General features: G+C 39.8%; 3 protein-coding genes across 4 annotated transcripts; 1 reads left to right on the forward strand and 2 right to left on the reverse strand.

The window, feature by feature from the left end:
- Positions 1-26,096: 26,096 nt before the first annotated feature.
- Positions 26,097-27,923, reverse strand: LOC139172076 (tigger transposable element-derived protein 1-like). The gene has a single exon (XM_070760845.1). The coding sequence runs from the start codon at positions 27,921-27,923 to the stop codon at positions 26,097-26,099; it is 1,827 nt and encodes a 608-aa protein (XP_070616946.1).
- Positions 27,924-52,298: 24,375 nt separating this feature from the next.
- On the forward strand, positions 52,299-81,403 carry BFSP1 (beaded filament structural protein 1). The gene is given in 9 exon segments (XM_070738128.1): positions 52,299-52,734; positions 56,036-56,096; positions 65,929-66,024; positions 68,036-68,128; positions 71,005-71,112; positions 72,961-73,181; positions 78,974-79,032; positions 79,035-79,058; positions 80,378-81,403. Coding segments are annotated over 9 exon segments (1,980 nt in total). The 5' UTR covers positions 52,299-52,363; the 3' UTR covers positions 81,325-81,403.
- An 8,535-nt stretch (positions 81,404-89,938) lies between these two features.
- On the reverse strand, positions 89,939-227,037 carry PCSK2 (proprotein convertase subtilisin/kexin type 2). 2 transcript variants are annotated; one of them, XM_070732583.1, is made up of 13 exons: positions 226,581-227,012; positions 198,123-198,227; positions 166,970-167,083; positions 164,409-164,517; positions 158,788-158,825; positions 135,333-135,409; positions 128,586-128,674; positions 126,857-127,032; positions 105,239-105,454; positions 102,899-102,999; positions 99,678-99,905; positions 94,352-94,617; positions 89,939-90,061 (listed from the first exon to the last, which is right to left on the reverse strand). In XM_070732583.1, exons 1-13 carry the CDS (start codon positions 226,761-226,763, stop codon positions 90,021-90,023), a joined length of 1,743 nt encoding a protein of 580 aa, XP_070588684.1. In that variant the 5' UTR covers positions 226,764-227,012; the 3' UTR covers positions 89,939-90,020. The 2 variants fall into 2 exon arrangements, with proteins under 2 accessions (XP_070588684.1, XP_070588683.1); XM_070732582.1 differs by lacking the exon at positions 89,939-90,061 and having other exon boundaries at positions 92,931-94,617; positions 226,581-227,037.
- Positions 227,038-288,358: the final 61,321 nt, after the last annotated feature.

The following is a 288,358-nucleotide window of genomic DNA, read 5'->3' on the forward strand; positions in this document are numbered from 1 at the left end:
TTGGCGCTAAACTCAAAACAAATTTGGGTGGGTTGAACACCCTGCCCCACACCTGTTCGGGGGGCGGCCGGCTCCTCCTCTTCCATCAAATGTCTGCCGTCGGTCCTCTGCCCAGTACCGCTTTTCTGAGCTGGAAACTAGAGGTCGGGAACCTCCCGGTCCCAAGGCAGGGTGTTATCAAAAGCCACCGTCATCCTGACGACTCGTCGTACCTCTGCCAGGCATCTCCCTCAACCTCAAAATGCTCCATAGCGATGAGGTCAATGTATTTGAGCAATGCCGTGGCCCTGCCTGGTTCCTTCTGCATAACTATGGTGGTATAAGTTAAGAAGGCATAAAGCCAGGACCTGAAGCATCGCGGAACCTTAACTTTTTTGGCCCGATCAGTTCAGGCCTCCTCGTCCCTTTCCTTTTTGGGGACCCCCCTATTAAGCAGGGTATACAGATCAATGTATTCCCCTCGCCAGATTTCCCCCCTAATGGAGGGTTGCAAATGATATCCCAAGGGAGTAAAAGGGAGGCCACAGGGGATCACCCCCACTGTCGCCGCTAGGGGGTCAGTCGAGGTAGCTACGCAGGTGCGAGCTGTCCCCGCCGCTGTGAAAGCGGCAGCTAGGGTGGCCTTCCCCTGTACAGTTAGAGACCCACCTGCCGCTGCGGGAGCTGCCTGGATCCCTGCCCTACCTGATGTGCTCGCTAAAGTATAAATGGCAATGAAGATCCAGGCATTGGCTGAAGCCTCTGGGCGGAGAAGCCAGTACCCCCACTCCCCCCTACCATTGGCACCGTGTTCACCTGTGATGCCCCACCGGGACCAGAGCCGGGTGGGCGGTGGATCCCCAAAATTGTGGGCACACCACAGGGTTGTTGTACCCCAAAGAGGGGCCCAAACTGGTTGGCCCCACCAGGGGGGGGGGTTAGGGTGGCTAACCCCTGTAGCCCCAGTGTGGGTGTGTTGGTAATTGACTCACCCCTGCCATCCAATGGGGGCCCAAGGGCCGCAGCAGTTGAACCGGGATCCTGTGCTGCTAGGCCACTCTGGTCCGGAGCTGGGTCTTGGGATCCTTCGGGGCCCGAGGGGACTCCCAGCGAAGCTGAGGGTCCTGATCCGCTGCGTGTTCCAAAGGCGGCTTCTCAGCGCGCGTCCATTTGATCTAGACGATCCAACAAAGCAGAAAATGACTGGGCAGATATGCCTACCGTGGCCTGGTGTTCAGGAGGGGCCTGCGCCCGGGGGGTAGGAGATGCCTCTCTGGCCTCCCCAGCCCACACTGAAGGAGCCCGTGCCCTGATAGGGCGAGAACCCAGGGGTCCTTGGGTGGAGGCCCGCCTCTTGGGGGCCACCCTGGAGCAGGTCCCTAAAGAAAAACCCCCAAAATTTTGAATCAAAATGGAGCTAATGGGCCTGAAAAAGTAGGCCCAAATCACCCCCAGCCTCCTGGGTGGGGGGTCCTGGGGGCCCTAACAAAGGGCAAAAATGAGCTAAATTCAATGAAAAAGCTCACTAAATAAAAACCCCCACAGTGAAAACCCTAAAGGCTGTTTGCAGCCTGACTATTTAAAAATACCCCCAAGGTCCTATCCCCTTAAGGGGAATAGCCTTAGGTGGCCCACCACCTTTACTGCCCTTCCTGAAAAAACCACCACCCAAAGTGGGAGAAAAAGGGGGGGTAATGGAGGGGGGGTATAAAGGCCCTCACCCTCGGTGGTTGCCCCTACTAGCCCACCCTGTCCCAGCCCGAAGTTGGGAGGGGCAGGGGGGGTCTAATGCTCCCTCCCCCTTACAATGGGGAGTAAGCCAAGCCCACTCCCCACAGCGTCCAATTAAATAAATTAATTAAATAATTAATAAAAATAAGTTGATTAAACAAATTAGTTTAATCAATTAAAATAGAAAAGCCTGGGGGGGGCTTAATGCTCCCACCCCCTTACAATGGGGAGTAAGCCAAGCCTACTCCCCTCAGCCTAATTAAATACATTAATTAAATAGATAATTAAATTAATTAACAAATTAATTTAATCACTTAAATTTAAAAATCCAGGGGGGGGCTAATGCTCCCTCCCTCTTACAATGGGGAGTAATCCAATCCTACTCCCCACAGCGCCTAATTAAATAAATTAATTAAATAAATAATTAAATTAAATTGATTAAACAAATTAATTTAATCAATTAAAATTGAAAAGCCGAGGGGGGGGGGCTTAATGCTCCCTCCCCCTTACAATGGGGAGTAAGCCAAGCCTACTCCCCACAGCCTAATTAAATAAATTAATTAAATAGCTAATCAAATTAATTACAAATTAAGTTAATCACTTAAATTTAAAAAATCTGGTGGGGGGGGCTAATGCTCCCTCCCTCTTACAATGGGGAGTAAGCCAAGCCCACTCCCCACAGTGCCTAATTAAATAAATTAATTAAATAGATAATTAAATTAAATTAAATTGATTAAACAAACCAATTTAATCAATTAAAATTGAAAAGCAGGGGGGCTTAATGCTCCCTCCCCCTTACAATGGGGAGTAAGCCAAGCCTACTCCCCACAGCCTAATTAAATAAATAAATTAAATAGATAAGTAAATTAATTAACAATTAATTTAATCACTAAATTTAAAAGTCCAGGGGGGGGCCTAATGCTCCCTCCCTCTTACAACGGGGAGTAAGCCAAGCCTACTCCCCACAGCACCTAATTAATTAATTAAATAACTAATTAAATTAAATTGATTAAACAAATTAATTCAATCAATTAAAATACATTGGGGAGTAAGCCAAGCCTACTCCCCACAGCCGAATTAAATAAATAAATCAAATAGGTAATTGAATTAAATTAATAAAACAAATTATTAAATCAATTAAAAGTCCCAGGGGGGGCTTAACGCTCTCTCCCCCCCTACAATGGGGAGTAAGCCAATGCTACTCCCCACGGTGCCTAATAAAAACTAATTAATTAAACATTTAAAGTAAATTAATTCAGCAAATTAATTAAATTAATTAAAATGAAAAGTTACGGGGCGGGGTGTCGCGGGGGTGGTGGCTTAAGGCCCCCTCCCCACTACAAAGGAGAGCAAGCGAAGCCTACTCCCCAAAGTGCTTATTTAAATAAAATTAATTAACAATTGAATTAAGTAAAAAATGAATCCGAGGCCACCCGGCCTCTGATTCAGCGAAATCAAACCTGGGCGAGACCTATAGGCCCCGCCACGTGTCCCAGTCTTCGAAGTGAACAGAAAAACCTCTGTTCGCTTCAATCCGCCAAAAAGCAAGGAGGAGGTCCTCTTCGGATCGCCCTTAAATAGGGCGATCCAGGACCTCCCCCAGTGACCAGCAGGCGGCGCGCCGACCTGGCACGCTGCCATAAGCCGAACTTCCAGGTTTTCCGCAACCCGGAAGTACGGGGCTCTAAAGAGCCGCCCACAGCGTCGCCCTGCTCCGAGGCAATTTCGGCCGGCAGTTTTAATCTGACGGTCGTGCATTTCTTCTTCCTTGGTTCATAGGCATATAATGCCTGTATTTTCCAGTGAGTGAGAAACATGCAACTTCAGTGGTGGGATTCAAAAAATTTACTACCAGTTCTATGGGTGTGGCTTGATGGGCATGGGCACGGCTTGCTGGGCATGACTTGGTGGGCATCACAAGGGAAGGATACTGCAAAATCTCCATTCCCTCCTGATTGCAGGGGAAGGTTACTGCAAAAATCGCTATTTCCTCCCAGTCAGCTGGAACTCGAAAAGCAGAGAATAGATGGGGGCGGGGCCAGTAAGAGGTGGTATTTACTGGTTCTCTGAACTACTCAAAATTTCTGCTACTGGTCCTCCAGAACTGGTCACATCTTGTGGATTTGTACTGTGTTTTCTTGTTGTGAGCCACTCCAAGTCTTCGGAGAGGGGCGGTATACAAATCTAATTAATAATAATAATAATAATAATAATAATAATAATAATAACAACAACAACAACAACAACAATAATAATAATTACTGGGATCGGTAAGCGCTCGACTGGTGATGAAATACGAAATCCAGCATAGTGATCTCGTTTGCTGTGTTGTACTGACATAATAATAATGTCGGAGAGGGGCGGCATACAAATCTAAATAATAAAAATAAATAATAATAATAATAATAATAATAATAATAATAATAATAATAATAATAATATTAAAAAAATACCACCTTTGGCTACTTCTCTGTTATTATAATCTAACTTATGCACATCTTCCTGCCTCATAAGGATCTTGGAGCATTATGTATTTGTTCCACTTAGGTTTTTTAAGTATAGGAGTTACTTAACCTTATCACTTGACTTCACATGATATGTTAAGCTTTAATGTGGTGTACCTATTGGTGACTTAGAATGTTGCATGAACCCAGACTATTACGACTTACAGTATTCAATCAACTTCACCTAAGCAAAACATGGCTTAGTGATTGGTGTAATCAGTACCATGGATTTTAGTAAGATGTAGCCTTTATTTTTTGATAAGGCAGCAGAGTTTATTTGGTATTCAGTGCTACAGTGCCTCACTGTCAATCACCTGTGTCAGAGAATGAAATGATGAGAAGCAGTGCATTCTCTCCTATGATGTTTGAGAAAGGGCATTGAAAACAATGAATTGATAGCCATGATAGTAGGGTGTTACTACTATGTACATAACTAGTTGGGTTTGGCAATATATAGAATAAACCAACAATGTATGCTTACATGTATTAGAACACTATTGCTTTAAGAGCTAGTGTTACGGATTGCCATAAGAGGAAGCTAGAAGCGTGATTCACTCTCTCAGCTACTCTCTGCTATTTCTTTTTGTCTTTGTGCCTATGTTATAGTAAGAACTGTGTGTTCAAATGATGGTTTACGTATTTGTAAGCTGGACAAGTAAGCTTATAGTAAAGTATATGTATTGAGAGTTACTGATTGATTTAACTGTGTATGACTAGGACTGTTCTTGAATAAGATATTTGCTAAAGTAAATAATATTTTATACACTTAATGTATTTGTACTGTATTACTGAATTATTATTTCTGTAAGACCTCCACGTTTCCTCTGTGCGCGTGTACCTTTGACCACTCAGATATCACTCTGCACACTCTTTACCATATTGACACTGTAAATCTGGGTGGGGAAAAAAGTAACCTTGCTGCCATCTAGGGTCATGTACTCTATGTGTTTGCACCTCAAATACAATAAGTATACGGCAAGTTCTAGCATAGGGGTGTCAAACCTGCAGCATTATGTTGTCATGTGATTGGAATGCAGTGTCAGCTGACAACGAGTCAGTCGATATGACAGGGGCCTGTCCTAGTCCACCTGTGTGGGGTAAGTTTGATCTGGTGACATCTGATGAAGTGGACAAGGCCATTGGAGCTGTGAGTTCAACCATCTGTATGTTGGACCTGTGTCCCTCCTGGCTGGTCTTGGCCAGCAGGGAAGTGACATGGAGCTGGGTCCAGGAGATTGTCAATGCTTCCTTGGGGGGGGGGGGTGTTTCTTCCCGACTCCTTACAAGGAGGCACCTGTGTGCCGCCTCCTCAAGAAGCCTTCCCTGGACCCAGCTGTACTTAATAACTATCATCCGGTCTCCAACTTTCCCTTTATGGGGAATGTTGCCAAGAAGATGGTGTTGCTCCAGCTTCAGTGGTCCTTGGATGAAGCCAATTATCTAGGCCCTCAGCAGTCTGGATTCAGGCCCAGCTACAGCATGGAAACTGCTTTGGTCGCGCTGATGGATGATCTCTGGTGGGCCTGGGATGGAGGTTTATCCTCTATCCTGGTACTTCTTGACCTCTCAGCAGCTTTCAATACCATCAACCATGTATCCTTCTGCACCAACTGGAGGGGTTGGGAGTGGGAGGCACCATTTTATGGTGGTTCTCCTCCTACCTCTCTGATCGATCGGTCACAGTCGCTGTTAGTGGGGGGCCAGAAGTCGACCCCTAGGTTCCTCCCTTGTGGAGTTCCTCATGGGTTGGTCCTCTCTGCCCTGCTGTTTAATATCTACATGAAACCGCTGGGTGACACAGATTGAGTTGTCATCAGTACGCTGATGACACCCAGTTGTACATCTCCACCCCGCGTCCACTTGGTGAAGCAGTGGAAGTGATGTGCCTGTGCCTGGAGGCTGTTGGGGTCTAGATGGGTGCCAACAGGCTCAAACTTTACCTCGACAAGATGGAGTGGCTGTGGGTTTTGCCCCCCAAGGACAATCCCATCTGTCCATCAATTACCCTGCGGGGGTGGAATTACTGACTTCCTCAGAGAGGGTCTGCAACTTGGATGTCCTCCTTGACCCACAGCTGACTTTAGAACACCATCTTTTGGCTGTGGTGAAGAGGACATTTGCCCAGGTTCACCTGCTGCACCTGTCACAGCCCTATCTGGACAGGGAGTCATTGCTCACAGTCACTCATGCCCTTATCACCTCAAGGTTCAACTACTGCAATGCCGTATGTGGCATCAGACCAGATTACTTACGGGACCGCCTTCTGCCACATGAATCTCAGTGAATGGTTAGGTCCCACAGAGTTGGCCTTCTCCAAGTCCCTTTGACCAGACAATGTCATCTGGTGGGGCCTAGACGAAAAGCCTTCTCTGTGGCGGCCCTGGCCCTCTGGAATCAGCTCCCTCCAGAGATTTGCACTGCCCCCACCCTCCTCACCTTCCTCAAGAGTCTCAAGACTCACTTATGTCACCAGGCATGGGGCAATTAGATCAACCCCCCCCCCCCATTTACTAAATGTGATATGTGGTTGTGACTGAATTGGTGACTGATTTTAATATATTGGGATTTTAGCTTGTAGTTTTTAATTAATTAGATTTGTTGTATGCATTGTTTTATATTGTATATTGTGAGCCACCCCGAGTCTTTGGAGAAGGGCAGCATACAAATCTAATAAATAATAATAATTACAACTTTTTCTCCCTTTGCTAAACTGGGGATGGGCGTGACCAGGAGGTGATACATCCGAGCTGTGGGTCATGAATATGTTCTAGCGTATTCTCTGCTTTTCCTTTTCTGCTGCCTCTTCATCTAAATGATGGACTTTGCTAACTGAGGCTATTTATGAGGTGGGTCACTGTAAATCTGTTTTGCAAAGAAATGTCTTAGTGGCATAACAAAAATTCATTTTCTTGCAAATGGCAATTTCAGAGGAAGGATTTTCCTCTATTACTCTTCAGGGCAAATAAGAATGATTTTTTCTGTCCATTGTTCCTGCAAATTTGTTCTAATGCAGGTTGCCTCAATCATTCTTGAAGACTTCTATAGCTACAACTACCCTATTTTGGGTTAAAAAAAAGAATTTTGAATTGAGAGCTACTTCTAGCTTGAATTGTTTTCTGAATATTTGGAACAAACTTGAAACGATGTTTCAGGCTCAGCACAAATTTGAACTGTCATGTACCTCAGTGAATAAATGGTAATCAGCACAGATTTAATTTATCTTTCATTGTGGTTTTTCAGACCTCTTCTGTGTTGTGTCACTTTCTCAGACAAAGCATTTTCTCATCTTTTAAAATATCATTTGTCCAATATGTGCTTGTTGCTGTGCTTGTCAGACAGACCTGCATCTAACTAGCATGTGGTATACAATTTACCACCAGGTTTTGGCGGGAATTGTTATGTAGTATAGGTCTTCACAAGGTTTAAATACAGCATTTCACCCTGCTACCCATGGAGCTGTTGAAAGAGCAAATGCTATGATAGAATGTTATTTACGGTGCTACCTTGACCATCAACAAATAAATTGGGCTGAATTACTGCCTTATGCTGAAGTAGCATACAATAATGCCATTCATTCCAGTACTGGATTCACCCCCTTTCAGGTGGCTACTGTTATGTATACTCCTGTTCAGTTTGGGGATTTCGCAGATTCTGATTCAGATAGTGTTTATGAATTAGTGGCAGGTCCTGATTTACAGGCAGAAGAAGAAAGGGGAGACCAATCACAGGATGTTTCTATGAGTTCAGACTCCAGTGAAGGAGAGACAGATAATTGATGGTTAAATCCACATTTCAGACAATTGCAGAGACAAAGAGAACAAGTGTCAGGGAAGAAATAGTAAGGAGAGGAACAGGTTAATTAATTAAGTAATTAATTCATCACGTCCGGGTGTCAGCAGAGAAGAAGGATAGAGTTTTCAATTCTGCTATAATTCATTTTTTAAAATAAAAAAATATTTATTATTTTCAAAATAATAAGACATTGCAAGACAGACAAAAATAAAATAAACAAAACATAACACCTAACATAAAAAGGAGCTACAATTGCTCCGCTCAGTATAGAAGTCTTCTTACTACAGAAAGGAAAAGTTGATTATAATTTAGTTCTGTTCAGAAAAGTAAACATCTCTATAAAATTTCTTTATATAATCTATTCTATATCTAATATATTTAACTATTAAAACTATACTTCAACATCATTAAGCATTTTTTTATTCCACCAACAGTAAACCTTTTGCCAAGTTTTATAAAACTCTGTATCCACTTGATTATTCAACCGCCTTGTCATCATATCTAATTCTGCACGTTCCATAATCTTACCAATAACCTCATCGTCCTTGGGGATTTCCATATCTTTCCATTTTTTTGCAAAGACAATCCTTGCCGCTACTAGAATATGAATTATTAAGTAGTATATTTCTTTTTTATATTTATCTTTTGTAATACCTAATAAGAAAAATTCTGGAGTCTTTTTGATTTCTTGTTGTTTCATCTGTAACATCATGTCTAAAACACTGCATGCAGTTTGGCAGATTCACTTTTGGGGGGGAGGGGGGAGAAGTATCACTGGACTATGATTGAACCATGATCCAGAGAAGAAGCAAAACGTTCTAAAGTTCTTGGAGTTTTCCTGGAGTAACATATCTTACATGTACCTAAAAACAGAGATGACCTTACACCTAAATCTTGTTTCATCAGTATCAAGAATGTTACCTTCCATTCCATTAAATATTTGAAAACATATTTAAAAGTATCCAAAGACAACAAAATTAATAGAGTTATGATGTCTCTAGTGAAGTATATTAATATCTTGACTGAATCTATTTCTGCTTGAAAGGGATGGATTGCAGTAAGATAATTATTTAGAAATGAATTTAATTTAGTGTAAGAGTCCTGTATAAAGATATGTGTTGAGATTATTCCTTTGTTTTAGAATAACCAGAAGTTATATTTCCTTAAATGAGTCTAGAATCTTTGTTATCTGTGAATATATCATTTTATATTTGGTTGGCAGACTTAAAATTAATTTTTGAAAACTTCATTCTATTTGGATTTCAAGCCATCCACACACAAAACTTTATCATTTTAATTATTTTTGATGGCATTTGTTTCATCCTTAGTTCTTAGTGGATTAAGTGATTTTTATTTTCCTTATTTAATTGATTTAGAATTTACCAAGTAAGTCATGATACTATTATTGCCAGAATAATTGGATGTATAAATAAATATTTTAAAATTCCTTTTGTATATAGAGCTGTGGTGGCATAGTGGTTAGAATGCAGTATTGCAGGCTGACTGTCCAATGCTAGGAGTTCGATCCTGATGGGCTCAAGGTTGACTCAAACTTTCATCCTTCTAAGGTAGGTAAAATGAGGACCCAGATTGTTTGGGGGCAATATGATGACTGTGTAAACTGCTTAGAGAGGGCTGTAAAACACTGTGAAGTGGTATGTGAGTCTAAATGCTATTGCTATAGCTATTGCAATCTTTTTGTAAAGATTTATCAATTAAACTATTTTCTGTTTTCAGAAGCAATGCTTAACTCTTATCTGAATTTTATAATTTCCTCCTTTGCCTTAACTTCCAAGTGTGTTTTTGTAAAAAAATAAAGCAAAATATATAAAAAAGACTATTTAAAATAGCAAATACTGGAAAAGGAAAGGAATTGAAGCTTAGTTTGTTCAATCATAAAAACAATGGGAAAAGATAAAATCCTTTTCTAATATTATCACGGCATCCTGATAATAAATTTGTATCCAGATAAGAACCCTGTTATTCTAAGAGCAAATAGATAGTTCCAAGAGCATTACATGATGTATAAAATTCCAATAATGAAAAGATAAATTTACAGAAGGAAAAAAGTGGTTGACTAATCAAACCAAACTTCCAACCATAATCAAGTATATCGGTATCTCATTGTCATCATCACTGCAAAATGCAGTATGCCAATCTCTACTGCTTCTCCTTACAGAAAACCAATCCTTGTTTTCAGGATGAAGAGAAGAGTTTTAACTCAAATTAGAAGTTTTGCTTTGCCAACCAAAAGTTCTGTCTACAGTATACAAAGTCATTAAAAGGCAACTCTTCATAGCCCTGTTATAAAACATGGGTTTTTTTGGACAAATCATGGGAAGGTAGTAAATCAGGGGTTGGACTGGATCACCTGAACTAGTAGCGACCTGCTGGTGATGTCACAGATCCAACTCGGTCACTGCCAATCTGTAGGCCCATCAGTTTTTTGATATTTTTTTTTTGCAAATTTTTCCCTGTTTGGAGAGTTTTTCCTCTTCTGCCGCTTAAAAAAGAGCCTCCTGCCTGCCCCCAGGTTAATAGCTTCATTTCTTTGCCTGAAGCACAGCTGATCAGCTGTGTTTCGGGCTGATTTCTGCTACTGACCATTTGTGGAAGCCAAATTGCATGAGTGGAGCGAGCGTATGCACACAAAACATTGCAATGTGAACCAGTGGCAAAGGTAAGTGGAATCCACCCCTGTAGTAAATGTATAAACCCCTCCTCCCCAAATAATGCCTGCAGATGGATGTATATAGTGCTGAACTCTGTTAAAAAGACCGTCTCCCTAGCAATTTTATTGAACAACAACAACAACGATCTGATGTGAAATTGTTTCAGGAATATAAGAGTTATACAAGACTGGTTTCCTGTAAGAATTTGTATCTTGCAACTACTGATGGACAGCAGTGATCACCAAGAGGTTAATTGTAGAAGATCCCAGTCACCCTTGTGCTTTAGAGTTAATTATACTTCTGACTTAGCAAATGTTTATGCGCAAAAAATGGGAACATTTAATTATATAAACATGATTTTAAAAGCTGAACAGTTCATGTGGCTGAAGTCAACCCCATTTTATCCTCCATCTACTTCTCAGTGGCTGAACTAAGTTGAGTAGCTGATCTATCTGAGGCAAGATTGGGGAAGGGGAAGTAATACAATTGAAATGTGTTTGTTTATTATATAGTTCTTTAATTATATTATATTCTTCCATTTTTTGTTTTGTTTTTGACTAAAATAAATACTAACATAAGAAAATTAACAGTTCAGAAGTTTTCATAGAATTCTTAGGTTCAGTAAAGACAACCGTGGTATTAAATATTAATTACAAATATTTTGATATAAAATAAAATGTAGACGTGCTAGATGGGACAACGTATTAAATAAATACATAATCTTTATAAGTCTACAAAATAAGAATGGGTGTGATTGCTCAGAAGTTAAAGACACAGAATCTATCAGCTGAAAGCTGACAGCCTATTTTGGAGATCCAAGTACCATGCAATGGGGTGAACTCTGATTCCTGCCCTAGGTCCTGGTCGCCCTCCTAGCAATTTGAAAGCATGCAAATTCAAGTAGATTAATAGGTACCACTCTGGTGGGAAGATAACAGAGTTCCATGCACCTTCAGCATATAGCCATGCTGGCCACATGACCATAGAATATCTCTTCAGACAACACTGGCTTCCTTAGCCAAGAAACAGAGATGGGCATTGTGCCATAGACAGAGACAGGGAAACTTTTACCTTTTGATAAAATAAGAACAATTCCATCATATTTTATATGCCAAGTGCCTCGAATTTCATTACTTTGTAAGCTATAGAGGAATAAAAGCAATAAAATTATATATCTTTGTGGTCTAGAATCCTTAAATAAGCTGTTATCAAAATAAACAGGCAGCAGAACACCCAAGTGGAGATAAATTTTCCAAGGACACACTTGGCCATGGAATTTTTTACATGTCTATAAGTATTACCTCAACCATGGAAGGTCAACGATGACCTTGGGCCAATTACTCTTTCCCAGTTTAGCCTGTCTCACAGGGTTATTATTGTGAGACAAAATAGGAGAAGGGAGCCTATATGTGCCACTTGAGTTCCCAAATAAAATTTCTAATAAATAATTTAATAAACTTTTTGAAAATGAGATAACCTTAACCAAGGTCCCTTCCAGCTCTACTCTGATTAATATTAACACTAAGAAGCATAATTTTGGTGCTATTCTTAAGTTCTGAGAAAACTTGCATTACAACAAATAGGAATATTAATCTTCAAAATTATTATGAGTGCAGTGAATGCACTAAAAAAAGAATGATTTAACCAAAACAGAAACCAGTATTTAGGAAAACCAGCCTTCTTTACTCACCAGTCACTGATCACTGCTGCATTTTTAAAAAGTCATATTTTTAGGTTTCCTTCATAAAGTTGGGTGCAAAATAAATTCAAAACAAAATGAAATCGCTATAGGGATTCCTTACTTGTGGTGTGGCATGGCTTCTGAAAATCTAAGAGGGAAGAATGATCAAAAGCAGACATTTACTGGAACCTTATTTGAAAATAAGTCAAATAGATTGTTTCTAAATATTTACCAGTCTATCAACTCTACTTCTTTCCCAATGATTACTTTGAAATTCCATTTTTCACATTAAAATCCTTGAATGATTTCATTATGGAACCAATGTTATTATTTTCACAGAGTTTCTTTTGTATGTGTAATATAACATAACCAAGCAACATGATATTTATTTGTTTTGTCCAATACACAATAATACACAATGAGGGTTATAGAGGGATATAATCGGGTAGAATGTATTAAAGGGGGAATAGAGGAGAAATAAAGGATTGAAATATAACTATGAGAGAATAGCAGAAAAAGATATAGATATAGAAGAGACAATATATGAGATATAGGAGAGACAATAGGACAGGGGACAGTAGGCACTCTGGTGCACTTATGTACACCCCTTACTGACCTCTTAGGAACTTGGTGAGGTCAACCATGGATAGTCTAAGGATAAAGTGTTGGGGGTTAGGGGATGATACTACAGAGTCCAGTAGTGAATTCCACGCTTTGAGAACTCGATTACTAAAGTCGTATTTTTTACAGTCAAGTTTGGAGTGGTTAATATTAAGCTTGTATCTGTTGTGGGCTCTTGTGTTGTTGTGGTTGAAGTTGAAGTAGTCTTTGACAGGCCAGACGCTGCAGCATATGATCTTGTGGGCAATACTTAGATCATGTTTGAGGCATCTTAGTTCTAAGCTTTCTAGACCCAGGATTGTAAGTCTAGTTTCATAGGGTGTTCTGTTACGGGTAGAGGAGTGAAGAGCTCTTCTGGTGAAGTATCTCTGGACATTTTCGAGGGTATTAATGTCAGAAATGCGGTATGGGTTCCAAACAGATGAGCTATATTCTAGGATGGGTTTGACAAAAGCTTTATAAGCTCTGGTAAGTAGTGTGAGATTGCCAGAGCGGAAGCTACATAGGATATGGTTAATGAAATAACACTTTTCTTGACTAGGGCACAATTCATTGCCTCAAGGGGCTCTTTTGGCCTTAATCCTGTACCAGTGCTTTATTGAAGAATATGATTTGCATTTATCTCTGTAAAACATATGTTGGTTTCCTGATTCAGTAAAGGATGCAGCTTCATTAAGAATGACAGAATTGCATTCTTAGAGTGAGCAGTGATGGCTTCCTGATGGAAAAGGAATCATATATGGTTCTATAAATTATAAGCATGACAGATGCATCCTGATTTGTAGCAAATAAAAGCAAGACAAAACCAATAAAGAGCTATGAAAAAAACAAATATGAGAAAGAAATGAAGAGATATGAAATTTCCCCCCTCTCACAATGCGGACTGAACTTTCCCATCAAATCCTGAATTGCCAACCATATTACCACTATAATGTATTGTATAATTCTCCTCCATTGCTAAACCAATTGATTTGCTTGTGAAACTTCTTGATCATTCCTTGATTGCTGCCATGAATCCCCAACTTGCTGCAATCTGTCTAAACAGCCTAATTGATTGTAATTATGAGCCATTGAGGGGGGGGGGGAGTCAATGCTGTTTAATCCAGCAGGGGAGGGGGAATAATATACTGTTCTCCAATTTCATGCCATGCCAGATAAGCGCTCAAGTGCAAACTAACAGGCTCCTATTAGAAAATAAGACTGTGAGGCAGTGAAGAATTACATGTAACCATTATACCGTGCTTTGTTTAAAGTGACAGAAAATGTAATTTCCATGGGAGCACAACACTGCTTCAGGTCATTTGTAACTGAGAACTAACAGGATGGAAAAATCCATACACTCCACATTTCAACTCTCAATTTATTCTAAAAATCACCAGAGGAAAAGAAGGATTAAAAATGTTTTTTCCAAGGATACTTTTGATAAGATTTTTGCATTGATCACATTTCTCCTGTTTGATATTCATTTTTCGTGCATACTTATATGCTCTGCTGGGCTCTCTGGTAGGAGCCTCCCAAAAATTCAAGGGTACAAATTTCAGACACACACACGTTTGAAAATTCAAAACAATGTTCTTTATCCCAAAATTCAAAATAAACTAAGCACTCTTTTTGTATTGCAAAGAGCACTCGTCCCAAAACAACCGGGGTAGTCTGTACAATTAACCTTAAGCAGTCATTAAATACTTAGCTAGCAGCTGTGAAGAAACTTCACACCCCTTCTTCTTCCAACGAAGTGAGACACATACACACACGTTGCTCTGTTTTGTTTTCAAAGGCGTGAAAAATCAACAAGCAAAGTCCAGAAACTAGCAACACAGGATTCCTGATGAACTGCGATCAGATACTCTTCCACAACGGCCAAACCCACAATTACTGGAGCCCCACCCAAACACAGGTGGCCGCTCTTATCTCCTGTAATATGTCCTTACTTGGTCTCTTCTATGCATAATTCTGCGCTTGCGTGGATCCAAAATGTCTTCATCCGAATCAATGGAAGATAAGGGAGATTGACAAGCCCCCCTCTGCCGAGTCACTCCCACTTTCTTCTTCGTCTGAGGAAACTAAACTCTGAACTGACTCTGTCGGCAATAACACAGGCCTATGACATGTTGAAGTTTCCCCTGCATCCACCTCCACATTCCCTGGGGCAGGAGCTGGGCCAGAGCCAGCCACAACACTTATATAATCAATATATTTGGCAGAAACTACAGGCATTGCTTTCATCTTATCCATGCCTTTGATTTGAACATTTGGAGGTTTTGATGATGATGATGATTATTATTATTAACAAAAATCAGTAATACATAGCAAGCAAGATTTATATGCTGGATTTCATATCACAATATCACAAGTCAAACATTTTCCAAACATTTAGGACTGTGTGATGTATTCTTGCAACCGACAGATAGTGATTTTGTCAATGTTTATTGTTTTCAAATACCAACTGAGGTCTTTTGGCAAGCACCCAGTGTGCCAATTACTACTGGGACCACCTGTTTTCTATTTTTTTGCTAATTTTTTTGGGTTATTTTTCATCAATTCGAATGTGACCTAGTATGGCGACATCAATGATCCACATTTTTTTTCTTATCCACAATTGTGAGGTCTGGTGTATTTTGTTCCAAAACCTTTGTCAGTGTGAAAAGTCCCAAAGTACTTTGGCATGTTTGTTTTCAATTACTTTCTCAGGTTTATGATCTTACCAATTCTTTACCACTGGTAGATGGTAGTTGTGGCACAGGTTTCAATGAAGCATCTGGGCCACATAGTTGTGCCTCTGTTTGAAGTCTGTCTGTGCAATTTTCTTGCAGCTGCTGAGGATGTGATCAATTGGTTCACCAGCTTCCTTGCAAAGTCTGCATTTGGGGTCATCAGTTGATTTTTTTGATGATGATAATGATGATGATTATTATTATTATTATTATTATTGTTGTTATTATTATTATTATTATTATTATTATTATTATTATTATTATTATTATTTTCAGCCTATGTTCTATTCCAAGCTGTGAATGAAATATCATTTGTGTTCTGGGATTCCCTTTGGGAAACCATCTTGATCAATTTTGCCTTTAGTGCTGAGAGTGTTGGTTACTTTTCTGCTATATCAATAAACTCTGAAGATTCTTTGGTTTGTGAGTTCATCTGACAGCTATTCTTTCAGCCAGAGGAGGTGCTGAAAAATTAATTCATAACTTTTCTCCATGGCAGTTTAATCTTGAAAAAGTGTGGGTGATTGACATGATGATATTAAAATGATAAGTGTGGGCTATTGAAATAATCCCTTTATCTCATTAAAAACAATTTAAATGAATCAGCTGTGAGTTTGGAATTCCTAAAACACACGAATTATTGAGAAACAAGCAAATGTTGTGGTTTCTCCTCCTGGTCTGCAGGAGGAAGAGAAAGACATAAATGTGCTAAGACAAATCATGATTGTTTCATATTATAGGAAATGATTAATTCTCATTGCATCGAACATGGAATAACATACTGTACCTTAGCTTCCCTCTAGTCTTCTTCTGTTTAATATGGAACAATCTGGCCAAAGCGACTGCCAAGACAATGTGTAAAAAATACCCAGAGCCCCAATTGGACTTAGCTGGCCAGGCCACAACTTTCTTGTTAATGAATACATCAGATACTCTGTCAAAGCCTGATTTTATCATTGCTACATTAATAAATATATTTGAGGGAAAGTGGAACTAGGCCAGGCTAGGCTAGGCTAGGCTAGGCCAGGCCAGGCTAGGCTAGGCTAGGCCAGGCCAGGCCAGGCTAGGCTAGGCTAGGCTAGGCTAGGCTAGGCCAGGCCAGGCCAGGCCAGACCAGACCAGACCAGACCAGACCAGACCAGACCAGACCAGACCAGACCAGACCAGAATAGAATAGAATAGAATAGAATAGAACAGAACAGAATAGAATAGAATGGAATTCTTTATTGACCAAGTGTGATTGGATACACAAGGAATTGTCTTTTGTGCATATGCTCTCAATGTATATAAAAGAAAAGATACATTTGTCAGGAATCATGAAGTATAGCACTTAATGATTGTCATAGGGTACAGATAAGCAATCAAGTAACAATATTAATATAAATTGTAAGGATATGAGCAACAAGTTACAGTCATATAGTCATAAGCGGGATGAAATGGAGGATAGGAACAATGAGAAAAACTAATAGTAATAGTAATGCAGCTAGCAAATAGTTTGACAGTGGTGAGAGAATTATTTGTTTAGCAGAGTGATGGCATTCAGGAAAAATCTGTTTTTGTGTCTAGTTGTCTTGGCGTGCAGTGCTCTATAGCGTCATTTTGAGGGTAGAAGTTGAAACAATTTTAGACATCTGTGTTACTTTCAGAAGCTAATCCTGGCACAACATACACTGCTCAAAAAAAAATAAAGGGAACACTTAAACAACACAATATAACTCCAAGCAAATCAAACTTCTGTGAAATCAAACTGTCCACTTAGGAAGCAACACTGATTGACAATCAATTTTACATGCTGTTGTGCGCATTCAACTTTGTACAGAACATAGTATTCAATGAGAATATTTCATTCATTCAGATCTAGGATGTTTTATTTGAGTTTTCCCTTTATTTTTTTGAGCAGTATATATTGCCACATCTGTATACCAGTGAATGATGACTACTGGCTTATACTTGGAAATGAACTAGGCTCAATATGCATCTAGTCTGCTGTATGAATTCTTGGTGCTCTCTGAACTTGGTTGCTTTCTTATAAACATTTTATTACCAAACTAAGTGATATTGTCAGTGCTAGTGTTCCTAACCTAGTAAATATAGTAGTGCATATACTAATGTTTCATGACATCCCTCTCCTGTCTAATCACTCCTTTTTAATAACCTATATGTACAGCTAAACACACACACACACACACACACACATTTGTATGTACGTTAGTTTTTAAAATTTATATACGCACATAAGCACTACACACACACACACACACACACACACACTTTTTATTGTTAGCAACTTTCATTGTTTACAGTTTTCTTTGTCTATGATTGCCTCCTACACTCTTATGCTGATCTATGACACCAATAAATATTGATTGATTGGCTGGTAAGGAACAATATAGTAAATAGTGATATTAGGGTGATTATCTTTCAAGAAAAACACCTTAGTCTGTAAAATGAGTGTTTTTAGTTGAACTGTCCATTTCTCAGTGGTAGCTCAAGAAGCTGTATATTTACAAAAAGAAGAAAAAAGCTAGAACTGTAAAATCTTTTACTAAAACAAGTATGCAGCAATAGGGAGAGGCTAAAGATAATATTTAGCAATTTTGTGTATTCAAAGTATTTCATATCCACCACCTTAAGAAGGGGAGACAATATTTTGATGCCTATATTAGTGAAAGGCTGAGTTGCTTAAGGCATCATTAAGGTGAGAAATGAGAGCTCTGAAGAGATTTATTAGCTCATAGCCTTCCCATTACCTTATTACAAGGGTAGAAAATCTATACAGAAAACTAGCGACAAAAAGAAAAATGGTCATTTGTTTAAGAGATTATTGCCCTAGCAACTCATTTTCTCTTTACCTTTCTGCACAAAATCGCTGACATCATTAACAAATTCAAATTCAATATAGGTTATTCAAATTATTCTTCTGGTTCTTTTATTTGTACATCCTTTTTAATTACTAAAACATCAGCCAGTTTAATTTCTATATTCACTATTTCATTTTTTCCATATCCTTTGTATAGCCTATGATTTACAATTCAATATCAGAGTATATTTTCAGTCTTGTCTAGTAAAACATAGTATCATTCAGTCTGCCAATAATGACATAAAATTTTAAAACAGGCTTCTGAGCCCATTGTTCCAAGATATTTCTTGATGTACCTATTATTTTATGTCTTTGAGAGGTTCTTTCCCACAATCATTATTTCCCATGAAAAGGATTATTATATTTACTTTCCGAATTTTATTAAGTTTATCTAGACACTAGTCCACTTCCTAAAATGAACTCTTATCACCTTTTGCGATTTATTTCCACCCAAAATGGTTTTTTTTAATGTTGAAACATGTACAGATAGTCTTAGCCTCATGACAGTTCATTTAGTGACTGCTCAAAGTTATAGTAGCACTGAAAAAAGTGACTTATGATTGATGTTCACACTTACATCCATTGCAGCATCCCTATGGTCATGTGACCAAAACTCAGGTTCATTTATGAAGGTTGCAATGTCTCAGGTTCATATGACCACCTCCTGACAAACAAAATCAATGGGGAAACCAGATTCACTTAACAACTGTTTTACTAATTAGTCCAAAGTCCACATCTTCCAAAAGTGGTTAAAAAAGGAAGTATACAAATCCTGTATCCATAAACACATTGATTGCATTTTGAGCAATGCAGGCTTTCTTCCATCTCAAATCTAATAAATACAAATACAATAAATAATAAATACAATACAATAAATAATAAATACAAATCTAATAAATAAATAAATGACAATTGCCAGACAGAACCCCAAATATTAACATTTACTGTATTACCCATCAAATCCCTTTTTAATTAAGGTATTGTACAACACTTTTTAGAAAGACAGAGAATTTCAGGTAGATTACAGGCCTTAATTTACCCATGACACATTTAACAATCCTTGCTAATGATAAGGACAATGTGGGAAATTCTGATATATTTTGGTTAATGTGCCACAAATGCAATCAAAACCATCATTCTATCCTTCTTCTGTGCAAGCTAGGGTCTCTAATCAAGAAGACCCTAACCCAGAAGTTTTCAAACTTGGCAACTTTAAGACTTGATGTCCACAAGTCTTAAAGTTGCTATGTTTGGGGCTCCTAACCTTTTGGGCACCAGATTTCAGTTCTGTGAACAGAGATCTTTCTGTGGACCAGAGAAACCAACATGCTGCCTGCAAACCGCTTTGCAGATGGGCCTTTGCTTGTTTGCATGGCTTGTTTGCTGGCATGCCGCAGATCATTGCCAGTCCAATCTGCTTGAATATATACATTGTTCTGCCAACCAACATGGTATTGTCCACATCAAACCAACCTGGAGATACATGCAGCATATTAGACCTATACTTAGGACAAGATTTGCCACTCATATAGTTTAAATTCTTATTAGTTTTGCATACATTATTTTACCTATAAGAAATACTGAACATTCTGAATTCTAGATGGATTTTGTTGCATTGCACTGCCTTATTTTGTTTGGTTTTGTTTTTTGACATTGTCTTTTAGTCCTTCTTCGAAGCACATTCTCCTGAAATGCACTGAACCAGTGAAGAAAACCCTGGTAGCAGCTGCTTTATTGTTATTAGTTTCATCCCATGCAAGTTTTCTAGTGACAACCAAGCAGTGGAACAAGGGGTTAGACACAGGACAGGCACTTATCTATTCAAAGTAATCCATAGTTAGATACCTAATAGTCAGGTTCAGTATAAGGCATATTCCTATATTTCCATCCTTCCTATATTTTCAGAAGAAACAACAGAATTATACAATTTGGAATGCCACCATTTAGATGTGTGCTGAAATAAGTGCTTAGAAAGTCCAATGTAATTGCATCTCTCTTCATTTATTTATTTTTAAATTAATTCATTGATATATATATATATATTTTAAAGCCATCAGATTCATGTGGGAACACTTGCAAATGTATACCTGGTGATCAGATTTCTTAGTTATCCAAAGCTGAATTGAGGAAAACAAAAACATATATAATCTATCAAAGCATCTTTGAGTTAATTACCAAATTGTCAACTTGCCTAAGTGGAAATGGAAGAACAACAATTCTATGTGTTAAATTATGTGAGATAAGTTTTTATTTCCTCTCAGTGACAAGAAAAGACACGATTGGCTGATACAAAAAGGAATTTAGACCCCCCAAAATAAAAAATAAAACCCTCACTAAGGTTGTTCCCTTCAAATGCCAAGTACTTGGTTATAACTGCTACAATGGGAAAAACAATAAACATGCCCTGCTTATTGAGAAAGAACAAAGGAAAGGAAAACAGATGAACAAAAACAAAGGAAGAGCAGATGGGAAAATAATACTTGACATCTTTGACATATGTTAGGAACAAACTAGCAGTAAAATTTAATCCACTTTTTTTTTTTAAAGGAATTTTACCTGGAATGCTAATTGCAATACTGTTCTCCCTACATTTGAGGTTTATTTCAGGTAATCTGTAAAAAATATGTTAAAAAGTTTGACATATGGAAGCAGAGCAAACAGCAAAACAAGAATCATATATCAGTAAGTTTGGGCAATTTCCTCAACTACTCTAATTGTTCTCTCGTGAAATTAGCAACTTTGTTTTAAGCTGGGAAAGTACTGAGAGTACTGGAGGTCTTTTGGTAATTTTTCTCCACTCTGGAACTGATCTTATACTATAATAATTGATAGTTTTAAAAAATATAAGCGTTACATTATGGCAATGTTACTTGCTGTGGCACTTCTAGAATGCTTCCCTGTACATTTGATTTCAAGCATCTGTATGTCATCACAGGTCATTAAAAAAAAACAACCTGAGAGCTGAAAAATTAGTATTGCAACATCCAATATGTTTAACTCCACATTCAGAGGTACATGTATAAAATAGCATTAATATTATATATATATATATATATATATATATATATATATATATATATATATATATATATATATATATATATATATTAGCATGAATTCAGTTGTATAAATTCCAAATTCAGAGGTGCCTGAGTTTAACTTAACCAGACAGTGGAAATTTTATACTCTGTTAGTCTTTTAGGACTATTTCTAAATGCCTCCCCTGAGGCTGTGGCTGCTTGATGGGAGTGCAAAAGTGCATTCTCAAAATAATTTTTCACACGACCCTGAAACTAAGCAATTGTTAAGATGTATCTCTATTAGTTCAAAGGCAGACCATAAACATTTTTCACTTCTGACTTCTACCTCCCTACTGTAGATAGAGGTTATCTGTTTATCAATAGTTCAATAGATCGCAGGAGATATGGTCCTAAACAGCACAGAAGAGACAAACAAGTTTCACTGAGGTTACAAATAAGTAGTTATTGTGCATGTGCTATAAGGTTGTATGTTGCTGGTGAAAAGCCATCACTTGGGGATATATATTTATAGCATAGGTGCCTTTTAACACAATGAAAATGTCAGGTTGCCGAAACTCAGCGCTTTAGCTCACTGCTTCAGTATGACTGAAAAGGTGAAAATAAAAAAAGGGGGGGGGCAAAAAAACAAAAGAAAGAAGGAAAGCATTTATTTTTTAGCCTTGTTTCCAAGTTTTCCCTTTTAACATTATTGCGTTCTGCTATTAACTACTATCACATCACATTATTGGCTGCCAAATGTTACAAAGAATCAGCTGTCAAATGTTCACCTCAAACATCATTGTGCCAAGTACAATTCCTCACAGTGTTCCTTGGATGCCAGCGATATCTCTGTAGAATTCACAAAATCAACATTTAGAAAGGACGATTTTAAAATAACCTCAGACCAACATTTACTCTTAGCTTATCCAGCATATAGCAGCATGTCCCATAGCTCCTGTGGTGTTACTACCAAAAAGATATATTATTTTTGAAAAAACAGCATGTGGTGCTAATAGAACAGAAGAGAATAAAATAGAATAGAATGGAATGGAATAGAATTTTATTGGCCAAGTGTGATTGAACACACAAGTAATTTGTTTTGGCGCATATGCTCTCAGTGTACATAAAGAAGAGATAAATTTGTCAAGCATAAGATACAACACTTAATGATAGTCCGGGTACAAATAAGCAATCAAATCATACCAGGAAACAGTCAGTATAAATTGTAAGGATAACAAGCCACAAAGTTACAGTCATACAGTCATTAGTGGGAGGAGATGGGTGATTGGAATGTTGAGAAATTAATAATAGTGCAGACTTATTAAAGTTTGACAGTGTTTAGGGAATTATTTGTTTAGCAGAGTGATAGTGTTCAGGGGGGGGAAAACTGTCCTTGTGTCTAGTTGTTTTGATATACAGTGCTCTATAGCATCATTTTGAGTGTATGAGTTGAAGCAGCTATCCAGATTATTTTCACTCTTCTTGACTCGTGCAGTATGCAGGTTCTCAATGGAAGGCAGGTTGGTAGCAATGGTTTTTTCTGCAGTTCTAATTATCTTCTGAAGTCTATGTCTGTCTTGTTGGGTTGCAGAACCAAACCAGACAGTTTTAGAGATGCAGGTGATAGACTCAATAATGATCTGTAGAACTGTATCCAATTAAACATTTAAATATATTATTATTATTATTATTATTATTATTATTATTATTATTATTATTATTATTACTATTACTATTATTATTATTAAATGTATTTGCTGCCCATCTCACTATGAAGCTTCTCTGGATGGAAATATTATATTTTGAATCCCTCATCAAAAGAGATGCAATACAGGATATCCTTCCTTTAGGATCAAAGCATTCCCAGGCTAGCAGAAGCAGCTAAGGATATCATCACAAAGAGCTAAATCGTAACTGTAATTCTGAAAAGGAAAAAACCCCCAAGATGTGATGGTAATATTAATGTGTCTTAAAGCAGGATCTATTTTATAAGATTATATTACTGGCCAGTATATTTTGGATATTAATATCAAGAAGCCTATTCAAATTGTCTTAGCAAGCAGGTATGATGTAGTGGAGTTACAGCATGCATCGGTCTCAATCCTATCTCCATGTCAGCCCTGGCCAATATACAGTATGAAAGATGTTGAAACATTTATTGGCACAAAGCATCCTGTTCTCCTTCATAGAAGTCTCTGAGCTGATATAAAGCCAATTCAGAAGCAGAGAAGTGGCAAATTTGTTGACTCAACGGATTGAATCATATACAAAGGCATTCTTCCAAGAAGGAAGAACTGCCTTTCTTGCAACTGTGCAGTTTCAATACACTCAAAGCTCTTTATAAATAGACAAATTACAAAGTTGAAATATAATAGAAGAATTCATGAATATCCTTAAACCTTAATTGCCTTGCAAAGATCTGGTACTCCATAGCAATACTTTCTAATTAATTGTGAATAAAAGATATAATACAGAATAACGGGGTTGGAAGGGAGCTTGGCGGTCATCTAGTTCAGTTCCCTGCTCAAGTAGTACAGTAGATCCTCTATTATAATATCTTGCTTATGGTAATAAAATTAAAATAACCACAACAACTAAGCCAGGAGAATCATTCTAAAGAACTTGTATTAGGAAATGTGACTAGTTAAAAGAGCCAGTCACTGAAAAAGTTAAACATTGTGCAATTAAATAGATGCAAAATATTGAGATGCATGAATAAGAATTTCAATGCAAGAGAAATATACGATATACAGTATGTATAGTGTATAACAAAGGATGGATGGATGGATGGATGGATGGATGGATGGATGGATGGATGGATGGATGGATAGATAGATAGATAGATAGATAGATAGATAGATAGATAGATAGATAGGCACATTTTTCATATGTGGTTGCGATAAAAAGCTAACATTCTTTTCTAAAGACAAAGTATGATGTTAGATCAGAATTTGACTTCTCACTTTGAGTACCTCATATTTGATGTATATGATTTGTGGAATCATATTCAGCTAGCAGATCAATATAAAATCTAAACATGAACTGTGTCCACTAAAAGTTCTCCAAAAAGAGACTGTATTATAAAGCATGACTAATAGATTACACCGCATTTGACCAGGAGACCCTAACGGATCATTGTAAGGGACTCCTTTGAATTTCCCGTCCTAGATAAAAGGTGACAAGTAGTTTTAGAATAATTTATCAATAGCCTTTCTTCCTTGAAAAATTCTGCAGTGCTCACTTTAGCTGTAATGAGTTTTGCAACAATATGCCATCAGCATATCATCAGTCTTTGGAGAGGGGCGGCATACAAGTCTAATAAATTATTATTATTATTATTATTATTATTATTATTATTATCATCATCATCATCATCATCATCATCATCATCATCATCGGCATCCTTCAGTCTCGAAAGACTATAGTATCATGCTCTGGACTCACCAGAGTACAAAGCTTGGGTAGGTTAGTATGGAGGATAGACTGTTACCCAAGCAGCAGATCCCCCCCCCCCCATGTCTCTGAAATAATCCAATGGAATGGTGAAGGCCAATACGATTGGCTCCAGCTACGTCGCAGGAGTTATCAGAACGTGGCTGTATACAGTCACGAATTGCTTTCGGGACTCCGGCTCTCGATTTTGCCTCAAGGTTTACTCCTGAAACATTTTCCAATGAGGGATATAGCCACAAGGCTGTGGAGGTTTGCATCAGAGTTTCTCTTCTCCTAGTGGTTGACCAGGGCGGCTTTTATGTCTTGCCGCCTTCATGACCATTGATCTATTCTAATAGGTTTCATCCGCTCAGTGCTCGAGATAGACAAGTTCCTATCTCGCTGAAGGTCAATGACCCATCGGCTACTCTCAGCCTGGTTTGGACAGCCTGTCAAAGCTGTTGCCTGGGGTGTGGCCGCTAGAAATGCTACAGCTACTAGGAGCCACAAAGCTGAGTGACAGGTGAAGACCAAAGGTGAACAAGCTTCCCTAAATGAGCTGCTGTAAAAGGACATGACATGCCCCCACCAGAGGGGCTACCCCTCCCTGAGCACCCCATACACCCCATTATCATCATCAACATATACTAATATTGATATTGATATTGGTGCGTTCGGAAGTAATGGTGGAAAGAAATATGAGATTTGGCATTGTATATATTAATGGATGCAAATGTTTTACAGTAATCCCTCACCTATCGCAGGTGTTACGTTCCAGACCTTGCCGCAATAGGTGAAATCCGCGATGTGGAATTTATCGACTGACAGTTCTTATTTAAGTATTTATATTGTAATTGTTCATTGTTTTAAGTGTTTATAAAGTGTTTAAGTGTTTATAAACCCTTCCCACACTCCTACAAAATACATATCACAGTAGTACATATATAATATAACTTAAAAATAATAAAAATAATAAAAAAGAAATTTTTTATGGGTACTCACCATATTTGTAAATCGATGATGATGAATATAGTATTTACAATGTACAATTTACAATATTTACAATATTTACAATGATGATGTGATGAGCTTACTGGGCTTCTTGAGGTACCACTTCCTCAGGTGGTACCTCATCTTGGTTCTCAGATGTTTCGGCAGCACGGACTTCTACTTCTGCTAAAGGCGCTATCGCTGGCTTATCAGACTTCTGTTCACGAGTTAAGAACATCGTGATTGGAAGTTGCTGGCGTTCTTTCTTGAGCTGGGTCAACAAGTTCTTGTATGGAAGCATGCCCGTTTCGATGTAATTTCGTAACTGAATTGCACGGATCATATCCGTGTCAAACTCTTCGGCCATTTGCACAAGTTGTTGAGCCGTTCGTTGCATCATTGCAAGGCGTTCAAGCATCAAGCCAAAGTCCTCTTCGACAGCATAATCATTGTCTTCCTCCTCTTCTTCGCTCGAGGACTTGGTCAACTCCAGCAGGTCTTCGTCAGACAATGGCTGGGCATGCGTGTCCAAAAGATCATTCACATCTTGGGCAGTCATATCAGTAAAGCCCTCTCCCCCTAGGGCTTTTGCAAGGAGCACAGCCTTATTTATTGCCGAATGCTGAATTTCTTCTGCTGAGAATCCTCTGTAATCCTTCACTACTTCAGGCCACAATTTCTTCCAGCACGAGTTCATTGTTTCCTTTTTCATTTCAGTGAGGGCCTTCTGAATATTTTTGAGACATGATAATATCGTGTACTCACGCCAGTACGCTTTTAGCGAGAAATTGTCATCCACATCCATTGCTTCGACGAGTGCCTGTAACGAATTTCTCGTATACAGCGCATTAAATGCACGAATGATGCCTTGGTCCATTGGCTGGATCAACGAGGTAGTGTTAGGTGGCAAGAAGGTAATCTTGACTCCACTGTACCCAATGTCGGTAGCATGGCCGCCAGCGTTATCCATGAGCAAAAGCACCTTGAACTCCAGGCCCTTCTCTTTTAAATATTCCTTGACCTCCAGAAGAAAACACTGATGGAACCAGTCCCTCGTAAGGTTCTTTGTGATCCATGCCTTGCGGTTGTGCATCCAATACACAGGCAACACATTCTTGTTTTTATTCTTGAGGGCTCTGGGATTCAGCAACTTATAAATAAGTCCTGGCTTTAACATGAATCCAGCAGCATTGCCACACATTACCAATGTCACACAATCTTTTTGTGCTTTAAAGCCAGGGGCTTTGGCTTCCTCCTTCATAATAAAAGTCCGCGATGGCATCCTCTTCCAGAACAAGCCTGTCTCATCCATATTGAAGACTTGTTCAGGTACATAGCCCCCTTCTTCTATAATGTTGCTGAATGTGTGGCTCACGTAATAGTCTGCTGCGTCGTTATCAGCAGAGGCAGCCTCTCCATGTAATGAAACGCTCCTAATGCCAAAGCGCTTCTGGAATTTTTCAAACCACCCCTTGCTTGCAGTAAATTCAATCTTCTGGGTGGTAGAAGCCGTTGATGTTGAAGGTTGGGGTTCTTCATTGTCGTCATCTCCCGTCATGGTGTCATACAGAGACTTAGCCTTTGTCCTGATCATGTTAGAGTCCAAAACAATATTTTTTTTACGGCAGTCTTCCATCCAAATTGCTAAAGCAGACTCCATTTTAATGATGCCTTTATTTCTACTGCTAACTACCCTTTTTGCCGTTTTATTGAATGTAAAAGTTGCTGTAGACCTGATATTCTTTTCATCTTTCTTTATATAGCGTACACTTGATTCATTTATCCTGTAATGCCGGCCTACTGCTGCGTACGATTTGCCTTCCTTGAGCATGTCCAGCAGCTTCACTTTTTCTTGAATCGTCAGCGTTTTGCGCTGACGCTTCCCCTGGGTTTCGGCAGATGAAGAACTTGCCCGTTTGGGTGGCATGGTTGGGCTTGAATTAAAGTTTTTAGTTGTCTCCCTCTTCTTCCTTCCCTCTCCTTCCTTTCTACTTCCTCTTTCTCCTTCTAAACCAATGCTTCTGGTGAATTGAATGAGCTGCGCAGAGCACAGAGACCAATCAGACGCTGGGATACAAAGCTGGCCCTTCTCCTCCGGTTGGTCGCTTCTCTAGCAACCAACCAATCATGTGTAATTTACTATCTCATGTAGGCGAGTGGCGTCACTGGCAGGCTATGAAGCTTCTAATTTCTGAGTACAGTATAAAAACGTACGTACAGTATTGTAATTCGTAATACATTTTATTATTTATTGTTTAAATCTGCCGATCAACTTCCTCAGAAACCCGCGAACCAGCGAAGATCCGCGAATGATTTTTTAAATTAATATTTCTTGAAAACCCGCGATGAAGTGAAGCCGTAGTAGGTGAAGTGCGATACAGCGAGGGACTACTGTATATACTTTTTATTGTAAAAGACTTTGGATTAGAAGAATGGCTAAATAAATTTATGGCAGTATGCTTCAATATACAAAATAACTTTGTATTTAAGTGGTGAATCCAACAAGAGTTTACTTTTAATTGGAAACCATTCTTGGTTTATAATTTACACATCCACTTCTACTACTCACCTAATTTGGTTTCTAGAGTTCATGCTTCAACTTGTTTCTGAATTTACAGTTTGGGGAATTACATCATTTACCATTGAACAATGTTAATAGGTTTTTGGCTTAAAGTGCAAGAGAAGTATGTGGGTTTTGACTAGAAAAGTGGATATGAAATACATTGGTATAGTAGTGATATGTAAAATAATGCACTTGGGGAAAAGGAATCCTCAATCTCAGTATTGTATTGGCAGTTCTGTGTTAGCAAAAAATTCAGAAGAGAAGGATTTAGGGGTAGTGATTTCTGACAGTCTCAAAATGGATGAGCAGTGTGGTCGGGCAGTAGGAAAAGCAAGTAGGATGCTTGGCTGCATAGCTAGAGGTATAACAAGCAGGAAGAGGGAGATTGTGATCCCGCTATATAGAGCGCTGGTGAGACCACATTTGGAATACTGTGTTCAGTTCTGGAGACCTCACCTACAAAAAGATATTGACAAAATTGAACGGGTCCAAAGACGGGCTACAAGAATGGTGGAAGGTCTTAAGCATAAAATGTATCAGGAAAGACTTAATGAACTCAATCTGTATAGTCTGGAGGACAGAAGGAAAAGGGGGGTCATGATCGAAACATTTAAATATGTCAAAGGGTTAAATAAGGTTCAGGAGGGGAGTGATTTTAATAGGAAAGTGAACACAAGAACAAGTTAGGGGAAAGATCAAAAGCAACATGAGAAAATATTATTTTGCTGAAAGAGTAGTAGATCCTTGGAACAAACTTCCAACAGACATGGTTGGTAAATCCACAGTAACTGAATTTAAACATGCCTGGGATAAACATATATCCATCCTAAGATAAAATACAAAAATAGTATATGGGAAGACTAGATGGATCATGAGGTCCTTTTCAGTCTTCTATGTTTCTATGATATAGTGAAATGTGGTACACATAGTCCTTGTTTAGTGACTGACTCATTTCATAACCATTCACAGTTGTAACAGTGATGGAAAAAAGTAATTGCAATCAAACCTCAGGATTACAATGCATGCAAGTCTGTAAAGCACATGAAAGCTGAAATACTATCGTATATTGTTGCTAGTCCCAATTATAATTATTAAGCAAGGGCTACCTGTAGTCTGAAACTTGTTTACCTATTTATGTCTTCATATCTGTACCTAATTTCCTTCTTTGTGATACTTATTTCTTATACTCTTTCAAGATATATAATAAATAATGTAGAAAATAATAAATAGGCAGTTATACCCTTTAACAAAGGGATGCGCGTATCTATTCTTTATGTAAAGATGATGGTGCCTCTTAGTATGATATAACATATTAGATAATGACTAATAGCTATCAAGTGCAATGACAAAGTTATCACAATAAGTAATGCCTCCTCCTTTTGCAATGTTTGAATATTGTCATCTTGTGGATTAGACATTACGTCGTGCCTTCTGCTTAGATTCTTGTTCTTAAAGTTTTACAAATGGGTACTTCCTATTTTTGTTCCTAATATTTTCTCCTAATATGGATGGTTGCAATGCAAGTAGCAGCTCATTCATAGATAGTTTTTCCCAATCAAAAGTAGTATACCTGTGTCAAGTTTCAGATATAAAATCTATACTAGAGCTTTGCATTGAAGATCCCATATATTATTTAGGGGTGACAATGGGAGAGTAGAGGAGCATAATAATAATAATAATAATAATAATAATAATAATAATAATAATAATAATAATAATAATAACAACAACAACAACAACAACAACAAAACAAAACAACAACAACAACAACAACAATAATAATAATATTTTTTTAGATTTGTATGCCGCCCCTCTCTGAGGACTCAGAGCGTCTCACAACAATAAAACATCATACACAAATCCAATATTAAAACTGTCTTTAAAAACCCCCTATTAAAACAGTCATACAGCCCAAACACACCATCCATAAAGTCAAGGGCAGCTAAGGATATATCAATTCCTCCATGCCTGGTGACATAGATGAGTTTTCAAAAGATTGCGAAAGGCAAGGAGGGTGGGGGCAGTCCTAATCTCCAGGAGGAGCTGACAGCATTGTTTTGACGGGACCTGGAGAAGGCCAACTCTGTGGGACCTAATCGGTTGCTGGGATTTGTGCGGCAGCAGGTGGTCCCAGAGGTAATTTGGTCCGATGCCATGTAGGGCTTTATTGGTCATAATCAACACTTTGAATTGTGACCGGAAACTGATCGGCTGCGGAGTGATGACGAAACATGGGCCCATGATAGCTCTCGCAGCTGCATTTTGCATGATCTGAAGTTTCCAAATACTTTTCAAAGGTAGCCCCATGTAGAGAGCGTTACAGTAGTCGAACTTCGAGGTGATGAGGGCATGAGTGATTGTGAGCAATGACTCCCAGTCCAAATACGGTCGCAACTGGTGCACTAGGCGAACCTGGGATGGAGAAGTAGTTTCAGCTGCATATGTAGGCAATCATGTTGAAGAAGAGGAAAGAAAGAGACTCAAGAGTCAGGGAAAGATTATGATTTAAGAGATGAAGGAGATTAGTTTATTTTCTAGGAGGGAAGAATAAGTGCTTTGCATATATTGGGGCCAATGGCTTTTCTGGGTATGGCTGATTCACATTACACAAGATACAACTCTGTTGAAGTGTATACTCAATAACTATTTTCTTTAGAAGTCTGCTATAATGAGTTTATGGATCGATGCACTATTCATTTATGTGCTAATTGGTTAATAACTTATGAACAAATGCAGTTTTGATTCATACCAGTGGGATTATTTAATTACTTTTGTTACAGTTTTTCACCTTTCAAACTGCTGTCTCTTGGGGCCTTAATCATTATGGCTTTTGAAATGAATGATGAATACTGTAGGCACTTGGGTGATTCTGTATTCTCTTTTACAAGAGATGAGAAAGGTACATTCAGAGAATATATGATATTCCACTCTGGACTCAGAAGAAGGTGTGCTGAATGGCAAGGGATGAGGGGAAAAATCTGCTCCTAGACAGACCTTTCAGTTTCTAAACTTTACAGTTGCCAACATGGAAGCTTAAACAGGAAAAAAATGGTCTGATCTTTTTTCTTTGTAAATCTTCATCTAGATTAACATCCCTGAATACAACACTAATTGAAATTTTGCTTTTGCAATTTGTAAATTTTGCAATTTTGCACTAATTGCTTCCAGTTTCCACAAGGTTTGTATCCATCAATGGAAATACTATTTTTATACATTAGAGAAGCAAATGGAAGCTTGTTCCCATTTATATATCAGTAGGAAGCTCCCATTAGTCATCCATATGAAAGATATTATGCCTCAAAATGACGCTATAGAACATTGCACACCAAGACAACTAGACACAAGGACAGTTTTTTGCCGAACATCATCACTCTGCTAAACAAATAATTCCCTCATCACTGTCAAATTAGTCACTAAGGCTGCACTACCATTACTATTAGTCTTCTCATCGTTTCTATCACCCATCTCCTCTCACCTATGATTGTATGACTGTAACATGTTGTTTGTATCCTTACGATTTATATTAATATTGATTGTTTCCTGATTGTTTATTTGTACCCTATGACAATCATTAAGTGTTGTACCTCATGACTCTTGACAAATCGTCCATTTTGGATTTGGGTGGCTTATAAAAGTAATTGACTAACTAGATAACTAACTAACTAACTAACTAACTAACTAACTAACTAACTAACTAACTAACTTAACTAACTAACTAACTAACTAACTAACTAACTAACTAACTAACTAACTAACTAACTAACCAAATGAATAAATAAACAAACAAATAAATAAATAAAATGTATCTTTTCTTTTATGTACCCTGAGAGCATACGCACCAAAGACAAATTCCTGTGTATCTGATCATACGGCGAATAAAGAATTCTATTCTATTCTATTCTATTCTATCCTCTGAAAGATGATTTTGCTTCAACTTTTTGGTTTCTGTATATTCTGGAATTGATAAAGTTATCCTCAATAATTTCTGTTGCCTCAGAGCATAATCAGTAGTCCTAGTAACCACTGATGGACAAGGCCTTCAAGTAGAGCATGCAGCTGCTTTACTTCTTTGAAAAGTGTGAGACAGAGTCCTATCTATTGGAAAGCAGCTTCAAAGGCCTACTTCATATGAACTTTCATCAAAGCAAAACCTCCTTTGAGGGCTTGTTTGAGATTCATACATCACTTTGCCTTTTGAGAACACCTTTGAATTATACTCCTAAAAATGAAATATTGAGTCTTTCCCAAGAATCTGAGTTAAACAAATGTTGTTGGGTAATATTAAAGTTATTGTCACAGCATGTAAGCTGTGTCAAGAAAAACTGTGTTTTGCAATTTATTGGTGGATATTTGTCAATGCCAATAGTATTGGGTTGGGTTGCTTTCAAGGCACCTATTGCTATTTGCTTTATTTTGCAACAGTTGTTCTACTTCTGTTTGCAGGTCTTTGTATTTTGTTATTTTCTCCAGTTCTTTTTCTTCTATTTTGCTCTCTCCAAATACTGCCAAATGTTCTTTTTTTGTCTTTTTTGCAGAGAATTATTAAGTCTGAGATGGTTATGTGGCAGGTGCTTGTCTGTTTAAATTCCAAAATCCCAAGCATCTTCATTTTCTGTTACTTTGTCTACTTTATGATCCCACCAATTCTTGGTTATGGATAAATGCTATTTCTTGCAGAACGTCCAATTCTACTTTGTCATGCAATTGTTTGTAATCAGTCTATGCTGTTTTCTTGCAGCTGCTAACTAGATAGTCCACTTTTTAAAGCTTCTTTGCAGAGGTGGCATTATTATTATAAATTTATTGGCCACTCTATTACAGTGGATATAGGATCAACATGTTATATTACTATAGATATACAAATCAGCTTGTATCCTGTCCCTGCCAGTTTCACATTCCATACTGCGAAATTTCTTCCTTATTCTGTAAATTTAAAATGCAAATACATAAAAATCCTTGCTTATTTTCATGCACATTTTTCTACATTATGCAAATCTGGTATGAAGCATGGGCTATCTTACCTTAACATACTATTGTTATCAACAGGTTTGGATTAAGGCTGCATCTTAAAACCTGGAGAAGGCCTAGTGCTGAAGGTGTGTTTTGATCTACATATTACCCAAGGAACTATGGCCTACCTTAAAGCATAGCCAATTTTAGGGTTTGAGAATTGGAAAAATGAAGAAAACCCCAAAGAAAGAGAACTTTTGGTCCATCCAGACTGTTAGCTCGTCTCTCTGGTCATCAATTTAGAAAGAATCAGAGATTAGGAAATAATTTTTCCCATTAGGCAGAATGGAATCTCCTGCATAATGAAGAATGTTGGGCAATGTTAAAGAACAAAACTAGGATTGTCCCTGTCTCAAAACTAGCTTGCTCATTGGCAACCTTCAGTCTCGAAAGACTATGGTATCATGCACTGGAAAGAGTTTCTAGAACAGCATCTAGTGTGGCTAAAATAGCCGATCCAAGAGTGGCAATCCCTTCCACACTGAGGGTAGATGCAGATTTCGCTGGTTCTGGGACTGCCTCTTTGCTGAACAAATGTTTCCTCAAAATGGAGAAGGCCGTGGTACCTCTTTAGCCTCCAATCAAACGTCCAGGTTTCCCAGATATTAATGTCCATTCCCAAGGCCTTTAAATCCCTCTTACACATATCCTTATATCACAGTGGTGGTCTCCATCTGGGGCGCTTTCCCTGCACTAATTTATCATACGGGAGATCTTTCAGAATCTGCCCATCATCCATTCTTACAACATGCCCAAGCCAGCGAAGACTTTGCTGTTTCAATAGTGCATACATGCTAGAAATTCCAGCTTGTTCTAACGCTGTGCTACTTGGAACTTTGTCATGCCAGGTGATGCCAAGGATACTTCGGAGATAGCACACATGGAAGATATTCACCTTTCTCTCTTGCCATATGTAAAGGCTCCAAGATTTGCTGCAATACAAGAGTGGGCTCAGGACACAGGCTCTATAAACCTGGATCTTTGTATGTTCTGTCAGCTTCTTTTTGAGTCTAGAGAATGTGATGGCTGTTTTACCTATACATTTATTCAGCTCAGTATCTAGAGAGAATGTGTCGGCGATGGTTGAGCCAAGGTACACAAAGTCATGGATGACCACCAATTCTTCTGTGAAGATTGTAATATGGGAAGAAGAATCCACATCCTGACCCATGGCTTGTCTTTTTTTCAGTCTGATTGTTAATCCAAAATCTTGGCAGGCTTTGCTAAAACAGTCCATGAATCATTGAAGGTCTTCAGCAAAATGAGCAGTAACGACAGCATCATCAGTAAAGAGGAAATCCCACAAACATTTTAGCTGGACTTTAGACTTTGTTTTAGTTTGTAGACCTTAGCCTGATGCCCTCAGTTATATTAGTGAGTTCTATTAGTGTTGAAATAAAGTTCAGCTAATGGACTGATAAGTTTCTGTCTGTAAGGTCCCATCACTTGATTTTGCTAGTCCAGTGAGCAAATTTAGGAGTTGTCTTAAAGAAGACAACTCCTAAATGTACTCACTAGTGTGACTAGCAGTCTCTCCTTATTTAAATCCCTTTAAAACAAACTGCAACTGTCAATAACATGCATTGAAATCTCAGGAAACATTTCAGGGGCCTTTGGAAAACTGCTGTCAGCTTTTTCTAAGGAATGTACAGTCTGTACCATTTGAATAGAGCTGTGCATAATAACAAGTGTAGGATTTTTTTTTTGTAGGAAGAAAAAGGGAATGATAACTGCACCTGGCAAATTAATTTATCTCCTCTTCAAATGCAGATTGGATGCAAAGATTCATTTTGTACAGGCTGTGTTTGTTTTGTTTTGGAGCAGAATGCTTTCCTCCATGTACTTTTATGGACAGCTGTAGTTGAAATTATAAAGCAGGCATCTTCTTCTGTGAAATGCATTCCTATTGCCTTCTTTCAATATATGATGGAACAGAAATTCCATTTGAGCCAGCTGTTGCCACAATTTTTATTCCTGAACATATCCTGGACTTCAATGTTCAGCTGCTAGGGAAGCCCTTGTTGGCATTTTAACCATATTCCTATTTCTCTGGAATGACTCCATTGTAATATACATAATGTAAAGGGAAAAGAAGTCCATTTCAAATTTTAAAAGCTGAGCCTAAACAAAGCAAAGTTTGCATTGGAATTATAGTTGTGGGAAATTCAAAAGAGAAAAGGAAGGAAGGAAGGAAGGAAGGAAGGAAGAAGAGAAGACAGAAAGGGAAAGGAAAGGGAGGAGAAAAGAAAGGAAGGGGAAAGGGGAAAATGGAGAAAGAAAGGGATAAGAAAAAGGAAAAGGAAAGAAAAAAAGGAAATTAGAAGGAATTCAGTTGCAGGAGTGCTTGTAAAAACAGGTGAACAGATTTTTGAGTTTCCCAAGAGACGAAGCATGCCCTGCTGTAGCACAGATGGTAACACTGAAAATAATTTGCTAATGTTTATTTTTCTCCAATCAACAAGCTACAGAAGAAAAATATTTATTGGGAAAACTATACTTGAAAAAGACTTTATGTGCATAGAGATGTGGGCGAAACCTACATTGGGAAACTTTATTCTTCATGAACCAGTGCGTGTGTGCGTGCGTGCGTGTGTGTGTACAAATGAAAGTATACAATATCATCAAGAGAATAAAAGAATTGAAATGGAAATGGGCTAGTAGCACAGCAAGAGGAACTGATGGCAGATGGACTAAGACAGTCATAGAAAGGATCCCACTTGATAAAAAGCATCCACAAAAGAAATATAAAGAAAGATGGATCTATGAAATGTGCAAGTATTGTGGGCTCAATTTGCAAAAGAAAAATTAGGATCATATTAGTTGGAAACATGTGGAAGAAGCCTTCATCCTGCAGGGATAGATCATGGTTTTCAAATTCAGCAAAAACATGTGACACATACATAATATAGTTTGTCGGATATGAATAAATTAACTGCCTTGGAAATGGCCCTGGGTTGGGCCAAGAGGGTTGTCTGTGCAATGTAGAAAACTGTAAATAGTCCATTCATTTCTTGACATATCAAATTGATTTATTGATAATAAAAACCTTTTTGTTTTGCGGATTTAACACATTGTTCTAGTATACCAGGTACCAGAAAATCTTGAAATGATGCTGATCCACACAATAGTGTTAACAAATGTTGTAATTCTAAATATTCCCTTTGGATTATATTTAGTAAATCATATTTATTTCTGAACACTGGATATATCATCTCATCCTCTAATGATTGATTCAAAGTTTTTAATACAAATTTTCCATATCATAATCTTTTCCCCAATTTTTTAACGGAGTTTCCATATAAAATTATTTGAGAGTGGAAAAATATGATCAAATCTTGTTTTTATTACACAGCTATATAAACTAGAATTTCTGTCCGAATATAAATTACCCTGCAATAATATTCATTTTGAAGTGTTTACCTTTCCTTAAAAGGGGAAGGTTTAATGATTACCCCCTATTGATACCTGAAGAAACATCTCTATTTTATTTATATTACATGTTAATTATTAAGTTATATCTATTTGTATATACCTACCTAGATATGCAAAGAATTTGGTTTAAATATAGAATCAATATTCCTTAAATGGATGTGTAAGAAAATAGATTAAGCTGTTGCATGTCCCCTATGCCTAAAGTGAAGATTAATTGTAAATTTTCTTCTATAAAAGAGAATATTTGTTGCTTAGGATTGAAATAAAGCATTTTTGGTGCTCCCTGAGCTTGGTTATTTTCTTGAAATTGTTTCATTACCCAAACTAGGTACATCATCAATGATAATCATTATGATGTTACCTAGTTTGGGTAATGAAACAACTGCAAGAACACAACCAAGAGAGTGCTAAAGGGATCAGATCTGGTGGCCTAGAGGTTAATTCTCTGCCTTACAAGGCAGAGGCCCCAGGATCAAATCCCAGTAAGGGTATGGCTAGCTGATGAGGCCAGAACAAGGCCGAAATAGCGCTATCCTAGTCTCCCTTAATTTTAAAAAACATTCAGCAAAAACATGTGATACATACAGAACATAGTTTGTTGGCTATGAATAAATTAACTGCCTTGAAATGGCCCTGGGTTGGGCCTAGAGGCAAAAAGGAGCTGTGACATTCCTTCAATATACCAGGGTGATCCAACAGAAAAAATGTATGTATGTATGTATGTATGTATGTATGTATGTATGTATGTATGTATATATATGTTTGTTTGTTATCTGTTGAAACACCTGGTATACCCAAATATGGGAGGAAGCATTTTGTTTTCCTTTTGCCTCTCGGCTCCACCTGGGGCCATATACAAGGCAGATAAATTGACAAACTATAATATATATGTGTGTAACATATTTGTGCTGTTAATTGAAAAGGAAGGGAGATTAGTATAGATTTATTTCAAGCTTGTTATGCTCTCATCAGCTAAACATATCCTTGCTGGGATTTAAACTAGACTTCTGCCTGCAAGGCAGGATATTTGTTTGTTTGTTTGTTTGTTTGTTTGTTTGTTTGTTTGTTTGTTAGTTCATTCATTTGTTCGATTTCTAGGCCACCCTTCTCCTGAGACTCAGGGTAGCTTACAACATATTAATACGTAACAATGGAAGAAATCGAAATTAAATAAAACAATACTATAAAATATCACTATAAAAAACTCCTTAAATTAAAACATCTCACAGACAGCCCACCTCATACAACTCTGTCATATCTCCAACAGTCAGACAATAATAGGGGCTCGCGCAAAGCAACCAAATTCAGCAGTCCCATGCCTGCCGGCATAGATGTGTTTTTAAGTTCTTCTGGAAGGCCAGGAGAATGGGAATAGTTGATCTCCAGGAGGAGTTGATACCAGAGGGCAGGGGCAACCACAGACAAGGCCCTTCCCCTAGGACCTACCAGCTGGCATTGTCTGGCTGATGGGACCTGGAAAAGGCTGACCCTGTGGGCCCTAACCAATAGATGGGATACATGAGACAAGAGACAGTCCCATAGGTAATCAGGTCCTAAGCCATGTAGGGGTTTGACATTTTGAATTGCATTCAGAGACTAGTTGGCCACCAATGCAGCGCGTAGAATGATGGCAAAACATGGGTATATCTGGGAAGGCCAATGACAGCTCGCGCAGTTGCGTTTTGAATCAATTGCAATCTCCGAATGTTCGAATATTAACTTCTAGGCTACAGGCTCACCTCCGAAAAACCTTTATCAGAGAAAGGCCATGTTAAATCACGACTCCGGAGGTTGGTTAACAGTATGCATTTATTGTAGCAAATAAGACAGGAAACAATCACCAGCAGATATCTTCCGAATGAGGGCAACGGCTAGCCCGTTGCCCTATTTATACTCTTAAAAACGGCGGGCTTTTCCCAACAGACAGTTATTTAACTTTCGCGGCTATTTTACAAATAGCCGCGTCTTAACCAATCACTGAATTTCTTACAATATTTTTAAAAGAACACAACACCCCTCCCTTTTTAGAAAAAACTATGGCTACGTGTTAATCCACGTCACGTAGTCCTGCAAGCGGATTGGTGGTTTCACCGCTCTCTGTGACCTGCGCAGTTCATTTTCTTGGGAGCTGCCTGCCTGGACGGCCGGCGCTGGTATTGCTCCGCTAAGGCTAGTTTCTGACGGGCCTGGTTGCGATGTTGCAATTGGATCTCTGCCGGCCTTCAGGGGCAACAGGCAGCCATCGCTGGAGTCCTGAACTGGTTCCGGTAAGTCCTCTGTTGATTTTTCTATAGTGGGTAAAATGTCTGTGTTAGCTTTAATCCGCTTGCATAGTTGGTCAATATGACGGTGCCAACTACGCCCATCTGCTAACACAATTAAATACGTTTTAAAACCCGTTTTTTCTAATACTGTTCCTTCTTTCCACTTATCATTTGAATCATAGTCTTTAGCGTAAATTAAGTCCCCGTTATTAAATTGTCTATCGGTTTGTATTTTAAGTTCTTTTTGTTCGTTTTGGTAATTTGGATGAATTCGGTCTAGTTTAGAACGAAGGTTCCTGCCCATTAACAGTTCTGCTGGGTTCTTGTGCGTTGAAGCCGATGGTGTTATATGTTGAATGGCTAAAAATTCATCAATTTGTGGTTGCCAATCTCCTAATGGTGCTTTGCTTAATGCTTCCTTTGTGGATCTAACCATTCGTTCTGCTTGTCCATTAGCTTGAGGAAAATGAGGGGGAGTGAGTACATGTCTTATGCCTTGGTCTGCAAAAAATAACTCCATTTGTCGAGCTGTCAGTTGAGGCCCATTGTCAGAAACCACAATATCCGGGATGCCATGTGTGGCAAACATTTTCCTTAATGCTTTTATGGTTGCACTGGTAGTAGTAGATGCCATGAGTTCAATTTCCAACCATTTAGAATATGCATCTACGACTAATAGAAAAGATTGGCCCCTGATTGGTCCTGCAAAGTCAATGTGTATCCTGGACCAGGGCCCTCTTGGTGTTGGCCACTCTGATGGTGTGGCTTTTGGTGGATTGGGTCTTGATTTTTGGCAGGGTACACAACCACCCACCCACAACTCTATGTCCTTGTCCAATCCAGGCCACCAGAGATGACTCCTGGCTATTGTTTTCATTTTGACTATTCCTGGGTGTCCTATATGCAATAGTTGCAAGGCTCGATTCTGTAATGCTTTTGGAATTACAACTCTGTCCCCCCATAAAATACAATCCTTTAATACATTGAGTTCAAGTTGTCTATTTCTATATGGCTGAAATTGTTCTGTTTGTTGTTCAGTTGGCCAACCTTTCAATACCCATTGTTTAATGTTATTTAAAATTGGATCTTTTTGTGTTTGTTCTGCTATCTCTGATGCTGTCAATAGGGCTTGCTTATTTGTCTCGATTAATAAAATACTAGAGGCTGGAGCAGGATCAATGACTAAGTCTTTTAGTGGGCACCTACTTAGTGCATCGGCGTTCCCTATGTCCTTCCCCCCCCCTGTGGATTAAGGTATAATTATAACCGGCTAAAAAAATAGCCCATCTAGTCATGCGAGGGGAAAGAAAGGCGGGAGTTTGTTTGTTTCCCGCTAAAATGCCGAGGAGAGGCTTGTGGTCTGTAACCAAAGTAAAAGAGCGACCACAGAGGTAATAATGGAACCGTTTGACTCCTGCCACAGCTGCTAACGCCTCCTTATCAAGTTGGGAATAATTTCTCTCTGCTGAAGAGAGGGTTTTAGAATAATAGGCAATCGGGGCTTCAGTGCCATCTGGGAAATTATCACTAAGAACGGCTCCTATGCCGAAGGGTGACGCATCGCATGTTAAAGTTAAGGGCATAGCGATATTATATTGAACCAAGACACTGTTTGATGAAAGTAAATTTTTTACTGCAAGAAAAGTGGCATGTTCTGTCGGTCCCCACGTCCAGGCAGAGTCCTTCTTTAGAAGATTATGGAGCGGTTCTGCCACCGTCGCTTTCTGTTTAAGAAAGACGGAATAAAAGTTAAGGAGTCCAAGGAAAGCCTGCAGGTCCGTCTTATTGGAGGGGGTTGGGGCATTTTTTATGGCCTCAACTTTATCATTAGTGGGGTGAATTCCAAATCTGTCTATGTTAAAACCTAAAAATTGAACATTGGGGACTGCCCAGGAGCATTTGTCTGCCTTCAAATGGAGCCCTGTCTCTTTAAATTTCGTTAAAACACTTCTAATTCTGTCCCAGAGTTCTGGTTTTGATTTGGCCGAAATTAATACGTCATCGAAATATGGGACGACCCCAGGAATGTTATTTAGAATTCGTTCCATGAGGCCTTGAAAAATGCCAGGGGCAGTAGAAACTCCGAACTGGAGTCTAGAGCATTTAAAGGCGCCCCTGTGAGTAACAATTGTTTGGGCTTCTGCCGTGTTCTGATCGACGGGGAGTTGCTGGTATGCCTGAGCAAGGTCCAACTTCGCAAAGATTGTTCCGTTACCTAAAGTGTGTAGGAGTTGTTGCACAACTGGTATTGGATAAACATTGTGTTGTAATGCTTTATTAATTGTGGCTTTATAGTCTGCGCAAATTCTAATCGAGCCGTCTGGTTTAATAGGGGTAACTATAGGTGTTTCCCATTTGGCGTGATCCGTTGGGATCAAAATGCCCTGGGCTATTAATTTATCCAATTGTTCGTCTACCTTAGGCAAAAGTGGAATGGGAATTTGGCGGGGCTTTAATCGAATAGGAGAAACGTTTGGATCCAGATAAAAAGAAATAGGGCTGCCGGTGTATCTACCTAATTCGCTAGAAAAAACTTCAGGAAATTCTTTCAATAAGTCATTTGGGTCAAAAGAATCACATACATTATTGACGCCTGAAATTTCGATGCCCAAAGGTTTTAACCATTTAAGTCCCAATAATGTGTGTCTAGGGCCGTCGACCACAATAAGAGGTAAGAAACCTCGAAATTTTTTAAACAGAACTGGTACATTTAGGCTTCCTAACACTGGAATTTTCCGACCTTGAAAATCACTCAAGCCCACATCCCAAGGTTCTAAATCAGTTTTTTCCACATGGGGTAAATACAATTTAAGTTTTTGCCAAGGCATTATGGAATGTCTCGAGCCCGTGTCCAACTCCATCTCACAGGGAAAACCGTTTAGGGAAAGAGAGACAATTAGTTTGTTTTCCGCGGCGGGAGAATTGAAGTTTACGGAAGAGGGGCAATTACCTCTTTGGCTGAAAGAGTGGGAGTCGTCGGCTGGACGGGAAACGTTGCGAGAAAATGGCGGTCGTCTATTTCTTGGTGCAGCAAAATTTCTTGAGTTTTGTGGGTTAGCTGGAATGGGGGTGACGGCTCGGCAGACCTCTGCAATGTGGCCACGACGCTGGCAACGGCGACAGTAGGCATCTTTGAAGTGGCAGCGGTAGCGTGGATGATTTCCATTGCAGCCGGCGCACTTGTCCTGGCGGGGTGCCTCTTTGGTGTCGCGGTCAGATGGCCTGCGGATTTGAAGACAGGTGTCGTCCGCTGTGCTGGATTCCAGATGTTTGTCTTCGATTGGGCAGTTGTGCCAGTCGGAGTCATCTGGGATGTGATGAATGGTCGGCGTTGTGCGTTTTATTTCAGCTACAGAAGTTTTGGAGATCTCGGAAGCTTTTGCAGCTTTAAGAATGTCTTGGAGCGAGGCATCTTCGTCCACTAAATATTTCTTCTGTAGCGTGATGTTGGTTAACCCGAAGATGAGGCGGTCAACCAGTTGTTCCTCAGGATCCTTATACCTGCATTTCGGAAGAAGGGTGCAGAGACGGGTGATGAAATCCTTGGTTGATTCCCCGTTCGCTTGCCGCATCTGGGCAAATTGGTGACGGTGTACACGAACGGGAGTCGTAGGTTGATAATGTGCAGTGAGTTTTGTTTGGAGGGTTGACCATGCGACAGTTTCCAACGTGTCTGGGTCAACGAGAGTGGAAGCCAAGCTGTAGATTTCTGGACCACAGTAGCTCAAAAATATGGCTTTCTTCCTTTCGTCTTCTGCGTCGTGCAGGTTGCTCGCTTTGAGGAAAAGTCTGAATTTGGACATATGTGAAGTCCACGATTCCGACTCGGAATTGAAGAGAGGCGGCGGTGGGGCCATGGACGAGTTCATGGCTGCATTTGCGGGAGTTCGACCTCCTCGTCGCCACTGTTAAATCACGACTCCGGAGGTTGGTTAACAGTATGCATTTATTGTAGCAAATAAGACAGGAAACAATCACCAGCAGATATCTTCCGAATGAGGGCAACGGCTAGCCCGTTGCCCTATTTATACTCTTAAAAACGGCGGGCTTTTCCCAACAGACAGTTATTTAACTTTCGCGGCTATTTTCCAAATAGCCGCGTCTTAACCAATCACTGAATTTCTTACAATATTTTTGAAAGAACACAACAGGCCATATGTTTGTTTTCTGTCAAATCACCTGGTATACTGAAATATGGGAGGAAGCATCTTGCTTTCCTTTTACCTCGAAATAGATCTATACTAGTCTCCCTTCCTTTTCAATTATCAGCAAAAATATATTACACACACACACTCACACTTATTTAGCTTAATAAAAGATTGCATCTTTTTTAAAATGCTCACAAAGGACAAAACGTGGTATATCTGTATGTTTGCCTTTGGCCAGAACATTCAATGAAAACTAGCCTTGAGTACCAAAGGAGCCAAGGAAGAGTTTTCTAATAAATAAGAATACAAAGCCTGTCAAATTTCTTGAAAATGAAAGGTTGAAGATAGAAAGGTAAACAACCTGTCACAAAGCTAATCATTGCAATTCAACAATATATGGAATCTCACAATATGAAAAGGAAAAGGTGCTACAGACTCAGGACAGAGGAGATGTTCAGCTGAGGAGCATGGAGCATTTAATGAAAAGCCAGGTAGAATAGTTAAACTCTATTATTCTAGAATGTACTTTCCAAGTCAAATAAATTAAATTACTTAATTTAATGTGAAGATGGAGGACTGTGTGCAAACTACTGTATGAGAGGCCTAAAGCAATCAGCAACCATGAAATCACAGTCACAGATAAAGGATAATTAAGGTTAGAAATTTCCATAGAATCTGGGACTTTACTTGGAAAATGGTGAGCAAAGTTTTGTTCACGGTTGAATGAAGAAATACTAGGAATAAAAATAAAGTGAAATAATCACAATTCTAAGAAAACAGAGCTAGGGAAAAGGGTTGTTTGCTATCTGTTCAAATAAGGGTGAATTAATCTTACAGTGACATGGACTTTGGCTTATTTTTTGTAAGATTATGTTGGGTTGATCAGAGCGTTTTCGTTAAGAATGCCTTAAAGGAAAACAAGGAATTTAATTCTTGAAAAGGTATTAAAGGTACATCATTGATTGTATTTGGAAAAAAGCAAGGTTTGTCAGATAAAAACAAGAAATTCTATAATCTACCTTATGAGCTTCTATTTTCTCTAAGGGAAAAAGGTAACACTACCAAGGAATTCATTTTCACTTATTTAATGTTTATTTAATTGTACACACCAGACTGAAAAATAATACTGCTCCACTCCCTTCTTCCCTTTCAATAATTCCTTTTAGCTCTAATTACTTCTGGTTGCCAGAAGCAAAAAAGAAAAAAGAAAAAAGAAAAAAAAAGAAAAAAGAAAAGAAAAAAAGGAAGGAAGGAAGGAAGGAAGGAAGGAAGGAAGGAAGGAAGGAAGAAGAATAAAGCATGGATTGCTAATTAATTATGAAACTTGGGCACTTTTCAAAACATTTCCGGATGATCACTGAAGAGTACTCATGTGCTTCAAGAAGTAAATGTTGGAGATGAGGTCATCCAGGAATTAAAAATATTGATATTTGTTGATAAGTATGTATTTGTTTCTTGAAAGCGCAGTAAATGAACCTGCTGTTTTCCTACCTCAAAACTATGATTAAAAATATTATTCTTTTTGAAAAAAATATCATTGCTCCCTTCCTTAAAAAAAAAGAACAAATGTAAACTGACTCATACAGCAGAAAGCAGTCCTGCAAATAATCTGGCTCATGTATGAACTGCAGCTGTGTATTACTGGCATCTCTGGGAGTGTAAGGGTATTTTTGCAGCCTATATGGTACTTTGCCTAAGACTTCATTATCATGACAGTCTTGGTGTGTAGTAGTACCTCTACCTAAGAATGCTTCTACTTACGAACTTTTTTAGATAAGAACCGAGTGTTCAAGACTTTTTTGCCTCTTCTCAAGAACCGTTTTCCACTTACAAACCCGAGCCTCCGAAACTGTAACTGCAAAAGGCAGGGAGAAGCCTCTGTGGGGCCTCTCTAGGAAATTCCTGGGAGGAAACTGTTCTGCCTGACTGGCTCAGGCAATGCGTAACAGTCCAAGGAAAAGAATTCAAACACACACATGCTCTTCTAATCAGTAAACTTGTATTAAACAAACAAAAAAGGGTTACTCAAAACAGTCCTTAGTGTCAGGAAATAATGATAGTGCAAGACTTACTTCAGCCGCATTCAAAACACAGGAAAAAACAAAGACAACCTGGAATGAGCAGAGACGTTTCAAGAGTCCTTTGAATCTTTGAAGCAAACAGCAAGTCCCAGAGGTTTCACCTCCCACGTGTCTGAAAAAGCTGTGTTGAAAATCCAAAGGCACGGAACAGAAACTTCAGAGCAGCAACCACAAAATAACACAGATAAACAGCCACAGTTTGCCTTGTGCCTTTGTTCCCTTTTATACCTTTAGCCCTCATTAAGGGAACCACACCCAGCCCTCAGTATAAGAACCACACTCAACCCAGGTGCTACTCTGATGACTTGTAATACTCCTTCAATCGATCTCTCCTTTGCATAGCTCTTTGGCTACGCAGGTCTATGTATTGATTTGCAGAAGTATCCAAGGACAAAAGACTGTCTGAGGGACTGCATGCCAAATTCCCTGGGCTGTCTGCTGAGTCCTGCGAACCAGTGGCCTTATCCTCCTGGCTGTCTGCTACGTCTTCCTGGCTGTCTGCCACATCTTCCTGGCTGTCAGCCAGGCTTTCGCACTCACTTTGTGCCACTTCTCTCCCATCTGTAGGAGCAACGGCTGTCCCAGGCCCAAACACAGCAGAAACAGGGCCGGAAAAGGCAGGGTGAAGCCTCCGTGGGGCCTCTCTAGGAATCTCCTGGGAGGAAACAGGGCTTCCACCCTCCCTGTGGTTTCCCCAACCTAACACATTATTTGTTTTTACATTGATTCCTATGGGAAAAATTGCTTCTTCTTACAAACTTTTCTATTTAAGAACCTGGTCACAGAACGAATTAAGTTCATAAGTAGAGGTACTACTGTATTAGGCTTGGAATCAGGAACTGAGACTGGAAAGATCTGTCCAAGACAGTTTTTCCTAACTACTCTGCAGTCCCACGCATAATTGTTCCATCAACCACAGGCTGTGTCCAACTCCTAATTTAATCTATTTTTTCTTCTACTGTACGTCTTTCCTACTACCTTTCCTGTATTATTTGCTATGACCAAAAACTTTGTAAACAGATTACTATGAAAGAATAAAAAATGCAAAATGTAATATAAACAAATTATAATATAATAATGAATTCTTAAAATGAAACGTAGCTATCTGAAAGTGATGTATAACAGAGAAGTAGAGTACAGTACTATTGTTGCTAGATTCAGAACTAGATTTTTTAAAAAATCTGGAGTTAAAACTTTTGCTCTGTTTAGAAATGATCTGACAAGCCAAGATGATATATTACTAAACTTAAGAGGGTGAAATTGTGATCATCAGCAAGTTTAACCAATAAACTGCTATATTTTTATGTTTTTCCTCATAAAGCAAAACTGCACACAAAGGGAAAAAACTATTAAAATAATAAAAGAATATAAAAATAGTAAATTTTTCCACCCAGGAAAAGGCAGTCTATAGAGTAAGCATAATGCAGAAAGAACTAGCATGAGTAACTATAAATTAACAACCAGTACAGCTTCTTTTGATAATCTTAAGTAATGCCCAGAACTATAGGAGGGAAATCAAGCTATTATTCTGGTCTAAAGTTTGTTTATTCATTCTGTTTTTAACCACTGCAATCAGGAGTTGTTTAAGACCTTAGAGATAGAAAAACAATATTCTGAGTTAGCTTGAGAACAGATGTATGCATAGAATGAAAAAAGATAATAATATTATTTTGCTTTGAACTCCAAGCCTTGAATAAAGGTAGTTCTGATTAATTGTTCTTTATGGGCTGCAGTTTGGCAGAACTGAAATCCAAAACTTTTTTTTATTGTTTTGGATTTGGGGCAAAAGAAAATCTGGAAGAATGAATACAACAAGGCTAGTGGGTCTCAGTCTGTCTGCCAGAGTTTACTTTCTTTACTTTCATTTCTTTCCCTACCTCTCCTTAGTTGCCCCCGCGTCCTTAGTTTCGTTTATGGGCTATTTAATAGAGACCATCCATTCAATCTTCCCAATTCTTGCTTGTATTGCTGCCCTTTAACTGCCTCCACCTTCAAGTCCACTGTCATAACATGTCAAGAACCTCACTTGAATTGGAAATTTTACAGTGCAATGGTGGTTGATTTAATCTACTTGTCAAGGAAGGGCTTTTAAAGAACTAAATATAGGAAGCTTATCCACATCATTCTATCATTCAGAGAAATGTCTGATTTTCAAGAAGTTCTTACTATTTCATCATAGAACATAGAACAAGAAAAATGAATGAATGGATATGTCAGCAATACAATCTGAGAAGACTGCAGCTAAATTTACTTCTGAGCAAATATATTAATTCATGATTAGTATTTGTATTTTACTTCACATGAATGTTGGTGAACAATGTCTTTCATCAAATAGGATAGGATAGAATAGAATAGAATAGAATTGAATTTTATTGGCCAAGTGTGATTGGACACACAAGGAATTTGTCTTTGGTGCATATGCTCTCAGTGTACATAAAAGAAAAGATAAATTCATGAAGAATCATAAGGTAAAACACATCTATGTACAAATAAGCAATCAAATCATATTAGGAACCAATCAATAAAAATTGTAAGGATACAAGCCACAAAGTTACAGTCATACAGTCCTTTGTGGGAGGAGATGGGTGATGGGAACAATGAGATTAATAGTAGTGCAGACTTAGGAAATAGTTTGACAGTGTTGACGGAATTATTTATTTAGCAGAGTGATAGCATTCAAGAAAAAACTGTTCTTGTGTCTAGTTGTTCTGGTGTGCAAATGGATCTATTTTTTAAATTAGACAATGCAATATCACCAGTTTTACTATTTGGCTTAAAATTGTGCTAGCTAATTTCCCCCTACTAGTTAGTTGGACTAAAAATGATTAGAAATTGAAGCTTTCTATATAATTGTATGAATGGCATCTATTGCTTAAAGAAGTTTTGCAGAATGAAACAAAATGATTTGATAACAAGAGCCAATCAGCTGCAACTCTAGGTTTGCATAGCAGAGAAACAGCGTAAAAAAATACTGCAGGTGTAAACCAATTTAAAGGAGGCAGATCTGGCTATTGTGGAAACAAATATTAGATTACATGGACTTTTTGCCTGATTCAACAAAGCAGCTGCCCTCCTTCAATTTTGGGGCACTAAAGAATCAAGAACAGGCATCTAATTTTACCATTGTTGTGTGAAAATGCTGGAGTGTGTATCCCAAGATATAGCTAATGTATTTAAAAAGATACACTTAAAATTGAAAATGTATTGCATAGGCTCTGCTACAAAGGTTTATTTATTTATTATTTATTTATTTATTATTTAGATTTGTATGCCGCCCCTCTCTGCAGACTCGGTTGCCATCCTAACTTTAGTAAATTAATTACATTTGAGGTAGGGTGTAATGCTACAGTGATACAGCCCTCTGGTGGTGTGCATTTGGTAAGGGTTTTTTTTTTTTTTTGCAGTTTTATCTGAATTTGAGCACCACTCAATTTTTAGGATTGCAAAGAGTCTTTTTAATGGATATGGGGGAGCAGATGTCCCCAGAGGAGGACTTTCATTAAGTATCTAAAATGTTTAAAACGATCAATATTTTTCATTCAAATCTCAATATATGACTATATTTTTAATATATGACCAATATTTAGTATGTCAGCTTCCTCCAATTATTTGACTATTGGATTCAATAGAAAATAAGAGGGAATGGGAATAAGATGGAATTGGCATGGGATATAATGGGAAGAATGTACAGTGATCCCCCGTTTATTGCGTCCCCAACCATTGCGAACAGGGTACTTCGCTATTTTTCAACCCGGAAGTCAAAATACCATCTACGCATGCGTGCCCGTGGGCACGCATGCGTAGATGGCAACCGGGAGATCAGCTGCTGGGCGGCTTCCCTGAGTCTTCCCCCTCTTGCTGGCGTCAGCGAGGAGTTTCCCCACCGCCCACGCAAACTCCTCGCTGCCGCCCGCCCTTCGCCCGCCCACGCCGTTCATTCTCGCCGCTTTCGAGCCGAATCCAGGAGCGAATTCGCTCCTGGATTCAGCTCAAAATCGGCGAGAATGAAAGGCGTAGAAAAGGCGTTCCTTGCCATTCGTTCTCGCCGCTTTCGAGCCGCATCCAGGAGCGAATTCGCTCCTGGATTCAGCTCAAAATCGGCGAGAATGAAAGGCGTAGAAAAGGCGTTCCTTGCCATTCGTTCTCGCCGCTTTCGAGCCGAATCCAGGAGCGAATTCGCTCCTGGATTCAGCTCAAAATCGGCGAGAATGAAAGGCGTAGAAAAGGCGTTCCTTGCCATTCGTTCTCGCCGCTTTCGAGCCGAATCCAGGAGCGAATTCGCCCCTGGATTCAGCTCAAAATCGGCGAGAATGAACGGCGTAGAAAAGGCGTTCCTTGCCATTCGTTCTCGCCGCTTTCGAGCCGAATCCAGGAGCGAATTCGCCCCTGGATTCAGCTCAAAATCGGCGAGAATGAACGGCGTAGAAAAGGCGTTCCTTGCCATTCGTTCTCGCCGCTTTCGAGCCGAATCCAGGAGCGAATTCGCCCCTGGATTCAGCTCAAAATCGGCGAGAATGAACGGCGTAGAAAAGGCGTTCCTTGCCATTCGTTCTCGCCGCTTTCGAGCCGAATCCAGGAGCGAATTCGCCCCTGGATTCAGCTCAAAATCGGCGAGAATGAAAGGCGTAGAAAAGGCGTTCCTTGCCATTCATTCTCGCCGCTTTCGAGCCGCATCCAGGAGCGAATTCGCCCCTGGATTCAGCTCAAAATCGGCGAGAATGAAAGGCGTAGAAAAGGCGTTCCTTGCCATTCGTTCTCGCCGCTTTCGAGCCGAATCCAGGAGCGAATTCGCCCCTGGATTCAGCTCAAAATCGGCGAGAATGAACGGCGTAGAAAAGGCGTTCCTTGCCATTCGTTCTCGCCGCTTTCGAGCTGAATCCAGGAGCGAATTCGCTCCCGGATTCAGCTCGAAAGCGGCGAGAGCCAGCGCCCCCCGGACCTCCAACCCGGGTTTGGGGGGCTGCTAGGAAGCCCTCCATGCCGGCGGCAAACAGCCGTGCCGCCCCCAATCTTCGGCTCCTCGCTAGCGCTGTGGGAATAAAAACACAATCTGCACATGCGCAGAAGGTGTTTTTACTTCCGCATCGCTACTTCGCGAAAACCCGCTCGTTGCGGGGGCTCCTGGAACGGAACCCTCGCAACGAGCGGGGGATCACTGTATAGGTTAGGATTAGACTGTAGATAGAGGATGTACAATAAGTGTATAACCTTCTGTATAAGTAGAGGATGTACGATAAGTGTATGTGTATGTGTGTATATAAACATTCTGTCTCTGGCCTTTCATAGTAAAAGAAGTTAGAAATACTTCCTTGGGATCATAAAGGAGCCTTCTTTTCTATAATTCTTAAAGGATGACTGTCTGTAGAGATTCTCATTCATCCGGGTCCTGGATGCTTTCTCGGGAGGCAACTGGACTTTCTGGTTTTTCTTTGAAGATGTTTCACTTCTCATCCAAGAAGCTTCCTCAGCTTTGATCTCTGAAGAATATTACAAATTCTACAGTTGGTTTTATAATCTAGAATGGTACATCTGCACTGTACTGTACATGGGACAAGTTGTCATGAGATGGAAGGTTAGATAGGGCTCTCTCTTGAGACTTGATCTGGGACCTGTGTCATTCCAGATGGTAAAGCTGATTGCAGGATTAACAAGGTCATTTTACAGCAATTATGGAGAAGAAGGCTCCCCTGTGTTTATTGGGAAGCATTTGGGACATCCTTTATTCTGAAAGCTAAATAAATAAATAAATAATAAGTGAGTTGGAACTGGATTCTCTTAGCTTCTAAAATGGAATTAACAACTCTACAGTGCTCTTATATTATGAAGACACAGATTGTTGGGGGCAATATGCTGACTCTCTAAACTGCTTAGATGGGGCTGTAAAGCACCTTGAAGCACTATATAAGTGTAACTGCAATTGTTATTATCTTTCTCAAAGCTCTGGAATTCCATGGCCTCAGCTTTTATCAATTGCACTACTGAATTTCAGTAACAGTGGATCTGGTTACCTTTAAGGGTTGACCAAGAGGGTCTCTTTTATCATGGACCACCAGGGAGAACCTGGCTTGTATACCTCTCAGCCACAGAGCTTATGGGATGATTTTGAGCCACTCATTCTCAGCCTTACTTCTGATGATAAAATGAGAACAGAACACTTTATACATTACTAAGAGTTTACTGCAGTCCAGGCTATTTGAAAAATAGAAGCTTCTTTCTCTGGAATAGCATAACAACCTCTGATCATGAGAGGGAGAACAAACCATAAAAATTACTATCATGATAATCTAGATGCTAAAGATGCTTTTAAATAAAAGTGTGCTTCTTTTTAAGTTTTAAATATTGTTTTGTCACCAGGTTTCTGCTTCTAAAGCCAGGCCAAGCCAACATTACTCTAGGAATTAGTTAACTGTGTTAGTCAAAACATCCTGTGATAGACAAAATAGAACAAAAACTTAGTGGAATGTTTGGGACTCATCCTGTAAAGCCACATGCCTTTTGTGTTCTGTTCTTCTCTTGCTTTTTAATCTATTCAGCAAAATCTATACAGCTCTCTCCCTTTGCTTCCCCCAGCATCACATGCAGTTGAAAAATCTGGTGGGGAAGAAAGCAAAAGTGCTGACAGAATTTAAAACCACCACTATCAAGAATGAGAAGGCAGCCCTGTCTAATTTTTGTTTTTGTTTTCCTCTAGCAGGGAGCTTAGGAGTAGTAGCGTCTTAGACTAAGCTGTTACTTTAGGGTTCATCAGAAGACTGAGTCTACCCAAGGTTCAAATACATTTGAAGTGGAAAGACCCAGTTTGGCATTTCAGACTGGAAAGACAAGGACAAGGGAGATTCCTGGGCTCCCCCACGGCTCCCTACTCTGCCATGTATAGGAGCAGCTACTTGCATGCAGTCCACAAAGAGAAGTATGAACAATCTGATACTTATGAAGAACTTCCAGAGTCACCGGAATTTGGTAGTCTTGCACAAGCCCAAGGCTTGGAAAGCCTACAGGACCTTAGTGAACGGTTTGCAAACTACATCAACAGGGCTCGGGTGCTTGAGCAGCGTAATGCCATCTTCCGCAAGCAGCTTGAGACATTCCAACGCATGGATGAGCTGGTTGGATTAGAAGAGGCTTTTGCTGCTCAGGTTGATCTCAATCAACAGCGGGTCCGTGACCTGGCCACCAACCGGTCTAAGCTGGAACGTGAGAAGAAAGAAGCTCAGCGCATGCTGGATGAATACTGTAACAAGTAAGTTGGTTGGAAATGAATGACATGTCTTCCTTATGGCTGAGTTTCATGTTCCTTCAAAACCGTGTCATCTACCTTTGGCTTTTTCTAAATGGAGGTGTAAACAATCTTCTTTGTGGCTTTGGGAAAGCAATCTCACAAAAACAAAACAAAGACCCTAGGACTTTGACTTGTGAAAATGAAAAGAAATAACAGCCATAATGAAATTTTGAGATGGTCAAAAATTCTCTTCCAGTAGCAGCAATGCTACTGCTCACAGAGAATATTAGCAATCAAAAGTCCAGGGCACATCTTATTCAAAAATTTCCTTCATAAAGGCACAGTGAGGAGAATGTTACAATTATGTATGAAATACAGTGTTATCTAGATGCTGTGTAAAATTCCATAAGTACATTATAATAGTGATGCACAAAGGGGGGGAAATATCTGGAAGGACTTGGTTATAGAGATAGTCTAATGAGTTTGTGTCAGAAATGGAGTCGTAAAGTTGATACTTTGAGAATAAATTTCGTATTTGCATAGAAAATACTTAATTGGGAAATGTTTCTCAGTTTGGAAAGAAATGCTGAAAGGAAATATGAAATGCAATAAATTAACCAATCAATAGCTTTTACAGATTGTGATAACCTCCAGTGCTTTAAGGAGTGTTTTGAACGTATGCAGCAATACTGGCTGAATATTTGTGATTATTATTCTTTTACTATTTATGCAAATTATAAATGACTTTTCTATCCTGAGGGCATTCATTTCATTTCTTGCTACCTGAGCCTGCCCAATCTCTCCTTTTGTTTCTTAGCTTCTTTCATTTATTTATCTTAATCTGGCTCCTTGTATTTTTGAAAAGAAAAGCTTGTTTCCCTCCCCTTCCTCTTTTCTTTTTGTAGTAACAGAGGTAAATGAAACAACAACAAATATTTCCCCAAAGTATGGAATACTTATTTTACAATTGAAAATATTTATTGTTTTCAGATATAATTCCTTTCTATGCTTTTGTTTGGGAAAATGAAGGAAACAGGTAGTCCTCAATTTACAACTGTGATTGAGCCTAGCATTAGGGTTGTAAGTTGTTGCAATCATTAAGCAGATCCCCACAAGACCATGGCCGATTTTAATACCTTTTTCTAGTGGCCATTAATAAAGGTGTGCCAGTTGCAAAGTGCCTAAAATATGATCATGTGACTGTCGGGGGCCCCCCCCCCCCATGTGTGTAAATTGTAAATTTGAATGGTTGCTAAGTGACCGGTTGAAAGTTCAGGACTACTTGTTATTTGCTTGTTTGTACAATTTAGACACTACTTGACTTCCAGTGCCTTCGAGAAGATTTACAATTTAAAAAAAATACAAAAAGAAATTATGTGTGGTTCTGAAACAAACCCATTCAACGGGGCTCATCTATCACCTGATTCCCATAATCTGGGGGAATGGCCAACTTTTTAAGAGCTTCCTGATTTTACCATCAGGGAGGGAGCATATTTTAGATCCCTCTGGAAAAGCATTTTTCTAGAAGGCAGGAACTTCTTCAGGGAAGGCTGACAATGCTCCTTAATTGTTGGCATCCAAAGTGTGCCCATTTAAATTTGTGTCGGATGTTTTGGATTGTTTTTCATTCTATTTTCTTCCATAGTTTATATGGGACATCATACACATATAAATATAAACACAGAACACAACCCTAGCTGGTCTTTTTTACTCTGGAGGAATCCTTGAAATAATGATCAGATTACTGGGAAGCCCTGTAGAAAACCCCAAAACCTCACAACTGAATTTACTTCTAACCTTCGTGACCCAGGTTTTACAAGGTTTATTGCAACAGCAAAATGGCAGGCTTTTTGTCGCTGCCAGTTCACTGAGAACACATTGCGCTGTGTGCTTCGCTGCACACGCATTTGCAGTTCAGAGGGAATAGAACTTCCGTATTGCAAAAAAGGCAAGGAGCAGGGAAGACAGCTGTGGAGCAGCAATTCAATTTGCCTCCCCAATCAGCTGATCTTTGGAAGCAGAGATAAAGGTCAGTATAACTCAAGGCTGGGCAGGTGGGCCCACTTTCACGGACAGTGAGAACTGGTTCTCTCTCGGCTTGGAGTCATCGCTACTGGTTCTAAAGAACTGGTCCGAACCTTCAACAACCCACCACTGGTTACAGTACATAAGAATTCCTACCACTGCAGGGACTAGCATTGTGTAACACATGGATTTCAGGTTTTCCCCCCAATCGTGATCTGTCATGGAAACCCTCCTGATCTCTTATGAAATCCCTGTTAAGAAAGTCTCTTCTAAGCTCTTATGTGAAGATACTTGGGGTCCTTTTGGGCTCATAGCCTACCTTTCTCCTTTCCTATAAAATGTGCAACAAGAGAAAGAATATTTTGGAAAGATTTGTCTCTGGTTTTAATTAACCACAATTGGTGGATTCAATTAAATTGACAACCATAGCTAACATTAAGTATGGTTCATTTAAAGTAGCTAACTTAATAAGCCATGGTTTAAAGTTGGTGTTTTAAAATAAATAATAATTTGCCATTTTGGACAAATCCCCAGAGTTAAAGGCAACAGCTTCTGTATTTCTCCTCTCAGCAATGCAGGAGGATGAGAGAAAATGGAGGAAAGCCCATGGCCACTAGGGTGTTAGATTTGTACTTATATCAGCATCTTAGAGTCTCAGCAGGAAACTTTCACCAAGAAAGATGAACCTGGAAATTTTACCTCATTGTTCAGGTTTTGAAGAATTGAGAAATTCTTTTTATGCAGGGGAAATAACCCCTGAGAGGTAAACATTTATAATTCAGTCTTCTGGAAGCTGCAAATATGGCATTGTGGGTAAATGTATTTTATTCGCAGTGCCTAGCTTAATATTATGAACCAATGTATCCATTAGCTTCATATAAAAATGCAAGTAGCAGCAATTGGCAACTTTTTAAAAAAGAAGATCTATAAACAGACATAGCCAAGATAGAGGAATAAAATACATATTAATAAACAAGGAATTATGTATTAGTGCTAAAAATAATAAAAAATATATCTCAGAGATAATAGTATTCCAGTCTATTATCAATTAATTATAAATAATTTACTTAAAAATCAATACCATCAGTACAGTATCATTCACCAAGTAACCTTTTGTGCTATAGTAAATTCAATTCATATCACTACAAATCTGTTCTAATTTAGGTATAATGTAAAATTGAAATAGATACTGTATACAGGGACAAATTCAAAGTTGGTATGAAGGTATGTCTTAAGTTACAGTGGAAGAATGGTCTCCAATCCAAATTAAATGAGACTTTATTTTCTAATTGTTTAGATATAAAAATGAATGTGAATATCAGAAGAGGCAGAAGAGTATTCTTGAAGACCTTAATAAGGTAAGTTCATTATATTAAATATAATATTTCCATCCTTTTCCCCAGTGGGGTTTCCATACATGCTACTTTTTATATGATGTCATGAGTGCTGATAGCCATTAGTATCACAGGGACAGACATGTTTAATACGGTCACTTTTCATTTCGTTTATTAGATTTGTATGCCACCCCTCTCCCTAAACTCAGGGTGGCTTTTGCAATACTGTTTGTACTTGTACTGCTAGTTTTGTGTGAGAAGAATTAAATTTTCATGTTTTTAAAATAGGGTGTTTTAAAAACTACATCTGCATTTTCCCTGAAGCTTAAAACACAATTTTTATAGAATCTCAGAGTACTAGAATAAATTAGAATAAATATGTGTGCTTATTTAATCACTCGTCACAAGACTCCCCCTTAAGTAGCCAAAAGGTGTAGCCAAGTGTTCTAGAGAGTTTTTCATTTTTTATTTTATTTTACTTTATTTATTTATTTATTTATTTATTTATTTATTTATTTATTTATTTATTTATTTATTTATTTATTTATTTATTTATTTATTTATTTATTTATTTATTGTTCGTTCATTCATTCATTCCAATACACAATAAAGGTTATAGTGGAAATACTGAAGAAGGATAGAGCAGAAAATATAGGAATAAAATATATCAATGAGAGAATAGATGAAAATATATAAGGATAGAAGAGATGATGTATGAGATTACGGGATAGACAATAGGATAGAGGACGGGAGGCACACTAGTGCGCTTATGCATGCCCCTTACTAGCCTCTTAGAAATCTGGAGAGGTCAACTGTGGATAATCTAAGGGTAAAATGTTGAGGGTTAGGGGATGACACCACGGAGTCAGGTAATGAGTTCCATGCTTTGACAACTCGATTACTAAAGTCATATTTTTTAGTCAAGCTTGGAATGATTAATATTAAGTTTGAATCTGTTGCATGCTCTTGTGTTGTTGTGGGTGAAGCTGAAGTAGTCATTGACAGGTAGGGCATTGCATCATATGATCTTGTGGGCAATACTTAGGTCATGTTTAAGGCATCATAGTTACAAGTTTTCTAGACCCAGGGGTATAAGTCTAGTTTTGTAGGATATTCTGTTTCGAGTGGAAAAGTGAAGGGCTCTTCTGGTGAAGTATCTTTGGACATTTTCAAGGGTGTTAATGTCTGAGATGTGATATGGGTTCCAAACAGATGAGCTGTATTCGAGGATAGGTCTGGCGAAGGTTTTGTAAACTCTGGTAAGTAGTGTGAGATTGCCAGAGCAGAAGCTATGTAGGATTAGGTTAACAACTCTTGAAGCCTTCTTGGCGATGTTGTTGCAGTGGGCTTTGGCACTTAGGTCTTTTGTTATTAGTACTCCAAGGTCTTTTACCGAGGTGGGGTTATCTGTGATAATTTGTTTATTCACGCATAAACCTCTTCTGTTCAGCCATTCCTGTCTGCTGACACTCCTGAGGACTCTAGCGTCAATAAGAGGCTCTTTGTCATCCCCTGAGTCACTCATGGGCTCTTCTGGAGGTGCTACAGGCTCTGGTTGGCTTTCAGCCTCTGACTCCACATCCTCTCCGACCTCCTCGCTATCAGACCAGCGTGCCAAATACACTGACCTAGGATACCAAAACACACACAACTCTCACTCCTCAGAATCCATGATCAGCTGAGCGGGATGCGGACTGGCCAAAACAACAACCAGGGTGTCATGGATATATAGATGAAATAGGCACATTTGTATATTTCCAGTTCTTACCCTACCCCCAATTAAGGCTCCATTTCTATAATTATTTAGGAGTAAGCCCCATTTTTTCATGCCTCTGCCTACTAAGTAACTGTTCTGCCTGACTGGGCTCAGGCGATTAGTAACAGTCCAAGGAAAAGAAATCAAACACACACGTGCTTTTCTAATCAGCAAACTTGTATTAAACAAACAAAAAAGGGTTAACAAAAATGGTCCTTAGTGTCAGGAATAAACGATAGTGCAAGTCGTAAATCAGCCCCAATACAAAACACAGGAAAAAGCAAACAAAGACAACCTGCATGGACTAGAAATGTTTCAGGAGTCCTTTGAATCTTGGAGACTTGAGAGCAAACAGCAAGTCCCAGAGGTTGTGCCTGAAAAGGCTGGGTTGAAATCCAAAGGTACGGAACAGAAACTTCAGAGCAGGAACCACAAAGTAACACAGATAAACAGCTACAGTTTGCCTTGTGCCTCTGTTCCCTTTTATAACTTTAGCCCTCATTAAGGGAACCACACCCAGCCCTCAGTATAAGAACCACACCCAGCCCAGTTGCTACTCTGATCACTGATAATAGTCCTTTAATTGAGCCCTCCTTTTCATGGCTCTTCGACTATGCATGTCTATGAATTGGTCTGCATCGGAATTCAAGGAAGATAGACTGTCTGAGTGACTGCATGCCAAATCCCCTGGGCTGTCTGCTGGGTCCTGCGTGCTGTCTGCCAACTCCTCTGAACCAGTGGCCTCATCCTCATGGCTGTCTGCCACATCTTCCTGGCTGTCAGCCAGGCTTTTGCACTCACTTTGTGCCGCATCTCTCCCATCTGTGGGAGCAACGGCTGGCCCAAGCCCAAACACAACAGTAACCAATTATGAAATCGTGGTATTATTATCTCAAAAGTAAGTAGTCAGGATTTGCCAATCTTTTTTATGGCAAAATCTCCCTCTCTGATCACATTCTGTTTCTTAATTCCATCTCACTCTTGCTGCTTGGAATCCTTTTTCACTAGATAAAGGTTAGTGAATCCCATTACTTCCTTCTCTCTTTTTAAAAATTCTGTGTTATTTTTCTGCTTCTACTTTGTTGTCCTAATGTTGCTTCATCACTTCCACTGCAATTCTCATTTTACAACAAAAACTGATCTGCAAAAGTGTAAATTTGCTGCCAGTTTGGTTTTCCTTTGATCCTGGGAAATTGCAGATACACAAAAAAGAAATTTTAAGGAGAGGTGAAGGATCTGGAAAAAAATTGAAAACTTATTAGCATAAAAGTTCAAAACAATTCAAATGAAGGGCTGAATGAACTGGGAAGATTCCTGGGGCAGGGTTGACTGATGGAAGAAGCTAAGGAAAAAAGTGCAGCAGAGGTTGATAGGTGTGCAGTGGGAAGATCAGTTTTCAGCCTGAACATAAGATTGGCAGTTGATTGATGGGAAGATGAGTTGAAGGCCTGAGGCATCTTTCTATGCCTATACAAATAGTGGGTATACTTCATGGATATTTAGCTAGGGAGTGTAAAATTATTTCATCAAAAATGGTATAAATTTGGGGGTCCTAATATCGTGATATATCAGGATATTTTGCTATTTTGAATGTAGCAGACGGCAGTGAAATGTATAGAAATGTATTGATATTTTTGCAGCAATCCCTTTTGCCCCATTTCTCTCCAACTGGGCTTTCAAGCATCCAGTCATTTCACTAGCAACCTCAGAGTTAGAGGCGGAAAAGGGAGGTTGCAATGTGTAGATTCTAATTGAGAATGAAAGAAATGTAATGAATTGTTCATTAGACAAGAGGCCTGGGGGTGGGGGGGATTTAGGGCTTCTTTGATTGCAAATGTAATTCAATCAAGGAAACAAATCCTTTCAAGCTGACATGTGTTGACCTGTCATAGATTGTAAATATCAACAGCTAATGCAATTCCCACAAACGGCAGCTTGCAAACAAGCTACTAGTTGAAATTGTTTTTTGCAGAACATTTTGGGTGAATAAATAACGACACTGTCCAAATATTTTGGTGCCTAGACTAACTCCCGTTTTGGTCTGGTTCTGTGAACCAGTAGTGGTGGTGGTGGGAGACTCCTCACACCTGCCTGGGTGCTTCTGCGCATATGCAGAAGTGTCGCACATGAGCGCACATGCAAAACAATAGCAATGGGTTTAAGATCCACTACTGACCTAGACCATCCGAAAAAATAATCAGTTCTTAGGTTATGTTATGTTGTTTATGTTATTGTACAGCTTTTTGTATGTCAGTTTTTTATATATGTATATTGTGTATGTTGTATGTTGTTTTGTTTTAAATTAACAATTAAAATCATTAAAAAATATATCAGAGGCAAATGTTATCCCATCCCTAAAAATACTGAAACTAAGGGAAATTTGCAATACAGAAATAATTTTGAATGTAAGTTAGATTTTATCAGCAAGGCAAGAAATAAGTGGTTTATTGAGGAGTCAATTAATTCATTAAACTTGCTAATCATCAAATGCAATCAGTTACACAGAGATCTGGAATCATTGCCCTAACATAGCATATCATATGCTTTCATGCATTGTTTCACAGAAAGAATGTTGGAGGGAAAGAGACGGAGCGTAATACTGATACTCTTAAAGGCCATCTGATCTTGCAAGTCTATGTAGGTTTGCAAAGAGTACAAAGAGTGCAGTCTTCCTTCCTACCCTCCCTCCCTCTCCCTCCTTCCCTCCCTCCCCCTTCCTTCCCTCCCTCCTTCCCCTCCCTCCTTCCTTCCTTCCTTCCTTCCTGATATCTATGCATGTATACCAGCAGTTGGTTGCCCCTGCTTTGGACCGGTTCTTAGAACTGGTAATATTAGCGGTGGGAGGCTCTGTCCACCCACCTGGGACCCTTTTGTGCATGTGTCAAAATATTTGCAACCCACCATTGATGTATACACATACATAGGCACACATTCCACCCATCATATTGTGCAATAATTTAATATTTTGAAAGCCAGCATCTGCAGGAAGGGTGGACACATTGCAGAAAGAGCTCAGAAGAGCCCTCTGCCAATCTATACTGCCCAGAGTAGAGCAATGTTTTGATCACAGAGGGCTGTTCTTCATGTTTGGAGTAGGGAAGGGAAGAAGATGACTGCTGTTTGGAATGAAAATAATTGTAGGTGGGTCTAGAATTTTAAGATTTTAGAGGGATTTGCAGAATGCTTTATCCTTAAAAAACATCTTATGAAGTCTGTTTAACTCTCTCTCTCCCCCCGCCCCCCGATTAGAGAAAACCATTCTCATTCCTGCTTCTGGAAACTCCACAAATCTATGGGATGTCGATTATATAGGCATAATTGATTTCATTTCCACTGGCTTCAGTCTCTACATCTGAGTAAATTGGGATGAAATCCAATATGTGGCTTTGTTGTCCAGTTTTATATACAATACCAGCACTGTATATTTGAGATTATCCTACCTAAGGATAAATTGTAAAAAAAAAATCATTTTTAGAATATAAAATAATTGAGCCAAGGAGGTATCTATGGGGAGCTACATGGACCAGTTAGGATTTAAATCTTATCCAGATTTCATGCAACATATGTGCTAATAACTGATCCCTGTCTTATGTATTATGTTTTCAATTTCATTTTACAAGCCCAACCTAACAATTGAAATAGGCATACTCTACTTTTATAAATATTAGGTGAGTGGGCAAATGGCATCAATGATGCTTGCTGTTTCCTGAGAGCAAATTTATTATAATGAGATTTACACTGAAACAAATATTAGTATTATTGTTGAGTGGTTTTTTGCTGTCTCTACAGGATATTTTATAATTATTTTTTTACCCCCAGTGTTTTGTGCTTGACAGTTTCTGTATAGCTAATGCTCAAAATTCTGTTCTTTCACTCAACAATTGACAGTATCTTCTGCACTCAAATGCAATATTTTCCCATCCATCATTTTCATTTGGGGATGGGAAGGCAAGCAAAGAGTCAAGTTTACAACATATTGTTTATGAAGAGCTGTGAATGGTTTTAGTTCACAATTTTCTTTCAAGCCATATTGATAAACATTGTATTAACACAAACAATATACAGTAAGTGGAAAGAGTTTAGAAATTGGAACCCAACCATGGGAGTGAATATTAATCAGCAGGTGCACAATGCCGACAGATTCCTGCCTGACTTTTACAGGTAGTCCTCGATTTACAACTATTCATTTAGTGTCCACCATTACAATGGCCTTAAAGAAAGTGACTTATCACCCATCCTTTCATTTTATTGAAATTTGGATGTATAGTAAACTGGAATGTACTTACAACGGTTGCAGCTTCCAGGGTCACACATGATCATTATTTGCAATCTTCCCAGTCAGCTTCCAACGAGAAAATTCAATACGTATATTCAAGATGGATTTGCTTCGCAACCAGTTGATTCATTTAACAACTGAGTAATTCACTTACCAATCATGGCAAAAAAAAATTGTAAACTTGGGTGTGATTCACTTATCAACCCCCTTGTTTAGCAACAGACATTCTGATTCCAGGTTGTGATCATGTCAAGAACCACCATTATAGTCTACTGCAGTGATGGCAAACCTTTTTTGGTTTGGATGCCGAAAGGGGTGGGGCATGTATGCATGCCCACACCCATAATTCCATGCCCCCCTGTGCATGCATGTGTGATCGGGGGGGGGGATCCCAGCATGTGATGGTATGCCCATTTTCTGCTCTCCCCAGGCTTCAGAGCATTTCTAGGAGCCTGGAGAGGGCAAAAATGGCCTTCCCCCAAGGCCCTTTGGAGGCAGAAAATGGCCATTTGCCAAGTTCTGGTTGAACCAGAAGGCCCATTTTTCTGCTCTCCCCAAGCTTCAGAGCCTTTTTAGGAGCATGAGAAGGGCAAAAATGTCTTTCCCCACTCCCCTGGAGGCTCTTTAGAGGCAGAAAATGGCCCGTTTCCCAAATCTCAGTGGGCCCAGAAGCCCCAAAAATCAGCTGGCTGGTGCATGCATTGGCGCCGGACCTGACCTCGTGTGCCCTCCACACGACCTCGTGTGCCCTCGTGTGGAACAAGTGGCATAGATTCACCATCATGGGCCCAGGGAAACGAATTCTAATAAATTATGTTAAGGATCTCTCTCTCTCCCTTACTCTCTCAGTCCCTCCCTCCCCCTTCTCTCTCTTTCTCTCTCTTTCACACACACGTACACACACACACACACACAAGATCTACTACGCAGAACCAGGATGATTAGGGAACTGGAGGCTAAAACATATGATGAACAGTTGCAGGAACTGGTCATGGCTAGTTTAGTGAAGAGAAGGATCGGAGGAGATATGATAGTAGTGTTCCAATACTTGAGGGGCTGCCACAGAGAGGAAGGGGGTCAAGCTATTTATTTATCTATCTATTTATTTATTTATTCATTCATTCATTCATTCATTCATTCATTCATTCATTCATTCATTCATTCATTCATTTATTTATTTATTTATTTATTAGATTTGTATGCCGCCCCTCTCCGTAGACTCAGGGCGGCTCACAACAATAACAAGAACAATGTAAGAACAAATCTAATAATTTAAAAAACAATAAAAACCCCATTATTAAAAGCAAATTTTCCAAGGTACCTGAAGTCCATATAAGAAATAATGGATGGAAACTGATCTAGGAGAGATTCAACCTAGAAATAAGGAGAAATTTACAGTGACAGTGAGAACAATCAATCAATGGAACACCTTGCCTTCGGAAGTTGTGGGAGCTTCATCACTGGAGACTTTCAGGAAGAGATTGGACTGCAATTTGCCAGAAATAGTGTAGGGTCTCCTGCTTTGGCAGGGGATTGGAGTAGATGACCTTCCAATGTCCCTTCCAACTCTGTTAATCTAAATAAACAATGAAAGACTCTGAGACAATTGTAACCATGCTCAACAGATCATATATAACACTAAAACGATTCTTCTCATCCATAGACGAGGTCACTGGGGTTAGTACTTCAAATGCTTTTTGAATTGGTGTCCCCTAATATATCTTTGTACACAGTGCATCATCAATCCTGTCTGATGAATACTAAAGAAATATATCTAATTTTTTTTTTTAAGCTAAAGTTTAATTTGATTCTATTTTCCCAAATATGTACACATCAGCAGAATCTAGCTGTCTTTCTCGGCCCATCGGTGGATTCATGGTCTCATTGTAATGCTTCTGATTCAGCTTTCCATAGGAAAATAGAGAAGCAGTGAGCAAATGGATGACTGTTGGCTTAGAATATTCCACTTGTCATTTGCATTCATAAATCTTTATCTGCTCACAAAGCAGATAACTAGCGAAATTCTATGCTTATTTTTACAATCATTATTACCGGCACAACAGCAATGCTACTTTTGCAATCCATGGATATAATGGAAACAGCAAGCCTCTACACATTTTTGAATAGCACAACAGAGCTTGGAATTAGTTTGCTGGGCCTACCACAAAAGCAAAACTCATTGAATAACTTTTCATCACATTGCCTAATCCAAAATGGAACTGTACTACAGCTGATAGGAGTGATGTTACTGGAAATTGAACAAGCTACCCTAAATAAAGGAAATGGATCCTGAAATGTTTGTACTAATTGGCACTTGCGCAGCCTACTAGCTATTGCAGGTGTGTTCAAAGTTGAGAAAGTCCTCTGATTGTTCTTTTCAAAAAGGGTGGGTCCTCCCCCCCCATTTTGTCCTAATGCCACATAGCAAACCAGTATCTTAGCCCCTGACAAACAAAGCATGGATAATAAATAATTTTTACATAATGATTTTCTTTTAAAAACCAAAACAAAACTCCTTGAAATGCATCTAATGCACCTAAATGGAAACCTAATGAAATAGATAGGGAATATAAATGGGAAAAAAAGGTTAATCAGAAAAAGGATACTAAGTATTTGGAGGGGGGAAACCATCATTTAATCCCAGTGTGGATATTTAGACTGGGAAGTTGAAAAATATCTCACAAAAAAGCATTGGTGAACTACTTCTACTTTGTTGCCAATAAAACTGTATAAATGTATCTTTCAAACCTCTAAGAATCACATTTGATTCAAAGAACTTTTCTCTTGGTTATATTTGGCATGAGTGATAGACTCCCACTGGTACGGTCAGGTACGCAGAACCAGTAGAAAAATTTTGATTAGCTATGCAGAACCGGAAGAAAATTTTTATTTATTTTTTATTTTTTCCCCTTCTGGGCTCTGGGTATGTTTTTGCTATTGCAGTAAATGAGGTTGAATGTGTATAATTTTAGAAGAGCTGTGTGTGCATGTGTGTGTGTATATACACATAGAGCTTATATAGTAGATAATGTATATATTTTGTGTGCCTGTGTGTAATATGTATCTACACATATGGCATATATACATAGAATTTAATAGTATATTTTGGATGTTCAGTAATAGTAAATAGAAATTGTATCTCTTTAAGGTAAGGAAATGCCAGGCACCCTAACCCTAACCCAGACCTTTGACGTGAGTGACGTCAAGTTGGCCATCTTTAAGCCAGTCACAATACCTTTAAGCCACCCTATCACATGATCATCAAGTCACTCCCACCTAGTCACATGGCCAGCAAGCCACACCCACAAAATAAGCCACACCCGCTTTGTGGTAGTAAATTTTTTTTTGCAATCCTTCACTGTTTGGCATGCAGTTCTACCTAAGTGCAGCAGACTCCCTATTCCATCAAATTGCCTATCGATTATGAGTTGCCCATCAATTATTTAGATGTCAGTTTTTATATATGCATGATGCAAATAAACATTATTGAAAGGTCATCCCTCCTAGCTTTATATTAATTCATTGGTGGGTTGCTCATGGTTCGTCCTGGTTCTGTGAAAGGGTAGTGGCAGTGGCAGGATGCTCCGCCCTTCTGCTCATCACTCTTCTGCGCATGAGAGTGAGTGCGCACGTGAACCAGTAGCAACAGGTTTTATAATCCACTGCTGTATCAACCAATTTCAGAACTGCTATATAAGTTATTGCAAAAGATCACTTTATAGTTTTTAAAGTCCAGTGTTTCCACTGAATACTGGCGACTCAAATATTTGTTTAAAAACAGAAGTAAAAGGACAAAAGGAAATGATATTTTATTTTTATTTTAGGAAGCCGATGAAGCTTTGTTGTGTAATTTAGAACTCCAGATTGAATCACAGTTCTTGCAAGATGATTTAAATGCCACCAAAGACAGATATAAGAAGGTAAGTCTTATAGCTGCTTGTTTCTCATCTCTATTTCCCAAGCAACTTTTAACGAATGAAGCTGCTCCTTCCTTTTTAACACATCTCCTTTCATGTGTGTAAATCAGTGGTTCCCTACCTTTTTTTGCCCATGCCCCCCCCCCCCCACTGTGGGGCATGGGCCCCAGGTTGGAAGCCACTGGTGTAAGTCCATTCTGGACAAAAAGAAGACATGGATGGTAAAAGGGTTCCTCTGCTTAGGGGTAGATTTAATAGATCTGTTATGAATTCTTTTCTGGTTTCTTTCTATATTTTTTAAAAATACTGATATTTGTCATCCAGCATTTGGTGGAAAATGAAAGTTACATAGAGCAGAATAAATCTTAATCCTCTAATTTGCTCAGACATCTTTTGTACGCAAAACATGAACTTGTCTTCTTAATACTTTAAAAAGAACTTTTGGCAGGAATTAAGGTTTGGATAAATTATTTTATGATGGCAAACCATAAATATTAGATCATTTTAGATAACCAACAATATATTAGATATCTCCAGTAGATGGAAATCTATTTTTTAACTCTGCTCCTGCTTCTGCTAACGATTAACTTTTTCTTTATATTTGAAATTCCTACCAGCAATATTTTTATGGGGCATCTTTTACAAAGAAAGTGAAGCAGATGTTCAGAGCTCCTCACAATTTTAAAAGTTAAAATTAACAGCGAGAAGGGTCCAGATTTAACCCAAATTCAAATCTTGCTGGGTTTTTTGGACCCAATTTCTATAACGGTAGGGTTATTTGTGATCATCTTCATATTCTCCTGAAATGAAACATACATTCAATCCTATCAAGTGGTTTAGCAGATTGTACAATTAAACCCTTCCTTCCTCGAGCTTTTTGGCTGAGATGAAGATTTATTATATGAATACAGGGACACTGAAATGGTATAACTTGGGGACTCTTTTGTTCAGTGCCATCAAAATTTTTAACAATTGCTGAATCAATTGTCATTAAGAGAGGACTACCTGTTGTTAAAACCATTGTATCAGAGATGGGTTCCTCCCAGTTTGGATAGTTCTCCCAAACAAATAGTGACCTGCTGGTAATGTCACAATGACATCATAGAACCAGTTCGGTTGGTGCTGATCTGTAGGTGCCACCATCTTTAAAAAAAAATTAATTAAAAAAATTTTTTTTTCTTCTGAGCATGTGCAAAAGCTGAGTTTCCAGCATTGTGCACGTGGTCGCCATCTTGATTCTGCTTTAAACAAATAATAATTTTTTGGCATTGCGCACGCGAGGTGTGCCCATGTGGTGCCAGAGGAAGTGAAGTGAGGTAAACTAGAACCCACCCCTGCACTGTATGTACTAATAATATAATTCAATAGTAGATATATGCCACATATATAACCAAATGGCATCATCTATGAAGAAAGGTTGAGAAAGGTAATGACAGTCTCATGCTAGGGAATAATCTGCTAAAGCTAGTCAGCATAAATGACAGTACAGTGGTACCTCGTGATACGAACCCCTCGCCATATGAACAATCCGAGATACAAACTTGGGGTTCGGAAATTTTTTGCCTCTTCTTCCGAACTTTTTCCATCTTACGAACCCACTGCCCGAATGCTGAACCCAGAAGTTTGGCAAAAGTTCGGGTTCGGGTGGCCGCCAAGAAGCCCTGCCGCCCAGCTGTCGCTTTTTGAAACAGCCGGGGGGCTTCTCGGCGTCCTCCCGAACGCCCAACCCGGAAGTTCGGCAATAGTTCGGGATCAGCGTTTGGGTTCAGGAGGATGCTGAGAAGTCCCGCCGCCTGGCTGTTAGCTTTTCAAAAGAGCCGCGGAGCTGTCGGGTCAGTCGGGAGGCTGGAAAGGAGGTGGGGAATCCCAATAGGGAATTCCATGAGTGGAGCTTTGACGTCACAAAGACGTCCTTCCTGGCCGGCCACATTTCAAATTGAAATTCAGCAGTGCAGCTCCTTCCATCAAGCTTCTTGCTATAGTAAATTTGAATAATTATTTTATTTGGCCACAGAACATCATGGAAGTACAGACCTACATTGGAAATTTAGAACAGATCATGCAAGCAACACCTCAGGTGTCCAACATCATGACTGGTGCCAGTGAGGTAAGAATTTTCTTTTACAAATCATTTTTCTATCAAAAGTTTTCTTCAGGTATACATCTGAACATTTGAGGGTTTTAAACTGAATAGAGGAAGGGACATGCAATTGCCATGTATTCAGGCAGAAGGTCTGGCAGGAGCATTATGATGCTCATCTACACATGGGTACACCTTAAATTATCTACTGTTGACCTCTCCCCTTTTCTAAGAGGCCTGTAAGGGGGTGTGCATAAGTGCACTATGGTGCCTACTGTTCATATCCTATTGTCCTTTTATCCTTTTAATCATTTCTTTATACTTTGTTATGTTAATACAAACTATAATTCTTTACTTGTTTGACAAAATATAATAAATAAAAAAAATTAAAAAGTTGGAACCCTGCTTTATTATGATCTTGATATTAAGAAGAGAAGTCTATTTGTGTTCTAACAAAGACTCCTCCTCATGCCCTGGATAGACATATGGCATTCAGGGAGGCTTAGGCTCTTAGCCATAAGCCCAGCCATGCTCCCTGCCTTCAAGTCCCTCTGATTCATACAATGCCTGAAGAAAACTTGTGTTCATTGAAAGACCCTAGTTTTAAAATAAGATGGGAAGATAAGATTGGGCTGTAAGATAGCAAAGTTTGGAGGATTATACTGTGGATCAATACAGAGCTACAAAGTGCTTCTTACCTTTTCCTTTTGCTACAATTCCTTTGAAGTTACTTCACAAAGGAGTTTATTTAGTTTTATTTATTTGGTTCAATTTGTATGCCGCCCAACTCCATAAGGACTCTGGGTGGCTAAGGAATGATTGAAGCCTGGGAAATCGGCTCCTTGTCAGTCAGGACTGCTAATTTACTACTAGCTTACTATGTACCTGTTGTGGTTAGCTCTGCCCCAGCCTCTGCCCCAAGCAATGTGGAGGTGGATGTGGGGGAAACATCCACATGCCGCAGGCCTGTTTTGCTTCCAGTAGAATCTGTCTCCTCTGACCAAGGAAGCGTGAGTGACAGGGAAGAGGGGAGTTTGGCAGACAGCCCAGGAGGAGATCAATCAACTGTATCATCCCTGGATTCTGAACAAGAATTAATGACACATCCATGCATGCATAGAGTGATGCATAGGACACAACAACTGAAGGATTATTACAAGAGAAAATGAGGCCACCTGTGGTTGGGTGGGGCTGCTGTAATTAGTGCTACAGATAAAAGTGCAACCTAATGTTTTAGCCTCATGGCAGATTATCTGATTCATTGTTTTGTCAAGATCGTGGTTTTGTGCTGTTCAAGATTGTGTGTGGACTCTCTGGACTTTAGAATTTGACTCAATTTCCCAGTTATTGGATGAGCAATTGGATTGCATTTAACATGTGCCTTGTGTGTACCAGAAAACCCCTTTGACATTTAAAAAGGGAACTGTTTCTGTTTTTCTGTTTATAAAAACTTTTGGGTTTTCCTTTTATCGTGTGGTGTGGACTAATTAGTCTTTAATTACGGGCGGTTGAAACATGCCGGCAGAACAGTACCCAGGAGCCCAAGGTTGCAGCAACACAAGGAAATCAATGACTTAATAGTTGGCCATCAACACCCCAATTAAGAACTAAAAGCCACACACAACCAGGCACCACATAAATGCTACACACAGAACAGGCCAGTGCACACATTCGGGAGGGAGGGAGGGAAGGAGGGAGAGAGAGAGAGAGAGAGAGAGAGAGAGAGAGAGAGAGAGAGAGAGAGAGAGAGAGAGAGAGAGAGAGACTTTCCTGAAAACGGCTCCAACACAAGTCCAAAAGCTCAGAAGAACGAACCTTTGGTCCTAGTGACTAACTCAGTTGGGATTCTGGAATGTCCACTCTATCTGTTTTCAAAGATTGATGCAAGGATGCCATATTACTTTTCTTCACCTTGTTTCAGTGTCCTCTTTGGCACTTCCAATAACGGCAGTTCCTGGAAGAGCTGGAGAAGACATTGAAGAAGGAACCTAGAGAAACTGGTTTTTGTAACTGCTGCATCTTGATGAGGCAAATATTGTTGCCATCATAGCACAAAGTACCTCACCAAGGCAAAGTATCTCATCTAGGCCTATTGCATTGATACAAGCCCTTCAGACAATTTATTAATTGATATTTGTTGAACTATTTTTTTGCTCAGGTGCTAAAAGGAATGCATGTGTGTGTGACAGCGATTGTGTGTGTGCCTTTCCCCCACGCATGCATGCACAACCCCTTTGTGCTGCCCCCCCTGCACATGTATGAAGGCCTCACATATTTCTGGTAGGCCCACAGGGCCATATTTGCCTCCATCCTGCTCTGGATGGTGAAAAACAGGCCCAAAGGGGTTGGATCCATTTTTGCCATTCATAGGCTCCAAAGGCTTTCCTGAAGCATGGAGATGGTGAAAAGAGCCCCCCCCACTCCAAAAGGCTGAAAATCAGCTGCCCAGTGTGCACATGCATAGGACAATGCCTCACATGCCCTCAGAATTGGGTCCGTGTGCCACCTGTGGCATCCATGCCATAGGTTCAACATCATGGGCCTAGAAGAACATGTAGTTGCATATAAATGATAGATTACAGAAATATATATGCACAGGTATAAACATAAATACACAGATTTATTTAAACCAAGGAAAGCGAGGATAATGGATGCTCAACACATCTGGAAGCTATAAATATTTCTTGTTTGTACACAAGTTCTTTCAGTAGGCTTTACTCTTCACCACTTCACCATAACATCCAATTTTGTAGGGTGCCTGAACAATTAAGATGTATATCACATTTCTACATCAAGTGAAGAGGAAAATTGGATTTCTTTTAATCAGTTTCATTCAACCTATAGTCAAATTTTTGATAGCAGTCCAATTCCACTCATATTTCCTCCTTCTGTTTTGTTTGCAGGAAAAGCTGATAACCGAAGGAAGGATACCAATACTTCAAAATCAGCTAGATGAATACAAGAGCATTTTTTCCCAGCTCCAAGCCCAGAAACACAAGCTTCAGACAGAGGTATTATTTCAAGTTACTTTTTCTAGAATAAATGTTTCACAAGCATTATGATTTTCATGTTTTATTAGCATACATGCCGGTTTCATTTTTAGAACTCTGTGGATATCTTAAAATCATTACTTGCTCTTCTCCTCTATTAGCTAAAAACACAAAAGAGATCATAAGCTATGAGGGTTTATTGCAGTGGTGGGTTGCTACCGGTATGGTATAGTTCTACAAACTGGTAGCAGCGGCAGCTGGAGGCTCTGCCCATCCACCCTGGATACTTCTGCATATGCGAACATGAACCAGTAGTGATGGGATTTAGAACCCATCACAGGTTCATTGAGGTTGAATATTTAATCTGTGCAATTCACTTGTACCTAGGTCCTTAAGTCTTTGGAATGGAAATGGTTCCCAAGATCTGTGTAGATACATTTTGGGGTAAAATTAATTAAGATCTTTCAAAATATATTCTTGTGTTTTCAGAATTATCTGAATCATAAATCTTTCCAATGCTGGTTTTGTTTTTTACTGTAAAAGTTGGTCAAAATTATAACAATCGTATTTGAGTTGATTTGATTTCTTACATTTGTATCGCAAGAGCATTGATGAAGTGATAATACAATTTTCCTATCAGGCAAATGTCTGTTTTTCAGGCGACTGAGCACCATCTAGTGGTCAATATGTATCCCACTGGAAACTTTCTGACAAATAGTTTCAATTGCCTGCAGCAGAATGTAAAAACATGACTAATACTTGATAAACACACACACAATTAATTTTGGGGGCATAGAGAAAGAGGAAGGATAGTTTATTCAAATTCAATCTTCTGGTTCTTTAGGAGAAGTCTTAGAGGAACTCAAAATTTAATTTGATTTGATTTAATTTTTAATTTTTTAAATGAAAGATACATTAAGGAATGGCCTTCAGTTTCTCTTGAGAACACAATGTAGGAGAGCAGTGCTTGTCTTGGCACTTCAAGACAAGCCTGTTTAAAATTCCAGGTTCATGTTACTACACATCTATAAAACTACAGTAGTTGCATCATTTCTTTTCCCTGCAAGGATATGCAGGAACGATGTCAGTGGAGTGGGAGGAGGTTGACTTTATAAAGTTAACAACAATTCACTGGGGCCTGAGAGGGAGTACCGAAAAAATGGGTGTGCTAAATCTATGATATAAAAATAACAACTTAATCTTAACCTTGACCTTGATCCTGATCCTACTACACTAGTCCTTTAACTGAAAAGTGGAGAAAAAAATACCAAGCTACCATTTTGGGATGGCCTGCTGCTAAATTTTCCAATGAAACCTTTATGAGCACAGAAACAGTATAGAATAGAATAGAATATAATTCTTAATTGGTCAAGTGTGATTGGACACACAAGGAATTTGTCTTGATGCATATACTCTCAGTATACATAAAAAAAATATACATAAATTTTATAAAATACATAAAATCCAGGATTATATTGAACCCATCACTTTTCTACATATTAAAAACATTAGTACTATCATACTACACTAATTCTATTTACTGGGTATGAGATTAGAATTTTAACTGATGCATATGTGCAGGTTTTTATTAACATTATTTATATTAGGACAGATGAACCCTCTTAAGAAATTACACCCTGGGCGTTGTGCAATGTAAATATGATTTCTCAACTTACTGTTGCTCATTGTTATAATGTGCTAATATCTATTTTTTTTATGCCACGTGATACTTGAAACACAAAGTATCAATAATTTGTTTCAGGTCATTGAAATAGGGTAGTATTCTGCATCTTTGCTGCTAGTGATTTTGTTGTTTCCGCATAGCAGACCAGCTTTAGGAAATCTCTCACATCTTCCTTTTTTAAAAAGACAGCAATGCTGGATCAGGTGATTAAGGACACACAGCAGAGCTACAATGATGAGATCCATCTATATAATGACCAGATTGACAGTCTGAGAAAGGGCATAGAAGATGCTGAAAGGACCTTGGAGAAATACACCAACCAGTGTCGCCAGCTGTCCATTTATAAGCAGTCCCTGGAGAGTGAATTGGAGCATTACAAACGTGTAATTGAAAATGAAGATAGCAGGTATGGATATTCTTGAAACAAAAAGCAAAAAATGGCTTAGAGTTTCATCAGGTTGTACCTAAGAAATCTTTTCAATACTGAACAAAAGGTCTTGACCATATTGTTCCATATTTTACATGATAGCACTATTCATAAGAGCTTTCCAGGTTCCTCTACTTTGGCTGGCATGGCAGGTGTTTAAACTTCTCAGGCCAAAACATTATTATCCAGTACTGTGCAACATCCTAAAGAAAATATTAATTGGTATGGAATATGCTACTCACTATAGAAGCATATGACACGCTCTCTGAGTCACCCATTAATAACATTTCTACATCAATGTGCTAAGCTTTTATTTCTAGACATGTACTTGATTTTCTATTGTTGCTGAGATACTACCAAATCCATTGTTGATTTTGAACTCTTTCTTGTAAGAGTATAAAACCAGGTTTTCCTCCCCTCACATTTTGTTTTTAATTGGTTAAGGAGACCTGAGAGTCAAGGCAATTGATTTATGGTTACTTTCTATTTCAATTCTTACATGTCAATGGGAACTCTTTGTGCAGCTGTCAATAATCATATATCCTTTTTAAAAAAATAAACAAATCCACAGTATTTGCAGAGATGTGCATATATAAAACTAGTCATTCACAAAATGTTAAAAGATCCAGACAAGATCTGCATTAATAACACTTCTCTTGGTAATTATTTCACCGTAATTGTGGTTTGTAGCAGTTTTCCCTCTTTTAAATCAAAGTGATTGAGGAGAGAGAATGCTCCTGACTTAACTGCAGCGACAATATTATGCCCATAAATCATAATTGCCTCTTTGCAAACATATTGTCCTGTATTTATTCATGTGTGACCACAGAAAAACAATTGCAAGCACATGTATATCCAAACAAGAATTGCTTTAAAAATAGAATGTGCCCACAAAGCCCATATTGTCTGTTAAAGCAATATGTTGATCATATTGCTTTAACATGCATGATCTGATCATGCTATTAAAATGAAAATGAATGAATTTAAGCAGAGTACCTTTCATACCTGTTTACATATGTGTAGATAGATGTGCTTAGAAGGCTCTACATGATGGCTGTCACTCCTTTAAGGGAGGAGTGCCACTCTATATTGGTTGAGGCAGGCAGGATTCCCTTGAGTACTATTTGTTGGGGATCAAGGGAAAGGGAGGGTTTTGCCTTGTCTTTCTGCTCAACATCCCCATGTACAATTGGTGGGCAACTGTGTTAGATAGAATGCTGGACTCGATGGGCTTTGGCCTGATTCAGCATGGCTCTTCTTATGTTCTTATGGAGGACAGATCAGGAAATAGATTCCAGAAGAAATACTGGAACTCTTGAAATACTGTAGATTGTAATAACATAATCTTGAAAGACTAATTGTGTTTTTCTGCCCTCTCTATTGTACCCAAGGGATTTAAGGCAAAGCCAGTTTAACATTACTGTTTCCCCCTCAAAATAAGACCCTGCCTTATATTTTTTTGAACCCTGAAACAAGTGCTTGGCCTTATTGTCATGCACTCGAAAGCCTGATTGGGCTTATTATCAGGGGTTGTCTCATTTTTTTTGGGGGGGGGGGAAATAGGGTGAAATTCTCCTCCTTTCTTGGATTTAAATCATATTTTGCTTCTCCAAGTTCTTCTCCATAATGGGTGCCTTATTGTATGAGGATTTTCAAACCTATGGAGTTCTCTAGAGCAGTGTTTCCCAACCTTGGCAATTTGAAGATATTTGGACTTCAACTCCCAGAATTCCCCAGCCAGCATTCGCTGGCTGGGGAATTCTGGGAGTTGAAGTCCAGATATCTTCAAGTTGCTAAGGTTGGGAAACAGTGCTCTAAAGCAGAGGTCCCCAACCGCCGGTCCGCGGACCGGGACCGGGCCGCTGGGGTTTTCCAGCCGGTCCGCGGCGCCACTGCCCTCCCGGCAGAGGACATTATGCAGGACAGGGTGGGGCGTCGGGCAGGGCGGGGAGAATCAGGAGGCTCCTTTGGCAGCTGGGGGCTGCCTGGCTTTGTGATTTTGGCTGGGGGGGAGTTAGGAAGGTCCTACTTCTCCCCCCCCAGCCAAAAACTCAAAGCCTATCTGCTGGATACGGGCGATGAGCGGGACGAGCGGCGCCGAAGCCGGTGGCTGTGGCAGCTGCTGCAAGAGGCTTCCGCGCCGCTCTGTCCCACTCATCGCCCGTATCCAGCAGATAGGCTTTGAATTTTTGGCTGGGGGGGGAGAAGTAGGACCTTCCTAACTCCCCCCCCCAGCCAAAATCACAAAGCCAGGCAGCCCCCAGCCGCGAGGTGCCCCCTCCCCTCCCATGGAGCCCTGCCCTGTTTGGTGCCCGCTGGCTGGGCAACGGCCTCCCTCCCTCCCTGCCTCGTGTTTGCAGAGCTCCGCCGGGCAAAGTTCGGACACCTTCCGGGCGCACGCACACATCCACACCTCCACCCCCCCTCCGGGAGGAATTCGCCCCCTGCCCAGAATTGGCCAGCCCAGCAACGCTGCCCTGCTCCCTTCGGAGGTGCGGAGAGGGCAGGGAGAGGAATTTAACCCCGAAAGTGGCCGGGGTTGCGCAGAAATTCCCCCAACCTTCGCTGGTTTCGGGCCAGGGAAGAGGGGGCCGTGTTTACCTGGCTGATTCGGGGATGAGAGACCACCAGGAGCTCCGCAAGGCTGCGTGGCTTGGATTGGGAAGTCCGAAAAAGACCCCCGGGATGGGTAAGTGGAGGGAGAAAGAGAGAGGGAGAGAGGGGGAGAAAGAGAGAGAAAGAGATAGCAAGAGAGGGAGAGAGAGAAAGAGATAGGGAGAGAGGGGGGAGAGAAAGAGATAGCAAGAGAGGGAGAGAGAGAAAGAGAGAGGGAGAGAGGGGGGAGAGAAAGAGATAGCAAGAGAGGGAGAGAGGGAGAGAGAGAAAGAGAGAGGGAGAGAGGGGGGAGAGAGAGAGAAAGAGGGAGAAAGAGATAGCAAGAGAGGGAGAGAGGGAGAGAGAGAAAGAGAGAGGGAGAGAGGGGGGAGAGAAAGAGATAGCAAGAGAGGGGGAGAGAGAAAGAGAGAGGGAGAGGGGGGGAGAGAGAGAGAAAGAGAGGGAGAGGGAGAAAGAGAGATGGAGAGAGGGGGAGAGAGAGAAAGAGAGGGAGAGGGAGAAAGAGAGAGGGAGAGAGGGGGAGAAAGAGAGAGAGGGAGAGAGAGAAAGAGAGAGGGAGAGGGGGGAGAAATAGCAAGAGAGGGAGAGAGGGGGGAGAGAAAGAGAGAGGGAGAGAGAGAGAGGAGATAAAGGAAGAGGAGAGATAGAAAGGAAGAGAGAGAAAGAAAGAGGGATAGAAAGAGAGTGAGAGATGCTCAGTGAGCCTTTCTTTGAAGTTGCCTTTCTTTCTTTCTTTCTTTCTTTCTTTCTCTCTTTCTTTTGCTCTCTTGCTCTCTTGCTCTTTCATTCTTTTTTCTCTCTCTTGCTTTCTTTCTTTCTCTTGCTTTCTCTCCTTCCTTCCCTCTTTCCATTTCTTTCATTCCCCCTCTCTATTTTTATTTCTCTTTCATTCTCTTTCTTTCTTTCTTTCTTTCTTTCTTTTCTTTCTTGCTCTTTTTCTTTCTCTCTTTTACCTTCCCTTCCTCTATTTCTTCTTTTCTTTCTCCTTCATACCTCCCTCCCTCCCTCCCTTCCTTCAGTCTTTCCTCTCTTACTCTCCCCTTTCATAAGTTTCCTTGCTTCCTTCCTCTGTTCCTGTCCCTTCCCCCTTCTTTCTTCTTTCTTTCTTTCTTTCTTTCCTTCCTTTCCTCCCTCCATTTCTTGCTTTCCTTTTCCTTCCTCCCTTCTTTCCTCCCTCATTCCCTTCTTTCACTCCTTCCTCTCTTACTCTCCCCTTTCACCCCTCCCCAAAGAAGGTAAATTTCATACATAATTGGTATGTCGCAAAATAAAGTAGTTTTAAAATGGCGGGGAGGGGGCCCCCCAGACACTTAGGCTGTATGGGCCCCCAAAATTCCTGATGGTGGCCCTGGCTCCACCCTTCCATAACCCCACCCCCATATGACCAAAGCCCCCCCCCCCCCCGGGCCATGGAAAACTGGTCTAGCTTAAAGCCGGTCCCTGGTGCAAAAAAGGTTGGGGACCTCTGCTCTAAAGCATGTCCATCTCTGTACATGGTCAAGACTTTTATAGTGGAGTAAACATGGAAAGTACAAGCATGGAAATTGAGATATATATATATTCATACATGCCATCTTTTAAACCCACACATCTTTAAAATGAAGGATGGTCCAATTATGTGCCTGAAGAGAAGTAAAAGAAAGAGTAACTTTCAGGAATGGTGAACAGAAGCAGTTCTGACCTTTCTCTTAGATAACTGAAAATTTCAGGGATTGAGATGGTTTTGGGTATGTACGAGATCTGGAGTTCTTTGCTTTATTTTTTACCACTGGCAGTTTCCCATTCACAGAGTTTTCTAGGGTTATCACTGCTATTTTCAACAGGGATCCTCTCTGCATAGGTTCTTGCTCCTCAGTTATTTTTCAGTGGGATTCCTATGTGCTTTGTTATTCTGCCAGAGAATGACATTATATTCTAGAATGTTTGATGACAATGGATTTCCAGGGAGATGATATAGAGGAGTTAGTGAGGATTGCACTCCATATAGCTCACCTCAACGCAACAGGTTTGGAATGGAATAAAAATAACTTATTTGTAAAATATTCGATTTCTATCCTGCCCTTCTCCTGAGACTCAGGGCGGCTTACAACAAGGTATTATAAACATGGTAGGAATCTATATAAAATTACACAGTAAAAATCCCCATAGTTAAAAAGCAACCAAACAGATTCAAACATCATGCATCAAACATTCAAGGGTATTGAAATTTCAATGGCCTCAAGCCAGGGATGGGTCTTTAAAACTTTACGGAAGGCAGGGAGAATGGGGGGAAGTATGGATCTGTGGGGGGAGCTCATTCCATAGGGCTGGGGCTGCCACAGAGAAGGCTCTTCCCCTAGGCTCTGCCAGATGAACATTGTCTGGCTGACGGGACCCGGAGAAGACCAACTCTGTGGGACCGGCCGGCCGCTGGGATGTATGAGACAGAAGACTGTCCCATAAGTAATCTGGTCCCATGCCATGTAGGGCTTTATAGGTCATAACCAACAGTTTGAATTGTGTTCGGAGACTAATTGGTATCCAGTGCTATTCGCAGAGTACTGTACAGACATGGGTATATCTCGGGAGGCCCATGATTGCTCACGCAGCTGCGTCCTGTACTACCTGCAGTCTCTGAACACTCTTCAAAGGTATCCCCATGTAGAGAGCATTGCAATGCTCTCGAGGTAATAAGGACATGAGTGACTGTGAGTAGAGACTCCTTGTCCAGGTAGGGCTGCAACTGATGTACCAGGTAAACCTGGGCAAACGTCCCCCTCACCACAGCTGAAAGGAGATGATGTTCTAAGATCAGCAGTGGGTTGAGGAGAACACCCAAGTTGCGGACCCTCTCTAAGGGGGTCAAAAGTTTCCCCCCGAGTGATGGTCCGACAGATGGGATTGTCCTTGGGAGGCAATACCCACAGCCACTCCATCTTCTCGGGGTTGAATCTGAGCCTGTTAACACCCAGCCAAATCCTAACATCCTCCAGACACCAGCACATTATTTTCATTGCTTCACTAAGTGGACATGGAATAGAGATGTATAGCTAAAATATCACAAATGCATATAATTACATGGATGTAATCCAACTAGGTTATTTCAAATGTTTGTTTAGGTTTTGTTTTGGTGGAATTTATTGACCCAGTCTTATATCTTTTCCCTATTCTGATAGATTGAATTCTGCTATTGTTGGAACTCCAGTAACCCTATTTCCACAGACCTACAGACCCTCAGGACACCACCCTTGAAAGGCACAGGTAATCAAGTATCTACATTTACTGAAGGAAGATGGACAACAAGCGAATCATCTATTGATTTCTTAGAAATAAGAGAGGTCTCCAACCTTACAGTTCCTAGAGCATAGTCACAATACTTATTTTTAAAATGAGTTAACATTTCTATTCATTGGGATCCTGAAGATTTGTGATGAATTAATGTTTTGTATATATACAGCTCAGGAATAAATCTTGTCTCCTGATAAATCCTAAAATAATTATGCCCGAATTTTGGTTGTATTAAAGTAAACTTTCTTTCTTACCTAAAATAGTTTTATCACATGTACCTTAACTTCTAATGTCTATAAGTTGTGTATGTTCTTGTTAACAATGGGGAAGAGGTTTGCTCTTTTTTCCAGGATTATTATTTAAACTTTTAAGACTAGTCTATTATCTATAACCTGGGGATTTCCTGGGGATCTTTTATTCTAGTGCTGACTTGATCTGATTCCATTTGAGCTTTTTGAGATCAACTATTGGCTGGGTGTCTTCATTACTTGACCCTCTCTTATTTAATTTCTTGTTAATTGCATGAACTTTATTGTCTAGCAGGATCCAGGTAAATACTGTACCAGTATTTTCTTACACAATCATGCTAGTAATGTTGAATTACAGTATCACAGAAGTCCATTTTGCTATGCATCTTTGTAGGTTATAGTCAGATTTGAAAAGTGTAGACTGTATAGACTGTATCTAACAAAATTTAAAATGTAATCCATGTGTGTGGGTGTAAGACACACACACACACACAGAAAGAGAGAGACAGAGACAGAGAGACACAGAGAGACACAGAGACAAAGAGAAACAGAGACAGGAACAGAGAGAGAAAGAACCAGAAAGAGAAAAAAAGGGAGGGAGAAGTTTCTTTTCTTTCTCTATACAGTAGCTCCATCTAAATATTCATCTTATATTAACCACCCATTCAGGTATTATTTTGAGAATGTGTGCATGTATGTGATATTAGCAATAATTATGCAAGCAATTAGATAAGAAGTAATCATACTAATTGCATTAAAGTAAAATTATAGTAAACAAATCCAATCAATTTAAATTTGCCATTAAAAGTGAATCACATTTAGGTTTTGTCTTTGCTTAACCAACATGCTGGAGTATATCAGTCAAAGGGCAAGTATAGACACTGCCTAAACAAAGGGTGCACTCTGAACTAACATTTTCTTCAACAAATGTTCAAGCTACCCTCATTAATCATATTTGAGGTAATGTCTGCTTATGATACATTTCCTCTTTCGTGGGCTGCATCTCATGTTATATTTATGGTTGTTTTATCTCCATTCATGTAGACATTACACTGGCCATGCAAGACATTGCTGCTGCCAAGTTTCGACAAAGAAGTCTGCCAAAGAAAATGTTTAAGAGGAAGGAGATTACACCAAAGGATCTTACCAATGGATCTTCCTTAGAGAAAATCTTTGACCGGCCACAAGAAGGATTTGATCAAATTCCAATGGATTTCAAGCATGATGGACTACTCACAGAAAGTGAACATGGATCCAATAGTACCAAGGAAGAAACTGAGCTCATAAAAGCAGAAGAAGATGTGCCTGATGGAGCACAAATAAGCAAAGCTTTTGATAAATTGTGCAATATAGTGAAAGAGAAAGTCAGATGCTACCAAAGACAGGAACCTAGAACTGGGTTCCATGCTAAAGGGTATGTAGTTATTGCAGAAAAAGGCAGCTATGATGACACCCGCTTCCACTCTTTACCTATTCCTTATAAGGGTAGAGTCATTGTTTCGGATGTTGAAGGAAATATATCACGTGGCATGAAACCAATCCCAGAATTACCCAGATCTGATTATTGCAAAAGTGAACTTGAAGCCCTTGGAATGCAAGAGCGATCAAGGATGCAGAAAGACATTAAATATAAATACAAGCTGATAGGCAAAGAGAAGGATGATGATGGAGCCAGGGTCTGGAGAGATTTTGGAAAAAAACAAGAATTTCCAAAAGTGCAATTTACTGGGGCACCTGAACCATTTTCCACATCATGTCCAAGTGAACGAAATGAAGAAGGAATTTATGTAAAGAAGCAATGCAAGAAGCAGGATGGCTTGCATAAGGAATTAGCTTCCCCAAACACTATGAGTTATGAGAAGGTAGAAATGGTAGAATCCATTGAAAAATTCTCTGATGACAAAATGCAAAGCTATGAAGAAACTGCTATGATTATGGAGACCATGACTGAGAAATCCAGCAAAAAGAAATTGGAAGACAAAAGTCATTAATATGCACCTTCAAACAGCCAATTAATCCAGCTTACAATTATTACAGAAGCGATTGTCAGATTTTTTTTTTAATTTAAAAGCAAAGCTAAAGAAGATTAATGGAACCCTACCAATGTGAATGGTTTGATGTTGGTAGCCTAAAACATGTATTTTGCTTGATTCTTCACTACTCTCCCCTTATATTGTCTGATTGAGTGATAAAAATAGTGAATGTGGAGTTGAATTTCTCTGCTAATAGCAAAATTGTAGTAGTTTCACCTTGGGGAATCTTAAATAAAATTCAAATGTCACTCCTCATGCTCAGTTTTGCCAACTCTGGAGGCTGTTGTTGAGCAGAAGCCCCCATTTTTCAAGATTATTCCTATGTTGGCTTCAGTTAGAAGAATGGACATGGGGGAAAATAGCCACACCATCAAAAGAAAGAAGGACCTGAACATCCAGTTTAATGTATCCCAGCTCTAAATATTAATTTAGACCTAAGAACTTGTTTGGAATTGAACTGTCTCAATCCTCCAGGGAAGAACCAAAATACTCTCTATTCCCTGTTAAATCAACGATCAAAGGAAAATAATAGGGGGGAAGTACTATTAAGTTCACAAGTTTTTCTTAATCAAATTGACTTGCAAGAGATTGGCGCCATTGGGCTTGGTGCCACCACATGTCCAGAAGTGTATCAAATATAATACTAATGGATTTGATGTCTTCATTGAAGTGATTCTTGGACTATACTAATACTTGAGTTCCTGATGATACAAATATCTGAATGTTAGCTGATACCATTTGGTTGATTTTTGCTTAATAAATATTTTGTCTTCCATAGATGTATTTGCTCAGAGGATCTTGTTGCCATTTAACCACAAAATGCAGAATATTAGAAAGTCACTTGGAGCTGTAGGCACAATGCAGTAGAACCCTTGGCTTTTCCTTTTAAGTCTAAGCAATGGACCAGACTAGATACAGAATTATGAATGTTAATTAAGTGTCCAAGGCTCTCTTTTTCTGAACATTTGCATAGAAATTAAAACACGTAGTTTAGGTTTCTGGTACAGAAGCCCAATTGAGTTAGCTACTTATTTGATATGAATATTTGTATATTCCTGTCCAGAAATGTTTTTTTCTGCAGTTTATTTATCCCTTTTTAAATAGATAGTTATGAGAATTAAACAGCAAAAGGGCTTTCAACTCTTCATACCATTTATAAAGGTTGAAATAAAAACCAAATATAAATATGAATTAGCAGGCACAGCACCAATTGCCTTTTAGTAGTGATGACACACAATGGAGGAACTTCTGTATTAAGCTCAATCAGAATAGAGCTGAAAGGGACCTTCAAGGTCTTCTAGTCCAACCACCTGCTCAAGCAGGAGACCCTATACCATTACAGAGAAGGTCTAGTCCAGTGGTGGCACGTGGAGCCATATCTGCTGGCATGCGAACCATTGCCCTAGTTCAGCTCCAGCACGCATGTGCGCATTGGCCAGATGATTTTCAGCTCACACAGAGGCTCTGGGAGGCTATTTTTGGCTTCCAGAGGGCCTCTGGGGGGATAGGGGAGGGCGTTTTTGCCCTCTCCAGGTTCCAGGGAAGCATCTGGAGCCTGGGAAGAGTGAAAAACAGACCTACCAGACCCACTAGAAGTTGGGAAATGGGCTATTTCTGGCCTCCATTGGGCCTCCTGGGAGCAGGGGAGGCAATATTCGCCCTCTCCAGGCCTTGAATTGGGGGTGTGGGCTCTCGCGCAGGCACAGTAGTGTGTGCCCACAAGCTTTCGGCACCCGAGGGAAAAAAGGTTCACCATCATGGGTCTAGTCTCTGTTTAAAAACTTCCAGTGATGAAATATCCACTTCTAATGGCAAGCTGTTCCACTGGTTAATTGTTCTCAGTGTTAGGACATTTCTCCTTAATTCTGAGTTGCTTTTCTCCTTGATTAGCTTCCATCCATTGTTTCTTGTCTTGCCTTCTAGTGCTTTGGAGAATAATAATGCCCCCCTCCATTGGCGGCCCCTCAAATACTGGGAATACTTCTATGAGACTAGACTAGACTAGACTGGACTGGACTGGACTGGACTGGACTGGACTAGACTAGACTAGACTAGACTAGACTAGACTAGACTAGAATAGAATAGACTAGAATAGACTAGAATAGACTAGAATAGAATAGAAATCATGTCACCCGTAGTCCTTCTTTTCTCTAGACTAGCCAAACCCAAATCCTGCAACCGTTCCTCATGTTTTTGTCTCCAGGCCTTTAATAATTCTAGTTGCTCTTCTTTACACTTTTTCCAAAGTCTCAGCTGGTGGATGCAAAACCTATATTACTAGTTGGAACTCATAGATAACTTTTTAAATAATAGAGTGGCAGAAGAACCCATCACTGGACTTAAGGAGCCCTTCTGCATCGTATTTTCTCCAAGCAGTTGTGAACAGGATAAGTACTGTATATCTGGATCTCTTGGACATTTACCAAGCCTTTATGTTCATTGCCATCAACAGCAGTTACAATCATTTGACTGTAAGCTTAGTGATAGTTGATGATTTGTTTGTTGCATGATAAAAAGGCCGAGTAATCTTATGCAGTGAGTTAGCTAAATAGGAATTTGAGTTGTATATTTCCATTTTGGGTAAACTACGGAACACATAAAGTTAAAAGAGCATTGCTTTAACATGAGGATTTTTATACGGTGGCTCAAATTTCACCGGAAAAATAGACCCCAGGTTTGTGGGTAGTATAGTCTGTTGTCAATCAGTCTGATTTTTGAGCAGATCCATTTTATTGAGAATTTCTTACCAAAGGTTTTAGAACTGCTGCAATAGCCAAGCTGCAGGTCACAGTGCTGAAGCATATCTAAAAATGCATAGCAATGAAGGTAAGTATTACATTGCTGTAATCCCCCCCCCCCACTTTTACTCATAGTTATCTTAATCCAATCTTGGAGATATAGATCTGGTACTGTAAGTGGGCATTTCCTGTCCACATAGCTTTCTCATTTACTTTCAAATAAATTCATTTGGCTCCATTTATAGAACTGATGATTCCTTGTCATTGAAAAGGGTGTTGCATTCATGAAAGAAACAATAGGTATGCATCTGATTACGTACACAACTCTTAAAGATGAGAGAATGGAACCAAAACTTACAGTAGACTCTAAGGCAAAACTCTCTAAACAGTGGATTTCACCAGTGGTGAGATTCAAAACTTTTTACTGCCAGTTCTGTGGTTGTGGTTTGGGGTGTGGCTTGGCGGACTTGGCAGGGGAAGGATACTGCAATATTTCCATTCCCACTCCATTCCAGGGGAAGGTTACTGCAAAATCCCCAGTTCCTCCCAACCAGCTGGAACTCAGGAGGCAGAGAATAGATGGGGATGGGGTCAGTCAGAGGTGATATTTACCGGTTCTCCAAACTATTCAAAATTTCTTCTACGGTTCTCCAGAACTGGTCAGAACCCGACCTTTCAGTTTTGCCCATGGTAAGTTTTCATCTTTCTCAATTGCTAAGAAATCCCTGAAGAATAAATTTTTTTTAAAAAAGGTTTTAGATGATAAGTGTATCTATCACTTAACACCCCCCCCCAACCAAGCTATGGCCCCTAGATTGCAATGTATTGTATTTTGTGATGCTCTGAAAGAACATAAATATCTTCCCAGAGCTTCTTTTTTTAAAAAAATAAAATAAAAAATCCAGTACTGTATTATTAATCCTGGTGCTTGAATACTTGAAACAATGTGCCTCATTATCAGTCTTCTCTTACCTTACGATGTACCAGCTGTGGATGAGAAATGGGCCTTTTCCATAGTTCTATCTAGTTTGTGAAATGTTCTTCCTGTAGAAGTTCTCCTGATGTCCAATTTACTATGTTTTAATGGAAAGCAATCCAGCTCTTCCACATAATTAGCTTTGTAGGTTTTACACAGTTCTAAAGTATTTTTTTTAGGTTGCCGCAGAAAACAGTTTGTAACGGTCCATGTATAAATACATTAATTAATTAAAAAACAGCCTATTACTATAGCAAACTGATTCACATGTATATTTCAGTGGATGGTTTGGTGACATTTTGGAACTTCAGCTTCTCATTTCACTTGTTCTTAGATTATATTTAGTCTAAATATAAAAAAGGCAGAAGGAGAATAGACTGCCTTTCTGAGAAAGTATAAGTTTTCTTTACCTAACCTCTGAAACAATCATACCAACATGTTCTGCCATATTTTAGTCTTATCTAAATGTAAAGACTACACTGTCACATAAGTTACTGATAAGCAATTGTGCTTGGATCTACTGCTTTACAACATCTCTTTATTTTTACTCATATTATAAAACAGAGCTTCATAGTTCATTGTCTATATACAATTTATCCCATGACTCCCAATTAAAAAAAACAATTATAATAAATAAACATCATTTTGCATCAGCAGTATCAAAAAAAGGACTCATAACTGCATTCTGATGCATACAATAAATAAAAATCCTACAAATTGAATGTATCTACATAATAATACTATTAATATCAAAATGTGCCATTGCTCTTTAGCATTGCTCTTCCATTGGGATTATGAAAATATATACACCCATTTAGTTATTTTGCTACAATATAAGACTTTTAATGTTCAAATGGAAAACTTACATCACGGCAATGGCATCTCTACATATAAATTCAGTGAGCCCCTCAATTATCAATTAGAAGATTTTCTTAGACGTTATTGTCATTTTTGCTTTCACAGTAAATAAATTTGCATGGGCTATGCACATGTTAGAAATGCATACACACATACGTATGTATGTATGCATATATGCAATAAATTCTTATTCTTATTTACAATAGGATGTGTCTATATAAATATATAACATACGATAATGCCAGTATGCTGCTACTACACACTCCATATACTGTAGTATAGCAAAAGTTTAAATCTTTAAATTTCAAAGGTTGAAAGGTTACATATGTAGGTAAAGATGAACTGAACCAGCAAAGAAAGATAACTGCAGTGCCTACAGTATTGAGTTCCCTGCTACTGCTGAATTTGATGAAAATGCATTATGCCAATAGGGATATTCTTCTCTATGGCACAATTATTTCATGCAGGACTAGAATAGAGTTGATGGTCATCCAGTAGAAGCAAATTTTACTCTCAGATATGCATGTTCATATTGTATGCTCCTTAAGTTTTAAAAAATCACAAAAACAAAACAACAAGATTCAGTCTGTTCTCAATTAGCTTTAGGGAGTATTTATGCCAATGCAACTTGTTTATTCAACGGCTTCCTCGTTTTTCCACTATAAAAGTGTTCCATGCAAAAATAGCCACAAATACTGATGCATATGATTCTAACGTGCTTCTCTCCTCAAAGGGAATGGAAGTCTCTGAATTTAAAGTGTGCTCAATTGTGGCTGAGAATTTTTGTGCTGCTGTCAGAAGAATTTGGTTATTACAAATCCTTCTCTTTCAAGTATTAAAACATTCACATTCATGCAAAAATCTGAGAATAGAACAAGCCCCAGTGTATTCTTTAACTCTGTTTTACATTCATGGGTTTTAAAAGGTGTACCAATTTCCATTCATAACAGTAAACAAATAAACAAAAAATCCAGAATTCATTTAATAATGCCAATATTTGCAGATCAGTACACAGTTTGAGAATATTCTATCTTCCTTCAAGTCTCACCACTCACAAGATTCCTAGGGTCCTAGAGCCTGTATCTTTTTGCACAGTATCCCAAAAAAGAATAAGGACCCATTATGCAGGTGGAGTTTTAGGTTATGAACAATTTGTGGTCGTATTATAAATTCACATGATTCCCATATGTCAGAATACACATGTAAGTTCTATGTTCTATGTGATCAACAGAGTTCACATTTGTCTGGTGTGCATCATAATTGTTCACATGTTGTAATGTTATGCACCTGGAATGCACAATGTCCCTTTTTATTCAAGCATATAAATAGTCATGTCTTTTTGATATCTAGCACTGGAGCATCATAAATTAAAACATACTGGGAGATTTGAAGGTGGCAATATAGTAACTATAACAGTTACACTCAAATAACCAGTTTACTCGTTGCAAATTAACCAAGGAAAGTAGATTTTTAAACTGATTTGGTGAAAAATGCATACACTTAGTTTTCACTTTGCAAAGGAAATATATCTTTGACTGTGCCCAGTACTGCAAGGCACAAGTGCAAATAAATCACGAAATAATTGAACAGCTTCTCATTTTATTACCATCACAAGACTGGAACTATTGAGAGTAAACACTGTCCATTCTTTTAAAAAAAGAAAGAAAATAGGAAGAATATAAATAAAAATTGAATTAAAAATAAGAGATAAGAACCATGACGACCTGGTGCTTGCATTCAGCGCCAAGCAATCATTAACCTTTGAGGCATGCAAACCAGTAGCACAAAACCTAGCAACCCTATATGTGTGATTAATAGTTCTACTGGTTAACAGATAAACTGCATAAAAGGTGCCAATGGATCCTGGGAGCTCAGATAGTAAAGGGACAATCAGAATCAACCCATAGCCATTGTGTAATAAAAGCAATATAGAAAGAAGTCAGTAAAGTCCTTGCCTGATCCAAACCATAAAGACATAGCCAGTCTTTTTAATTAGTATTCTCTGAAATTTTGCAAATAAGAATGGTATTAATTTTTGGGACTCCAAAAATTTTGAGAATAAAGACCAATAATGGAGAATATTTGTAGATCAAGATTGAAATGACGAGTCCTTGGTGCTCCTGAGATCGGTTGCTTCCTGCAGATAGCTTTTACCCAAATTAGTAGTGCTCCTAGCACTGATGATGCAGTTTAGGTAATGAAATATCTGCAAGAAAACAACCAAGCTCAGAGAGCACAAGAGACTCCTTGGAGAGTAAAGTTTAGAAGCAAGAGCCCAATATGAAACCAGGTTCTTAAAATGCTTTAAATTAGTGTTTTTCAACCTTAGCAGCTTTAAGATATGTGGACTTTGACTCCCAGAATTCTCCACCCACACATGCAGACTTAAGAATTCTGGGAGCTGAAATCCACGTTTTTTAAAAGTTGCCAAGTTTGAGAAACATTGCTTTAAATGACTGATTAGCAGGGGTGGGCTTCTGCCCAGAGGGTGGGTGGGTGCAGTGAGGTAGCAAAAATGGGGCTCCACCCCAGAACACCCAATTTGCACTGAAAGATTTTGAAAGAAAAATCAGGGCGTCCTTCATAAGCCACAGTGTAGTAGTAAAATTTTTGGTAGCCCTTCACTGCTGATTAGCCTGGGGGTCCCAACCTCTCCAACAATCTACAGCCAAAATCCAATTTAATGTTCCTTTATTGCTAAATTCCAGAAGTTCTAACAACTTACCCATTACAGGAACAAATCAGGCAGAGCAGAAAAAAAATCAAGCAAATGTGTCTAAATTTCCTAGCAAAAAGAGTAAAATAACAAAATGTGTCTTTTTCTGCTTCCAAGCCAAGAGTCATGTTTTGGAGCAACAAAAAACAAAGCAAAACAAATTATTTTGGATAACCTGTGGCTTCCCAAAGGGAAAGTCAAGATACTCATGGGTCTGCACTCAATATACCAAGGTACATTAAGCTTTGGCATTATGAGCTGTTAACACCGAAGGGATATAGATACAGAGCCCTTGGCTCTGCAACAATATCTCAAGATGGCAAGGAAAGCATTTTGAGCATTATTCCCTACATATGACAGCTGCACATGCCATGATCTTAAGGCATGAAAATCACTTCCAGATATTCCAGTAGAAGATTCCATTTGCTTTAAAAAAAAATCATCTTCCCATTAATTTGCCTCCTGTGTATAGTCAGCCATCTGGCAAGCACTTTAACCTTAGTTTTATCTTTTTTTTGTAAGAAGCAAATAATTAACATCTTACCAAGAAGACTCCTGAACTCTATTACTAGAATAAATTGATGTAAAGGGCTGTGTGTTGTGCTATAATAGTTGTATATATAAAACATAAATCCCTGTACTCCAGATTACTTGTTGAAATTCAGCAGATTTTCTAGATCTGATTAGGGAGACATTTTGGAAAGCTCACAGGCACCATTTTGAGTCAGTTCAACATTTTCCACTTCAGAGGGAGGCAACCTGGTACCTGCATGAACCTGTAAGGTAAAAGGTATAAGGCAAACAAATTAAAATAAATTGTCTTATAAATAAATAAAACTCCACAAGGCAAGGCGAAGGGAGCAATTAAATGGTGATGATTTATTTAATTTAATTTAATTAAGTATGATTTAATATTGGAAATAATCAGATAGCTCATTCATTCACAGGCAGAAAATACAACCCTTGAAGTATAACCCCAAGAGTTATTTAAGAGTAAACACTACTATCTTTTTTCAAATTAAGCAGGAAATAAAGAAAAATTACATTGGCAGTGAATGCTGTCAATGTAGTGCAACGTTAAGTTAAAAAGGAAGATAGGGACTGAAAGGAAGTGAAAACAGCAAAAGCATTTTCAGAACTGAAATTTGAAATTCTTCTTACTTTAGATTTAAGAGGCTAAATCAAATAATTTCTGCAGGATCAGGGTTTTTTTTTGTCTCTATCGCTTTTATTTCTGTATCTCATCTCTGTACAAAAGAAGTATTGGATATTAATTGCTGTAAACCCAATTTATTCTAATTTGTTTGTCTTATACTTTTTACCTTTCTATTCAGGGCTTTATATAACATTGCTTTTATTTAAGAAACTATAGTTTTTCCTTCAGAAGACTCCCATTGGCCTTCTCACCTGAAAGGCAGAAAAAAAAAGGTGATGGAATTATACAGTTGATATTGTTAGTCAAAGAATGATTTAGTGCAAAACAAATGAAATAATGGTGCCATTTGATCTTATTTCTGACAAAATTACACACTTTCAGGTTGTACGGAGTTGTTGAGAAATGTTTAAATATTTCCTTAAGAGAGAAAACGGGTTAATCCTCAAAGAGCTCAATTTTGTTTAGCCAAATTCTTCAATTTTCAAACTAAATTTTAAATAATATCCTGCATAATTATCCTAATTTAAAAAGTTGCATCGGAGACATGTAATAAGAAATAGCTAAATTCTTTTTTAGGATTCCATAAAGGTCCTAAATGTTGCTGAAGGATGGAAACTCAGAGATATTGATCAACAAATAAGCTAATATGGAATTCAGAAGACACTATTTTATGGATTGACATTATTTCAAAAAATATGAGGTACTTAACCTGGGGTTCCTGGGTTATTCTTGCAGAATTGAGAGACAAAAGAGCCAGGAAAATCTGTGCCCAGTTTTAGCGATAAACTAGTGGTTCTTTTCTTTGAAGAATGAACATCTGGGTGTTTCACACTCTAGTTCCTTTTTTGAGATTATTATTCAACATGTTTAACAGAAAATTGCCAATGAAATGTTTTTGAACTTGATATGGTAAAAAATGTGGCTTCTACGCCTATTGTATGTATTGGAGAGTTTTTGTAGAGCTTGTTATAAGCCTTGCTGGTTTTGGTCTACAGACTCTGGATTTTTTTTGGTTCACCTGAAATGCTAAGCAATGAGTAGAAAAAAACCCTTAGCTTCTGAACTATTTCCCAAGAGAAATGAGATTGGTTCACTGCTTGCTTTATTTTTGTACCACTAATCATTTTAGTTCTATATTATTACTTTTTATAATCTGTTTTTAAATTGTATGGCTTTTATTCCCCCCCCCCCTTTTCTGTAATGATTGGATTCATGATAGTTTTTAATTGGAAGTATTGGTGTCTTATTATTCACCGATTCCTGTAACTAGGAGATCAAGTGATACATCTACATATATGTTTCCAGGCTATTTCAGTTCTGAGGCTTCATTAAGCATGCCTTTGATTTATAAATTTCCAAAATCCAACTTCTGAATAGCCAGGTTTGTAATATAAATGCTTGAGATTTTATCTTTGCAAATACCACATATTAAAAACTGGAGAAACAGAAAGAAGTGTGAGAGAGAGTTCAACATTATTGCAGCCCATAAATTTGTATGAAACACTGCACAAATTATGTGTGCCTTAATGCATTTTGCATTGAGAATTAGACACTAATTATTCCACATTTCATTAGAGTCATTATTTGCAGGCAGAGTGTTAGTAGAAGTAAAAAATTGGGATGCGCCTAAGAATTCAAAGCCCAGTATGAAAGCATCAAGGAAAGGGTAAAACAACATTACTTGCTGGGTTTTGAAGCCATTAATGTGAGCACCAAATTGTACTTGCTTTTGCTCTCATTTCACACAGTCCAAATTCTCACATAAGAAATCTTTTCCCCTCCAATCTCTTGCAATATTTGTGCTGAATGTAGATTCACAGAAGTGTCCAGTGACATTATTACCTCCTTGGCATCAAATTCTCTGTACACTAAATTTTGGACATCATTCTGATTTCTGCACTCTGGAATTTCTATGGAACAGGAGAGCTTCAGCAACCTTCCCCCATATCTCCAAATTATGCAAAATAATTTTTTTTTAAATTAAAACAGTCCTTCTCATCATTTCTCCTCACTGTGAGAATATTAGTGAGGAGTGAAGAGAAAGATGAATGTTGATTGAGTTTTGAGTATTTTCTCCTCAGGATTTTGGGTCAATAATTTTGCCAGGCAGGTTACTACTATGCATATCCATTTGATGTGCTTGATGTAAAATGTGTCTCATTGTTGTGGAATCCACCAGGGCAACTTTTATTATCATAAATAGAAGTTTGGTGTTTGAGGTCAAAGTTCTTTTAGATGGGAGGACAGAGATGAGAAGAGATTAAGAAGTGGCCATGAGGTATTGGTAAAGAAGCTAATTACTCTCTCCAATCAACATAATCATTCATTGCCTTTGAAAAGAGAAAGGTTGGATCCTCAAAGACACATGAAACACCTTTTAATGTTATCCAACTATAGTTGTGCTGAAATAACAATAATAAGGAGAGAATATATTTTGCTTCATTGGTAGCAATAGGTCACTAAAAGATGCTCCACATCATTAGTGGGAATCTCACTATAGTCACTATCACTATTACTGCACTGTTTTCCTAAACCATGATTTGGCAAACTGGGATCAAGGATTAGCTTGCCTGATCCATCTTTTAATATAACAGGGTTCCCTCGATTTTTGCGGGTTCAAACTTCGCGAAAAGTCTATACCACGGTTTTTCAAAAATATTAATTAAAAAAATACTTTGCGGGTTTTTTCCCTATACCACGGTTTTTCCAACCCAATGACATCATATGTCACCGCCAAACTTTCGTCTGCCTTTAATAAATATTTTTTTTAATAAACTTTTAAAAATAAACATGGTGAGTAATAATCTGAATGGTTGGTAAGGGAATGGAAAATTGCAATTTAGGGGTTTAAAGTGTTAAGGGAAGGTTTGTGATACTGTTCATAGCCAAAAATAATGTATTTACTTCCGCATCTCTACTTCGCGGAAATTCGACTTTCGCGGGCGGTCTCGGAATGCATCCCCCGTGAAAAGCGAGGGAACACTGTATATCTGTTCACATGAAGGTATTACAAAAGTAATCTAAGCAGGACTATGAGCTGGGCACAATTATCACTTCTAGCTTAGAACTCAAGATCTCAAAAGAATAGCCACACTATAGCTCATGTGGGGATTATGAATATAGCAGAAACTCTACATAGTATTTTATTTAGATGTATCTTCCAAAGAATACGTATCTCCCCGCTCTTTAGGAAATTATTTAACAAGCAACAAATTTAGTTGTCAAGGTATGCTACATAAACTGGGAATTATTCGTACAGACTGGTCTCTCAAAAGAACTATTAAAAAAAGAAAAAGGAGATGCTTCCACTAATACCCATAAACTTGCCCATAAAAATCATCTATTTATTTCAGGACAATTTCCTTCTTATATAACCAAAATTAACTTCCATTGAATTCAATGGGCTTAGCTCAAGGATATAATAGGCTTGCAGTTTGTGAATTCTAGAACTATTGACAAGCTATGTTTCTTATTTTATTAGCTTTGGGAATGTGTTTGAATTGATCTTAGGACCAAACTGTATTTCAGACTTTAAAAAAAAAAAAAAACCCCAAAACTGTGCTTAAAGTTTTGATGAGTTTTGGAGACCAGAGGGGGGTTTTTTAAGGAAAAAAAATACATAAACCATTGCCTTATGGCAGAAAACATATTTAATAAATAAATAAATAAAACAGTTGCACCAGTTTCCTGCCCCCAAAAATCTCTTTCTTACTGCTAAATGCTGGTGAAGATATTGGTTAGTGAATATAGACTTTTCAAAGGCCAATAGCAGCCAGCAATGAGGAAAGTTTTCAGCAGGAGAATGATGCAAGATTTTGCAGCTATCTTTGTTTAATTTCAAAGCAATTCATGGAAACATAAATAAAATATAATTTAGAGCCCCAAATTCTGATATTTATTTCCCCTTTTTAAAATAACTGGCAATATTTCAACAAGTCTACATCAATGATCTCTTCCAAAATTTAAAATAAAATTGTAAATTATGTCTCCACTATAAAAATATATAAAGAAATGTTGCCAGTTGATTGTTTCAAGTTGCATGAGGTCAAATGTAGCAAAACAAAATAAAACACCCTTCCCTGAAATAATTGATTTTCAAATGAAAATAGTTAGACACACACTTTTGCAAAGTAATTGGTTTGTAATCATGTATTTGTGGCTCAGAATTCAGAAATTTCCACTGTAGTTAAATTAGACAATGTATCATTGTAGAATGAAAAGGTCGGATAGTGATTGAGAGACAATGAATGTTATATGCCTAATGGGGACATACAGGAAAGGACAAAGGGGAAATCTAGCCATTTGGCATGCAAAGCAGTGCTAATTCTTGTTTAATATACTTTTGAGACTTCTCTCTACTGCTTCATCTAATTCTTCTTCCAACTCTTCCTTCTTGGACATGGCCAGTTTAGACTGGTAATCTTTCACTATTTGGTCTATGTAGGGTGCACTTTGAGTTCCATGTAGCATTAATGTCCATTCTTTCAGGACTCCCTTTTGGGGCAAGATCCCAACAAACCCAACTTCGAGAACCCAAGTACCTCTGGGGTCTTCTCCCCAAGAATGTGTAGTCATGAAAGGCCACTTGTCAAAGCCCACTTTGGAATCATCATCCCTTGGCCGCCGACTCAGCAAGATGGATTTTGTTCCCATTGGTGAGGTCATGTTGATATTCAAATCACCTCTTCTCGTAGCGTTCACTGTGATAACTGCTTGAACATGTTCGAGATAACGAACAAAGTTCTCTTTCCCCTCGCAGGCATCTGTTGAAAGTGTCAGAACCAGCTTGCCACCGGGTGGTATTTTCCTAGGATTTGCAAAGAAAAGCAATGCTGAATATCATGGTTTCCTTAGTACCCATCAAAGTTCAGTTTGAGACTTGGAATGAAAATATGAAAAATCTGAATCAAGATAATTAATAGGTGATTTATTTTTACATACAAATTTATGTAGTTTATCCAAACTCACACATAGGTGACTCCTTGATGGCTTACAACCTTAACCCCCCCCCCCTCATATAATAAAACTCAGAGCAAAAAACCACCCCCATCCTTGCTGGCATTAAGGGGTGGTGCAGCAGGTGCACTGCAGCCAATGAAGCTGACTTGTAGATCTGAAGGTCAGTGGTTCAAATCTCATCACCGACTCAAGGTTGACTCAGCCTTCCATCCTTCCGAGCATAGTTCCCTCTAACCTGAGCAGTGAGCAATCGCTCACTTAAAAATCATCATCAACTCAGAGTTTTCCAAACCTGCCCAGAAGCTGAGAGGGAAAGAGTGAGAGGGAAGGAGAGAGAGAGGAAGAGAGGAAGAGAGAGAAACAGAAAGAAAAAAGAGAGGAAGGAAAAGAAAAAGAAAAAGAATGGGAGCAAGGAAGAGAGAAAGAAAATCAAAATCTAGTTTGAAACTAGCTCAACTATTTAAGTGGCATTTTGATATTGATGAGCTCACTGTTATAGACACACAGTACAGTATTTTATTTTGAAATTCTCTGAGGCAAAACAGGGTGGGTTTTTTATTTGTTTGTTTGTTTGTTTATTTATTATTTCTGTGCCGCCCAGTCCCGAAGGGACTGCTGCTCAGACACTATACTTTTCTGCCCACCTCAAAAAAAAATTAGAGGGAACACTGCTTCCGAGGTGGGTAAAATGAGGACCCGGATTGTGGGGGCAATAGCCTAGCTCTGTTAAAAAAAGTGCTATTGCTAACATGTTGTAAGCCGCCCTGAGTCTAAGGAGAAGGGTGGCATAAAAATCAAATAAATCAAATAAATCAAATAAATAAAGAACACAATTAAATCAGCCACTTGACTGGCTCTGGCTCCATTTGTGCTCTTCAGGCCCACCGAAAAAAATATGTTTTGGGGGGAGCTTTATGAGATCATGAAATTGTGTGCTTCCCTTTCAGGTTGTAACTTCTTTATAGGGTTCTATTTATTATTTAAGTTTATAATCAGCATTTCTACAAAGAGAACCTTGGGTAGATTCAAACTGCCTGCTTGTCTCATTACCAATATAGTTATATCACTGAATGCAAGAGTGGATGTTGTAATCCTATTCTTACTCCCAGCCCAATACAAATGCATCGTGTGCCTATATTTTTCAGCTGTGATTCAGATATGCTATTTTCTACCTGAACCATCTTAATTCCTTCCGAGAGAATAAATCTTTGTTCTTTTTTGAATTTTTTTTATTAAGTATAAAAAATTCCATTTCTTAAATAGGCAGTGTGTTGTCTGCGTACAAATACTATTGAGAAATAATAATCATAATATTTACAATAATATTCATCAAATTAATATTGATCTCATAATAACCAACACAAACAGAAGTTAGAAATATGGAAATATATGAAAAGGGTTAATTTTATAAGGAAGGTTTAGTAAAACGGACATGCAATCTTTGTTCTGTTTTACAACAGTACTATACCACATTCCGTCCTCCTCAGCATCTACATTTTCCTATCTAATTTTGGCTGCCAGGCTGCTATGTTCTCTGTTGGTTGGCAGTCACTATCTTTAATAAAGTATTGGCTGAACCAATATTGGCCATTAAGTAAATTAACAGATCTCAATCATAGAAACTCACATTCCAGCCATCTCTCAATAGGCACTTGCTTTTGTTCAAATTTGATGAAGCATAATCTCCTTACTTTCAACCACCTGCTTACAATAATACAGATTCCTTCCCCTCCCTTCCCCTCCTCTCTTCTCTCCTCCTTTCCTTTCCTTTCCTTTCCTATTTGCTTTCAGTGTCCTAGTCACTAGAAAGGAATAGATACACTGACAGAAATTATGCTCTTTTGTTGCAGCTTTTGTTTTTACCAACACCACCAAAAAAAAGAAAAAACAAGCGTGAAAGAAGATCTATTGGAAAGGACAGTAAGACACTCAGGTTCTGCTACATTCCAACCTATAGAAAAATCTATTTTCTGTTGTTAGAAGTGAGGAATGGAGCATCGAGCTCTTTTCCAGAAGGCATTTCCTGACCATTTTTGATTCAGCCTATCACATTGGCTTCATATCAGAAGGAAAATGCCATGTAATTGCCAAGCTGGGTTTACTTACTCCAATTTTCTCCCTCTAAATAAGAGTGGATAATCTGAATCATATTGAATAACCCTGTTCTTTATTCCTACACATGGAAAGTTAGTGAAGGATATCTAATCCATTGAAGTGAGGCAACAGTTTTGTAAGTTTAAATTGGATTAAGGACTCATCAATACAGATGCTTACTGTGGGTAAAAAAATATGTTCCACTCACTGATTCGGAAGACATGATCATACCAGAAAAAAACTTCTTCTTATAGGCAGCCCACAGCCTGAGCCAAAGTGAAACTGAGCCAAAGTGTTTTGGCATGAAATTAATGATATTTTTTCCCTGGGCAAATGAAAAACCTCTCATCTAGACAATCCATGGCACATGGAGGAGACTTAAATGACACAATTGAGGGCTATGATAGGCTTACTTATAGCTAGACAGGTGTGCTGTAAACCTGCCCCATTCTTTTCAATGCAACACAAATCCTGTAGTGCTGACTTGGCTGCAAATCAGACAAGAAATTGACTACTGCAGATGGTTCCTCTTTTCTTTCTTTTTTAAAAAAGAGATCAGCTGACTGATGGATCTAGAACATGGAAACCTGAAATTGACTAGTTCCCTTTCAGCTTAACACATGCAATTGAAGGACTTAATTCTTGTGCTTCTAACAACCTGGCACCTGCTGTGTTAAACTCTTCCCATCTTCTCTTAATGGAATCTTGTTTTAAAAGGCTCAATCTATAACTTGTCACAGGTATGCCTTCAACATATGCTGTATATTTTCCCTTCCATACCTTTCATGAGTCAGTTTGGTGCAGTGGGTAAGGCATGAGGCTAGAAATTGGGAGACCAGAAGTTCTAGACCCATCTCAGCCACAAAGCCAGCTTGAGCCAATCACCCTCTCTCAGTCCTCAGTGGTAAGCCCCTTCTGAAAAACCTTGCCATCTGACATCTGAAGTAGTGCAAGGACTAGTTCAGAAGTCAGAAAATTACTTGAAAGATCAGCCCCACAGAGAAACCTTTTGAAGAACATACCTTAACAACTATGCTGTGCATGCTGTGATGTGATACAAACATCTATACTAGTAATGGCAAACCTTTTTTTCATTGAGTGCCAAAAGTTTGTGTGTGTGCACACTGTTGCATGTGCGCGAGTGCCCACACCCATAATGGAATGCCCTTCCCACATGCCCCGTTCCCTGCACATTGTTGTGGTTAGCTCTGGCCCAGCTCCTGCCCCAAGGACTGTGGATGTGGGGGAGACATCCACATGCTGCAGGCCTGTTTTGCCCCCAGTTGAATCTGCTGATGAAGGCTCCTCTGACCAAGAAGACATGAGTGACAGGGAGGAGGAGAGTGTGGCAGACAGCTTAGAAGGAGATCAATTATCTAGCTCCTCCTTGGATTCAGAACAAGAGTTAATGATACAGCCACGCATGCGGAGAGCGATGCATAGGCAACAACAACTGAGAGATTATTATCAAAGAAAATGAGGCCACCTGTGGTTGGGTGGGGCTGTGGTTATTAGTGAGGCTGCTATAAATAGCAGCCTGTGGGTTTAGCCATTGTGGAGGATTATCTGATCATTGTGTTTCCTGACTGCTTTACTGACTTTGACCTTTTGTGTGCTGATTTTTCCCCGCTTTGAAACTAAATCACTTTGTGAAAGAAGAAGGACTGTGAATTGCCTCACAGCTGCAAGCTAAGTATCACAGAACTGATAAGGGACTTGTACAAATTACCAGTTTGTTTGGAGACGAGTGCTCTTTGCTATACCAAAAGAGGGCTTGGTTTAAGTGAATTTTCATTATAAAGAACATTGTTTTGGATTTTCAAACGTGTGTGTGTGTGAAATTTGTACCTGTGAATTTTTGGGAGGAGTCTACCAGAGAGCCCGACAGAAAACACATGTGCGTGCGACCCTCTTGTTTTGACATCACATCCCAAAACAGTTGTAGGAGGGGGGAAAGTCTTCTTTCCCCAAATGGAGCTGGGAGGGAGGAAAACCTTGCTTGTCCAAACAGCGCTGGAGTGGAATCTCCAGAGATCTGGGAAAGTAAGGAGAAAGCCTAAACTTGTCTAACCCAAAAATCAGCTGGCCAATGGAAGGCAGGTGGCAGGCAGGCACACATGCACAGTGGAGCTGAGCTGGTCAATGTCTCATATGCCTGCAGAGAGGACTCCATGTGCCACCTGTGCCAGAGGTTCGCCATCACGGATCTATACAGTAACGTTTCAAACGACAGCTTTTCAACTACAATCCTCAATTCTCAACTGTATAAATCTTAAGGCTGCATCTTAATAGCTAATAGGTTGATAATCTATCAGATTAATAATTATTTTGGAAAAAAATATGTCAATCTGAGAGGTTTCTCCATAGTTGATGAGTTCTCTACCTTATATAGAACATCTTTCTTGACCTCTGGTTTAAAGAATTCATCCAGCAACTGTCTTTCAACTACACAAATTCAGTCAGCCACTTCACTACAACTAAGAAAGCTGTAATTTTGGGGTGAGGGATAGTTGGTCCTTTGAGGGGGGGAAGGGAGGGGGGGTTGAAATACCACTCAGAACACTTTCAATAATATAACCACTCTTAGTTTTCTTTCCAGCAGTTGATGTTTAGATTTCATTCAAGGAAACCCACCAAACACTACCCTCAAAGAATGAGGATAGCAGCACGGCATAATCCCTTTTGTGATGTGTATGATGGCTAAGGACAGTGCAATTTATACCAATGTGATGTTTTCTCAGCTACAGGATGAGATGAAAGCACAGAAAAAGAGCTATGCTAAGTTCTAAGGTACTTATGTGTGTTGTTACTTACTGAGGCTCTTGGACTGATCCACCCACACAGTGAAATCTCTCTGGAACAGTCTTCCAGTCTTTAGCCATTGTAACCATTGCCCCAGCATCTAGGACCCCATAGCCAAACAAGTGGTTGAATTCAAGGCCAACTCCATTTCTTCTCCACTTGTGAACTTCATCGTGAAGCTGGTTCCTTTTGGATGTGAGCACAGTCAAATGTTGCAAGTCCCTCCAGGTCAGATCCACACTGCCAGAAAGCAAAATAGGTATATGTGACATCTTTAGAAAATCTATTTTGGCAAAGACCACTGTACATCTCAGATGGTTGTTCTGTGTAAATAAGCAAGACTTTTAAAAATAGCAATTATTCATTCTTAAGACTCAATGAATCGTCAAAAGGAGAGGGAAAACTCTTCCATTCATGAAATTTCTTGCACTTTGTTTTAAGATGTGCAGAATGTGAAAATGAGGGGTTTTTTTTTTGAAAAAAAGTCTGCAATATCTCTTTTCTACCACTATTACTACTATCATTACGCACATCACCCCAGTGTTTTCCTTTGATTTGATTTTTGCTTAACACTTAAACTGGTGAATAATCACCTTTCAATAACTGGTGCTAACAAAGATTCATTATGGACTTTCTCAGAGCTGTGTTTTTTTAAAGGAAGACCAACGTTATGACCAACCCTATCTCTGTAAAACTAAATGATTTGAAAATTGCATTCAAATATATTTGAATGTTTAGAGCAGGGCAGTCAAACATGATGATGCTGTGATGATGTGAGTTTGATAATTCTTGCTTAGAGGGTTATTTCAGCCACCTAACTCCCCCTTACTATCCTGAAAGCTCTAATAATGTCTTATGGCAAATTCTGATTTAACAATCAAGGATAAGTACTATGCAATAAAATCAATATTTTAAAAAAATACATGGATCTGTGGATAAATAGTAGTACAGTATACCATTTTCCCACCAAAATAACACCTTGTCATATATTTTTTTGAACCCTGAAATAAGCACTTGGCTTTATTGCCATGTGCTCAAAGGCCCAATTGACCTTATTATCAGGGAATGTCTTATTTTTTGGGGGGAAAGCGTATCTAAGCAGGTGCTTCTGCCTGGGGTTGGGGTGTGTATCTGGGGGAAATGAGTGTGATGTCATTATTTAAGTCCTGCCCCTTTTGTATGTGTATGTTACAGTAGTGCATGACAGGTCTTGGTTTGTGGCATAATCTTGCAGATTTTGACATATACCCCAGCAGATGACAATGAAGGGGAAATAGAAGTTTGATATAGATATAGATACAGACATATAGTGCAGGTGGTGGGTTGCTCCCAGTCTGACCCAGTTCAGCAAACCAGTAGCAGTGGCTGCGAGAGTTTCCGCCTACCCACCCGGGATGCTTCTGCACATGTGAACCAATAGCGATGGGATTTAGAAGACAATACTGATATAGTGTAGATATACACGTGATATAAGATGATAGAAGATAGATTAGATCAGTGATGACGAACCTATGGGAGATGTACCACAGGTGGCACACAGAGCAATATTGGACAACATGTGAGGCGCTGCCCTATGTCAGCTTCAGCATGCATGCACACATGAGCCAGCTGATTTTCAGCCTTGGGGAAAGCCATTTTGCCTTCTGGAGGCTTCAGGAAGGCTTTGCACCATGAAGTGCGAAAAACCATTCAATGGGCAAACCGGAAGTTTAGAAAAACGGACTTCTGATTTGCTCATTGGGTTGTATTTTCCACTCTAGGGCTTCAGGAAGCTTCCCCAAAGCCTCTGGAGTCCAAATAACAGCACTATGGGCAAACCAGAAGTCGGGTGGGCAACAGGCAGGACAGGGTGGAACGCAGTTCCACCGGTGGAAATGAAGATGCATGTGCAGCTCCAGCTGATCGGTGGCTGTCACTTCCTGGATTACTGGTCTCAGCTCAGCTCTCCCTTTTCCCCCTGCTGCTGCTACTGCATCTGCGCTCCTTGTTTTTTCCTCTTTTTTCCTTCCTGGCCTAGGACGAGCTTCCCTCTCTCCTGCCCATCTCCCCTCCAGCCTCACGTGGCCACTTCCCGCCTGAGGTTCAAGCAGAAGGTGTGGGTGGAAGCGGCGCTGGCAACATTTATGTTTCTGGCAGCACCTGTTCGCTTAGCTACCCAGCCTGAGGTGGGGGGGGGGCAGGAAGGAGAGCTGGGAAAACACAAAGCAAATTGTCACGAGCGACACTGGTAAGGTTGTAAGTTGAGGATTTAACAGTTCACTTGAACAATGATGATAATTCAAGCCACTCCCACCTGGTCACATGGCCAGCAAGCCACTCCTACCAAGTCACATGATCATTAAGCCACACCCACAAAATAAACCACAGTGTGGCAGTAAAATTTTGGCTGCCCATTACTGCTTTTCTGTTTTTCTGAACTTTGTCCGTTTGGGCATTTTTTCACCATCCCAGGCTTCAGGGAGGCCTGTGTGCATGTGTGGGGCCGGGGGGGGGGATTGTGTGCATTAACAAGGAGAAGTGTAGAGGGGTGCACATGCATGAGGGGGAGGGAATGGGTGTGGGCATGTGCACGTGTGCTAGCACATGCACGCACACCCTTTTGGCACCTGCTTAGATATGCTTCCCCCCTCCAAACAAAGTTTTGCCATCACTGGATTAGATAGATCCTACATATCCAATAAGTGTGCTTAGAAGACTATAGAAATCAATACAGTATATTAAGAAATTATGCACAACTAAAAGCAATCAGGATGATAATAACTAAGCCATGCCAGGATTGAACAGGAGGAGACAGATCTTTAAGAGACCATGAGTTAAAAATGCATTAGAGAAATCAATAACTCTTCAAGAATAAGTGCCATCTTCCATGTACCTACTCTAATGTTAACCTAACTGAATTCCAAAGAATTAAGCCCTCTTGACAAGTTTCAAAAATATGTGCAGCCGATAAAGAGGCCATGATGGAGTCAATTGCATCAAAAGTGGTTTCAAGTTCTTTTGTCAATATAGGAAGATCAAGTAATACAGAAGCAACCTGCATGGTTTTAAATCCTTTTGAATTTTTTTAAAAAAATATCCTTTTCCTCCTTGCACAATTTCTAAAAAAACCCCAAAATCTGGTTTTCATGGGCAGCCTGCTTTAGATAGCAATTGATGTTCAGTTCATGGATGCTTAAAATTGGATTCCAAGCCATCGAGCGATTTGCATTTAGAACAAAATTGTTTTCACCTACTTTGCTTCCAGGGCCAGTGCAAACACTCCTGCAGCCTCTGGGGCAGCTGCAGATGTTCCTGAGTGGCGTAATGTACAGTTGCCATATAGATCTGTTGTAGCCTGCAACAAAGTACAAGCAGCTTAATTAGATAAATGATACTTGAGTCTTCAAGGCGTACAAAGAGATAACAAGAAATATTAAACAGAATAATCACTTCTTCCTAAGAAGTGTTCATTTTTTGTGTGTCCTTACTGGTAGTTTCTTGCTTGTGTAATGTAAGCATTGCTTACTGTTTTCTGTACCTAATTGTCTCCATGCCATTCTCCAAGGTTTCCTGCTCCGGGGTTTCTCACCTTTGGCAACTTTTAAGTGTGTGCACTTCAACTGCCAGAATTCCCCAGCCAGAATGGAAATTCTGGGAAGTCCCCACACCATAAAGCTGCCAAGGGTGAGAAGCATTACTCTAGAGCAAGAATGTCCAATTTGGCAACTTTACGACTTGTAAACTTCAACTCCCAGAATTTCATGTTGGTTGGAAAATTCAGGGAGTTGAAGTCCATAAGTTTTAAAGTTGCCAAGTTTGGATATTCCCGCTCTAGAACATATTCTAGGAGACAGAAAACCCCTACTGTAGGACATATTTAGGATAAATCTAGATAAAGGAGGATTGGCCATATATGATGTTTCCCAACTTACTTTTAATGGCAACTTCCTGTGAATGAGTTCCATTCATGGAGTTTATGGATAAAATTCACCACAGTATAACACCAAGAATGTGGTACATTTGTTTGTTGAGATTATGTAGTCACTACAGAGTGATATATTATGTATCTTTTGGTGTTAGATTTTTAGAGTAAACCAATCTTGTGATAATCATGAAATCAGCAATGTGGTTTCCATTATCAGCCAACCCAACCTTGACATTGTCTATTACAGAAAGAATTGAATCTGACTTTTATGGACTTTTTTTCCCATAGTTTTTTTTCCCAACAACAGGTAACTGGTTGTGTGGAACTTCAGATTTGATAGCAAGAAGTTTGACCACACAGATGTAAAGCCTGTATGCAGATCCTTAAACTAAATGTGAAGCTGGAGAATTCAGTGAGGAGAACATCTGTTTGCAATTCCTTAAAGTGCTTTTTCCTGAGTTGATGGGCAACTATCACTGTGCATTACAGCCAGATGGTTTCCATGTTTATAGTTAAAGGCTTTTTAATGTTATAGCAACTGTTTAATTAACATTTTACTGCATACATTTTTAATTTCCACATCTAGTTTTGCTTAATTTTAAAACTGAACTATTCTACCAAATGTACTTGCATATAGACTGACATTAATTGTTATCTGATACCAACTTCATGCATTTTCTCAAACAGGTTGAAACACAAAAAACATATACAGTATATTATATATATATATATATATATATATATATATATATATATATATATATATATGTGTGTGTGTGTGTGTGTGTGTGTGTGTGTGTGTGTGTGTGTGTGTGTGTGTGTCACATTTTTTTTGCTGAATTTGAAAATTGAGGGATTGATATATATCCTAGTCTCCCTTAATTTTCAAATTCAGCAAAAACATGCGACACATACAGAATATAGTTTTTCGGCTATGAATAAATGAACTGCCTCGGAAATGGCCTTGGGTTGGGCCAAGAGGCAAAAAAGGAGCTATGATGTTCCTTCAGTATACTAGGGTGATTCGACACAAAAAACATGTAACCCTTCCCTGGTACAGAGCTGAAGGGATTGGATACTGTAGCCTAGAGGTTAATTGTCTGCCTTACAAGGCAAAGGTTGAAAGTTCAAGTCCCAGTGAAGGTATGGCTAGCTGATGTGGCCAAAATAAGGCTGAAATAGATCTATCCTAGTCTCCCTTAATTTTCAAATTCAGCAAAACCATGCTGAATTTGAAAATTAAGGGAGACTAGGATAGATATATTTTGGCCCAATTATATATATATATATATATAATTGAAAACTTTTATTTAAAACAATATTAAAGTTATAATTCCTCAGATTATAACTAAAAGGTCACCACTGTTGAGTAGAGAGATGAAGATTGGCTTGCTTGATTTTCATAAAGAATTGTATGACCTTTCCATGTTTGTCTTCTCACCAAATAATGAGAATCTCCAAAAGTAAATGTCCTTTCAGCCAATCCTTAGTTTTTTCATTAAACAGCAGTAAAATAGGCTTTTTTCTCATCTAGTGTTATATATTGTTCCCTCAGGTTTCCAAAAATTATTGGGTGGATATTAGGGGAGCCATTATTCAATGTAGCAGCTGAATGAAGATTGATTAATAAAATATACAAAGGACAAAAAAAAGTAATTGTTCAACCTACCACACCAGCTTCAGGATTTCGCTTTCTCCCATTGCTAAAAGTAGAAGCTAAAGTTGAGGAACAACTTTCATCATATAAAGCTGTCCGTCCATCATTAATAGCTGAATTGATGGAGATAGTCCACATGCTTGATGCATATCCATCACAGTTACAGTCATCATAACTTCCTCCATCTCCAGAGGCCCAGACATAGATACTTCCCTTGCCACCACGGCCCTGCAGAACAGGTAAATCCAGGCAATCAATTTTAGCCATTCTATGTAAAAGATTTTTTAAATAATGATAGAGATATTAAGGTGAGGAAAAAGTAGTTTCATGTGGAATCCATGCAGAAGCCACAGGAGTGTTTTCCCACCATACCATCCCATTCCCTGGAATGGACATCAGATCTGAACTTTGGCTCTTGATTTTTCAAGACTACAAAAATGTGGGTGTAGAAGTTCTATCAAAAGTATTAATTATAAAGAGGAGGATACAGGGGCAAAATGCTGTGGTTTGGACTGGTTCGGGAGAACCATTAGCGGACATGTGACCTGGTTCACCGAATCATAGCAACGGCTGGCCGGCCATGCCCCTAAACTGGTTCCCCTTTTGCCATTTGCACTGCCCCACCTAGTCTCTGTTTTGCAGCTTGCCTGCCTGAAATGCTGCTCCCCTGATCTGCCTGCCTGGTAAGCCTACAAAGTGGTAGCTTACTAAGCTGCCCCTACCCTCCCACCATCCCAGCCTGCCTTTCCTACTCCATTCCCCATGGCCTGCAGCCCCAATATGTTTGCCTGCCTTCCACACAGTCTTCCTGGTGTCCCTGTGGACAGCTTGTGGAAGGTAGGCAAGCGGAAGGCTGGGTGGAAGGCAGACAATCATATTGGGGCCAATTGATCATGGGGAAGGGAGCTAACAGTCTTCCCGATGGTCTCACATAGTCACCCGCTTGCTTTATGAGGTCGGTGTCCAACCTGGCCCGGCAAGGGAATAGGTGGGTGACCCTTGGTGGAGACACACCTGTTGCTGCTCTGGAGCTGAGAGGGGCGGTGGCCAGGCTAGCCAGTCACAACACTCTTTGCCCTCTTTTCAGACCAAAAGGGTGCTGGACACTTTGGGGAGAGGGATCACTGCAGACTGTGCTCTCTCTTGGCGCAACCTGCTGAGTGGATTCTTCCCCACCCCTTTCTGTCTCTACCAAAGGCTGCCCACTTTAGAAGTCCCCCCACCTTGGAAGTCACGCTCTCCCCCCTTTTGCACCCGAGCTTTCAAATCTTATTTGTGGCTTCCAAACCTTGGATAGCTCCCTCCATGTACCCCATGGGCAACTAAAGTTCTGGATGGATTAGAAAGGGGTGGGTAAGAATATGCTCAGCAAGTTGCACCAGGAGAGACCACACTTGGCAGTGATCTCTCTCCTCAAAGTGCCTGGTACCTTTTCAGCCTGAAAAGTGGACAAAGAGAATGGTGACTGGCTAGCAACACCAACATTGGGCACTCAGTGCTGAGGACAGCTGTCATCTCCCTGCCCCATCGCCACTATCAGCTGGTTGCAACTGGAAGGTCCCTACCAGTCACTGATTGCCTGTGCTGCCCAGGGAAGCTGCTGCTTTCCTCCTCTTCTCCTTCTTCTCCTCCAGCTGACAAGTATTTTCCTTCCTTCCTTTAGCTTACCCAGGGACTGAAAATCAGCCACAAAAGGAGGGGGGGAAATGAGCACGAATGTCCCCAAACAAGTCAGAGATTTAAAGAGACCACGACTGCTGGGGTTCTTTTTTTTTTTGGAGGTTTAGAAAGCCAGTTTAATGAGTTTTGCAACATTTTATAAGTTGACCATGCCACCCAGTCACATGCCCACCAAGCCATGATCACCAAGCCACACCCGCCGAACTGGTATGGAAATTTTTAGATTTTACCACTAGGAGCATAACATATAAAGGACCCCAAATATCACTCCAGCTCTCCATTAAACTTCCAGTTCAGGGCAGAACAATTTAAATAATAATAAAGTCTTCCTTCCACCTTCAGCCCTAGAACTGAAGAACTGAACTGGAAAGACTTGTATGGGTAAAGCACATTAACAAATGGGTAAAAATGCTCTGCTTATACAGATAAAACACACAATTACTCAAAGTGATACATTACTGAGTTGTTTACATTTCTGTTTTAAAGATTTTCTCAGCCAATTTCACAATCTGTTGTACTCCCATTTATCATTATATTTACTCAGCTGCTGAAATTTTTTCCAGCAGTGAACTAAGGCAGCCCAGGAAAATCAATGCAGGGAATAATAGGAACAGAACTTGCCCCTTTATAACAATGGAAAGAAGTCCACGTAACTTCCCAGGGCACTTGATTCTCTAACAACCGCCGACTATTAAAATCTTAAGCTCTGACACATATTTGATACCAGTAGGAACTTTCTTCCCAATCCAGGTAGCAGATCTGTAACATCCAATTTAGATCAGGACCACAGAAAGAAGGACAAACAATTACCACTCTAGAGCTATTGAGATTCAATTTACTTCTTAGACATATAGAGAGATGGACAGACAGATTGTATTTTTCTATTTGAGCAATCAGCTAACCTTCAGTGTCATTGTCCTTTTCTTGAACACTAATAATCCAATTACAGAAGCTAGTCTACAACTTACATAGGTTTGTGGCACAGCTATATCTCTGTACTATCACTGAATTGGGGAAAAAAAAGGTTTGTGGCCTTTCACAATGAGTCTCACTGACTACAAACAATTACCACTATTTAAAGTTTCAACAATCTGGCTATAAGTAATCCTGGGATTTACAATCACAATGGAGCTCCAAATTCCCAGTTGCTAAACAAGGCAGTTCAGTGAGTTTTATCCCCATTTTATGTCCTTTTTGCCACAGTTGTTAAGTGAATCGGTGTAGTTGTTAAGTGAATCATGAGCTGGTTAAGCAAATCTGGCTTGCTCCATTGACTTTGCTTGTCGGGAGCAACCACAACAGGAGCTGGCTGGGAAGGTTACAAATGGTGATCACATGAACCTCAGATGATGCAGCTGTCATATGCACATGCCAATTGACATGTGCCTGATTTTGAACTCGTGACCCTGGGAATACTGCAATGGTCAGAAGTGTGAAAAATGGTCATAATTTTTTGTAATACTGTTGTAACTTTGAACGGTCACCAAACAAATGATTGTAAGTTGAGGACTACCTGTATGAATACTTCTTGAAAAGAATGGAAACTAATCAAGGAAAGAAGTAACCTAGAACTAAGAAGAAATTTCCTGACAGTTAGAACAATTATTCTGTGGAACAACTTGCCTCCAGAAGTTGTAAATGTTCCAACACTAAATGTTTTTAAGAAGAGATTGGACATTAATTTGCCTGAAATGTTATAGAGCAGTAGTTCTCAACCTGGGGGTTGGGACCCCTTTGGGAGTCAAATTACCGTTTCACAAGGGTTGCCTAAGACCATGGGAAAAGACAAATTTCCCATGATGTTAGGAACCAAAAGCTTCTATTCTGGCACCTTGGAATATATTTTTACAATCTGACCAATCAGGGGTTTACAATGGGGGTGTCCCTTTGACCTTCCTGCCAATCAACTTAAAGCTTTGTTGGGAGAATTGGTGCTAGACTTATGGTTGGGGGTCACCACAACATGAAGAACTGTATTAAGGGGTTGCGGCAGTAGAAAGGTTAAGAACCACTGGTATAGAGTCTCCAGCTTGACCTGGATGTTGGATTAGAACACCTTCAAGGTCCCTTACAATTCTGTTATTCTATTCTGTTCTGTTCTATTCTGTTTCATTCCGTTCCATTGCAACTCTACTCTACTCTACTTTTATTAAATATTATGGCTCATTTTAATTCTGCTCCTCTGATTAAAATGTGGGACTGGTGGAATATATTATTTAGCTTTCAATGAAGAAAATTAATCAGTGATAGACATAAACAGTAGCCAGTGGTGAGTGACAGTCTTTCAATATTTTGCTTCATTGCAGAATCTTCAAGTTGAGACCACATACAGTGGGGAAATTGTATTTTCCTTATTCACAGCTAAAACAGGAATGGAAGAATAGGTTTTAAAAAACATTAGAACAGGAGAAGGAGGAGGGTTGGTGAAGGAGGAGGGTTGCCCAATATTTCTTCCTGTCACTTCCACCTTTCTGTCATCTTTAACAGGCATTGCCAAACAGGCTTTGCCAAAGAAGAAATAAATCATAAGTTCTTATATATATTTGACATTGTTATCTGGTTTGTTCCCCTCTCCTCCATTCTCTGCCAAACTGTACTGTCAACCTAGCTCAATGTTTGTAGCATTTTAATATTATGGTCAAGCCAACAGATCAAAAACATCAACTGCAGGAAATAGTTCTGATCTCCTTATATGTTAAAAGGAATTTGATAGGCACACCTAGTTGGTAAAGGAATCTCAGGTTAAAGAAAAGTGATAGGTAGTTTTGCAATCTTCTGTATACTGTAGAACAATTCTAGTAGCAACAAGGAATATAAAAATATTAAGCGGCCCCAAGAAAGGAGTATTCCAAATAACATTGGGCAAATATGCCTTCAACTCTTCCCTTTTGCATTGGTAATTTCTTGAAGTCAGGAGGAAGACCATTACTTTTCTCCCTTTCAAATTCTTTCTGTTTCCTTTTTCACCTCTTTTCACCTCCCATTTCCTCAGAATGCATTACATGGATTAGGCAATACTTTTTACCTAAAGTGGAAATTGTGGTAAAAGGAGGGGAAACCCCCCCCCTCACACACATTTTTCTCCATCTCTCTCTCCATCAGTAGCTGAACTCATTTAAACAACTTTAGACATATCCAGGATTTATTTTCCACTCTCAGCACGTCTTTTTTTCTGACCCAAAAGAGAAAACCTCTTTGAGTTATCAGATAGCAGACCCCAGCAGAGAATCAACTCAAGACTATCCTATGCGACTGTGTGACTGTCAAGCAGATAGAAACCTGTCAGAATAATTTTCTGAGCTGAGTACACAAATGACCAGGTTGAAATTATCACTATGCAAAGATTTAATTGTCTGAAGAGGTCTGTTGGCTTGTCTCAGTTAGCTATGCTATGAAACCTTCGACAATACCAAGCAGAGAATTTTAATAGAGCGTGGATGTGTGATAAAGCCAAGACACAGACTTAGTTAAATAAGTATTATTTACATATAAACAGAATATAAACAATCCAAAATATGCACGTAGCAAATACAGAACAATACAGAATATAGATAATAAGCACAAAGCTAAAATATAATAGATAAAGCACAAAGCTAAAATACAATAAGATAGATAAAAGCACAAAGCTAATACAAGCACGGAGCTTAGAAAAACAACTCCCCCGTCTCTGGCAAATATAAAGTAACAAGGAAAGGACCAAGCAAGATCATGAGCTTTTATAGCTTCAATGACGACATAGCCTTGAACATTTACTCTGCAATTAAATGTTAACTCTTTGAGTGCACATTAACCCTTTAAGCACAAGTTTGGTATAGTTTACAATATGCAGTTTATAATGGCAATCCCTAACACACATGTACCCTGTACTAACAAGGTCTATAATGCTGGGAAATGTGAACGGAAAGGGAACAAGAGGACAACCAGCAGCAAATTGGATGGACTCTGTTATAGCAGCAATGCATGTAGCACTGGAAGATCTGAAAGAACAGGGTGGGGAATGATTAGCAACCACATAGATAAGATGTTCTCCATGATGAACTGTCTCTATCCTTGTTGTTCAGGTCTTCCAACTGTGCACTCATTACTACTGTAACTGAGTCTCTCCACCATGCTACCTATACCCTTCTTCTCTTTCCTTTTGCTTTTCCCCAGCATTAGAACTACAGTAATACCTCGTCTTACGAACCTAATTGGTTCCGGAAGGAGGTTCGTAAGGTGAAAAGTTCGTAACATGAAACAATGTTTCTCATTGGAAACAATGTAAAAGCGATTAATGCGTGCAGGGGGGGAAAAAACCCCAAGATGGCGCTCCACTGGGCACTGCCGCCCGGCTGTCACCTTTTAAAACAGCCAGGGGGATTCTTGGTGTTCTCCTGAACCCAAACCCAAACTTTTCGGGTTCGGGAGGCTGCCGAGAAGCGCCGCCGCCCACCTGTCACTTTCTTAAACAGCCAGGCACTTCTCGGCGGCCTCTGGAACCCGGATCCGAACCTGAACTTCCAGGTTCAGGTTCGGGAGAATGCCGAGAAGCCCCCCTGCTGTTTAAGAAAGTGACAGGCGGGCGGCGGCACTTCTCGGCGGCCTCCCGAACCCGAAAAGTTCGGGTTTGGGTTTGGGTTCAGGAGAACACCGAGAAGCCCCCTGGCTGTTTTAAAAGGTGACAGCCGGGTGGCGGTGCCCAGCGGAGCGCCATTTTGCAATCTGCGGTGGGTTCGTAAGGCAAAAAAAGTCTGTAAGAAGAGGCAAAAATTTTCTGAACCCTGGGTTCGTATCTCGAAGTGTTCGTATCACGAGGGGTTCGTATCACGAGGTACCACTGTATTTCCAGAGAAATAGATCTTTACACAGTGGGACTGAAATAGGAGAATGTAAGCCTGGTCATTTGTGCCTCTAATGATCATTCTGAATTGATTTGTCCATTGATCCATTTCTTTGTTTTCTTTGTTGTCCCTGGTATTCTGAGAAGTCTTCTCCCACAGCAAACCATCAATACTTTTCCTAACTTGCTTCTCTAAAGTCCAATTTGTGCTCCCATAGATTGTTACAGTTAATACCATGGTTTTCACAATATCTCTGTAGATATAGACACATCCTGGTACCTGAATATTTTTTCCATGGATTTCACAATTATTCTACCAGGTTTTGTTGTCAGTATTTGATCAATATAATTATTAGCCAGAAATGCATGAAAGTGAAATCTGAGTGGAAAATTGCATTTATTGGCATGGACTGAATGTAAGAAAACGTTGTAGGATCAATATGTGTTGATCATACACACATATCTGATTTGTATTTGATAAACAACACAGTACAAAGCTAGATAGTAAAACAATCACAAATCCTATTAAACAAAACTGATATTTAAAAAGATTGTAATTAAATAAATGAAAAAAGAAGCACTTTAAGTGGCCTCCTTAGTACTTATATGTACTACAGGTACTACATATGATCTGAAAACATCTGGATGGTCACCAGATGGCAGGAAAGAGATATAGAAAAACAACTGGTTCTTGTACCATAAACAACAAAGAGCACAGTCCTCTTAAATAAAGAGTACCACTGACATCATATTTCTTAACCATAATATCGTCTGCCCCAACCTTCGATTAATTTTTTTGCTACAAGAATTAGAAATAAAAATCAAGTTACTTTGAACACTTGCAACAAAAGAAAAGAAATAAAGTAATGATTCTCATTTTAAAAATGTCCATGCTTTTCCTTTCACCAGAGAATCCAATTACAGTGCCATGATTAAATTATAAATTCTTAATGCTTCTCTTTAGGTAATCATTTCTACCTTTGCAGAGTGTCCCTAAGGCAGAGCTAAGTTATTGAAGCAATATAATGTTCCCTCAGCACTATCCGCATTTGAGTGGAGAAGGAACAGATCACAACTGAAATAAATGAACCGAGCCTCTGAAGGCCTTCCTTTAAATTGGACTGGCCAAGGGCAGGGGGCAGATAGCTATCAGCTTAGTTAACTATTTTTAGAAGAACAAATAGAAACTTGAAACAAGCAGCAATAAAGCCAGACATATAAATGAAGGCACAAGAGAAGCCAATACAGTATGCCAATTTTTAGTGCCTTGTTAAACTGCTCATAAACAGCAAGACGTATAAACAATGGAACTCATTATAAGTCTCCAATGTTCCTTTCCCACACATGATATGTCAGTTTGGAGGTAGTATGGGAAAACAGTTGCTACCTTCCTGCTATTCTGTCTTCATTCCCAGTATCTACCTCATAGTATTCATATTTCATGAATAGAATAGAATAACAGAGTTGGAAGGGACTTTGGAAGTCCTCTAGTCCAACCATCTACTTAGTTAGGAAACCCTAAACCACTTCAGACAAAATTATTATCCAATCTCTTTTCTTAAAAACTTCCAGTGTTGGAGCATTTATAGCTTCTGGAGGCAAGTTGTTCCATTAATTGTTCTAATTGTCAAGAAATTTCTCCTTAGTTCTATATTACTTCTCTCCTTGATTAGTTTCCAAGACAGTTTTCAAGACAGTGGTGAAATGTATTTTTTTTTTGCCACCAGTTCTGTGGCACGGCTTGGGGTCATGTGACTAGGTACAGCCCCTTCAACACATGCACACATCCAAACTAGGCTATCTTCTTCGACATCATTTCTTCCTTTGTTTCAACCATCACAGTAACCACTGAGGAGATGTTGAGATTTTGGAAGGCTAATATAAAAATTTGCAATTGTTGACATCCATTCTATAAACATGATACATATTATCCCATGTGTATTGTTTTGAAAGAATATTGGTTATCAAATCCAATGTTATTACCAAATATATTTCAAGTCCCATTGAAATATATTTGGTAATAACACTGGAAGGTTTAAAAACTTAGAAGTGAGAGACAGGGATTACTGGGTTAGATGTATCCTGATTTAATATCAAACAAATCCCTTTAAGCAAAGAAGTTGAATTAAATATTCTACAATTAATTAATCAATCAGTACAGTCATTGTATGCTGCATCCTAACCACATCGGTTAAAAAACTTTGGAAATAAATTTACAGTGAGCAAAATTATAAATGGAACAAAAAATGCAAGGATTAAGAAAACTGAATATTAGCAGCTAGCTCAAATGTATTAAAAACAGGGGTGCAATTCAGAACAAGGAATTAGCAATAAAGATAGCTTTTAGACTCATATGCTACTTCACCGTGCTTTACAGCCGTCTCTAAGTGGTTTACCGAGTCAGCATATTGCACCCAACAACCTGGGTTCTCATTTCACTGACCTCGGAAGGATGGAAGGTTGAATCAATCTTGATCTAGTCAGGCTTGAACAGCCAAGCTCAGGGGGATCCAATAATCTCTTTCCTTAACTTGCCTTGAACGGAAACTGTAAAGATCATACCATTCCTAGCAAGATAGGACTCAGCAATAAGAGCATTAGGCAGCAAGGGATTAAAATGTTCTTTTATTTTCTAAGGAAGAGGCTTCCCCCCAAAGCAACAAAGTTTTGTGTTGGCTAAGATTTGCTATGGAGTTCATTAGGGTTCAGTCAAATTCTTAGAAATAGATGTAATACTGGAAGATTGCCATTTTTTGAAATTAAAAAGTAATAAAGTAATAAAATAATAAAGTAATAAAGTAGTAAAGTAATAAAGGCAGTATCTGTGGGCAACTTGGTGCAGCCCACTTTAAAAGAGGCTGGACAGAAAACAGAGAATTTTTTTCCTGATATCCAGGGACTTCACTTTAAAAAGAACTTAAAAGTGGCTACATTTTTCAACTGCTACACCTTCCTCATTATTTCTTTCTTTTAAAAGAAAATTATTGCATTGCTTTTTAGCAACTTGTGGGCTCCAAAATCAAATAAGGAGAGCCAGGGCTAAGGGCCAGCAATTGCCCACACTTGTTTCACAGAAAAATAATTATTTCATATCTGGATTGTTATCTTTTCTTGAAAACTCTGAACCAAACAGCTGTGACTCCATTTGCAATGCATAAAACTCATGGAAAAGGCTCTATATAGGGGAATTACCAAGCCGCTGATCCAAATTATTGTGTGACACTGAATTTACTGCAAGCAGCTGCTTTATGAATCACCTTAGCTGAATATGATGAAAAACACTATGTTTCATATCATTCCCAATTATGTAGATTCCACTTTAATTGCAACAAAAATGAGGATCTCAGACTGGAGCAAGAGAATGTTGTTATATCGCTTCTCCGATACTGAAAATAATCGCTTCCTGGAAGCTAGCACATTAAAATTCTTGACATGTCTTTCTTGCTTGGCTAATATTTCAGTTTTCCTCATTTATTCATGTGTAATCTCCTTGGAATATGATAATCAAAATCAAACCCTGGCAAGCAAAATGAGAGTCTCCATGTTTATTCATGTCAGAGTTTTATTAAAAATCCATGACATGGCTGTTGAATAAGTACCACATTTTTCAGAATACAAGATGCATCTCCCACTCCCAAAAGAGGCAGGAAATGTCAGTGTATTTTATACATTGAATACATCCATTTTTGGCCTCCGCCCCCACACCCCATTTTTTCAAAAATTGGCCCCATTTTCCACAAAAATTGGGTGCTCAGAGGGTTTGGGAGGCCTGCAGAGTGCTCCTGGGGGCTGGGGGAAAATACCCCAAGTTTTGCAAAAAAGGGGGGGTATATTTGCCTTCTCTCAGCCCCCAGGAGCATTCTGCAGATTCCCCAGACCTTCTGCACACCCCATTTTTGCAAATAAACAGGTCAAAACAGATCCGTTTTTGTGAAAAACAGAGTGCGCAGAGGGTTTGGGAGGCTTACAGAATACTTCTGGGGTGGACAAAACCTTTTTTCCCTTACTTCTTTAAAATCTTAGTGCGTCTTATAGTCTGAAAAATATGGTACTTTCCTATTTTGAAAGTATTATTGGAGCTCCATCATGACTAGTTTCCAAATAAAGACCATTTTTACATTGTGCACCCATTTTCAGGGTTGCAGGTAGTTCTCGACTTACAACTGGTTGTTTAACAATTGTTCAAAACTCCAAAAGGGTGTTTTATGAGCCATAAAACACTTCTGGCCATCATAAAACATTTTGCTGCAGTCCCCCTGGTCATGTGATCATTATTTGGGTGTTTGACAATTTATTTGCACTTACAACCAAGATGTTAAGGGCCCTTCAATCATTTGCAAACTTCTCTGTTAGCTTTCCCAGAAAGTCAATGAGGAAGCTGCCAAGGAAGCTGCTGCCACCTGCCCAAAGATTTCCCCTCCCTTCCATGCAGGGGAAATCATATAATAGCAGGGTTAGAAGGGGCCTTGGAAGCCATCTAGTTCAACCCGCTGCACCAGCAGGAAACCTGATATTATCTGGATTATTTTGGTACCTCTAAACAGAGAGGAAAATTGCCAGAAAGGAGAAGGAATTTACTAGGACAAGGCCACCATGCAGAGGAAGGCAGAGATAGTCCTTGACTTATGACCACAACTGAGCCCAAAATTTTGGTTGCAAGAGATTGTTAAGTGAGTTTCACCACATTTTACTCAATCCAGTAAATACCACCTCTGATTGGCCCTATCCCCATCTATTCATTGCCTTAGCTGATTCCAGTTGATCGGGAGGTAATGGGGATTTTGCAGTAATCTTCTCCTGGAGTGGGATGGGAATGGAGATTTTACTGCTACGTGCACCAAGCCAAGCCATGCTAACCAAGCCATGCCCACAGAACCAGTAGTAATTTTTTTAAAAAAATCCCACCCTTGTTGAGCTGTATTTAGCAGAGTTATTAGTTTTTCAGATAAAGGATTATTTTCAAATAAAGATAATTCATATAAGAATATCTTGGAGCTAGATTGATTGATCTACAAAGGCAGAGGATATCTCAAGAAATAGAAAGCACTCCTTCCTACTGTAGTTAATTGAAGGAAGGTGTTGATTGTATCCACATGTTTGGTTTAATATTGTTGTTATGCACATTTTTGTAGATGTCAGTTCTGCTTGGTTATTTGCAGCTCAACTAACCATATGTGGGTTGGTAATCCTATAGTATAAACTATGGAATGTACATCAAGTTGAATTTCACAGGTCTGTTTTGGAACTAAGTATGTAGATAACTGGAACTTTAGTTACTTGATAATCCCCAAATAGAGAACCCCAGTTATTGGCTGTGATTATTTTATGTAAACTGCTTTCAAACCAATCTGATACTTGAGCTGTTAAAAACCAATGACTCACAATGGAGCTTCACTGGAAACTTGCCATAAATCATGAAAAGATCTTAGAAGATTAAACATCACTGGCAAATTTGTATACAATTTAAATTATCAAGAGCTATCCGAATGTTGAAACCTAGTAAAGATAGCAAAATAGGGCAATATTAAAGGCATTCAGGGAAGGCAATGTGCAAACAAGGAAGCAATCTTGGGTTCTATTATTCGATATTAAACTCTATAGGGTTAGGGCAATTTAAAATAAATCAAATTATTCATCCAACTAGACCGCCTAAAATAATTCAGGTTGATATTATTCCAGATTTCTAGCAACTATTTTTATTTTATTTTTTGAACCATTATCAAAGCAAACTAGAGGAAGGGGATCTGATAATAATCAATATGAAATTGCATTGTTACAAGACAGAATATATTTTGAAGGTCATGCTTCCAATCTATAACATTTTCCTTTCTTGCCATTTTCATACTGCCTAAGCTTTCAGCTAGAACATCTTAGCAGGGGGTACTAATTATCAGGGTTTTTTTTGGCAGCAACCATTGACTGTTTTCCAAAGAAAAGAAAAAGCTTGGATGTTTCCCTGCATAATTCAAAGTCTGAAAATAGAATGGGAGCAAGGGAGCAAGAAGAACCCGAGAAAGTACACAGCTATCTTGCTTCTGGTGTTGTTTAAATATAGGCAATGTTTTGCCTTGTCTTTTAGAGGCATGTTCCTAAAAGTCCTAATCCCCAAATACTTTGCCAAGGGCATCTGGGAGGAGGGGCAGTGACAAGTGTGAGATTATTTCAACATGCACATATTGTTATTTTGGCATTATTATAATCTTTTATGGAGAGTGAATATGTGTACCACTGTGGCTACCATCCAGTGATGGGCTCCTACAGGAACAGTCAGGTACGCAGAACCAGTAGAAAAATTTTGGTCAGGTACAGAGAACCGGTAGAAAAAGTTTGAATTTTTTTTCTTTTTTCCCCCTTCTGGGCTGTGGGGATATTTTTCCTATCACAGTAATGAGGTTGAATGTGTATAATTTTAGAAGAGCTGTGCGTGCATGTGTGTGTGTGTACATACACATACAGTTTATATAGTAGATAATGTATGTTTTTGTGTGCCTGTGTGCAATATGTATGTACACATATGGCATATGTAAATAGAATTAAATAGTATATTTTGGATGTTCAGCAGTAGTGAATAGATAGGGAAATTGTATCTCTTTGAGTTGAGGAGAGGCCTTCACTGCTACCATCCCTGTCCTACTGTCCTATTGTTCTCTTTTATCATTACTTTTTACTTATGTTTATACAAACTCCTGCTATTTTATACATGTTTGACAAATAATAGATAGAAAGACCGACTGATGGATAGGTAGGTAGCTAGGTAGAGAGAGAGAGGGGGAGAGAGAGACAGAGAGACAGAGAGAGAGAGAGGGAGGGAGGGGAGAGAGAGAGAGAGAGAGAGAGAGAGAGAGAGAATGGATCTGAAAGAATCCACAATGCGAGTCACATAATCTCGCACTGATGTACAGTGGGAGAAATTCAGAGGCCTCGTATTAGTTTCAGCTCAAGGCAAAGGATCAGGGTTGATGATGAAGAGGCATACAATTATTTTGCTCTTGAATCAGGATGATATCTGTCTAGGACTAAAACTCTTGTGTCGTGATCTTTATCTGAGTGAAATGGTGCATTTTAGGGCAACAATATTTGAACCAAGATACCTCAAATGGGCTAACTTACAGAAAGTGTTCAACACCCGAGACCCATGATTTCTGAGGAAATAAAATTTAGGAGTCAAGGCTGCTGCTGCGTTGCTTTCATACATCCCATGTACAGTAACTGCTGCTGGGGTTGCATGGTCTTCATGTTCAGTGTTCCATGGCAATTTCCCTGGAATTCTCACAATGTCTCACTCCTTCCCCCACCCAGCAGCAGCTGTTTACTTGCCTGTTGGGAAGGGATGTATGTATCCCTGCACACCATTCTCAGCCGATGCCACTCCCTATCCACTACCCCTACCTGTGCCATCCCTGGGCATCTTCTCCAGCCTCCATTGTCTCCATCTGCTTTTCAACCCATGCAGCACCTCTTGGTCACCCCCATACACTGTTCCTGACACACACTGCCTCCCCCATGCACTTCCCCTAAATTGTGTGGTACTTCTTGCATGCTCCCATGCAGACTTCAGTACTGCAGTACCCCTGTATGCCTTCTTTGGCTGTGCAGCATCTCATGCACACTCCCAACCTATGACACTCCCACATGACAATTCCAACCCATGCAACAGCTCTGGGCATCTTCCCCAGTTCCCTTCCTGACCCATGTAGCTCCACCACATGCATTCCTAACCTACATGACACATCATGTGTACTTCCAAGCATGCTCAAGCACCTTTCCAACTCATATGACTAATTGTGCGCCGCCCCGCCCCAAACTAGTGTAGCACTTTTCAACTACTCTTGTAACCCCATGCATTTTTCTTGACTCTCAATGCCTCCTGAGCACCCTTGGCCCACACAGCAACACTCAATCACACACACCCAGTAAAGGGCTACCAAAATTTTTACTACCACACTGTGGGCGCGGCTTATGCAGGGCGCTCTGCATTTTGTTTCAACATATAAGGGGCGTACATAAGTGCACTAGTGTGCCTTTCGTCCCCTGTCCAATTGTCTTTCCTATCTTATATATTTTCTTCCTTTCATATATCTTCTCTATTTTTATATATTTTCTTTATATATATTACTACATGTCTATTATCTTCTATATGTATTGTGTATTGGACAAAATAAATAAATAAATAAAATATTTCAGTGGTGGAGCTCCATTTTTGCGTTCCCCCCATCCAGGCAGTAGCCCACGCCTGTACACATCCCTTCCTGACCTATGCTGCCCATCCATGAGCCCCATACAACCTATGCAGCATCTATTCAACACACTCTTCCCAGCCCACATGTCATCTCTCATACATCCCATGTGACAATCCAGACTGACATCCTCCCCTACCACCACATTCCAGACTGACCTTGCTCCCCCCTCCCCAACATTTGCTATCTACCTGCTGGCTTGGACTTGCAACTTCCTGCTGGCTCCCCTATTGATTTCTGTGCAAACTCAAATATGGAGGGAGGGACAGAGGAAGGAAGGGAGGGAGGGATGGAGCGGTAGGGAGAGGGAGAAGGGGAAGGGAAATGAGGAAGGAAATTTCTCTTGCTTCCTTGCCACCTTCCCACTCAGTGGGGATGTCCGCAGAGAGTTGGCAGTTGCTCCCATTTCCACTGCCTTTAAAAAAAAACATGTGATCATTCTTTCTTCTGTTTAGATAAGGAAATAGTTTCAAATGATTATCCAATGGGCTTCAAATTGTATAGTAGTTGCCAAAAGCAGTGCTAGATGTTTTGCTATTGCAATTAACCTTCTCCAACATATGTATGAATTGCCTTTAGGAAATAACCTCTGTTACACAATTCAAGATGATATTATTGTGCTTTTGAATCCATTTAGATCTTAGCAAAAGAGCCAAAAAACCCAGAGTGACACTATCTATAGACCCCAACAGAATCTTGGGAACTCTTAATGGTGTTGTCCCCATCCCCCGACTTCATCTCCTGCCTAAACTATTGGTGAGATGGAATTGGAAAGACTGTATCATGAGTATTAACAGTTCATCTCACTATCTGTCCTTATCTTGTGGTGCTAATAGCTTTAGAACTGAACTTAACCTGATAGAGAGTGAGGCTTCTCCAACACACACATCTACAATGCAGTACACAAACTATCTTCTTAGGCTTTCTATTTCAGCTAGATATAACTGAAGCCACTGTTATTTTAAGACATATATAGTTCCAGAACAGATCACCCTAAGCCATTGTTGGGTTTTACCATTGTTTGCTAAACAAGTGGTTTGGGCTCCTACATCACACCAAGCCAAAACCAAAAAAACTATAAATCCTGTTGTTATCAGTGGTGGAACATGGGAAGGATCAAGAAACTGGATCATGAACCCTACTCTGTTTCCCATATAATCATCCAGTTTCACTATAAATCAGGTGGCTTTTATCTAGCAGAGTTATCCTTATGAGCACTGGTGCTAGGTAACCTATACAAAACAGACTGTGTTGAATTGTACTATTTGTGTTTTTCAGAGAAATGTCTTCCAGAGAAGCTGAGGAGCAGAACTAGACATCGATTGGCAGGTGCTGTGGAGAAGCTTCCCACACATTGCAAGAGAAACAACTAGTTATGGAGAGGGAGAGAGAAGCCTGGAGAAAGGGAAAGTCTTTATAGATTCAAGAAAGCAACCTAGAATGGATGGGCTCTGCTCAATCTGGGGAAACAGCAGATTAACGAAAGATTCTTAATGGGGAAGAGGTTTTACCTCTGAAGCAAAAAAAAATTGTGGGGGGTTATCATGTCTAATGGCTTGTAATTCAGTGTACAGAGAAATTTTCAGTCCGCAGGCAATAAAAACAAGACTATTTCAGAAACGGAAATACATTCTAGTGGCATTTCCATTGTTGCTGCATTCTTAGGCATATGCTGTAGTGTTTTAGGACTCTCAATTTGTTTTTCATTTTAAAAACAAGAGTTAGGTGAGAAAGGGCCATTTGAAAACAAGCGTTCTTGGTGTGGTCTACTTTCCCCCCTGATTAACCTCTCCCTGAAAACTCATTTAAAAAGCAAACTGTGCTCTGAGAAGAAAATAAGTATCTTCTCTGCAATGCATGAAACTGCAAACAAGGCAAGGAAAAGCATTTTCCTAGATGACATGTGGTTAGTATATTTTCTCATGACAAGCAAAGGAACATCACTAGAATATTTTGGCAGGAGTATTCTGACATCAGAGCTGGCTAATTAAAAGTACCCAACGCTAATTTACAAAACACAACCAGGAAAGAAGATATGGAATTAATATTGAATGACTTGCAAGTGGCAAACACATGCATGGACATTTGCTGGAAGAAATCCTTAAATTCTTAATTTTTCCGAACGTTGACGGAAATATGGTCAATTTCTCTGGCAACTGAATTCCACATGAGCTTAGATTGGGATGGTAACAGTTATAAGGTTTTACTGAGAAAGAAGTTAGCTTTGCAGCCTATTAGAATGAAATCCAGACCAAGTACAGCCTTAGGCTAATTTTCTCTTAAGGAAGATAGACATTTTTCATTATGAATTCAACCAAATTCTAAATCAAACACCATAGAGTTGCCATTTAAATAACATTAGCACTGGTTTCCTTTCAATTGAACATATTATGCTAAGTGCAGCACATTTTCCTGTACCAGTCTGTTCTCTTCAATTACTACTCCTGTGTTAATTTTCTGTTCATTAATGCAATAATTGACATTACATGGCTATTGGTGTAGTTAAAGTATAGTGTTCCTTTTCCTTTCCAATTTGTTTTATAACCTAAATTTAAAAAAATAAAATCATCTGGTCCTTTAATATAAATTGCAGGTGTAGCTGATAGATAAATTCTATGAGATTCCTGAAATATAAGTTTCTTTCATTCTATTAAAAATAAAATATTCTATATTAAATGCTGGACTGATTCATCTAAGCCAGAGGTGTCAAACTCAAGGCCTGTGGCCCAGATCCAGCCTGTGGGGTGCTTAGATCTGGTCTGTGGGGCCAGCCTGGAAATAATGAAGGACTGACCAATGATGCCTCTGGCAGAAAAAAACAAAACTCAGGAGGGGCAGGCACAGCCCCCCAAGCTCCATTTTTAGCTGTGACAGCCTCCTGCAATCCTCTGCCAGCACTCCTACCACTATGGGTTCCCCTGACACAAGTAATGTTGATCTGGCCATGCCCACTCGCCATGCCTCCCCTGCCTCATTCCCCCCCTCAGGCTAAGCACACCCAGATGTGGCCCTCAATGAAATTGAGTTTGACACTCCTGATTTAAGCTCCATTGTTTTTAACCAAGTTTTAAAAATCACCTGAAATCTCTTTTAACAATCCCTTTTAACAGGAGATGTTCCTGAGGATTGGAGAATGGCCAGTGTTGTGCCTATCCACAAGAAGGGCAGTAGAGAAGAAGCTGGCAACTGTAGGCCAGTCAGCTTGACATCAGTTATAGTTAAAATGATGGAGACTCTACTCAAAAAGAGGATAAATCAGCATATAAAAACCAATAACTTATTGGACCCAAACCAGCATGGCTTTATTGAAGGCAAATCATGTCAGACTAATCTCATTGATTTCTTTGACTATGTCACAAAGGTCTTGGGTGAAGGTAGTGCCATGGATATTGCCTATTTGGACTTCAGTAAAACCTTTGATACAGTTCCACATAAAGAGCTGATAGATAAGTTAGTGAAGATTGGACTTAATCCTTGTATTGCAAATAGTGGATTTGCAGCTGGCTGAAGCATAGACATCAGAGGGTTGTTGTTAATGGCGAGTACTCTGAGCAGAGACTGGTTACAGGCAGTGTGCCACAAGGGTCTGTTCTGGGTCCTATTCTTTTTAATATGTTTGTGAGTGGCATAGGGGAAGGTTTGGTAGGGAAGGTTTGCCTATTTGCCGATGACTCTAAAGTGTGCAATAGATACTCCTGGAGGTGTCTGTAATATGGCAAATGATTTAGCTTTACTGGATAAATGGTCAAAGCAATGGAAACTGCAGTTTAATGTTACCAAATGTAAAATAATGCACTTGGGGAAAAGGAATCCTCAATCTGAGTATTGTATTGGTAGTTCTGTGTTAGCAAAAACTTCAGAAGAGAAGGATTTAGGGGTAGTGATTTCTGACAGTCTCAAAATGGGCGAACAGTGTGGTCAGATGGTAGGGAAAGCAAGTAGAATGCTTGGCTGCATAGCTAGAGGTATAACAAGCAGGAAGAGGGAGATTGTGATCCCGCTGTATAGAGCGCTGGTGAGACCACATTTTGAATACTGTGTTCAGTTCTGCAGACCTCACCTATAAAAAGATATTGACAAAATTGAATGGGTCCAAAGATGGGCTACAAAAATGGTGAAAGGTCTTAAGCATAAAGCATATCAGGAAAGACTTAATGAACTCAATCTGTATAGTCTGGAGGACAGAAGGGAAAGGGGGGGACATGATCGAAACATTTAAATATGTTAAAGGGTTAAATAAGGTTCAGGAGGGAAGTGTTTTTAATAGAAAAGTGAACACAAGGACAAGAGGGCACAATCTGAGGTTAGTTTGGGGAAGCAACATGAGAAAATATTATTTTACTGAAAGAGTAGTAGATGCTTCATACAAACTTCCAGCAGACATGGTAGGTAAATCCACAGTAACTGAATTTAAACATGCCTGGGATAAACATATAGTGATACCTCATCTTACAAACTTAATTGGTCCAGGACAAGGGTTGTAAGGTGAAAAGTTTGTAAGACGAAACAATGTTTCCCATAGGAATCAATGGAAAAGCGATTAATGCGTGCAAGCCCAAAACTCACCCCTTTTGCCAGCTGAAGCACCCAGTTTTGCACTAGTGGGATTCCACTGAGGCTCCCCTCCATAGGAAACCCCATCTCCAGAATTCCGTGTTTTTGTAATGCTGCAGGGGAATCCCAGCAGTGCAAAAATGGGTGCTTCGCTGGCAACGGAACTCCAGAGGTGGGGCTTCCAGCAAGGGGAGCCTCAGCGAAATTGCAGCATCGCAAAAACACGGAAGTCCTCGATACCCCACCTCCAGACTTCCGTGTTTTTGTGATGTTGCGATTTAGCTGAGGCTCCCCTCGCTGGGAAACCCCACATCTGGACTTCCATTGCTAGCGAAGCACCCGTTTTTGTGCTGCTGGGATTCCCTTGCAGCATCGCAAAAACACAGAAGTCCAGAGGTGGTGTTTCCCATGGAGGGGAGCCTCAGGGGAATCCCAGCAGTGCAAAAACGGGCACTTCACTAGCAACAGAAGTCCAGAGGTGGGGCATCCCAGTGGCGGTGACTTGGGTTTGTAAGGTGAAAATAGTTTGGAAGAAGAGGCAAAAAAATGTATCTCGAAAAGTTTGTATGACGAGGGGTTTGTAAGACGAGGTATATCCATCCTAAGATAAAATACAGGAAATAGTATAAGGGCAGACTAGATGGACCATGGGGTCTTTTTCTGCCGTCAATCTTCTATGTTTTTATCTCCTAGCAGCTACAGTAAAATCTGGGCAAAAGAAAGAGAGTAAGAATAAGCCAAACTCCTGTTACAACCAGTCTTGTTAAATCACACAAAGGAGAATCAGATATTTTCATGAAGCTCTCAATCTTGGACCAGACAACAATAATTTCTCCTACAGTGACTCCTCAGTAGCTGCTTTTAAAAGAAAATGATTGAAGAAGTAGTGCTTTTTATGGTCCATCTGAGTTTGATTTAATGGAATTTTAGAGACATAGTGGACTGAAGCAGGCTACGAGCAAGTGAAGACACAAAAGCAAAGTCTTCCCTTGTGGCTCGTGCTTCCCTCAAGTTGTTCAGAGTAGCGGAGCCAGTCGGAAGCTAATCCTGGTATTAATCAATAAATATATCCTGAACTAACAAAGTTTTTGGATGGCAAGAACCACCTAGCAAACAATACAGCTCTTTGTGAGCCAATGTGTAGGTGAGGCTGATAGAAATTCAAGTGTTCCCATCTACCCATGAAATGAATGTAGCTTCACGTCAATTAAGGGATAGTCGCTAAGCACACTGGATTGATTGGATGAGAGGATGGGAAAATCCACACAGAAAATAGCACTGTGTTGGGTCAACAAGTATATCAGGCCAATGGACTCATTTCTGAAACAGAATTTTACAGAGAGATGCCTTTTGTATCCAAAACATTTCTTTCTTTGTTATTTAGTTGAGGCTCTATAAGAATTTCATTTTGAATACATAGAAATCCATATACAAATGTAAGCAAAGGTGGGGAGAGGCACCAAAACTGAAGTCAAATTGGGTTTTTAAATTCCTTAAACAGGAAGGAATTCCTGAGGCTGATCCTGCATGAAGTTGTTTGAACATCATCATTATAGGTTTATAAGAGAGAGAGAGAGAGAGAGAGAGAGAGAGAGAGAGAGAGAGAGAGAGAGAGAGAGAGAGAGAGAGAGAGAAGCTAAAATCAATCAATCAATCAATCCGGTAGGAACAAATTGTCTAGCTTACCCATGTCTTGTATAATGAAGTGTTCTCCTTTTTCTCAGCAGTACTTACAGTGTATCTGCACAACTAAATGAATGCCCAAAATCCAAAGCTTCTCTCATGTAATTAGAAAACTTGCATCAATAAGGAACAGCCCTGTGCTTTTCCCTTGAATTAAATAGTTGGCCAATGGAGGCCAGTCTCAAGCGTGTGAATATAGTCTTGCAATGATGTGACATAAACTTTGCCACTTTTGTAATTGCATTGTGGTGTTGGAGCTAGCATCATGATGTCACAATCAGGCACATTTCATCATTTTGTTGAAATCTCAGCTTGTTGCAGGACTCTCTCCCCTCATTAAAGATATTTGTGGGGAAACAAACTATTAAGCCTATTAAGAACCTCCTGCTGTCTGATGCGTAAAGTATCCAGATAGCAAAATCTCCAGTTTGTACTCATTGTATCAGCCACCATTTAACTCTTGTATGCCCTATTGTCATTGAAATGGAACAACAGACTTTCATACTGATAATTTATTATACTTTCATCTGTCCTTCAAAAGAAAGTTCTTCTGACAAGATAACATTTATAGGCAATTCATTATCTTGTATAATATAAGTAACCTTCATTGATAGTACAGCAACTGAATGGGCTGGAAAATATAAAACAAAGCACTACCTTATTCACACCGTCTGCCATGGCTTGTAACGTCAGTTCTCTTGGCCCATCCACAGTTTTGCCATTATCGGTGGGACCCCAACTGGCACTATAAATATCAATTACTTGAGGCATGTGGCTGATAGAAGAAGCCTCTATAATGTCAGTCATGAATGGCTGATCCAACATTCGGATACCTGCAGATTTCAATATATATTGATGAGAAAAAGAAAGAATGAGTAATTTAAAAAAACAACACTGAAATCAAACATGAAATTTATAATATTTCCCAACAGGGGATTTCAACACTCAGAATTTAAAGCCTACCATATGTTATAGCATCTTTCATTTTTTCAGAAAATCTGGTATAAAAATTCAAACCATGATTTGATTTTTTTCCCCTGCCACAAAATATAATTAACATCCAGGATCAAGCAAATGCAAATGTAGTGATTCTTTCATGAAAGGTGTGAACAATTTTGGAATGCAAAATTAATTTTTGCAAGTTATATATTATAGACTATTTAATTCATCCACAACAAAACCTAAACAGATTTTAATTTCATGTATCTAAATAGAAAATGCATATGGCAGTAGATAGAAAGTTAAAAAGTTAAAACAAAAGGTTTTTATTAAAATTGTTAGATCAAGTACATTACATGAAATACCAAGTAAACTCTTTCATCTTAATATCAGTATGAATAACAGCCAAAGTTTCTGATATGATTATTTTGTTCTTTTCAACTGATATTTTGTTGTAAATAATAAGCTACAGTGAAAAATTCTAGTTTATAACATTATAATCTAAAACGAACTATAATATTAAAATGCCTCAACTAGATTTAAAAAAATCTTTAATGTAAGTTCCTTCCTTTAATTTGCTTCCTTTCTGAAAATAAAAGTTTTCAAATTCATTGTAAAATAAAATCTGAAATAACTCTTTCCACTTTCTCCCAAGACATTATCCAAACCTGTAGGATTAAAATGTGAAGAATAATTTGCAACCTTCCTGGATTTGAGTTACTGATTTTTCATCAAATCTCAGTGACCACTTGATGGTGCTAGACCTCAACTATAATCTAATTCATTATTACATTGTGGGTCTCTTATCTATTCCCCCAAAGAGCTTGACAAATCTAATATTGCTCATTCTACCATTCTGCGGGAACAAACTTAACCTTCCCTTCCTTCCTTCCCTTCCTTCCTTCCTGCCTCCCCCCTCCCTCCCATCTTCCTTCCTTTTCTAACATATACTGTTCCTATTGCATATGAACTGTGAATAATTTATAATCCTTGTATATGAACTTATGAAAGTAGACATACCAATACAATTCTAAAATGATAAAATATTAACAAAAATAATACCAACAAAGAATCAAAGCCAGCAATAATAATCAATAGCATTCCTGTAACAGGAGGACTCTACATCAATTTGTTTCCATCTTAAAGGCCTGTGGTCAGCCTCTTTATCAGATGAGCTTCCTGCCAAGAACTATATGTTATTATTATTTTATGATTTAAAACATATAGTTCAGCAATGTTCATCAACAAGATATCAATAAAAACGTAGATAGGAAATCAAGAAAGAGGTCCAATTCTATATATCCAAAAATTAATAAACATCATTTCCCCCCAAGAATAGCATGCTGGAATATTTATACTGCAAATAATCTATTTCTAAGACATCCTGTTTTCTTTTTAATAAAACAGTAATATGGCTAGGGAAGAAAATCTCTAGTTTAAGCCTTACCTGCTACCTTTGAATTATAAGCCACTCCAACTCCACAGATATTATTGTTTGCTGCAGCAGACACTTCTCCTGCACATCTGGTTCCATGACTACGGAAAAAGATAGAAATTGTAACAAAAGCTCAAGGAAGAATCAAGAAACATGCCCCAAAGCTGCTTTTTCCAAAAGGCAACTTGAAAAATATTTAGCTTCTCATCCAAGAAGCTTCTTCAGTTCAAAACTTTGAAATATTTTTCAAAGAAAAAAACCCAAGGAAGTCATGTTGCCTTTTGGAAAAAGCTCTTCTGGGACAGCCATGACCTAGTTTGAGAATCTCTAAAGACATCAAGAAGCATGCCCCTTTATGTATAGGCACAGAACATTAAGTATTCCTTGTGCAAGACAACAGTCTAGAAGATTGCTTTCCAGTTTCTGACAGACAATAAATAGAGCAACTCCTTCCAAATGCTTTGAAGAACTATGAATTTCGAACTCTGTGCATCATTCCTTCTCCTTCCGTCCAAACCACCAAGTATGAATTAAAGTAATTTAGAAGGTTCCTGGTTGAATTCTAACCAGAGGCCAAAGTAGAAGAAGCAATAATGAGAAAGCAATGAGGACAGAGATAGAAGGCATCATAGAGAATTGTACTGTACCACTTTGTACAGTAAAAACGATAGCTATACTTATTGGACAAACAATTATTCTCTGGAAGTGAAACTGAAGAAGCCATAGTTAACAACCCTGGGCTAAAATTATAGTGTTTGTTGCTGTATGTACGTGTATCACAATTCAGTAACAAGTGGGCATTTGTCAGGGGCTGACCATTCTCCCATTTGTATCTCCTTTCAGACACGTGCAGAGGGGAGAGAAAAAGTCATGTATAAATTGAGATATTTTGACTGACATATTGTCAGTTGTTTTACTGCTCTGCTCCCCCCCCCCCCAAGTATCTTTTCATTCTTTCCATTAAAGATGTGGAGAGGCCTAAACATTTCCTAGCTAAATAAGGAGAAAGAAAAAGAAAAGAAACCAGGCTTTACTATCCAATAAAGGGATGATGGTGGTAGAGAGAAAGTCCATGAAGAGAAAAGATCAGGCACAGAGCTAGAAAGACGTGAGGGAACTATCTTGCTTAGGTCCATCTCAGACCTGGAATGTCTTTGTGTTTCATCCCCTTACGTCCTGGAGTCAGTGGTGTGCCAATATTTTGACCATAAGTACAATATAAGCTGAATGGTGATATCCACAACTAGGTTTGCCACCAGGCTGCAGTATATATATTCTGATTGAAAATTGATGTGTGCCATTATCACTACTGAAGGACAGCCTAATAATCCTTCAAGGAAAAATGCAGGCACATTTCTGACTTTGCAGTCTGTGTTTTAATGTCCCCCCCCCCCCCCCAATTGGACTTGACTGAAGAAAGACAAATGTTTATTTTCACTGAGCTCAATCAAAACATTCTTAAAAAGGGCTCCTGCTGATTTACAAATGTGGCATCGGTATTCAGCCTGTTCCTGAAAGCGATGGTGTTCTGATAAGAGGTGTGCATTTTCTCTGGTATCCTCTGTTTACTTAGTTTTATTTTCATTTCCATTAGATCTATTTTCTTTTCCAACATTCAAAGTTTGCTTTGGGGGCAAAATTTACCTCAGTAATGGGGGATTTGTTGAAAATAGCATTAAAGGAACAGCCAGAGATGTTGTGCTGCTAGGCATCTATTGTTCAGTTACTTACAAGTATGAGGCACTTTCATATTGTCTTACATAAACATTTGTTTGATGTATTTGATAAGAAAGCCAGTTTAATGTGCTGATTAATTCATTAATTTCATCAGGCTAGAAACTGGGAAACTGAGTTCTGGTCCTGCATTAAGGCACAAAGCCACTTGGGTGACCTTGGGCCAGTCACAAATTCTTAGCCCTAGTAAGCATGCAAGGGAAACCATTTCCCAAAAATTCCCTGCCCAGGAAACTGATGGGATTTGTCCAGGCAATCTCCAGAAGCCAACATTGACTCAAAGGCATCAAAACAACAACATACTGGATAAAACCACATAATCAGGAGACCATGAGCTTTAATCCTGCCTCCGGTCTGAAACAAACTGGATGACTGGGCCAGTCATTGTATCTTAACTCTAGGAAGAAGACAAGGGCAAAACGCTGCTCAAAAAATATTGATAAGAAATATGCATCAACTTATAAGTATAGTACCAGAAGTAAAGACTGATTTGAAGGCATAAAAATACCCTTACATATTGTTTTAAATTGAAATAGCAGATCTGTTTTCCAGATTCATATCTTAGAAAGCATTAGATAGCATTGAAAAGATTTATTATCTCTGTAGTTCAACTACTGACTCATGTTTATTATTAAGAGCTATCAGTCAGTGAAGGGCTGCAAAATTTTTTACTATCACACTGTGGGCGTGGCTTAGGAGCCCATCACTGTATCCAGTCAACATTGGTCTTCTATTTTACCAATATTGCAAATAATTAAGCAGAAGAAAAGTGGTGCATATAGTAGCCGTCAAAGTTGGTTTATACAGGATTACTTGTTTTATTTGACCATAAGGGCATCTGCAGGGACAGTAAAAAAAATAAGGAGGCCATCAAAGCCTCCACCACTTTTTAATCAAATATCACATGCATGTTAAAAAGCAATGGGGCTTTATAGCATGACAACAGTCATTTTCACTTTTTTATTTCTCTCATAGCTGTCTCTGGAACATTTGTAATGGCCATATCAATTAATTTTAGTATGTGACACATTAGCTATAAAAATAGGGAAATCTCAGATCTCTTAAAGGAATAGGAAAGAATATAAAACGGGAAAAAGATATTGGGATTACCAGGTGAGTATCTTGATTTCACCAAAGGAATTATTTATTTATTTATTTGTTTATTTGTTTACTTGTTTACTTGCTTACTTGCTTACTTGCTTACTTGCTTACTTGCTTACTTGCTTACTTGCTTACTTGCTTACTTGCTTACTTGCTTACTTGCTTACTTGCTTACTTGCTTACTTGCTTACTTGCTGACTTGCTGACTTGCTGACTTGCTGACTTGCTGACTTGCTGACTTGCTGACTTGCTGACTTGCTGACTTGCTTACTTTTTTGTCAAATTTGTATATATTTGTAATATTTGTAATATACATATATATATATAACATTATTTATATACATAAGATGAGTAGTGTGTGATAAGAGGGAATTATTAGACAGGATGGTAGGCATGCTGGTGCGCTTATGCACGCCCGTTACTGACCTCTTAGGAATCAGGTGAGGTCAACAGTGGACAATTGAAGGGTAAAGTTTTTTTGGGGGGGTCAAGTAGTGAGTTCTAGGCATTAACCACTCTGTTGCTAAAGTCGTCTTTTCTACAATCATGTTTGGAGTGATTCACTTTGAGTTTGTATCTGTTGTGTGCTCGTGTATTGTTGTGGTTAAAGCTGAAATAGTCATTGATGGGAAGGATGTTGTAGCAGATAATCTTATGATAATTCTCAGAAAAAAGGTAGAGACAAGCAAAAAAGAGCAGCATAGCCCCACCTTTCCCCAAAATGCATATCTCCATCTCCCTAAGTTTTTGGTGGTGTCAATAGGAGTGAGTCTTTCTAGTATTTGAACAGAAGATAATTGGAACGCAAAGGAAAAAATCAGACATTGTCTAAGAAAAAATAATGAAACTAAAATACGAGCGACCAGCTATTTTTATACAAAAGTTGTACTGACTATTAAGGCTGCTTTTATTAGCAGGCCCAGGACATGTATAGAAATAATGTATAGTTCATTGAAATTGATTCAATAACAATGACACAAGCAGTAACTATTTTAACTGTATTTAAATATATATATTTTCCCCAAAATACACACATCACACACACACACACGTGTGTCTGTGTGTGTGATGTATGATGTGGGGTGTGTGTATGTGTGTGTTGGGGGAAACTACAAATGGGAGAACTCATTCACCATTTTTCAAAGCTACTGACTGTAGGCATGAGTCTATGTATAGTTAATATATATATGTATATATATATATCATTTTTCCCTTCTAAAAGCTACTTAAATGGAACCCATGGGAAATTAACCATAAACATTGTATAGGAGCCAAAATAAAAAAGACATTCCAGACCAATGAGCAAATTATTCATTTCATTTATAATTCTGAGCTCCCTATAGTGGAATTGATTATGGTGTTAGAGAAATATTACTCTTCTCCCATACTTTCCCCCCTGAATTAACAGAGTCATATTAAACATTCTACTTAAAGAGAAGCCCCATTGATGTCTGACAAAGTTCATTTTCATGACTCCCTGAATGGGTATTTATCTTTGGATATTTTCCAGTGCACAAAAAAGTTTCTTGTTTCACACAAATTAATTCATGACAGAAGCTCTTGAACCAATGAAAGATAAAAATCAGAAAACATAAAATTCTACAATTGCAATTGAAGATGTTGCACAAATCATTTGTATTCTGAAGTTTAGTCATTTCTGGATTGTGAATACTGTATTTATATGACCATAGGGTAGCAGCAAAAGGTTAGGGCTTTTTTGCACTGAATCTCTTTTCTATCATTTGATGCAAGGATGGATTCTAACTTACCTCACTGCCAGTTTGCTTCTTGTCATGCCACATGGCCATGCCACATGGCTGTATCTCACGGGTGCGCATGCACAGTGGCAAAAAGTTTTTTTTTAAAATTCCCCCAAATGCTGGAAACAAGATGGTGATACATGTGCAGTGCCAGAAACTTGGCTTCTATGCATGTGCAGAAGAAAAAACACCCAGAAAAAAATCCAGTAAAAAAATTAAAATAAAAAAAAGATGCCATTTTCTATGGACTGGCACCAACTGAACCGGTTCCATAATATCATCATGACATCACCAGCAGTTTGCTACTGGTTTGGGTCCACTGGTCTGAACCGGGAGTAACCCACCTCTAATCTGGTGGTTAGGAAGTCCTGTAACACTACCCAATATTTAATTTTTTTCAGACCAGTTGTTCTACCCAATTAAAAAAAAATTGAGTTCCCTTTGCCTTAGGACACAAGTTAATAACCTCATGGAATCACATGTCATATAAAAAAATTACATTCTAACCTAGACAACAAAAACACATACATATTGATTGATCCAAAACCACATTTGGTTAAAAATATCAGATCTGGGCTGCAGAATCCAGACTAGCAACAGTAATCTGTTGCTCTCCAGATATTTTAGACTTTAAATTCCCACAATCAGCATGCTCAATGCTATGAGATTGTTGATCTGTAATCTGAATCAGTTGTCCATATTTGCTTCATGTTTTTGATTATTTTCATGGAAAAGAAAGCATGCATTCATGTAAATATTACCTTTTCTCCCATAAAAGTAACAAGATCAGAACTTCAATAGATAACAAATATTTGATTATTTTCCTTGTTAGGAGATTGATTAAAAATAGCTATGCAATTGCTAATTAATTTGGCATTTAGCCACTACCTTCGAGCAATTCTTCACTAAATGCTGCATGAAAATGTAAGAAAGATATTTCCACTCTTTCTGCAGTATGTGACAGGAGTGGATAAATGAATCAAAGAGGTTCCTGCCAACTTCTCTTGAAGGCAAAGATACTGTTGGCTTGTGAGCTTCTGATTTATCCAGGGGAAAAATATCCATGCTAGAAGATGTGATTTTAAAATGCATGTTTATATTTCTTTGGAAAAAGTTTTTTTTTAATGAAAAAAGGATAATTCGAGCTTGGCCCAATTAAGTTAAGTGGATTTTATAAAAACAGTGATAAGTAAAATTAATGTGTCTTGCCAGAGTGCTCAGAGATCTAGGATTGAGATTCCAATGAATGCGATGTCATGGACTCCCTTTCAGTGTTCTTACTTTATAAGCAATTTATAGATCAAATGCATCTTACCTTGGCAGTTTGGTAAAATTCATAAGTAAACAGACTGAGCTCAATACAGAAATTATAATTGATTGCAGGCATAGATCTGACCTGGGTATTCCATGTGAGAATGTTGGCTCATTTGTGCCTTTTCTTTTTTCTTTTTGCCAAAAGAGAGATCCTTGGCTACAAACTTTCCTAGGAAGCCCAAAGCTTTATGCAGTGAAGAGACAAATGCTGCTTTCTTTCTTATCATACCAATACTGTAGTGCAATACCTGGTTTCAGTTGTTACCATGAATATCAAATCACATGAGCACCTATTTTTCCTAATAACTCATTTTTTTTAAGACAGGAAAGAAACATATGAATTGTTAATCTTTAGCACCTACATGAATTATGAGATGGGAACTGGATTTATCCATTGTTGTCTCAAATAATGAGTTGTCTGAACTAACCCTTACATTTCCCCCTCCTCCGCCATCCAATCAGAACTGATAAAGCTTCTTGGATGATAAGTGAAATAACTTCTTCCTCAAAGAAGAAACAGTCCATGACCTGGTTGTCTCCATAGACATCTCCGTAGACATCAAGCTATGAGTTGTTGATTAAGCCATATTATCTGGATTTACCCCATATCTTAAGCGTATCTGGATTCCCCCCGTATCTTAAGGCACAGAGTTCACAATGACTGAATTCAGATCACAAGCTAAGCTAAAGGCCAAATGATAATGGGTCTATGAATCTTGACTTGAACATTGACTTCATAAAATATGAATAGATTGTGAAACAGAAGTCTTGAACCATTCCTCCAGGGAAGTAAAAGTCTGAGTAGGGTGAAAAATTCCTGACAAACAAGAGATTTGAATCAAGTTCTTACCTGTTAAACCAATCATCTGTATAGCGGGGATATGGATATGGATCATTACTGCTAAAGTCATAGCTGGCTTGAGCATTCTGGGAAACAAATAGTAAAAATGGTTAATACCACATATATGACTGATTGCAGTCAAGAAAAGCATGAGTAGTTAAGAAACTTATTTTCAGCTTGAGTATCATTTGTATTTCATCTGGTATATACCTGAGAGGGTTTTATTTTTAATTCGCCTGACCATTCATTCAGAATGAATGTTTAAATTATTATGAGGGGGGGGAGGGAAAGGGAGGGAGGGAGAGGGAGCGAGGGATAGAGGGAGAGAGAAGGTGATATATTAGAAAGGAAAGGTCAGCTGCTACCATAATTTTTAGTTAGAAGAAGTCCTTTGGGCCCTACATTAAATTCTACAGACATTTTAGAAGAAACCAAACCTCTTCCGTTCGTTTCTCCAGGGAGAGGATCAAAGAAAGAATTATTTAAGAGCCTCCTACCTGAAGCTCTACATTATTTATTTACTTATTTATTTACTTATTTATTTACTTATTTATTTATTTATTTATTTAAGTTTATTGTTTTGTCAAGTACATATTGGCGGTATACAAGGATATAACAATGTTTATATACATGATACTAATAAAATAGAAATATTAGGACAGAGGAAGGAAAGCATAGTGGTGCCCTTATGCACGCCTCTTAGGAATCGGGAGAGGTCAACATGGCACAAAGAGTTTCCTACTTTTTGATAGCAATTCATGATTGAATCCCGCTGAACCTGTCTACTTTTGTCAGGGTATTAATGGAGGGTTCAGCCTTTTCCTTTCTGTCTCTCTTTGCCCAAGAGGGTCAAATCTTTCCCCTCTATTCTGAATACCCTCTATTACAGGGGACCTACAAAGAATGAGCATATCTACTTTTCCAACATAAACAATGGAGAAAACAAATGACCAAATATGTATAATTAAATTTATACATTTGATTTCACTAGAGGCAGAAGTGTTTGTGAATAAGGAATTAAAAAGAAACCCATGTATTATTCATAGTAAGAATTTCAGCAGACTAGAGGAAATGAAATCCATCTTTGATTTGCTGGAATTTTCCTCTTAACAAAAGGTTTGTGCCAAATTTAAGCTCTTAGTTCATAAATTACTCTCAGACATTTCTGTTCTCACTTAAAGTGTGTGATACCCATATAGCAAACGCTTTGTGATTCTCCCATTCTAGGCAAGGTTATTTGCCCTATTTCTTGTATGTTTTGGATCACTGGCTAGAACTTTTTTCATTAAGACATTTGAATGATTTTATTTATTTATTTATTTGATTTTTATGCCGCCCTTCTCCTTAGATTCAGGGTGGCTTACAACATGTTAGCAAGGGCACTTTTTAACACAGCCAGCATATTGCCCCCACAATCCGGGTCATTTACCCACCTCGGAAGGATGGAAGGCTGAGTCAACCTTGAACCGGTGATGAGATTTGAACCACTGACCTACAGATCCACAGTCAGCTTCAGTGGCCTGTGGTACAGCACTCTACCTGCTGCGCCACCCTGGCTCATTATGGTCTGCATGTAATTAGGTATAATTGATCTGGAGTCTTTCATGATCCTAAGCCCCTCAGCCATAATAGTGAAGGTGGCTTCTGGCTGTGTAGTGCAATTTGACCTATCGATAAAAGTCACCTCAGAAAGAGGTAAAAGGTTTGCTTCTTGAACCCCATAGTTGACAATCATAATTAGGCACAATAGAAACCAGGGTAGAATTGATGTCACCTGATGAGCCAGGCTTCTGTACCAGTGGCCGGTCTTTCAGTGCCAACGATGCTAATTTTAATACGGAAATGTGACAATGTGGTACATGTGGACATGTCCCTTTGTGAATGACAGTCTCCTTGCTTCATCTTGGTGCCTGTCAGCTTGGTTTCCCACAAATATTTTACAAAAATAGCCCTGGTGATTAAAACCATAGTCTGCTATCATGTTGATTCTAGGAAAATCCTTGACATTGGGATATGATGACTAAATGGGTTGGAAGATGGAAACCAAGTACAGTATTATAATAGTTCAAATTTTATGAGCAGGGTAGCAATCAGGAGTTGATCATGGAAGTTTTTTGTCTGTTACCACAATATTTGAATAGGGTATTCAATACTAAATAAAATCACTAAAAACAAGAAACACAACAATAAACAAAAAATGAAGAATTAAAAATGGTGAAGATGACACCCCCGAAAACAGTTAGAAATTGGAAACACCCCACCCCCACACACAATTCAATCTCAATCTTGAACTCTTTGGGGGTGGTCACCCAAAGATCTGGAGCATAGTGTAGTCCATATTAACATAATCCTCACTTCTATCTGTCTTTCTCTTAAGTATCAGGAGATACTTTCCATATGCCATTCCACAGCAAAGATGAATTGAATGAAGGCCAGAAAATGGAAGTTGAACCTATATCTGGCAGATTTTGCAGCCAAGTGATTGTTAAATAGATTGAAGTGATGAAGTATCTTTTCCTTCACAGAAGTAAGTGTATATCTTGGGAGTTCTGTTTAATTTCAACCTGCCCCTATGAATTGCATATCAAGGTGAAACTATGTCCAGTTTCAACTACAGTCCTGTTGACTTCACAATTGAATGATTGCACATAAGATTCCATGGAAACTGCAAAGTTATCTGGGAAAATGATTCCATATAAAGAGTCCTTTATCAGAATTGTTCTCGCTCCAGTATCTATCCTTCAAATTTCAGGAAAAAAGTCACAAACAGGAGAGCCTTTTTCATGTATATGACTTTAGAACGTACACTAGAGAGAAGCTATTAGATTGCTGCGATGCTTCAAAGATGTGTTTTACTTTGATAAAATAATCAATCTATCTGTGCAGATTAACAGGTTTATTTCAGTGCAGGAAAACAAATCAGCATTGTACAACAATGAATATTTATTTTGATGAAGCGATTTGGGCTGTGGAGGTTAGTTTACTTTTTAAACTCTTAAAGATCTTATTTTTTTAGTTGGAGTAAGAGGCGTCCTTTGTTGGATAATTTACAGTACTGTGCTTTCCTCAGCCCTGACTGATACCTTTGTCTTAACAATGGTGGTGGGGAATCTCTTGAGTGATATTGAATCTGAACTTTGGAGGCTATTCAGCTGAAGGTGAGTAGAGCTAATTTTCTATAAAGCATCTATCAATCCTGTCATTTTCATCACATTCTGCCAAAAAATGAAGCTGTAGCGAGCCTTGAGACCAGATCCTGCCCCCTCTCATTGAATTTTTAAACCCAATTTGGCTCAAAATAAATTGCCTTGCCTTGATTTTTCCCAAGGCAAACTCAGGTAAAAGCATGCTTCTTTTACCCTCAAGGCTAATTGACATTGACCTAGACCAGCTGTCTCAGCCAGCAAAGCTGTCTGAGGAATTCTGGGAGTTGAAGTTCACAAGTCTTAAAGTTTCCAAGGTTGGAGACCCTTGACCTAGATGGCTTTCTTTTATGTCAGAGTTAAGCAGTTTGCAACCACAGCTCCTGTATGGGACCCTTCTGGCTAGAATTGCTGAAAACAGACAGCAATTTCAAGCCATTGTGAACTAGGGAAGCAGATAAAAACAATGTACATCCCTCAAAAAGGATCTTGCTTTTAAAGGTCAAAACAGACCTCTGAATTTATTGTCTTGCATGCCGGGAAATGGTCCTAACTCCACTCTGCAAACATTTAAATGAAAATATTTTTCATTAAAAAAGTGTCAAACACTGATAGTCCAAACCCTAACCCTTGACTCTAAAAGAAGCTGGAAGCAGTATACAAAAAGCATGGATGATATACAATATGGGCATCACTTAGATTAAATTTATTTTTTTAACCACTTGTAGTTTCTGGACTATGTCCAAAAGCCATTCTAAAGGCAACACAATACATTTGTCCAAACAAGACTACCAGAAAACTCTTAATATCTTCAGACACATTCTTGGCTGGCAGATGGGTTAGGTATTCAGTGCCTATCAAAGGAAAACTAGGGGATCTTATTTATTGGGTGTACAATTGTTTAATTGGTAAAACTTGTATTCAACATGTAATTCATTACACCTTCAAGTATTAAGTCGCTCGGATCCGAGTGGACCTCGACTCCAATTGGATAGCAGTGTTGACTGGCAACGAATCAGTCGAGGTGACTGGGGCTCATCCTTATCTATCTGTCTGGGAGGAGTTTGACTTGGTGACACCTGATGAAGTGTACAAGGCCATTGGAGCTGTGAGTTCCACCACCTGTTTACTGGATCCGTGTCCCTCTTGATTGGTTTCGGCCAGCCGAGAGGTGACACAGAGCTGGGTCCAGGAGATTGTCAATGCTTCTTTGGGGAGGGGGTCCTTCCTGGCTTCTTATAAGGAGGCACTTGTGTGCCCCCTCCTCAAGAAGCCTTTCCTGGACCCAGCCATGCTTAATAACTACTGTGCAGTCTCCATCATCCCCTTTATGGGGAAGGTTGTTGAGAAGGTGGTGGCACTCCAACTCCAGCGGCCCTTGGAAGAAGCTGATTATCTAGGCCCTCAACAGTCAGGATTCAGGCCTGGCTACAGCACGGAAACTGCTTTGGTCGCGCTGATGGATGATCTCTGGTGGGCCTGGGACAGGGGCTTGTCCTCTGTCCTGGTGCTTCTTGACTTCTCAGTGGCTTTTGATACCATCGACCATGGTATCCTTCTGCGCCGGCTGGAGGGGTTGGGAGTGGGCGGTACTGTCCTCCAGTGGTTCTCCTCCTACCTCTCTGGTTGGTCGCACTCCATGTTAGGGGGGGCCAGAGGTCGACCTCTAGGTTTCTCCCTTGTGGGGTGCCTCAGGGGTCGGTCCTCTCCCCCCTGCTATTTAATATCTATATGAAACCGCTGGGTGAGATCATCCAAGGGCATGTGGTGAGGCATCATCAGTATGCTGATGATACCCAGTTATACATCTCCACCCCATGTCCAGTCAGTGAAGCAGTGGAGGTGATGTGCTGGTGCCTGGACGCTGTTGGGGTCTGGATGGGTGTCAACAAGCTCAAACTCAACCCTGACAAGATGGAGTGGCTGTGGGTTTTGCCTCCCAAGGACAATTCCATCTGTCCATACATTACCCTGGGGAGGGGAACTATTGACTCCCTCAAAGAGGGTTTGCAACTTGGTGTCCTCCTCAATCCACAGCTAACATTGGAACATCAACTTTCGGCTGTGGCGAGGAGGGTGTTTGCCCAGGTTCGCCTGATGCACCAGTTGCGGCCCTATTTGGACAGGGAGTCATTGCTCACAGTCTCTCATGCCCTCATCACCTCTAGTTTCGACTACTGCAATGCTCTCTACATGGGGCTACCTTTGAAAAGTGTTTGGAAACTTCAGATCGTGCAGAATGCAGCCGCGAGAGCTATCGTGGGGCTTCTGAGATTCGCCCACGTTTCTCCAACACTCTGTGGCTTGTACTGGCTGCTGATCAGTTTCCGGTCACAATTCAAAGTGTTGTTAATGACCTTTAAAGCCGTACATGGCATCGGACCAGAATACCTCCAGAACCACCTTCTACTGCATGAATCCCAGCGGCCGATAAGGTCCCACAGAGTTGGCCTTCTCTGGGTCCTGTCAACTAAACAATGTCATTTGACGGGCTCCAGGGGAAGAGCCTTCTCTGTGGCGGCCCCGGCCCTCTGGAATCAACTCCCCCCAGAGATTAGAACTGTCCCCACCCTCCTTGTCTTTCGCAAATTACTTAAGACCCACCTGTATCGCCAGGCATGGGGGAACTGAGACATCCTCCCCCAGGCTTTTATATTTTATGTATGGTATGCATGTGTTGCATGGTTTTTAAATGATGGGTTTTTTAGATGTTTTTAATATTAGATTTGTTTCCATTGTAACATTGTTATTATTGTTGTTGTGAGCCACCCCGAGTCTTCAGAGAGGGGCGGCATACAAATCTAATACATTTTCATTATCATTATCATTATTATAGTGAAATTCAAAAATGCGGAGTGGTGAATGCCTTTTAAAAACATCCATTTTGTGAAATGTAATCAGAGGGTTCCTCCCGGTTTGAACTAGTTCTATAGAACTGGTAATAACTTGGCGGCTTGGGTCAATATAACCAGCAGTGACCCAGGCTTGCCACACCCCTGAGCCAGTTCTCCCAGTGGTGCCAGAGGCGCTGTCATATTGTTTTTAGCTTCTGCACATGCATTTTTAAAATATTGCACATGAGCGCAGTGCACACACAGCACACAATGTATGCATGCCCCCAGGTGTGCCCCTGAGCAAACCAGTAGCAAAGAAAACCAGAACTCACCCCTGAATGTAATCATATTGAATTACAAAAATAAATTATATTTGTTACTTCAAACATCCTTGAATATATATTACTTCCACATTTGTATATGCTTTAAACAACTTATTTCATGGTACAAATACTGTATATTGGACTATGCTTATTTGTTTACTCTGATTATAGTGGATGCATTTTATAAATCATAAGAAATTCTATGTTTTATGGAGAAGAAATTCCAAATGAATTCAGTAGCATTTATTACTGAATAGATAAGCATGGGATTGTTCTAATTTCTAGGTTGCTTTAGGAAGATATCTGATTATCAAAGAAAGACCTGGTTATATTGATTGCATACATTTGTACAGAAGGAGATGGATTTTGCCTGGCATGTATAAAGCAATTTGTGATAGTTATTTTGACATTAAACAGTTTAGCACAGAAACAATTGAAACTGTAAGCAGCAAGTAATTGAATAAAGGTACTGAATGAGCATTAGTATGGACTCTCCCACGGGATAAATAATTCAACTCAATAGATTTTACTTCTGAGTAATATGCTCTGTCAAAACAACATATATCTGAAATGTAAGCAATATTTATTTCTTTACTTGATATCCTGCCTTTCTGCTAGAGTGACTACCTACAGTGAACAACAAAATATAAGAAACAAAAGGAAAATATGCAAAGTTAAAAATCATATACTAAATATAATACTAAATCATTTCAAAATCAAAATGAAAAATGATGCCCATATCCATAGCTCATAACATAGTCCTTAAGGACCATATATATGTTCTATAGACAATGATAGATAGATAGATAGATAGATAGATAGATAGATAGATAGATAGATAGATAGATAGATTAGATATAGTATCTTAACTCCTGGCTATTGCCTAGAGAAGTCCATGTACTTTTCTTGGCAACATTTTCAGAAGTGATTTACCATTGTCTTCTTCCTACAGCAGAGAAAGAAGAACTAGTTCTCTGTGCATTGGTGGGGAAATTAAAACCTCTAAACTGTATTCTGATTCAACAAGAAATAATCAAATTTCTTTGATATGATTAAAAAAAAGGTGCATAGGAGTACTTGGAGGCAGGAATGTAGCATCCACCCACAACTTTTCAAAAGGATCACATGCAATCCCAGAAAAGAAAGCATTTGGGATGCTGCATGTTCTGTTTGGAACTAAATCTGAAGCATTTCATAGATGTTCTTTTTTTTTGGTCCTATTTCTACTTCTTCCTCCAAAGCGATGTCATATTTTGCTGCACCTAACCTCACCATCTCTACGGATGAGGAGGAAAATGTTGAAGATTGGTACACAGGTTGGTATGTAAGGTTTTGCTGGAGTTCAATGACACTTCTCAGTTGACATGCGTAAAGTTTTGCAACTAGCATCCTTCACCACCACAGTCTGCCTCCCTTCAATCTCTCCCCCACAACAGTTGATCAGCACAAAGCCCACAGCTGTTCTTCTCATGTTCATTTTTTATAATAAATGTTTTTTCTTCATTGTGGAAGAGCTTTATTATTCCCTCCAGAATGTCTTTTATGTCGGAGAGGTTTTGCCTGACAAAATTAGTGGCTTTGTGTGCGTACTATGAACTAAAAAGTGAACCATGGAATACATTATGCTGATATTTTAATGATCAAAAGAAAACCTCCTCTTAGAAAAAAAGAATTTATAATTCACGGAATTTGAAGCATAGAGAAGAAAGAATGCCTTTGTTAAATGTACCCTGCTGTCCCTGGACAAATATGGGTGAGCGTGTATTTCAGTGCAAGCCAGTGAACTGGTACATTAGCTTATTTTAAAGAGATGGTAATCTAAAACTGAGTAATTTTAATTACCCAATGATAAGTGTTTTTTATCAGAACAATCTGGTCTATCCAAATATAGGATGGAGCATACAGCTTCCACTTTTACCTTTCAGACCCAATCCAGAAACCTTCGCAGGCAGTCGCTTTCATGACAAACTATTTTTGTGTTTAATTTTATATTTACAACAAAGAAATAAAGGGAGACTAGTATAGATCTATTTCAAGCTATTTAGATCTCATAAGCTAGCCATACCTTCTGGTCAGGTTGAATCCCAGAAGGGAATGGCTAGCTGATGAGAACTAAATAGCTTGAAATAGATCTATACAAGTCTCCCTTTATTTCTTTGTTGGTAAATATAAAATTTAATACCAAATAATAACTGCCAAATCAAACAAATCTTAAGGTACTGTATAAAAGATATATCATAGGAAGATACAACAAATGCATGAATGCCAATGTGCTAGTTAGGAAAATATATAAATGAGATAATTCCAACCGCTTATCATCAATCATGTGGGATGATGTATCACCCTGGCTTGTGTGGTCTTTGAAAAGCCAAAGTTTTAAAGCATTTCTAAAGGAGAATAGAGTTGAGGCCAAATAGAACCCAGAGGAAATGGTATTCCAGAGGTTGGCATAGATGATGGGCCATCTTTCAGAACCGAGGTGGCACAGTGGTTAAAGTGCAGTACTGCAGGCTACTTCAGCTGACTTCTAGCTGCAGTTCAGCAGTTCAAATCTCACTGGGCTCAAGGCTGACTGAAACTTCCATTCTTTTGAGGTTGGTAAAATGTGGACCTAGATTATTGGGGGTAATATGCTGACTCTGTAAACTGCTTAGAGAGTGCTGTAAAAGCACTATGAAGTGGTATATAAGTCTAAATGCTATTGCTATTGTTATTTTGGAAAAACAAGCAAAACAAATACAAGTCAACTATTACAACCACAATTGAGGCCAGAGCTTCATTGCTAAGCAAAGTGGTTGTTGAAGGAGTTGTGCCTGGTTTTGCAACTTTTTTTTTTTTTTGCCATAGCTGTTAAGCGAAACACTGCAGTTATGAAGCAAATCATGTTATTGTTAAGCAAATCTGGCTTCTCTTGTTGACTTTACATGTGAGAAGTCAACTGGGAAGGTAACAAATGGTGGTCATTCGACCCCAGGATGCTGGAACCATTATAAATGCATGAACATTGTCAATGACAGAATTTGGATCCTGTGCCCATAGGGATACCAGATAATTGTAAGCAATAGTCACAAGTCACTTCTTTCCGTCTAATGGTAATTTGGAATAGTTGTGAAATAAATGGCTGTAAGTTGAGGACCACCTATGCTTCAAACAAGTGCATGAAGCCAAAAACGGTGTAATTTTTTAAGATAGTAATCCTCTAGCAGCATCCTATACTTAGCTTCCTCGCAAATGCTAGTTTTACAGATACTGTTTTTTAAAAATTGAACATTTAGATATAAGAACTCCTGTCTGAAATAAGAAGCCAATATAGATGCACCTTTTTTTTTTTGGACACATATTATCTTTCTCAGGTTTGCCCCTCTTCCTCTGAAGTTGCTCTGCCTTGCTGCCACAAGAACTTTGGTAAACATTCACAAAAATATCCACTTCTGAAAAGCCAGGCAAGTTTTATCAATGTAAAACTATTTCAGTAGGCATGCAGTTTTCAGAATAGACAGCATTTCCCCTCTGCTCAACCTTCAATCGACACCTTGAACACTCGAAAAGCTGTGTCTATGCAAAGACACAGCTATCATAGATGGTTATCTTATTTTGTAAACTATATGACATAAAACAGTTCATCTGAAAAAACGGAGGAATTTTTTTCTTAGGAAAAGACATTTAAAATAAACACTGTCAACAATTCAGATCGTTGTCTGCAACTGTTGACACTGGTGCCATTAATGCATTCTTAGAGAACTTGCTAAATCCCATTTCCTTGTGTTGGATAAAATATACATTTGATGTTATTAGTTGCCATCAAGTCAGTATTGACTCAGAGATTTTTGAGATAGTTTTCCTGAATAGTGGCTTGTCCTCAAGCTGGTGACTAATCATTTTTGAAATGGCACTCATGGGGGTTAGTTGTATCACTTTTCTTTAGTATTGGTACAAGCACTGATCTTCTCCAATTGGAACCTTGTTTAAATCAAGTTAATGGCCTTTTCGGCTTCCACTTGCTTTCACTTTTTGAATAATAGGAATAGTAAGTAGGTGGGTGGGGGATATCAGGATTTTAGAGATACTTATGTGGGACATGACCAAAAAAAGGTTGGGAACCACTGGCCTAGAGGCACCCAAATTCTGTCAACAGCTTTGCAAATAGAAGATAAGCAAGTTTGTCTCTTCCTTAAACCTGGGACAGATATTTAGTCCACCCACTTAAAAAATACTTGCAATGGTTTTTTTCTAGCTACTCCGCTTACTACATTTGTGTCAGAAGCACCTACCATGGCACTTCCAAGTTGAAAGGATTAGCCAGTAACATCACCTTTATCCAGAGTATGCCTGAATGGGTTCCTTTCATGTCCCTGTCATTTCCCCACCAAATTGGTACTTATTATCCTTCCATTTTGCATGTTTTCGAGCTCTTAGGTGAGACAAATTGATGGGAGCTTATTCCATCATTCAGCTCATGCTCACAGGTTTTGAATTGCTGAGCCACTTCTACCTCAAATAAGCGCATTAAAATTAACACTGCCACACAGTGTACGGTAGTGGGATGGAAAAATGTCAAGGTGACCCTTTCAAGCTTCTGTTCTAAAGCAAGTTCTGGAAATGCAAAAAAGACAAGTATTTTTCTAGTCTTTGAGGACTGAGCTTTGCACAAGATGCCCAATTATGCATCCTTAAACAATACAGAATAGCAACAGTTGAATATCTGTTTAGTGCTTTTAGTCTTAAAAAGGCATATAAAATAGCGCCGGTCGACTTACCGGCCGGCAGCATTTGCCGGAGGGACCGGGCAGACACCGGACTCCCTCATGGCGGCCGCCATCTTGTTTTTGGCCGAAATCTCGCAAGATGAGATTTCGGACGAAAATCAGGCCTACGAGGCCTGACGTTGCTGCCGGTCAGGGGCGGGGCTTGCAGGCCCTATTTAAGGGCCTGCAGGCCCTGGGCCAAGCCTTTTCGCTGGGACCGGCAGCTGGAGCAGACACTCATTAGAGTTTTGCTCCTGGCAGCCATTTTGTGGTGGCCTCGTGTTGCGGCCGCCATTTTGGATCCAGCGAAGAGGCCTTTCTTCAAGGCCCAGTGGTGCCCTTGGACTCCGGAGAAGCTTCTGAGCGGTGGCGCTGGTGTCCTCGTCCCCCTCGGGCCCAAGGGGGAGTGGTGATTCGCTCCCGGCTGGGAGGGGGGTCTGGTTGGGCCTTGCCCAGGGTTCAGGGGGTTCTTGGCCTTGGGGTCCACAGGGGTTTCTGTGGTAAGGGGCCCTGTTGCTGCTCCAGGGTGGGTTCTATTGTTTTAATCCCCCAGGGTATTTTTCCTGGCAAGGTTTGGGCCTGCTGCAGGGTTTTTTTGGGGAAAAAAGGGTTTTTTTTTTCTTCACTTCTATTATTTTACAAAAAGGCATGGCCCCAAAGAAGAGGCAAGCCAGGGCCCCTGTGGCCCAGCCTGCGGTTACGCGCCCCAGGAGGGCCCTTAGGGCTTCTGCCCGGGCTCGGGCAAGTATGGAGGGGGCCCCTGGGGTGGTGCCCGCGGAGGGGGCGGTGGGTCTTTTACCTACAGCCCCTCACTCTGATGTTTCTCCTGCCCTTTCTTGGGCTAGGGTGTTGGAGAGGCTCGATGAGCTTGAGCAGTGGCGGAGCGGCTCGGGCCCTTGGGGGGCCCTCGAGCAGGTACCAGCGGCATTGGGAGGAGCTCCATCGGCAGCCCAGGCCGGGCAGACGGCCCATACTGGGCAGAGGGCCCATACCGGGCAGGCGGCCCAGTCCGGGCACTTGACGGCTTTTCCGGGCCCCGCGGTGGTGGGGCCCCCTTGGATGTCTTCAACCCCGTACGGGGCAGGTGAGGTTGCACCACACAATACACCTTCTTCATTTGTCCCCTTGACTGGTGCGGGTTTTCTCCCGACGGGGCTGGGGAACGGGGTTAGCTTTGGGGGCCCCCAGGCGGGCACATGCGGGCAGGTCTGGTCGCCGCCGGTGCCTGGCACGGCGCGGCCGCTCAGGCCGGTGGTGGCTGGGGTGCCCGGGGTGCCCGGGGTGGGGGGTTGGACCCCTACAGCTCCTGCTGTTATGCCCCCGCTTCCATTGATGGCCTATCCCCAGGGGATGGGGGTGCTAGGTCCGGGGGCCACCACGGTGTGGGACCCTTTCACCAGTATTAAGGCGGGGGCCATTCCGTGTGGTCTGCCGGCCACCCCGTTAGGGTACCACCTCCACCCGTCCATGAAGGAAGCCATTTGGAGGGGGGAGTACGTGGAACTTTTTTCATTGCTCAATCGGGAGGTCCCTAAACAAGAGAAAGACGTGGTTCCTGGGGAAAAGCCCAAGAAAACAAAAGTCACCAAGTGTTTCAGCTCCTGGCTGTACGCTTTTCTGACATATGCGTCAGTGGTGATTCAGAGGCAGCCAGCCATGGCCTCGGCGATGCTTAAGTATATTGATTTGATCGCCAGGGCTAATTTTGAATACAAAGGCACCATATGGCGCCATTATGATAAAGGGTTTAGGATGAGGATGGCTGTGGAGCCCAACCTGCCATGGGATATGGTGGTACCGGACCTGTGGTTCAGGGCCACGCATATGTCTGGCAAGGAGGGGTGTGAGCGGACCGACAGCGGTCATTTCATGGAGGAGGAGCCTGCGGTGGCCACGCCGGCCAAGGTGACTCCTGGGGTAGCTGGTAAGGGGGCCTCACCCGCCTGTCATGAATTTGCTGCGAAAGGGGCGTGTTTTCGTCCCTTTTGCAAATATAAGCATGCCTGCGGGAATTATGGGGGGGCCATGCATCTTCTGTCTGCCCCCGCCACAAGAAGGGGGCGGAAAAGAAGGGTGGGGGTCCAGGAAAGCCTCCCGCATCAGCTGGGGGTAAAGGGGCCCAGCCCAATTAATGTCACTGTGCTTGAGGGTTGGTTGGTTGACTACCACCCTCGCTCGAGAGCGGCTGCTCTCTTGCTAGGTTTTTCCAAGGGATTTAGGATCCCTTATGTGGGGGTCAGGAAGCCTTTCATGTCCGATAACCTTAGATTGGTTGTCGGACATGAGGACATTGTTAGGGCCAAGATTGGGAAGGAGGTGGCCGAGGGCAGGGTCCTAGGGCCTTTCCCGGAGCCGCTCTTTCCGAATCTTAGGGTGTCCCCTTTGGGGGTGGTCCCCAAGAAGGCGAGTGGTGAATTTAGGTTGATTCACCACTTGTCTTTTCCTAAGGGGGAGTCAGTGAATGATTTCATTCCTGACGAACTGTGTTCGGTGCGGTACGCATCCTTTGATGCGGCCGTGACCATGGTTAGGAAGTGTGGGGTTGGAGCCCTTATGGGCAAGTGCGACATTAAGTCGGCATTCCGGCTCCTCCCCATACACCCGGACGACTTCGAGCTCCTGGGCTTCCATTTCGAAGGTGGTTTTTATGTGGACAGGGCATTGCCAATGGGCTGCTCTGTCTCCTGTTCTCTTTTTCAGAGTTTTAGCACCTTCCTGGAGTGGGTGCTCAGGAGGCGTAGTGGCCTGGGCACGGTCGTTCACTACCTTGATGATTTCCTGATGGCAGGGCCTGCGCACTCGGAGCAATGTGTTGTGCTGATGCGGGACTTCGAAGCCCTTTGTGCTCAGCTAGGGGTGCCTTTAGCCTCTGAGAAGACCGAAGGCCCTGCTACCAGGATTACCTTCCTCGGTATTGAATTGGACTCAGAGGAGCAATCTTCTAGATTGCCCCTGGACAAGTTGGTTAAAATCAGGTGTAAGCTGGAGGCGGTACTGGGCTGCAGGAAGGTTACTCTTCGGCAGCTCCAGGAACTGGCTGGGATCCTTAATTTTGCCTGTCGGGTAGTGGTGCCGGGCAGGGCTTTTTCTAGACGGTTGTATGATGCGATGAAGGGGCTGCGTTTGCCCCATCATCGTACCCGCTTATGCGCAGGAGTCAGGGCTGACCTCTGCGTGTGGCGGGAGTTTTTGGAACACTTTAATGGGCTGTCTTTTTGGAGGCACAAGCTTCTTTTGGAAGCTGAGTTGCAGCTTTGCTCTGATGCTGCAGGGACTTGTGGTTTTGGGGTAGTGCTAGGTGACCAGTGGTGCTGGTCGGTGTGGCCTCCGGAATGGAGTGCCTCTTCTCTGGTTAAGGACCTGGCTTTCTTAGAGCTCTTCCCCTTGATAGTGGCCTTAGAGCTTTGGGGGGAGCAGTTTAGGAACAAGACTGTGCACTTTTGGTGCGACAACCTAGCGGTTGTCCATGTTGTTAATGCCCTGTCCTCTAAGAGTGACAGGGTCATGCGGCTTGTCCACCATTTTGTGCACAAGTCCTTGTCCCTAAACGCCTTGTTTCTGGCTAGACATGTCCCCGGGCTGGATAACGGGGTGGCTGACGCCTTGTCCCGTGGTCAGTTGTCCAGGTTTTGGACCCTGGCCCCGTGGGCACGGGAGTCGCCAGAGGTATTCCCAGTCCACCTTTGGAGCCTGGGTGGGCTCCTGAGCATTGGAGAGATGAGGCCTCCAGGGTGATCGCCCTTTCGGTAGCACCGGGCACCCTGCGGGCCTACCAGCGTGCAGGTAAGGAGTTTGGGGATTTCAGGCAGGGTAAGGGTTACCCCCATAGTTGGCCTGCCCCAGTTGAACACCTGGCGGAATTTTGTGTCCTGCTGAGGCAGCGTGGCCTTTCAGTTAGGACTATTAGGTCCAGGTTAGCCGGCCTCGCCTTTCTGTCCAAGGCGGGGGGGTTTAGTGATTTTTCTGGTGACTTCCGCATTCGGAAGATGCTGGAAGGCTGGGTGAGGGAGCGACAGGGGTCCCTTCTGACACTCGTCAGGCCCTGACGGTTCAGCAGCTGTCCTTGATTAATCAGGCCTTGGACAGTCTGTGTGCCTCTCTGTACGAGGCCCGTCTTTTTAGGGCAGCCACTTGTGTCATGTTTTCGGGGCCCTTAGGGTCAGCGAGGCAATGGCCTCCTCACAGGCTGACTTGTCACTCCGTGCCTTCCAGTTCACTGATCTGGCCTTTAGACAGGGGGGTGTTTCACTTTTGGTGAGACATTCCAAGACAGATCAGTTGCACAGAGGGGTTAAGATAGAGCTTAGTGCAGCCACCGACCAGTCTGTATGCCCGGTGGCTGCTTTGCAGCAGTTTTGTGGCTTAAGGGGGTCAGGGCAAGGGTACCTTTTTAAGCATCAGGACGGTACCCCCCTGACCCATTATCAATTCTGGGCTTTAGTGTCTAAAGCAATGGCTCAGGTGGGCATGGATCCCGCCGGATATGGAACGTATTCGTTCCGTATTGGCGCCGCCACTAGCGCGGCGCTTTCTGGTTTCCCGGCCCATTGGATTCGGGAGATCGGCCGCTGGCGGTCGGCGGCATATTTGGGTTATGTTAGGCCCGCCGAGGATCCTAGGCAGGGCTTAGGCTAGGTAACCTCTCTGTGTGTGTCCTCTTCCAGGTCCCCATGCCAATCAGAAACTGACGGCGCTGCTGTGTGGCCACAGCATGGTATTTTGGGCCGGCCGCTCAGCAGCCAGAAGCGCCATCGGGACCCAGTTGTCATTGGGACGGTGGGTCAATGTTGTTTGGATGGGCCGAAGAGGTATGCGGTGGGAGGGGCTCCTACCGACGTTGCTGGGAGGGCAGCATCTCAGGGCTGTACCTGGCGCTGCTGAGCGGGCGGCTACCCAGGGTCGCGCTCAGATGGGACTGGGTGGGCGGCAGCCCATAGCCGCACCCAGATGGCTGGTCTTGCACCTCGGTGGCAATGACCTATGCCTGCTTGGTGGTCTACTGTTGATCATCCAGGCGCGCGAAGACCTGCGGTGGCTTCGCACGGTGTGGCCAACCACGCAAGTGGTGTGGTCGGAGATCCTCCCAAGGATCGTATGGAGGGACGCCATTTCCCTTAGGGCCATTCACCGGGTCAGGCGTAGAGTGAATAAGGCCCTGGGCAAAACAGTTAGGGAATTAGGTGGGGTTGTAGTGGCCCATCCCCTCATCACTGTAGATCGGCCGTGGCTTTACCGGGCCGATGGCGTTCACCTGTCAGAACAGGGGAACACCATTTTCTTACAGGACCTGCAGCGGTCTCTGCATGAGCTGGCGCAGCTAGAGGGGGGAGTCGGGGGGCCAAGATAGAGATCTGACCCCCGCTCCGTGGCAGGTTAGGGGCAGAAATCTGGGTGGTGGTTAGCAACTGCGCGTTCTCCCTTGGGCATCTTTGGGGATGATTGACAGGTTCTCTCCAAGCTCATGGTGGGGTGCTACCTGAGCAGTTGGGGGGAACCTGTCTTTGGGTCCCGCACATTGAAGTCCCCGGGTAGGGGTGCGCCGGCGGGACCCCCCTCATGCGAGTGCATGGCAGGGTCTCAGGTGAGGGAGAGGTCCCTCACCTGGACTAGCATCGAGCTACGCCCATAGTTGCCCAGGAATGTTTATTGCTACGTCATTTCCGCCCCGGAAGTATTTGTTTGACCCTGCAGGTCCACTGTTTGGGTCATAGTTAAGCATGTTGATTTAATTCTAATTTATGCTAATTTATGCTAATTTAATTAAATAAATTATGCAAATTATTATTAATAAAAATGACCCAAGTTTAAATCCAGCTCTTGTGTCCGTGTCGTTACTCCGTCTCTTCGGCAAAGTTCTTACCCTGATTAGTTGGGGTTTTTTTTAGTGTTTTTCTTATGAAAGTGGCCAAGAAAAGTAAACAGGGGTGGGCTGCTGCCCAGACCGGGGGGATGGGACGGGATGCAGTGGGGTAGTGAAAATGGAGCTCCATCCCAGAGCACCCAATTTGCACTGAAAGATGTTGAAAGAAAATGCAGGGCGTCCTGCGTAAGCCACGTCCACAGTTTGGTAGTAAAATTTTTGGTAGCCCTTCACTGAAGGTAAGTCATTTGACATCAGTCAAAATATATTAATTAAAACCTATATCAATAATAATAATTATAATAATAATTTATTAGATTTGTATGCCGCCCCTCTCCGAGGACTCGGAGCGGCTCACAAAAACAATACATCATGTACAAATCTAATGTTAAAAACAATTTAAAACCCTTATTTTAAAAAGAGAACAATCCCACAACCTAACAGACCATACATAAACCAACAGACCATACATAAACCATAAATCAAGCAGGAGCATTCTCTCATTTTCAAGACAAAATGGACCCACTAAAATGAAGTAACAAATAAATGGTCTGATTTAAATATTAATAAGCCAGATGCCACTGTAAAAGGCCAGTATCTAGGTCTTTACAGATTTCAAGCGTTTATGTAGGCCATGTTGTTTCACTTTTCCAAAATAGTAATTGTTCCACCAAACCAAAAGATATGAAATAAATCAAACTGAGATATTAATTCTTTGTGCCAAAGGCAACTTGGATATAACTGTAAGTCATTGCAAAATTTCGTAGGATTGCATAGGAATGCCTAGGATTGCATTCTGGTTTCACAATTCCAACCCCCCCCCCCCACACACACACACATCTGAAGGAAAGTAAATTGGATAGAACAGACTAGTTTTGGGGTAATTGTACCAATGGGAATATGCTATCTGCTGCAGATATCAATTGCATTGGTTTATCTCAGCATCCTTAGCTTTTTGTTATCAGGAGCTGCTTCCAATAAATGAGCAAGTGAAACTGAGAGACAATAACTGAAAGTCAATTATACAACGTGAATACAACAGCACTTATATTGTGTAGTATAGCAGGGAAGCTTTTTCTCATTGTTCCTCCAGCTGTTACTTTAGATAACACTTTAATTTCAAGCTGTCAGATGGATGATTTTCCTGACTTAAACTTCTTCAGGATTCTACCCCCCCCCCCCAGGCATTGACAAATTGTCCTAGTGAAAGATAGAGGTGCTAGGAAACAAATATTAGTTTTCTAATAGAGAAGTTTCAGTGGCTAGTTGGATTAGAAATCTTATCTGTGATTTATCTCCCATCCTGCTGGACAATTTGAATGCAATTAGGTTTGGATGCTAACTCAGGTTCAGCCCGGTGCTGTTTCAAGAAAAAACGCCAAGAAGATGGAGAAGGAAAGGGAATCCTCATAATTCAGATGATGTGATGTATATGACTTTCATCTCTCCTTAACCATAGCTTGTTCTAGGTTTTAAGAGACCATGCACACAACGCCCATTGTGGCACTTGTTCTTTTTTCTCTTCTTAGGCAATTACACATTTTACAGGCATAGCAGGTAGAAACAAATGGTATTCCAAAGCTCAACAGGTTGATGGACTTCTCTGAAGCTTTTCACGATGCCACAGAATTGAGATATAGAGATAAATGCTAATGGTTATGTTAGTCAACAATTGAGTCAGAGGGTTTTTTTTAAAGTTGGCTTAGCTGTGCAATCTTTTCAGTTTAAAGAGGCTATGGTAGCTATACCAAAGTATGGACATCCATCTTGCACTCATCCACTTAATTTTTTTTCATCCACTTACATTTTTGGATGTTCACCAAATCACCTGTCTCTTATTCTTAACCGAACATTTCTCATGAAACTTTCTGGATTTCCTTCAAGTAATAATCATAAGCTTCTTCTTAACTGAACTTGGGCAGTTGATCTGTCCCAATTGTTGAAGGATATATTGCATATCACTTTCCCAACAATCTGAAGTTGGTTCTTGCTGGGCAGAAAAATGTCAAAGAGATGGAAGAGAAAGATATTGTGATGCGTCTCTCCAGTGATTGTCGTGACAGAAGCAGTTCCAGTTAGGAAAAAAATTGGTAGACACCATTTGGATTTTCACATTACATGAACTCATTAGGTTGTATTTTAATGTGATACATTTGAACACCATGGGTAAATTGTTTGACCCAATTGTCTCTTTTCCCAGTCTCAAATAATTTATTACCCTCACCCAAACAAAACAGAACCTACCCATACTCCACAAATATTTCAGCAGTGGCAAGCCCAAACTGGATCCTTGACTCTCAAGGATTTATAAATTGCTCCATTAGACCCAACCACCATCACCTAAGATATGCCCAAATTAAGGAACCCAAGAAGAGTTGCATGAAGAACAGCTTAGTGCTGGAAAGAAACAGGGAGAGAGAATGAAATTCAAGGTGACTTTACATTGATTCTCTTTAGTATAATAGAGGACAGAGAAAAACCTTTTGGCTTTCAAAGTTCTTTTAACTTAGCCTACAACAATCAAGTAGAGTTTCATTAATTCTTTTAATGCCTGTTTCCTGACCCGGTAGAATTATGGCCCTTCTGTAAGGCCTTCAGGAATAACCTTACCAAGTTGGACTATCTTCCATAATTCTATATTTTTATTTCACTTACTCTTTTAATGTTTATTATGAGTTTGTATACTATAAGCTGACTAGAGTCTATCTGCTGTCAGGTTGATCAGCTCAGTTTCATAAATAAATACATATAATAAATGAATGAAATTCACTATGGCTTATGGCTTAATTCAATGAGGGAATGCAGTCACCAACTTGCAAAGCCATGCCATTGGTCCATGTAGCTCACCTTCTGTATTTGTCCCAGTCATAAAAAGTATTTTGACAATAACCTAAACCTTCTCCATTCAGTCTACTGTTTCTTATTTATTCTTACTGATGGAATATAAGTGAAATATCTGCCAATAAGACACTGAAGGCCAGGCAACTCACAAGGTTTATTATAATTGTAGTAACGGTAATATGCAACTGGAACTAGTAACAATAGCAACAATATGGCAGTGCCTGCAGCTATTTATACCCCCTGCTGCCAGGCAGGTCCGGCCAATCTCAACTATGTATTTTCCCGCCCAAGGATAAGGGTGGGAATATTCCTCAACTGTCCTCTGGACACAACAATAAGTAATCTCTCTTTCTGATAATGTTCTTCAGATCTCTCTACTGACTCTCTTTCATTAGTATCAGATGTTTCCAGCCAACAGTAGCCAAAGTGGAAACTCCATTCTCCCCATCCAAGGACTATAACTAAAAGTCATCTTAACTATGCTGCCCTCGCTGGTCACCTCTTTTTAAAATAGCCCATTATATATTCTGTCACATTGTGTTATATACATTGTGTTGCCAAAGAAAATTCAAAAGGGCAGTTGTAAATGTCACCTATTCTGCGCAATATTTCATCAGCTCTGCTTCTAATTTGCTTCTTTTGGCAGCATGTGCCTTTTCTTCCCACCCAACAGAAGGTTTCTTGTGGGGAGATTTCAAAGATGTGTTAAATCATGATGAGCATGACTCCATCTATCGTCAGCATGAGTCATTATAGCACCAAGCTATCCTACTGTGTAAATGCCACCAACATCTAAAGGTGCAGCTGCCACATATTTGAGAGACAGTTGGATCAATCATTTTTGATAACAACAATTAATTTGTACATGGAAAGATGATGAAAACAAAGTGTGTGTCTCTCTCTCTGTGTATTGAATCCGAATTCCTTAGCCACCATAGCTATGGTGATATAGTGGTTAGAATGCAATATTGCAAGCTAACTCTACCCACTGCCAGGAGTTTGATCCTGACTGGCTCAAGGTTGACTCAGCCTGCCATTGTTCTCACGTCAGTAAAATGAGGATGCAGATTGTTGGAGATACATGCCAACTCTGTAAACTGCTTAGAGAGGGCTGTAAAGCACTGTGAAGCGGTGAATAAGTCCAAATGCTATTGCTATTGCCCTCCTCCCCAAAATAGGGAGTTGGAATGGGCTCTTTATATTTGTGACTTCAACTCAACCCACCTGTTACTAAAAGAGTAGGCTAAATGCTAATAGGAGTCTTAAATCACAACAACTCTTTTTCTAGGGAGTTTTCTTCTTTCTGTTGAAGCAACATTATTGATTTTCGCTTTTAAAAAAAACACCTTAAAATAACGTTGTAAATTTTCCTTGCACCTACTGCCTTGAGCTCAATGAATAACATTTTGTCACCTCAGAAGTGAAAGGATGCTCCAATAGATCAGACAATTAAGTTATTAAGTAATCAGACATTGCAAGTTATATATGTAATTATAAAATAACACAAGACCCAGTGTTGTTCTTTCATTATATCCACCACCTGCATAAAGATCTATCCCTAAATTAAAAGACTTGCCATTTTCAAGGAATGGGATCAATCTGAAGCAACGATCCTTCATTCCATAAAGCTCTGCTTTTGCCTCCCTCTCTCAGTCTTTAATACATTTTGAAAGATTCCTCTATGTTCTGTTTATTTTCTGAATTTACTAGAATGAACAAAAATTCAACCTTACTCTAAGTTGATTCCCCTCTCTAAACATTCTGATTCAGCGGCTGGTTGCCCTTACCTGCAAACTGGCGCATTGCACGCACATCCTCTTTATTCATCTTTGCCCACGTGCAAAAAAATCACCGAAATCTCATACATGAGCGTTCCCTCCTGAGAGTTTGCTTCTATGCATGTGCAGAAAGCAAAAAAGTGGAAATATCAAGAAAAAAAGATGGCGCTGCCCGATGAACTGGCACCAGAGAGGTTGCATGCAAATTGCGCAATCTGGTGTCCACTACGGGAGCAGAGTTGCCTAACACACTGGTAGGAACCCACAACTGTTCTGATTATTATGCTATTTACCTGAAGCCTACCAGGGCAAAAAGAATTAATTAATCATTAGACTTTTTAAAAGGCTGAGTTTGGAACATGGTATAATGTAGATTTTATGCACACTATAAAATTTTACTGGACTGAGTTCTGATTCTTTCGTACTCTGATAGAAAAAATGATATCCTTGGTACTCTATGACACTGTTTAAGGATAATAAAAATAACTGTGCCTCTTCTGTACATTACATGCCACATCTGTCTAACTGTCTGCCTCTTCATCCCTCCATCTGTCTTTCTTGTCATTTCTTGCTTACTCAAGCTAATCACTTTATTTTAGGCTCCATTAAAAAAAGGCTATTTAAGCAACTGAAGAATAGAGTAATAAGCTAATAAACAGTTGCCTGGCCTGCTGTTGTTTCTTTAAGAGACTTTTTATTCAAATCAATTGGTGAATTAATTCCTAGTCTTAACCTTCTGTGTATTTTTGATGAAGACTTATTTTCATTAACTGAGTTTAGCAATACTGTGTTTCCTTGAAAATTAAACCCTGTCATGTTTTTTGAACCCTGAAATAAGTGCTTGGCCTTATTTTGGGGGAAGTCTTATTTTGGGGTGCATGGAGCAAGATGGGACTCCTCTTGCCATCTAACCCTAACCAGAGAAAATGGCGGGGACTGGCTACTCATGCATTTAAATATGGTTGCGGAGGGCTTATTTTCAGGAGATACCTTATTTTCAGGGAAACCCAGTTGAACTGTCTTCTCCTGAGATAAGCTCTTGGCCTACCTAACCCAAAATTATTTCTATTACTGATAGGAATTCACCAAGGTATCAGACATGATTTGTCCCAGCCTTGCCATTTGAGATCTTTTAAATGGAAACAATGAAACCCGAACCTTTTCTATATAGTTCAGTGAATGGAAATTACCTTAACATTGGGATCTACCTTATTTGGAAATCAATAAACCATTCCAGGATTAATTAGTTCTCTCACTGGGTGCTAATTTTACAAACATTTATGCAACGTTTATACAATGATTCCCTGTACTAACTTCTTTCTAGATTTTAAAAATGTGATTTTGCATCCAAATATTTTTATGACCAATTTTGCATAGACTAAAATTGCATATTGATAAGGCATTTTTAAATTCTCATCACATTCTAGAGTCTTCTAAATGTGAGAGAACTTAATTTTGCATTTGTATTATTATTATTATTTGCATTGTAGAGCTGTAAGCGAAAAAAAGGTGATTTTATAAGATTGAAAGAATACTATGTATTTAATATTTTTAAACGTCAGATCCATGTAAAATTTATTTCTTCCAGTTCAGGTAATAACTTTTTGTAAATTATCTTGACTGCTGCCACTGTGTGACAGCTATTTTATATAAAGATTTTTAAATTATGGCATTTAAATATTAGTAATAAAATGTATTTGGCATTTGAAATCCATGTCATTTTCTATACAGAACCTATATCTGCCACAATTCTCAAATTGTCAGATTAAAGCTTGCTACATTTATTATGGAGAGTACATATTTAATATATCCATTTTGTCACCTAAATCACCAATAGTTATGCTATTAATATTCTTAAGCATCTAACTGCCAACATTTAATATAAAAATGACTAGCCAGAAAAATATAAAATCGTAACCTGAAGGAAATGGTATACTTACATAATTGGCAGCCAAATCTGGATGAAGATAATCAATTCCTGTAAAAAATCAATAGCAGCAATAACCCATAAATACTTGTTGATTATTGCAATGATATGGCAAACCTATCTTGTCAATAAAACATCTCATTATTTGTCTTATTTTAGTCTAAAAGTTATACTGTGTATCTAGGGAAAATATCCATGTCTATAAGAATATGGAATGCCCTCTGTGGATATGATAGGATCAAACCTACATGCCTGGATTAGTTTAAGGAAATAATTATCCATTTAAGCTTCCATTTACTTAAAGTAATTAAAACCCTTCTGTTTGTCAAAGGTAAAACTAACTAGATACTCTTCTGTTTATTTAGCCATCCTGCCTTGACAGGATTTTGTTTGTATGCTATGTGCTACATATTAACATTCACATTGTAATTAGGTTAAGTGAAGAATTAATACTTTATATTTGTATACACAAGAAGCTGGTTATAAATAATAAACTGGCAAGTCCAAAGGGAGAGCTTCAAACCACAAGGTTGCTCACTCAGAGAGGTTTCCTGGCCTGGACAAGCTTTGAAATCATGTCTCTGTGTCTGTGATTTCTACACTGTATATTGAAGGAAAAAAATAGTAGAATTCATGATGTTTTAAATAGCTGTGAAATCCATTTGTTTTGTAGGTAAGCATATCCCAAGTAAAAAATGGGCCTTAGGCTCGTTTCAGAAATATGGCGCAAATTTGAAACACAAAAATTAGGCTGTCAGATTTACTGATAAGAAAGTTTAGTCTTACAGAGACTTCCGGTGGCTGTGAACTGTGTTGGGAGGCTGGAGATGGAGCTCCGTCCCCAGACCTCTGTTTTTGCCCTGGTGGTCATGATTTAGCGATACGATCGGACCCGGAGAGTCTGATCAAGAACAGGGGGGCTCCGTGTACCAGAGGGCATATGATATGCCATTATGCCACAAGATTATCATACAAATGGTACAATTATGCAATAACGACTTCTAACTAAAGAACTTAAATAATTTTATTTGCATGCTAATCTCATGATGATGTTCGTTTTCTCCTCCTCCCTTGGATGTCCATGATTTAATGCCAAATTTATGATACAGATGACAATCATGACGTTCATAGTACCCTTTTTGCCATTTTTCATGACATCAGTTCTATAAAACACCAATACTTGTTACTCCCTTTTCCTTAGGAACTTCTTTTTTTATATATCCTGACTTGTCCTGCAGTTATCAGGGCATTAGTTTCCTGTTTCTGAATTGGATAATATATTCATCACAAATTTTTCCATTTTCAAAAATACCATGAAGAGTATAGAGGAGAAGAACTTTAGTCAAATTACTCCAAACTAGTCAGTATTCAGCTTTATTGGAAACTGTTCAACATAGATCATCAGATATTTCCTAATGCCAATCATTAGGGGTCAAATTATCTCTCAGAAATGTTTATAGCAAGGGAAATAAAACTGTATAATAGCCATTTTAAAAGAAAGCTGCATTTCCTAACTGTTTTGGAAAATCCAGTGCCCATTCTAGTAGATCTTTTAGACTGTGATTCCCATAAATCCCTTGACATTGGTTATAGTCAAAATTGGTATTCAGCTGGCTTGGACCAATTCGGACTAACCGATAGTAGCAACCTGAGGGCTCGCTCTCCCACCCTGGTGCTATACGTTCTATTTAGAAACACACACATGCATGCAAATGTGCACACATGAACAAAGCACATGCGTGGAAGGCTGTGTGCATGCACCGAATGTGTGCCTAAGTGCATAATCACATTTTCAGTGCTGGGTGAATCAGTAGGAAAATTATGTGAATCCCACTTCTGGTTATAGTGCCTGGTATTTATAACCATTGTAAACCAAAGTACTTGGACTATATGAGTTATCTATTCCTTCTGTAAGAATGATGGTGAATTGGATCATTTCCAATTTATGCTTTAGAGAAAAGCCATTACATTGTTTTGTTTTGGTAAAGAATTTAACATTTAGATGCATCAGCCTTCGACTGTAAAATATAAACTGCCTTCCATTAAAAACAAATGTATTCCACTAAATGCATTTGCCTTGTATGATTAGCAATTATGCAGTCCATTTCAAGCCACCAATAGATAAGAGCAAACATTCTCCTCCTCCCCTCCTCCCCTCCCCCTCCTCCTCTTCCTCCCCTCCCCCTCCTCCTCTTCCTATTTTTAAACTAAGTCCCTGTTCTGGAAAAGAAAGTAAAAGATTTACCATCTATATAGATGTATTGAGGGGACCAGATTGGATAAATCTGCAAATGCACTTGATTTTTGATGGTCACACTTCACCAGCGATTTAGGCTTAGGGGAAGACAGGATTATTTCCATTTATTCAGAATATGGGGTGTTTCTATGTGTGCAGTTTCAGCTCCCCATCTACACTTCAGCCTCATTTTAATACAGTACACTTACCAGGTATGTATGAAACTGAGATGATGGAAAGAACCAGCAAAAGGTAGTAGATCTATTGAAAGAAATCTTGGATCTGATTTCACCAAAGATTGCTTGTAAATCAGAAAATAACCAATATAAAGGGACATCTTCAAGGTGTGATAAAAAATGTCAAGATGACAACTACAACAGCTTTGGGCTTTGATTGCCCTGCTATTTCCTGTAGATTTTCCTCTGCTAGAATGTGTATAGAATCAAAGTTAGATCAAATTATCTGAGGCAGAAAATCCCATGAGAGATTCTTCTTGGGAATATTGCAGAATTTTGCAAAGTATTCTGGATCTGAAAATCTCTGCTTTGCATTTGGAATTCTCTATGTTTAGTGCAACTTTAATGTTTTGAGGATGGAAAAGTCTGTTTTGATCATGGGAATATTTGAGCTTGAAAAAGAAGTGATCTTAAAACACTTCCAGTTTTAGAACATTCAATAATAGAGAGCTTTGGACTGAAAAAAGTTTTGAATTAAAAGTACAGTAGTCCCTCGCTATACCGCGCTTCACCTACTGCGGCTTCACTTCATCGTGGGTTTTCAAGAAATATTAATGAGAAAAATCATTCGCGGATTTTCGCTGGTTCGCGGGTTTCTGAGGAAGTCGATCGGCAGATTTAAACAGCCCGCCGAACTCGATCAGCAGGTTTTTTTTAAAAAAAAAATCTAAAATTGTAAATACTGTATTTAAATACTGTATCTAAAATAAATACTGTGAGGGAAGGGTTTATAAACACTTAAAACAATGAAAACTTACCAAACAATTACAATATAAATACTTAAATAAGTACTATCAGTCGATAAATTCCCCATCGCGGATTTCACCTATCGCGGCTGGGTCTGGAACATAACACCAGCGATAGGTGAGGGACTACTGTAATCTGCACATATTGAGATGATTATTATATAGCATTATTAATGTTGCCTAATAACACTATGGTAGCAATCAGTTATGTGTTACCTTTTCTTTACATCCCAAATCATCTGCAATCAGAAGCATCCTATTAATTAAACCATCTCTGGAAATATGTATCTGTTAATTTGCACATTGTTTTGTAGCTGAGAAGCAGAATTTTGAATGCCTAGAATTGCAGTATGACCAGAGAATGCAAACAAAATCCGCTATCAATTTATTATTTGTTTCAATGATGCTAATTAATATCTTCAGAGTCTGAATCAGAATAGAGCTGGAAGCGACCCTGGAGGTCTTCTAGTCCAGCCCCCTGCTCAAATAGAGAACCCTACGTTAACATCTTAGATAAGTGACTGTCCAATCTCTTTTTAAAAACTTCCAGTGATAAAACATCCTCAATTTCTGAAAGGAAGCATTGGTTAATTGTTCTCACAACATTGATTCTTTCAAATTAGTTAGGCAAAGTGGCATATTTTCCCGCTAAAACCACGTTAGCAGCAGTATAGAAAATTTAATCAAATATTAATATGGTCTTCTATAGCAGGCTCGAAATGTGAAAGGACATAAAAGATATTTTGGAGTGGCTGGAATAAAAATTGTGTCTCCATGAACAAATGTAATCTTTGTTCCCTGTAGCTAGCAAACCTTTGCAGACTTTAAGTAAGTTCCATTTCTCTAATTACTTATTATCCCTCTTGCACTAGTTTTCATTGGAGAAGTTCTTTACAGAAATTCATGAAATGAAACAAAAAAAAAATCAATAATTCCAAAAGAAGGTTTCAGTTTTCATCAAAGTTATTTTGGAAATTCATTTTATATATATATATATAAGATTGGTTACTTTCATCCAATATCTGTGTACTTCTCTTTAATCAGCAAGAGGCTGGGAGAAAACAATTTGAAGACAAGGATTTAGGAACTTGGACTGTTGATTTTGTACCTTACAGTAGGTTTTCCTGTCATATGATTATGTAGTTCTAGTAGACAGTCTATAGAACAGATGGTCAGAATTTAGGTTATTGCTCCCCTCTGCTTGCAGAGATTTATAGAGGATTGAGGTTAGATGTTCTGGATTGGCATATAGTATGAAGACTGATTAGCCATCTTGTCTTTCATCTTTGTTGAAATTCTAAACCATCAAAATGGTTTTTGCCCGATTGCTTAGCTCTTCTGAGTTTCCAATTTTTTTAAAAAAATATTTCATTCTAATGTCACCCTTGTTTATTCCATTCTACTTCCAAGTCTCTTGGTATTTATAGCTGTCTAAAAATTTCTCGGATTTGTGCTTTGATGTCAGTTATGAGAAATTGTGACCTAATGTGAAAGTGCAAAATTAATTGGAACTAATCTGCATTAAAGTCCAGTTAGGTGTGGGTTTGGATATTTTGACTGACGACAATCTAATTCCTCAACAACCTTAAATCAAAGGAAGATCCAAAATAGATGGAATTAAGATTGTAGAAAAGCTGTTCCTAAGATGGTGCACATCAGTAGCAATCTACAATTAGATGATAGAAATTTGCAGTGTTCCATGCTATGCTTGCCTTGTTCTTCCTAATCCAAAAACATAAATTGGGAGATCTTGGACACAGAAACTCTTAGTTGCATTCAGTTACTGAAAAATGTAAAAAGTTTCTTTTTGAATCCAAATAAAGGAGCCAGGGAATTGTGAATCAAGTGCAAATGGATAATATTTTCGGTAGACAAGCAGCCACATTTATCCAGTGGAGCATCAGTAGAGCAAGAATTGGCCCCTGGGGAATTTTCTGATTATTTTTAGCAACTTTTCTGATTATTTTAGCACTGTGAGGGAAAGGTTACAATGCAGATTAAAAATCCAGCTCAGGTAAATGGAGGAAGGCATTAAAATGTCTTTCTGTCTTTTCTTTCTTTCTTTTTAGAAGTACATTGGTGGAAACACACAAAGAACACACATTCACATGACAATTAATTCAACGTTTATTTCTGCTAGCCCTTTTCCAAATTAGTAAACTAATGTGCTTTAACTAAATGCTGGATTTAAGAAATTCTCATTACAGTATACACAGACTGTATGCAAAGGAAACTTTGTCTGGATGATGATTTGTTATTAAAAATTATGACTGAATATCTTCTACGTTTTTTAATTAACATTCCAAAATGTTGAAGGAAGTGAATAGTGGAGCAAGTTTTAATGTTAAATTGCATTCCTTGTTACAATGAAGGGTGAAATTTACAAGAGAGTCATGATATTTTAGTTTTCACTTACCATCATCCATAATTCCTATCGTTACTCCTTTTCCTGTGTAGCCCAGCTCCCAGGCTTCAGCCACATTTAAATCAAGGCCAGGAGTCCCATCTGCTTGTCCAGTGTTGATCTAATGCAACACATTTCAAACAAAAATCGTAAGAGATTAATTTGCTTGGCACAAAGCAAAATGTTTACATCCACTGAGATTTCTTCTGATTCATCTGCCATCAAGTGGCCTTCATTTCCTTGAAAATGCAGCCCAAAAAGAGGCACAAATCCAAAAATACTAACATAGAATGTGGATCTCATTTAAGTCACAATGAAAGAGGCTTAATAGATTTCATTGTTTGATGGATGCCACTGCTGTAGTGGGGGGCTATTTAAAGTGCAGTTTGAATGGCACAACTCAACAATTGATTGTATGAAGTATGGGGAAATGGCAAGGTCTCAGCTCTGAGCATGTGGAGTGCTTCTTGCTCTGGAACATCTGGTGGATGAGGACAATGAAACTATAATTTTAAAAAAGCACTCTTTAAAGCTAGCTTGGAACCAAGATACTTTTCTTTTTGAGAAGGAAAACACAATATTCATTCTTGTTTTGTCATAAAGTAGAATTATGCTGCTGAGCATTTTATGTCTCATCAGACAGAAAAACACATTTGCTATTCAGATAGCCATGTCTTAAAACGTGGCAATTCAGCTGATCCCTCACTCAGAACAAATTAAATTTCAAATTAAATAAGTATTTGTTATAACTCCACAGGATACTTTCCAACCAACTCATTCATTAAATATCAAATTAAAATATAAAAAAGAAGCTGCATAGCAGTTTGCATTAAAATAATCATGAAAGCCAGACCTGATATGCAAAGCTCTCTAGAGTAGTAAAATCAAGGGCAAAATAAAAATAGAGAAGAATGGTTTTAAATGCCATGACCGAGGATCAAAATCCCACCAGCCACAGATACTTTAAGATACATGAAGACCTGATCTTGTTCTTCTGAATTGGCTTTCTATATTAATCCATTGTGACACACAGGTATGTTGCTGCTGCATTGCGACTGGGAAGGTTACTATTTAGCCTCTTTGAATTAGCAGGAAAGGTTGAGGAACATTCCTTAATATTTTCCTTAGTGCTTACCTCCTCGTACATCTACTAAGAAGAAACTGTTATAAAAACCAGACTCCAGATGGACACTATAAGAAAAAGTTAACTATAGCCTTCGAAAGGCAAAGCTTTCAAAAGACTTTCCAAGCCTAGATGTAAATCCATGTCTTTATTCTTGTTTACTATCTAGAATTCCTTCTGGTAGATGGGCAGCCATATGTATTTGATAAATAAACACAAACAAATGGAATCAATTCAATTTGTAATTACATAGTTGCTAGCCTCTAATCTAGCAGATATGTGGAACTGGCCAAGGTCCTGAATTACTATATCTAGTCTTGTCCAATTGCTGATATGGGTCTCACTTCATAGCTTGAGCCCTTATTTACAGTGGGCATAAAAATTCTCCATGGAACAGGACACACTAATTTATTATAAGGACAAAAATTGTGCTTTCAATGAAATTTGTAATTTAAAGATAATTGATATATTAATTATCCTAGCAGTGTAGCTCTTGTTCTCATATGGATATCTAGTAATATTTAGATATAGAAATCATTTGTGTGCAAGTGAGAAACTTAATTCCCTTTAAAAAGCTTGTTTTAAAAGTGGCATGTTCACTCATTGGAGTTAGGACTGGTGTAAGAGAGTTACAGTTAATGTAACTGAAATTGAGTCAGTTAAAAATGTTGCAGGCAGAAGGCTATGGAAAAATAATCTGAGTGCGCAAAAGCAAAGACCTACCTGCATCTGTCACCTGTCCTCAAATCATACTATTTTTTGTCTCTGACCAAGGGGGTTTTTGAGCAGGGAAATCTACTTACAGGCTAGTACACCTCTACATTAGCCAGTATTTAGATTGAATTGATAAATTTTATATGGAGATCAACCTATCTTTTATCCAGTACAGTACAAATTAGCCAACAGGCAGACTGGCTTCCATGGTTTTCACCTGGCTAGATCACTTGAAATTTTATGCAGCTCTGTATCAGCCAAGTGAATATTGGACCAGTGAGGAAATGGCCCAAAGATGGTAGTTCCCCTAAGCAGACTATTACTGTGTTATGAATAGAGTTCATCCTGTCAGTTCAAAGATATGTCTCCTTTATTGCATATAATTTCTTCACCCTGATCCTCTCCCTTTATCTCTTTTTTTCCAGGAGCCCATCCCCAATATTAATCTAGTAGCTCCATATTGGACAGGGAAGGAAGGGGAGAGGAAGGTAACTTAGTCCCAACTGCAGGGTGTAATTGAAATTTGATGAAATAATCCATCTAATTTATCCACACCAACTTTCTTGATTTAAAATTTTCCAAGGCAATACAGGGAGCTTTAAAAGAGCTTACAATTTGCCAAAAATAACTAAATTTCATTTCAGAATCATTCGATTGTTTTATCTCACATTCTGTCTGAGGGGCTCATATTAGGCAATACGTTCTCCTGCTGTGAAGAAGGAAAGGGTCTGCTTACCAAGTACCACTGTTTTGTAAATAAAGGATCGTCCATGTTGATGACAATTTCATTGATGTTTCTGTATCCTCTCTTCTTCCTCCCAAAACCTTCCTGCTGCACAACTTTCTTTACCTGCAAAAGTCAATATTATACTCCATTGGAGCTTGTAAAAGAACATAAGCATTTTTGTTTACCTTGTTTCACAATTAGAAGCGCAGAAGCAAGCATTCTAAAGAAGATGTAATTTTATTATTGGTACATAGTATGGCTCTATTCTGATGAACTCAAGAGGATACAAAGTAAAGGTCAAAATCAGCCTTTCTTATGGTACAACTTTCACAGCCATATATTGCAACTGGGAAAACCATATGCTAGTTGCTTCCTTTCCATTCCCTGAATTATTTTACTATCTTACTAAAATTCAGCAGAATTCATGGTAGCTTGAATTATATACATTAAACTTAATAATTGTTCAATAACTTGGTGGGGTATTTATTTATCTAATTTGTATAGCTACCCATCTCATAAAAACTGACTTTGGGAGGCATACCACAATCTGGATAGGATATAGATTATTTTGGAGATTAAATATTTCTATTGGCTCCACCAACTTTTCCCATCTCAGTTTTATGTCACAGACAATCCTATTTTACATCACAAGAAAGCCAGCGGCTACAACATGAGTTTTGGGCAAAGTTGTTTATGCTTCCCAGAAAAAGAATATCAAATTATCTTTGTATGCAAATATTCTCATCCTTATCTTTGAAAATAACTGAAAGAAATAACATTCAGATATGATTTGCAGTTTTTCCTTACCAATTGTACCTATTTTCCTTTTATAGGTGTTTTTCCTTAAATATATAAATGCACAACAGTAAACGGGAAAGTGCCACTCTGTTCAGAATGCAACTTGTAATTGTAAAAATAAATACAGAATAATTGGTGAGTCATTTTTGGTTCATCTATGCCTGACAAAACTGCCAGAAGAATGAACTTTTAATGAAGAGTTTTTATCATATTAATATTATATCATATATTTTGTCCAAAATGAGACAATTTTATCAACCAATGAATGGGGCGTAGCTTGGCTATTGATTTTTGTTACTGGTATTTGTTAGACTGGTTTAATTAACTCACATATAAATTCATATATCCAAGAATTCTGGGAAAAAACCCTATGGGATAATATCCAATGGAATCTATAAATTATTTATATTTAGTAGGTTCACAGGCTTCTTCCAATAAAGTCGCTCAAAAGATTCTTGGCATTATAAAAGAACCTTGCTAGTGTATATATCAGGGAAAATTGATTGAGGAAGATGGATCATGTAATCAAGGAGCTATAGCTATATATCTCCGGGACCACCTTCTGCCGCACGAATCCCAGCGACTGGTTAGGTCCCACAGAGTTGGCCTTCTCCAGGTCCCGTCGACTAAACAATGTCATTTGGCAGGACCCAGGAGAAGAGCCTTCTCTGTGGTGGCCCCGACCCTCTGGAACCAGCTCCCCCCAGATATCAGAGTTGCCCCCACCCTCCTTGCCTTTTGCAAGTTCCTTAAAACCCACCTCTGTCGTCAGGCATGGGGGAATTGAAATTTTTTTCTCCCTTCCCCCTAGGCTTATAGAATTTATACATGGTATGTTTGTTGGTATGATTGGTCTCTTAAATTGGGGTTTTTAGATTACTTTTTAATATTAGATTTGTTACATTGTTTTTTATTGTTGTTAGCCGCCCCGAGTCTTCGGAGAGGGTCGGCATACAAATCTAAATAAACTAAACTAAACTAAACTATATTGGTAACACATGTTTAGGCTTTGTTTGGATTCTAACTACAGCATCATTTTGGGACTCATACTGAGGAATTATGAAAGTTATGAAGTAAGTTCAGAGAATCTGATTATATCTTCTCCTAGATCTTGTGTAATATTTCTTTTAAAAAATTGAAGTTATACGTGTTATCAAAATTTATAGGGGAGAAGAAGATTAGTTCAAAATCAAAGAAACACATTTTACTGCTAAGTACATAGTTATTTTAAGCCATTTCCCCTGAGTGTTGACCAACACATTCCCAGTAACATATTTTCATAGTCACCAAAATGTAAAAAGGGTTGCTTAAGAAATCTTTAGGAAAAAGAACAACAGAACAATAATGAACATCTTAATTATAAGACCCAAATGCATTAGAAGTCCTTGTCCATACTTGTTTCTATAGGCACTTGTGTCCTACTTTTTCACCTGCCATTTATGCTCAAGCTAGAGGTGGATTGCCAGCAGATCTTCCCTGAGTTCAGTTCAAATGTAATCAAAGAATGGTGGAAATTTTGAACAGGAAGAACAGTGGCAGTAGCTGAAACTTTCAAGTACAAATAGGAACAATTCAACTGCTAGAACCTACTCGTTCAGGAGCCAAATTGAATGGCATAGATAATGTGAAGGTGGAATATACAGAGAAAATGAAATACAAAGCTTGTTTTTGTTCTCATATAGGGATATCTAATTATGAAATCTACAGAGCTGCAGCTAGTGAGAGCAGATAGCATACACAAATGCTTTTTAAAGCTTATAATTGAACAATAGAATACTACCATTACTGAGATAGAAGGATTCAGAAAAGGATTAAAGAGTTATCACTGAACATTTCATGATGAGAATGAGAAAGATACAGAGGTAATGAAAATGTAACCGCTGGAAACGAGCCAATTGTGAATGGTTTTAAAACCGAGCTGTGGCATGTTACAAAGGGTGAACGGTATGTGATGAGGCTGACACTCATCACTTGGTGTCCTAAAATATTCACCTATTTTGTAAGCCTTCACCTATTTTGCAAGCCAATCCTAAAATGCAACATGGTAAGTATTAGGGCAGATGAAGAGGCAGAATGATGCAGCATGCAGAACAATTTGGTTAGGAAACCTTGAGCTGATTTGAATTAGGGTATGTTTTTCAATGCAAGGATCTTTACAATATAGCATGAGCAAATAAATATCTAGTATGGTTTATGAGGGTCAGTATGGTGTAATGGTTAAAGATGCTGGGCTAGAAATTAGGATATTTCAGGTTTTAGTCTCACCTTAGACTAAAACAATAACAGCAATCCAGGGGTAGGCTACTGCCCGGATGGGGAGGAATGCAGTGAAGCAGTGAAAATGGAGCTCCACCCCAGAGCACACAATTCGCACTGAAAGATGTTGAAAGAAAATGCAGTGTGCTGGTAAAGATTTTGGTAGCCCTTCACAGCAGCAATCTGACTAGGTAATTTTGGGATAGTTCCTCTCTCACAACCTAGGAAGAAGCAAATAGAACTTCCAAAAATTGCATTGCAGCGAGTCTTGGACCCCTTATGCATGACAAGAGAGAAAGTTGAACACCTTCCATGTGCACTGTCTCCGAACTATTCTTGTCATCACCTAGAATGACAAAGTTCCAAACAGTGCAGTCTTGGAATGTGCTGGAATTTCTAACATGTATACACTATTGAAATAGCGACGTCTTCACTGGCTTAGGCATGTTGTGAGAATGGATGATGGGCAGATTCCGAAAGACCTCCTGTATGGTAAACTAGTGCAGGGAAAGTACCCCAGAGGGAGACCATAGTATATATAAGGATATCTATAAGAAGGATTTAAAGGCCTTGGGAATGAATATTAATAGCTGGGAAACCTTGATCTCAGATGATTCAGCTTGGAAGCTAAAGACACAGCATGGCATTCTCTGTTTAGAGAAGACACATATTCGGCAGGCTGAGGCATAAAGGCAGTCCCAGAACCAGCGAAATCTGGGGGATGGGCAGTGGACAGAATGGATCTGCCCTCAGTGTGGAAGAGATTGCCACTCTCAGATTGGCCTTTTTATCCACACTAGATGCTGTTCTAGGAACTCTTTCCAGAGCATGATACCATAGTCTTTCGAGACTGAATGTTGCCAATGTAACGTAATATATCAAAATTATCTAGTATAATTTTATTCACTTCTTCATATTTCCTATTTTTAAAAATATGTTTTATCTCATCTCCCTCATTTATTTAATAATATTTTTAATATTCAGAGGAAAACATCCCCTAATTTATTTATTTTTTTAAAAAAAATTCTCATCATCTCCAATGTAATCAGTTTTCTACCTGCTTTGTCAAAAGTCTAAAGTTTTAAAAACATACAGTTGTTAATGAATTAAAACAAAACAAAGTCTGTGATCCTTTCCAACTTGGGCTGTATTATTAGTAACTTCTCACAGTGTACATTTGAGTATATCAGATTACAGGGAATCTAGAAAAATCTATACCAGAAAATCTAGAAAAACATGTCTTAATTTATGAAGACATCAAAAGGTTCACATCACTTTTTTTTTCTTTAGAACTCTTGCTTCATTCTTACAATACATGAATTATTGTGAAAAGTCATTTGGGGATATGTCAATCAAAAATATTCTTCATGGGAATTCCATGTCAGAGTGAAACTTACAGCTGATTCTATACTTGCCCAATCTAATACAAAGTTAAACATAAATGATAAACCAACAACTAAGCGTATAGACATCTATGCAATCTGATACATTAAACAATAGTTTTATTTTTCATAAATGAAAATGTGAACAAAAAGAGAATTTTTTTTTCAAGTGAAAAGAGATCATTTAATAGAATTTTTGGGGGGAGATTGTTTCTGTAGTTTCTTATTTAGTTTGAAATACAGTAATCCGTATCTGCATTTTGGAACAGTTGAATATGTTTCCTAAGAGTTAATATTCAGAAATCAATTTAAACTTAGGGAGAAGTTGTTGTATTGTATTATTAACTTTGTACTGAAAATGTCAAGGTCACTTTTGCTATATGTTTGTTTGATGCATCTTTGTCACATTTTAACTTACCTTGTTATTTATTTTACCATCTTTTCCTTGTGTTAGTTTATATTTTAATGTTTGTTTTTGAAATTTAATAAAGATTTTTTTAAGGAATTGGTGACTGTGCAATGTTAGCAATTTCCTTAGTAACACTTATACAAACTCCCTGAATCATTTTTTTCCAATTGCACGGATACATCTATGATAGTTTTCACTTTAATTCTTTTAATAAATGATAGAGCTATAGCCATGATACGTAGGAATATCTCACTACCCATTGTATATGCCCCCAGCTTTAGGAAATTCACCAAGGGGCATGGTTATATTTGGTTTTAAAATACATATTGTTGTGATGCTGAAAAAAAGCCTTTTATCAGTCTGAGAGCTTTTTTAATAGCCCAGGACAAGTTGTTAAGGTTTCATCAGAGAGGAATAATGGCAGGAAAACGTCACCTTATATCTACAAATCTTTTCTCCCTGTTCTTTTCAGACTATGAAAAGTCTGGAAACATTAATAGCTTGGGAACACAGTGGTGAATTACTTTTTATCTATTTTATCAGAGGGAAGCAAGAAAGATGTATTTGCTGAAGTACCCTTGATAGAATAACAGGGATTTTGGAGGTCTTCTAATCCAACCTTCTGTTCAGGCAGGAAATCCTACAATATAGTTGTCCAAATCTCTTCATAAAAACCTCCAGTGTTGGAGCACCTACAACTTTTTGCTGCATGCCTCTTTTTAGGGATTGGAATGGGTTGATTGGGTTGATTGGAATGTATTTTTGCTGCTTCACCAGCTCCTATGGGGAAGCTAAAACATATGAAGAATGGTTGCAGGAACTGGGTATGCCTAGCTTAATGAAAAGAAGGACTACTGGAGACATGATAGCAGTCTTCCAATATCTCACGGGTTGCCACAAAGAAGAGGGAGTCGAATTATTCTCCAAAGCACCTGAGGGTAAAACAATAAGCAATGGGTGGAAACTAAATAAGAAGAGAAGTAACTTAGAATTAAGGAAAAATTTCCTGACAGCATAATTAATCAGTGGAACAGCTTGCCCAAAAAAGTTGTGAATGCTCCAACACTGGAAGTTTTTAAGAAGATGTTGGCTAACCATTTGTTTGAAGTGGTGTAGAGTTTCCTGTTTAAGCAGGGGGTTAGACTAGAAGACCTCTAAGTCCCTTTCAACTCTGTTGTTGTTGTTGTTGTTGTTGTTGTTGTTGTTGTTGTTGTTCTTCTTCTTCTTCTTCTTCTTCTTCTTCTTCTTCTTCTTCTTCTTCTATTGCTACTACTACTACTACTACTACTACTACTACTATTATTATTATTATTATTATTATTATTATCTTTATGCAACAAAGTTTGTAACAAGCCACAGTGATGTCAGAACAGGTGTACCATAATATCATTGCTCAAAAAACGTAGTTTTGCAATAATGTCATGATGTCTCATGCAAGTACATAAAATGCATGATTTCATGTGGTCATATGTTCCTTTGCCACACTCAGCAGATACTCAAGGCACTGAGGCCAATGTTTTGTCTGAAAGAAGCTAATCAGTGAAACATTATTTCAAGTATATCAAACAGTAGTGGGCTGCTGCCCCCGTGGGGGGGGGAACACAGTGGGGGTAGTATGTTTATACACTATTTATTGAATACTTAATATGTTTTTTTATTGTCCTTCCTTCTCTAGTACCTTAATATGACCATTACTTACTTTTAAAACAGGAAATAATTAAATAGTATATTTTTACCCATAGCTTTAATCATTTTAATCATTATCTAGAACTGATCTTTTATAGCAATTAAAGAAAATTGAGCTACTTGCCTAATCGGTTATCATACTGAACCTTGTGTATTCAGTACAAAACCTTAAAATATTACTGTGCTCCTCAACAAATAATGCTGTCTATCATTTGTTCTTTTTGTGGCTATTCAAATAATGTAACTTAATCAACTCAAAAAGAGTCCAATCCCCTATTTGAAAACTTATCTTGGTCGGTAATCCACTCCCTCCCAGTCACATGACCTTTAAGCCACCCAGGTCACATGGTTGTCAAACCACCTCTAGCTGGTCACATGACCAGCAAGCCATTCCTACCCGGTCACATGACAATCAAGCCACACCAGCAAAATAAGTCACACCCACAATGTGGCAGTAAAAATTTTGACAGCCCATCACTGATATCAAATGAGTGATGACGATGAAGAGACATATTAGCAAATTTCAATATGAATTTAGTAGGGGTCATCAGATCTGGCCAAGAAAGGATAACAGTTTCCCCAAATCTTAATAGTCAACTCAGCTTCTGCTTTTAAATAATTGAAGTAAAATATCTCAAATGACAAAGAATCATGTTTAAACCATCCTTTGCAGGAGGGCTAGATATATGCGGGTACATGTATTTTGTTCTTATTCACCTTCATCTGCATCTTGTATTCACTGAGTGTCACTAGCTCTTTTTACCAGGCTCAGAGACTTCACTCATGGAGGAATAAATGGAATTATGTGACAAGAGCCTGTCTTAAGGCAATGTATCCTTGTGAGCACAGTTTGAAATATTTATAAATGAGATGAGAATTAATAATCAATTCAAGAGAAAAGTATTCCCAATTTTACAGCTGTAAGCCTAACATCATGTAAATGGGGGGGGGGGGACTATAAGTAAAACAAGAGACAAAAATAACTACCATTATTGAAGATCATTGTTTACTTAGACACAGTGGGAATTTTCATTTTCAAATCATTTTTGAACAGCATATTTCAATGTTGTTTCCCTTTTCTTCTTTGAGTGAAGTTAAATAATAGTAAGATACAATCTTACAAGCACTAGATGAGAGATGAACCAGGTAAAGCCATTGGTGGTGAAGTTGAGAGAGGGGGTGTTACACCTTTGGCTTGAATTTTCCCCTTGATTAATACCTCTTCTGTGCTTGTATAAAACAGTTATTTGCCCTCATCATATCTGTATTTCTAATAGATTCTAACAGTTATGTATTACAGCAGCAGCACTACAACCCTTCAGATTTGCGGACTGGTGTGGGGGGAGAGGAGATGGTTCCATGTGAGCGCATCTCCATTTGTGCAAGCAACACATGCTTCCATGGCCCATTTCTGAGTGAGCCCCAGCCTGGTAATGGCCCATGGCCAAGGGTTTGAACCCCTGTATGACAGTATTTCTACAAAACAATGTAGAAATTTAACGCTCAAACCCAGGGGTCCCCAAATTTGGCAACTTTAACAATTGTGGACTTCAACTTCCAGAATTCTCCAGCCAGCTGGAAGTTGAAGTCCACAAGTCTTAAATTTGAAGATCTCTGCTCTAATTATCCACAGTTTCTGTCTTATATCAGCTAACCTGGATGATGGACCCATAGTATAAGGCAATTCAAAAAGCAATGATTTCAATAATTCTGTCAAGAATCAAAGATAGTTCTGTAATACGTCATCATAAATGCTTCATCAAATGAATCCCTTTGAATGCACTGTTTTTACTCTGGAATGTTCTACACTGTACAAGAAAAAAGATACATCAATTTCAAGCAATGAAATATATCAATTTCAGGTAATGTAGTAGATATGCTAACAACAGTTTTTCCTTAATGATACATCTTTTTTAAATTTTGTTTTGCTGTTTTACTTAATGATTTTAGCATATGAAATTCTAGTTTTATGGCTTGCTTTGTGCCAATTTATTTTAAATGTCACTTTATTTGATGAAGATCTAATGAGATTGTTAATTCCCTTTATTTCCTTAACTTTAACATTTTTTTTAAAGGAGAAAAATGTAGACTATACAGTATTTGAAATAATGTTATAATATTTTATTCTCACAAGCTATACATCTATCTCAATACCATCTAGGGACCTTTGATTCTTGAGGTATTTGAAATAATGGCTATCAGTTTTCTGACTAAAGATTCAGAATCTGTAAGAGAATAGATTTGATAAGGAAAAAATCCACATGCAAAGTTTTTAATACAGATACCCAACGTTCATGTTTGCTCAATAAACATTTTGCAAATGAATATTTTCCAAATCCATTCTTTATATTTTTAGGGTCATACCCGAAACATTATAAAACTAAAACTATAATGTATTCCTTTCTCTTATATAAGTAATAAACCTCTGTGTTTATAATCCTCTAATCTAGTCTGCTAATAGTGGCATCCTTCTGCCCATATTAAGAATTTCTATCCTTGCATGACTAAATTACTAGCATGTTTCTCATTGGTTCTTCATTAGAGGAAAAAAGTCCACTTATTTCCAAAGATGGCCTTGTGATTGGAAAACATCAAAAGGAAAAACGACCCTTGGGTATTGAGTTTTAATATATTTCTAGTTAAGCATAGTGCATAAAATAACAGGATGCTAATAAACCAGCAAGACAGATCTGGGCAGAACAAATTAACAAATTCATCAGTTGAGTACATGACTATTCTCAAAGGAAGAAGGGAAGAGGGTCATAATATTGCAAATTGCAAACATGCTGTGCATTCCAATAGAAGGCTTTTTTTTTTTTGCATTTTAATAGAACCCAGTTAACAGAATTCATGAACTTATGATAAACAGATTTTTAACACACTGCACTAGTACGAGACTGTCTGTATTCACTCAACCAAAGACAATTTTTTTTCAAGGATTATAAAACTGGGCTTCTTTTCCTAAATACCTCATTCAAAAATCAGATTTTTAGCACAAGTTGTCTATCATAGCGGTACATATAAAGTAGATCTTCTCCCACCCAGAGAGAGATGAAGGGATTAGATTGTGTCATGTCCCTTTGTACAGGGTTTTATATTTATATTTTTCCCACTTCCATGGGGGGAAAAGTAGGAAATTGCAGCCTTTTACACAGTATACATCCCATGCAGTATTTCAGTTACATTAACTACCATGAGGCATTCACCCTGTGACCACTTTCATCCTATTTGTGGTTTTATTATCGTTTTTTGCTTCCACGCTATTTTAATCATAAGATTAAAATGATAAAATGTACTCCCCCTTCTGATGAATATATTCATTTCCTGATCTCTTTCAATGCATCTCCGGCCAAGAAATACAGAAAAAATTAATTGCATCTCACCCCAGCACGTATAGTTAGTTAGATTTAATCTAAGGTTTTCATTTCTTTCCACTTAGTTTAACACATGTCTTTATAAAATAAATGTAAGACACATGATCAAGTCTTCTTGACTTATTTACTGCTCAAATTGAACTTTAACCTTCTTAACAAAAATTTGATAATAGTCATGTACTGAATTACAGAAAAATTCCTATTCTCAAACAATGTTAACATTTGGATTCTTTTGTACCCAAACACAGTGAGTAATTGTATGAAAAATGAACTTACCCTAATAAACCATAAACCAATTTCATCTGTCATATCATACTGGAGAAATTAATGTTCATTCTTCTAAGGTCAGTAAAATGAGGACCCAAATTGTTGGGGGCAACATGCTGATTCTGTAAACTGCTTAGAGAGTTCTGTAAAGCACTATGAAGCAATTTATAAGTCTTAGTGCTAGTGCTAGTATTCTTCCACTCAGAATCTGACACTATGCATGGTGGATTTGTAATAATTTTGTAATAAATTTAAAGAAATACCGAGGTAAAATTCATATTTTAATAGAGAAGATTCTTGAAGTGAATATAAAAATGAAACCGGATACTTTTATTTTGGGTTTAATGGACAAAGAACTTAGAAAAACAAATCTGGAACCTTGTTGTTCTATATGTTGACAGGATCAAGAATGCAAAGAACAGGACTTGGGGCCAGGAGCAGCCACTTGGAGCAAGAATAGTTTTCAGTATTTGCCTTTTAAATCTAAAAATGTCAATATTTAAAATAAGAAAAGTGAACAAATATGAACTTGAATATTTAAAAAAATAAGATTTTTGGCATAATGTTCAGATCAATGGGTACTTGAAGTGGCTAAATGTCCATGGAGATTCTCAGTCCTCCAGATCATGGATGTGCCAAAGGAAGCAACCGGACTGCCTTTGTTTTTCTTTGAAGAAGTTTTGCTTTTCATCCAAAACACTTCTTCAGTTCTGCCTGAATCAGCGGTGGGTTCCTATTGGTGCGGTCTGACGCACAGCTCCAGTACTGGCCCATTGATTGTGCAATTTGTGCACAATCATTTTGGTGCTGTCTTTGCTGGTCTGTGCATGCCACCATCTTTTTCCCCTATTTTTTTGGCGATTTTTCAGCTCTCTGAGCATGCACAAAAGGAAAATCATCCCTCTGCATATGTGCAGAAGCAAAATTGTGCACGTGTGTGTCAGTGTAGACATCGCAATGTGCACACACTGCACCCATAGGAAGGTAAGAGGAACCCACCTCTGGACTGGATGGTGGGGAAATGAAAGGATTTATATTCCTTGCAGATAGCTGGTCATTTGCATTCTTTTAGAGAGCCATTGAGGCCACGAGGAGGATTTTCATCCCAAGAGCCTGTGCCTGTCTTCAACAGTGAAGGGATACAGGGCAGAAAATATCCTGCAACCAAGAAGACTCCACACACATTTGCAATGCTCAGTTGCTTGTGCCTTCTATTTTGCCCTGTTACAAGTTCATTATTACTATCTGAAATTCATATTTGCTAATGATGATTATGATAATGATATGTGCTCTTCCATTCATAATAAAATATCATTAAAGGCTTATCATAGCTACTTGTTTACTGCCTATTCAGTGAAAATAGGCCAGTTCAATGCTTCTCCCCAAACCCACAGATATATTTGACTACTTATGGGTGGGCATTTTTGCCAGAAATGGACTGACCAAAATAGATATCTTTGCCGGTCTCTAGAGCAACTAGACTGGTGATGTGTTCTACTTTGCAAATGACCATCTCCGTTTAGATGGGCTGCTAATGCAAGCACTAAAGATATTGATTGATAAGATGCATTTTATCTGAGCTGAAATTATACTCATTATTTTGAATTTCCTCATAACTGTATACAGAAATAAATTAGTAGTCCCATTTCCCATGATGCCATTTGATATCCTGTTTTTGTGGGATGTATTTCCCCTTCCTTGGTCATGCTAAGGGGAACTGAGGCACATCAATGTATCCTTTTTACCATTTCAATTTGTCATGCTCCTCTCATCTCTTCCTCTTTCATCCGTACATGATTTCTTCCACTTCACTGTCCACTAATAGCCCATATTTCCTCTTGAAATACACTCTGAATAATAGCATGTTGTCCTCTAAGCGTCAATAGGAAATATCCCTAGATGTTGCAGTATTACATCCATTACTGCAAATCAACTAAACCCTTTTCTACAATTTTCCTGAGTCTGCTATAATTAACTAGCAAATAAAGGGTGTGCTTTAATGTGCATACCTTTCTGAAACATTTTTCAGCAAAGCCAACAATAACTTGGGAAGAAAACATGTCAAACATATTGTTTAGAGTGAAAGGTATTTCCAGTTCCTCATGGCTAGTTTAAAAAGTCTATTGTTATGGCCTAGCAGTAAATATCCATGTGATCGTGGCTGTGCTACTACAAGGAATCCACTCATTGTATGCATGAAAAGGAGTAAGAAACTGTAAGGCAAATAAATTTAAGGCACAAGAGAAGGAAAATAATAGGTAATATAATTAAAATTACACTTATATCATTTAGTATATCTCCTCACATCTTTCTACCTTTGTAAAACATTGTCAATTATCTACCATGTTTACATACAGATTCATCTATGGTCAGTGAAGGGCTACCAAAATTTTTACTACTACACTGTGCAGTATGCCCTGCAATTTCTTTCAACATCTTTCAGTGCAAATTGGGTGCCCTTGGGTGGAGCTCCATTTTTGCTACCCCACTGCATTCGATCGAACACTTGTAAGAGCTTTTATTAAGACCTACAAAGTGGCGCTCAAGGCGGCAAGATGTGCGTACCATGCCGCCTTGATTGCATCAGTGGCCGCTCTGTCTAGGGTGACCTGCTCCCTTCTAAATCAGGGGGGAGTTGGGGAGCCCTTGCAGGGCAGTGCTGAGGAATTTAACTCATTTTTCGCTGATAAAGTCGCTTGGCTTTTCATTCCAGCCTTTTAAAGAGAACAAGATTCAACTCCCCTAAAAACAATGATTCTTGACTGTTAAAAACAAAAAACAAAAAGTAGGACAGGAAGGAAGGAAGGGGGCGAGAATTTTGATCCCCATTTACAAAAATGATCCGCTTTCCTCCAGGAAATAAATATACAGCATCAAAAGGAACAAACAGAATCAGAGAAGGTTCCTTGCCATGGGGTGGAGGAGAGGATGATTTGATCGAGTTTGGGTTGTTCATTTGTTTGCTTTTTAATTTTAAAAACAAGGAGAAACCAGGAATGGGGGCGGGAATCAAAAGACCCAACAAAAGTCTGAGGCAAGCAGGCTGGGAGTTTCCCTAAAAGGGTTTGGCCAAGAAGAAAAAGAAGGATCGCTGAACTTTCCTCAACTACGTTCTCTCTTTTTTCCCCACCCATCCCCCAAGAAAAGAAGCCAAGAAGGAGGGAGGGAGAGAGGGAGGAAAAATGCCACTGTGTGAATCAATGAAAGAGGTGGAGAGAAGAGCTGGGTGCAAGGTAGCCTGCAGGAGACATTGGGACAGGAGTCCAGGAGTTCAGTGTTGAATCAGCTGCCAGGCTTGGGTGGGTGATGGAAGGCTGTTGATCTTCCTTCCTTCCTCCATCCCAGACGTGGCTCTGGACTGGGATCGGGTGACTGGCAGGTCCCCTCAGCCCCATGTCTGCCTACTTTCCTCCCTGCCTTCCCCATCCCCTCCTACAGCCAAGTCTTTACTTCTAGATGTCTCTGACTCAACTTCCTGCCAGGAGGACCGTGAGGATGGTGGTCAGGGACTCTGGAGGCTGGAGCAGTGTGGCGCCCCAGCCCCTGAGAAAGAGCAGCTTTCATGCGGGAAAAAGTGGTGCCCAGATCCTGCAGTGTTAAAAACTGCTGCGCGGGAGGCTGTTGTTAAGTGTGCCAGTGTTCACCTGCGCACCTTAGGGGGAACAGTGGACCTGGGGAGATAGAATAGAATAGAATAGAATTCTTTATTGGCCAAGTGTGATTGGATACATAAGGAATTTGTCTTGGTGCATATGCTCTCAGTGTACTTAAAAAAAAAGATAAAGATGTAGTCAAAATAACATTTCTTTTTTCGAGACTCAAGACCACTCTGTCCTGCACCTGGAGGCATCTCCAGCTGGGATGGCTCTTTGATTGGACCATGTGATGGATATGTGAGTGCAAGGGTGGGGAAAACCCAGAAGCTTTCTTTTGGGTGGGGAAAATCCTTAAGCTTTCAGATCTGGGTTTTCCAGATGTGTTGATATGACATCTCTAATGAAATGGAACTTTGAAGAAACTCATGCCTCGGAGTCTTCTTTTGTTAAGAATGTTACTTGGTACCCTGACACATACTTCTCTCCTGGCAGTTGTTCAATTAAATTCCCATTCATTCTTGAGCCATTTCTTCTTGTTTTCCCATTCCCACTGCATTCAGCTTACTTATTCTCCCAATACACAAAACTCTCACTTTCAACTAGTAATGTGAACAAAAATGTACTCTCTCACAGCCATTTTCACATCTTTCGGCACACGTTCATTTCTCAGAACAGAAAACATACTGCCCACAATCTTTTATCAGTAATTGCAGGTCATGAAATGTCTCAATTTCCCATCTTCAGTAAACATTCTGCCAAATGTACAGTGATTCAGCTACTGGCTCCGTTTTTTCATTTACGCTAGTCAGTTTTACCTGCTGAACATAAGTATCTTGGCTTCAGAGGTCTCTCCTTTATTGCATTATACAATAAAGCAAATCTCTCTGCAAATCATGCAGGCTTTCAGCCCACAAAATAGCATCACCTTACAAATCACTAAAATAATTATTTCAGGGTTTGTTAATATCAATTTCATGTTGCTTCTTTTCTTGCCATGATTTTATTATATGTATTTTATTATTATTTTCCCCATCCACAGCTCTTTCCAGTTAATCACCCCACTAATCGTCTTTTTTCACTTTTCCTATTAGCATATCTCCCCACCCCCATAAAGGAACTCTGTATTGTGATTCTTTTCAATGTATCCCAAGCAAGGTCATCACAGGGAATCTGCAACGACTTGAAGAAATGTTATGATTAAAACTTGAGTCAAGTCTTGGGGGACTGTGGCAAAAAGAAAAAAGAAAAGGACTGAGAACCACTGTACTATTCTATATAAGCCAGCATCCAAAACCCATGAATTGAAAGCAAGAAAAACAAGAGAACAGATTCGGGATCTACAAAAAGAATAGGAAATATTGAGAGAGGAATTTCAGCTATGCAAAAATTCCCTGATTAAGCATTTAAGCATTTAAGTCCACGGAGAGGGGCGGCATACAAGCCTGAATAATAAATAAATAAATAAAGGAGTTTCTCCTTAATTCTAAGTGGCTTCTCTCTTTGACTAATTTGCAACCATTTCTTGTCTTCCCCTCGGATGCTCTGAAAAATAGGCTGACCCCCCTCTTCCTTGTGACAGCCCCTGAAATATTGGAACACTGTTATTATATTACACCATGTCCTTCTTTTCACTAGCCTAGACAAACCTAATTCCTGCAACCATTCTTTATATGGTTTAGCCTCCAATCTCCTCTGGAGAAACAGTCTGTACTCTGAGAAGCCACTTGGAGAAAAAAGTCCAAAGAGTTTTTGCTCCTCAATTTTCATAGAAACACCCCCCCCCCCCAATGATGTGTCAGTTTTGATTTTAAAATTTAGACCACATGTTTTTCTAAGAATAATTTATTTACAGGCTTTTTGGTCTTGATCCTATTTCATTTTCCCATTTGAACTTTGGATTTTTATGCATGCTGTCATTTCCTTTAGGGGATAAACTTAGAATTTATCAGCAGTTGTTATCCAGGATTAGAAATTGATTTTGAAATGGTATTTAACCCAATAGTTAATATTCAAATAATTGTATTTAACAGAAGATAACTTGTAACAGTATATTTTTGAAATGTACCAATTCTATTTTTTTTTTAAATTAAAATACTACTTTAATTAGTACAACTATTAGTTGTACTAACTTTCAATTGATTTTCTTCAAATATCTTTACTGCTCACAACCAATACCCTGAATGTGCATGCAGAAAATATGAAGAATGTTCTCAGAATGGAGAGTAATGTTCCTCTCTTCCGGTTTTTTTTTCACCTCAGTGCTTTCATATCATAAAAACAATGAAGAATTTATTTAATAATAATAAAATCAAGTTCAAAGTGATGAGAAAGAGTGGCCTCAGAAGGTATATTTCTAGCATTAAATTCCTGCCCTGAGATTAAAAAGATTTGTTCAATAATGTTGTTCCTTCCAGATAGAAAACTGGATCAATTTCCTCAAATCTGGGAAAAAGGCAATTGTGCGTTGCCTGCAGTGTTAGGCCCAATACATCAAAATAACAACAACAACTGGTTGTGGAAAAGTAACTGAGGGGGAAACATTAATACAGTTTTAGACAAAATTATTAGGTTTCTCTTGAATTGCTTTAAAAATCCTTAGTCTTAAAGTGACAAGATATTTGCACTTCCCATTGTGGAATGTAAATGTAGATGTAAATTAAGAAGCTTAACTCTGGAAGATGTGGAATGCAGCATTAAAGGAACACTAGCTTAGAAGTGACACTGCTTTTAGTCCTCAAATTACTTTCCCCTCAGCTGCTCTAAATAACAGTCCAGCTAAAGCAGTATCTACTTTTGAAACTGTAGAGGAAAAAAAAACAGCAGCAAATCCATCCTCCATTAATATTTTAAGTGGTAACCACCCATATCCCCTTTCAGGTGATCTTAAAAGCTTTGTGCCAATATCAGGTTTTATCTGTGCCAAAGAAAGCCCTGTATGAAAGATACCCAAGAAAATTAAATCTCTACAAAATGAAATGTTTTTAGATAGCTACTTTAGCCAAGTATTGATTATGGTGGCTGTTTCTGTGACCTGCTTCAGCACTTTGAGGATAAGTCACCCAAAGAAATGGCCAAACAGGAATTGCTCTGCAGCTGGAATAAATGACTTCACTGACCTAGTATTACCACAGGGAAATAGATTGTATCCTACCAATAAATAACATAGCACTCCATTTTTTAAACCTGGTCTAAATGGGCTAATTGTGATTATGGAAGTTGTCCAACAGATTTGGATAGACACCTCAGCTATTTATTTCTTTGTTTGTCAGATTTATATATTGCCTGATGGGCAGAAAGACTTAAATGGAGGTTTCACTTCTTGTTATTCCTACAATAACAATGACCATCTGAGCTGAATTCGGGTGCAAGACATTCACCCAAAGCTACGCAGTTAGTTTTGGTCATTGAGGGTAGAACTGAAATCAGACCCATCCTTTCCCTCCGGGCACCCCACCCCAGGTCTCAGGAAACACTTTAACTACTGCATTACACAAGAGAATTTTGTGCAAGCAAACTTGAATTCACACTATACAATGACAACAAATTGAATTATAAAAAGAGGATTGTGAGCATTGATAGGAAGATATTTTAAATGTTGAAAAATTTGGAGAGATTGGTCTGTTATAAACTTTTAATTTCAGGTACAGTGAAATTGACCAGAGTACTGTGTATTAGAAGGTATAATAGTATAATACTATAAAATATAATACTGTATAATAGAAGGAGGGAAAAATACATTCTAAGTCAGTGATGGAGAACCTTTTTCCCCTTGGGTGCCGAAAGAACATGCATGTGCACTATCATGTATGCGCAAGTGCCCACACCCATAATTTAATGCCTGGGGAGGGCGAAAACAGCTTCACCTGCTCCCTGGAGACCCAGTAGGCCCATGTTTCACCCTCCCCAGGCTCCAAAGGCTTCCCTGGAGCCGGAAAAGGATTAAAAAAAACCTTCCCCATCCCCACGGAAGCTCTCTGGAAGCCAAAAATGCCCTCCTAGAGCTTCTGTACAAGCCAAAAATCAGCTGGCCAGCACATCCATGTTGGTGCTGAACTAGGGTAACAGTTCGCGTGCCAGCAGATATGGTTCCATGTGCCATCTTGGCATCCATGCCATAGGTTCGCCATCACTGTTCTAAGCCAATGGAGAGGAGGGAGAAATCCAGTTCTTCTTTGATATGTTATATGACCCACCCATGAACTAGTTGTTTAGACTGCTTTGAGGCTAAAGGTTTCCAAGGTGCATGACCATATTTGTTCTGGTCCTATCTTAGTGGTTTTCCTAGCCAGATAAACTTCATGCAAATGGGTAAAACATACAGATTTATTGTCTGGCATCCTCAAAGATTTATATATTCAAGATGAGATTTTTAAGAGAAAATATGTTCATAATCTGTCCCATTACATGTAGCTGAAAAGAGATTCATTTCTCCTATCTGCTGGCTACTACATGGTCTTTTGTAAGACTTTAAAAGGGCTGTTTGGCACAATTACCCAGCTGCCTAGATATAGCTGAATGGGCAATAAGAACATATAGATGAGATCACATGTCATGGACTACATTACCCAGAGTGCAATCTGTTATTACATTCCTCTAATGTAATCTCTTAAAGTAACAGTTCCTAAACTGAGCTATATATCCCTTTAGTCTATCAGCCCAATATTGGGCAATGCTTTGTTTTCTAAAAATTTCTGAGGAAATTGCTTATAAATACAATATGCTGGATTTAACTTCATGAAGAAGAAAAAGGACTGAGAATTAAATACATGAATTGGACCCAGACATTTAGGTCAGGACAACAAAACAGTAAATTCAGCTTAGTTACACAACTCTTGTCATCCAATTTCTTGCTTGCTTCATTCATCAGCTTAATGTTCTAAACAGAAAACCAATCCTTCACTGCATCCAATGCCAAAAGAGAGTCTTACAACTCAATATTGAACTTCGTATTAGTGCAAGCAAAAACAATTCTGAAAGTATTACGAGGAATTAAGGTCATATTTTCTGTCTTCTTCATTTCTGTTGGCTTTACAAGTATTCATTTTATTGCAAATTAGTTTGAATTTGGCAATTTGGGGATTTAAGCTACATATTGAATATACAACTTTTTCATTCATGGAATATGAATTAATTTGGGGGAAAGGTAATCAAAAGCAGTCTTTGCCATCTGGAAAATACACTGTGCTTTGGGAGAACAACAGTTGTCCCTCTCCATTGGTTGTAGAAGTACTCTTAGCTTTTATTTTTTTATATATGAGGATTTTATATGAGGATTTGGCTGACTAAGCTAACAACCTTTGATGTATTTGAGTAGGTGCTCAGAATAACTTTTAGAAATGAAGGGAGAACCATCCCAGACGGATGAGCCAAAGATATTTCCCAAAGTCGTCAGGATCAAATTGTTCCTCAATGAGTGACTGAAGAGGTGTCCACCAGATAGAATCGTGGAGTCACTTAGAACTACGTTGCCTTCAAACTGAGCTATAGTTCATAAAAGTATCTGCCACAATGTCCTACCTGTCAATGACTACTTCAGTTTCAAACACAATACATGAGCACACAATAGACACAAATTTAATGTAAACCACTCAAAACATGACTGCAGAAAATACAACTTCAGCAACAGAGTGATCAGTGCTTGGAATTCACTACCTGTCTCTGTGGTTTCTTCCCCAAACCCCCAAAACTTCAATTTTAGACTGTCTACTGTCAACCTCACCCCATTTCTGAGATCTTTAAGGGGCGTGCATAAATTCACCATTGTGCCTATCATCCTTGTCTTACTGCCTTACTGTGAGGGAGGGCATCTATGAAAAATATTGAAGTACGTTTAGCTTTTCAAAACCCTGAAAGGATGTTGTACAGAAGATGCCCAAAACCAGTTGCTTCTTATTCCAGAATACAAGGAATACAATTATGTGTTTAAATTATACGAAGGCAGATTTTGAATGAACTTTTTTGGGGGGAGGGGGTGAATAAAACATCCTATCAATAAAAGATGGTGGAAAGAATTACCCAGAGATGTGATGGGCTTCCCTTTATTAGCTATGTTTAAGAGAAGGCTAGAAAAGCTTCTCTCAAGGATATTTATTTTTGGATTCTTCACTAAACTGGAAATTTTTCTTAATCTACTCTTCCCAACCTCTATCAACAATTATTAGAAAAGTTAGACCATTCTATTACAAGGAATATTTTAGATAGGTTACTCCACAATTTTTGGAACTCCTGTTTAGCATGACTTTAGGATTTGGAGAATTAAAATTCCAAAATTAAGTTTCTGTGAAGTAATTAAATTTTCCTTCAACTTTCTATAAGAAACTGTTCTGAACCTCATCAACCTCCATTTATGCAGTATTCAAAGAGAAGAATCAAAGGAAGAGGACTAGGCTTCAACAGCAGATGTGGATTTCAGCAGGTTTGATCAGTTCTGGAGAACTGTCAGCAGAAATGATTTGTAGTTTACAAAAGGGGCATGGCCAGCACCACAGCGCTATGGAGTTCCCTGCGCTCCACTAGGGAACCCTGAAATCCATGTTGCCAGGAGACCCGGTTCAGCCAGAACCAGGTCAGAATCATCTTATGGGGGGAGGCACCTCCTGTTAAGCTGGGTGGAGTGTCAACCCCCCCAGGAACTTAGCCTTGTCCTCTTGGCCTGCAGCAAATGGAAGATGATATTAAGTGTCATCCTACCTGCGGCGGCCACAAACGGCAGGATTAAATTAGAAAGATTGGAGTCAACTTGGAAGAGGATTCTAAAGTTAAGTGCTGGTGAAGAAGACAGAAGCTGGTGAGTGATTTGCCAAAAGAAAAATTAGAAAAGTATATTAACAGTTAAAGGGGAAAAAAAGAGACCGGAAATTAAGGAGTAGCTACATGGCAAATGGAGACCATGGAGTAATTTTTTTTAAAACAGAACTGTAACTAATGCCAAGAACTGAGGAGTTTTGCTTTAAAAGACCAGGTGGAGGTATGAGAAATGGAGAAGATAATAAGTATAGAATTGAATAAAAAAATGCAAAAGACAGAGTCGGAAGATCGAATGGAGAATACCATCTGTTGGGTGGACAATCAGGAAGTGTATAGCAGGAAATGGGGATGGAGAAAATACATACCGTATATAAAAAGGAAAGAGTTGAGAAATTAAAAGGAAATGGATGACGGGCATTGGAATATTATAGAATTGCTCATTTTTCTTGTTTTCATTATAATTATTAAATTAAACTTAATGATGATAAGAATATGAATTGTTTAGAATTTGATATACATAATCAAAATAATTACTAAGTTAAGAGTTCTGTATTTCTTTTGTACAGCACAGCATTGTATACTAGAGGGATGAATAGATATTAATATTACAGTATTTTTTTTTCTTATTTGAGGTAGAGGGGGAGTGAAGGAGGAAGGAGGTTGGAGGAGGAGATAGAGAGAAAGGGAAGGGGTGAAAGGGAAAAAAGGGGCAGACTGATGTTTGTTGATGCAAGGGCAGAATAAGATGTGGATTTTTGGATGAGTGATAAAAATGTATAACTATGTATTTTATTTTAATATTTTATTTTAATATTTTATTTTAATACTTTATTTTAATATTTTAAGGTATATAATATTCATTTGTATGTAATGTAGAGGGGGAAAATAAAAAAAATTGGGGGGAGAAAAGAAATTTTGAATATAACCAGTAAATACCACTTCTGACTGTTCCCAACCCCATCTATTCTCTGTCTCCTGAGTCCCAGCTGACTGGGAGGATATGGGAATTTTGCAGTAACTTTCCCCTGGCATGGGGAGGGAATGGAGATTGTCCACGAAGCCACACCCATAGAACTGGTAATAATTTTTTTTAATCCTACCACTATTCAACAGGATTTGATTTTTGTCTTTGGGTATTGCATGAACCCAGATATTGTGTTTTGAAAATCACGGCTGTTGATGAAGCTTAATGAATTGCTGCACTGCAAAGATGGAGGATCTAGCATAACCCTACTAGTTTATGAATTTTCTGAAAATCCCTGTTCCTCACATCAGGCTCTGTGGAAAAACAGATGACATTTCAACAAGAAATTTGCCTCTCAAAATTGACTCCATTTTAAGCGCTACAGATGGAACATGTCACTAGGAGTCATTAGAATATATTCCATGGGAGTGTTGGGGATGGATGGGCAAAAACAACACTGAATAAGCAGCTCTCTATAAGCAACAAAATTCTCTTAATTTCCATATGAAAGAATTGTGCTATCTCCTCATAATTAATGAGACAATGTAACACATTTAAATTTGATAAGAATGCTAACTGTAAATGCTATTCCATTGTATTAAGCAAGATTTCTTTTTTTCCTTTCTTTTTTCTTTCTTTTTTTGCTTTACAGGCCAATTAAGGCTTTCTGCTTCTAAATTTGCTTCCCCTTCTCTTATTTATTATTCATTTCAATTACTTTGCTGTTTAATTCTCCTTTTATGTGGCTACCCCTGCGCACAAATTTAATTCTACACAGTACTGGGTAAATACAGTATAAGATTTCCAACTCATCATGGTGAATTGGCAATGCCCCTTGGATCTGTCACCTTACTAGCATTAAAAACAACTAGCAACCTTGGTAGTCTTTACAGGGTTATATGCCCAATTTTTTATCCTGAATGCATTGAATACTTTCTTAAATGCAAGAAAAAAACCCCTAAATTATTATTCCATATACTGAAAGTGAATTTAATTATTCATTAGCAATTGTTCACTCACAAGTCTATTTTTCTGTTTCTCTCTGAGACTGCCCACAGGCTGGAAGCTTCAACTCCTGTTTCAATTATTATAGTTTAGAGAGTCTGCTCAAGCCAAATCCATGGTCTATCATACATGGCTAATGAAGACTAGCCTTGTTTATAAATTGTGGTAGAAGCTGGTTTGTGTTTATTACTTGCTGCTAAAATTTAGCCTGGTTAATTTACAGGATAGCACCAAACTGTGTAAATACTACTATCTAACTTCTCTGTATTTAATGTTTTGTATATGAAGTGAACCAAATTCAGTATTGATTCATGTAGAAGTTTTAATTTCAGTTCACTCTTCATTTTATTTTAATAGATAGAGACATATCTATTTCTACATGGAAATAAAATAGGGGGTTCTTGATGCAACGGAGCCCAATAGGTATCCTATATTTGCTTAGGTACTCCTTGGCCTGGTGTTTCCTGCTGGACAATGGCTTTTGTCAAGTTAAAATTTCTGTTTAATGAAAAGAAATACAACAGCCATTTAATTAATGGCACGGGAAATATACTACATTGAAGGATAGGATGGGGAGGAGATACGTATTTTCTTATTTTAAACACGATTTTACTTTTGACTGAATTTAATTTATAATTTTATAGCACAAATGCTCATAATATAATATAATATAATATAATATAATATAATATAATATAATATAATATAATATAATATAATATAATATAATATAATATAATATAATATAATATAATATAATATAATATAATATAATATAATATAATATAATATAATATAATATAATATAATATAATATAATATAATATAATATAATATAATATAATATAATATAATATAATATAATATAATATAATATAATATAATATAATATAATATAATATAATATAATATAATATAATATAATAATGTAATTTATAATTATAATATAATTAACTCAGTTCTACCCAATAATATACAGTATTGGGTAGAACTGAATTAATTATATTAGTCTGGTCCTCTAAAACCATCCCAATTTCTCATGCGGCCCCATGGCAAAATTAATTGCCTGCTCCTGCCATAGAGGGTGATCATGTAAAGTATGTTTGAAAAGACAAAATAAATGTATAATTTACTTTATTCAACTTCTATGCCGCCCAACAATAAAAACAATACAATAATAAAATAAAATAATAAAATAAAAAGAAGTCAACAGCAATAATAATTTAAACCCCATAACTCTAACAGCCCATTAAAAACCCCAATTCAATCTAACAATATACATACCAAACAAACTTGAATTCAGGCACATCTGGTGTTAAGTTCACGGCCCCCAGGTCTGTCAACAAAGCCGGGTTTTAACAGCTTTTTGAAAAGCCAGTAGAGTGGGAGCAGTGGGAACATTGGGGGGAGAGTTGATTCCATAGAGCCGGGGTGGCAACAGAAAAGGCCCTCTCCCACGGTCCCGCCAACCTACATTGTTTTAATCATTGAGACCTGGAGGAGGCCGATTCTGTGCCATCTAATAGGCCTCTGGGAGGTATGTGGCAGGACACAGTCTCGTAAATAGACAGGGCCTAAGCCATGTAGGGCTTTATAGGTAATAACCAACACCTTGAACTGTGACCGGAGACTAATCGGTAGCCAATGCAGCACGTGGAGTGTTGGTGTTATATGGGCATACCGAGCTACACCCATAACAGCTCGTGCAGCTGCATTCTGGACTATCTGCAGTCTCTGAATACTCTTTAAGGGTAGCCCCACATAGAGCGCATTGCAATAATCAAGATGGAAAGTAATGAGGGCCTGAGTGATTATGTGCAAGTTGTCCTGGCCCAAATAAGGGCGTAACTGGTACACCAGGCAAACCTGGGCAAAGGTCCCCCTGGCCACAGCCAAAAGGTGGTGTTCAAGATTGAGCTGTGGATCCAGGAGGACACCCAAGTTATGAAGCCTATTTGAGGGGGTTAGAACCTTCTCCCCCTTGACAATGGATAGACAGATGGAACAGTCCTTCAGAGGGAATGCCCACAGTCACTCCGTCTTGTTTGGGTTGAGCTTGAGGCTGTTAGCTCCCATCCAGACCCTAACAGCTTCCAGGCACCGACACATCATGTCAACCGCTTCACTGAATTGGCATGAGGTGGAGATGTATAACTGGGTGTCATCAGCATATTGATGATACCTCACTAGCACAAAAGATTTCTAGTTTTAGATCCACAATCTGTCACTCTGAACTTGAATATTTTGAGTGCTTGAGCCTCATTATTTAAAAGTTGGACAGAAAATAATAGGTGTAATCCCACCGTATCCATACATTTATCTGTACTTGTTTTGCCTATCTATCTATGTATAATTTTTTTTAAAGTCAATTGATTTCTTCCAGATAATCTGGATCTTGAATGATCACTGTCTTTCAAAGAGATTCCTTATTGTGTCTTATACCATGGTGATAGATGTTGTTTTTCATGACAACATTATAAAAGTTCTTTAAACACATTTACTATAGTTAACACTTGTGTTCTATTTAATACTGTGGAACAGAATACATCTCTGTGGGAGCCTATATCGGAGCCATCTTAGTCTGAAAAGTAAGTGATGAACTCATGTATTTGTGTGTTTTCGGCACAGTCTGTTTGCCAGGAGCTGAGCTATTTTGGGAGAAATGTTGTCTTTCTTTCCTGAAATCGGTTTCCAAGTTTCATGAGGCTTGCTATTATGTCATTTACAATTATCAGTCTAGGCCAGTGATGGTGAACCTTTTTTCCTGGGGTGCCAAAGGAGTTTACACACACACTATCACGCATGTGCGAGTGCCCAGTTATGGGGAGGGCAAAAGCAGCTTCCCTCACCTTTTGGAGGCCCTCTGGAGGCTGGAAACTGCCTGTGTTCCAACTTTTGGTGGGCCCAGTAGGCTCATGTTTCCCTGGAGCCAGGGGAGGGTAAAAACACCCTCCTCCTTTTGGCATTTTGGAAGCCAAAAATGCCCTCCCAGAGCCTCTGTGTGAGCCAAAAATCAGCCGACTAGCAGGAACATGCACATTGGAACTGAGCAAGGGCAACATCTTGCATGCCAGCAGATACGATTCCACCTGTGACATAGGTTCATCATCACTGATCTAGGCCAGGGGTAGGCAAAGTTGGCTCTTCTATGACATGTGGACTTCAACTCCCAGAATTCCTGAGCTAGCATGATAGGCTCAGGAATTCTGGGAGTTAAAGTTCACAAATCATAGAAGAGACAAATTTGCCTACCCCTGGTCTAGGCTGTAGAAATGCAGATGATCAATAGGTGGTAGAAGCAGGATGTTGATAAATTGTTCTTTACTGCCACCTAGTGGTCACCTGCAGTTCCACAACCTAATTTTTCTGGACTTCAATAATTCAGAACGGTGACAAAACAAAAAGAAAGGCAAGAATTGGAATTTTTTACACAATGTCTTATAGATTTCTTACCCCTTTGTTTATTATCATTATTAGCACATGGATAGTTCTGTCTCTCTCTCTGTTTTACTATTGTTCACATATAAACGTATAGATTTGGAGCACCTATCTATTTTGTTATCATTTGAAGGCACAAATTTCAAGGTGGCTGATTTAGAGAGCAGTTTATTTTTATTTATTTATTTATTTATTTTGTCCAATACACAATGAAGGTTTTAGTGGGTATATATCTATATACACATAGTAAAATACATGATGAAGGATATAGAGGAGATACTCATAGTAAAATATATCTATGAAAGAATAGAAGAGAAGATATAGGAATAGAACATATCAATGAAAGAATAGAAGAAGAGATATAGGAATAGAAGAAAGGTATAGGAGATATAGGAGAGCAATAGGACGGGATGGAAAGCACTCTAGTGCACTTGTACTCGCCATTGCTTTCCTGTTTCTCCTCTTTCCTCTTCATGTTTGATTTTGGTTTGTGTTTTAAAACTAAATTGTGGCAGGAAAATTAATGCACAAGCTATATATCAGCTAATATATCCCTTTCTGTCATTTTTGGGGCATCTTAAGAGAAATTGTTCGACTTCAAGTCTAGATGACTGAAACAGCTATGGATGCTGTACTAGGCATACAGTAGAGCTACAATGATATTCCAGGTTCTGCAAGTGACACAAATAATGTGGTTTATCTCAGTTACAACTGATGCAAATTGCAATATTTGACCGTTTGTACAACAGTCTCACGATCCCAGAAATGTCCCTTGGTCACTACAGATGTTCATGCCTGAAACATCATTCAAATGGTCTTGTTTTGCCCTCCCTGACACTGTCAGGGACTTCCATTATCATTCTGAAGAGCCTCTCAAGGGCAAAACTCCCACCCTGTGCTTGGTGAGAGGAAACCTCAGGATCCTATGGGGCTCTTCCTAGAGCTATTGCATATTATATTTGGGGGTTTAGAAATTTCCAATCTGATTTTGTATCTTTCATCAAAAAGCAGTGGAAGAGATGAATATGGGAAACCAAAACACTACAAAACACAATTGTTCTGGGACTGCATGGCACCATGTGGTTTTGAGGAACATGAAATTGCATTCTTGTTAAGAAAGTTCTTTGGCCACCTGTGACCCTCAGGGTATTCTGTTTTCATTTTCTTTAACTCCCTTGCCGGGACAGAAACACAAGCTGATATTTAGCTTTTTATTTCAAATAATGGTTTTCATTTACAATAAAAGGGTTAGAAACATCTCCTCCTGTCTCTCCCAGTTAGCAAAGTTGTATTACTGAATATTATCCAGGCTGTAGTCCCATTGCTTCTCAGTCACTATAGACATGGGAGAGTGTGCATCTTCCATTCTCATTGGTTTACCATCTGAGCTTCAGCTTTGTGGGTGATTCCTCAAGAACATATTGTAAAGCAGGTCAGGAACAGAATGCTCCTCTGAATATTTTGTATGCATGCATGCATATATTCATGAAATTTATCCACCCCTCTATCTAAATGTATTCTAGACAGCTCTTTGTTATTTCATGCCTTTGTCTTCTTTAACTGCATGTAATAGAAACATACAGACAAAAGATAATTTTTAAAAAGTGCACCTCTCAGGAGCTTCCGAACTAATAAGGATACACTATATTTTCTCAAGCTTAGACTGATTTCAGCCTGCTTTGAAAGTTCAATAAAAGAAAAGTAAAATCATAGGAAGTTGATTTTGAAGGGGAAGTAAGAATAAAATTATTTCAAACTAGAGCTATGCTAAAAGCCAGTTTAATATTTGTGTTCTGCTCAAAAACACATCCTAAAGTTCTGTTTCCGGGTCTATTTGACCTGGACCGCACATTGTTCATTTTGGGCACTTATATTTGGTCTTTTTGAAAGCTTTTTTCACTTGGAAACAAGTTTGAACATTTCTGCACACAATGAAATGAAAATTGAAACGAAAAAAATAATGCTTATTGGTTTATTTTGGTGATAAAATGCCCCCCCCCCAATTTTGTGAAAATTATTTCAATTTATATATAGTTTTGCCTGCAAAATGCATTCTATTTTACTAAAGTAGGTATGGGAATGGTAGCTTGAACATTTCTGAATATAATGATATGAAGATTGAACTGAAAAAATGATGCTTATTTGTTTATTTTGATCATAAAAGGGCCGCACGCCCCCATTTTTTCAAGCATGTCACTTCATAAATTAGGCCTCTAATTCCAAATATTTTCAATAACTTTGGCATTGAATTACCAGTTTGAACATTTATGAACATAATGAAATGAAAATTGAACTGAAAACATTGATGCTTATTTGTTTATTTTGCACATAAAAGTCCCCCCCACTGTGTTCAATTATTTCAATTTATGTAAAAATTATGCTGTTAATTTCAAAATTACATACTTGTTTTTAGTAAAATGGATTTCTTTCATAAAATTAGTTGTCTGGCTATCACATGCTTGCTTTTCAAAATTATATTCCAAATATTTCTAGCCAAATCTATATAAAAAGTGAAAATAATGGCACACAGCAAGGCCGAGGGGGTGGCCCATTAGTGAGCAAAATAAACAAATAAGCATCATTTTTTCAGTTCATTTCTATTTTTCTTATGATCAGGAATGTTCAGTTTAGTATATCAAAATTTTGGGGGGGAAATTCCTTAGAGATTTGTAGCCTAAAAAAATATAAAATGACACAAAATGCTGAAAAAATGGTGTGTGTGTGGCTTTTTGATCAAAATAAAAATATAAGCATCAGTTTTTCAGTTCAATTTTCATATCATTACATTCAGAAATGTTCAAACTAGTTTCCCAATGAAAGAAGTTTTCAAAAAGACCAAAGTTAAGTACCTAAAAGATTTTTTTTTGTTTCGGGTCAAATAGACCTGGGAACAGTACAAGTGTAGGTAAAATTTTGCCCAGAAAAAAGTTAGCCCCCACCCCCCGAAAAATATTTTTATGATGATCAGCAATGTTAAATTGAGTAAATAAATGCCTAACATATTGAAAATATTTCGGATTTGGAGCCTTAAAAAAAATTAAAGTGAAAATGGTTGCAAGCAGCGAGGCCCCCCCCCCCCCCGCTTATTTCTGATTTTTAAAAACCAATAAGCATCATTTTTTTCAGTTCATTTATATTTTTCTTATGTTCAGAAATGTTCAAATTACCAATCCCACACCAACTTTAGTAAAATTGAACACATTTATATGTAAATTGAAAAAAAGTTCACAAAAAAGGGGGGCTGCATTTTTTTATAAAAATAAACCAATAAGCATTATTTTTTCAGTTCAATTTTCATATCATTGTGTGCAGAAATGTTCAGACTACTTTCCAAGTGAAAAAAGTTTTCAAATTGATCAAACATAAGCACCTCAAATTAAGAATTTTCGGGTCAGGTCAAGGTGACCCAGGAACAGAACTTTAGGCCTATATTTTTTCCTGCAAGAAAGAAGCCCCCCCCCCAAAAAAAAAATATCAAAGAGAGAACTCATGAAATGATGCAAAGTCATGAAATTTCAAGTTTCAGATATGCAGGGAAAAGTTTTTACAGGGTCTCAAACTTTGATTTCGGATCTCACAGACCCAAACAGAACAGCAGGTATTGAACATATTGAACTTTAGATATGATTTCAAATTGTAAGAAGTACAGAGGACAGCTTTGAAGGACAGAGAGAAGATCCATTGCTAAGATATCTATGAAATAAATAAGGATTTATCACAGATCAAGGAAGTGGCTTAGAAAAATCCTTCAGACAGCAGTAGCGGCAACATTCATTCCAATTCCCATGAAGTTAAAATGGGAGATAGGGAAGTACGTTCAGATATGAAAGGTTCTGTTTTTCTAGCTATTCTAATCAAAGTAGCTTTAGGTCTATACAATGTTTGTTCCTTTATCTGGTCAACCTTATAGGGCTGACATAAATCTTACACTTGAATGTTTACTTTCATGGGAAGGCAATTAATGGAATTTTGGTAATAAGTGTAATAATAGTATTATCGTCCTTCATTATTGTGTAATTGGAAAAGGAGAGTGCCGCTCACTACAGCAAATGATTTTTTTTTTTTAGACAAACATGGATATGGTGTGTGAGGCTAAAGGAAGATAACTTTTGCAAATTCAGTAACCAAAACAGTTCAGGGAAAAGCTAAAATGAACTGTATTTTCTCTGTGTGAAATCATCCCCCAACCACTTTAAAAAAATGTTCTTTGTTCATGAGCCTTACAAAATGGAGATAGATTACTGCCATTAAAGGTAAATGGCACCAAAACTATTTCAAAAAGATAACCAGGGTGGAAGGGGGAAGTGCATGCAAGCAGTAAACTGCACATTTTTGTTTGGCAGTGCAACTTCCCTACTCAGAAGAAAATATGAATATCTGTAACCCACTATAAACAGGCAAAGCCACAACTCAACCAGAGAATGGAACTGTAAGGTTAGAGAGGCAGCTTCTTTAATATCATCCAACCTCTTCTGTTATTAGTGGCTTAATATAATAGGTCATCTGATCAAATCATAATGAAAGATTTATTTTTAGAGCAGCATTTTGGATTCAATTCCCAAAAGTCACTTTAGAGCACACAGGTAGCATCTGGAACTCCTTAAAGCAGCCATGCCTTCTTTCAATCATGATCAAAGAAGAGGTTGCTTTAAATAATTGTGGATGGATGGTTGTTTGCATTTTTTTTTTTTAGAGATGAGTCTGAATTTTTGCATTGCTGTATTATGGAAGAGAGGGGGAACCAAGAGGTATAAGAAATTACAGACAGAATGGAGTATTTTCTATTTTTGATTATATGTATATCATATAAGAACATGGGGATATTTTCAACAAATATTTACAGATTCAACATGCCATGTTTCTTTTTATGTGCATGCAATGTGTGCAATTGATATTTTTTTAAAAAGGGCTTTGATTGCTCCATTGCATTCATCAATTGGAAACCAGGTGGAAGGAACCAATGCAGAGTACCATAAGTTCTGGATTTGATCAACAGGCTCTTTAACCCACTATCCTATTTCCACAGTATTCAATCAAATGCTTTTTTAAGAAATCTTAGAATTAGGCCATAAAGGCAATCTCCTTTCCAGTTTTCTCTCCCAGCAATTAAAACTGAGTGGTTTACTATTTCAGTCTTGGAAGCAATATGCAGTCGTGTTTAGTCATCTCTTATGTTTCTCCTTTTAAAATCATTTAGATTTTACAATAGTAAGAAAGGATGGCATTGATGGATCACTTACCCTGGGATCTTTTTGTAAATGTAGTTGGTGCAGAAGACTCCTCCGCCTTCGACTTTTTGCTAAGCCATTATGGGAAAAGTGGTAGCCATCCTCTATAAAGGGGAGCTAAATTTTTAAAAAAATGACATTGAAATCATTAGACTGATTATTGGAATGTTATCCACATTGGAATAAATTACAATATATTTTATTGTGGTAGCTAAACTTGCAATCATTAAAAGAATTTCACATTATATAAGATACAAGAAAAGAAGAAATTTTAAAAATGTTGGCAAGCTGACGTGTACAAAAAAATGATGAAAAAGAGAACATTGTAAATTTACAAAAACATATAAAATGCAAAATGCCTATAACTCTACAGATGTGCTTTATTAGGGCAACAAAGTAGTTTGTACCTACATAAAATAGATAACCACTTGCTCAAGTGGAACTAATTTCCTCATGACTTGATGGCCATGTCCACATATATGCTCGAAAAAATAAAGGGAACACTCAAAGAACACATCCTACATCTGAACGAATGAAATATTCTCAATGAATACTTTGTTCTGTACAAAGTTGAATGTGCACAACAGCATGTAAAATTGATTGTCAATCGGTGTTGCTTCCTAAGTGGACAGTTTAATTTCCAGAAGCTTGATTTACTTGGAGTTATATTTGTTAAGTGTTCCCTTTATTTTTTTGAGCAGTGTAGTTTCTTAGAACAAGTTTGTCATTGCCTTTTTCCAGATTTTTTTTTTTAAAAAAATCTTCCAAGCTACCCTATAGTCTTGGAATTTCTGGTATTTTTCTATCCCTTCATAACTAGGTTAAATCATATTTAGTACTTTTAGGGATCAGCTAAGAATGGTTTGATATTGCCATCTTCATAGTAAATCATTTCATGGTTGCATATCTTACTTATGATCTAAAAGAAGAAGGGGAAAATAAGGATAAACAAGAAAACAATGGTCCATTAAATTGCACACATTTTAGAGTCATTGTAGAGAGTAGTCAGACAACTGTGGTTTATGTTGGTTTAAATGGCTTTCTGGAAACCAAAAAAGAAATCTTTTTTGTTGTTGTTAGTTGTAAAATTGTGTCCAACCTATTGTGACTCCATGGACAACATTCCTCCAGACCTTTCTGACCTCTACCATCCTGGTGAGTCCATTTAAGCTCATACTGACTGCTTCAGTGACTCCATCCAGACACTTACAGTTCATCCTGAATTATCCCTAGATGGCATCATTTGTATCATGTACATAATGATCTTATAACACAGGTTAAGTCATTTGGCTTCTTTCATCCCCTGTGAGACATTGATGCCAGCCACTTCCTCTTGCCCAATCTCACCCTCTCTAAACTTTGACTCCCAAAATACCAAGCAGCATGACTTTTGTTTTGAACAAACAAGCAACAATTCATTCAACTTTGAGAAAGTAGATTTTTGCAATAAGAAGGAAAGTAAAGGGGAAAGGGATATTTTTAGGCTGCAGAAATCTCTATCTTGTTTTGTCTGGCTGAGTATTTTTTGTTCCTGAATTTTACTTACAGAGTACCTCTCCAGAAATTGTGATAACAATTTATAGCAATTAAATGGTCCATACCACTGAAATATTCTACAGAATTGCTTGGCAGGTCTGCATGTTGTAACCTTCAAGTTTGTGGAATACAACCCATAATGAACAGTAGCTAGTCTTGCTTCTCAAAAAAGATGACATTGAGTGTTTACAGACATGCCACATGTCAGAAATGATGAGATCAAGTTGCTGGTGAGACAATTCTGCTTCAGGCTAAATTCCTTGGCTTCTGTTTCCTAATTTGATAGGGGTAAATATTGGATCCAGAAAGGAATATTTAAAATCTTTAATAAGTCAAAAATTACTTCATGGCAACTACATTTATTGAGAAAGAATACAAATAAATGGTGAGGAAGAGCGCAAGTAAGGAAGTGGCAGACTTTGCTCTCCCCACCAAATGAGGGATGATGCCATCTAATTTATGTTTTTATAAAGTAGGGGAGGAAAATACTTTGGGATGAGAAAGGACAAAATGTGGGGGAGTTGTACATGTGGATGTTATAACTTTAGTTTCCCAGAGGTAGCTAGGATTCTCTCAGAAGAGCTGCCTCTATTCAAAAATCCACATTTGTTTGTTTGTTTGTATGTTGATTTATTTATTTTTTGGAACATTTGGGTGTAAACATAGATACTGTATAATAGTAGCTAGCCCCAAATTATCTCCTTCCAAAAGCATCAAACCCAGGTAGAGCATGACTGGAATGTTTACACTTTGGTGAAGTTAAAGTATTATTTGTGATACGTCTCATACTTACAAGAGTATTAATCATTTATTTTGCTGTGTTAACAGGAATGTTTATTTATCTTTGGAACATACCAGATTTCAGTGTTTCAATATCTCAGGGGTTGCCACAAAGAAAGGGAGTCGAGCTATTCTCCAAAGCATCTGAGGGTAGGACAAGAAGCAACAGATGGAAGCCAATCAAGGAGAGAAGCAACCCTGAACTAAGGAGAAATTTCCTGACAGTTAGAATAACTTATCAGTGGAACAAATTGCCTCCAGAAGTTGTGAATGCTCCAGCACTGGAGGTTTTTAAGAAGAGATTGAGCAACCATTTGTCTGAAATGGTATAGGGTTTCCTGTCTGAGCAGAGAGTTGCACTAGAAGACCTCCAAGGTCCCTTCCAACTCATCTATCCTATCCTTTCCTATACTAATTTTTTAACTTGTTCTTTTTCAAATCAAAGTCAAGAAAATGTGATCCTATAAGATATTATCTATCAAATCAAAGTCAAGAAAATGTGATCCTATAAGATATTATCTACAGGCAGATAAGTAACTTTGGTTCTAAGCCAGTATTTATGTTTCTTTATTAATTTGTATAGCTGTCATCTCAGTTTCTGAGCAGCAAAGAATTAAAAACAGAATTAAAACAAAATTAAGTCTGGTTTTGCAATTTTGTGGACAAATATATACACATAGATGAACAAGGCTAGTCTCATTTCAAAGAGTCAAAGATTGTTGGACCCACACTGCTGATGCACATCTTTTAGATAGGTGGATAAGGTTGAGAGAGAAAGCATGTGTATTCTTCCATGAGACTGCTCTGGCAGAACAGTTTCGTCTATGCTGAACATCTCAGTGCACTTTCCTGGTCAGAATAATTCACATCTGCCTGCTTAGCTGCTCCTCTCAATTTTTATCAGCGTTATTCTGCAATCTTTTTCCAAATCATGATAATAAAAAGGACGGTGACCTACTTGGCTACCTCTTCATGAAATATCCCTGATCGTCTCCTGAAGAGAAATGTGGGAGGCAGGGATTAATTTAGTTGCACTGTACTGTATGAAAGGATTAGTTTTAAATAATACATTGGCATATCCTTATGGGTACCTCTGAAAAGCCGCAGAAGTCTTTCTCATGTTTTCATAGTTTATTGAGACCCTCCAGTTGTCACAACACCAGTGCAAGGCTGCCTTTGACATTATCAGCCACTGTTGGGTAAGTGGATGCTTTCTTTACATAATTATCACTGTCTAGACCTTATTTCATATCATGCTTGGTTCTGTATATAATAATAGCAAAAGTGTATCTCTTTGCATTACACCGGATAATACTTCATGCCTCAGTTGTAATCACTCTGATCCAGGAAAGCTTATGCAGTATCTGCAATATACCGTATTTTTCGGAATATAAGATGCATGAAAGTATAAAACGCACCTTAGTTTTGGGGAAGAAAAATGTGGGGGGATCTACCCACCAGGTATTCATCTGGCTAGCGTCCTTAGTCTGTTCAGCTTCAATACAATCTTTTATCCCCTGGTTAGGGCTAAAAAAGCCTATTTCAGAGGGAGTAGTAATGAAAGCAAGTCTGCAAAGACTTAGGGCAGGAAATAGCGCCGGTCGACTTACCGGCTGGCAGCATTTGCCAGAGGGACCGGGCAGACACCGGACTCCCTCATGGCGGCTGTCATCTTGTTTTCGGCCGAAATCTCGCGAGATGAGATTTCGGCCGAAAATCAGGCCTACGAGGCCTGACATTGCTGCCGGTCGGGGGCGGGGCTTGCTGGCCCTATTTAAGGGCCTGCAGGCCCTGGGCCAAGCCTTTTCACCCGGACCGGCAGCTGGAGCAGACATTCAATTTTGTTTGCTCCTGGCAGCCATTTTGTGGAGGCCTCGTGTTGCGGCCGCCATTTTGAAGCCAGCGAAGAGGCCTTTCTTCGAAGCCCAGCAGTGCCAGAGGACTGCAGAACAGTTGGATCGGCGGCGCTGGTGTCCTGGTCCCCCTCGGGCCCGAGGGGGAGTGGTAATTCGCTCCCGGCTGGGAGGGGGTTTGTGGTTGGGCCTAGCCCAGGGTTCGGGGTGACTGGCCTTGGGGGTCCACAGGGGCACCTGGGGTTGGGCCCTGTTTATTGCTCCAGGGGGTGGATTTTAGTGCTGTAAGCCCCTGGGTAATTTTTTGCCTGGCAAGGTTACCTTGCTGCAGGTGGGTTGGGGCAAAATAAACAAAAGGGTTTTTCTTTATTTACTAATTGGGAGGCATGGCCCCTAAGAAGAGGCAAGCCAAGGCCCCTGTGGCCCAGCCTGCTGCCTCGTGTCCCAGGAGGGCCCTTAGGCCTTCTGCCCGGGCTCGGGCGAGTATGGAGAGGGCCCCTGGGGTGGTGACTGAGGAGGGGGCAGTGGGGCTTTTACCTGCAGCCCCTCACTCTGATGTTTCTCCTGCCCTTTCTTGGGCTAGGGTGTTGGAGAGGCTCGATGAGCTCGAGCAGTGGCGGAGTGGCTCGGGCCCTTGGGGGGCCTTCGAGCAGGTGCCAGCGGCGTCGGGAGGAGCTCCAGCAGCAGCCCAGGCCAGGCAGATGGCCTATACCGGGCAGAGGGCCCAGACCGGGCAGGCGGCCCAGTCCGGGCACTTGGCGGCTTTTCCGGGCCCCGCCATGGTGGGGCCCCCTTGGATGTCTTCAACCCCGTACGGGGCAGGTGAGGTTGCACCACACAACACACCTCCTTCATTTCTTCCCTTAGCCGGTGCGGGTTTTCCCTCGACGGGGCTGGGGAACGGGGTTAGCTTTGGGGGCCCCCAGGCGGGCGCTTGCGGGCAGGTCTGGTCGTCGTTGGCCCCGTTGGCGGGGGCGCCGGTGCCTGGCGCAGCGCCGCCGCTTGGGCTGGGGGTGGCTGGGGTGCCCGGGGTGCCTGGGGTGGAGGGTTGGACCCCTACAGCTCCTGCAGTTATGCCCCCGCTTCCATTGATGGCCTATCCCCAGGGCTTGGGGGTGTTAGGGACAGGGGCCACCACGGTGTGGGACCCGTTTCGCCAGTATTAAGGCGGGGGCCATCCCGTGTGGTCTGCCGGCCACCCCATTAGGTTACCATCTCCACCCGTCCGTGAAGGAAGCTATTTGGAGGGGGGAGTACGTGGACCTTTTTTCACTGCTCAATCGGGAGGACCCTAAGCAGGAGAAAGACGTAGTTCCTGGGGAAAAGCCCAAGAAAACAAAAGTCACCAAGTGTTTCAGCTCCTGGCTGTACGCTTTTCTGACGTATACGTCAGTGGTGATTCAGAGGCAGCCTGCCATGGCCTCGGCGATGCTTAAGTATATTGATTTGATCGCCAGGGCTAATTTTGAATACAAAGGCACCATATGGCGCCATTATGATAAGAGCTTTAGGATGAGGATGGCTGTGGAGCCCAACCTGCCATGGGATATGGTGGTACCGGACCTGTGGTTCCGGGCCATGCATATGTCTGGCAAAGAGGGGTGTGAGCGGACCGACAGCGGTCATTTCATGGAGGAGGAGCCTGCGGTGGCCACGTCGGCCAAGGTGACTCCTGTTGCAGCTGGTAAGGGGGCCTCACCCGCCTGTCATGAATTTGCTGCGAAAGGGGCGTGTTTTCGTCCCTTTTGCAAATACAAGCATGCCTGCGGGAATTGTGGGGGGCCCCATGCATCTTCTGTGTGGAGAAGAAGGGTGGGGGTCCAGGTAAGCCTCCCGCATCAGCTGGGGGAAAAGGGGCCCAGCCCAATTAATGTAGCTGTGCTTGAGGGTTGGTTGGTTGACTACCACCCTCGCTCGAGAGCGGCTGCTCTCTTGCTAGGTTTTTCAAAGGGATTTAGGATCCCTTACGTGGGGGTCAGGAAGGCTTTCATGTCCGATAACCTCAGGTCGGTTGTCGGACATGAGGACATTGTTAGGGCCAAGATTGGGAAGAAAGTGGCCGAAGGCAGGGTCCTCGGGCCTTTCCCGGAGCCGCCCTTTCCGAATCTTAGACTGTCCCCTTTGGGGGTGGTCCCCAAAAAGGCGAGTGGTGAATTTAGGTTGATTCACCACTTGTCTTTTCCTAAAGGGGAGTCAGTGAATGATTTTATTCCTGACGAACTGTGTTCGGTGCGGTATGCATCTTTTGATGCGGCCGTGACCATGGTTAGGAAGTGTGGGGTTGGAGCCCTTATGGGCTAGTGCGACATCAAGTCGGCATTCCGGCTCCTCCCCATACACCCGGATGACTTCGAGCTCCTGGGCTTCCATTTCGAAGGTGGTTTTTATGTGGACAGGGCATTGCCAATGGGCTGCTCTGTCTCATGTTCTCTTTTTGAGAGTTTTAGCACCTTCTTGGAGTGGGCGCTCAGGAGGCGTAGTGGCCTGGGCTCGGTCGTTCACTACCTTGATGATTTCCTGTTGGCAGGGCCCGTGCACTCGGAGCAATGCATTGCTCTGATGCGGGACTTCGAAGCCCTTTGTGCTCAACTAGGGGTGCCTTTAGCCTCTGAGAAGACCGAAGGCCCTGCTACCAGGATTACCTTCCTCGGTATTGAATTGGACTCAGAGGAGCAATCTTCTAGATTGCCCCTGGACAAGTTGGTTAAAATCAGGTGCAAGCTGGAGGCGGTCCTGGGCTGCAGGAAGGTTACGCTTCGGCAGCTCCAGGAGCTAGCCGAGATCCTTAATTTTGCCTGTCGGGTAGTGGTGCTGGGCAGGGCTTTTTCTAGACGGTTGTATGATGCGATGCGGGGGCTGCGTTTGCCCCATCATCGTACCCGCTTATGCGCAGGAGTCAGGGCTGACCTCTGCGTGTGGCGGGAGTTTTTGGAACACTTTAATGGGTTGTCTTTTTGGAGGCACGAGCTTCTTTTGGAAGCTGAGTTGCAGCTTTGCTCCGATGCTGCGGGGACTTGCGGTTTTGGAGTAGTATTAGGTGACCAGTGGTGCTGGTCGGTGTGGCCTCCGGAATGGAGTGCCTCTTCTCTGGTTAAGGACCTGACTTTCTTAGAGCTCTTCCCCTTGATAGTGGCCTTAGAGCTTTGGGGGGAGCAGTTTAGGGACAAGACTGTGCACTTTTGGTGCGACAACCTAGCGGTTGTCCATGTTGTTAATGCCCTGTCCTCTAAGAGTGACAGGGTCATGTGGCTTGTCCGCCATTTTGTGCACAAGTCCTTGTCCCTGAACGCATTGTTTCTGGCTAGACATGTCCCCGGGCTGGATAACGGGGTGGCTGACGCCTTGTCCCGTGGTCAGTTGTCCAGGTTTTGGACCCTGGCCCCGTGGGCACTGGAGTCGCCAGAGGTATTCCCAGTCCACCTTTGGAGCCTGGGCGGGCTCCCGAGCATTGGAGAGACGAGGCCTCCAGGGCGATCGCCCTTTCGGTAGCACCGGGCACCCTGCGGGCCTACCAGCGTGCAGGTAAGGAGTTTGGGGATTTCAGGCAGGGTAAGGGTTACCCCCATAGTTGGCCTGCCCCAGTTGAACACCTGGTGGAATTTTGCGTCCTGCTGAGGCAGCGTGGCCTTTCAGTTAGGACTATTAGGTCCAGGTTAGCCGGCCTCGCCTTTCTGTCCAAGGCGGGGGGGTTTAGTGACTTTTCTGGTGACTTCCGCATTCGGAAGATGCTGGAAGGCTGGGTGAGGGAGCGACAGGGGGTCCCTTCTGACACTCGTCAGGCCCTGACGGTTCAGCAGCTGTCCTCGATTAATCTGGCCTTGGACAGTCTGTGTGCCTCTCTGTACGAGGCCCGTCTTTTTAGGGCAGCCACTTGTGTCATGTTTTTTGGGGCCCTTAGGGTCAGCGAGGCAATGGCCTCCTCACAGGCTGACTTGTCGCTCCGTGCCTTCCAGTTCACTGATCTGGCCTTTGTACAGGGGGGTGTCTCTCTTTTGGTGAGACATTCCAAGACAGATCAGTTGCACAGAGGGGTTAAGATAGAGCTTAGTGCAGCCACCGACCAGTCTGTATGCCCGGTGGCTGCTTTGCAGCAGTTTTGTGGCTTAAGGGGGTCAGGGCAAGGGTACCTTTTTAAACATCAGGACGGTACCCCCCTGACCCGTTATCAATTCTGGGCTTTAGTGTCTAAAGCAATGGCTCAGGTGGGCATGGATCCCGCCGGATATGGAACGTATTCGTTCCGTATTGGCGCCGCCACTAGCACGGCGCTTTCTGGTTTCCCGGCCCATTGGATTCGGGAGATTGGCCGCTGGCGGTCGGCGGCATATTTGGGTTATGTTAGGCCCGCCGAGGATCCTAGGCAGGGCTTAGGCTCTCTGTGTGTGTCCTCTTTCAGGTCCCCATGCCAATCAGAAACCGACGGCGCTGCTGTGTGGCCACAGCATGGTATTTTGGGCCGGCCGCTCAGCAGCCAGAAGCGCCATCGGGACCAAGTTGTCATTGGGACGGTGAATAAGGCCCTGGGCAAAACAGTTAGGGAATTAGGTGGGGTTGTAGTGGCCCATCCCCTCATCACTGTAGATCGGCCGTGGCTTTACCGGGCCGACGGCGTTCACCTGTCAGAGCAGGGGAACGCCATTTTCTTACAGGACCTGCAGCGGTCTCTGCATGAGCTGGCGCAGCTTGAGGGGGGAGTCGGGGGGCCAAGATAGAGATCTGACCCCCGCTCCGTGGCAGGTTAGGGGCGGAAATCTGGGTGGTGGTTAGCAACTGCGCGTTCTCCCTTGGGCATCTTTGGGGATGATTGACAGATTCTCTCCAAGCTCATGGTGGGGTGCTACCTGAGCAGTTGGGGGGAACCTGTCTTTGGGTCCCGCACATTGAAGTCCCTGGGTAGGGGTGCGCCGGCGGGACCCCCCTCATGCGAGTGCATGGCAGGGTCTCAGGTGAGGGAGAGGTCCCTCACCTGGACTAGCATCGAGCGACGCCCATAGTTGCCCAGGAATGTTGATTGCTACGTCATTTCCGCCCCGGAAGTATTTGTTTGACCCTGCAGGTCCATTATTTGGGTCATAGTTAAGCATGTTGATTTTATGCTAATTTATGCTAATTTATGCTAATGTAATAAAATAAATTATGCAAATTATTATTAATAAAAATGACCCAAGTTTAAATCCAGCTCTTGTGTCCGTGTCGTTACTCCGTCTCTTCGGCAATAGTGCCGGTCGACTTACCGGCTGGCAGCATTTGCCGGAGGGACCGGGCAGACACCGGACTCCCTCATGGCGGCCGCCACCTTGTTTTCGGCCGAAATCTCGCGAGACGAGATTTTGGCTGAAAATCAGGCCTACGAGGCCTGACGTTGCTGCCGGTCGGGGGCGGGGCTTGCTGGCCCTATTTAAGGGCCTGCAGGCCCTGGGCCAAGCCTTTTCGCCCGGACCGGCAGCTGGAGCAGACACCCGCCCGCCCTCCCTATTTTGCAGTGTGCTACTATGGGGTCGCCCCTAGGGGGGCCGAATGGGAATTTTTTGTGGCTTCGCCCATTAGGCATGGCCATTTTTTCACCCATTCCACACTGGGGAGATGGATGTGCGGTTAGGGGGTGCTTGCATTTAATTAGGTTGATTGGCTTACCTTTGGTCATTTGGGTAGGCAGGTTAGGGGCGGAAATCTGGGTGGTGGTTAGCAACTGCGCGTTCTCCCTTGGGCATCTTTGGGGATGATTGACAGGTTCTCTCCAAGCTCATGGTGGGGTGCTACCTGAGCAGTTGGGGGGAACCTGTCTTTGGGTCCCGCACATTGAAGTCCCCGGGTAGGGGTGCGCCGGCGGGACCCCCCTCATGCGAGTGCATGGCAGGGTCTCAGGTGAGGGAGAGGTCCCTCACCTGGACTAGCATCGAGCTATGCCCATAGTTGCCCAGGAATGTTGATTGCTACGTCATTTCCGCCCCGGAAGTATTTGTTTGACCCTGCAGGTCCATTGTTTGGGTCATAGTTAAGCATGTTGATTTTATGCTAATTTATGCTAATTTAATAAAATAAATTATGCAAATTATTATTAATAAAAATGACCCAAGTTTAAATCCAGCTCTTGTGTCCGTGTCGTTACTCCGTCTCTTCGGCAAAACTGCTTCAGAGGGAATAGGAATTTTTAAAATGCAGTAAGCCAGGAAGATCGTTAGCAATGCATTAGCCTTTTTCAGAGGGAGTATGAATGAAAACAAGCCTGCAAAGACTTAGGGTAGGAAAAAACCTTCTTCAGAAGGAATAGGAAGCTGGGAAGATCATTAGCACCTGCTGGGGGGGGAAAGAGCTTTGAAAAAGGTACATTTGAAGTATAAGACGCACCCAAATTTTCAGCCTCTTTCAGGTAGGAAAAAGGTGTGACTTATACTCTGAAAAATATAGGTAGTTGGTACCATTTAAGATGCCAGACTCTGTTATTTCTTTCCACAAACTATTGTGATGCCAACTCTCTGAAAACTGTTAAATGTCTTGTGATTTAAATTAGAAATATTTAAAAATAAACTTATGTCTGTCTTTAACGATGTGTTAAATCCAACAAACAGGCTTAATTAAATAATTTTAATAGGCTTTAAAAAAAAAGCTCAAACAGGTCTAAGGGCAGTCAATATGCTGCACTGCTTATTTGTCAGCATTCTGAGTATCATACTCATTGAAATCAGAATGCTGAGGCAGGTAGATTCCTCAAAGGGCATGTTTATTGGATACCTCATATTGGCACAGCTGGTGAAAACCAATTCTAAAGGTTCCCATGGTTTTCACCTAATTAAAAGAGTAAAACTTCCCTCCTCTCCAGTGTCATCAGTCACATTGCCCAATGAATATAGCTGGCAGGCTCCTCTCATTCACCAGCCACCTGTTACAATGACCTTGGTTCCCACAGGAAAACTTTTTATTTTGAATGTTAGCTGGGCTTTCTACTTCCCCTCTCCTTTCTTCTCTCATGCTTTGTGGCAACTATTAGGCAACACAACATGGCTTCTGCCAGGTTCGATTCAGAGCTGACGTTATCAGGGAATTAGCTCTTGCTATTGGTTTCTGCCTACCTAGTTAAAATCTAGTATAGTTGCATGTGTGTTTACTTTTATTTATTTTATTTATTCAGTTTTATTGCACTTTAAGTGCTATTACATTGCAAAATTCTGCCTTTACGAACACAAAGGAGAAAAATTGGGAGGGCAGTTAATGTATAGCTTAATCTCTTTATCATAATATTTTTTTAGTTATTTTTCCTGTGTTCATATATTGTGAATTGAGCAGACTCTTGGGGAGCTGGGCAGTGTACAAATTTAAAAATAAACCACTCATATATATATAAGTAACACAGAGTCATATTAGATAGATAGATAGATAGATAGATAGATAGATAGATAGATAGATAGATAGATAGATAGATAGATACTATTGTGACTTCAGAAAATTATATTAAAAGGAAAATTATACCCAGGAAGACTGCAGCTGCAATAAAATAGTCCACATCAGATGATCAGAGATCATCACACCAATTAAGTAATGAACAGGGGGGGAAATGAAATCCAGTCAGGAGCATTCATGAGAGGGCGTTTAAAGCAATTCAATTTTGAGGTGAGAAAGGTGGAATTGAAGGCCCCATCCCTTTTCTACATGTGTCGAGAGTGTGCTATACATTAAAAAGGGGTAAGGGGCTTAAGTCACAAAGTTGCAGCCTCTACATTGATTTTTTTTATACGCCTTCTCTAGGTGGATACTTATGAATCTAAAATCCTGTTTCCATTCCAAAACAGCTGAACTGACCATATTTTCAAGCAGACCAAAAGCCAGATTCAGTCGCCTGGGCAAAGAAAACTAGAAAATGCAGTCTTTGTCAGTTCTTTCAGAATTGGTTCACTTTTATCTACAGATTTTTCACAAAGGGAGGGCACAGGTTTAACTATCTGGCTAACCTTTCTCCCATTTGATTTGTGAATGGTTTGGCAGTGTCTTTCTTGGCAAGCAAATGGTTCTAATTGTCTGATCCTGTTTACAGCTTGAAAAATGTTCTTGAACATCCACCCAAAGATTCATGAAGAATGATCTGAAAGTTTAAATTGTTCCAGTTTCAGTGGCATTGATTACTCTTTCTTAAGGAAGGCAGCCATTAAAATCTAATTAAAATGTGCACTTTAGAAATTGGTGGTTAATGGCTCAATTAGTTATGTCAATCAAAAGGAACTGTTTATTTCAAGTTTTAGATTTTGATGATTTACACCAAAATCCTGAAAGGCAATTTGAAGTGAATGACGCTTTATGATACATTTTAATTACTCATAAAAAGGCAAAACATATGGAGGCTTATTTAGAAGTGAAGACATTTAGATTTTATATACATCACCACCTTTTTTATACCATTGATAGTTTTCATAAGCAAGTTATTCAACAGGTGTTAAGAGCACTGACATTTCTGAAAGATGACAGCAGCAAAAGCAAACAGCAAAAATCTAGAGCGATGCTGGAGGACCAGTAACTCTGAATCTGACCAAAAACTTTTAAGGGCCTTTATTAGGATATATTTAGTAGCAACATGGGAGGCAAAATGCTCACATTTTCCCACACTTATTGCACCTGCTGATTCGCACCCAGGCGCCCTATTTAGGGTGACTCATTCCCTTCTTAATACAGGGGGAATGGTGACGCCCCTGTGGGGTAGAGCTGAGGAGTTTGCTCAGTTTCTATTGGATAAATTGGCTCAGATTTGGACGGACCTGGACTCCGATTGGGCAATTCCAACCAAAATGACAGAGACAGGTCTTAGTCCTATTGTATAGGATAAATTTGAGCCTGTGACTCCTGAGGAAGTAGACAAGACTGTGGGAGCGATGAGTTCCTCTACTTGTTTGCTGGACCCATGCCCCTCCTGGCTTTAAAGGAGGTGGTGGTGAGACCCCTCCTTAAGAAGCCTTCCCTGGATCCAGCAGAATTAAAAAACTTCTGTCCAGTCTCCAACCTTCCCTTTGTGGAAAAGGTTGTAGAGAAAGTGGTGGCACTTCATCTCCTACATTGTTGGATGAAACAAATTATCTGGATCCTTGTCAATCTGGCTTCAGACCTGGCTATAGCATGAGAACTGCTTTGGTCATGCTGATGGATTATCTCTGGTGAGCCTGAGATGGTGTTCATTCCTCTATTTTGGTGCTACTTGACCTCTCAGCAGCTTTCTATAACATTGACCATGGCATCTTTCTGGGACAATTAAGAGAGCTAGGGTTGGGAGGCTCCATGCTGCGGTGGTTTACCTCCTATCTCTCTGGTCATTCACAGTTGGTGTTGGCAGGAGGACAGATGTCAAACCCTGGACCTCTTGTTTGTGGAGTGCCTCAGGGGTCAATCCTCTCTCTCCTCCTATTTAATATCTATATGAAACCACCGGGTGAGGTCAACCAACATTTGGAGGGGGGGGGGGGTATCAGCAATATGCTGATAATATCCAGTTGTATATCTCCACCCCACATCAGTTCAGTGAAGCAGTGGTTGTGATGTGTCAGTGCCTGGAAGCTGTGAGGGTCTGGATGGGTGTCAACAGGCTGAGACCTAACCGAGACAAGAATGAGTGGCTGTGGGTATTGCCTCCTAAAGACTGTATTGCCTATCCATCCTTGGCTCTGAGGGTGGGAGAAATTGTCCCCCTGAGAACGGGTTCACAATTTGTCCTCCTAGACCCACAGCTAATATTGGACCAACATCTAACAGCTGTGGCTAAGGGGACCTTTGCACAGGTTCATCTGGTGCACCAATTGAGACCCTACTTGGATCAGGAGACTTTCCGCACAGTCACTCAGGCTCTTATCACCTCACGGTTATTGAAAAGCACTCTAGATGGGGCTACCCCTGAACAGCATTCAGAGACTACAATTAGTCCAGAATGCAGCCACATGAGTGGTTGTGGGTGCATCTAGGTACACTCACATTACACCAATCCTCTGTAAGCTGCATTGTCTCCCTTAGGGCCAGGTTATCTCTGAGACCACCTTCTACCTCATAGTTCCCAGTGACCAATAAGATCCCACAGAGCTGGTCTCCTCTGGGTTCCATCAGCTAAACAGTGTCAGCTGGCAGTCCTGCAAGTAAGGGCCTTTTCTGTGGCTGTCCTGGCTCTCTGGAACCAACTATCCCCTGAGATTCAAACTGCCCCCTCTCTATTGAGCTTCTGGAAAGCATTGAAGACCTTGCTTTTCTGGCAAGCTTGGGGCCGTTGATCTCACAATTTTATGAGGTCTGGCCTTGAATGATATGTGATTTTTTAACTGTTTTTTTAATCTTTTATGATGTTTTGAAGTGTATTTTATATCCTATTGAAAACTGCCCAGAGCCCTTTGAGAGTTGGGTGGCATAGAAATGCAAACAAACAAACAAACACACGCAAAGAATAAACAAACAAACAAACAAACCAATTAAAAATTGATTTCCCTCATTCTGCTCAACTGATCCTTTTTCTTTAAGACTGTCCATCAGATGGAGAACATCTTCAAATCTAGGCTCATCTTCCCTAAAACAGGACACATTATATGCCCTCTTTTTAAGGTGATTAACACCCTGCTTCCTACTTCCAGAGCAAAAGAGGTCAATTGCTGCCCGTGATATATACATAGCATCCCAATGATGTTTTTGGATGCTCTTCATCTCATCTTAATTTGACATTAAAAGTTAGCAACAAACACTGATTACCAGTGGAAATTTTTCTACACTTCTCTTTTCTTGTTTCTGAGATGTTAAATACACAAATTAAGCTTTCTAAGAGGCCTACAATATTCTATATTCTCTGACCCATAAACCTGTATTGAAAAACCAAACATTTTGGTCCTGTTTGAAAGTCAAAATTAATGGGGGAGGCATCAATGGAAAATGTTTTTTTAATCCATTCTAGGAGACTGAGCAAACTCTGCCTAAGAGAGAGAGAGAGAAGAAAATAAACATACTGATACGAAAGAAGACTCTAATGAAGAAGCCATTTTTAGCAAGAGCAGCATATGGTTCCCAAGAACAAAAATAAAATAAATGCCAACCATGATATTCTCCCACCTCATGGCTCCACACCAGCTGTGCATTACACAGAACATGGTTAATTATTTAGCTAACTAAAGCAAATGTAACTCCAGAAACAGGTGCTTTACTCGCTCTCCTCACAAAAATAAATAAGTTATTGTGCTTTTTTTTTTGTTAGATGCATCCCAGGAAGCTTCAGAGCCACTTAGGACTGAGACCACTTGGGATATTTATCTCTCAGCTACAAATTGTTGATTTTGACATGGAGAAACACTGCCTTCCTTGGCGATCCCAAAACCCCCCAAACCTTTGTATCATCTAGAGTGTGAAAATGACAAATGCCTGTTCAAGAAATGAGTCCCTTTTGATAAGACTGCTGTTTGATCACCTCTTAGAATTCAGGACCAGAAAAATAAACTCACATACGAAGAGAATGCTGACAGCTTTATTTGACTTAACTGTTCTTTCAAATTGGTGATTTTTAGGCCCTTCAGCAGGTCAGGAAAAATGTTCCTGACACTATCTGGATTATTTTTCTAATGAATCTAGCTGCAAGGAGAATAAGAAAATTGAGGCATTCCCATTTTCTACACCTAAATCAGAAAAAGTACCAAAAGGAAAAATTTCCCCCCATGAAGTTCTTTCAAATTGGTAAATATGAGCAGCCAGCGATGCTTCAGGGTGATTGGAAGATATGGAATAAGATAAAATAAACCTCTATCTTGCATCGATATATTCCAACACAAAACAATCAGAAATCCCACCATGGAAAAATAAAAATAAATGCTCAGCCACTATGAGCATGAAAACACCACAAGCATCAGGGTGGCGTTTTAATTAAACCATAAAAATAGGCAAATTGGACTTTCAAATCCAGCAAGGAACATGGATGGAGAAAGCACAATCTTCCTATCTCCTATTGACGTATTTGCACTAAGCCATTAATATACATGCTTCACTCAAAACTTGCATCCCAAAATTTGAGAAAAGTACAAAGCATAAATCATTAATCTTCAGCACAGGTTCTTCATAATATAACTCATACAGCCTTCCTGCTAGTAAGCTTCCAGTAAATAATTCAAAGCATATTAAATAATACACAGCTAGATTCCCTTTATTTCAGTCTGATAAATCTCAGTGAAAATAACTACAAATCTCCTTGTATTTCAGACAACTCAAACAGTAATGATATACTGTGGTTGATTAGACCTGGCTTTTCCGGCAGGCCTGAGGTTGTTGATCAGATGGCATACTATCGGGATCCAGCAGTAAAGACATGCATGGATTTTAAAGTGTTTTTATTGTTAATTGCTGGTTTTAATTGTTTTGAACTGTTTTAAGGAGATTTATATTACATTTTATGTGTATTTGTTGTGAGCTGGTCAGAGTCCTTTGGGAGTTGGGTGGCAGATAAGCCCAAACAAACAAACAAACAAACAAACAAACAAACAAGCAAACAAATCAGTCCTCTTCTAAAAAAGAAGTCATTAACAGGTTGATGACTCAATCACCCATGTCATCAATCTTTTAGTGTCTAAAATAGTGCTGAGCCCCTTGTTACGGATGAAATAATCTGATATCTGTTTCATTGCAATTCTGCAACATTTAGAATTCCTTGGAACATCTGAGTGTGAATACACTTGAAGAAACGATGGTGGTATCAAGCTTGAGGTAGAAACTACTGCAGTGCTTGGAAACCATTTCTATTTATTGGATGAATTAGAGGCAAGGCATAGATCAGAATCAAGCAAACATAAACAGAAGGATATTTTATGGAGTTGTGCATGAATTGAGAGCATGAGGAAGTAAATTTACTAAATCACCCTTCCAGAAGCTGAGCCTTGTTGGCCTGCAATGGATTCCAGTGAATATGATAAACAAGGAAAGTTCAATGCCAAGGTTCCAAGTAATACCCCCATGAAAGATGAACCTAATGCTAAAAGTTCCTTAAAATTCCACTTTATTAGAGATGTCATATTGCCACATCTGGGGGAATCAGAATCTTAAAGCTTCTGAGTCCCCCCCTCCCAAAGGAGAGTTAAGGTCCCTTCCCCTTCCCCTGCACCAACATCACATGGTCCACCATCCCAACTGGAGGTGCCCCTCAGTCACGCCACTCCAGATGCAGGTTTAAATGTCCTTGATTCCCAGAGAAAAGAACATTGCTATGGCTAGATATCTCTACTATTCCATGCAATCCCCACTCCCAATTTTCCTCAGTCCTAAGTGTGGCAGCCCTGAAAATCCAAAGTAAAAGATGGCCTCCAGGGGTGACACTCGTACTAATATCAATAACAATTCTATCTCCCCATCTCCTTCTAAAATTGTAGTTGAACTCTACAAACATATTTACATAGAGACTTTCAGAGATAGAAAGAGAAGACAACCTGTTCTGTTTAGAAATCGCCCAACTAACAGTTGGAAAAGCAAAATCATATGATACTTTTCATATCATGGCAACAAACTTGCTCCATTTCTGAGCCCTTACAGATCAAGACAAAATGAAAGACATGTAGTTGGAGAGATTCTTTGTGTTGCTGGCTTTAAGAGACCCTCATAGAGTTCTTGTCCATGAAAAGCATAGGGTATTTATTATTTATTTAGAAAGAGAAGTAGTAACATTGTCTGATGTCTGTAATTTCACTTCAGTGCTTTTATTAAACAGTCACTTATCTATTGTAACTTCTTTATAATTTTTTAAATTTTTAATTTAAAACATAACAGATATATAAAAACACACAAACATGAAAGAAAAATACACATATCCAGGATGATTTACATCCCGATTTTCATCAGAAGCACATACGGAGTTGTATATGTTTTTACATCAAATTGAAAACATGTCTATGTTCACTGTAGGCAAGAAAAAAGAAACATTTTAGAGAAGAACCTGAAAGAGAATAGAAAAAAAACTTCAAAATCTATTTTCCAATTTTGAAAAAAGAGATGAATATATTGGTTATTAATCTTTTAAACCTTGCATTCTATTTCACTTATTTGATTGTTTCTTTGTTTAAAATTTATCCCAAATTGTAACTTCTAAAGCATATCTCTTGATATTTATATCAAATACTAGCAAAAGTTCTACCAGAATGCCATCTCTTCCCCCCACCCCTTAGAAAAATGCTATAAGTGCTTCTCTGGTTTCTTATATTCCTCTGTCCTTTTTGTGACACACATTGTGTAGTGAGATATTGGAGGTTCTATAATAGCCAATACTCAGCATGGTTCCTTCTCACAGGAAATAGCATTCCTGTTTCATTTACCTTATTCATTTCTAAACCAATTTCCTTTCTAAAGGACCAGGGAGTCCTTTAGAGGAGGAAGCGATAAATTTAAACCAGTTTCAAGTTTGGCGCAGATGATGTCAGATTAGGAAGCATGCTGAAAAGCTAAGGGGAGTGGATTTTGGAACTTTGGTTGCAATCCTACAGTTCCTTCACCTATGGGCAGGGTTAGAAAGAACTGACTTTAGAGGCTGACAAATAGAAGGGAGACATTTTCCATCATCAGATTTTTCACTTTCCAGGCTGGACAATTGAAACGAGAGCTATAATCACATTTTCTTGCTTTAGGTAGCTATCAATGGCAAGAAAAATATTATTCATACATATACCATATTTTTCCAATTCCGGCATGAACAAAACATGTACACAAATTCTAAGCACAAGTTTTTAAAATTCCTTTTTTAATTGCCTTTGAGCTGGGGGGAAAAGTGGCATCTTTTTCTTCCTATTCTTTCTGGAACTGTGGAAATGGAAATAATTGGCTTACATATGATTCTGAGCGTACCAACTCCATTTTCACAATTCACAATTCACTAAAAATCTATTTATGGTGATGGATCTGTGGTATGGAGATGGTTCTTACTTGGCTCAATGCAACAGAATCATTCTAACTATATTGTTAAGAGAAGGGAAGATGGTTTTCACCCAATATTGCTGGTTACCAATTATTGCTTATCTTTTATTTTATATAGAAACTACATTTGTCAAAGATTTAAAAATGCAAGGTTGGTACTACTCTGTGATCTTTATTATTTCCACCCCATATCCAATTTGTCCTTCCAGTAATGGCCACATAAGAGTAAAGCAATCATTTTATTTGAAAAATAAATTTAAAAAATAAAGACAATGGAACTAACATTGATAACCTAAAACAAGGTATGCCTAAACCTATAATTTATACTTGTTACTAATTTACCAAGATATAGTAGAAGTCATGGATTTTTTAAAAAGGAAGAGGGTGTTCTCCACCTGATATAAATAACTAAGGTCTTCCAGTTCAGAATAAGGGCAAAGTTTAGTAACAAAACATTGCTCACACATGCCACTATCCAAGAAAGGGACATATTGGTAGTTAATACCAATTAATAAATGACAGCCATTTATTGCTCATATAAATTGAGGTTAATCCTGTGCATGCTGATAAACTACTATTCCTTTATTACATCAATTGTATAAAACAAACAGATTATTTTTAATTAATTTTCCTGCAGGAATCATTGACCTTTGAATAGTACTTTTCTATATTCATATATCTATCCATACATCCGTCCCTTACTCTTTTTCTATTGTTTTGTTGTTTTGAAATGACAGAACTAAAGAAAGGTGAAGGAAGAAGGTGAGAAGAAAGATTCTCAACTCATTTCTTAAGGTCAAGGCACCAGGTATTTCATCTACCAAGCCTCATAAATATTTAAATAAGCAGATTGCTTACAAGCGAATATAATCTATAAAAATGGAATACATGCAAAATAATTGTGCATTTCTGTTATGTGAAGAAATGACCAAAACTCAATAGAATTTCCTTGGTAGATAGGGTTTCTACAGACGTGCAGTCCTACCTCTTAGATATGCCCACAAGAAAAATGTTGAGCAGGCACTCAAAAGTTCAATTCTTTGAGAATTTGGTTCCAATAGTGGATTAACAAGATATTTATGAAAAACTTGCAAGCAGGACAGATGGTCAATAGCTGCCTCCTTATGAACTAGAGGCATCAGGCTGAGGAAAGCAGGGCAAGGTCGAAATTTGCCATTTATAATTCCATCGAAACATAATTTTAAGTTTGTAACAATCCCTGTCAAGCACTGAGAAGAATTTCAGGGGTGGACAAAAGGGAAGATCTTTTTCATGCAGCTTACATTGATTCATGAAATACTCTGCCATAAGATGCTGTGATGTTCAATGGCTTACAGGGCTTTAAAGTGCAGGAGGAGAGGAGATCAATTCAAAGAAGAATGTGAGCCATCAGTGGTTATTAGCCATGAGGATTAAATGCATTTACTATGTTCTAGGACAGTGATGGTTAACCCTTTTTGGTGTTGAATGCCCAAAGCGCACATGTGCACAAATGCATACCCATGTCCCCAATGCCCATAATGCAATGTGAGTAACCCCCATGAATGTGTCCCCCTGTGCATGTGCCCCTGTGCCCCATTTTGGCTTCCAGGTTGGTGCAGAGGCTTTCCAGGCCCAAAATGAGGTGCAGGGGCCCTTGCATGGTGCCCCCATGCCCCATTTTGACTTCCAGGTTGGTGTGGGTGTCAGAAATGGAGTAGAAAGATAGGGGGAATCTGTGAAGATTGGGGAAGGCCCCACACATATGTGGCAGAGACCTGAAGACCAGCTGGTCACACACAGGAGAATTGTAACTGAGCTGGGTTGACAGCTGGTGTGCCCACGGACAGGGCTCTGCATGTCACCTGTGGCACACATGCCATAGGTTTGCCATCATGCTTCTAGGACAAAATGCATCTGATTATCAGTCGCTGAGGAGCAAACAGTTGTTCTGTGGAAATATATCTAAGAGCAAGACCAGTTTTCAAAAATGCCTAATTATCCTGTGGTAGGAGAGGGAACCAAGACAAGATGCATTTTGCTTTTCAAGTATTCTCATTTTTATTCCTGGGAATGCATCCTAAAAGCTTGATGTTAAATAAGCAGAGTCCCAAATCTTTCCAATAGCAGGCTATCCCTAAAGATGCTTGATTCATGTTCAAAAAGCAGCACGTTAAATAATAATGCAATTAGGCAATGCATGGAGGGGATTAGTTTTAGCATGAACTGTTTTATCAATCTGAAAATGAGTTAAGATTTAGGCTTGCTAAACTATCTGGTCATTCTTCTGAGTTGAGCTATAGACTTCTGCTTTGGTCTTACCCCAGATGACACTCCTGATACTAAAGGACTTTTTAGGTGATTTATAAGAGTGGGTTCCTCCAAGTTTGGACTGGATCGCCCAAACTGGTAGCGACCACTGGGTGACATCACAATGGCATCATGAATCTGGTTCAGTCAGTGCCAGCTCGTGGGTGCCACCATCTTTTTTTTTGGGGGGGGGGGGTGTCTGACTTTTTTTACTGTTTGGAATTTTTTCCCCTGCTGCTGTTTGAAAAGAGGCCCTCCCGCCCGCCTCCGGGTTTATACTTACCTTTATTCCTTCATTCGAAGCACAGCTGATCAACTCCTCAGCTGTGTTTCAGGCTGATTATAGCTACTGAGCATACACAGAAGCAGAATTGCACGAGGGGACATGATGTGAACCAGTGGTGAAGGTAAGTGGAACCCACCCCTGGTGGTTTAGCATATCTAAAAATACATATCCAAACATATAACACTGGTAGCTTATATGTTGGAAGAAGGCAAGCATCTTAGCACATTGCAAACTGTTTTAATAACTGAGATTTTTTTAGCAATTAGCACAAAATTATTTTGCAGCTAAAATGTTTGCAAGTATTCCCTCTCCATTTTCTTTAAATTAGAACTGAGTGAATCATGCTAAATAATTATTTCTTATTATATTGCCTCTGTGGTTTTGTGTGTGGTTGTGTGTGAATAGGATTCATTTTTCTCAGATGTTTTATATCTCATCCTTTTTGACATTAAGCAGCCAAAACATTTCCCAGCATCAGACATACCTGCAAGAATTTAAAAAGAAAAAAAACCCACAGGGAGGGAGGAAGGAAGAAAGAGTTTTTTCAGGTGTATTTTTTAGGTACACAAAAATAATTAATAGAACGGCTTCCCAAATTTTGGAAGTTGGTAACCGGTCCATTTGGAATATTTTAACTTCAAACTTGCAGGGTTAGATTCTTATTATTCTCGTACAAGCTTGCATGGGACAGTGCTGCAGTGCAAAAACTGAAGATTTTTGTCTTGCATAGGTTAAATTGTATTTATAAAAACTTGTATATTTCAACATGACTCAACCCTACACCCATTAGCTTTATTCATCCAAAGGGCAGGTGTGTGCGTTACACATTAATTGATCATTCTTAAATTATTACCATGTTGAAGAATTTAAGAATTGCATGCTTAATCTGCCTTGATTTGAGATCCATAAACAGTAAAATTAGGGGTACAGAAATCCAGATGACCCCAAAATGATAGCAAAATGATACAGAAAACACACATTTTTTGGTGCTATCCAGTAGTCAACTTGGTGGGTTTTTTTCTTCATGCCAGGAAAAATGGAGAAATTCACAAATGCTTTGATTGGCAGTGGAATTTACTGACCCTTCACATTTGAATGACTTGTGATCAATCCTATGTCAATATGGTTATATGCAACTCCACTATTGAATAATAGAGTCTATTCATTTTCAAGACAGCACTTGTTCCAGAGGAATCATTGCGAATGCCCTCTGCTGCTAAAGATCTTGGTGGGAGCTGGTTTTCCACTGACAAGAACTCTTGGTTCACCTGATTTCTTGGGATCCTCCTCACTCCTGACAGCTAGAACAATTAATCACTGGAATGAATTGTCTCCAGAAGTTGTGGGTACTCAAACACTGGAGGTTTTTAAGAAGAGATTGGATAACCATTTGTCTGAAATAATATTGGGTTTACTGCCTGAACAAAGAGTTGGACTAGTCCAATTCTGTTATTCTGCTACACTGAGATTGAGGCACCACAGCATCTTTTCACCAGTTTGCAAAAGTGTGTAAGCCCCCCAGATAGATCTGGCTATTGAAAGTGACAAATGTGTGCAAAATTAAAATGGAGGGGCATGGGGAATACCTGGCTGGTGATTTTTACCTTTGCTTACTGAAAGTATGTTGTGAAAAATTTCTCACACTGTGAGTTTAGTTTCCATGAGAATAACTATAGGACCTTGCAAATTGTTCTAGCAAGGTTTGGGGTATAAAATGTGTGGATGTATGAAATCACCCTAGGTGTTTCATCCAGGAATAGACCATTATCAATGAAGTAGCATTTAGTCACACAATATATTCCAGGAACCACAAATGTGGGGTGGGGAGGTGGGGTTATTGTGGGGGGGAGAAGCAACATTTTCTTTCCTGTACAATAGGAAAAAATGTCCAAAGAAACAATGTGTTTATTATGATGCTTGCATACATTGATCTCCGTAACAATTTCAAACCCTGATTTTTTTTTAAGGTCTCAATTCATAGTGGAAAATCTGGAAATGATGCTGGGTGAAGCCTCACTAATGTGCTCCAGACGAAGAAGTCAGGGAAATGTACTGGATAGCATATGGTTGTCTACTTTTCCTTGGTGACTTCCACATATTCCAGCAAGATTGGATCATGTTGTAGAAACAAGAGTTTCTACATATAGTTCACATATAGTTTTAAGGAGTGGGGTTTATACAAATTGTAGCCTCATGTCTAGAGTAATCTCACACTTTCCTCAAATTCATACCAGAAATTGCCTAGGTTTTGTAATTTTGAAAGTGACAGATGGGAAAAATAATTGTGTGTGTCTGTGTGAAGCAATTGTATCAATTGTATTGAATATGTGAAGCTATTTATTTATTTATTTTTATTTGTATGCCGCCCCTCGCCGAAGACTCGGAGCGGCTCACAACAGGAACACAAAATACAAACCCAATGATTAAAAAAGCAGAACAGTTAAAAAAGCCCTTGATTAAAAACATCCATGCAACCCAAACAAATCATACATAAAACGGAGCGGCCAAGGGGAATCAATTTCCCAATGCCTGGCGGCAAAGGTGGGTTTTTAGGAGTTTGCAAAAGGCAAGGAGGGTGGGGGCAGTCCTGATCTCCAAGGGGAGTTGATTCCAGAGGGTCAGGGCTGCCACAGAGAAAGGTCTTCCCCTGGGTCCCACCAGATGGCATTGTTTTGTTGACGGGACCCGGAGAAGGCCAACTCTGTGGGACCTCCGCTGGGATTCGTGCGGCAGAAGGCGGTCCCAAAGGTATTCTGGTCCGATGCCATGAAGGGCTTTATAGGTCATAACCAACACTTTGAATTGTGACCGGAAACTGATCGGCAGCCAGTTCAGGCCGCAGAGTGCTGATGAGAAATGGGCATATCTGGGAAAGCCCATGATTGCTCTCGCAGTTGCATTCTGCACGATCTGAAGTTTCCGAACACTCTTCAAAGGTAGCCCCATGTAGAGAGCGTTACAATAGTCGAACCTCGAGGTGATGAGGGCATGAGTGACTGTGAGCCATATTAATTCCAATTACTTAACTGTCTTTTTAATATTACATTTAAATATAAATTACTTTAATTTAATTATTCAACTAAATTCAATCAAATGGGGTTTTTATCCCAGCCCTGCCCACCTCCTATCAGATTTTCAAGAGTAGCCCATGACATGTCACAGAAAGACCTACTCCAGTCCAGTACTTGATGCTCTGAAAACTGTTGCATTTGCCATTCTGAAAATTGGTTAATGCTCTGTATAGTTAGTCCAACAAGCAGTTACAGACACAACTCCCTCTAAGAAAAAGCATCTCTTTGGAATCGTAAAGGTGATGTTAATTGGTTTGGAGATGGATTAAAGGAGTTGAATAGGTTTGTGCTACCACTATTTCATATTTTGTTGTTGGTTTTTGTTATTATGTTCTTCATTTTCTCATTAAACGCAAGAATTCCCAAATTTTATCTCATGATACGCATTTGTCAGTGTTGTTTTAATAGTGATGATTCTATCCCCTTTATAATAAATATCAATAATCTATATTCAGTCTTTCAGATGAGCTGAAATTCCGACAGATAATGCGAACACAAAAAAGTATTATTAATTATGTAACCATTTCCCTACGGGTCCACAGGTTTTGAATTGTAAAGTCTGTGAATGCTAGTTTTATATATTTTTCATAAGGGAGAGTAATTCTAAAATAATGAGAAGCCCCCCCCCCCAATATAATCACACATGAGTGGATACTATTAAAAATAATTTGTCTCTCATGTTAACAATAGTTACATGGGAGGGGGAGGGGAGAGTTTAAGGAGAAAAAATAAAAAATGCTAGAAGCAATCCAATGCTGTTTGTATAGGAGGCCATTTAAAAACTTCTAAACAAACATGAATTGGGGGGTGGGAATTGAGATCAAATTTGCAAATTATTAGCTAGCATAGCTTTTATTGGAAGGAATTATCAACCAAAAATTAACTTGCATCCTCCTTTTTCCTAGGGATTTATTACTTTTATTGTTGAGGTATCTCTTCCATCTCTAATCTTTGCTCATTCCCATTAACATCAGCATAATGTAAAATGAGAAACAGAATCAGTAAAATTACAGGCAATTTGGGAAATAGCCTACGGTAGATTCCTCCTGCTGCCTCTCCACCACAAACTCCCCATCGTGATGATGAGTATAAAGAAAGAAAAATAACTCTGTTAAATTTGTACAATGATCCTAATCACATTGGCTATGGAAATCTCTGTTAGGGGAAATGTTCTAGAGGAAGAAGGCAGCACAGGAAGAGCATCTGAGTTGCTTTTAATGGAAAGGAGAAACTAAGGACTTCATCTTGAATTTCATCTTGCGCAGAGCTGGAGTCGATAGAAAATGAACGCTATGTCTTATAAATAATGGAGCGGTTGTTTTTCCTTCCCTGAAATATGAGATGCAATGACGGGGAAAGGAAGGCAAAAGGGGGGGGGATATCCACCCACCACTTATTTATATAGTTTCCATATAGGCTAAGCGTTTAATTTTCCTCTTGCTCATGTGTGGGAACAGTAGGGAAGTAGGCCTTTGATTGTGAACTCATCAACTAAGGATAAGAACTCAACTCAGTAAGACTTATGCAATTATAAAAGGTTGCTGTTGCATTCCAACAGTTATAAGAAAAGTGTTGCTAAGATCAGCATCATTATGAGTTTGCTAGCCAGATCTGGCAGTGGTGGTAGTTGGTTAGTTTTTAACCTTGTTGGTTAATATAAAACTTGCATATCTCTATTCAGAATTAAGGTTTAGCAGAACTTGTTTTATGTGGAATTTGTAACTCAAGTTGTATATAAAAAAATAAACTGTCTTGTTTCATTCCTCCTAGGAAGAGGAAATGATGCTTAGATAAGCTCCTTCTAAGTAACAATAGAAGGAAATGAACTCAGACACAGAGGAAAAATAGTATTCTTTTAAGGTTACACCCTTTTTATATGTGCAGAGGGATAATCTGGGTCTCATTTAACACCTCAATGTTTATTGGTCTCTATGTTTCTTTTTCCTGAACATTTCTGCTCTGATCCTACTTTTGTCCCATCTGATGAGCAGAAAAGAAATGATCATGTAATGGAAGAGAATAAGAACTAAACAGACCTAACATAAAGCTATTTCTCAAAATCAAGAAGGGGGAAGAAAAAGTGGAGAGTGAGTCAGTCTGGGAAGAAAGCAGTAAGTGCATTATGAACTAAACTTCTTTACCAAAGAAGCTTCAGCTACAGATATATATATATAAGTACTGTTCCCCAGAACTCCGGCAGTGCCACAATGCCTTTGTCTCAAACAGAACATTTCAGAAATGCCAAAACTATTACAGTCATGGAATTAAACCAGAGGTTATTGGTTTTTCCTTCATTTTTAATGTATTCCTATCTGACTGAGTCCATGATGGCTAAAAAATATTAAGTTTGGCAGGCATTATGGATTCTCCTTCCTTCCTTCCTTCCTTCCTTCCTTCCTTTCTTTCTTTTTGCAATTTCCCAATCTCCAGACATACTTGTGGGAGCTCAATCCTATGGAGGTAAACAGGGAGAAGCCTATTGCCTGCAGTAGAAGTTATTTCAGGTCCTTCTTGCATAATCACTGGGGGGGAGGAGGAATAATATAATGAAATTGGTTTAACCTAGGTATATATTTGCTGGGTTCTTGTATTAAATGGAATTCATTTCTTTCTTGACATGGAGTCACTGCTTATTTTCATTCTCAGGTACAGAAAGGAAAGGTTTTAAAAGCACATTGGAATCATTTGTGAATAATATGTCATGATACCATAAGCAGATTATCTTGTCTTCCAATCCCTCCATTCCTGTTAGACACCATAGCTTCCCCCCACAACTCTGAGTATAAACTTGGTATGTTATATTACCCGCACTCTATTTTTAGTCTGCATGGATACTTGGTTACAATTAATGAGCATTAATTAGTTATTGCAGACACATGTTCTCTACTTTCAAAAGATTACCGATTAGAAATTGTTTAAAATAAAAGGAAAACTCAAGGTAGACTTCTTATGAGATTGCCAAATGAAAACTCAGGAAGGTTCTTGAATTTAGAGATAGTTCTGACTATCAATAATTACTATTGCAACTGATCTCTTCTGGTGGCAAATGAAGAAGAAGACTGGTGAATAGGTGGATTCCATCAATACGGTATGGATCCACTGACACAAAACTAATCAGTAGAGAAAAGGTATCTCAGTTCTAATTAGTGTGATTCAAAAGCAAAGCATCCAATTCAAACTATTGTGCCATGGGGGTTTTGCACATTGACTTTTTAAACATAAGTCAAAGAAACAGAAGAATCATCCATGACTATCTCTGTATTGTTTCTAGCAGATATAGTTGGTAAATCCACAGTAACTGAATTTAAACATGCCTGAGATAAACATATATCCACCCTAAGATAAAATACAGGAAATAGTATAAGGGTAGACTAGAAGGATCATGAGGTCTTTTTCTGCCATTAATCTTCTACATTTCTATGTATTGCTCCTAACTTAGTGGACATGGTCAAAGTGTGAGCTTCAAAGAATGAATCATGCTTTAAACTGTTGTAGCTACAAGCACAGACATAGATAGCCAACTCTCCCCCAAAAGAGAAAAAGAAAACTGTGCTAAAAATATTTAGGAGAAACCATTTAGATTGGGAACTAGTTTAACAAGAGTTTCAAACAACTCTTTTTCTCTAATCCTCTTCCTGAGTACTAAATTGCAGACACAGATCATGCCAACTTTGCAGAACAGATTCATTAACATCATGCATAACTAAATAGTCTTGGGGAAAGAGAGAGAGAAAGGAAGGAAGGACGAATGACAGGAGAATGGGGATCTTACCTTCCTGACCCCATTAAAGCCGTATGTTGCAGCCAGTTGCTTGGCTTCTGCTTCTCCAGCTTTGTGAAACTCAACGAAAAAATGATTGGTATAGATGGCCTTTTGAGATGCAGAGGCAAAGCGAAGGAACCACAGTAGGAAGAGGCCAGCTGTCTTGCAGCATGGAACAGTGCCTGTCTTCATGGCTTTTTTCGGACAGGGAGTGCAAGGCTAATATTCGTGGGCTCAACAACGGGAATAAAGCTTAAGCCAGGGATAATATGGATACTCTAAGGGGACCGGTCAGAGGGCTGGCTGCAGACAGCCACTTAAGCGGTGCTCTGCTTTAGCATCTCTACAGCCTGGAGAAGAGAGGGGAATCCGACGGGCTGGCTGCTCGTGGAATTATCCCGATGGGTGCGTGTGCGTGTGTGCGTGTGATGCCAGATCTGCATTTTTTTGTTTTCAGCTCCTCCTCATCTATAACCCAGCGCGGCGGCGAAAAGAAAAGCGAAGTGAGGCCGCAGGGCTGCCAATCATTTGGAGGCAAGAGAGAGCGCGATCCTCCTTCTGCCTCGTAGCAGGACGCCCTCTTCAGCTGGCTGGGGCGGGGAGGCAGGGGGGGAGGGAGGGAGGGAGAGGGAGAAAGGTTTGAGCGGAGCAGAGGCAAAGCCTGGCCGCGGCTGAACTGATTCAGCACCCTGGAGAATTCCTCCTTTTCTCGAAGCCGAAGCAAAGCAAAGGAACAAAAAGAGGTGGTGGGGGGGGGGGGGGACCTGGAGAGAGGTAAAAATAGAGGTCCGTTCCTTCAATCCGGCGGTCGAGTTCTCTTGATTTTTTGGAACTCGAGGCAAGGCTGAAATGAGAGTCGAGACGCCCGGTTCGTCCACATCCCCCGGGAATGCCCTCGGCCCCATCATCAGGATCACATTCCTCCAAGGATTCCTCACTCTCGAAATCACATGTTCTCTTAGCTCCCCCCCGCCTAGATGGATTTGAAATTCGCTTCTGTGAGCGGCTTTCGACTCTTTACACAGAAGGGGAGGCTGCTCTCGCAGTTCAGCAGCAGCAGCGGCAGGGTTACAAATAAAAACAGTGCATAACTGAATCCATCGTTTCTTGCTGCCATTTCAAAGTCCCCTTAGCGTTTTTTAGATAGATAGATAGATAGATAGATAGATAGATAGATAGATAGATAGATAGATAGATAGATAGATAGATAGAGATAGATAGATGATAGATAGATAGATAGATAGATAGATAGAAAGATAGATAGATGATAGATAGATGATAGATAGATGATAGATAGATAGATAGATAGATAGAGATAGATAGATAGATAGATAGATAGATAGATAGATAGTGATTATGCAAGGGGAAACAATCGTTCATTGGTCTGTTAAACCAGGATTTGAAAAGGAGCCGACACATTTTGCTTTTTACTCATCGCAGCAGTACTTCCAATGCCTGCAGCAATTGGTGGTTTGATTCTCCCTCTAACTCACTAGAATTTAAGGATTTGGGGAATTTAAGGAGGTATCTGAGTCAGACTAGTGGGTGGAAGGGGAATTCCTTGGAATTGAGAATTGGCTAACTTTTCTTTATTCTGCAATTATTGTTATTCTTTTCATTTTGTTTTGTTTTTGTAGCCACTAAATTTGGACTTTTCATAAATTTGCATTGGCATCCTTCGGTCTCAAAAGACCATGGTATCATCGCAGGAGCTACATCACAGGAGTTATCAGAATGGGGCTGTATGCAGTCATGAACTGCTTCCAGGACTCTGGCTCCGGATTTTGCCTCAAGGTTTACTCCTGAAGCCTTTTCCAATGATGGATATAGCCACAAGGCAGTGGAGGTTTTCAGTCACAGCTTCCCTTCTCCTAGTGGTTGACCAGGGTATATTTCCTGTCTTGCCATGTACCACATTGCTTGCAGAGACTGCCTTCATGACCATTGACCTATTATAGTAGGTTTCATCTGCTCAGTCTGCCAAAATCTGTCTTCATATGCTCAGCATAGACAAGTTCCTATCTTGCCGAAGGTCAATGACCCATCAGCTACTCTCAGCCTGGTTTAGCCAGCCTATTGAAGTTCTTGCCTGGGATGTGGCTGCTGCACATGCTACAGCTACTAAGAGCCACAGGTGAGAGCTGAGTGCCCTAAAATGAGCTTCTGTAAAATGACATGACATGCCCCCATACCAGAGGTGCTACCCCTCCCTGAACACCCCATACACCCCATGCATACATTTCACAAATGTGCTCTTGAATATCTTACCTAAGGCTTTCTGTCTTGCTCTCTCTCAGCCTATGATCTGCAGCCATTTCATTAGTGAATTGAAAGATGGAGAATTGATTATGACTTCTCCTCCTTCTCTTTCCATAAGATAACTTTCAGATAATGTTGGACTCTATGGAGTGCTTGAGATCTGTAATTGAGACCAAGAAATGGTCCAGCAATCCCTGGACCAATCTTATCATTAAGTGGAGATTGCTGTGGGAAGCAATGAGGATTCTCTAAGTCCTACGGTAATTCTTTTCTGTTGGAATACAAGGTTGTGTACTGCATGTTTAAGTATGTGATGGAAACTCCTTAAATTAGTCTGCTATATGGCAAATATTGTCCTTGGAGACATTCAACTCCAGCGTTCTCATTAAGTTCTGCATACACAATTGAAGGGGTGGAGCATGAGACTGGAGCTTTCCCAAGCAGCTTATCATAGGCATTGAAAGATCTATTTTAAAAATGCTTATTTTCACAGCAAGCTTTTCAGTAGATTATTTCTCAGGATCAATTTAATCAATTTAATAGTGTCATGCAAATGGAGAAATGAGTCCAGGTCCTATTTATTTTCACAGTTTTGAATATTTTAAATATATCCAAAGCATTTATTGTGTCTCCTACAGCTTACCCCAAATGACTCAGATGGCAGCTTACAAATATCAGGATCATTTGAAAGATCCTGTCTTCAGGTTTCTAAATTAAAAGATGTGACCAGCTCAGGAGCACATCCTTCCTCTCTCAGGTTTCCTAACTGGTCAACAATTTGCAACTGATAGAATAAAAATCAGGCTTAAGATTTCATGGATGAATTTCAAGTGTTTTTCAGAGAAAGGTCAGTCTAAAAATACCCAAAAGGCTAAATGCACACACTGATGGCAGAGTTGATAGTTACAAAATATCAAAATATTGGTAAATATCAAACCAGCCACACAAAAATCAGACCATGAATTTCTAGTTTAGTTACTGACAAATGTGTGAATAATTCATTCTCAGTTAAATAAAAACGTATACCTTTCTATGGTTTCTTTTGATGTGAAATAAGCATAATACATTGACATTAAGATACTTAAAAACAGATCTGCTTCAGCATCCCGGCTTGGAGGAATGTAAGGAGTTAAAAGCTCCAGCACTGAATACAAAAACAATATTGACACATTAAGGCTAGATAAACTTGATTTAACAATTGGAAACTTAATTCCTGTTCATTCAGTGGGAAGGAATCCTGGCTACATCTAGGGCTGCAATCAAGATCAATTCAAACTGGGAACGTTTCTGAAGAAACCAAGCCCAGTCTTCAAGCTACTCAATATCTTTTCTCAAATATTGACAGAAATTGAAAAATAAGGAAGTGTTATTTCAAGCTACGGCACTGGCTTTTTAATAGATTGCAAACCTCAAGGGAATTTAGTTATATAATTTGAACCTGGGAACAGACTTTTGAGCATATCAAGGCAGAACAAAATCTCTCTCTCCCTCCCTCTCCCTTTCCATTTCCCTCTCCCTCTCCCTCTCTTTCTCCCTCTCCCTCCCTCTCCCTCTCTCCCCCCCTCTCCCTCCCTCCCGCCACTCTCTGACTCTCTCACACTTAACTGCACAAATCCACACTATCTCAAACTAGCCTACCTCTCAGGAACATGGAGGGGAAAATTGGAAGAGGCAGTTCCATGTACGTTGTTGGTCCTAGAGAAAAGATGCCAAATGCATCCATACTTATATAGATATATACAACGGCCAAATATACAGCCTGTAAAAGAAGGTTTTCCTAATATTACTAAGTTCAGTTAACACTTTTCTTCTCTTTTTCCCACTTCTCTTGGACAAGAATATTATAGATAAGCAAAGCAGGAGAGCTAGCATTGTACTCCTTATACAGCTCATCAAGCCTCAAAGTATTATATGCCTCCAACCAGATGCAATGGAATTTGCTAAATAGATTTCATTTGGCAATCTCTTTCAGTCTGAAAAGTCCAACTACAAAGAGATGCAAACTCCACTGAAAAGAAGTATTGTTTGGGCTTCCTTGATGTTTCCCATGAGCAGAAAGGCAATTCCAGGTCAGCTGAACTCAAGAACCATTCTAAAACACCACGATCATATCATCATTGATTCTTTAAAACATCAAAATTATGATACTTGACATTTTCTTCATGTGGAAACCTTCAGTCTTGCAAATATAATACTGTTTTCTGCTCCAAAATGTCTGTCAGTTCCATTTTTCTTTTGCTTCTCTCCTCTAGACAGATGAAAGGACTTTTTAAAATGAAGAAGGAAAATAAAGATGCCACAGCAATCAAAGCTAGTAGATGGAGACTAGGGTTGGCTCAAGGCAATGCATGGCGTTTGGAGTCAGTGCTGCTATCAGAATTTCAATGGAAGGAAAGGAATGGACACGATCCAGGTTTTCATGGGGATTGGATCAATTATGAAAAAGAGCTACTCTTAACCAGTTGAAAAATTACAAATGAATAGGAATAGAAAAAAATACTTTGAAGATGAAATGAGATGTTTAAAAATGTAGCAATTATATTGCTCTTAAAAGTTATTTTTTAATCTTTTAAAATATTTCATCTGAAAATGCTTAACTTAAGAATTCATACTTAGTTCCAATTTTAACTCCCACCCTCAAAAAATTATGTCCTTCTATAAGCCTTGGTTTCTTTTCCATCACTTGACTTGGAGTTCTATTTTTGATGCCTCTAAAAGGAATTTTGTTTGGTGATCAGATGTCCTTCATCATAATTTTGCATAGGAATGCTTAATTTTGTAGGGTGGGTATCATTTTTCTTTTTTTTCTGAATTTAAAACATCTGTTCTTATGAAATAACTTTTGAAGTAGATTCTAGAACTTGTAGAAACCATGTAATCAAAAGTAGACACAAATTCCTCTAGAGGTTTGTCTAGCAAAAATGGTTAGATTTAATATAGTTGTCAAAAAAGCATGTGAGTGGAGATGTGTGGGAGAGAAGGTACATACTGTAGATCAATTTATTATGTCAATAATACAAAAAGCAAAAATAAGAAAATCCTAACAAATAAAAGCTCACTTCCTTGTAGATTTTCACCACCACATAAATAATTCCTCATTAACTTTTAGATATGCAGTACATACTGTTAAGAGAATTGAGAAAAGACTCCCTTCAGGAGAAATGATATACTGTACTGGACAACTTCATAATTTGCAATCTAGTAAAAAAAGGATAATGAGGGAACCAAGAAATCATTGGCTACACTAAGCTTTATAAATGCATGGGAATAAGTAATCCCCCCCTCTCATTCCAGTGTTTTCGGCAGAGATGCTGGAGTAGGGGATTCACCATGTGGATCTGCAAGATCCTTTCCAACTTTGCCTTGTATGATTTTGAGAAATCAGCTCTACTAAAAAAGCAGATATTTTCTTAAGGTTTTTTCCAAAGAAATCCAGATCTTTGGAAAATAGAACAGAAAACAGTTTTGTAATTTGTTTGACACAAACAAATCTAGCTGTGAAACACAAAACCAAAATCAACCCAGTAGCTTTTCCATAATCCATTTAAATTATGAGCACACAGCTTAATCCATCTTGCAGAAAAGCAAGTGGAAATAACGTGTATTGAAGATAGATTGAGCTGTTCAACTTTCTCTGAAATGCTTGTTTAGAAATATAATGGCATAGAAGTTAGCCATAGCTGCGGAAATAAGCTGGGGTTGATTTTTTCTAATAATTCAAGGTCTTTTCTGTTGGATCCATTTTCTCCAGGTTGACAACCTTTAGAAGGTTGGGAGATTTCAGCTAGAGGTCTACAGGCTCAAAGATCCAGAGCTGAAGTCCCAACACATCTAGAATACTTTAGTTTGATTAAAATTTAAAGCAACACATGTTTATTCCAAATGCAAAAGTTTTATGATGCTCTGTTAAAATGAACGTGAAGGCATAAGCAAGCAAAAACAACACTTCAAGTATCCTAAATTGCAGCTACCAAATCATTAGGATTTGATGCATGATCGGCAAAGTGATCATTTGGTTCCATGTTATATTTATTTTAAAAATGATTGCAGGGAAACATCTCATTTCTAATTAATCCATTCTCCTCTTTTTTACATACCCATGCAAAAAACATGTTCCATAGCAATTGGTTTCAGAAACATGGTAACTCTTGTTAATTCTTTAAAACTGCCACGAACTGTTACCAAAAACTAAGAACCTACCCATCCAATGGAAAATAATTCAGTCCAATTAATCTATTTTTAAGATTAATTAACTATTTTGCATCCTATTGCATTATGACACTGGAAAAACAAATGATTTCATACTTTTTTTATAAATTAGAAATGTCCACATTAATATTCACATACTTCACAATAACCTGACAAGATAGTTTGAATAATAATCATGTTGAGATAAACTCTATCAGGTTTTCAGTGCCTGTGGGAGATTATGCATAAAGCCAGATCATTTGTTTAAAAAATAGTTGAGATGAAAATATTATTCTAAGTTTATTGGAAGATCCTGGTCAGTATTCTTCTTCTTCTTGTGCCATATCTGTCATCAGACATTGGCGATCATGCTGGCAATCCTATTTTGTTCAACAGCTGCATGAAAAAGTGTTGTTGAGTTTTGTCCAGGCCAGTTTCTTAGCTTTTTAATATTGATATTCTTCTTCTGCCTGGACCTCATTTGCCTTCAATCTTTCCCTGGAGGATTAAGTGAAAGATGCCGTATTTTTCTGGGTGTCACACCACATGTCCAAAATATTCTAACTTTCACTTTTTAATGGCTTTGATGACTTCCTTTTGCTTTACCAGACAGCTTATCACTTCCTCATTTGTTATTTTGTTAATCCAGTTTATACATAGCAGCCATCTGTAAATCCACATTTCAAATGCTTCTAGTGGTTTTCTGTCAGAAACCAACTCTCTACCGCATAGAGCATGATAGAAAAGATGTAACAAGCCTGACAAGCCCGATTTTCAGTTTTAGGCTTATATCATGACTGCAGAAGAGATTTTTCATTTTAAAGAATGCTATTCAAGCTTTCTCTATCATTGTCTTTACTTCACAGATCATGTCCCCACTTTCATGTAAATTAAAACCGAGGTATGTGTGTTAAGTATGCTAAGCATGAGTTACTGGGGAGAATTCAAAAGTTCATGGTTTTGCATATTCTGTTCTGATTGGTTGATTGCTTTGGCGCTAAAATTGTAACACTGTCAAAGTTGCCTGTTGCTGGGGCCGGTTAGTATAAATACTTAGAGATGCGGCATACACTCGCTCTCGCGTCTAGGCTTGTTATATTGAATCCGTTCAGCAATAGTGGTGGGGAGAATAAACTGTGAGAAACAGTATCAGACTTTTGAGAGTTATTTTAATGTGATCCTTTCAACTTTTTTTAGTGGCATTCCTTCCAAATTTATTAGTTGTTTGCTGACATGCAATTTAAAAGCATGTAAAAATGCAAGTAGAAAAATAGGGACTGTTCTGGTTTCTGGTAGAACTTTAGCTATTAAAAATAACTCTTACTAAATGCAGTATTTCATAAACAAAGAAACTCCATTTTTATTCTCTTCACTTCCATATCCAAAATGCAGTTCAGATTAGCACATTCCTTTTCTCCCATTATCTCTCTTAATTACATTCCACATACATTCCTCCCAGCCTCTGCCGTCTCCCAAGATTTATGTACTCACAGCATGATTCAAAAGCAGCAGGAATTACTGTAAAATAACACAGAATGAACTTGCTCGCTCGGGAGCTGGACAGAAACACATTTCATTTTAGCACTACAACATTGAAACTCCACCCTTCTTCCCCACTGGCCCCTCACGTACCAAATACATCACTCCAGTATTTAACCCATTCCTCCCCTTAATATCTTTTTCCGAACACCTGTTCCTTCCATTTTTGGACCCTTCTGAATTGAGGATTGACCCAGTGAACATCTGTTTCTTCCTCACTAGATTCTGGACTCATAGCAACATCCTATGGCTGGCCTCCCACCTGTTCTAATACCTGTAACCCAGGGCCTACCACTAATTCATAAACACTATCTGTATCAGAATCCTCAAGCTCTTCATCATCCTCCAACTGACCAGGAGTATGTACAACAAGGACCACTTTTGGTGGGCCAAGTGACCACAGATATGTTTTCAGACAGCGCTGCCTCTTTGGCTTTGAAACAGAGATGAGCACTGCCTCCCGGAGTTGGGAACAACTAGCACATATGTGCAAGGACTACCTTTACCTTTACCTTGCTGATGACCATGAACTTGATTTTTGAGGTGTTAAGCTTCAAGTCATATTTTTCAGATATTTCTGAGACTCTGTTGATAAGGAGCTGAAGGTCTTCATACTTCTTGGCAAGCAGAACTGTATGATCAGCATTGATGATCAGTATAGATTATTTAAAATAAGATGTACATTCTGCATAAGATGTACATTTACTATACTAGAAGGGATAATGAATCTTGATACTGAAGAGGGGAAAGAATAAAATCCTAAGGGTCAGTGAAAAAAACTTTTTTTATTAATCAAATCAATACATCTGAGATATACAATTTTTTTCCAAGAGCACTTTATTTTACTAATTAAAGTATTAAACAAGCATAAATATAACCTCCCATCTTCTAGAAAGAACTCTGGGCAGTGAACAGAATAAAAATAACCACACTAAAAAGAAAGCCAAGTTGGTTCAATGATTAAGGTACCAGGAAACAATTAGTTCTAGTTCCACCTTAGTCATAAAGCCATGTAGGTGAGTTTAGGCTGGTCCCTTCCTCTCAGTCCTAGAAAGAAGAAAGCAATGGCAAACCAGTTCTGAAATCTTTCCAAAGAAAGTGCATGGATTTTTGCCTCATTAATAACTATAGTTCTTTCATCTTTTTTACCAATAAGTTAAAGAATGAGTAGTATGATTTTAAAATGTATGAAACATGAATTCTCCTAGAAGCAACATCTGGGCTCAAAGCTTTGGTACTTATTTATCAGTAAGACTACTGTATGTGATATTTCCCATTAATGCAGCCTTTAGCATACAGGAACTAAATAGCTCAATTTTTTTAACCTCCGGTATATATTTGACACAGTGAGAAAAAATCTGTTATGTCCGCAGTTAATTAAAAGGAATTGTTTCTAGGTAAATTTCTAATACTTGTTGTTAATCAGAAATCATCTAAAGTAATGTAAACTGTTTACCTGTTTCCTATTGGTTGTTGTATTTGGCGCCAAGACCGGATAGCTGTCAGCCGCGGCTTGTTGCTGGGCTAAATGTTATAAATAGGACGGCTTCTTGTCTTACGCGTCTTCTGTTGGAAGCGCGGCTAAGCGAAAGTGTTACAGCCGCTTGTTAACCTCCTGCTGTGAATAAAAGAGGGAATAGAAAGAAATCGTGTATTGCATTTATTACAGTGGCGACGAGGGTCTAGAGGTGATTTTTTTCCCCACAAAAAATCATAATGTCGACCCCATCGATCATCCAACCTCCTGAGCTGTTTGACCCCGAGAGGTCAACATGGACTGCCTATATGGCAAAATTCGAAATATTCCTTGAGGCAGCAGGAATGAAGGATGCTGAAGACGGTAGAAAATGAGCCCTGTTTCTTAGCTGTCAAGAATCTATTGACATCGAATAGTGTCGTTATTCAATACAGCTCGACCCTACCACTTAGACTTACATGCGATGCTTCACCGTACGGTGTGTGGGGGGGGTGCTCGCTCATGTATTCCCTAATGGTCAAGAAGCCCCAGTGGCTTATTTCTCAAGGACATTATCTATGGCCGAACGGAACTATGCCCAGATCGACAGGGAAGCATTGGCACTAGTGGCAGGGGTGAAGAAATTTCACCACTATTTATTAGGCCGCCCTTTCCAATTGGTTACTGACCACAAACCTCTCCTAGGTTTGCTAGCCACTGGTCGCCCTACTCCTCCATTTATGTCCCCTCGAATGTCTAGGTGGGCAATATTCCTCGCTGGGTATGATTATGTGCTCATTCATAAAGGTGGCTCAAGCATAAACCATGCAGATGGACTGAGCCGCTGCCCCTTAGGTCAGAGGGTAGAGGACCCAGCCCCTGCAGCTGATGTCCTCCTCATAGATTTAAATACTGACCCCTTGGTTACAGCCAAAGAAGTGGCTATAGAAACAAAAAAGGATCCTACCTTACACAGGGTGCTACAATATATTTTAAAAGGATGGCCACCTAATGGAGAAGACCCAGGTGTGGGGGAGTACAAAACTAAACATTTGGAGCTGTCAGTCATGCATGATTGTATTCTGTGGGGTGACAGAGTGGTCATTCCCACTGCTTTAAGGCCACAGGTCATGAAGATGTTACATCTGGGTCACCCGGGGGTGGTCAGGATGAAAGCTCTGGCCAGAGGTTATGTATGGTGGCCTGGATTAGATAAAGCAATTGAGGATTGGGTTTCCACTTGTGCACAGTGTCAAGAAACGAGACCTAATCCACCTAAAACCACCCCTGCACTGTGGGACATGCCCCAAAGTCCATGGTCAAGAGTACACATAGACCTGGCAGGACCGGTAGGCAACCAGATGTTCCTCATTATAGTGGATGCATACTCTAAGTGGTTAGACATTATTTTGTTGGGATCCACTACTTCCACTGCTATTATAACTGCTTTAAGAAAATTATTTTCCATGCATGGGTGTCCAGACGTTCTAGTGTCGGACAATGGACCCCAGTTCACATCAAGGCAGTTTGAGGTGTTCTTGGCACATCTAGGGGTCAGACATGCTTTAACATCGGCCCACGCAGCGTGGTCTAATGGGATGGTGGAGAGATATGTTCGTGTGGCCAAAGAGGCCATTAAAAGGTCATCACCAGGGGAGATGCAAGAGAGGCTGGACACCTTTCTCCTTACTCAACATATTACACCCAGTTTGACCACTAACAAGAGTCCAGCCGAGCTGCTTATGGGGAGGAAGTTGAGGTCTCCCCTGGACAGACTGCACCCCTCTTTTGTGCAATTCAAAAATGTAAATATGTCTATTCCAGAAAGGGCAATGTGCATAGGTCAATCAGTTTTTGTTAAAAACTTTGACAGGGGCCAGCAATGGGAACGTGGCACTGTGACCGAGCAACCTGGCCCAAAGACTTACATGGTCAAGTTAACTGATGGACGTCTGTGGAAAAGACACATAGATCACATAAGGGAAAGACAGGAGACAGCCAGTTTGAGACAAAATGGGAATAACAATAATAATGGGGCTTCTACTCCTTCACTCCCCGCAGGGAGTTACAACAGACCGGGCAGAAACCAGGAACAAATAGACTGGGACTTACCTGGGCACACTGACCTCTCCAGCGCTGCCCCTTCTCTACCACATGTCAGTCGTGGAGAATCGTATGCATCAGGACATGAGGAACCCTCCTCTTCCGTAGACACCCAAGTATCCCATGATCCTCGCCGGTCAGACAGGACACCCAGAAGACCTGCCCGGTTGGATGATTATATTACTTATCTGTCAGAATAAATACTAACCAGAAGGGGGAGGGGTGTTATGTCCGCAGTTAATTAAAAGGAATTGTTTCTAGGTAAATTTCTAATACTTGTTGTTAAGCAGAAATCATCTAAAGTAATGTAAACTGTTTACCTGTTTCCTATTGGTTGTTGTATTTGGCGCCAAGATCGGATAGCTGTCAGCCGCGGCTTGTTGCTGGGCTAAATGTTATAAATAGGACGGCTTCTGGTCTTACGCGTCTTCTGTTGGAAGCGCGGCTAAGCGAAAGTGTTACAGCCGCTTGTTAACCTCCTGCTGTGAATAAAAGAGGGAATAGAAAGAAATCATGTATTGCATTTATTACAAAATCCTCTCCAAAATATCAGTGTATTAAGCTGCCATTAGACAGAACCAATGATAAATAAAAAACAGTTCTATTTGCATTAGACATAAGAGCTAAGAACAGACCTGGGATTCTCCTACTGCTGGTTCACTCAGGGATGCACCACACAGGCGCGACCATGCTTTGCATGTGTGCACAGGCACAGTATTAAAAAAGCTGTGCATGCACAAAAGCAAAAAACAAGACGGCAGTGCCTATGGCATGGCAGGCTGGGTAGCTTCCAGTTTCAGCAACCCAGGCCGCCAAGTTACTAATGGTTCTATAGAACTGGTCCGAATCAGTAGGAACCCACCTCTGGCTAAGAATAATCATGTTCTTGAATCAAGAATTGTCAGCAGGAGACTTAAATCCCTGGAAGGATGCTAAAAGAAGACAAATGTATGACTGGCGGCTTAAACCGCCGGCCAAAATTACCTCCGGAGCTGGGGGACTCTGCCAGCAGCTCTTTGGAGCTCCGAACTTCCGGGTTCCTTTGGAACCCGGAAGTTCAGCTTCTGGCAGCGCGCCAGGGCTGCGTGCTGCCTGCTGGTCTTGGGGGAGGTCCTAGATCTCCCTATTTAAGGGCGATCCGAATAGGACCTCCTCCTTTCCATTTTGGGCTCTGGATGCGAACACCCGCCCACCCTCCGCTATTAACAGTGTGTCCTATGGAGGTCGCCTTGGGGCCGAATAGGAATTTTTTGCAGCCTCCCCTTTAGAGGCGGCCGTTTTTTCACCTATTCCACACTGACAGTGCGGACTGGGTTGGTTAGGGGGTGTGGCGCACTTAGATATCAGTTTAGGCCTCCCTTTGGTCACTGGGGTTTGGCAGGTTAGGGGCAGTAATGGGTAATTAGAAGCGACTGCGCATGCTCCTTTTGGCATCCTTTAAAGGGTGATGGACTGACTCTCTCCAGGAACTAGAGGTTGGAACAACTTTGGGGATTGGAGAGAGGATGTCCATGGGAATCACTGGATCCAATTTCCCATGGGGATTGGAGGGTGAACTCCTCCCACACGATGAAGGGGCATGGCTTGGATCCAGGTGAGGGTGGCTACATTCACCTGGTTCAGCAAGGAGTTTTTGCCCAATGTTGCCAAGGAATTTTCTGGTAGGAATTTCCACCCCGTTAGTTTTGGCCTCTGCAGGTCCTTAGTTCATGTTTGGATTTAAATATTTAAATTTACGTATTCAAATGTATTCAAATTTATGTTAATTTAATAAAATGACCCTTATTTAATCCACAATACGTCTTGTTCTGTCTGGGTTCCCCCAGACCTCAACACCAACTGGAAAAAACAGCCAGACATGCTGGTAAAAGCAAAAGTACTTTATAGCTTGAAAAATAAACACAGAGAAAAACCTGTTCTTCCCAACAGGCAGGCTAGGAGACTTTACAGCAGAGTCCTGATGTCCAGACAATACAGCAAACTTCTTGCTGGCACACCCACCACTGTAGAGCATAAGACCCCCACCTTTTCCCCCCAAGGTTTCAGTATTCAAAGTCACAAACCAGAATTCCAAGACGCCAAAGATCACAGCCAGGTCCCAGGACTCCCAAAGATAATACTCCACAAGCCAGGAAGGGTGGGTCTGCCTTTTAGCCTTTCCAGAGAGCACCACACCCAAACCCAGCTGTTGCCTTTTTAGTGCTGAAAGTACCTAGCCAATTGGTCCCTTCTTTGTGTTGCTCTTCTCTGTCGCAGATCGATTATTGCTTGTGCATTTTCCTCTAAGGAATCCAGGCTGCTTGCTGGGGAGAGCTCCCTCTCGGGGGCCTCTGGCTGTTCCCCCTCTTCCTCATCCTGGGATTCCTCCTCCTCGTCTGCCTGCACCTCCTTTTCCTCATCCTCCCCCTCTGAGCAGGAAACCGACAGAAGATCAGCCGTTCCCTGAGGGGCCTCGGGCGGAATCACAACACGTCTCAGCATCTTTACTCCGCTTCCGGGGGTAATATTGGGTTAAAGGGACAAGAAGCCTGAACTGTCTGAGATTGTTTCTAAATCTCTTTTTAATATTCGGGCATGGGGTCGGGGGTTCAACACATATTTGTAAGAACACTTTGATCAAGGAACACCATTCTCTTCCTAATCTAGGAAGGTCCACAAAGGAGAGAACAGATTTCTGTCTGCATCCTTAGAGGACGCTACAATGAAACTAATCTTCATTTTGTGCACAGCTTTCTGGAAAGACAAACAGTGTTCACAGCAACCTGACTAAAGCAGATTCCTGGATTTAATTAGCTTCCTCTCTTGTTTTTAACTGCCTGGTATCAAAAATACGAGCATTTTTTTTACTATTATTCAGGTAACGTAGGACAAGTTTCCTTCTCTCTCCCCCTCTCTCCGCCCTCTCTCCCACACTTCATACTGTATCAACATCTTCAAGTTCTATGATTAAATATTATCAATCTTGCACTGTGCACAGCAATAGATTGGATGACCTTCAAGATTCCTTTCATCACTGTAATTTCTCTATCAACCAGTGACCCATATTTCTTGATCTTTCAGATAATCTGGTACATCTTTCATGTTTCTCTTAGAATTTCCTCCCAGGTGATTTGTTTCAAGGAGAAGCAATCTTTCAGCCTCTGGGAAGGGCTCCTGTTTTCAATTTTATTTTGGCAGTCAGTGGGTGGAGCAGTGATGCAATTGAGTTTTCTTTTTTCTTTTTAATGTGAGAGTTATTTGTTTCTTAAAAACAAACTTGAGGACATTGTATGCCTATACCAGATGTTTCAGCAAGATTTTCAGATTTTGGTTACTATTAAACTTTCCCAGTTTCTTGTATCTATTAAAATATAGATTTCAACCTTCAGTGTCATCTATACCAGAGTGCCAAAAGCAACCTATATACTAAAATGTGCAGAAGGTATGAAAATATATACGCTTTATTGTTGTTGTTGTTGTTGTTGTTGTTGTTGTTATAAAAAACCTTTACACCTTCTCCATAACCCTAGACTCTTCCTCCACTTGCAGGCCATTTTAGCCAACTTCAGTTCATTTGCAAAACTGAGACTCAATTCTCAGCAGAGATATCTACTTTTTAAAATGTTCTTATGATTTTTAAAATGCCATGTGTTTTGACTGTTAGATTTTCCAAATCCTGTCATCTTGCATGCAAATGATCTGCTGCTTTACTGGTACCAGGCACTCTTGCAAATTCATGTTACATACTCATGCTGCCAATGTTCCAGGCAAAACATCCCTTTTCATGTACGCTAAAATAATGTGTATGGCATTTGCTGAATCAGAGGCAGTCTGGACTTTTTATTTGCTTATTTGCATAGTGACTAATTATCAAATTATCAAGCAACCTCTCTACAAAGGGTTGCAATTATGCAATCAATATCAATAATAATGTTAATATGTATCCTCCTTGCACAGGAAAACAAGTCATGGATTTTTCCACAGCAGAAAATACATTCTATATTCAGCAACCAAATCCTTTAAAAAAAAAACAATTTAATTGGTGTGAGCATATTATAAAACCTTGTAAGTCTGCAAACAACTCTTAAAATGAGCAAAGCTTTATAGCAAGTGATGTCATTAGTTGCTCAAAAATCAGTGCCTTTGGACCTTCAAAGGGCAGATGCCATCTTTCTGGACAAAATGTAGAAACATAGTTTTACCTTAATTTACCAGTACTGTATCATTACAACCATGATCTTTATCAATACCGATTATATTCCCTTTAAGGTTAAGTGAGATAGTGGAAATTCAGTTTGTACAAGGTTAGTAAACAACAACAACAACAACAAAACCCAAACAAAAAAGAGCTGCATGTTTTCTGACAATCTGAAAAGATCCTAACCTGAAAAACTTTAAACATTCACAGGTGTACGGCAACTTTTTGTTGGCTGGTTGGCTGGTTGGTTGGGTTTTCTTAAAAGCTACGTTGTATTGTGGATTATTTTCATCCATTGTGTTCGAAGACGATCTTAACATCTTCACGGGAATTGGGGAGGATGTCAAGACTTGGGCGTGAATTAGATTAAACTGAGGGGAAGGTGCAAATAGTCAGGTCACTCTCTCTTCCCAGATCCCATCTTGCTCCAATAGCAGGACAAGAATCTACACAGTTGGAGATAGTCTGGGCACAGTGGTTGATCAGGGTGTATTTCGTGTCTTGCCATGCTCTTAGCATACCACATCACTTGCAGAGACCACCTTCATGACTGTTGTCCTATTCTAGTAGATTTCAGCCCCTCGGTCTGCTGGAATCTGTCTTCACATGTTCATGATAGACAACTCCCTATCTCGCTGAAGGTCAATGACCCAACAGCTATTCTCAATCTAGTTTGGCCAGCCTGTCTAAGCTGTTGCCTGAGGTGTGGCCACTGTTTATGCTACAGCTACAAGGAGCTACAGGTGAGAGCTGAGTTGACAGGTGGGGAGCAAAGGTGAATGAGCTGCCCTGAAAGCTGTCCTAAAATGAGCTGTCGTAAAAGGACATGACATGCCCCTAAACCAGAGGTGCTACCCCTCCATGAATGTCTCATTCACCACTGCACTATGTATACAGTGCAACAGAAGTTGTACCATTGGCCTATAACTGCATATTTATCTCGTTTCTTCCCAAAGAACCCAAAGAGATATTATTTAATCTCACAAAACCCATATAAAGATAGAGGGCCATCTCAAGACTGCTATGGTTCTAAGAGTTGAGCCCTATCAGCCTAACAGTTATACAGACCTACCTCATGATGAAGTTTAACTCCAAGACAAAAATTCCAATAAATGGGTTTTGGCTAACAGGTAAACTGATTGCAACAATTTGCTTCTCAAATGCTTAAATATTCCCACCTTTTTTTAAAGGCACAAGATAGAAAAAGAACATTTTGTGGAATCTTTCTCCATGATATGCTAGTGTTCTATGCAAAGGTAATATATTGATATGGAGCCCTGAATGTACATGTACAGATATTCGGGTACAGATTTTAAACTTCAATGTCAACTGGACCAGAATGTCAAATACAATTTATCTACTGAAATGTACATGCTAGGATACTTCATCCATGATATGCTCTTTATTAAATAAAGCAGAATGAAAACCCTAATCTCCCAACTGACATATGCCATTTTTAAAAAGACAAAATAGGGACTAGATTGTTTATATGTATGTATTATGGTAAGCACATTTCTAATAGCACCCAATCAGTCATTCAGCTTGTACACAGGCTAAATAAGTGACAGGATTGAGATTCTTCCTTACCCTTCCCCAAGGACAAAGCAATAGTCCTCCCACACTCAAACATGTCATGCAATCTACTCCTCTTTTGTGGTAAGACCTCTTACTAAACTGTAGCATAAGATACAGTTTTCTAATTGTACTGAACTGGAATGGCACAATGGTTAAGATGCAGTATTTGAGGCTAATTCTGCTGACTGCTAGCAGTTCAATTCTTATCAGCTCAAGGTTGAAAATGAGGGCCCAGATTGTTGGGGACAATATGTTGACTCTGTAAACCAGTGGTCCCCAACATTTTTTCCACCAGGGACCAGTTTCAGCAAGACAATTTTTCTATGGCCCGTGGGGGCGTAAAGGGGTGTGGTTGGGGGCAGGATTAAGCATGGGGGTGCTGGTCCTCCCCGCCCCTCTTTCCCGCCATCGCCCTGTGGCCGGCAGAACCTGCCTCCCAAGCCCTCTTGCCCAGCGGGGGCTAAGCGCTGGAGACAGGGGATCAGGCTGGCCCTCCTGCCTCCCCCCAGCCAAAAACGCAAAAGTGCCCCATGGCAGAAGAGGCTTGAGCCTCTCGGTCCTTCCTGCCCCTCTGTCCCGTCCATCGTCCTGTGGCCGGCAGAACCTGCCTCCCGAGGCCTCTTGCCCAGCGGGAGGCGAAGCGCTGGAGGGAGGGGGTGGCGGCATGAGGGCTGGCAGCTGCTGACTCCATGGATCAGTGCAACATGCCCCGCGGCCCGGTACTGGTCCGCGGCCCGGTGGTTGGGGACCCCTGCTGTAAACCACTTAGAGAGGGCTGTAAAGCACTGTGAAGTAGTATAGAAATCTAAGTGCTACTGGCCAGCAGAATATTATAAAATAAATAAAAAGGTGTCTCAATATTTTTTAAAAGATAAGTCTGTTTTCTGGATTCTAAGACAGTCATTCAAATATAAATTCTTCAATACAGTAAAAGCAAGGATGATGGCACTTTCTCTGGTACAAACTGTAATTTGACTGTGAGCACATTTTGCCTGTCACTTTACCTATCTTCCATCACCTGTGAGTAAATAGCAGTTTCATAGGGATGCAGCTGAGCAGCACAGAAAGGGGAGATTTCAATTCTCAAGCTGGTTCACTATCAAATATGTACATATCCCATTCCATACTACTCTATACTACTATACTGTGCTCTGGACACAATAACACATTTTTAAAAGTACTGTGATTTTTGCTAAGCCACAATATTTTACATTTCACAGAATCATTCCAGTTCTGGATGCAGTTATTAATTGCTCATATTTTCACAGAACCAAACCATTAGACCTGGAATACAGCTCATCTGTCTGGAACACACACCACATTTCGGACATAAACACTCTAGAAAATGTGCAGAGATACTTCACTAGAAGAGCCCTCCACTCCCCCACTCACAACAGAATACCGTACGCAACTAGACTTACAATCCTAGATTTAGAAAGCTTACAACTATGTCACCTTGAACACGACGTAAGCATAGCCCATAAAATTATGTCCTTCCTGTCAATGACTACTTCAGCTTCAACCACAACAACGCATGAGTACGCAACAGATACAAACTTAAAACTGCTCTAAACGACTGCAGGAAATACGACTTTAGTAACCGAGTAGTTGATGCATGGAACTCACTACCTGACTTTGTAGTATCATCTCCTAACTCCCAAAACATTTCCCTTAGACTATCCACTATTGACCTGTCCCAATTCCTAAGAGGTCAGTAAGGGGCGTGCATAAGTGCACCAGCATGCCTTTCGTCCCCTGTCCTAATGTTTTCTATTTTATCAGTATCATGCATATAAACATTGTTATATCTTTGAAGACCACCAATATGTACTTGACAAAACAATAAAATAAAAATAAATTAGCTGATCAGGCTCACCACTTTATCCCCAATCCTGTTCATCCTCTCTGCCATCAAAGGCATTAGTTAGGTACCCTGCTGACATTCTGCAGAAGGAAGCTGCATAACCATCATGGCCAGCATCAGTGATAGCAAAAAGACAGATCCTAAGGCCATCAGGGTCAATTGCACTCTGGTTTTCAGTTCACACAGCATATATAAGTAGGTTGAAGTTATTTCAAGTTTCCATCCCTCTTCTCCAACTTTCCCAAAGGTATGGTCTGCAGTCTACTCAGTTATGAATCATGGAGATCTGTGGTCTCTTGGAGAATCTCAAAGAGAATGAGAAAGATTTGCGCTGGGTTTGAATTTTCTATAAAGTTCAAATCCAGGACAAATCTATATTGAACTTTCTATAAAGTTCAATACAATCAATTTAATTCAAATAATAATAATAATAATAATAATAATATCATCAAAACAAAGTAAAAACTAGGTACACATAGTGATGAAAAAGAAAAGAGAAAATTAAAGCATGTATGCATGTATTTGGGTATGGTGTAATCTAGCAGTGGTTTGCCCCTGTTTTGGCCTTGTTCAGCGAACTGGTGGTGGCAGGAGGTTCTGCCTACCCACTCAGGATGCTTCTGTGCGTAAGTGTCATACGAGTGTGCGAGCAAGTGCACACGAGCGAACCAGTAGTGATGGAATTTATGACCACTACTGGTGTAAGCATGAAAATGAGTGTATGGATGTGTCTCAATTTTCCTGCATCTCAAAGAACTTCCTGATTGCCCCTGAAATCTCAAAGCCAGCCCCAAAAACAACAGGAGGAAAATCAGTCCCAGTCAGATGGACCTGGTTTATAAACTCCTGCAGAAGCAACAGTGGTAGGCATGGCTAGAGGGCCCTTTACTCAATTTTGTGTTGTGTCCCAGTTACACCGCTTCCTGGATTCATTAATGCGTTGGTCATCTTTCATATGGCCTACTGCAATGTGCTCTACATGGAGCGACTGTTGAAAAGTATCTGGAAGTTGCAGTTGGTGGAAAATGCGGTGACACAAATAGTTTTGGATGCCTCCAGGCAGTGAAGGGCTACCAAAATTTTTACTACCACACTGTCGCCATGGCTTATGCAGGATGTCCTGCATTTTCTTTCAACATCTTCCAGTGAAAAGTGGGTGCTCTGGGGTGGAGCTCCATTTCTGCTACCCCACTGCGTTTCTCCCTCCTCCCCCCCCTGGTCCGGGCAGTAGCCCACCCCTGCCTCCAGGGGACTTATGTAACACCTCTATATAAGCTGCATTGGATGTTTGGTCTTCTTCCAGGTTCAATTCAAAGTGTTGGTTATCTCTTTAAAGCTATTCACGGTATGGAACCAGGTTACTTGAGGAACCAACTTGTAATTATTTCATCAACTTGTTCATCAACCTACGTATTTATAATACATAAAATAAAATAATAATAGAATAATAGCACATTTGTTGGGATAAATGGTTATTCTAATCGATGATTCTCCTCCGGGGTTCAAAGTACTATCCTATATGCACAACAATGAGCTAATACAATGAATTACATTCTAGTGTATTTCGAAATACTTATAACAAGTTCTTTAAAAAGACCTATAGATTTGGTAGCCTCCTTTTCATTGAGATTGCAAGTTTGTCAGTGAAGGACCAGGGTGTTGTGGAGTGGAGGGGATAAAAAGTGTCAGCTTTGCCTAATATCCAGGTATTATTTAACTCTTTCTTCTTCATTCTTTAGGAAGGAAGACATGCAATGGAATATTGATGAACATTCCAATCTTCAGTGCAAAGTTGCAATAGACAAAGGAAAATGACTTCATTTGCTGTAGGAATATTTGATGTTCCATCTTTATGTGATTGGAAACCATCCAGAGTTGGTTAGAAGATTGGCAGTTATACAAATGTTTTAAATAAATAAATTTTAGTGTTATCTAGTGATAAAGTTGTATAAAAATAGCTATACCTTTGTTTTTTTAATGAAATGGCTAACATTAAGGTTTAGGTTTAGGTTTATTGGATTTATATGCCGCCCCTCTCCGCAAACTCGGGGCGGCTCACAACAACAATAAAAAACAGTACAGTACACAATACCAAATCCAATGCCCACCCATCCAGATTCCAATTGAAATTAATAATCTCATAAAAAAACAGTATATATAAAAAACAGGCACACAGTCACTCAATCAACAAAACAACATGGGCAAGGGGGAGGTGTTTTAGTTCCCCCATGCCTGACGGCAAAGGTGGGTCTTAAGGAGTTTACGAAAGGCAGGGAGGGTGGGGGCAATCCTAATCTCAGGGGGGAGCTGGTTCCAGAGGGTCGGGGCCCCCACAGAGAAGGCTCTTCCCCTGGGTCCCGCCAGACGACATTGTTTAGTCGACGGGACCCGGAGAAGGCCAACTCTGTGGGACCTAACCGGTCGCTGGGATTAATAAAATGTGCTTATGCAGAAACTGAGGGCCATTGTCTTTTCCCATATTTCTTTAATTATTTTCAATCACATCGAAGCAATTTTTCCTTAATTCTCTCTTTCCCTCTCTGCTCTCTTTGTGCAAGTGGCTGTCAATGTTGACAAGAGAACATTATTTTAAATTTACTGTTGACTTAAATATATTATGTAACTACTAGATACATCAAGTTACAGGGTTTTGGTAATTGCCAGCACAATTAATACCCAGTGGAAGCAAGTATATGTAAAATGGTAAACAAAATGGAAACCTCAGTAATGTAACTAATGGTGAAAGTGCTATATTTATTTTCATACATCAGTGTTCTGATCACCGCCAACAAAAGGGAGCAGCATTCCATTATCTGGAGCTTGACATTTAATTTCTGAGACACAAGCAGGGTCATGGAAATAACAAGGCAGATTATCTTGGCAGCTAAAAATGTTATAAAAGGTTGGCTGTTCTTACCGGAGCCTCTTTCTGCCCTAACAGCTTCCTGTCATATTGCTATCCCTTTTCAATGCTTACCCGTTAGTGAGAAAGGTGTATTGTATCTGTTCTCCACAGATTGTAACTGAATCGCCACGCGCTTGGTTGGCTCACACTATCTTTAGCACTGACTGAAATCTTTAAAAGCAGAAAATGACATTATCGCTATCAGACAACTTTGAGGTGCAGCCTCACCAAAAGAAGACTAGTTGTATCAGACAAGGTTTTCATATGAAGAGAAGGAACCTCTCTGCTTTCTTCTCTTCCTTCCCCCCCACTTTTTTTTCTGTGTCCATCACAGCTGGAAAGACAAGGAAATGTTATTTCATGCCCCAGGTTGTGTGATGAATCTGAACTGAGCCTTCCTTTGTTTTGGGACAGTGCATTCCAATTCGCATTATCCTGAACATATCTCAAATTAAACATCCTCTCTTGTTGCATGGACTACACCCAGGGGTGGGTTGCTGCCCAGATGAGGGAGAACACAGTGGGTTAGCGAAAATGGAGCTCCACTCCAGAGCACCTAATTTGCATTGAAAGTTGGTGATAGAAAATGCAGGGTGTCTTGCATAAACCACGCCCACAGTGTGGTAGTAAAAATGTTGGTAGCCCTTCACTGACTACACCTCATATGAAACTTAAGTGGAAGTAAAAATCATTCGCCAGGACACTTCCCCAGTATGTCAGTTCACTTTTCAGGACAGATTCCAGATCTCATGGTTGAAAACTAGAATAGATCTCAGTGCAACTGAACAACACTGAAGCCCACCATTACTGTTTTTTTTACATTTTAAGGTTTAAAGCAGCTTTTTTATATACTCAAGCATAGCTGGGCTCTCTGCACAGCAGTCCTGTATGATGGCTCACTAAACTACAAGTACGACTTCTCACAGAAGACCTCCTACCTGAAGTCCAAGCTGAGTCTACCCATTGAATTTTCTTAAAAATGGAAGGTATTGAAGAGGACATCCTTTTTCTCTTCTGTTTGGCTATAGGCCCATCTGGTTACATGGATAGAAACATAGAAGACTGACGGCAGAAAAAGACCCCATGGTCCATCTAGTCTGCCCTTTTACTATTTCCTGTATTTTATCTTACAATGGATATATGTTTATCCCAGGCATGTTTAAATTCGGTTACTGTGGATTTACCAACCACGTCTGCTGGAAGTTTGTTCCAAGGATCTACTAGTCTTTCAGTAAAATAATACTTTCTCATGTTGCCTTTGATCTTTCCCCCAACTAACTTCAGATTGTGTCCCCTTGTTCTTGTGTTCACTTTCCTGTTAAAAACACTTCCCTCCTGAACCCTATTTAACCCTTTAACATATTTAAATGTTTCGACCATGTCCCCCCTTTTCCTTCTGTCTTCCAGACTATAAAGATTGAGTTCATTAAGTCTTTCCTGATACATTTTATACTTCAGACCTTCCACCATTCTTGTAGCCCGTCTTTGGACCCGTTCAATTTTGTCAATATCTTTTTGTAGGTGAGGTCTCCAGAACTGAACACAGTACTCCAAATGTGGTCTCACCAGCGCTCTATATAAGGGGATCACAATCTCCCTCTTCCTGCTTGTTATACCTCTAGCTATGCAGCCAAGCATCCTACTTGCCTTTCCTACTGCCCGACCACACTGCTCACCCATTTTGAGACTGTCAGAAATCACTACCCCTAAATCCTTCTCTTCTGAAGTTTTTGCTAACACAGAACTGCCAATGCAATACTCAGATTTAGGATTCCTTTTCCCCAAGTGCATTATTTTACATTTGGAAACATTAAACTGCAGTTTCCATTGGTTTGACCATTTATCTAGTAACGCTAAATCATTTACCATATTACAGACCCCTCCAGGAATATCAACCCTATTGCACACTTTAGAGTCATCAGCAAATAGGCAAACCTTCCCTACCAAACCTTCCCCTATGTCACTCACAAACATATTAAAAAGAATAGGACCCAGAACAGACCCTTGTGGCACACCGCTTGTAACCTGTCTCTGCTCAGAATACTCGCCATTAACAATAACTCTCTGATGTCTATGCTTCAGCCAGCTTGAAATCCACTGAACTATCCAGGGATTAAGTCCAATCTTCACTAATTTATCTATCAGCTCTTTATGTGGAACCGTATCAAAGGCTTTGCTGAAGTCCAGATAGGCAATATCCACGGCACCACCTTGATCCAACACCTTTGTGACATAGTCAAAGAACTCAATGAGATTAGTCTGACACGATTTGCCTTCAGTAAAGCCATGCTGATTTGGGTCCAATAAGTTATTGTTTTTTAGATGCTGATTTATCCTCTTTTTGAGTAGAGTCTCCATCATTTTAACTACAACTGATGTCAAGCTAACTGGCCTGTAGTTTCCAGCTTCTTCTCTACTGCCCTTCTTGTGGATAGGCACAACACTGGCCATTCTCCAATCCTCAGGAACATCTCCTGTTAACAGGGATTGGTTAAACAAATCAGTCAGGGGGGTAGCAATGACAGATCTGAGTTCTTTAAGAACTCTGGGATGGATGCCATCTGGACCCATTGCCTTATTTATCTTTAATCTTTCAAGTTCTTCTAAGACATCGGCTTCTAAGATCACTGGAGCTAGAATGGCTCTGCTTCTTCTTCGATTCTGATTTTGGATTTACTTTTTCATCCAAGTCCAGCTTTGTCTTTTGGTCTTGAACTTTTACCATCGTCCATCCATCCAAGGCTCATACTATGGCTGCAAGTGCCAGCTCTATTCTGGCTCATCACTGATAGTTGTCCATCAGGGGTGGATTCTGGATCATTTTGCTACCAGTTCGCTCAGGGTCATGCTTTATGCACCCACAGTAATAAAAAAAATAGTTTCTGAGCATGCACAGAAGCAAACATTAGTTTCTGAGCATGCACAGAAGCAAACATTTGTTTCTGTGCATGCACAGAAGCAAACATTAGTTTCTGCGCATGCACAGAAGCAAAATCTAAAATGGCGGCACCCACAGACTGGCACCGACAGAACTGCCTCCATGACATCATCACCAGTTTACTAATGGTTCTAAAGAACTGGTTAGAAATGGTAGGAACCCACCTCTTATGTCCATTCAGAAAATCAAATTCATTAACAGTGATCCATTTTATGTTTGCTATGAGCAGGTTGCCTTTGGCAGATAAAGGCTGCAGTGCTCACTTACATCAACTGAGATCTAGTCAAAAGAAATTTCTCACCAAATCATTCAAGATTTCCATGCACTCTAGTTCTGCCTTATAAATCTTTTAGTTTGTTTAACTTTTATCTGACTGTTTTTACAGCTGTTAAATTTTTTATGCTGCAATTGAGTAGTAGATAAAAGCATGGCTTTTCTCAGCAAAAAGAATACAGGATGGAGAACGTATAAATTACAAAGGCTCAGTTTTGCTGGAAATAAATAAGTTATCTGAGCTGAGTAAATCCCAGGTTGGCAGCTAGTGTTTGAAAAGAAGCAAGCCCTGGAATTGAAAAGTCTGTACAGTGATCTCATCCATGAACCTTCATTCTTCTGTCTGTTTTCAATACCGTGTGGCTGCTTAGAAGCAGACCACTGGCAATTATGGATACATCGTAATGAAATTAAGATGAGGGAAAATTGGAGAATAAACAGCCAACTATCTTAAACACTCAGACCAGCCAACAAACAGGATGCCTCTTGTGGTCTATAAAACAGGCACACATTGCTATTGTACATTAAAAAATACATTCATATAGTATTTTTCACTCTACTCCCTTTCATGGAAAGCAATATTATGAGAAGTGAAGATCTAGAATAAGTAGTAAATTAAAATAATGCATTAAGAAATCAAAATCATTCTTTTGCTGTTCATACAAATAGGAATACTTAAATCATTTTTTACAAGAAAAACACACTTTCTTTTCAAGTAGGTTCTCAATGAATAATTACTGGTCTCTTTTATTCCTAGGTCTGGTAGCTTTTTCTGCTTTATTTCATCATATTCCGAGGCAATACTTTTACCTGGATCATACTGATTCAGAATATCCCATGGTTTTCTCCAAAACTCTATTTTCAATCTCTTTTTTCATGACTGCCACTCACCTGGAGTATTTTATTCAAAGAAATCAATTTAGATAGATGATAGATAGATAGGTAGATAGATAGATAGATAGATAGATAGATAGATAGATAGATAGAGAGAGAGAGAGAGAGAGAGAGAGACAGAGAGACAGACAGACACAGACAGACAGACAGACAGATTCAGGATTAACTCACAACAGCTGTTGTGTAGTTCACAATAGTTGCAACAGAAAAGTGGACATTATTACAAATATGGAAGGATTTCAAATATTGGAATTAATCAGGAACAATAGTTAATCTGGTAATTCCATCCAGATTTTTGACAGGAAACACATGCAATTCTGCACTTTCAGTTTATCCATCTTGCAACAGTGGCTTTGCATAAAATGAAAATAGCAGCTAAAGACAGGGACACTTGTGCCAATTGTGGCAGTGAGTTGAATTTCAGCTCCATCAATCTATCTATCTATCTATCTATCTATCTATCTATCTATCTATCTATCTATCTATCTATCTATCTATCTATCTACCTACCTACCTACCTACCTATCTGTTCTGCCTGACTAGGCTCAGGCAATTCGTAACAGTCCAAGGAAAAGAAATCAAACACGCATGTGCTCTTCTAATCAGCAAACTTGTATTAAACAAACAAAAAAGGGTTAACCAAAACAGTCCTTGGTGTCAGGAAATAATGATAGTGCAAGGCGTGATTCAGCCAAATACAAAACACAGGAAAAAGCAAACAAAGACAACCTGCATGGAGCAGAAACGTTTCAGGAGTCCTTTGAATCTTTAGAGCAAACAGCAAGTCCCAGAGGTTTCACCTCCCACGTGCCTGAAAAGGCTGAGTTGAAATCCAAAGGCACGGAACAGAAACTTCAGAGCAGGAATCACAAAGTAACACAGATAAACAGCCACAGTTTGCCTTGTGCCTCTGTTCCCTTTTATACCTTTAGCCCTCATTAAGGGAACCACACCCAGCCCTCAGTATAAGAACCACACCCAGCCCAGGTGCTACTCTGATCACCTGTAATAATCCTTCAAGTGAGCCCTCCTTTGCATGGCTCTTCGGCTACGCATGTTTATGAATTGGTCTGCAGAGGAATCCAAGGAAGAGAGACTGTCTGAGGGACTGCATGTCAAATCCCCTGGGCTGTCTGCTGGGTCCTGCGTGCTGTCTGCCACCTCCTCTGAACCAGTGGCCTCATCCTCCTGGCTGTCTGCCACATCTTCCTGACTGTCAGCCAGGCTTTCGCACTCACTTTGTGCCACATCTCTCCCATCTGTGGGAGCAATGGCTGACCCAAGCCCAAACACAACACTGTCTGTCTGTCTGCCTGTCTGCCTGCCTGCCTGCCTGCCTGCCTGCCTGCCTGCCTGCCTGCCTGCCTGCCTATCTATCTATCTATTGGATTTATATGCTGCCCCTCTCCAAGGACTCGGAGCAGCTTACAACATATATACCCTAACTCTCACCATTGAGAGTCATCTGAAATGTGAAATGGGTGGCAAATGGATCCGACTGATAAACAAACAAACAAAAATTCAAATAAATATACTTTACTGTTCTGGAATTGCACCAACAAGCATTCTATCTTTTTTTTACATAACAGAAATTTACACCATTATTGCCACACCTACATTAAATCTTCAGAGTTGTAGCGAAAACACTAAGAAGCAGGAAATTTCCATCTGTTCCTGCAAAGTGCTGTGGAAGAACAAAGATGATAGCTGTGATTCAAGTATTTAGAAGTGTAGTGGGAGGATGAGACTGTGAATGCTTTCTTCCAATTAGGAAAAAAAAAGTTAAATAAGATAGTGAAATCCCATCTCACCAAAATGACAGACACATTTTTCACATTTCTTTAGCTTCTGATTATCCTAGCAATGCGTACTAATGCATCTTGGCTTCCAACTCAACTCAGGTAAGACTGAGGGGCTCTAAGTTTTTGGCCCACCTTCCATCCTTGGTTTTGCATGGAATGGCAATGCCCAGATAAACCCAGTACACAATCTGAGGTCTTCCTGGACTCTTAGCTGCTGCTCCAAGAGCAGATGGGAGAAATGCCAAAGAAGATCTGTGTACAATTTAAGGCTATGCATTCTGTTGTACTCATTCCTGGACCAATAGGTTCTGCTCATGGTCAATTATGCCCTCACGATTGGGGTTATCTTTGAAGAGTATTAAAATGCTCCAATTGGTACAGAATGCAGCAGGGCAGTTACTTCCTGGTGCCTATCCTTTAAAAGGTGCTGATTTTTACTATTAAAATACTTCATGGTTTAGAATTGGGTTATTTATGAGACTTTCTGTCCCCAGTGGGAGATTCTGGGTACCATTCACTAGGAAGTGTTGGCTGACCAAGCCCAGAAAGAAAACATTTTCTATTGTGATATAACGATGGTGGCTCACTGGTTTGAGTGCAATACTACAGGCTACTTCTTCTAAGCATTGACTGTCAGCCACTGGCAGTTAGAATCTCACCAGGCTCAAAGTTGACTCAGCCTTCCATCCTTCCGAGGTGGGTAAAATGCTGTGGGCTGCATTGGCTGCCAATTGGTTTCCAGATGTGATTCAAAGTGTTGGTTATGACCTATAAAGCCCTACATGGCTTTGGACTAGATTACTTGGGGGACTGCCTCTTGCCGCATGAATCTCAGCGTCCAATTAGGTCCCACAGAGTCGGCCTTCTCCAGGTCCTGTCAATTAGACAATGTCACTTGGTGGGGCCCAGGGGAAGAGCCTTCTCTGTGAAGGCCCTGCCCCTCTGGAATCAGCTCCCCCAGGAGATTCATATTGCTCCCATCCCCCTCACCTTCCACAAGAATCTGAAAACCTATTTATGCTGCTAGGCTTGGGGTCATTAGACCCTAGCCCTTGGCCAATGAGTATGTGGTATGTTTGTGGTCTGAATCTCATCCACCCACCAGTATTTATAGAGGGAAGGCAGCTCAGGTCTCGCTGTGTTCGCCCTAGCACAAGGACAAAAGCACCAACCTGAAGATGACAAGTGGGACCTCGTCGAAATGTTGCCAGAAATCTCTGAAACTTGCATGGGAAGAAACCCGATATACATACATACATACATACATGGATCCAAATTATTGGGGGCAATATGCTGACTCTGTAAATCTCTTAGAGAGGGCTGTAAAGAACTGTGAAGCAGTATATAAGTCTAAGTGTTAGTGCTATTGCTATCATCTCCTCTGAGATTAGACTTGCCCTTTCATTGTTAGCCTTTCATAAGCACTTGGACTCTTTTGTGCCCAGGTCTGGACCCCTCAGGAATGGGACTGAGTCCTTCTTCTGGTTCTGTAGGTGAATGGCTAGATTATACCCACCTTTTATGTGTTTTATTGATATTTGCTTTTTTTATTTTCCCTTATGTCTTTTATTTGTTTTATTATAAGCAACCTTGGATCACAAAAAAGTGAGAGAATAGCTATATAAATCAACCAAGCAAGCAAATAATGTTGTTGTCATGATTTACCTGACTTTTTATTTCAAATGCATTTCTGTGTGTGGGAGGGTTAATAACTGGAAAGGTGTTCTTTCTATATTTTCTATACTTGTGGTACCTGCATCTTTTCTATCTAACTCAAGAATCCAATTTAAATGAAGTGAAATGAGATGATGGGATCAAAAAGACCTCATTTGCATTTTCTGTCATAAAAAGAAAACAATATATCTTGCTAAGAACAAGATGAAAGTGAAAGGTAAATATCAGGAGCCAATTTTAAGGTCCATCGCACTTTCTCCGACATTTGAAAAAGCTTGAAAAATGTATTGACTGGATTGTATCTGTTTATGACTGGATAGCTTCTATCATTGGAGCAGAACTCCAAGATGGTTTGCATAAATAACTTTGGCTCAATAAAACAAAGTATTTTTTAAATCATAAACAGCAAATCAAATATGGAGGTAAATACAGAAAAATATTTAGTTCAGATTTATTGCCCCTTGTTTCAACTTTAAATATTACTTTCATGAAATGAGTATACCAAAAAATATTGGTGGGGAAAGAATAATTTGTTCAGAGAGCAAGAACTCATACTTAACAAAGCAAAGATGAAATCTTTTGAGGGGTTTTTTGTTGGTTTTTTAAATTGGTTTTTTGTGGGAATGCTCAGATTCACCTTACTGGTTTCAATATATTCCAATAAGTAGCATAGTTAAAAGGGAATTAGAAAAATTGAGTGAAACACTGACAGACCTGACCAGGATTGAAACAATCATAAAATAAAATTCAAAACTTCTGTTTGGGCATATTTACAAATTGTTATTGAATAATGATTCAAAAACCAAACAAAAAGCTTAAACATTGAGTTTTTAATTTGGATGCAGAATTTAAGCAAGATAAGAGATATGCTATAATGTGAACATCAGTGGAAGACAAATATTACATTTGCCATATATTTTATTTATTACATTTATTTTCTGCCCATATTATATCAAAATGATTCTTTTATTAAATTTGCTATGAATATCACGTTTTGATAAAAAAATATCACATTTTGATAAAACAAGTACAAGATGTTTCGTTGTTATATTACTTCAGTATTGATTGCCAAAATAGATAGCTCTTTTTCTAAAAAGGTTTGAAAATGCAGTACTCATGTCAGATAATTCATTCAGGTTTGATGGCAATACTGTTAAAGCCTAACCACTCTGGAAGATGATTTATTATAGAATAAATCAAATGTTAAAGGAGGAATTATCTTTCCTGTAAGTTTTTTTTCCATTTAACATTGCCAAAAATTATATTCCCACAGGGTAAACTGAGTTGGCCTGAAGAACTATAACTGCTACCAGGATATTTTATATTTTTATTGGTAATCATGTATAATTCATTTTGCAGAAGAATGACAAATTCATATATTTAAATTGTGTGTGTGTGTGTGTGTGTGTGTGTGTGTGTGTTTTATAGATAAACTGCACATTGAACATATATAGTTTAAATATATATATTTAGGTAAGCCACATTGAGTCATTTTGGAATAGGGTGACCTTTAAAACTAATTCTAAATAAGAATGTATTATTTATTTATTAGGTTTTTTAAAAATCCTGCCTTTATTACTTTTTTATAAATAACTCAAGGCAGTGAACAAAATATAACAATCCGACTCCTCTTTTCCCCACAAATCATAAAAATAATTCATTGTGCAGATTGTGGAAGGAAGCAGAAGAAACAGTAGATCATATACTCAGCTCATGCAAGAATATTGCACAAAGTGATTATAAACAATGATATAACAGGGTCACCAAAATGATCCACTGGAATATTTATAAAAGTTATGAGCCAGTAGTGAAAAATTGGTCCAAAGTTTGGGTCACTCTTAAAATGAGATTTTAATAATATATAAGTAAGTTCATTAAATCAGACAAAATTATTTATCAGACGAAACACTTTGTTAATTATTATTTTGGCTTATAATTCATACTATACTGCCTATTATTCAATGATTAAATAATACTTTGATTATATTCTGAAGGCTTAAACTGATACCAAATATTTCTTGAATCTGAAATGCTTCAGTATGTAGCACTAATTTAAGTTACTTTGACATTTTTATTTAAATTTATATTGTATATGATTTTTCTCTATTTTCTTTTACATTTAGCTATTGGTTTTACTTCATTTTGGTTTGTTGCTGTTTGGAATAGCATAGAACAGAATTATTTATTGGAATGGAATAATTTAATATATAGAATAGAATTTTTAAGGTAAATAAATAAACAAAGCCTCAAGACAAAGGCTGGGCCTAAGAATGTCGAGAAAGCTTAATCTAGGAATCATTTCACCTATTTGTATGATCAAAAAGACCAAATGCTTTTCAGCATTGGAGCTGTTGTGATATCTCATATGAATATATATAAGGATAATATGAACATATAGGGATATGAATATATAAATATATAGGGATGAACATTTTAACAATGGTTTAATGGGTTCTGTTAGAAGTGAATTAAATTTATTTATTTATTTATTATTTGGATTTGTATGCCGCCCCTCTCCGAAGACTCGGGGCGGCTCACAACAAGTGAAAAACAATCCAATACAATCCAATTAATTAAAATATTATAAGTTTAAGAAAATCCCCAATACTAACATACACACATACAGGCATACCATATATAACTTCAACGTGCCCAGGGGGAGATATTTAGTTTCCCCATGCCTGACGGCAAAGGTGGGTTTTGAGGAGTTTACGGAAGGCAGGAAGAGTAGGGGCAGTTCTGATCTCCGGGGGGAGTTGGTTCCAGAGGGCCGGTGCCGCCACAGAGAAGGCTCTCCCCCTGGGGCCCGCCAACCGGCATTGTTTAGTTGACGGGACCCGGAGGAGGCCCACTCTGTGGGACCGAATCGGTCGCTGGGATTCGTGCGGCAGAAGGCGGTCTCGGAGATATTCTGGTCCAGTGCCATAAATCCATTTATATTTTTATTTTCGTGATTGTGGTCAGATTTTACTTGTTGAAGTATTATAAATAATAATGAAGTTCTGGTTCTGCTGGATCTAATTTTATCTTCTAAGATCTGGAACTAAAGGACTAGTATTAAAAATATAGAAAGTAGACAAGGCAAAGAAATTAATGGCGGAAGGTGTCTGACATTTTCATTTCTAGGGATTAACACAGGAAGCCACCGAGTTTAAATAGAACTAAAACCATGACCAGCACTTTTATGAGAAAGTGTATTGGAGGAGATTATCACCTTGTATTTAATCAATGGTAATCTACATGCATTCAAACGTGAAGCTTAGCATCAGAGGTTATTAAATCATGTTGTGGGCAAGTAACAGGAACTGTGTTTTTCAAGGATTAGTCTAAGCAAGACTCATGGGGAAAAAACAAAGAGGTGTTGATTATGGCTTTCAGATTGCAGAATGAACCCTAGGTGATCTTTATGTGAACATTTACATGAAATTTATAAGGAATCATGCTATTTGTAGCTGATTCAGTATTTTAAAAAGCTGTTTTATGTGAAATCAGATCCATTTTCTATGTATCTCAATTCCTGACCTTACTGTTAAAACAGAAAAAAAATTACAAAAATTGAAGGACCAAATTTGCAGTCTCTCTACCCCATTCTCTCCCTCTCTCACACACACATCATTACACAAATGCACACATAAATATAAACTAAATAATTTGAGTAGAAAGTTAATGCATCTCACTATGTTGGTGCTGTCCAATCAATCAATATATATTTCCTTCATATAGGAAATCAAATTAGGAAGCTCCATTTCAGAACCCTAAAATGCCCCTAAAGAAGGCAATGGGGGCACTGCACACACCTATTATATTTCCTCTCTTCTTTCCTGTGGTCTACATAACTCTTCCTAAGATGTGGAAAAAAAGAAGGATTTGTAGGTGGCAATTTATTACTTTGTTCTGTCTGAGAGCTATAAAAGAAAGCTGAAATGTTGCTGTAAAGTAAGGGTTTCATTTGTCTACAGTCACACTTACCAAAAATTGAAAGAATTTTTAATGTAAGTAGGAGCACATGGAACAGAGAACATCTAACATGGCCAGTCAGAAGAAGGAGACAACAAGAAATCCTAGCAGGCCACTTAAGGAGACTAGTTTGGCAGTTATCCCAGGTTTTCTGAAATAATTTACCAACAAAAAAAGCACTGGATACAGCAGTGTTTCCGAAGAAACGTATTGTCATTGTAATTTTGCACAGATTCCCCGGCCTTTTAAAGTCTCAATGTCTGTAAGACTGTCAATCTTCAAATGCTAAAAACAGAGTATTGGTTCTCTGAGCTGTATCTCCATCAGCCCTACATAAATTTACAGTGGGACCTAGCTACTGTAACTTCATACCCTTATCAACATATGGTAGACCTCCATAATGTGCTCTACTTGGAACTGCCCTTAAAAAACTATTTGCAAATTTCATTGGTCTAAAATGTAGCATTGTCTAATAATAAGGATTTTGTGTTTTGCCAATTGTTTTCCAGGTACAATTTAAGATGATGATTTTAACTCCTTGTTAAAGATGATGATTTTAATTCCTTGTTGATATTTGAGAAGCTATTGAAGATGTTCTTGTTCTAGAAAAGCTTTGCTTTGTTTTTCTTGTGCCATCTACACTTTATATTTTGATTGTTTGTAGATTTCTGTTTTGGTGGTGTGATCTACTTGTTTTTTATAGCTGTTATACTGAGGATGTTTCACAATATGAGATTGTGGCAGGGTGGAAAACAAATAATTTTTAACACAGATTTTACTTACCGTAATCTATCAGGATCCAATGATATAAAATAAATCATATAATGTATGAGGAGATCACTAAGATGTAGGGAAGTTCAATCATTCAGCTAACGAATGTGGGGACAATGTAAATCTTCCTTACACCAGAATCTCAGTGACAATCTATTTCATTTGATTTCAGAAGCAAGGAAAGACTGTATTCCCTCTTTAATCCAGTTCATTCTCCTCAGCCAATTAGTACAGAATATAGCTGTATGAAACAGCTGGAGTATCTTCTGGGCAGGATCAAACTAGGTTGGAGCTTCCTAGAAGGTCTATGTCTGGATTCCTAGAGCAGCTCACATTCAATAAAGCCAAAATTCTCAAATAGCAAAAGCAACAGCGTGTATATGTGCCATTGTGCTTTACAGCACTCTTTGGAGGTTTACAATGCTGGCATATTGGTCCCAACAATCTGGGAAACTCCAGAAGGACACCTCCAGCAGACAAAGGTGGGGGTGGGGGTGGGGGTGTTTTTCAGCCCAAATCTGGGATGAGTTCTAATTTACCTCACTGCCGGTTCATTCCCTTCCTTCCTCGTTGCATGAGTGCACCTCATGGGTGCATGCATGTATAGTAATGAAAAATGTTTAGAAACAGAAACAGAAAAAGCACAAACATGGCGGCTGCATGTACATTGAGTGCTGGAACTTGGCTTCTGTGAATGCTCAGAAGGGAAAATTTAAAAGAAAAAAGAAAAAAGCCACCTATGGACCAATTCGCTGGTGTCATCGTGACATCACCACTGGGTTGCTACCAGTTCAGGTGAACTGGGAGGAACTGGGAGGAACCCACCCCTGCCCCCAAATTCTGAACAGGCAGACTTACTAAATAGATTCTTGGATTGGTATACAGTATCTTTGTCTTCATTTATCAATGAGCACGTAAGGGCAGGGCTTTCTTATTGCCTTTGATCCTTTTTCTAAAGGAGTCTTGGCTTAATAGGAAAAAAAGCTTTTAAAAAATCTGTTCCTGATCTGTAGCCCTGTCTACAGTGGCCAACTGTCTTTTAGAGAGGAATGAGCATAATATAGAAAGTGAAAGAGATGTCCTTGGAGAGGTTAAATAGAGACAACAGTTGAAAAAGCATAGGTTCAGCTTGGGAAATAGAGGAGACCTCACAGATGCATAATAATTCCCCCTTAATTCACTGGAGTATAAAACGGAGGGAGACAGATGTTCATATTTTACATTGTAGCTTTTGATAACATCAATTATAGTATGATACTGAATTACCTGGGAATTTGAGGCAATGTCTTGCAATAGTTCCCCTCCTTCCTCACCGGATAGTTTTACTCAAGTGGTGGTATGTGTGTGTTTATGAGAGAAAAGTTGGTCCAATGGCTTCTGATATGTGGAATACCGCCAAGGTTAGTTTCCTCTTCCTTGCTTTTTAATGTCTATGTTTAACTGTGGAATTATGGACATCTAGTAGCCCATATCTGACTTCCAACTTTATATTGGCTCTCCAGAGAATAAGGAAAATGTGGTTGACCTCCTGCCCTAATGAGAAGTTATAAGAGCCCAGATGGAGAGGACACACTGAAGATAAATCCAGGTAAAATGGGATTACTGTTTGTAGTGCAGAGTTATCTGACTAAATGGAAACTGCTCATGAAGAAGCTGGTTTCCAATTTAGAGAATTATTTTGGACTCATTGCTTTTTTCTGCAATAACAAAGGGAAGCCATAGATAATACTTTGCCCAGCCTTTTGTTGCAAACTCGCAGAGTGCAGGAAGATCTAACTGCATAACTCTCTCACCCTCATTATCCTCTGGGTAGATTACAACATTGCACTTTACATAGGGCTGCTCAGAAACAATAACTGGTCTCAAAGGCAGCTACCTACTTATTTTTGTTCTTGATGGTGGTTTTTCTGTCTTTGTTGTGTATTTTACGGTGAATTGCAACACGGATGTTTTAACTATTCCATTTTATACTCTGAGAATAGTTAGCATAAAGAAGTTTAAAAATAAATATACAGTAATCAAGGCATTTGGAATCAATGGAGTGCAAATAAATTGGGGGGAGTTGAAGTTGAGAGGGGAGAACATCAATTTTTCTCTGTGTTTGCATAAGGTGGTAAAAATAGTCAAGGTGGTAAAAATAGTCTGTTTTTTATACATGCAGAAAAATAAATTAATTCATCTTAAGACAGGGACATATAGAAATAAAGCAGCCTTGTAATGCAGCAGACCTTTTTACTTTTCAAAAAGAGAACTTGGGTTTAAATGATGACAGTATATTAAAGGTGACTGCTGAGTTTAAAAATACAAAATCGGCATCATTAAAATCTTGTTATCTCTTGTTTTTTATATTGGTTTGTCTAAGTTAAGAATCCAGGAACATTTTGGAAAATGGGGATAAGTGCAGAAAACACACCACAAATAACAGAAAGTTCAAGGCACAGCACTCTAATTTCCATATATATTCCTTTCTCAGTATCGGGAGCTCTTACATGCCCTTTGGTTTTGGTTCTCAAATTGTGTCGAATCAACCTGGTATACCCAAATATGGAAGGGAGCCTACTGCTTCCTTTTTGCCTCTTGGCCCCTCCAGGGTCCAGCCTATTAATTAATTTTTATAGCCAACAAACCATATTCTATATGTGTAACATATTTTTGCTAATAATAAAAAATATCTATACTAGTCTGCCTTCCTTTTCATTATCAGCAAAAATATGTTACATACATACATACATACATACATACATACATACATACATAAATACATACATACATTTGCAACCACTAGACCAGCATGTAGATAGAGAGATGGAGATAGCCAGATGATAGATAGATTATAGATGGATGTATAGATAAATAGATAGATAGATAGATAGATAGGTAGGTAGGTAGGTAGGTAGGTAGGTAGGTAGGTAGATATAGACAGACAGACAGACAGGATTACACTAGGCGGTAGCCTAGTGGTTGCAACACTGGGCTGTTCAAGACCCAAGCTCCATATGATGGCATTCTTGACCCAGTTCCTGCCAACCTGCAGTCAGGAACAACATACACTGAACAGCCAACACTGAACAGCCAAGTAGCTGGCATTGTAGACAGAAACATGTCTATATAATAATGGCTAGACCTTCCTAACTCTAATTGGAGCAGCCCACAAAATGTTGTGGAGAATAAAAAAGCAAAGAGCCTGTGACTGCCAGATTCAAACAGATAGGATGGTACAAGCCAATCAACCAGACCAGTCCAGAAGATAGTGGTGGTGATGTAGTAATGCCAGGTGACATTACAAAGGAGCATGAGAAATTAGAGATGTACCAGATTTGAACGAGGAACTGGAGAGGATAGAATAATACAATAAACATGCATTACTTTCTTATATTTATTTGGGTAATATAGATGCTAATGTGCTTACTGAAATAAATATGAAGACCTTAGTAAACCTATATATTTTGTGAATAGATGAATCACAAAGGATTAGGTCTCATATGTTATTTAAACTTAAAAGTGATGCCTTTAATTTCCGTGAATGCACAAAATTGGAATTCAACTCACTGTTTCTGCCTCATTGCATTTTGTCAAAAGCTCACCAGTGCCACACAACTGAGATTTCATACTGTTGCTAATCTCTACATTTGTATACAAGGATTAATTTAAAAGATCTTTTTTAAAAAAACATTCCAAGCCATGGAACATGTGGTCCTCCAGATGTTGCTAAAACAACTTTGAGCATTTATTTCATCGATTGCACTTATGGGAGTGATGGGAACTCTAGTTTAGCAACATCTGAAGGGCCCCAAGTTCCCAGTCTTTGATTTAAATTACAGTAAATTAATCCCAAAACCTTTAGTCTAGAGAGAATTAGTTTTCCATGATTTTGAAACAAATTTCTATAGGGTTGCACATTTTAATCTGCAGCCCAGGTGAGAAAAACCAGGCAATTATCTCTGCCGCACACCACATCCTATCCCAGGTATAAAGCATTCCCAATCTATGTTATAATCCTTGAATTGTTGCCCCCCTTTTTTAATGATTCCAACCCCTATGGCTTCCAAATATATGTAGCATTGTTTAACCAAAGCCTGAGCTGTCTCTTGACTGCCTTCTGTCAATCACAATCAGGGCCAGGCCTCTAATTGTGATCAACCAACTGATGCTGACCTGATCCTGTTCCAACAGTTAGAGACTGTAAAGGTTTGGAACAGGAGGAATAGGTTTAAAATCAACTCTGTCAAAAATGAATAGCTGTGGCTACATGCTTCTTCCAATGTAGGAGATTTTCTATCTGCATTCCTAATAGGATGGCACTTTCCCAGAGAATATTGTTGCAAAGTTTCTGGATATTGCAGAGCACTATTGTCCAGAAAGCCTTCTTAAGATCACAAATGGTCTATTACAATTCTTTCTCATGGGTTTCCTTATAGACCACTTGAAAGCTACAACTAGTTCAGAACACAGATGTGCAAACAGTTATGGACATAACTTGGTATACCTATGCAACAACACAAGCTGCACTATTTGGCAATGCATATTCAAAACAGAATGCTGATGATCACCTATAAAATCCTCCATAGCAGTAAAACTGGTTATATGAAGGACAATCTCTCTTTCATTCTTCTGTCTGTTCCATAAGAATTGACAATGGTCTTGCTCTATACCCTATCTCTTTGTAACATTGTAAATATTTGTTGCATTAATTAATGACCTAGATGGTGTACAATGTTAATGTATCGAATCAATGTGAAAGGAAAGAGCAAAGAAAAAAAGAAAAACTCAACTGCATGTCTATTGAACGTTTTGAATATATTTTTCCAGCATGAAAAAGAAAATATATGCAAGTGATCTTGATCTTTGAAGCCAATTGATATGCTATGTTCATAAAACCTGATCATTATGTTGAAGTGCTCTCTAATGCATTCTGCTGGTTTATTGAAATCTCTAATCTTAATTTAATATGTAACAGTAGATGTGATCTCCTTCCCTGCATTTATTCAATATACACAATCAGCTTAAGGAATTGTACTTTGACACTGTTGATGGAAGGGCATTCTCCCTTGCCTGATACTCATTTATGGGTGAAGAACAATCTGCATCCATTGTTTTCCAACAGTGGAGAAAGTTCAGGGAGTTTAGGAGTTTTTATGTCTCCTTACAATGCCCACTATTTGCCACCTGAGGCCATCATCTCATTCTGTCTCTCTTCTAATTTATTCATGTATCTAAAATATGTTTACCCCTCTCAACAGTGAGGTACCTATATAACCAAATGACATAAAACATTTAGCTAAATACATAATAATGGTAAAAAAAACCAAAATTGGTTTAATAGTAATAATAAAATCTAATCCTGGCAGCTTCTTTTCCTGGGCATGGACAACAGTTTTCATTTCAGTGTTTGAATAAGCAGTGGAGATACCGATATTACAATATCCCTGGCCAGAGAATAGTGGAACCAACTGGAAATATAATTTCTACCAATATGCTCATAAAAGGTGCTTTTGACTTATGACACTTTCCCCAAATATAAAAATATGAAGTTCTCATCAATTCTCTCCTTGGGATGGTGAGCTTACCAGTTTTGAGTATTTATATTTATGTGCATTTATTTTTCAGATGTACAATAACTATAATTCAGGCTTTACATTGCTGGCTTATAGGTGAAAAAAATATTTGTTAAGCATCTTCCCTTCATTCAGAACACAGCTATTCCCGTTAAGTGCATATAACAGCACTTAGCTAATAAGTCACCATGACAGAAAAGATAGAAATGAAATATTAATTTGCCATCATGCCACCTGATCTGCGCTTTTGTTTGGGAAAGCTTCAAAAGATTACCTACTGGTACATGTGAAGCAGCATGATTTTATGGCAGATCATTATGGCCAATCTGATCTTCTTTCAAACACATACAAATATGTACCATTTCAGTGAGACATCAGATATGAAATGTCACTCAAAGGCTTCAAAAAAAGAAAAGCATTAAAAAGAGATAGATAGGTTCCACAATCTATATATTATCAAATAAAAACTGATGGATCCAAGTACAAATCCCACTGACATTCAGCCATGGAACTCATCAGACGATTTTTGACAAGCCACGATTTCTCAGATGTATCCATATCAGTAAGGTTTTTATCTCCTATACAATGAGAAAAAGAATTGTGTGGGCTCCTGCAGAAATAGTAAGATTTAAAAAAAGAATAAAATAACCAGTAGCTTCTGAAATATATTGCATGCCCCAATTGTCAATTTATTGTGGAAGTGTACATGTAACAGAGAGCCAAACCATCTAAAGATATTTTTCAATGGTAGATGCTCTGAGAAGGACATTTTTTATAAAAACCTTATTTTTTCCCCTTTGGTCCAGCAAAAGTATCCCATCTATAAGGAAGGAAATGCATTCCAGAGGAGTAAAAGGAATAAATAAATAAATAATAAGGAATAATAAAAAATATCATTCCATATATTATATATGAGACAAAGAGGGTGAAGACAGCCCCTCAATAATAATTCACAGAGTATATTGTATATGCAGGTAGCAGAGTCCACGGAGAGGGGCGGCATACAAATCCAATTAATAATAATAATAATAATAATAATAATAATAATAATAATAATAATAATAATAATGTTCAGTCTGGCATGATTTTGTCTATAGGAGTGAAACACTAAGGAACCTAGCTGGAAAAAATTACCTGATGTCATTCTTTGTTTGGGGCATGGAACATGAAGTATTAGGATAGGGTAGCAAGGTAAAAATCTTCATGCTGGAATCAGATCTGATTGGTTAAATGGTGACAGGGTATTTTAATTATTATTGTGTGATCTTCATTAAGAATTGTACAGTGGTCACTTGTCATCGTCATCATCATTGTCACCATCATTTTCATCTCTGCAATAGAATAATAATAATAATAATAATAATAATAATAATAATAATAATAATAATTTATTAGATTTGTATGCCACCCCTCTCCAAAGACTCGGAGCAGGACTGGTAGCAATGTCTACCAGTCATGGAAACATTTCTGTTTCCCAAATAATTGCAACTTACACAGCAAAACCTTGAAGAAATGTAACATTCTATGAAATTTCTATGAAAGGACTTCAGTCTTCTTAGACTTACTTAGTGCAAGTATACCGACTAACAGCCAAGAATCCAGCATAGGTAGACCTGATTTCTCATACTTTAAGACAGCCCAGCCATAGTTCCCTCTAAGCTGAGCAGTGAGCAATTGCTCACTTAAAAATCATCATCAACTCAGAATTTTCCAAACCTGCCCAGAAGCCAAGAGAGAAAGAGTGAGAGGGAAGGAGAGAGAGAGGAAGAGAGGAAGAGAGAGAAACAGATAGAAAAAAGAGAGGAAGGAAAAGAGAAAGAAAAAGAATGGGAGTAAGGAAGAGAGAAAGAAAATCAAAATCTAGTTTGAAACTAGCTCAACTATTTAAGTGGCATTTTGATATTGATAGAGTTGCCCTATTATGAGCACACTGTTATAGACACACAGTACAGTATTTTATTTTGAAATTCTCTGAGGCAAAACAGGGTGGGTTTTTTGTTTGTTTGTTTGTTTGTTTGTTTATTTATTATTTCTGTGCCGCCCAGTCCCGAAGGGACTGCCACTCAGACACTATACTTTTCCGCCCATCCCCCCCAAAAATTAGAGGGAACACTGAGCCCAGCTAAGATACCTAAGGTAAGTAGCTTTGAGATCTAATTTTCAACAAAATTGCTACTCGATATCACCTGGTTAAGATAATCAAACCCTTGTGACTAAGAACCAGGCACAGTATTTTTCCTCAGAGACACATTAGCAACATGTCAAATGTTTATTTTCTTCCTGCTGGAGAAATTAAAGAACGGTTAATTGCACAGATCTTTGATTCCACAAAAAGCCTCATTACTTCACCAGGAAACAGTGAATTAAGTTTGACCAAAGATTATTGGGCAAAACACTCACATTTTTTTTTCTTAGCTGAAAAAAATAAGACTAAAAAACCCCCAACAGATTTAGGAATTTCAATGGTTTTAAAAAGGCAAATATATCAAAAGTCATGCTAGTATAATTTTTATTACAGAAGTTCACAAAGGATGGAACAAAAGTACATAACAATTGCTGTTCCATAAAAGTACCTCAGTAAAAAGAATGACCAATGTTTGAAGACAATAGATGCATCTTTAGGAAACATTTCATTCCAGACATCCCCAAGATGCTCTTTTCAAAAATCAATTTTGAAGGACTTTGTTGTTTTTCTTTGGAAATGTTTGCTTCTCATACAAGAAGCTTCCGCAAGTCTTTCATGCTAGACATTTTTTTAAATAAACTAATTAGATGTCATTATTTCAGTCAGAAGGAAAATTGCATGAAATAAATCACAATATAACCAATAGAGCTTGGTATTCTATATTGGACTTTGGATAACAGCAAAGCCACATTTTTTTCTCTAAATGTGATCTTTTCCTCATATAATATTCTGAAAGTCCAGTTCATTGTTTAAAGAAACTGATTTCTTATACTTGTTCTCTCTTCAAATCTCAGACTAATACATGTATTGCTTTAAAATCTGTGAAGCCTAAGTAGAGACAAAATCAAGTAATTGAACTCTCGCACCTTGATATATCCCTCATTTTCAGGTATATGGTCTGCACAGAAAGGCGAATTAATGCGCAGATTAAAAACATAATTAACGCCTTGCACTGAAAAGTTGTTATGCTGTAATCCTTAAATCAGTTGTATTGGTACTTGAGAAATTGCATTAGTTAGCAAAGAATCTCTGTTACAATTCCTGAATCTGACTCACATTCTTCAGGGTTGACAGCTTGACCTAAGATCCTCCACACTACTGTTGATAAAATTGGCACATCTATCTTTGACAGACTATGTACTTAGTTCCCTTTGTCACAGTTCAAGCATGTAAAATTCAGTTGAAGGTATTTTTCTTTGCACCCATTCATTTAAAGCAGTGGTTCTCAACCTTTCTAATGCCGCGACCCCTTAATACAGTTCCTCATCTTGTGGTGACCCCTAACTATAAGTTTAGCGCCAATTCTTCCAACAGATATTTAAGCTGATTGGCAAGAGGTCAGAGGGACACCCCCCCCCTGTAAACACCTGATTGGTTGGATTGTAAAAATATGTTCCGAGATGCCAGAATAGAAGCTTTAGTTGCTAACACCATTGGAAATTTGTCTTTTCCCATGGTCTTAGGCAACCCCTGTGAAATGGTCATTCAACCCCCAAAGGGGTCCCCACCCCAAGGTTGAGAACCACTGATTTAAAGGGTATCAAAGATTCCATAGCAGCCATAGTTTGCTCTGTTGTCAGTGGTCATTTAAAATATCTCATGTTTGTGCTGTGCCTTGACACTGCAATTAGCCATATGTTCATATTAAGTAATTTATGCATAATACACAATAATGTCCTCATCCTGAATAGTGACTTTTTTTAAGCACAAGAATGAAAAGGGAGGGACGAGGGCAAAAATATTGTAATTAATTGCCACTTCCTACTACCTAACTAATCTTCCTATCCATATCCATATACTGTACACTTATTTCAAATTAAAACATCACTAAGTTTTCCAGATTTCACATATTGTCCATTTCAGTGTTTCTTTTTAGGTCACTGTCATTGCAGAGAGCCACTGAATGTTGTTTTCTGCAGAATAAATATGTGTCAATCCATTGAGAGGGGGAATGTGCCAGATGAATGCTGGAGCACAGTTGCTCACGAAAAGACATTTCTCACTGCACCATAAGGGAATAAAATATCAAAGGCTACTAAAATCCCTTTTTTATTTATTTCTGATACACATCAAGGTGTTTTCAGGTGTGCCATTCATTTCCCAGCAAAAGAAAAATGCATAAGGGCATTTCTCAGCTGCAATTGATTGAAAATCAAACTCCAGGCATCTTGCTGCCTCTCTAGATTATGTTAAAATGAAATTATTTCAAAATATATTTATATATTGGTAGGTGTAGAAGAAAACATGATAAAGTGCAACCCAAAGGACTAATGATGATATTCATCCATCGCGTTGGAGGAGGACTTTGATATCTAATGGTTTGTGGGCTGTATGTGATGTGCCAGCAGTTGGCTGGTAATACCTCTACAGGCACGAAATGTTCTGCCACATGTTGGGCTGACATGTGTGGGCATCATTGTCACAGCATTTGTAGCTCTGGCTTTGCAGAGTGCTCACTTCTCTTCTCTATGAATGTTCTTTTGGCCTCAGATGTCTGGCAGCCTTGGTAGATCAGCATGTGGGATATTGGTCGATATTGTGCCAGGGTTTTCCAGGAGGTGGTGTCAACATTGAAGAACTTGAAGGAGGCTTTCAATGTGTCTTTGTATCGCTTCCTTTGTCCCCTATGCAATCATTTTCCTTTAGACAGCTCACCATAGAGGAGCTGTTTAGTGATGCGATGGTCTGGCATCCCAGCAACATAGCCTGCCCAGTGTTTCTGGGCTTTCATCAGCAGGGTGGGAATTGATGGCAGGCCTGCTCTGGAGAGGACCTCAGTGTCAAGCACCTTATCCTGCCACTGGATCCACAGAATTCTACAGAGGCAGGTCATGTGGAAGTGGTTCAATTGCCTAGAGCAGTGTTTCCCAACCTTGGCAACTTGAAGATATTTGGACTTCAACTCCCAGAATTCCCCAGCCAGCGAATGCTGGCTAGGGAATTCTGGGAGTTGAAGCCCAGATATCTTCAAGTTGCCCAGGTTGGGAAACACTGGCCTAGAGTGTCTCCTGTATACAGTCTACGTCTCACTGGCATACAACAGAGTAGTTAGCACTCAGTAGACTTTGAAGTTTGTAGCAAGGCTTATTCTACGTCAGTTCCACATGTTGGTCATTAGTTATTATGTCAATTGTCACTGCATGGGAGAGGGTGCTGCCAAGGCATGTCAATTGGTCCACTGCTTGTAGCTTTTGTCCCTTTACTGTGATGGTGGGCTCTTGATATTTGACTTTCAGAGCTGGCTGATGCCTCACTTCAGTCTTCTTTATGTTGATAAGGAAACCAAAGGTGTTGCATGCTGATGCAAAATTATCCACACTGGCTTGAATTTCCTGCTCTGATCCAGCAGTGAGGGTGCAGTTGTCAGCAAAGAGGAGGTCATGTCTCACAGTCTTTATCTTGGTGACAGCCTGGGATAAATATAACAGAACACCAAACAATAAAACCAGAAAATAATATATAGAACAATGACAGTTATTTAGTTTTTGTAGACACTAAAGGTATATCCATAAAATGTGAATGTAACATAACATAACATAACATAACATAACATAATATAATATTGATTGATTGGATTTTTATGCCACCCCTCTCTGAGGACTCGGGGCAGCTTACAACATATAATAAAACAATATGAAGCATCTTAATGCAATTAATTAATTTAAGATTTTTTAAAAAACCAAAACTATAAAACCAGTTGTTTCAATCAATTTTCTCTCAACACATTAATTGGCCAGAGGACAAGAATCTAATGGCCCCAAGCCTGATGGCATAAATGACTCTTAAGACTCTTATAGAAGGCGAGAAGAGTGGGGACTGTACGAATCTCTGGGGGAAACTGATTCCAGAGGGCTGGGGCCCCCACAGAGAAGGCTCTTCCCCTAGGCCCCACCAAATAACATTGTCTGGTTGATGGGATGTGGAAAAGGGCGACTCTGTGGGACCTGACCGGTAGCAGGCGGTCCTGCAGGTATTCCGGCCCAATGCCATGTAAAGCTTTATAGGTCATAACCAACACTTTGAATTGAGTCTGGAAACCAATTGGCAGCCAATGCAGACCACGGAGTATTGGAGAGATATGTACATGTCTGGGCAAGCCCATGACGGCTCATACGGCTGTGTTCTGCACATTCTTCAAAGGTAGCCCCATTTATAATATAATATAAAACAACTCAACACTAACATATTATTAACCCCTGGAGCCATTTTCCCCCTGGCCTCTTCAGCGCTGCCGTAGCAAAGGCCATCGAGGTGTGGGAATGGGAGGGGGGCAGTAGAGATAGCGAGGGAATTGTAACTAAAATAAAATTCTTCTGAGAACCAAGGACATTCCCACCAGGTGCCAGGAGGCTGGATGTGAGACCAGTTGAACTTTGGACTGTGCCCTGAATGGACCATGTGATGGGATGCATGGGCAAGAGGGAGAAATATATAGTTTTAATTAAGGGGGAAAGCCAAGGAGGATAAGAGTTGAGTTTCTCCAGATGTGCCTACATGACCTGCCTTATAAATACACACTTTGAGGAATGTGCATGCCTAAGTTTTCTGATTCTGTTTGGTTAACTTGGAACCCTGACACTTAGCCACATAGGCCAAGTATTGGTCCATTTTCTCACAATATGTACAATATGTTATTTTGGTACAATGATATTTATATAATATACCTAAATTAACAGGATCCAGTTTGGTGTAGAGGTTAAGACTCCAGGCAAGAAGCCACCAGGTCATGAGTTCTAGTCCTGCGTTATGCACAAAGCCAGCTGGGTGACATTGGGCTCGACACTTTCTCTCAGCCTTAGAAAGCCAGCAACGGAAAACCAGACTACAGGGACTTGTCCAGGAATGAAGGAAGACAATGTGTCAAAGTATTTGTCTTATTAAAATGGAAATCTTTGAGTATCATAGTTTAAGCCGCATATAAAGCTATGTAATATGTTTGGATCCTTCTTTGTAGAAGAGTTGCAAATAGAAAAAAAAAAGTTGCAGTTTACATGTAGATAACTGTTTTGCTGAATCAATTAAATACTTTTATTCCAAATTGTAGGAGTTTATGGATCACTTTGGAACTCCTTCAGTAAGAATATATTTAGAATCCCCCTTGTACTGATTTTTAGAAGAGCCACAAGGATTTTCTTGTACTTAAATAAGTAAGAGTTCAGGGTAGAGCAGAACTATGCCACAAGTTTGTAGAAGTCTATTCAGGTTTTAATTTTTTAAGCAGCTGATTCTGCTCCTATTACACGTTTTACATTCCCATTATTTTGACAAGCACATAAACAGGATGTTTGTGTTAAATCTCCCTTATAAACAAAAATAATGTGTATTGCTGCATTAGTCTCTTGCATTGTTGTTTTGCAGGGATATATCTGTGACATTTTGAGAGCTGCTGAATTATGCTGCTGCCAAATTTGTGGCACACCATTCAGAATACTAAACAGAATATTAAGTAGTGCATAGAGATTCATTTTGAAGAAAGGGTCACATTTTAGGGAAATGCAGTTGAATCCAAGTTTGTATTTTGTTTGATCTCCATAGTGTACCTAAAACTAATATTATTCATTTATTTATTTTCTAGCTCTTTTTCCAGGACTTTGTCAAAATGTTTTTTAAACAATGTAAAAACCATTTTTTTTATAAAAAAAAAACCTGCTAAAAATGGCAACAGATCTCACTAACCAATAAATAAAGTGCAAAAGCACAGCTCAGTGTCATCACTTGGCAATGGGATACAGAAAGAACAAAAGAATGATCCAGCAATTTAAAGGGGGCAGCTCCATATAGGAGAGAAACCTTGTGCAAACTCTTGCATGTTGTAATTAAACAGATATCAACAGTTAATGAAATTTAGGAGGCTCACAGATAATTAGATTGCATCCCTGAATCTTCCTTCTGACTGCTTCCCTGAAATTTACTCCTCACATATGTACATTTATGTTAAGTATGTATGTATGCATGTATGTATTACTTGACTTTGCTTCTTTAACAGCTATTACAGTATTTACCTAGCCTACTACCTAAGTTTCTTCTATGTTTGTTATGTGTGGAACAGTTTTATTCTTTTAGCCAATCTCTATCTTCTGCTCCTGGAAATTAAATAGATATTTTTGGGTCTCGTCACCAAGGCAACAATTCAATGTATTATATGGCTGAAAAACCTTTATAACCACAGGTATATCATAATAATGAAATAATGGTTTGTTCCAATCATTCCTTTATGGAAGATTTATTGAATCATCTAAACTTCATTTTACCAATAGAAGAGCATATTTGTGGCACAGGAAGAACTGTGGCATCCTTGGTGCTCTCTGAGCTTAGTTGTTTTCTTGCAAATGCTTCATTATCCAACTAGGTAGTACATGAGTGCTAGAAGGGAGTGGACTTTAGTCTCTTTTTATATGCAAGTGACTTGCCTTGTCAGTGTTGATGAGAATGTTCTTGACCATTCCTTGATTAAACTACTGTTTGCTGTTTGGTTATGTGTCTGAATTTGTAATTCCTTGATTGGGTTATTGTTTATTGCTCAAAATGGTAAGCTAGGAGTGTCAAACTCTATTTCATTGAGGGCTGCATCAGGATTGTGTTTGATTTGGGGGGATGGAGATGGGGATGTGGCCAGGGGTGTGACCAGCTCAACATCACTTGTGTCAGAGTCACCTATGGTGGTCTGAGTGCTCTGCCAGTGAAAATGGGCTCCCGAGTTCCATTTTCAGCTGTGATGGCCTTCAACCCTCTGCCAGTGAAAATGGAGCTTGGGAGGACCATGTGCAGAGACATAGCTGGCCAGTCCTTCTCTCTTTTCGAGGCAGCTTCATGGGCCAAATCTAAGCACCCCATGGGCCGGATCTGGCCCATGGGGTTTGAGTTTGACACCCTTGTAGTAAGCAGTAAACAATACCCCAATAAAGGAACTATTAGTCAAGGGTTCAATTATAAGGAAAGAAAATAATGATAGCCTGTGAATAATGCAACACTCCTAAACGTAAATGTTTGTGGAACATTGTACATTATAACATTTAAATATAAACAGTTGGTCAGGCATGTAATATGAAAATCTTATTTAAAATCTTAACCAAATTCCCTACCAGGTACTTTTCAGGCCATGTCATGGAATAATATTGGCCTTTCTAGTGGTTGACCTTCATATATATACTTGGTAGCAGTGCTCCCCTTCATCCTATTAGCACTCTGAGAACATTCAATACCACCATCTATACGCACCTCTAAAGTTGCCCGCAAAGGTTAGAAGCAGATAGCACCATTTTAGAATAATTCAGCTCACGTGAGGGGTGATTCCACTCTGTAATCATGGGAAATAAGTATTTGAACTTTTGAGCATTACAATGGAAGGTTGCAAGACATTATGAAACATCATTTGCAGGAGAGGCGGAGTAACGACACGGACACAAGAGCTGGATTTAAACTGGGTCATTTTTATTAAATTAAATTAGCATAATTTATTTAAATAAATTAGCATAAAATTAGCATAAACAACTATGACCCAAACAATGGACCTGCAGGGTCAAACAATTGCTTCCGGGGCGGAAAAGTTACGTCACATAAACTTCCTGGGCAACTTATGGGCGTAGCTCCATGCTAGTCCAGGTGAGGGACCCCTCCCTCACCTGAGACCCTGCCATGCACTTGCATGAGGGGGTCATGCCGGCTAACCCCTAACAGGGGACTTAAAGGTGCGTGACCCAAAGACAGGTTCCCCCCAACTACTCAGGTCGCTTCCACCACAAGCTTGGAGAGAACCTATCAATCATCCCCAAAGATGCCCAAGGGAGAACACGCAGTTGCTAGACCACCACCCAGTTTTCCGCCCCTAACCTGCCTACCCAAATGACCAAAGGTAAGCCAATCAGCCTAATAAGTGCAAGCACCCCCTAACCGCACATCCATCATCCCAGTGTGGAATGGGCGAAAAAATGCCCCGGCTAACAGGCAGAACCGCAAAAAATTCCCATTCGGCCCCCCTAGGGGCGACCCACCTAGCACACTGCAAAATAGGGAGGGTGGGTGGGTGTCTGCTCGGGGCGATGGTCCGGGTGAAAAGGCAGAGCCTCGGGCCTGCCCGCCCTTAAATAGGGCGAGCAAGCCCCGCCCGGACCAATCAGCAGCCGGGCCTCGCGTCGCGAGACTCCGCCCGAGAACCAAGATGGCAGCCGCCATGGGGTCCGGTGTCTTCCCAGCCCCTCCTGCAAACGCCGCCGGTGGGTAAGTCCGCTGGCGCTATTGCAGGAGAGGCGGAGTAACGACACGGACACAAGAGCTGGATTTAAACTGGGTCATTTTTATTAAATTAAATTAGCATAATTTATTTAAACAAATTAGCATAAAATTAGCATAAACAACTATGACCCAAACAATGGACCTGCAGGGTCAAACAATTGCTTCCGGGGCGGAAAAGTTACGTCACATAAACTTCCTGGGCAACTTATGGGCGTAGCTCCATGCTAGTCCAGGTGAGGGACCCCTCCCTCACCTGAGACCCTGCCATGCACTTGCATGAGGGGGGTCACGCCGACTAACCCCTAACAGGGGACTTAAAGGTGCGTGACCCAAAGACAGGTTCCCCCCAACTGCTCAGGTCGCTTCCACCAGAAGCTTGGAGAGAACCTGTCAATCATCCCCAAAGATGCCCAAGGGAGAACACGCAGTTGCTAGACCACCACCCAGTTTTCCGCCCCTAACCTGTCACGGAGTGGGGGTCAGATCTCTATCTTGGCCCCCGACTCCCCCCTCTAGCTGCGCCAGCTCACGCAGAGACTGCTGCAGGTCCTGTAAGAAAATGGCGTTCCCCTGTTCTGACAGGTGAACGCCATCGGCCCGGTAAAGCCACGGCCGATCTACAGTGATGAGGGGATGGGCCACTACAACCCCACCTAGTTCCCTAACTATCCGTCCCAGGGCCTTATTCACTCTACGCCTGACCCGGTGAATAGCCTTAAGGGAAAGGGCGTCCCTCCACACGATCCTTGGGAGGATCTCTGGCCACACCACTTGCGTGGTGGGCCACACATCGCAAAGCCATCATAGGTCTTCGCTCGCCTGGACGATCAGCGGTAGACCCCCCAAGCAGGCACAGGTCATTGCCACCAAGGTGCAAGACCAGCCATCTGGGTGCAGCCACTGGATGCCGCCCTCCCAGCAAAGACGGTAGGAGTCCCTCCCACCGCATACCTCTACGGCCCATCCAAACGACCGTGACCCACCATCCCAATGACAACTGGGTCCCGATGGCACTTCTGGCTGCTGAGCGGCCGGCCCAAAAAATCATGCTGTGGCCACACAGCAGCGCCGTCGGTTTCGTGTTGGCATGGGGACCTGCAAGAGGACACACACAGAGAGGTTACCTAGCCTAAGCCCCGCCTAGAATCCTCAGTGGGCCTAACATAACCCAAATATGCCGCTGACCACCAGCGGCCAATCTCCCGAATCCGATGGGCCGGGAAACCAGAAAGTGTCGCGCTAGTGGTGGCGCCGATACGGAACGAATGCGTTCCATAACCGGCGGGATCCCTGCCTACGTGGGCCATTGCCCTGGACACTAACACCCAAAATTGGTAACGGGTCAGGGGGGTACCATCCCAATGCCTAAAAAGGTACCCTTGCCCGGACCCTCGCAAGCTACAATAAAGCTGTAGGGCGGCCACCGGACACACAGACTGGTCGGCGGCCGCACTAAGCTGGATACTAACCCCTCTGTGCAGCTGATCCGTCTTAGAATGCCTTACAACAAGGGATACTTCCCCCCTGCCTAAAGGCGAGATCAGCATACTGGAAGGCGCGGAGCGACGTGTCAGCCTGAGACGATGCCATGGCCTCACTGACCCTGAGGGCCCCAAAAAACATGACACAAGTCGCTGCCCTAAAAAGACGGGCCTCATACAAGGAGGCACACAGACTGTCAAAAGCCTCATTAAGCAAGGACAGCTGCTGAACCGTCAGAGCCCGACGAGTGTCACCAGGGGCCCCCGCTTGCTCCCTCATCCAGCCCTCCAGCATCTTCCGAATGCGGAAGTCACCTGAAAAATCCGTGAAACCCCCCCCCCCCCGCCTTGGACAAAAAGGCGAGGCCGGCTAACCGGGACCTAATAGTCCTAACTGACAGGCCACGCTGCCGAAGCTGGACACAAAACTCTGCCAGGTGCTCAACAGGGACAGGCCAACTAAGGGAGTAACCCCTACCCTGCCTGAAATCCCCAAACTCCTTACCTGCACGCTGGTATGCCCTGAGGGTGCCGGGCGCTACAGATAGGGAGATTGCCCTGGATGCCTCATCTCTCCACCGCTCGGGAGCCCCCCCAGACTCCAAAGGTGGCCGGGGAACACCTCCGGTGACTCTCAGGCCCACGGGGCCAGGGTCCGAAACCTGGACAACTGACCACGGGACAAGGCGTCAGCGACCCCGTTATCCAACCCGGGGACATGCCTAGCCAAAAACAACGTGTTTAGGGACAAGGACCTGTGCACAAAATGGCGGACAAGCCGCATGACCCTGTCACTCTTAGAGGACAGGGCGTTCACCACATGGACAACCGCTAGGTTGTCGCACCAAAAATGCACAGTCTTGTCCCTAAACTGCTCCCCCCAAAGCTCTAAGGCCACTATCAAGGGGAAGAGCTCTAAGAAAGTCAGGTCCTTAACCAGAGAAGAGGCACTCCATTCCGGAGGCCACGCTGACCAGCACCACTGGTCACCTAACACTACCCCAAAACCGCAAGTCCCCGCAGCATCGGAGCAGAGCTGCAACTCAGCTTCCAAAAGAATGGTGAATCAACCTAAATTCACCACTCGCCTTTTTGGGGACCACACCTAGGGGGGACACCCTAAGATTCGGGAAGGGCAGCTCCGGGAAGGGCCCAAGGACCCTGCCCTCGGCCACCTCCTTCCGAATCTTTTCTCTAACAATGTCTTCATGTCCCGCAACCGACCTGAGGTTGTCGGACATGAAGGCCTTCCTAACCCCCGTGTAAGGGATCCTAAATCCCTTAGAGAATCCTAGCAAGAGAGCGGCCGCTCTCGAGTGAGGGTGGTAGTCTTTTAACCAACCCTCAAGCACCTGTAAATTAATTGGGCTGGGCCCCTTTACCCCCACCCGGTGGGGGAGGCTTTGGTGGACCCCCACCCTTCTTTTCCGCCCCTTTCTTGGGGCGGGGGCACACGGAAGAGGCATGGTTCCCCCCACAATTACCGCACGCATGCTTATACCTGTAAAAGGGACGAAAACACGCCCCCTTTGCGGCAAACTCATGGCATGCCGGGGAAGCCCCCTTTCCCGCTCCCCCCGCAGCCGCCTTGGCTGGCGTGGAAGCCACGGGCTCCTCTTCCATGAAATGACCGCTGTCGGTCCTGTCACAACCCTCCTTGCCGGACATATACGTGGCCTGGAACCAAAGGTCTGGGACCACCATATCCCAGGGCAAGGAAGGGTCATGGGCTATGCGCATCCGAAACCCCTTATCATAATGCCTCCAAATGGTACCTCCGTACTCGAAGTTAGCCCTGGCAATTAAATCAATGTATTTAAGCAGAGCAGCAGCCCTAACCGGCTGCCTCTGAATCACGACAGATGCGAAAGTCAAGAAAGCGTACAGCCATGAGCTGAAACACTTGGTGACTTTCGTTTTCTTCACCTTTTCCCCAGGCACGACATCTTTGTCCTGCTTGGGGACCTCCCTATTTAATAGGGAGAAGAGGTCCACATACTCCCCCTGCCAAATTGCTTCCTTCACTGATGGGTGGAGGTGGTACCCCAAGGGTGTAGCAGGCAGCCCGCATGGGATGGCCCCAGGATTGATGCTGGCGAACGGGTCCCACACGGTGGAGACCCCCATTCCCAACACTCCTAACCCCGGTGGATACACCAAAGGGGGCGGGGGCATAATAGCAGGCGCTGGAGGGATCCAACCCCCCACCCCTGCTCCAGGTGGGAAAGCTACCCCCGGCGCTACTGCCGGCAGGGCCGGCGGGGACCAAACCTGACCACATGTGCCTGAAGCGGACCCCAAAAAACTAGTGCCACTCCCCAACGCAGGCGGGCTAAACCCCGGACCCTGCACGGGGAGGAGCAATGCAGTGGCTAAGTGTGGTGCAACCTCACCTGCCCCATATGAGGTGGAAGACATCCATGGAGGGCCCATCCGAGCGGGGCCCTGGAATGCCGACATCTGCCCCGACTGGGCCATCTGCCCAGCCTGGGCCATCTGCCTGGTTTGGGCCATCTGCCCGGTTTGGGCCATCTGCCCAGTTTGGGCCATCTGCCCGGTCTGGGCCATCTGCCCGGCCTGGGCTGCTTCTTCTTCTGGGTCCCTTCCCCAGGCCGCCGATGCAGCCAGGGGGAGCCCGCCTGGGCCCGCTCCGGACCGCCAGCGCTCTAAGTCATCGAGCCTCTCCAGGACCCTGGCCCAAGAGAGAGATGGAGAAACCTCAGGGTGAGGGGCTGCAGGCACAAACCCCACCACCCCCTCAGACGGGACCACCCCAGGGGGTCCCTCCGCGGCAGCCTGAGCCCGGGCAGAAGGCCTCAAAGCCCTCCTAGGCCGAACTACAGGTTGGGCCGGGGAGGCCCGAGCTTGCCTCTTCTTTGGGGCCATATCTATCGAGAACAAAAGGATGAGGTGAACCCCAACACCAATGAGCCCGTGTCAGGAGGCGAGGCCTACCCCAACTCGCGGCAGGCCTATCCCAGGGGCGACCCCACAGAAGGCCAATCCGCCCCCCTCCCCAGCGGTGGCAGCAAGGCCTCACTGCCTACCGCTTTATGTAAAGGGGCCTAAAGGAACCCGGGAGAAAGGACCAGGCCGCGCCACCCAAAAGCGCCCCCCACGCCCCCAGATCCCGGGGGCAACACGGAGCACCAAACCAGGGCGGAGCCCAGCCGATGCTGGCTCCGCGATAGAAAGAGGCTCCTGCCTCCGGACTTCGCCCAAGGGCAGCAACAAAGGCCTTCTCGCCGGACACTGAGCAGCAAAAAAATGGCGGCCGCCACACGAGGCTGCTCCCAAAATGGCCACCACGAGCAGAACTCAGCCGAGTGTCTGCTCGGGGCGATGATCCGGGCGAAAAGGCAGAGCCTCGGGCCTGCCCACCCTTAAATAGGGCGAGCAAGCCCCGCCAGGACCAATCAGCAGCCGGGCCTATGCAGGCCCGACTCTCGGGCGAAGTCTCGCATCGTGAGACTCCGCCCGAGAACCAAGATGGCGGCCGCCATGGGGTCCGGTGTCTTCCCGGCCCCTCCTGCAAATGCCGCCGGCGGGTAAGTCCACCGGCGCTATTCTCATTTTGGGGTGAGATGTTGATGGCACTCATGATGATATCACTACTTTGTACTAAACTAAAGATGCTGTGGAAATATTGGGCCACTGTTTGAAGGTTGCCAAGAGTTTGAGGGGAAGACACAAAAATTCTACCAAATTGAGATGCGTAAATAGTGTAGGAACAATACCTAAGATGGCTGCTGAAAGTGAGAATGTACTTCTTTTAAAGAAACTTGTCTTTGATATAAGGATCTAGGACTCACAGTTCCTACTGGAATAGCACATGAAATCTGTGGCCAATTTGAGGCAGCATCTCCTCTAGCTTATGACTGTATGACTGTAACTTGTTGCTTGTATCCTTACAATTTATATTAATATTGTTTCCTGATTGCTTATTTGTACCATATGACAATCATTAAGTGCTGTACCTCATGATTCTTGACAAATGTATCTTTTCTTTTATGTACACTAAGAGCATATGCATCAAAGACAAATTCCTTTTGTGTCCAATCAAACCTGGCCAATAAAGTATTCTATTCTATTGTATTCTATTGTATTGTATTGTATTCCATTCTATTCTATTCTTCTTCAGGTGAGATCCTACACATATATTGCCTTGAGAATAGATCATACTGTGCTAGATGGGGCTTATTCCCAAATTAAAAGTACATCTGATTGTATCTAAGGCTATAATAACCCCATATCTACTTACAGTATCTGACACTAGACTCACAGATCTTAAAAGTATTTATTCTGAATGCCATACTTATCCAAGGGGGGGGGATCAATCTCAATGTTCAGATCACTACTGAGAAAGAATTAAATTAATAAATAACAATAATAATAGGGAAAATCCAGTGCAATGCTCAACTTCCCCCCATTGTCAGTTTAGGACTGCCAATTCAAACTGAAACTAATTTTGTGGTTTACCCGCATAAATGTTACATATGGCAGACTTGTATATGTTTGTTCCTGTCTTATCTTCATATCTTGAACTTCATTGTTGAGCAAGTACATCCCCAGAAAATCTACTCTCTTAGCTCCCTTAGTATTTTTGCCACTTTCCTCTCCTCTGACAGCAAATTCAGGACTGAGGGTCTTTGCAGAATACGTATTATTGTTCTGGAATCCTTGTAGTCTATGGGCAACACAAAGTGTTGCAGCCTTCCATGCAAACTGTTTGTCATGGATAATTAACTGGATAAAATCTTCAAATAGCTGAATGTCATTATTAAAAAATGTCGGCTGAGTTAATGGACTTCACAGACATTTATGGTACAGGAGGACAAAGAAAACAAAAGCTTAAAAGGATGTGTTATAACATGCAGCTGATGAAAGCATGGAATTGCACAAAAACAATAGCATGCCCACCAATTTTGCCTTTAGGCTCACCCTCAAATGTGTGGGTTTTTAAAATTATTATTCTGGAGATAATTATTGCAAGGAAAGCACACAGTAATTATGCATGCAGATATGGTGTTTCCAGGAGAACCTAGAGATCCTCATTGCGCAGAATAAGCCGCCATAATTCACCACAAGTGTGGGTATACCAAAGTTGTAGTGACTGGAAATGTGGCCAAAGGGTCTCCCAGTATCTGAGGTAATGGCCCATTCAGTGCAGGAAGCAAATTGTAGGGGCAAATCCTACAAACATCTCATGTAGAAGAGATTGTGTGGGAGACTTAATCCACATTAGGGTTAGAATACCAATAGCTTTATTGGTCAGCTATTATATAGCACATCTCAGTGTCAATGGCCAGACCACCTTTAAAAAAACCAGTCATTGTAGTAGGAATGGTCTGTTATTAATTCTGTGAATGGAACTAATGTTTATCCTCTGCCCAACATTTCCTTTCAAAAGCCCCTCTTTCCTTCCTAATATACCTCATAGCCTCTTTTCTCTCAGAAGATATGCTTAACTGCATACAATTTGCCAAATTCTTAATATTTTACACAAGATCCTGGTGGCTATGTTGGAAGTGCAATAAAGCATCTTGGAATGCTATGAATGCAAACTTAAGTCTGCACTCCGTGCTTCTCCATAGCTATTATTTTTCAAGGACTAGGGAGAAGACTTGACCCATTCTGCAGGTTGCTGCTGAGTAATCCTGTTGCAGAAATTATGAAAACCACCCAGCTCAGATAAAACAGCCATTCTACACAAAATAATTGCCTTAAAGAAACCTCCTTGGCAACCTGAGCCGGGGTGGCGCAGCAGGTAGAGTGCTGTACTGCAGGCCACTGAAGCTGACTGTAGATCTGCAGGTCAGTGGTTTAAATCTCATCACCGGCTCAAGGTTGACTCAGCCTTCCATCCTTCCGAGGTGGGTAAAATAAGGACCCGGATTGTGGGGGTAATATGCTGGTTCTGTTAAAAAGTGCTATTGCTAACATGTTGTAAGCCGCCCTGAGTCTAAGGAGAACGGCGGCATAAAAATCGAATAAATAAATAAATAAATAAACCTCCTTTAATTTTTGTTCATTTTTTGAATACTTCATTATTACATTTCTTGTCTAGTCTATTTTACAACCTGGATGCATCATTTCACATTCATTATTTATCTTTTTTGAGAAGATGATCAATTTGCGCACATGAATCTGAATCAAAACACCCATACTCTTTAGCATGCTGCTTTAAAAAAAGAAAGAAAAAGAAACATTAATGGAATGTACTGTTTACAATGTAGATTAGCAAAGATGATTTTAGAATTGCATTCAATGTCCTCTTCATTTCAGTGGGCCATTTCTCCTGTGACAGGTGACTCTAGATTCTGGCGAGCACCCTAGATCAGTGTTTCCCAACCGGTGTGCCGCGGCACACTAGTGTGCCGCGAGACACGGCCAGGTGTGCCGCGAAGCTAGGGAAGCTCCAGCTGGGCGGGGCACTGCCGGTGCCTCCGACCTCCCGGCTCCTGCCCAATGCCGCGGTTTCTGGCGCTCTCCTGCTGGGCCCCAAAGAAGGAAGGCAGGAGGAAGGAGAGCTTCATTCTTCACGCCTTTTTCCCGCCTTCCTTCTTTGGGGCCCAGCAGGAGAGCGCCAGAAACCGCGGCATCAAGCAGGAACCGGGAGGTCGGAGGCACCGGCAGCACCCCGCCCAGCTGGAGCTTCCCTGGCATCGGCGGCAAGTGTCCTTTGGGGCCCGGCGGGAGGGCACTGGCGGTGGGAGCGGGGGGTGGCAGTAGCACAGGCAGTCGCGGGGAGATGGTGGTGGGAGTGGGGGGCGGGGGGGCGGCTGCAGCGGCTGCAGGCAGTCGCGGGGAGATGGCGGGGAGATGGCAGCGGCCGCAGGCAGTTGCGGGGAGATGGCGGGGAGATGGCAGCGGCCGCAGGCAGTCGCGGGGAGAGCTCCAGGGTGGAGGCACCGACGGTGGCAATTGGACGTGCTGCTGGACACCGTAATTGCTGGTGCTGCGGGCCTGGCATATACGGCGTCCAGCAGCACGTCCAGCTGCCGCCATCAGGGCGCCTGCTTGCAGTCAGCTGAGAGAGAGAGAGAGAGAAAGAGAGACATATAAGAGAGGCAGAGAGAGAGAGAGAGAAAGAGAGACATAGCAAGAGAGGCAGAGAAAGAGAGACATAGCAAGAGAGGCAGAGAGAGAGAGAGAAAGAAAGAAAGAGAGACATAGCAAGAAAGAGAGACATAGCAAGAGAGGCAGAGAGAGAGAGAAAGAAAGAGAAAGAGAGAGAGAGAGAAAGAGAGAGAAAGAAAGAGAGATAGCAAGAGAGGCAAAGAGAAAGAAAAAGACATATAGCAAGAGACAGTGAAAGAGAGAGAGAGAGCAAGAAAGAGAGAAAAAAGCAAGAAAAAGATAGCAAGAGAGACAGAGAGAGAGAGCAAGGGAGAGAGAAAGACATAGAGGAAGGGAAGGAAGGAGAGAGAAAGAGAGCAAAAAAGAGAGAAAGAAAGAAAGAGGGATGGAGAGAGAGAAAGAAGGGAAGGAAGGAAAAGAGAGAAAGAGGGAGAAATAGAGCGAAAGGGAGGAAGAGAGAGGGTTTTTTTGTCCAAACTTTTCTTTAGCCCGCCCCCCCTCCCCGCCTCCGCCCCCTTCAATGTTTCCCAGGATTTTGAAAATAAGAATAATGTGCCGTGACTCAAAAAAGGTTGGGAAACACTGCCCTAGATCACCACCATGAACAAAGGTATCTGGGAGAAATTTGGGGTTCTCTGACATTGACATAAGAATTTGCCATGCCATTCTCAGCTACTTCTTAAATAATGTTGTGTTCAATAGGTGCAGCGCCCTGGGGATAACAGACCAAAAATGAGTTGCAAGAGATCTTGGCTTATAAGCTGTGAAAAGATAAGGAAGCATTCTATCAATAAAGGAAAGACTCTCTGGATAAAGACTCTATATGCTCTGGAACAATTGTTAGGCTTAAAATACTTTGTTCCTATACAGTCCTAAGCACCAAAATAGTTCTAAACAAAGCACTGAGACCTTACATGGATTGGCAGTTTCAGTGTCAAATGGCACAAATACATTCCTGCTAGGTTTGTTTGTTTTTACATCACAAAGTAATTTGAAAGGAGGTTGAAAACTCCAGTCCTAATTACTGCATGCTGCTAAGGCTACAGGTTATACAGCAGCATCTCATTTCTGCTGTCTTGCATAGTCTTGACAACCTCCAAGCTCAGAGACTCTCTGACAGGCAATTGTTTGGGGAGAAAAAGAATGAGAATCTATGCAGAAACATGGCTACTTCAGATTACATGGAATAGTAAATTTGGTCTTAAGCCACAATCTCTCGTGGATGGCTCTGTGCTTTTTTTTTTTTACACCTTTATTAAATTATGTGAGGAAATTAACCACTGAAAAAATATCTTTCAAAGATCCTGGAGCACTGGGTAATTTACCAGATGACTGGAAAATAGCTAATAATGGTTCCCATCTTCAAAAAAAGAAAAAAAATGAATTCATCCTGATATCAATAGCTGGAAACTGTTGTTCATAGTCATGGTCCTTCATCACTACCTACCATTTTCTTTTTATTGGGCTTTCTGATATTTATCGTCACTAGAAATAATGCGTCCATTCAAACAACAGGTACCCTATATGTGAGATATGTTTGCCTCTCGTGAAGGACCAACCCAAGAGCTGACATTGTGACATCACATATGAGAAAGCCCTGATTGGTTAAATACCAGCTGACATATACCAAAAGAGGCTAATATGCTCCAAGAACTGATTGAACTGATTACTTTTAAGCTTATGTCTGCCCCACATGCAGAGGTATGGATGGTAAAAACCAGCCTATCATTGGCATTGAATCTGAACATTATTAATCTCTAGTTTCTATTTCCAGTTAGGCAGACTGGTAATGTAAAAACTAAACTCCTCTAGAAAGTATGCTATGTTTTTCTTGTTTCTTCCAATAACACTACTCCCCCACACACACACCTTTAAAAAAGAATTACACTTTTTACTGTAATCATTTTCAAATGAACATTTATTTCTCTGCCTTGGATACTGCTAATGTACGACAAATAATAGACTTTCATAAATTATCTTTAAAATTTTAGAAAGCTCAATGCTGATTTCATAAATCAGCTGCCCAGTATCTATAAACTAAACTGATGGGGATTTCTATAATATTGAGATTTGATAACAGTATTTTACTTCAAAGTATGCTGAGGAAAATTCTTGGTTTTATTTCAGAAGCATGGTTACTATCTCAACTTGTCATCTCCCTCTGATACTTACAGCAAATTAATTTCTTCTAAGAGATGCATGAGTGCTCTGTAAATATTGTTTCTCTCCAAAGGCTCAACATACATGTCATTTTTTTATTGGAAAGGGTCTCTTTCTTTTCACCACTAAATCCTGGTAAGACACACAGCTGTGAGGGAATTATAAGTCTATTGGCATCCATATGCTTGAAGATTTTTCATAAAAATATAATCAAAACTATCACATAGTCATTATGCGTTGAGATAGATAAAAATGAACTGGTGTTTCCTGGATTTATTGATTAATAACCACAGAATAGGGGGATTAGGGGATCATGTTATATGATTTTGAATGGTTTTAAATACTTTTATAATTGCTGCAAACAAGATCAAAAACTGTTTTCTTAATTATATATTTTTTTTCTATTTTTTCCAGCAATTTTAATACTTATCTTTTCCAACTCCTTGTATTGTTCTGTTCTGGTTTTTTAAATTTTATAAAAACACGATTCAATAAAACTATTAAGCAAAGTATTATAACATCATTGTGAACAAAAATAAAAGAGAAAATATCCAAGACTAAAACTGTAAGCAGATAACAAAACAAGACTTTAAAAATATTTTAAAATTAAGTCCCAGATGATCAAATATGATTTTAATTCCTTAGAATTAAATTAAACATTAAAAATTATCTGATTAAGCAATTTGCTTAATCTCGGCCCTATGCCATTACATGGTTTC

The sequence above is a fragment of the Erythrolamprus reginae genome, chromosome 1 (assembly GCF_031021105.1).
Source record: "Erythrolamprus reginae isolate rEryReg1 chromosome 1, rEryReg1.hap1, whole genome shotgun sequence".
Classification (NCBI taxonomy): Eukaryota; Metazoa; Chordata; class Lepidosauria; order Squamata; family Dipsadidae; genus Erythrolamprus; species Erythrolamprus reginae.

Excerpts from the sequence above, each read along its gene's own strand:
- LOC139172076 (XM_070760845.1), bottom strand. The coding sequence starts at position 27,923 with ATGCCACCCAAACGGGCAAGTTCTTCATCTGCCGAAACCCAGGGGAAG.
- PCSK2 (XM_070732582.1), bottom strand. The coding sequence starts at position 226,763 with ATGAAGACAGGCACTGTTCCATGCTGCAAGACAGCTGGCCTCTTCCTA. Across the intron at positions 167,084-198,122 it reads ATTTACAAAAAGATCCCAGG|GTAAAGAAAGTTGTGCAGCA; the intron begins GTAAGTGATCCA and ends TGACTTTTGCAG. Across the intron at positions 105,455-126,856 it reads TGGCAGACGGTGTGAATAAG|GGCCGTGGTGGCAAGGGAAG; the intron begins GTAGTGCTTTGT and ends CCTGTTCTGCAG.